The 221,163-nt window shown below is 44.5% G+C and overlaps 1 protein-coding gene across 2 annotated transcripts; it reads left to right on the top strand.

The window, feature by feature from the left end:
• The first annotated feature begins 1,392 nt into the window (after nt 1-1,392).
• LOC135051285 (granulocyte-macrophage colony-stimulating factor receptor subunit alpha-like) lies at nt 1,393-175,438 on the top strand. Of its 2 annotated transcripts, XM_063957353.1 has the most exons (14): nt 1,393-1,479; nt 14,219-14,327; nt 52,956-53,092; nt 83,547-83,585; nt 92,276-92,314; nt 95,935-96,082; nt 102,318-102,435; nt 102,517-102,689; nt 131,432-131,562; nt 148,280-148,418; nt 159,838-159,943; nt 165,980-166,061; nt 174,751-174,852; nt 175,241-175,438. In XM_063957353.1, exons 2-13 carry the CDS (start codon nt 14,240-14,242, stop codon nt 174,823-174,825), a joined length of 1,275 nt encoding a protein of 424 aa, XP_063813423.1. In that variant the 5' UTR covers nt 1,393-1,479; nt 14,219-14,239; the 3' UTR covers nt 174,826-174,852; nt 175,241-175,438. The 2 variants fall into 2 exon arrangements, with proteins under 2 accessions (XP_063813423.1, XP_063813422.1); XM_063957352.1 differs by lacking the exon at nt 175,241-175,438 and having other exon boundaries at nt 174,751-174,937.
• Nucleotides 175,439-221,163: the final 45,725 nt, after the last annotated feature.

Genomic DNA, 221,163 nt, shown 5'->3' with positions numbered 1-221,163 from the left:
TGATAAATATATATAGTAAATAGTACATAGTAAATACTGTTAGTGCATGCATGATAATATACCAGATTAATAAGAGCAATGCCCTGTAGAAAATACTAGTCCTGTGCAGTATAATGTGACATATGTATAATATATACTTCAAGTGCACAGTCTGCAACCTGATCACTAAAGGAGGTGGTGGGGACCCTAGGCATTGGGGCCCACCGGGGGTTTTCCGCTGTACCCACTGTAAACATCAGCTAAATACAAGCTCCATAGCTGGAGTGAAGATGGCGCGATCAGCTGGGACCTTTATAGAATCCAAAACCCATGAGAATCCGACAGCGGGAAGATTGTTTTTACCCAAGTTGGACTCGGCTCCTGGTTCAGAACACTATGTTTGGGTGGGTCCAGCTCTCAGAGAACTGGACCCGCTCATCTCTAGTTATTTTACAATTTCCCGACTCTATACCATTTCCAGGTAGGGATCTTTATATAAAAATCACATCAGGTGTGGTTATGATAGAGCCACTCGCATAGAGCTCCTCTATTTTTTGCTGCACTGTACATCTTCAGCAGTTTGACAAAACACTGATTACCAAGGTAACTGACACATTTCAAGCAGAAGTCTTTCATTACAACTGCTGACTTATACCATTCCACACCACTCCTAACAATGGGGGTCATTCCGAGTTGATCGCTAGCTGCCGTTGTTCGCTGCATAGCGATCAGTGAAAAAAATGGCTAAACTGCGCATGCGTATGCACCGCAATGTGCACGTGCGTCGTACGGGTACGAAGTCCTTTGTGGTTTTGCACTGGTTCTAGTGACGATTCCAATCGCACAGCCGAATGCAAGGAGATTGACAGGAGGAGGGCATTTATGGGTGTCAACTGACCGTTTTCTGGGAGTGTTTGGAAAAACGCAAGCGTGGCCGGGCGTTTTCTGGGTGGGTACCTGACGTCATTACCACGTCACTCGTCGCAGCAATCATCGCACAGGATAAGTAACTACAGGGCTGGTTTTGTTCTGCACAAAATGTGTTTGCAGGCGCTCTGCTGCACAGGCGTTCACACTCCTACTAAATTGCGTTTGCATGGCTGCTAAAAACTGCTAGCGAGCGATCAACTCGGAATGACTCCAATGTTACAATGTGCAGCAGTCAGTGACTATCACAGGTGGTGTAGTGATAGAATAACAGAGGGCATGTTTTTTGTACACGCTATAGAGGTAGCTAAATATATATTATGGAATAATGAACTATGTAGACTGCCCGATGTTTTCCTAGTAAAGGGAGAGGAACTAGAAGAGAACATATGTTAATATCTGTTCTCCTTTTCATACTGTAACTCTTCCTGCAGTTTTTAACGAATCACTGTGAAAAGTCCCTCCAGCAGTATTCTGTAATTTATAATCAACTACGTACAAATCTAATGTATATTGAGTACTGACAAAACAACTAATAGCACGGGCTCCAGTCAGATGAATGTGATGCTGTAGGTAAGTCTTGGATGCTGGAATAAGAGAATTTCTGATATATACTGTACTAGTTTTATGGGTATTTATTGGAGAGTGTTTCAAAATGTTCACATTTAAAATCTGTGTTTTATCCATTTTAAGTATAAAACTTTGGTGAAGTATTGCTAACAGCCAGGCATTTTTGTTTGTCTGTGCTTTCATTGCAAAGTAAACTATTTAAGAAATAAGCAAACAGTAGAAACTATAGTTTTCTTCCGATGCTTTTTTTCCAATGTATCAAGTTCTTCAGTTCTTAAGTACAGTATGTTGCTAAAAGGGAACAATCTCTAATTTATAAAACAAATCCTTTACATTGATGGAACAGCTTTTATAGTAGATGTAGGAGCCATGTATAATCTGTTTTAGTACAGAACGTATACAGTATGTATATCTATAAGCACCAGCTTCTTTTCGTTCGTGTGGGGGGGATTCCGACATGTGTAACAAGTGTTTTACTATGTAGAAGCTGTCCTTATGAATGAATAGTGTATACTGGAAATATTTTTATGCTGGTTTTATGTAGCGATGTACGCCGACCCCCGTGTTTTGGTTTTAGTGTTGGATTTGTATCTCCTTCGTGGTTTGGATCTATATTTGGTTTTTCCAAACCGTCCCAGGGCCATCTTAACAGCAGTTTGGGCAAAGCAATGCACTGGTGCCCCTACCCATCCTCCAGTGGTAGGGTTGAGGGTGCTATCAGCGGCAGCTTTGATGTCCCGCAGGCGGTAGGGGGTGTTCTATCTTCTGCTCAGCATATAGGACCTGGAGCAGTCATTTCTGCTAATTACTACTTTACTGCACAGATGGTGGGAGCAGGGCTGCCAAGTGAAATCCTGGGCCCTGGTACAATAGCTTCCCAGGACCCCCAGAGTGGGTGTGGCCACAGTATGTATATTTCTATATATATAGGTAAATATATATATCTATATAGATCTGTATAGAAATATATATATATATATATATATATATATATATATATATATATACACTATATATATATATATTCACCCGAATGTCCGGCACTCAAAATGCGGGTATGTCTGTTTACTTGCTGCGGTGCCTTCCGTGAGCTGGCATGCTCCATACAATGATCGAAAGTATCGGCGGCAATCAGCAGACTTGTCACGTAGTTTAAAAGTTGCCTTTATTTACCTACGTTTTGGGCTTACACCCGTCATCAGGGCATGACTCACAAACAATGAGATAAAAAACACACACACATATATATATATATATATATATATATATATATATATATATATAGATATCCAAAATAAACGGCACTCAGGGACTGTCATATATGCAAAGACATGTATTGAAGTCAGATCAAACGTAAACGTTTTCGGGGACACAGCCCCTTCGTCAGGATCAAAAGACAATAACAGTTAAAACAGACACAAACACACATTTAAATACTTTATTGTAACTCACCTGTCCGCGTCCGCTCATCAGAGCCGCAGGCGCCGGCAAACGACAGTGACGTGCTTCCTGTGAAGACAGGAACCGTTACCATGGAGACCGCTGGCTTGTGTTCCGCATGACCGGACTTCCTGTTCTTGACACCAGCCTGTCCTGCGCATGCTCCAACACCCGGGATCTGCGAGAAGAGGGGCAGAGAGAGACAAAAAATAACAGACACTGTGGATAACAACATAAACTATTAGTAACAACAAACAAACTATTAATAACAACAAACTAACTCACATAAACCACAAAATAGCCATGTATGAGAACATTCAAATAGAACATTTACATAATGAGTGATTATAAAGACAAATGGGTTAAAGAGCCATACTCAATTCTCAAAAATTATAGGGTGTTCCAATTAATTTTCTCATTAAGCCCCATTAGGTAAATAGTACCCAATTGTATAATCCATTGGGATTCTTTAATTAACAGATTTTTAGATCTGTTCCCCCCATGTAATGATGCTGGAACATGATCAATAATAAAATATTTCAAAGAGGATAGGGGGTGGCCCATTTCCCTAAAATGCTTAGCAACAGGTTGATCAATAAATCTCCCCTCGAGAGTGAGACGAATGGCGGAACGATGTGCCGCCATGCGTTCACTAAATTTACGGATAGTTTGACCAACGTAGTACAACCCACATGGGCAAACTATCACGTAAACCACGAATGTAGTACTACAAGTGAGTACATGTCTGATCTCATATGTCTTATCTATGTGAGGATGCTTAAAGGACTTACAAGCAAGTAAGTGGGTGCACGTTGCACAGTTAACACACCTATAACATCCGGGCTTTTTGGTATACACATTATAAGGCCTAGAAACCCCATAACCTGTGATGTCTGTATGTACAAGACGATCACGGAGATTACTACCCCTCCTGAATGCAGCCATGGGTCTAGTGTTCCTGAAAACGGGTAGGTCAGGATCAGATTTCACCATGGGCCACAATGCTTGTGTGGCTCTTCTAATAATGGGACTGGCTACTGTATAGTCGGACACCATTGGCAGCACCTCCTGTTTAGCTTTATGTCGCGGATGTAATAAATCTGTGCGTAACATGCCAAGTACTCTGGTTTTCTGTTCAAGAAGGACTTTCCTATCATAGCCCCTTTCCAGGAATTTAACTATGAGGTTATCAATGTGACCTTCTGTTTTGCCTAAATCACTTGTAATTCTGGCAATCCTCATCATCTGAGATAATGGGAGGCCATGTTTTAAAGATTCAGGGTGATGGCTGGAGGCTTGCAACAGGGTATTTCTGTCTGTGGTTTTATGGTGCACTTCTGTCTCAAATTTGCAGTTGTTAAGCAAAATCCTAACATCTAAAAAACCAGCTTCAGTGGGACTGTAAGAATACGTCAACCGGATTGGAGATTGTGCATCATTAATCACAGCCAACATATTTTCTAAATTCTCTACACCTCCTGTCCATAACATGAACATGTCATCAATGTATCTGGTGTACCATAATACATTGTGACAAATGTTAGGATCCTCAAGGAATGTGACATCCTCAAAACTAAACATAAAAACATTAGCGTATGAGGGGGCCACAGGAGACCCCATGGCACACCCCCGCAGCTGTAGATAAAAATTACCGTCAAATAAAAAATAGTTTCGTCGTAATGTCAATTCCAAGAGGGTCAAAAAAAGATCATGATTAAACTCTTTAGCATCAAGAAAAGAATTGAGAAACTGACGCATGGACCCTAAACCCCCCTCATGGGGTATGGAGGTGTACAAGCTAGAGACATCCATACACACCATCAATGTTCCTGGAGCTACTCCATCAAATTTAGAGAGCTCTAACAGAAACGATGTCGTATCCTTAAGAAACTACTGTTTTTTGGACAATAATGGTTGTAAAATACAATCCAATAGTTGAGCCACTGGTTGGTACAGTGACTCACGTGCTGAAAGGATCGGGCGACCTGGTGGGTGCGCCCTGTCCTTATGCACTTTAGGCAGGGTGTATAGGACGGGGATCTTAGGGTGTTGTACCACCAATTTGTTGTAAACCTTAGTAGAAATCAACCGGTCACCATGGTGACTACCGAGCAGAAATTATGTCACAATTATCTGACAAACAGGTTTATTTAAAATTACCTAAAGATCCTACTGAGCAATACCAATCAGAATTAAATAGCATCCTTAAAAAAGCATGTGATGACCGGTTGATTTCTACTAAGGTTTACAACAAATTGGTGGTACAACACCCTAAGATCCCCGTCCTATACACCCTGCCTAAAGTGCATAAGGACAGGGCGCACCCACCAGGTCGCCCGATCCTTTCAGCACGTGAGTCACTGTACCAACCAGTGGCTCAACTATTGGATTGTATTTTACAACCATTATTGTCCAAAAAACAGTAGTTTCTTAAGGATACGACATCGTTTCTGTTAGAGCTCTCTAAATTCGATGGAGTAGCTCCAGGAACATTGATGGTGTGTATGGATGTCTCTAGCTTGTACACTTCCATACCCCATGAGGGGGGTTTAGGGGCCATGCGTCAGTTTCTCAATTCTTTTCTTGATGCTAAAGAGTTTAATCATGATCTTTTTTTGACCCTCTTGGAATTGACATTACGACAAAACTATTTTTTGTTTGATGGTAATTTTTATCTACAGCTGCGGGGGTGTGCCATGGGGTCTCCTGTGGCCCCCTCATACGCTAATGTTTTTATGTTTAGTTTTGAGGATGTCACATTCCTTGAGGATCCTAACATTTGTCACAATGTATTATGGTACACCAGATACATTGATGACATGTTCATGTTATGGACAGGAGGTGTAGAGAATTTAGAAAATATGTTGGCTGTGATTAATGATGCACAATCTCCAATCCGGTTGACGTATTCTTACAGTCCCACTGAAGCTGTTTTTTTAGATGTTAGGATTTTGCTTAACAACTGCAAATTTGAGACAGAAGTGCACCATAAAACCACAGACAGAAATACCCTGTTGCAAGCCTCCAGCCATCACCCTGAATCTTTAAAACGGGGCCTCCCATTATCTCAGATGAAGAGGATTGCCAGAATTACAAGTGATTTAGGCAAAACAGAAGGTCACATTGATAACCTCATAGTTAAATTCCTGGAAAGGGGCTATGATAGGAAAGTCCTTCTTGAACAGAAAACCAGAGTACTTGGCATGTTACGCACAGATTTATTACATCCGCGACATAAAGCTAAACAGGAGGTGCTGCCAATGGTATCCGACTATACAGTAGCCAGTCCCATTATTAGAAGAGCCACACAAGCATTGTGGCCCATGGTGAAATCTGATCCTGACCTACCCGTTTTCAGGAACACTAGACCCATGGCTGCATTCAGGAGGGGTAGTAATCTCCGTGATCGTCTTGTACATACAGACATCACAGGTTATGGGGTTTCTAGGCCTTATAATGTGTATACCAAAAAGCCCGGATGTTATAGGTGTGTTAACTGTGCAACGTGCACCCACTTACTTGCTTGTAAGTCCTTTAAGCATCCTCACATAGATAAGACATATGAGATCAGACATGTACTCACTTGTAGTACTGCATTCGTGGTTTACGTGATAGTTTGCCCATGTGGGTTGTACTACGTTGGTCAAACTATCCGTAAATTTAGTGAACGCATGGCGGCACATCGTTCCGCCATTCGTCTCACTCTCGAGGGGAGATTTATTGATCAACCTGTTGCTAAGCATTTTAGGGAAATGGGCCACCCCCTATCCTCTTTGAAATATTTTATTATTGATCATGTTCCAGCATCATTACGTGGGGGGGAACAGATCTAAAAATCTGTTAATTAAAGAATCCCAATGGATTATGCGATTGGGTACTATTTACCTAATGGGGCTTAATGAGAAAATTAATTGGAACACCCTATAATTTTTGAGAATTGAGTATGGCTCTTTAACCCATTTGTCTTTATTATCACTCATTATGTAAATGTTCTATTTGAATGTTCTCATATATGGCTATTTTGTGGTTTATGTGAGTTAGTTTGTTGTTATTAATAGTTTGTTTGTTGTTACTAATAGTTTATGTTGTTATCCACAGTGTCTGTTATTTTTTGTCTCTCTCTGCCCCTCTTCTCGCAGATCCCGGGTGTTGGAGCATGCGCAGGACAGGCTGGTGTCAAGAACAGGAAGTCCGGTCATGCGGAACGCAAGCCAGCGGTCTCCATGGTAACGGTTCCTGTCTTCACAGGAAGCACGTCACTGTCGTTTGCCGGCGCCTGCGGCTCTGATGAGCGGACGCGGACAGGTGAGTTACAATAAGGTATTTAAATGTGTGTTTGTGTCTGTTTTAACTGTTATTGTCTTTTGATCCTGACGAAGGGGCTGTGTCCCCGAAAACGTTTACGTTTGATCTGACTTCAATACATGTCTTTGCATATATGACAGTCCCTGAGTGCCGTTTATTTTGGATATCTATGGACTATTTGTGAACTGGACACCGGGGCAATTACTTTTTATTTGTGAGTGCCGGCTGAATTGGATTATATATATATATATATATATATATATATATATACATAGGCGGATCCGGGGGGGGGGGCACTCGGGCCCGTGCCCCCCCCCCCCCCCTGTCATTTCTGACTTCATTTTTTTTCAAAAGAAGAACAGCAGCAGCTACTGCTATTTCCATCAGTCAGAATGATAAAAGAGCCGGCAGGCACTAGGACCCGCCGCGGCTCTAACAGCAAGTTCGTGTGGTAACCAATGGGGAGGCCCACTGCTCACATCATAACCTACCTCCCCCACTGCCAGCAAGCCAGAGTCCAGCCCACGCGTGGGGTTCAAATGCCAGCATCGAGTAAGACTGTTACTGATGACGGTGCTGAAGGCTTCATTAACCCTCACTACACCGCACAATTTCCCAGCGCTTCCTCCTTCCTTTACCACCATGCTAGGTGCAGTCAAACTCAGCCTCAGCTTTGAGAAGGCGGCCCATGTGATTGTGACAGGGCTGTCCTGCAGAAGTCTTATGCTGCTTGTTGGAGATCCAGCTGGCTGCTTCTGCTAATCAAAGATGGGCAGTTCGTGTCCTGCAGTCTGAGTCTCAGTGCAGTGCCCAAAACAAGGTATGCTGCACCTGCCACCACCAACTAAAAACTTTTATAATTATATAGTGTTGGGGTGCCTTCCAGGCTCCCATAACTAATGGAACCAGTGACCAGCATTTCAAGGCCCAATCAGCCTTTTCATCAGGATGAAACATTGGCAATAAATCAGCAGGGATGCGCTTCTACAACCAATCATTACCGGATGTTGTATTCTGTGAGGCCACACCGCCTGTGATACCACACCCCTTATCTGGGAGCACGCGTGCCTTAGGTGCATGTAAATATAACTATTACTGTTCCCCTATCATGGTGCCGCCCCTTTCATTTTCTTCTGGATCCGCCCCTGCATATATACACGGGGCTCGGTGACGTCAGAGTGCTGCGATGCTGTGTTCAGACGCATGGACCTGGCGTCGCCGAGAACTGTCGGGCAGGTGAGTGACTTATATTTTAATTATGTCTGTATATATATGTGTTTTGTATCTCATTGTTTGTGAGTCCTGCCCTGACATGTAGGTAAATAAAGGCAACTTTTAAACTATGCGATAAGTCTGCTGAGTGCCGCCGATACTTTGGATCATTTTATATATATATATATATATATATATATATATATATTCAAATTTTAGGAGTTCACTCACCAGTCCATTTGTAAAATCATCAAGTCTTTATTGTAGCATGGATGTAAAAATCATACTAACATTTCGGTCCCCCCTGGGGCCTTTGTCAAGGTTCAAGTATAATGCACATATAACAACTATTTATAGCACCACTTCCATAACAAGCTCAGTGTAAATTGGAAAACATGGCATTTCACAAGATAAATCATTCTCATATAACAAATAAGCTCACATAATAGAGAACTACTCACATGCTCCCAGGTTTTACCAACATTTCATACTCTTAACCAGCATCAGCTGCATTAAACACATCACTCACGCGTCCTATCACCGGACCGCACGCCGAAGGAAGTGGAAGTGAACTAACAACCTTTGGAAAGCACCCGAGCCGCTCACCACGCCACATCCGTCTTCCAAATGCCGGTGGAAGTGAGTACAGCGCGGTTACCGGAGGACTGCGTCCATGAAGGAAGTATGTCCCCACATGGCTCACCGTCTAGCATATCAGTAAATTAGTTGCCAAGCAACAATAGATATAAGCAATCACTGTACGACCTGCAGAAGTATGATCACAGGCAGCACGTTTCCACACCCCCATAATAGACAGAGAATAACAATTCAGCATCGGTTGATGTGTACATCAGATCTTGTCATGTATATCCTATGCCCCTGTTCATTCGTATATATGGGGGCAAGACAATAAGACCCTTTAGTGAACGGATATCCAATCATCGTTCTACCATCAGATTGGCAGTTGCCTGCCTAATGTGTAAAATAGGGACTCTTGCCTGCCGTAATGTGTAAAATGGGGACACTTGCCTGTCGTAATGTGTAAAATGGGGACACTTGCCTGCCGTAATGTGTAAAATGGGGACACTTGCCTGATGTAATGTGTAAATGGGGACACTTGCCTGATGTAATGTGTAAAATGGGGACACTTGCCTGCCGTAATGTGTAAAATGGGGACACTTGCCTGCCGTAATGTGTAAAATGGGGACTCTTGCCTGCTGTAATGTGTAAAATGGGGACTCTTGCCTGCCTAATGTGTAAAGTGGGGACACTTGCCTGCCTAATGTGTAAAATGGGGACACTTGCCTGCCTAATGGGTAAAATGGGGACTCTTGCCTGCCATAATGTGTAAATTGGGGACACTTGCCTGCGTAATGTGTAAAATGGGGATTTCATGTATCAAGGGCATTGCGGTGTATGGCATAATATATATATATATATATATATATATATATATATTTTTTTTTTTTTATTAATATTTTTTATTTATTTATTTATTTTCCCCTGTGGTGGCCGTGATCTGTTGAAGCAAGGTCAAAAACTGGGGTGTAAGGTAGTCTTTTCAGATGAGGCCACGACCATTTAAATGAGATCATGCCCTTTTTAATGAGGTCACGGCCCCTTGCCGAGAGCATGCTTTTTCTTTTTATATCTATGGGGGGGCGCATTTTTTTAATGTCAATGAGGGGGGGGCTGCATTTTTAAATCTCGCACTGGGAGCCAAATTGGCTAGAAACAGCCCTGCAAGACACTTTGTACAACACCAACATCAATTATCTTCTCTACGATATATGCTGATTGACAGAATAGCACCATCGCAGAGGGGCGGTGATCGGGTGAAAATTCTTCTATGCAGAAAAGCCTACTGGATACATAAACTGGACACTGTGTGGCCTAGGGCTATTAATGATTCAATGCATTGGAGTATTTTTCTATGAGGTGTCCAAACCACAATCTATGCAGGATGTGTACTACATGAGTGATTTTTGGTATTTTTCTATTTTTTTTTTTATTAATTATTATTTTTAATTTTTTACTATTTTTTCAATCCACACTATGTGTAAAGCAATCGGTGGCCTGATACTGTATATGGTCCATAGTTGCTGATAGTAAAAGTATGTAACACGAGTATATATACATATATATATATACGTATGTTTATGGGCATTTATGCACACATATATGTAGTTCTCTTTTTGATTAATGCTGTTTGTTCACCTACTGTTGGTACATTGGCCCTCATTCCGAGTTGATCGCTCGCTGCCGTTTTTTGCAGTGCAGCAATCAGGTTACTACTGCACATGCATATGCACCGCAATGCGCATTCACGTCATACGGGTTCAAAACAGCATCGTTGCTGTGCATTGCTTCTAGCAAAGAATCCATACGGACAACCGATCGCAAGGAGATTGACAGGAAGAAGGCGTTTATGGGTGTCAACTGACCGTTTTCTGGGAGTGGTGACGTCAATTCGGGGACCAGACAGGCTGAAGTGATCGCAAGGGCAGAGTAAGTTCAGACCTACTCAGAAACTGAAAAAAACTTTTTTGTCCCACTCGGCTGCACATGCGATTGCACACTTGCTAAGCGAAAATACACTCCCCCGTTGGCGGCGACTATACGTTTGCACGGCTGCAAAAAGTAGCTAGCAAGCGATCAACTCGAAATGAGTGCCATTGTGTCTATATTTATACAACTTGATGATGGGCGATAGAAGTGTTTTTATCAGGGTTGATTGTTTATATCTATTGTTGCTTGGCAACTAATTTATTGATATGCTAGACGGCGAGCAATGTGGGGACATATTTCCTTCATGGATGCGGTCCACCGGTCACCACACTGTACTCACTTCCGCCAGCATTTGGAAGACTGATGTGACGTGGTGAGCTGCACGGGTGCTTTCCAAAGGTTGTTAGTTCACTTCCACTTTCTTCGGCGTGCAGTCCAGTGATAGGACGCGCTAATGATGTGTTTATTGCAGTTGATGCTCGTTAAGAGTATGTAATGTTGGTAAAACCTGGGAGCATGTGAGCAGTTCTCTATTATGTAAGCTTATTTGTTATATGAGAATGATTTATCTTGTGAAATGCCATGTTTTCCAATTTACACTGAGCTTGTTATGGAAGCGGTGCTATATATAGGCCCTCATTCCGAGTTGTCCGCTCGCAAGTGAATTTTAGCAGATTTGCTCATGCTAAGCCGCCGCCTACTGGGAGTGAATCTTAGCATCTTAAAATTGCGAACGATGTATTCGCAATATTGCGATTACACACCTCGTAGCAGTTTCTGAGTAGCTTCAGACTTACTCGGCATCTGCGATCATTTCAGTGCTTGTCGTTCCTGGTTTGACGTCACAAACACACCCAGCGTTCGCCCAGACACTCCCCCGTTTCTCCAGCCACTCCTGCGTTTTTTCCGGAAACGGTAGCGTTTTTTCCCACACGCCCATAAAACGGCCTGTTTCCGCCCAGTAACACCCATTTCCTGTCAATCACATTACGATCGCCAGAACGATGAAAAAGCCGTGAGTAAAAATCCTAACTGCATAGCAAATTTACTTGGCGCAGTCGCAGTGCGGACATTGCGCATGCGCATTAAGCGGAAAATCGCTGCGATGCGAAGATTTTTACCGAGCGAACAACTCGGAATGAGGGCCATAGTTGTTATATGGGCATTATACTTGAACCTTGACAAAGGTCCCTGGGGGGACCAAAACGTTGGTATGATTTTTACATCCATGCTACAATAAAGATTTGATGATTTTACAAATGAACTGGTGAGTGCACTCCTAAACTTTGAATATGTGTTCTTAAGTGGGGATTATTTTCTACCACTTATGAGGATTGAGTGACACCCCAGCAAATTTTGCTATATGCGTGTGCAGACATTTTCTGGACTATATATATATATATATATATATATATATATATATATTATTTCTAACACTAATGTTAATGTATAAACGCATGTATTATAGAATATTTATATAGAATTTATAAGCCACAGTGCTGTGTCTGTCACTCACAGACACAGTGTCGCAGCCTATCAGACTTGCTCCCGACGAGGTGACAGACCTGCTGCTTTTTCTTATGGGCCCTACACACTTAAAAATTTCACTAAAAGATATGAATGATCTCGTTCATTAATGAATGACATATTGTTCATATCTTTCAGTGTGTAGGCACCTACGATGAACAATGCACGGCCCCGCGCTTGTTCATCTTTAGTGCCGGCTCATTCATACCTGCAGGCCAATATGGACAATCTCGTCCATATTAGCATGCAGGGCTATGGATCCGGGTGATGGGGGGAGTAAATAAACTTCACTCCCCCCGTGACCGTGTTGTCCGATGGCCGTATTGGGCGTCGGGCAGCTTGTTGGCCAATCGCTGAGTGTGTAGAGTCCTTAACAACTGAGCTGAGCTGCACCACTTCTTAAACCCATGGGCCACACCCAGCCAGCTGCGTGCCTGCCCCTCCCAGTCCCTGCCTATCTTCTGGAGCTTGCTTATTCTGTAGAATGCCATGCGGCCAGCGCTGTAGAGATCCTGGGACTCCTGCCCCCCCTCCCCGCGCCATCTTAAATATGTGGCTGCTCTCCTCCAGGTGCTCCTGCTGCCTGTGGGTATCTAACGGTGGACCTGCCCTCTGCTGTCTAGCAGCCCTGTGGCCTCACCTCTGCCAAAAACACACCAGGGCTGGGCCTATCCCTGGAAACATCTGCTAGCTGGGTAGGTCACCGTTTCAGCATCTGGTTCCCTGTCTCCCTTGGAATCCTTCCACCGCTGATCCTTCTGCTGGCTCTAGCTGCATTGCAGGAGATGCTTGCTGCAGCTCCCAGTCCCCATAGTGGAGAGATCAGGGAGAACCAGGACCTACCCGCTGCCACCATCTTGCACCTCCATGTGGAGTCCCCAGCTTGCCCCATCTACCGGGATCCAGCACAGGCCACAACCCTGGTGCCCGCCACTTCTCCAGGTCGAGGACCACAGGATCCCGCAGACCTCCTCAGCCCTACCAGCGATACCCCCCCCCAGACACTGACACTGCCAGAGGAGGACTGGAGTTGCTGGTAGGACACACATACACATGGACTTTTGTTTTGCTGGACTCTTGCTTGCACATCTGACCTCTTTTGCCCTAGGATGATACTGCCGCCTGAGGCCTCTCCTATCTGCTGTCTCATGGACCCCATCATGTACTATGTTCTTTCGCCCCACTGTATGCTTTACCTCCATGGGGTGCAGTATTTGCTTCAAATGAATCTATTCATACAGGGCATATCATACTACTGCACACATTAGTTTTTCCCATGTATGCCTTGGGTCCTTGTATGGCTTATCTCCCACAGTGTAACCTTTGTAGTGCGCCGCTCAACATGGCTGCCTCACTTGGTATGCTCGTTGATGGGATAAAAAATACATAGAGCTGACGGTTATGCTGGAACCTAATTCCAGATGTGACCTATTCCACCCTGGGTAATGCTATGTAGTGCGCCCAATATGGCTTCCTCACCTGGTACCTCTTTTGGGTGGAATACTGTATATAACACATGTAAGTTATTACCCAAAATGTCTCATCAATCCTGCATTACGCTTATTTAATTTTTCACTTCTGTATTACTGTATTAATCTTTTGTACTGTATGTTTTGTTTTCGATGCCTGAAAAGTGCGTTGAGTCCTGTTGGACAAAGAGCGTTATATAAATAAAATTATTATTATTATTATTATTACGCTAGGATAAGTCAGAGTGTACTTATTTATACATATTATTTATTATTTACAGGTTATAAACTAATAGAAAAAAATGGATTCTAAAATTCTTATTACATCTTATTGGATTATATGGCAATGTTGTTCATGGCATTTATACTCCAAAGAATGCAACAGCACCAGTAAGTCTGTGAAATACTACACATTTTTATGTCATATTATAATTATTGTTTTTTTTTTTTTTAATTAAATGATTGACATGAAAACATGGAAAAACCTGCAGTTGAAAAATTGTCTGTAGCCAACAGTCCTATTCTGGGGTGCTTAGTTATGAAACATTGGGTTGTAAGACCCAACACTTTTGATCGTGTTTATGTCCAGTATTTATAAGGGCAATGATTTCACTAGCAAGACACGGTCTTTTAAACATTGTGCAGAAACACAATCTGAAACACTGGGTTTTAAAACCTGATGCTTTGCAAATAAATCTGTTATGGGGCATACACACGGAGTGATTTGCACAAGCGATTTGTGCTATGAGATTTATTGTAGGCAATTTGCCTAGAGCTTCCTGGAGTCTAGATCGCCCATACACACGGCATGGGCCCTCATTCCGAGTGGTTCGCTCGCGAGCTGCTTTTAGCAGCATTGCACACGCTAGGCTGCCGCCCTCTGGGAGTGTATCTTAGCTTAGCAGAATTGCGTACGAAAGATTAGCAGAACTGCTAACAAATAATTATTTGCAGTTTCTGAGTAGCTCCAGACCTACTCACAGATTGCGATCAGCTCAGTCCGTTTAGTTCCTGGTTTGACGTCACAAACACGCACTGCGTTCGGCCAGCCACTCCCCCGTTTCTCCAGACACTCCCGCATTTTTCCCTGACACGCCTGCATTTTTTAGCACACTCCCGGAAAACGCTCAGTTACCACCCAGAAACGCCCCTTTCCTGTCAATCATTAACCGATCAGCAGTGCGACTGAAAAGCGCCGCAGGATCCACAGCAAATCTACTAAGTTTTTAGTTAAGTAACTAAGCGCATGCACCCTGCGTGCCTTGCGCATGCGCATTTAGCAACAAATCGCAGCATAGCGAAAATCCGCAACGAGCGAACAACTCGGAATGACCACCATGGTGCGCAGTGTGAATAACAAGAGGGCGGCTTAGGGAGAGGCAGGGAGTGGTTCTAGTGACGTAGATCGTTATCGCTCTTGGCTAGTTTCTGTACACACTGGCAATTTAAACTCACTTGCTAAGCGATCTGATTAGATTTATACTGCATGCTTGAATGATCTGAGCCGGTGATAGCGCCGCGCATCGCTATTGCTATGGGGCATACACACAGAACCATTTGTGCTTAATTTCTAAACGATCTAGTCAGATCGCTTAGAAAATAGGCAAAAATCACTCCTTGTGTCAATTTTGTATAGTATTTTATACAATGAAAGTAAATCTATGATTGGGTATTATGCATACCTCCCAACTGTAACCATTTTGGCTGGATAGTCCTAATTTACATCCTCGAATGTAACTGAATTTTTCCCAAAAGTGGGTGTTTCCAACAGACTAAGGTATTCTAGGTGGATGAGGATGGAATTTGGTTGGGGCGATTCTGGAAGACTGATTTCATGCAGTATGGATTTTTTCTTGTATGTCAATTTTAGTACATATATTCAATAGACAGACACATGTTGGACAGGCATTAGGTCGATAGGGTCAAAAGGTCGACATGAAAAAGGTAGACAGCACAAAAGGTCAACAGGGTCAAGAGGTCAACATGAAAATGGTCAACATAAAAAAGGTAGACATTTTAATTTTACATGTTTTTGGACTATTTCATACCTCCTTTATCCATGTCGGCATAGAGATGGTTATAAACCTTGTGGTGAGCGCAGCTGCCACCAAGCCCGAAGCGTAGCGAGCAGATGCCTTTCTACAATTGGGGGTCCCAGAAGACAAAACTATCCACACAAACCACAAAAATGCAAAAAAAATAGTGTCTTCCTTTTCTGTGTCTACCATTTTCATGTCGACCTTTTGACCATGTCGACCTTTTGACCCTGTCGACCTTTTGACTGTCTAACAAGTGATGTCTATCTATTGACTGTCTAACTAGACACAGTCTATTATCCCACACCCATTCCCACATCCTCACCGTTATTCTATTGCAGGGGCGGATTGGGAACAAAAAGCAGCCCTGGAAAAATTTGTAATAGTTGCCCCACATGGGCAGCACCAGAGGTGTAAGGTCTAGCCATGGGCCATTGCAGCAGTACCCTCCCCCCAAGACTTTCCAGATAGTGTGCATGTCCAGCATCAAGGGGGAAGTTAAAAAGAAATAAAATTACATATTATGAGCACATTATATGATACACCTTCAGAATTTAGGAAACTATATCATTCTTTAGAAAGATATATTTTCTTGCTTATTACACCAACAGTATCCCAATCACTATTCACTCAATCTTATATGATAGCCAAGCAGGCAGACAGAGCATACACTAGATCAGGCATTCCCAACCACGGTCCTCAAGGCACACCAACAGGGCAGGTTTTAGTGATATCCAGGCTGCAGCACAGATGGTTAAATCAAAATAACTGAGCTACTTATTATGTCACCTGTGCTGAAGCCTGGATATCACTAAAACCTGCACTGTTGGTGTGCCTTGAGGACCGTGGTTGGGAATACCTGCACTAGATCATCTGCAATCACAGGCTAAGTGGCAAAGTAATTTTCATATATACAAATTATTTTGCATCTTATTCATTATGTCTATAAAAAGGACCACATATCCTCAAACTAAACAGGCCCCACGGGTGCGTCGGCCCACCGGGGATCTTCCCTGTAAACCCTATGGCCAATCCGCCTCTGTTCTATTGTGTCTCTTCAAAAAATATTTTTCAGAGACAAATTACCAAGAGCAAAAATGTACCCAGCTAGGAAGCTGACCATGTTAAATAACCATAAAGAAAATCTCTTTGTAGTCTCTATAACTCTATAAATCAGTACTTTAACCAGGGCCGGTTCGAATGCCCTCGGCGCCCCGGGCAGGGAATGGTGGCGTGGCTTACTACAGGGGGCGTGGTCAGTCACGCCCCCTGTACAGCAGAAGCGCCGCTTAAATGCTGAGCGGTGCGCGATGACGTCATCGCGCACCGCACAGCAAAAGGTCCTCTCCGCGAAGGGAAACTAGACGCGTAGTGTCTAGTTCCCTTCGCGGAGAGGACCTTTGCTGTGCGGTGCGTGATGACGTCATCGCGCACCGCTCAGTAATGGTCCTCTTTGCGAAGGGAAACTAGACGCTACGCGTCTAGTTCCCTTCACGGGACCAGAGCCGCAGAAGCCGGGGGGACAGGGCACAGCAGTGGCGGATCTTGCCATGGTGCAGCGCCCTCCGGATGGCGCCAGCGCCCTCCGGAAGGCGGCGCCCCGGGCAAAAGTACTGCTTGCCCGTGGCAAGATCCGCTACTGACTTTAACTCATGCTGAAGGTAACATTACTCAGTATTACTCCGTCAACCCAATAGCAGAACGGTTCTCACGACTGATAAGATGATCTCCTTACCTTAGCTGCAGTTTTGTAACACCAAACATAACAGAAAGACTTTCAGCTTCATCACATTTGTAATCTGCAGCCTAATGCATGACTACAGCAGCAGATGGAGCTAGAGATGTGCAATCCGAATTCAAAGCTTCCTTTGATTCTGGACAGGATTTCAAATTAGAATCTTGAGTTTTGGATTGATTGTACTGTAAGTCCCTCAGTGGTGTCTGAAGACCCTCCCTTGTGATATTAGGTGCCATTTCACACAGTAGAGTGCAAAATTGACTGGAAATGATTAGGAATTAATGTTATTGATGTAAATAATACTATAGGAACATAAAAACGTGTAAATTACATGATTTTAGCTGTTTTTTTTTTTAAATCAATTTTCTAGACTCCAAAGCCAAATCCAAATCAGAACAAACACAGTTGAGGGTGGTTTTTGACAAAACTGAAAAACAAAAATAAAACACGAATGGTGGTTATGGCAAAAGCAAAACACGCAAGTCTACACACATTTCTAGAAGCATAGGCGGATACAGGGGTAGGAGGGGGGGGCACTCGGGCCCGTGCTCCCCCTGTCATTTCTGACTTCTTTTTTGTTTCAAAAAGAGAACAGCAGCAGCACTACTGCTATTTCCGTCAGTCAGATTTGATAAAAGAGCCGGTAGGTACTAGGACTCACTTCGGCTCTAACACCAAGTTCGTGTGGTAACCAATGGGGAGGCCCTCTGCCAGTGCCGTTTCTTGCGGCGGGCGAGCCGTGCAACCGCACGGGGCGCCCGACGCGGCACTTCTTGAACACTTTAAAATACCCGCTCCTCCCGAGTATCCAGCTCGGGGAGCGGAGTTTCGCGGAATGACGCGGTACGTCGTGACGTCAAGACGCAATCGCGTCATTCCGTGAAACTCCGCCCCCCGAGCTGGGTACTCGGGAGGAGGGATAAGGGGGAGCCAAGCCGGCGGCACCGCGAAGAGGAGGGAGAGGCGGCGAATAGCAGGAAGAACCGCTTCAACTGTAAGTCAGCCTCTCCCTCTCTCTCCCCCCCCCCCCCCGCAACCTGCCATCATGTATTTAAAGGGGACACTTGCCTGCCCTAATTTGTTAAATGGGGACATTAACCATTTATTCTACATAGAGACATATAATATGTCCCTAATTAGGACAGCACTTGTAGTTTCTCCACTGTATAATTAAAAAGGGGTGGGATCCATCAGAGGATAAATAGATTGCTCTGGGATCCTACAACCACCCTGAGAAAGACCAGAGTAGTCGAAACGCGTTGGTGGCATGTTTTTTGTGAGAACTTGGTGACCCTTTGTCTTTGAGGTTCCCAGCAGATTTGGTGAGAACATTTGGGCCCTTTACATGTTACTTTCCTTCTATTTGGAAATTTACAACTGCCAAGGCAAGGTGATCCTTGTTCCCATGTTTTAATGTATATATTTTTTGTTGAATAAAATCTGTTTGTTTATTATAAACACGGCTTTTTTGGTGGAGATTGACTACGGATGTGTTTTGAAAGAAATCGCTATGTGAACATACCCGCATCCTTCAAGTAAGCCTACATGTAAGCGTGTTATGTCAAGATTTTTGAGAAACTATCTTGCCTAACAGTTTGAAAGATACCGTTACATGTTCTTATTGGCCTAATTTCATGTAAGCCCAAAAGTGACCATCTTGTATTTGTGATCCATTACACTTTTCGGGTGGTCCCCTAACGCGATATAGAGACACAGAGGAATAGGGATCTATCTTTATTTATATACCCCATATACCCTCATTCTACGGATATAGAGAACCACTACACATTGAATTTTCCCGCTTTGCTTTCTCTCCCATGTTCCATATTTTGGAGAATAACCCAGCACATTGGGAATCCTTTGGAGTGAAGCTTTCCTTGAAAATCCAAAAGATACCTTGATAGGAGTCCACATACTTATGTTGAAGTAAGCAAGAAAGTGAGCATTCTGTGTCTGTGACTGATACACTTTCCGGGTGGTCCCAGAACATCTTACAAAGACACAAAGGAGGGGAGACCTTATATCCCATAGTCCCTCTATATGATTCCTACTACATCTTAAGAAATCACCACATATTGGAAATTTTCTTTTGCTTTCTTCCTTTGTGTACCATCTTGTTGGAGAAAATTCCCGGAGACATCGATTAGAGACTTTAGGACTTTTTGGAAACGAACCGGTCTGAAGCATTTCACTTTCATTAATCCAGTGTTGAAGCGCAGTTTGTATATAATTTATGTATTGTGGTTTTGTTTGTTTTCCGGTCGATAACTCCGGAATATATACACATTTGCAGCCTCTACACTTCCAGCGCAGGGAAGTATTGTTCTTTTTTCCTTTGTATTGCAGAGTTATCTAATAACTCCCTGAGGCAGGATGTTAGGATATAGGGACAAGAGTAAATTCCTCTTGGAAAATATGTTCATAACAGACCAGGTCATAAACAAAGAATCCATTGATCATAGTTTAGAAAAGATCATGCATGATTTGGAGAAAACACTCCTAAAGGAAAGTAGCACATGGTGGGAGATAGCCACATTAGAAAGATACATAGTAGATAAAATGATACCAAAGGGGCTACAAATCCATAAGGAGTCATCAAATCACTTTGAGAATATCGACTTCAAAAAAGCTTGGAACAAAATACTCAACACCTGTTCCCAATCCCTGATGGAGTTAATAATCAGGGAATGAAGAAAAACTCTCGAGGAATGTGAAGAGAAAGTAAAGAAACTAACGGCATTGATAGAAACACTTAGTAAAGTTGAAGAATACAAACAAATGGAAGAAAATTTGGAACATAGAGTAAAAAGGAAGGAAAGGGAAATCATTGAACGTAAACAAAGGAAATCTTTTAGGGACAGAATACCATTGAATACCGAAGAAGATCCACAAGAAGAATATCTCACGCCAAAACAGAGGAATTGCAGCTGTTCTTCTAGTATTCTATCATTGGAAGTAAATACCCCTGTTCGTAAGGAGAGAGAAAGTAGAATCAACCATCCTAGACAAAGGGAAGGAAGAACTGCCCTGAAAAATAAGAAATACACCTATAGAACTCCCTCCAGAACAATGATGTACACAAATACAGGAAGACAATATGAGAATACAAACAAATGGAAGTACGGGGACAAAGCAAGACAATACACGGGTTACAATAGGAATTATGACCAAAGAAGAAAAAATTATGTCAGATATGGCAATTACGAAGAAAAATACAATAGACCTAAGAGAACAAACAGATACATTGAAAAAAGGAAACATGAGAATCTCAGAGCAAGAGATTATATTGTGATGGATGAATATAACGCAGGTCATACCCCACCTTCATCATTCCCGATCAGGAATAGGTATGAACAGTTGGGACAAGAAGCTTTTTTAGGGCGGAATGGGAGTTTGAGAGTCAAGAGATAACCGGAAAACATAAACATAGAAAAAGAGGGAAGAGGGGAAAAGGATTAACAAAGAGAAACGAGGTGGATAAAGACAAAAGGAAGGACATAATGGATATTGCTACAAAAGAGAACATGACACAAGTGGAGAGTACTCCGGATAATAGAATTTTCAACCTCAGCAACCACATTTTGAAGAAAGAAGAATTATCCAACTTACAAAAGGGTCTCAAGTATGCCCCAGATAATAAGATGAATAAGTTCGAAACATATGTAGACTTACAAAAGTTTACAAGAAATTTAACACTAAAAAGAATCTTTATTTCACAACGAGAAGCAAGCTCTGAAATCAAGAATGTATTCAAACCTAAATCTACGTTTTTTCCTACACACATGAAAGGAAGTTATGTGGAAACATTCAACCAACTGGTAGGAGAGGATTTAGAAAGAATTATACCTAAGGGGAGGAAACACCCTAACATAACTAAGAAAGAGAGGGATGCCATTAAATCTTTGGAGGAAAACGAAAATATTATCATAAAGCCATCTAATAAAGGGGGAAGCATAGTCATAATGAACAAAGAGGACTATGAACAAGAAGCTCTCCGTCAACTAAATGATAAAACCACTTATAAAATTCTGAAAGGAGACCCGAGCCTAAGAATACAGAAAGAGATGGAATCCCTAATTACTAAATATAAAACTCTCAACACCATCAATGAGAAAGAGGCAGGATTCATTATCAATAAAAACCTAAGCCTACCAGTGTTTTATCTACTCCCCAAGATCCACAAAAGCACAGAAAATCCCCCGGGACGACCCATTGTTGCCGGTACGGATTCCATAACCGCCAACTTATTGGAATACATGGACCACCATTTACAACCGGAGATGATAAAAATGTAATCATATTTAAAAGATACCATCAACATCCTCAATATTTTGGAAAATATCACATGGGAGGTAGGAGATATCCTTGTAACAGCTGATGTAAGTTCTTTATATTCCATCATAGACCACAACAAAGGAATTCATGCAGTGGACTATTTCCTAAAAAGCAGCAATATAGATAAGACAAAGATAGAATTTTTAAAGGAATTCATCAATTTCATCCTGAATAATAACTTTTTTTGGTTTAAAAACCATTATTACCAACAAGTACAGGGGACAGCCATGGGAACAAAATTCACTCCAGCATATGCGAATATGTTCATGGGATACTGGGAAGACATGTGCATTTGGGAAAATAACTCATATTCCAAGAACATAATATTATGGAAACATTATATAGATGATATTATTTTCATATGGAGAGGAAAAGAGGATGACCTACAAAAATTCTGTGACATTTTAAACACCAATCGATTCAACATAAGTCTCACATTTGAAGTTAGCATTAAAGAAGTACATTTCCTGGATTTGTGTATATATGTTGAGAACAACATTCTCAGAACAAAGAATTATACCAAACCTACGGATAATAATTCCTACATTTTGAGAACAAGTAACCATCTATCAATGTGGCTAAAAGGCATTCCAGGAAGCCAGATACAAAGAATAAGGAGAAATTGTTCAGACATAAAGGTTTTTGATGAACAAGTATCAGAAATTACCTCCAGATTTGTAGAAAAAGGTTACTACAAGGAGGAAATAGAAAAAACAGTAATGAAGATAAGGGACCCAGAAAGAACTACATTACTTGAATATAAGGAAAAACCTAATATCCAAACAAAGAAAATTCCCTTCATTACTCAGTTTAATACACAACATCTAGCAATAGAGAAATCAATTAGAAAACACTGGCACATCCTAAAATGTGACCCCCTCTTAAAAGACCTTATTCCGGACAGACCACAGTTTGTCTATAAGAAAGCGAATAATCTAAAATCCCGTTTAGTCAAAAGTGCTATTCCAGAGAAGAAAACGGGGAGAGTGAAAACAACCGGTTTTCATAGATGTGGAGATTGTATTGTATTGTATCTCACACCACTACCCCCAGAAAAGTTAATGAATTCATTGCCACAGGAACTGGCATAAAATATCAGATTAAAGAATTCATTACTTGTAATAGCAGTAATTGCATATATCTGATCCAATGCAGCTGTAAATTACAGTATATTGAACGCACATCAAGAAAGCTCCGGGAGCGATGGGGGGAACATACACGCAACATCAAGAAAGGATTGGACAAACATAATTTATCCAACCATTTTAGGGAAGAACATCAATGCTCCTTGGATTCAATTATGACGGTTATAGGGATTAAGAAAATAGAAGGGAATTAGAGGAAAAAAGACACGAGTACAATATTAGCAAAAACAGAAATAAAATACATATATGACATGAAGACACTGTCCCCCTCAGGTCTGAACGTAGATTTTGAACTGAAATGGTTCTTGTAAGCCATCCCTTCTACCTATTCTTGCAACAAATAGACTCTCCCTCATAGATTTAACACATTGGGTCATGTATATTGTAACAATAGGTATTCTTGCCTTCCATCTCCTCACAGTTACCCTTAAACATCATGTGTTCCCTACTATATTCATGCTTTGTTTTATCCTAGATCAGATATGGTTTTGTTTATATTTACAATTACTTCCACTATTTATCACTTTTTTAGGGAGGTGTATTATATAGAGCTATAACTAGGGACCCGGGAAATGTAATGTGTAGTAAATATACCACATACTTGTACAATATACAAACCCAGAACCCATGTTCCGTATATATTCCTATTATTCCATACTTAGTTATTTCCAGCACCCAATCGGATTTCAAATGTGGTTGTATTTCTCTTTATTTTCTTTTTCCTTTGATTCTTATTTCACTTTTAGGATTACCATAATCACCAATAGTAACGTGATACAAATGTGTTTTTTTAATAAGTTCTTTTATATTATTGTTTTATACATTGTTTTATTCAGGATTACTAATTTATAACTATCATAGCACGGCAATCCCGGTAAGGTGGAACGCACATATCCGGGATCGCAGGTCGTATGGAACGCAAGGGGGAGGAAGCGCGTCATCTTTACATCCTGTATCCGTCGCGCAAGCCCGATATGTGCGTTCCACACACCAGAGGTCTTACTACTTCCTCTGGTATAGAGTCAGGAAGAGCGCCTGATTGGCCTTTCATTTGGGTTTCCATGACAACCCGTATTAATGGGACATTAATGAGTTTATACAGTTTTTAATGTTTTTAATGTTTGAATCCAGTTGTTTTAACAATGGCCTGCTACTGTTTCCCATTTATTCTATATAGAGATATATAATATGTCCCTAATTAGGACAGCACTTGTAGTTTCTCCACTGTATAATTAAAAAGGGGTGGGATCCATCAAAGGATAAATAGATTGCTCTGGGATCCTACCACCACCCTGAGGAAGACCAGAGTAGTCGAAACGCGTTGGTGGCATGTTTTTTGTGAGAACTTGGTGACCCTTTGTCTTTGAGGTTCCCAGCAGATTTGGTGAGAACATTTGGGCCCATTACATGTTTCTTTCCTTCTATTGGAAAATATACAACTGCCAAGGCAAGGTGATCCTTGTTCCCATGTTTTAATGTATATATTTTTTGTTGAATAAAATCTGTTTGTTTATTATAAACACGGCTTTTTTGGTGGAGATTGACTACGGATGTGTTTTGAAAGAAATCGCTATGTGAACATACCCCGCATCCTTCAAGTAAGCCTACGTGTAAGCGTGTTATGTCAAGATTTTTGAGAAACTATCTTGCCTAACAGTTTGAAAGATACCGTTACATGTTCTTATTGGCCTAATTTCATGTAAGCCCAAAAGTGAGCATCTTGTATTTGTGATCCATTACACTTTTCGGGTGGTCCCCTAACGCAATATAGAGACACAGAGGAATAGGGATCTATCTTTATTTATATACCCCCTATACCCTCATTCTACGGATATAGAGAACCACTACACATTGGATTTTCCCGCTTTGCTTTCTCTCCCATGTTCCATATTTTGGAGAATAACCCGGCACATTGGGAATCCTTTGGAGTGAAGCTTTCCTTGAAAATCCAAAAGATACCTTGATAGGAGTCCACATACTTATGTTGAAGTAAGCAAGAAAGTGAGCATTCTGTGTTTGTGACTGATACACTTTCCGGGTGGTCCCAGAACATCTTACAAAGACACAAAGGAGGGGAGACCTTATATCCCATAGTCCCTCTATATGATTCCTACTACATCTTAAGAAATCACCACACATTGGAAATTTTCTTTTGCTTTCTTCCTTTATGTACCATCTTGTTGGAGAAAATTCCCAGAGACATCGATTAGAGACTTTAGGACTTTTCGAAACAAACCGGTCTGCAGCATTTCACTTTCATTAATCCATTGTTGAAGCGCAGTTTGTATATAATTTTTGTATTGTGGTTTTGTTTGTTTTCCGGTCGATAACTCCGGAATATATACACATTTGCTGCCTCTACACTTCCATCGCAGGGAAGTATTGTTCTCTTTTCCGTTAAATGGGGACACCTGCCTGCCATAATGTGTAAAATGGGGACACCTGCCTGCCATAATGTGTAAAATGGGGACACCTGCCTGCCATACTGTGTAAAATGGGGACACGTGTCTGCCGTACTGTGTAAAATGGGGACACCTGCCTGCCGTACTGTGTAAAATGGGGACACATGCCTGCCGTATTGGGTATAAGGGGGACTCTTGCCTGCCGTACTGTGTAAAATGGGGACAACTGCCTGCCGTACTGTGTAAAATGGGGACACGTGTCTGCCATATTGTGTAAAATGGGGACACGTGCCTGCCATACTGTGTAAAATGGGGACACGTGTCTGCCATACTGTGTAAAATGGGGACACCTGCCTGCCGTACTGTGTAAAATGGGGACACGTGCCTGCCGTACTGTGTAAAATGGGGACTTTTGCCTGCCGTACTGTGTAAAATGGGGACACCTGCCTGCCGTACTGTGTAAAATGGGGACACATGCCTGCTGTATTGTGTAATATGGGGACTCTTGCCTGCCGTACTGTGTAAAATGGGGACACCTACCTGCCGTACTGTGTAAAATGGGGTCACGTGTCTGTCGTATTGTGTAAAATGGGGACACGTGCCTGCCGTACTGTGTAAAATGGGGACACGTGTCTGCCGTACTGTGTAAAATGGGGACACCTGCCTGCCGTACGGTGTAAAATGGGGACACGTGTCTGCCGTATTGTGTAAAATGGGGACACGTGCCTGCCGTACTGTGTAAAATGGGGACACGTGCCTGCCGTATTGTGTAAAATGGGGACACGTGCCTGCCGTATTGTGTAAAATGGGGACACGTGCCTGCCGTACTGTGTAAAATGGGGACACGTGTCTGCCGTACTGTGTAAAATGGGGACACGTGCCTGCCGTATTGTGTAAAATGGGGACTCTTGCCTACTGTACTGTGTAAAATGGGGACACCTGCCTGCCGTACTGTGTAAAATGGGGACATGTGTCTGCCGTATTGTGTAAAATGGGGCCATGTGCCTGCCGTACTGTGTAAAATGGGGACACTTGCCTGCCGTACTGTGTAAAATGGGGACACTTGCCTGCCGTACTGTGTAAAATGGGGACTCTTGCCTGCCGTACTGTGTAAAATGGCGATATGTGCCTGCCGTACTGTGTAAAATGGGGACTCTTGCCTGCCGTACTGTGTAAAATGGGGACACGTGCCTGCCGTATTGGGTAAAATGGGGACACATGCCTGCCGTATTGTGTAAAATGGGGGCTCTTGCCTGCCGTATTGTGTAAAATGGGGGCTCTTGCCTGTCGTAATGTGGAAAATGGGGACACTTGCCAGCCGTATTGTGAAAAATGGGGACACATGCCTGCTGTATTGTGTAAAATGGGGACTCTTGCCTGCCGTATTGTGTAAAATGGGGGCTCTTGCCTGCCATAATGTGGAAAATGGGGACACTTGCCTGCCGTACTGTGGAAAATGGGGACTCTTGCCTGCCGTATTGTGTAAAATGGGGACACATGCCTGCCGTATTGTGTAAAATGGGGACACATGCCTGCCGTATTGTGTAAAATGGGGGCTCTTGCCTGCCGTATTGTGTAAAATGGGGGCTCTTGCCTGCCGTAATGTGGAAAATGGGGACACTTGTCAGCCGTAATGTGGAAAATGGGGACTCTTGCCTGCCGTAATGTGTAAAATGGGGATTTAATGTATCAAGGGCATTGCAGTGTATGGCGTAATATATATATATTTTTTTTTCCTGTGCTCTCCGTGATCTGTCTGTGCAAGGTCAAAAACTGGGTTGTAAAGTAGTCTTTTCAGATGAGGCCATGCCCATTTTACAGAGACCCGCCCATTTTAGCGAGGCCACGCCCCATTTACCTTTTACTTTTTATATCTATGGGGGGCGCATTTTTTTTGTTATGTCAAGGGGGGCGCATTTTTAAATCTCGCACTGGGAGACAAATTTTCTAGAAACAGCCCTGCCCCTGCTCACACCGCAACCTAATTCCCCCACTGCCAGCCAGCCAGAGTCCAGCCCAGGCACGGGGTTCAAATGCCAGCATCGAGTAAGACTGTTACTTACAGTATGACGGCACAGAAGGCTTCATTAGGCCTCACTGCACCGCACAGTTTCCCAGCGCTTCCTCCTCCACTTCCTTTACCACTATGCAAGGTGCAGTCAAACTCAGCCTCGGCTTTGAGAAGGCGGCCCGTGTGATTGTGACAGGGCTGTCCTGCAGATGTCTTATGCTGCTTGTTGGAGATCCAGCTGGCTGCTTCTGCTAATTAAAGATGGACAGTTTGTGTCCTGTAGTCTGAGTCTCAGTGCAGTGCCCAAAACAAGGTATACTGCACCTGCCACCACCAACTAAAAACTTTAATAATTACAATATATAGTGCTGGGGTGCCTTCCAGGCTCCCATAACTAATGAAAGCGGTGACCAACATTTCAAGGCCCAATCAGCCTTTTCATCAGGGTGAAACATTGGCATTAAACCAGCAGGGATGCGCTCCTACAGCCATTCATTACCTGATGGTGTATTCTGTGAGGCCACACCCCCTGTGATACCACACCCCTTATCTGGGAGCACGCGTGCCTTAGGTGCATGTAAATATAACTATTACCGTTCCCTTATCATGTTGCCCCCCTTTTCATTTTCTTCTGGATCCGCCCCTGTCTAGAAGGAACCATTATTTAGGCAGTGGGGAGGTGATAGGGGCAGTGCCTAGACTGGAAAGCTTGTTTGCTGTTCTGCTAGTAGTGGAATGTTACTTGCTAAGCTTATTATTCGTAGGTATCATAAAAAGCTAAACTGAGCTTCAGCTTCAGCTGATCCTCTAAATTGCAAATAATGACACCTATACTCCCCCATTACAATACTTAGGGACTAATTCTGAGTTGATCACAGCAGGAATTTTGTTAGCAGTTGGGCAAAACCATGGGGGTCATTCCGAGTTGTTCGCTCATTGCCGATTTTCGCTATATTGCGATTAGTCGCTTACTGCGCATGCGCAAGGTTCGCAGAGCGCATGCGCTTAGTTATTTTACACAAAAGTTAGGTATTTTACTCACGGCATCACAAGGTTTTTTCATCATTCTGGTGATCGTACTGTGATTGACAGGAAGTGGGTGTTTCTGTGCGGAAACTTGCCGTTTTCTGGGTGTGTGCGAAAAAAACGCTGGCGTTTCTGGGAAAAATGCGGGAGTGTCTGAAGAAATGGGGGAGTGTCTGGGCAAATGCTAGGTGTGTTTGTGACGTCAAACCAGGAACGAAACTGACTGAACTGATTGCAATGGCTGAGTAAGTCTCGAGCTACTCAGAAACTGCTAAGAAATTTCTATTCGCAATTCTGCTAATATTTCGTTCGCAATTCTGCTATGCTAAGATACACTCCCAGAGGGCGGCGGCTTAGCGTGTGCAATGCTGCTAAAAGCAGCTAGCGAGCGAACAACTCGGAATGAGGGCCCATGTGCACTGCAGGAGGAGGAGATATAACATGTGCAGAGAGAGAGTTAGATTTGGGTGGGGTGTGTTCAATCTGCAATCTAAATTGCAGTGTAAAAATAAAACAGCCAGTATTTACACTGCACAGAAACAAAATGACCCACCCAAATCTAACTCTCTCTGCACATGTTATATCTGCCTCCCCTGCAGTGCACATGGTTTTGCCCAACTACTAACAAAATTCCTGCTGCGATCAACTCAGAATTACCCCCTTAGCTAGAGTCAATTGCAATGACAAATGTCAAAGTCACTCTATACTCTATAGCTTTTTCAATGTGATTTAAAATTGTTTAAGATAAACAGTTGTTAGGAGGGTAAAAACAGATGCTACAGTATATTGTAGATAAATGTGTTGTTTGATGTTTTACAGTTTTTTTCCAATATCAATACTGTATTTTAACTAGTGATGAGCACCGGAAATTTTTCGGGTTTTGTGTTTTGGTTTTGGGTTCGGTTCCGCGGCCGTGTTTTGGGTTCGAACGCGTTTTGGCAAAACCTCACCGAATTTTTTTTGTCGGATTCGGGTGTGTTTTGGATTCGGGTGTTTTTTTCAAAAAACCCTAAAAAACAGCTTAAATCATAGAATTTGGGGGTCATTTTGATCCCAAAGTATTATTAACCTCAATAACCATAATTTCCACTCATTTTCAGTCTATTCTGAACACCTCACAATATTATTTTTAGTCCTAAAATTTGCACCGAGGTTGCTGGATGACTAAGCTCAGCGACCCAAGTGGCCGACACAAACACCTGGCCCATCTAGGAGTGGCACTGCAGTGTCACGCAGGATGGCCCTTCCAAAAAACACCCCCCAAACAGCACATGACGCAAAGAAGAAAAAAAAGAGGCGCAATGAGGTAGCTGTGTGAGTAAGCTAAGCGACCCTAGTGGCCGACACAAACACCTGGCCCATCTAGGAGTGGCACTGCAGTGTCACGCAGGATGGCCCTTCCAAAAAACACCCCCCAAACAGCACATGACGCAAAGAAAAATGAAAGAAAAAAAAGGTGCAAGATGGAATTGTCCTTGGGCCCTCCCACCCACCCTTATGTTGTATAAACAGGACATGCACACTTTAACCAACCCATCATTTCAGTGACAGGGTCTGCCACACGACTGTGACTGAAATGACGGGTTGGTTTGGACCCCCACCAAAAAAGAAGCAATTAATCTCTCCTTGCACAAACTGGCTCTACAGAGGCAAGATGTCCACCTCATCATCATCCTCCGATATATCACCGTGTACATCCCCCTCCTCACAGATTATCAATTCGTCCCCACTGGAATCCACCATCTCAGCTCCCTGTGTACTTTGTGGAGGCAATTGCTGCTGGTGAATGTCTCCACGGAGGAATTGATTATAATTCATTTTAATGAACATCATCTTCTCCACATTTTCTGGATGTAACCTCGTACGCCGATTGCTGACAAGGTGAGCGGCGGCACTAAACACTCTTTCGGAGTACACACTTGTGGGAGGGCAACTTAGGTAGAATAAAGCCAGTTTGTGCAAGGGCCTCCAAATTGCCTCTTTTTCCTGCCAGTATAAGTACGGACTGTCTGACGTGCCTACTTGGATGCGGTCACTCATATAATCCTCCACCATTCTTTCAATGGGGAGAGAATCATATGCAGTGACAGTAGACGACATGTCCGTAATCGTTGTCAGGTCCTTCAGTCCGGACCATATGTCAGCATCAGCAGTCGCTCCAGACTGCCCTGCATCACCGCCAGCGGGTGGGCTCGGAATTCTGAGCCTTTTCCTCGCACCCCCAGTTGCGGGAGAATGTGAAGGAGGAGATGTTGACAGGTCGCGTTCCGCTTGACTTGACAATTTTCTCACCAGCAGTTCTTTGAACCCCTGCAGACTTGTGTCTGCCGGAAAGAGAGATCCAAGGTAGGTTTTAAATCTAGGATCGAGCACGGTGGCCAAAATGTAGTGCTCTGATTTCAACAGATTGACCACCCGTGAATCCTTGTTAAGCGAATTAAGGGCTCCATCCACAAGTCCCACATGCCTAGCGGAATCGCTCTATGTTAGCTCCTCCTTCAATGTTTCCAGCTTCTTCTGCAAAAGCCTGATGAGGAGAATGACCTGACTCAGGCTGGCAGTGTCTGAACTGACTTCACGTGTGGCAAGTTCAAAAGGTTGCAGAACCTTGCACAACGTTGAAATCATTCTCCACTGCGCTTGAGACAGGTGCATTCCACCTCCTATATCGTGCTCAGTTGTATAGGCTTGAATGGCCTTTTGCTGCTCCTCCAACCTCTGAAGCATATAGAGGGTTGAATTCCACCTCGTTACCACTTCTTGCTTCAGATGATGGCAGGGCAGGTTCAGGCGTTTTTGGTGGTGCTCCAGTCTTCTGTACGTGGTGCCTGTACGCCGAAAGTGTGCCACAATTCTTCTGGCCACCGACAGCATCTCTTGCATGCCCCTCTCGTTTTTTAAATAATTCTGCACCACCAAATTCAAGGTATGTGTAAAACATGGGACGTGCTGGAATTTGCCCAGATTTAATGCACACACAAATATTGCTGGCGTTGTCCGATGCCACAAATCCACAGGAGAGTCCAATTGGGGTAAGCCATTCTGCGATGATCTTCCTCAGTTGCCGTAAGAGGTTTTCAGCTGTTTGCGTATTCTGGAAAGCGGTGATACAAAGCGTAGCCTTCCTAGGAAAGAGTTGGCGTTTGCGAGATGCTGCTACTGGTGCCGCCGCTGCTGTTCTTGCGGCGGGAGTCAATACATCTACCCAGTGGGCTGTCACAGTCATATAGTCCTGAGTCTGCCCTGCTCCACTTGTCCACATGTCCGTGGTTAAGTGGACATTGGGTACAACTGCATTTTTTAGGACACTGGTGAGTCTTTTTCTGAGGTCTGTGTACATTTTCGGTATCGCCTGCCTAGAGAAATGGAACCTAGATGGTATTTGGTACCGGGGACACAGTACCTCAAACAAGTCTATAGTTGGCTCTGCAGTAATGATGGATACCGAAACCACGGTTCTCACCACCCAGGATGCCAAGGCCTCAGTTATCCGCTTTGCAGCAGGATGACTGCTGTGATATTTCATCTTCCTCGCAAAGGACTGTTGGACAGTCAATTGCTTGGTGGAAGTAGTAAAAGTGGTCTTACGACTTCCCCTCTGGGATGACCATCGACTCCCAGCAGCAACAACAGCAGCGCCAGCAGCAGTAGGCGTTACACGCAAGGATGCATCGGAGGAATCCCAGGCAGGAGAGGACTTGTCAGATTTGCCAGTGACATGGCCTGCAGGACTATTGGCATTCCTGGGGAAGGAGGAAATTGACACTGAGGGAGTTGGTGGGGTGGTTTGCGTGAGCTTGGTTACAAGAGGAAGGGATTTACTGGTCAGTGGACTGCTTCCGCTGTCGCCCAAAGTTTTTGAACTTGTCACTGACTTATGATGAATGCGCTGCAGGTGACGTATAAGGGAGGATGTTCCGAGGTGGTTAACGTCCTTACCCCTACTTATTACAGCTTGACAAAGGCAACACACGGCTTGACAAATGTTGTCCGCATTTCTGTTGAAATACTTCCACACCGAAGAGCTGATTTTTTTGGTATTTTCACCAGGCATGTCAATGGCCATATTCCTCCCACGGACAGCAGGTGTCTCCCCGGGTGCCTGACTTAAACAAACCACCTCACCATCAGAATCCTCCTGGTCAATTTCCTCCCCAGCGCCAGCAACACCCATATCCTCCTCATCCTGGTGTACTTCAACACTGACATCTTCAATCTGACTATCAGGAACTGGACTGCGGGTGCTCCTTCCAGCACTTGCAGGGGGCGTGCAAATGGTGGAAAGCGCATGCTCTTCACGTCCAGTGTTGGGAAGGTCAGGCATCGCAACCGACACAATTGGACTCTCCTTGTGGATTTGTGATTTCGAAGAACGCACAGTTCTTTGCTGTGCTTTTGCCAGCTTAAGTCTTTTCATTTTTCTAGCGAGAGGCTGAGTGCTTCCATCCTCATGTGAAGCTGAACCACTAGCCATGAACATAGGCCAGGGCCTCAGCCGTTCCTTGCCACTCCGTGTGGTAAATGGCATATTGGCAAGTTTACGCTTCTCCTCTGACAATTTTATTTTAGATTTTTGAGTCCTTTTTTTACTGATATTTGGTGTTTTGGATTTTACATGCTCTGTACTATGACATTGGGCATCGGCCTTGGCAGACGACGTTGATGGCATTTCATCGTCTCGGCCATGACTAGTGGCAGCAGCTTCAGCACGAGGTGGAAGTGGATCTTGATCTTTCCCTATTTTTGTAACCTCAACATTTTTGTTCTCCATATTTTAATAGGCACAACTAAAAGGCACCTCAGGTAAACAATGGAGATGGATAGATACTAGTATACTTATGGATGACGAGCGACTGCTGACACAGAGGTAGCTACAGCCGTGGACTACCGTACTGCATCTGCTAGTATAGACTGGATGATAATGATATAAAAATATATATATATATCACTACTGCAGGACAGGTATATATTGTATAATGACGGACCTGCTGGACACTGTCAGCACTGCAGACTCCTAAACTACTAGTATCAAGAAGATAGAAAAAAAAAACCCACCACAGGTAGGTATACAATTATGGACGAGCGACTGCCAGTGCCGACACAGAGGTAGCTACAGCCGTGGACTACCGTACTGCGTCTGCTAGTATAGACTGGATGATAATGATATAAAATATATATATATATCACTACTGCAGGACAGGTATATATTGTATAATGACGGACCAGCTGGACACTGTCAGCACTGCAGACTCCTAAACTACTAGTATGAAGAAGATAGAAAAAAAAACCCACCACAGGTAGGTATACAATTATGGACGAGCGACTGCCGACACAGAGGTAGCTACAGCCGTGGACTACTGTACTGCGTCTGCTAGTATAGACTGGATGATAATGATATAAAAAATATATATATATATATCACTACTGCAGGACAGGTATATATTGTATAATGACGGACCTGCTGGACACTGTCAGCACTGCAGACTCCTAAACTACTAGTATGAAGAAGATAGAAAAAAAAACCACCACAGGTAGGTATACAATTATGGACGAGCGACTGCCAGTGCCGACACAGAGGTAGCTACAGCCGTGGACTACCGTACTGCGTCTGCTAGTATAGACTGGATGATAATGATATAAAAAATATATATATATCACTACTGCAGGACAGGTATATATTATATAATGACGGACCTGCTGGACACTGTCAGCACTGCAGACTCCTAAACTACTAGTATGAAGAAGATAGAAAAAAAAAACCACCACAGGTAGGTATACAATTATGGACGAGCGACTGCCGACACAGAGGTAGCTACAGCCGTGGACTACCGTACTGCGTCTGCTAGTATAGACTGGATGATAATGATATAAAAAATATATATATATCACTACTGCAGGACAGGTATATATTATATAATGACGGACCTGCTGGACACTGTCAGCACTGCAGACTCCTAAACTACTAGTATGAAGAAGATTGAAATATAATGAATGACGGACCTGCTGGACACTGTCAGCAGAATGCGTTTATAGAATAAAAAAAAAAAACACCACACGAGTGTTTAACTTTTTCAGGCAGACAATATACTGGTGGTCACTGCTGGTCAGTCACACTGGCACTCTGGCAGCAAAAGTGTGCACTGTTAAATATGTACTCCTGCTATAACTGCTCCCCAGTCTCCCCCACAATTAAGCTGTGTGAGCAGTGAGCACTACTCAGCACAGTCAGATATACATAGATGATATTATCATGCAGCACACTGAGGCTGAGCACAGATATGGTATGTGACTGTGTATCGTTTTTTTTCAGGCAGAGAACGGATTATATTAAATAATAAATAAAACTGGTGGTCACTAGTATAACTATCAGCAAAACTCTGCACTCTCTGAGTACTCCTAATGCTCCAGTAAATCAAGTGTCTCACTCTCTATCTAAACGGAGAGGACGCCAGCCACGTCCTCTCCCTATCAATCTCAATGCACATGTGAAAATGGCGGCGACGCGCGGCTCCTTATATAGAATCCGAGTCTCGCGAGAATCCGACAGCGGGATGATGACGTTCGGGCGCGCTCGGGTTAGCCGAGCAAGGCGGGAAGATCCGAGTCTGCCTCGGACCCGTGTAAAAAGGCTGAAGTTCGGGGGGGTTCGGTTTCCGAGAAACCGAACCCGCTCATCACTAATTTTAACATTCAGTTTCACACTTCTAATAAAATAATTTTACCAAAAAATTGCTAATGAGGTGGAAGGGGTGTGTGGCCACAGCAGTTCTGAAGGTAGGCATGGAGTAGTGTTCTCCATCTAAGCTCTTCAGCTTCAGAAATCCTCCTGAAAAACCTAGCTGTGTGGGTCACTGAACCATATCTAAGGCTGTATCAGGACTTGACAATGGGGAAGATTTTTGACCAGTGAACTGCATCAATCGGCTATCCCTGTAAGCTTCAACTTTGATGGAGTGATTTGCAGATATACTGAAACCATCACTGTGTTATCTTTTAACTAGAGATGTGTACCGGAAATTTTTCGGGTTTTGTGTTTTGGTTTTGGATTCGGTTCCGCGGCCGTGTTTGGGATTCGGACGCGTTTTGCCAAAACCACCCTGAAAATTTTTTGTCAGATTCGGGTGTGTTTTGGATTCGGGTGTTTTTTTTACAAAAACCCTCAAAAACAGCTTAAATCATAGAATTTGGGGGTCATTTTGATCCCATAGTATTATTAACCTCAATAACCATAATTTACACTCATTTTCAGTCTATTCTGAACACCTCACACCTCACAATATTATTTTTAGTCCTAAAATTTGCACCGAGGTTGCTGGATGGCTAAGCTAAGCGACACAAGTGGCCGACACAAACACCTGGCCCATCTAGGAGTGGCACTGCAGTGTCAGACAGGATGGCACTTAAAAAAATAGTCCCCAAACAGCACATGATGCAAAGAAAAATGAAAGAAAAAAGAGGTGCAAGATGGAATTGTCCTTGGGCCCTCCCACCCACCCTTATGTTGTATAAACAGGACATGCACACTTTAACGAACCCATCATTTCAGCAACAGGTTCTGCCACATGACTGTGACTGAAATGACTGGATGGTTTGGGCCCCCACCAAAAAAGAAGCAATCAATCTCTCCTTGCACAAACTGGCTCTACAGAGGCAATATGTCCACCTCATCATCATCCTCCGATTCCTCACCCCTTTCACTGTGTACATCCCCCTCCTCACAGATTATTAATTCGTCCCCACTGGAATCCACCATCTCAGATCCCTGTGTACTTTCTGGAGGCAATTGCTGGTGAATGTCTCCACGGAGGAATTGATTATAATTCATTTTGATGAACATCATCTTCTCCACATTTTCTGGAAGTAACCTCGTACGCCGATTGCTGACAAGGTGAGCGGCTGCACTAAACACTCTTTCGGAGTACACACTGGAGGGAGAGCAACTTAGGTAGAATAAAGCCAGTTTGTGCAAGGGCCTCCAAATTGCCTCTTTTTCCTGCCAGTATACGTACGGACTGTCTGACGTGCCTACTTGGATGCGGTCACTCATATAATCCTCCACCATTCTTTCAATGGTGACAGAATCATATGCAGTGACAGTAGACGACATGTCAGTAATCGTTGGCAGGTCCTTCAGTCCGGACCAGATCTCAGCACTCGCTCCAGACTGCTCTGCATCACCGCCAGCGGGTGGGCTCGGAATTCTTAGCCTTTTCCTCGCACCCCCAGTTGCGGGAGAATGTGAAGGAGGAGCTGTTGACGGGTCACGTTCCGCTTGACTTGACAATTTTCTCACCAGCAGGTCTTTGAACCTCTGCAGACTTGTGTCTGCTGGAAAGAGAGATACAACGTAGGTTTTAAATCTAGGATCGAGCACGGTGGCCAAAATGTAGTGCTCTGATTTCAACAGATAGACTACCCGTGAATCCTGGTTAAGCGAATTAAGGGCTCCATCCACAAGTCCCACATGCCTAGCGGAATCGCTCTGTTTTAGCTCCTCCTTCAATGTCTCCAGCTTCTTCTGCAAAAGCCTGATGAGGGGAATGACCTGACTCAGGCTGGCAGTGTCTGAACTGACTTCACGTGTGGCAAGTTCAAAGGGTTGCAGAACCTTGCACAACGTTGAAATCATTCTCCACTGTGCTTGAGTCAGGTGCATTCCCCCTCCTTTGCCTATATCGTGGGCAGATGTATAGGCTTGAATGGCCTTTTGCTACTCCTCCATCCTCTGAAGCATATAGAGGGTTGAATTCCACCTCGTTACCACCTCTTGCTTCAGATGATGGCAGGGCAGGTTCAGGACTGTTTGCTGGTGCTCCAGTCTTCGGCACGCGGTGGCTGAATGCCGAAAGTGGCCCGCAATTCTTCGGGCCACCGACAGCATCTCTTGCACGCCCCTGTCATTTTTTAAATAATTCTGCATTACCAAATTCAATGTATGTGCAAAACATGGGACGTGCTGGAATTTTCCCAGATGTAATGCACGCACAATATTGGTGGCGTTGTCCGATGTCACAAATCCCCAGGAGAGTCCATTTGGGGTAAGCCATTCTGCGATAATGTTGCTCAGTTTCCGTAAGAGGTTGTCAGCTGTGTGCCTCTTATGGAAAGCGGTGATACAAAGCGTAGCCTGCCTAGGAACGAGTTGGCGTTTGCGAGATGCTGCTACTGGTGCCGCCGCTGCTGATCTTGCTGCGGGAGGCAATACATCTACCCAGTGGGCTGTCACAGTCATATAGTCCTGAGTCTGCCCTGCTCCACTTGTCCACATGTCCGTGGTTAAGTGGACATTGGGTACAACTGCATTTTTTAGGACACTGGTGACTCTTTTTCTGACGTCTGTGTACATTTTCAGTATCGCCTGCCTAGAGAAATGGAACCTAGATGGTATTTGGTACCGGGGACACAGTACCTCAATCAAGTCTGTAGTTGCCTGTGAATTAACGGTGGATACCGGACACACGTTTCTCACCACCCAGGCTGACAAGACCTGAGTTATTCGCTTTGCAGCAGGATGACTGCTGTGATATTTCATCTTCCTCGCAAAGGACTATTGGACAGTCAATTGCTTACTGGAAGTAGTACAAGTGGTCTTCCGACTTCCCCTCTGGGATGACGATCGACTCCCAGCAGCAACAACAGCAGCGCCAGCAGCAGTAGGCATTACACTCAAGGATGCATTGGAGGAATCCCAGGCAGGAGAGGACTCGTCAGACTTGCCAGTGACATGGCCTGCAGGACTATTGGCTTTCCTGTGTAAGGTGGAAATTGACACTGAGGGAGTTGGTGGTGTGGTTTGCGTGAGCTTGGTTACAAGAGGAAGGGATTTAGTGGTCAGTGGACTGCTTCCGCTGTCATCCAAAGTTTTTGAACTTGTCACTGACTTCTGATGAATGCGGTCCAGGTGACGTATAAGGGAGGATGTTCCTAGGTGGTTAACGTCCTTACCCCTACTTATTACAGCTTGACAAATGGCAACACACGGCTTGACACCTGTTGTCCACATTTGTGTTGAAATAATTCCACACCGAAGAGGTATTTTGACCAGGCATGTCAATGGCCATATTCGTCCCACGGACAACAGGTGTCTCCCCGGGTGCCTGACTTAAACAAACCACCTCACCATTAGAATCCTCCTTGTCAATTTCCTCCCCAGCGCCAGCAACACCCATATCCTCATCCTGGTGTACTTCAACAGTGACATCTTCAATTTGACTATCAGGAACTGGACTGCGGGTGCTCCTTCCAGCACTTGCAGGGGGCGTGCAAATGGTGGAAGGCGCAAGCTCTTCCCGTCCAGAGTTGGGAAGGTCAGGCATCGCAACCGACACAATTGGACTCTCCTTGGGGATTTGTGATTTAGAAGAACGCACAGTTCTTTGCTGTGCTTTTGCCAGCTTAAGTCTTTTCATTTTTCTAGCGAGAGGATGAGTGCTTCCATCCTCATGTGAATCTGAACCACTAGCCATGAACTGTTAGGGTCTCCTGCCCTGTGCTGCCACGTCGTCATGGCAACCGGGAGACAAGTGCTAGTGGAGTAACCTGAGCGCAGCTGATACTCCGGTTCGGGTCTTTTGCTGTGCAGTGGTTATAGGCTCTGTGCACGGCAGGGGATCCGGTGCTGGTTTTTGTGCTCACAGTCTGTGAGGTCTGAGTGGGGCGTGGACAGCACCTGCTTTATAAGGCCTCTTTTCAGGGTAAGCAGATGCTGCTGAATCTCTGTTGGTTAGTCAGTTCATGAAAGTTAGCCAGTACTGTGTAGCTTTGTATTTGTTTGTTGCTTACTGCAAATAGGCCTGGGGATTTGGTATTACACTCTGCCAATCCAGACCTAGCAGTAAGACTGGAGTCAGTCGTTTAGCTTGCTGGGGTTCTGTTATTACTCTGTGAACTTAGCAAGTTTGCGGCTGTATTCTAACACTTGCCTGTCTAATCCTGTCTCACTGTGCTAGGTGTCAGGGGTCAGTTTAGTGGCAGTAAGCTTAAACCTGTGCACTGCAAGTGAGAATCAGGATTGTGGAGGCTCTCCTTGTGTCTATCATTCCATCTCTGACCAAGGAGTTTACTGCCACACCCGTTGGTAACCCTTTAGGGTTTTGCTGTTGCCCTTAGCAACAGCATTTCGGGTTCTCTACGTATTAAAACACAACATCTTGCTTTTTACATCTGAGCAGTTCTAATACAAGGGAGATACCCAGTTCCTTAGCCTCTGGGCTTCTCTGTTCACTGTGTGTGTATTTTGTTACCCTATCACCTTCTGTGTACGTTATGTCATATTCCCCAGTTTGTCTGTGAGTCCATTTGTTTTGCATAACAGTTCAAACACCAGTACATTCCTGCAGACACTGGAGTGCATAACAGTTCTGACACTAGTACTTTCCTGCAGGCACTGGTGTGCATAACATATTCAGCAGCCTAATACTCCTGTTGAAATTTTGTGGGAATATGGAGCATACCCCTCAAAATACGTTGCAACAGGTGGTCGATCAGGTGCAGGTCCTGACTCGACAATTTAATGATTTGTCCATTAAAATGCACACCTCCCAGGCTGCTGGCGGAGCTCCCGCAGCAGCAGCACCTGCAGGGGTTAAGGAGCCGAAAGTAAATCTCCCGGATCGTTTTTCTGGAGATCGCTCGCAGTTCTTTTGTTTCAAGGAGAGCTGCAAGCTATACTTCCGGCTTAGGCCTCAGTCTTCTGGGTCGGAGATTCAGCGGGTGGGCATAGTGATTTCCTTGCTACAAGGAGACCCACAGGTCTGGGCATATGGGTTGCAGCCTGACTGTCCGTCGCTTAAAAGTGTTGATGCTTTTTTTACGGCACTGGGCATGTTGTATGATGACCCTGACAAGACGGCCTCAGCCGAGGCTCAGATTTCGATCCTTAAGCAAGGGCGAAGGCCAGTTGAGGTTTACTGTACGGAGTTTCGGAGGTTGGCCCATGATACCCAGTGGAATGACCCAGCCCTGAGACACCAGTACCGAAGAGGTCTTTCTAACCAGATAAAGGACCAACTGGTACAATATCCCTTGCCTGATAGCTTGGATCAGCTCATGCAGTTATCCATCCGGGTGGATAGACGGCTGAGAGAGCGTAGGCTTGAAAGGGAGACTGAGATTTCCTTCCTTCCCAAGGGAATCTCAGACTCTGAGGAATTTTCTGAGGAGCCTATGCAGATTGGGGCTACCCGCCTCTCCTCGCGTGAGAAGACGCGGAGGAGACAGCAGGGGTTGTGTTTGTACTGTGGGAATAAAGGTCATGTGGTAGTATCATGCCCAGAAAAGCCGGAAAACTTCAGGGCCTGAGGGTGATGGGAAATATCCTGTCAGGCCAGAAGTCAGAATTTCCCAAGAAGACTTTTATCATTCCGGTGACCTTGAAGATCCTCGGTCAAACTGTCAAGACTGAGGCCTTTGTGGACAGTGGGGCCGACGGGGTTTTTATGGACCGCCAATTCGCCCTAAAACACTCTGTTCCCTTAGTACCCTTGGCATCGGAAATTGAGATTTGTGGGTTAAACGGGGAACCATTATCCCAAGGTAAAATTACCTCTTGCACTAGCCAGATTTCTTTGTTTATTGGAGCCACACACTCTGAAAAATTGTCCTTTTATGTGACTGTCTGTACTTTTGCCCCATTGGTGTTGGGGTTACCCTGGTTAAGGGCCCACAATCCTCAATTTGACTGGGTCTCTGGGGAGATTCTTAGTTGGGGTACTGATTGTTTCAGGAGTTGCTTGAGCCTTCCAGTCAGGCTCTCGCAGCTAAGTTTGCCAGGATTGCCAGGGTGTTATGCAGATTTTGCGGACGTGTTCTCCAAAAAAGTTGCAGAGGTACTACCTCCCCATCGCCCCTATGACTGTGCCATTGATTTGTTGCCAAATGCTAAGCTTCCCAAGAGCAGGTTGTACTCCCTGTCACGTCCTGAGACTCAGGCTATGGCAGAGTACATTCAGGAGAACTTGGCTAAGGGATTTATCAGACCTTCACAGTCTCCAGTTGGGTCGGGGTTCTTCTTCGTGGGTAAAAAGGACGGTTCGTTGCGACCCTGCATCGACTTCAGGGAATTGAACCGTATCACGATTAAAAACTCATACCCACTGCCTCTCATTTCGGTCTTGTTTGACCAGCTTCGTACTGCCACCATTTTTTCTAAGATTGACCTACGCGGTGCGTACAATCTAATCCGAATAAGAGAGGGGGATGAATGGAAGACTGCCTTTAATACCCACTCAGGGCATTATGAATATTTGGTGATGCCTTTTGGGCTCTGTAATGCCCCGGCAGTCTTCCAGGATTTCATGAATGATGTGCTCAGGGAATATTTGGATAGATTCTTAGTTGTATACTTAGATGACATCCTAATCTTCTCCCATTCCCTGGAGGAACATCGGAAGCATGTACGCTTAGTCCTCCAGAAACTCAGAGACCACCGGCTTGGGGCGAAGCTGGAGAAGTGCGAATTTGAAGTTCAGCAAATCGCATTTCTAGGATATATTATCTCCCCAGAAGGTTTCCAAATGGATGGTTCCAAGGTACAGGCAGTCCTGGATTGGGTGCAGCCCACTAGTTTGAAGGCGCTTCAGCGTTTCCTGGGCTTTGCAAATTTTTATAGACTATTTATCGCTGGATTTTCGTCTATAGTGGCGCCCTTGGTGGCACTCACTAAGAAAGGGGCGGATGTTGCTCACTGGTCTTGTGAGGCTAAAGCGGCTTTTGCCCGTCTCAAAAGGGCATTTGTTTCGGCCAAGGTGCTGCGACACCCAGATCCAGAGCGTCCTTTTGTGGTGGAGGTGGATGCCTCTGAGATGGGTATTGGGGCAGTGCTTTCTCAGATGGGAGTGTCTGATAATCGCCTTCATCCCTGTGCTTACTTTTCCCGTAAATTTTCGCCTGCCGAGATGAATTATGACGTGGGTAACCGGGAATTGTTGGCTATTAAGGATGCACTCGAGGAGTGGAGACACTGGCTTGAGGGGGCTAAGTTTGTGGTCTCAATTCTCACTGACCATAAGAATCTGGCATATTTAGAGTCAGCGAAGCGTCTCAATGCCAGGCAGGCACGATGGGCTTTGTTTTTTGCTCGCTTTAATTTTTTGATAACATATCGCCCTGGGTCAAAAAACATCAAGGCTGATGCGCTCTCGCGGAGTTTTGCTCCAATCCAGGAGACCACCGAGGAGCCGTTGCCCATTGTTTCCCCATCATGTATTAAAGTGGGCATTACCCAGGACCTCTTATCATTAGTCCTTAGAGCACAGGAGCAGGCTCCTCCAGACCTTCCGGTAGGTCTTTTGTTTGTGCCTCCTAGGTTAAGACAGCGAGTGTTCCTGGAATTCCATGCCAAGAAGTCGGCAGGTCACCCGGGTATTGCCAGAACTCGGGAGTTGCTATCTAGGGCGGTGTGGTGGCCCTCGGTGGCTAAGGATGTGGATCAGTGGGTTCGGGCATGTGACATCTGTGCCCGAAATAAGACTCCTAGAGGGGTTCCTGTTGGCCCATTACATCCACTCTCTATCCCATCTAAGCCATGGACCCACATTTCAATGGATTTTGTGGTGGACTTGCCCAAATCCTCGGGGATGACAGCCATCTGGGTTGTCGTTGACAGGTTTTCGAAGATGGCGCACTTCGTTCCACTGGTTGGGCTGCCATCAGCCAGATGCCTGTCTGAATTATTTATGCTGCATGTTGTGCGTCTCCACGGGTTGCCACTTGATGTGGTCTCTGACCGCGGATCCTAGTTTGTGGCCAAATTCTGGAGGGCATTTTGTTCCGATCTCCAGATTTCTGTCAGCTTGTCGTCAGGCTACCATCCGCAGTCTAATGGGCAGACTGAAAGGGTGAACCAGTCCTTGGAGCAGTTCCTCAGGTGTTATGTCTCCAAGTGTCAGACTGACTGGGTTGCTCATCTGTCCATGGCGGAGTTTGCCTATAACAACGCGGCTCACTCTGCTACAGGGATCTCTCCCTTCCTTTGTGTGTATGGGCATCATCCTAAGGCCAATTCTTTTGACCCCCTGGACTCCACGCCTGGTGGTTCCTCTGTGGTTTCGGTCCTTAGAGGTATTTGGCGGAAAGTGAAGAAAGCCCTTGTGTCTGTGTCATTAGTGACCAAAAGGGTTTTTGATAAGCGGAAAAGACCCTGCAGCTTCAAATTAGGAGACTTCGTCTGGTTGTCTACCAAGAATTTGAAGTTGAGACAGCCATCTCATAAGTTAGGGCCCCGGTTCATCGGCCCTTATAAGATCACCAGGGTTATCAATCCGGTGGCATTTCAGTTAGATCTGCCCCGTTCTTTGGGTATCAATAAAACATTTCATTGTTCCCTTTTAAAACGGGCGATTAGTAATCCTTCTTCCAGTGGAAGACCTTCCCCTCTTCTGATACGTGGCCAGAGGGAGTTTGTTGTTGAAAGGATTCTTGACTCCAAGGTGGTTCGGGGTCGGCTGTCATTTTTGGTGCACTGGAAGGGGTATGGCCCGGAGGAGCGGTCGTGGGTGCGCAGTTGTGATCTTCATGCCCCCAGACTGATACGCTCTTTCTTCTCGCAGTTCCCCGATAAACCCGGTGGTAGGGGTTCTTTGACCCCTCGTCAGAGGGGGGGTACTGTTAGGGTCTCCTGCCCTGTGCTGCCACGTCGTCATGGCAACCGGGAGACAAGTGCTAGTGGAGTAACCTGAGCGCAGCTGATACTCCGGTTCGGGTCTTTTGCTGTGCAGTGGTTATAGGCTCTGTGCACGGCAGGGGATCCGGTGCTGGTTTTTGTGCTCACAGTCTGTGAGGTCTGAGTGGGGCGTGGACAGCACCTGCTTTATAAGGCCTCTTTTCAGGGTAAGCAGATGCTGCTGAATCTCTGTTGGTTAGTCAGTTCATGAAAGTTAGCCAGTACTGTGTAGCTTTGTATTTGTTTGTTGCTTACTGCAAATAGGCCTGGGGATTTGGTATTACACTCTGCCAATCCAGACCTAGCAGTAAGACTGGAGTCAGTCGTTTAGCTTGCTGGGGTTCTGTTATTACTCTGTGAACTTAGCAAGTTTGCGGCTGTATTCTAACACTTGCCTGTCTAATCCTGTCTCACTGTGCTAGGTGTCAGGGGTCAGTTTAGTGGCAGTAAGCTTAAACCTGTGCACTGCAAGTGAGAATCAGGATTGTGGAGGCTCTCCTTGTGTCTATCATTCCATCTCTGACCAAGGAGTTTACTGCCACACCCGTTGGTAACCCTTTAGGGTTTTGCTGTTGCCCTTAGCAACAGCATTTCGGGTTCTCTACGTATTAAAACACAACATCTTGCTTTTTACATCTGAGCAGTTCTAATACAAGGGAGATACCCAGTTCCTTAGCCTCTGGGCTTCTCTGTTCACTGTGTGTGTATTTTGTTACCCTATCACCTTCTGTGTACGTTATGTCATATTCCCCAGTTTGTCTGTGAGTCCATTTGTTTTGCATAACAGTTCAAACACCAGTACATTCCTGCAGACACTGGAGTGCATAACAGTTCTGACACTAGTACTTTCCTGCAGGCACTGGTGTGCATAACATGAACATAGGCCAGGGCCTCAGCCGTTCCTTGCCACTCCGTGTCGTAAATGGCATATTGGCAAGTTTACGCTTCTCATCAGATGCTTTCAATTTTGATTTTTGGGTCATTTTACTGAACTTTTGTTTTTTGGATTTTACATGCTCTCTACTATGACATTGGGCATCGGCCTTGGCATTTCATCGTCTCGGCCATGACTAGTGGCAGCAGCTTCAGCACGAGGTGGAAGTGGATCTTGATCTTTCCCTATTTTAACCTCCACATTTTTGTTCTCCATTTTTTAATGTGTGGAATTATATGCCAGTATCAATAGCAATGGCCTACTACTATATATACTGCGCACAACTGAAATGCACCACAGGTATGGATGGATAGTATACTTGATGACACAGAGGTAGGTAGAGCAGTGGCCTTCCGTACCGTACTGCTATATAAACTGGTGGTCACTGTCAGCAAAATGCAAAACTAAAATGCACCACAGGTATAGAATCTAGATGGATAGTATACTTGACAACACAGAGGTAGGTAGAGCAGTGGCCTTCCATACCGTACTGCTATATATACTGGTGGTCACTGTCAGCAAACTGCAAAACTAAAATGCACCACAGGTATAGAATCTAGATGGATAGTATACTTGATGACACAGAGGTAGGTAGAGCAGTGGCCTTCCGTACCGTACTGCTGTATATACTGGTGGTCACTGTCAGCAAACTGCAAAACTAAAATGCATCACAGGTATAGAATCTAGATGGATAGTATACTTGACGACACAGAGGTAGGTAGAGCAGTGGCCTTCCGTATCGTACTGCTATATATACTGGTGGTCACTGTCAGCAAACTGCAAAACTAAAATGCACCACAGGTATAGAATCTAGATGGATAGTATACTTGACGACACAGAGGTAGGTAGAGCAGTGGCCTTCCGTACCGTGCTGCTATATATACTGATGGTCACTGTCAGCAAAACTCTGCACTGTACTCCTCTTATATAATACTGCTGGTCCCCAGTCCCCACAATAAAGCAGTGTGAGCACAGATATATGCAGCACACTGAGCACAGATATGGAGCATTTTTCAGGCAGAGAACGGATAAAACTGGTGGTCACTGATCAGCAAAACTCTGCACTGTACTCCTCCTATATAATACAGCTGCTCCCCAGTCCCCACAATTAAGCAATAAGCACAAATATTTGCAGCAACATTAATAAACGGAGAGGACGCCAGCCACGTCCTCTCCCTAACATTTCCAATGCACAAGTGAAAATGGCGGCGACGCGCGGCTCCTTATATAGAACACGAATCTCGCGAGATTCCGACCACGGGATGATGACGTTCGGGCGCGCTCGGGTTAACCGAGCCATACAGGAGAATCCGAGTATGCCTCGGACCCGTGTAAAATGGGTGAAGTTCGGGGGGATTCGGTTTCCGAGGAACCGAACCCGCTCATCACTACTTTTAACCTGCATCAAGGTGAGCAGACTGTAGCAGTTCCTGTATTTGCTACCTTATGACTATGTATCTGGGACAATGGCATTTACTACAATTAGCTATATTCATCAATATTAGTGCCTGGCATACTGCTTTGTATATTTTTGGAAACATACTTTAGTTGCCTACTAGAATACCATCAGCCTCAGTTTGTTTGAAATCCAGCACCACACATTCCAGTTTGAACCAAGTTATACCAAATTGAATATGCTTAATTTTTTGGGCTCTTGGTTTCTGTGTGATGCTGGCCTGGTTGTACCTTGATGCACTGGCGTTTCTATAATGGTGCAATGTGTGTGGTGCACATGGGCCCCTGGTTCCAGGGGGCCCAAACCGCACACACTGCACCCATTTTAATACTAACTGTTCTGGAGTCCAGAGTCAGGCGCTGCGATCATGGTGGAAATCACCGGCAAAATGGCTGTCGCGCATGTATGGTAGCAAAATTAGTCTCCAGATCATGGTGGGCGCCATGTTTCCGGAGACCTGCACATGCGCAGTAGACTCCGGCACAATGCCAGAGTCTACAGTGCCATACAGAGGAGGGGGCCCACCCGGAGGTGCACACGGGCCCCCTTCTCTTTTAAAATGCCCCTGCCTGGATGGCAGTGACATGCAGTGAGTTAAACGGCAGGGGAGAAGGCACTGGTCTTTTTAACTCCCCCCCAACCCTCAATGAAGAAGGGAAGAGGGGGGAAAAAAGCGTGGTACTCCCCCTATGTCATTAAAACCAGCACCAGGCACAACCAGCAAGGGGGGATAATGCTATAGCAGGAGGGACACTCAGTGTGGGGTCCCCCTGACATCACATTACCCACCCCTAAACTGGTCAGCCCAGGGCTGGAATGCCTCAGAAAGTAGGGACACCCAAAAAATAAAATAGAGTCCCCCCTCCTGAATAACAACCAGCACTGTGCTGATAGCCCAGTGCTATGCCCCGCATCCCTGGTGGCGGTGGGTGCGGGGTTCATGGCGGGATAATATTGTTCTTTACAGGTGGCCTAAAGGTCCCAGCAAGCCTGTCCAAACAGGCTGGCACTTGGAGAACCACAAGTGCCAGCATGCCCGGACATCAAGGGCCCACTGGCACCCGTAGTCCGCCTGTGAAGAAAATATTAAAATAAAGACACCACACCATATGTTTTAATATTTTATTGTGATGCACCTTCACTTGGGGGCGGCGGCCTTTCAGCTCTTCTGCATGGCCGCCACCGCTCCAGGGCTTCCGGCATCTTCACCTGGTGTACGGCGACCTTTAAGCTCTTTTGCATGGCCGCCGCCCATCCAGGACTTCCCCGGCGTCTTCTGCCTTCAGGAGCTCTTCACTGCTCCTCCTCCACCGTCGGACTAATGCCACTGCCTCGTACTGACTTATATAAGTCAGCCAGAGGGGGTGGGGCAATGACGCAGTGAGCCGTGATTGACTCACGACGGCCATCTTGAATTTCAAAAATGACGCTGAGGCACCATTTTTAAAATGGGTACCTGCTGCCGAACTCTGCAAAATGGCTAGTAGGCACAGGATCCACCCGGATCCAGGCCTGCCGCCAGCCGTGCTATGTCCACTGGGTCCTGCAGTCACAAACCCGTCGCGTCCCACCGCATATGCTCGCTACCCAGTGAATCCAGCAATGGATCCGGGTGGATCCTGCACTGGATCCGCTGGGCCAATCACATCTCCTGCATTGACAGGGACATGCTTTCATGTGAGTGAATGCACGCTCCTTTCATTGAGGCACCTGTACTGGTGCCGCTTTTACATGCATTTTCAATGGGCTCTTACAGCCCGTAGTTTGGCCTCGCCCCTGCCCGCCCACCCACTGGCTGAACTTTACTATTGTCAGCAGGAGGCACCTCTCCCACTGCCTCCCACCCTGCTATGCTGCATCACCACCACAGGGGTGAAGATTAGAATAAAACAAAGAAGATATCTAGAACACAGACTCTGTTATAAATATCTACTTTGTATTATTTTAATCATTATTACAGGATGGGCACTGCCTCCCCTGACTGCACGTCCCTGCTGGATGGTAGAACACTAATTACAGTATTACCATGTGCTGCAAGTGAAGTTAAAGCCAGTTACAAGTAGAGATGAGTGAGTTTGGTTCCCAGAGAGCTGAACCCCCCCTAACTTCACGTTACGAGCCAGAATCCGAGTCCAGCTCAGGACTTCCACCAGACTTGGAAACCAGAATTAGGCAAAACATCATCATCCCACTGTCAGATTCTCATGGGTTTTGGATTCTATATAAACAGCCACGCATCACCGCCATGTCACTCCAGACTTGGAGAGTGAGGGAGACAGACATCTGTCTCTCTGTGGGTGGTGGCATAAGGTGGGGTCAGTGTGTGCTCTTTAGGGGTGCTGTCCTGTCACTATGATGTTAGGGGTGCTGTCCTGGCTGTCACTGGTGTTTCATCATGTTCTGATAGGGGTGTTGCAGCTGTACATGGGTGTTGTTGCTGTCCTGGCTGTCACTGTGTTGTACAGGGGGCAGGGGCACTGTCCTTCTGTATGCTATAAAAATTCAGGGATACTTCTGTTAAAATCAAAGCACACTGGTCTTGCATGCTGCAAAAATTCAGGTATGCAGTTGATAAAATCAAAGCACACTGGTCCTGTATGCTGTGAAAATACAGGGGTGCAGTGGTTAAAATGAAAGCACACTGGCCCTGTTTGCTGTAAAAATTCAGGGGTGCAGTTGTTAAAATCAAAGCACACTGGCCCTGTATGCTGTAAAATACAGGGGTGCTGGCCCAGTCTTGTATGCTGTAAAAACTCAGGGGTGCTTTGGTTAACATAAAAGCACACTGGCCCTGTATGCTATAAAAATTCAGAGGTGCAGTTGTTAAAATAAAAGCACACTGGTCCTGTATGCTGTAAAACTTCAGGGGTGCAGTTGTTAAAATAAAAGCACACTGTACCTGTATGCTGTAAAAATTCAGGGGTGCTGGCCCAATCTTGTATGCTGGAAAAATTTTGTGGTGCTACTGTTAAAATAAAAGCACACTTGTCCTGTATGCTGTAAAAATTCAGAGGTGCAGTTGCTAAATAAAAGCACACTGGCCCTGTATGCTGTAAAAATTCAGGGGTGCAGTTGATAAAATCAAAGCACACTGGTCCTGTGTACTGTGAAAACACAGGGGTGCTGGCCCAATCTTGTATGCTGCACATATTTTGGGGTGCTTCTGTTAAAATAAAAGCACACTTGTCCTGTATGCTGTAAAAATTCAGGGGTGCAGTTGTTAAAATCAAAGCACACTGGTCCTGTATGCTGTGAAAATACAGGGGTGCTGGCCCAGTCTTGTATGCTGTAAAAATTCAGGGGTGCTTCTGTTAAAATAAAAGCACACTGGTCCTGTATGCTGTAAAAATTCAGGAGTGCAGTTGTTAAAATCAATGCACACTGGCCCTGTATACTGTAAAAATTCAGGGGTGCAGTTGATAAAATCAAAGCACACATGTCCTGTATGCTGTGAAAATACAGTGGTGCTGATCCAGTCTTGTATGCTGTAAAAATTCAGGGGTGCTTCTGTTAAAATAAAAGCACACTGGTCCTGTATGCTGTGAAAATACAGGAGTGCTGGTCCAGTCTTGTATGCTGTAATTCAGGGGTGCATTTGTTAAAATAAAAGCACACTGGTCCTGTATGCTGTGAAAATACAGGGCTGCTGACCCAGTCTTATATGTATTATATATATAGGTATTGAATATATAGGTATTTATTGGATAGAGTAATGTTAGTTTAGTTCTGTGAAATGTAAATACAGCTCAAGCAGATACATATGTGTGGTTAATCTGAAACATAAGTTATACAATGCTATTTTTTTTTTATAAACCTCACCTGGCATTGTCAAGATGTTGATATAAGATTGGCAAAATCAGAAATGCAATGGATTTATAAATTTTAAAAAAATTCCGCATTAATTAAATGCGTATTTTGAAATTAATTGGTTTTTATGAATCATGAAAGAATTCCCCTAAATTGTGAATATGGAGCCTCTTATATTTTGCTTGATACTCACCTCTTTTTTTTCTTTTCTTTTTTTTGACTGCCCAATATTACCTAACTCTGAATTTATCAGATGGTTTTATTCTTTATCAGAGATTTTTATATATTTTTTTTATACTCTCAAAATTCAGTAGTTACAATAAATATAAAAATCAGAGATGAGTAAAAGACTAGAAGGTAGCTTAGCTTTGTACATGAGGTCAGTGAGGCACACCCAAAACATGTTCCGTCAATGAGACTTTCTAAAGGGGTAGTGAGTAGAATTCTGCACCAGACAGCCTGATAATTCCATGCTAGACTACAACATATATGGACTAAAAGTTGATTAGGAACATCCACGCTCTGGCAAATAACACATAATGGAACACTCACTTCATAACCTGCAACAAAGACTTTATGCGCTCCATGTCATGCCTGCCTACAGACATCGGTACTCCACAGATACAGAAAGCACTAGCGGTTTCAGTTGGAAGGCAAAACATCAGATCTGGTGATGTATTTACAGTTGCGGAACGGAACCGGTGCTAATGGACACAGCGGGGATTAATGATGTTTGATAGGTATAGGTATATATAGGCATCAAGGGAGATAGTGTCCTTATGCTTCTGACGAAGTATAAGAAATCTGAAACGCGTTAAGCAAAAGGACCTCATCTCACTGGACATCGCCTCTGAATGAATGGGGATCTGCCAAAGTTAAAAATTTGTTGTAGGATAACCCTGAAAGTTCTCAGCATCAATTTGGCAATGATTATCCTGGAAGATACAAGAAAACTAAAAACATAATAACAATAATGTTTAAGTAATATCAAAAATATCACAGCAGAGAAATTTACAAAAAATACAACTGTAGAGAGCTAGAAAGTTTATAAACAAAATACATGAAATAAAATTGCAAAAATCAACACACATAGTAATAAGGCATTTAACACTTTTAAGAATAGAATCAAAACTTCACTAGTTTGTAACAGTCTTTGTTCCATACATTGCTATGCATCACATTCATCCCATTTTTGCCCATATCTTACAATAATCCATGTACATTTACCACGCGACTCTTGGCTTTGTGCAGTTTAGCAAAATCCAGGACCATTAATAGATTATAAATGTAGATATTAAGAGTTGTGAGTACATTTGCTGCAGAACTATGTAGGGTTCAAAGGAAAAGAGCGACTGAGTATTGTCTATGACCATCCAGTACTATTGTACAATATATTTTGTAATATAATGTGCCTTTGTGCAAACATGAGCTGCTTTTAAGGCTAGGATTATAAATTTGTGGGTCGAGGTGGCTATGGAGGAACAAAAGTGTATGATGAGATCAGGTGATTTACTTTGCTGGATGTGGATTTATGCATATGTGTGCGTGCATTATTTCCATGTGCATTTTTTAGGTAGATATGGAAATCCTCAGAGCTAGGTGCAAACTGGTTATACAGAGTTTACAGAACTAAAAAGGACAATTCTATTCCATGACTTCTGCAAATAAAAACCTGGTGGGTCCACATATTTCTGCACTTCCTAAATGGTCTCCAATCTAGTTAAACTGCTATTTCAAAAGCGCATAAATGTACAATATTTGTGGAATGTGCATCTTCCTGTATCTCCATTAATCCTGCTTTTCTCTATATAACACTATACTTTGTAATTTCCTTTATATCTTAGATTACCCATGACAGTGAAGAAACATTAGGTTTGCCATTATTACACGTTGGGTATGGAATCCCGGCGCTTGGATCCCTGTGGTCAGAATACCGACACTGGGATCCCAGTCACCTGAATGCCGACAATGGGGCGAGCACTAGAAAGCCTGCAATGCTGTGGGCTCGGTGGCTCACTGTGCATGCCACAGGTTCTATTCCCACTCTATGGGTGTTGTGGACACCCACAAGTGGGAAAAGCCCTGCCGCAGCTGTTGGCATTCTCGACGGTCGGGATACCGTTGTCAGTATTCTGACCACCGGCATATTAACTACATCCCGTTATTACATGTCTCTTGTGAGTATTGAATTTTCCATTTAAAGTGTGGCTTTAATGTACACTAGTTTTCCCTATAGAGTATACTGTAGGCTAAAAACAGTTTGAAAGACATATTTTGCAGCACCTTATTTATGATGGAACACAACATTTCTTTTTAATCATAACGAGGATGCAAAACAAAGCTCATTCATGTACCCAGCTTGCAAACAGTGTTATACTCTCCAATTCCATCCTTTATCACCTCTCACCACCTTCCATGTATACGGTTATGAAAGGCTAATCATTTCCATCTCCAAATTTTCTCTCAGCTCTTCCATACCACCGAGCAAACCTATCAGTGAAAACTAATGGATCACATATATTTTTGTTTTGGGACTGTGATGTACATCGCATATATGAAATTCATATGAAAACTTCTGAAGGACAATGGGAATATCTGACTGAGGTAAGATATACATTTACATGCCTCTGTAATGGTGAATACAGCATTGAAGGCCGATAACGTTAAACTAGCGATGAGCAAAATACCATCATTCTCAATTTAATTAAGACATTTCTCACATTTTTCCTGTCTAATTCTGCCTTCAATTTTCAGTCTTACTTAAACCACACCACATAACAGAATGTATCTACCCATTTCTGTTAATTCCCCATGCAAATTAAAAAATTCAATACTGAATGGGATTATATAATGTAGAATAAGAATTTAAAAGTGAAACTTAAAGATTTGCTAATTTCTAAATTAAATTTCTCTGTTTAAGTTACTGGGCCTTCCCTAAGTACATACAATATTTTCTTACTTTTACTTACCTCATCCTAACATTAATATGCACGTTGTTAGTACTTTTCAAGCCTTACACATCAGAAACCGTTGGTCCATGTCTACCATTGATGAGATGTAACAAAACTGAAACAACTAATATTAGGATTTATGACTCTTCTTCTCTAGCTGCTACTAAAGCAGCAGTCTGGATACACATTCTACATGGATATATAAGGAGTCATTTGAATGTATCCATCAACATTGACTTTGGTGAGAATTAAATGTTTCATTATACAGTGCTGTTTGGATCATTTTTGGGCTCTCACAGCATAAATTATATTGGAGGACTTTAAACTCATTTTATAGTACATGAAAATTATACCTATTGGCCATCTGGAAGCATTGACAAATGTCTGATGAACCTGGCCAAGCAGACCCTGGCAGAACTACACTTGAAAAAAAAAAATGTATTTAATCGAGTTTGATTTATTGTTTTCCTTTTACATTTTTAATTGACCTCCAATACAGCACTTTACCATTTTTATGTTTTGCACTTGAGAAGAACATAGCATCTGGCTACAGTAAAAATAAGCAAAGAGAATATATACTTAAATTATATAACATACTGATGTTGATAAAAATCATGAAAATAGCACATTTTTAAGACATAGGGCCTAATTCAGCAAGGATCGCAAATCAGCAAAATTAGCAAAAAAAAGCGTAGAAATGTAAATTCTGCAACTTAAATAGCAAAAACTGAGAAAAAAAACAATTTCTGAAACTTAGCAAAAACTGTGTTGCACTACGAAAAGTAGGCTTGTAGGGGGAGTACTAAAGGGCTGGACTCGCAAAAACTATGATCAGGGGCGTGTTGCGGGGCATGTTGTGGGTGTATGCTGATGGTCGGTGGGCGGTGCATTCGCAATTTTTACAACAGATCGCACATTTCTGATGTGCAGTTTCTGAGTGACTATAGGTCTACCTTAAAAATTGCACAAGCTGACCTCAGTTGTAGACTGCATGTATACTGCAATCATTGCTTCATTACACCCAGCTGAAGAAGCTCACACCTCAGACCACAAATAACTTCATTCAGCTGTATTGGCACTTAGAAACATGTAGGCTCTCATTCCGAGTGGATCGCTCACTAGCTGATTTTAGCAGCAGTGCAAACGCTAAGCCGCCGCCCTCTGGAGTGTATCTTAGCTTAGCAGAAGTGCGATGAAAGGATCGCAGAACGGCGTCTACATTTTTTCAAGCAGTTTCTGAGTAGCTGCAGACCTACTCCTACCTTGCGATCACTTCAGACTATTTAGTTCCTGTTTTGACGTCACAAACACGCCCTGCGTCCGGCCAGCCACTCCCCCATTTCCCCAGGCACGCCTGCGTTTGTATCTGACATGCCTGCGTTTTTCAGCACACTCCCGGAAAACGGTCAGTTACCTCCCAGAAACGCCCCATTCCTGTCAATCACTCAGCGGTCAACAGTGCGACTGAAAAGCGTCGCTAGACCTTGTGTGAAACTGCATCGGCTTTTGTGAAAGTACGTCATGTGTGCGCACTGCGCACCATACGCATGCGCAGAAGTGCTGATTTTTTGCCTGATAGCTGCGCTATGAACAATGGCAGCTAGCGATCAACTCGGAATGAAGGCCATAAGGTATTGTTTAACTCTGTAACACATGTTGATTGTGAAAATATATGTTACTAACCTATTTGTGTTTACACTTACTAACAATCGAGGTTTGACAACCACACTATTTGATAGAAGTAAATGTAAAATAACCTTTACAAACATTTTGCTTAGTAGTATCTGCTGAATGACATTTACTGTAGCTTCCTAACATTTTAGTTTTTTTTTAAACATACCCACATACATTTTTTTTATTGTTTACATTTTCTTTGTGCGCTACACACATAAACATATGTTGAAGAACAGCAACACCATCTTTTTATTTTCAAGTTTTGCAAATTCTGCTCCATTTGTATACTTATTGAAACAAATATTTACACATAATTCCTTAAAGTAAGGTATGTAAATAAAAGCAAAGAAACAATAATATATAATGTTTGACCACTTCATAATAAAAAAAAAACACTATTTTTTGGGGGGGATAAAAATGTTACTGTTTCCGAATTAAAATATTTTGACTCCAAAAAAAGTGTGTTTGTTAAAACATATTGTATACCAATAATTGCTGTTGTGTAGGCTTTAGAGTCTAGAATTCACGCTGTCTCTAGTTGAATATATTTGAACACAGTTATGGGCATTAGTCAATGTTTGAAGAAAAACACTTTGGTGTCTTTAAGATAATAACTGCTAAATTACCACAAGATCATTTGACCAATTAAGTGATGATTGAATTGATTTACAATTGTTGAGAAGTTTCTTTAATTTGGGTGCAGGAAAGTAGGTTGTGCAATTTTTAAGGGAAAAACACTGTTAGCAAAAAATGCAACATTAGAAACATGTACGCAAAAATTGCATACATTTTTAATATGTACGCAAACATTGTGATTATTAGGATGGTTTTCGCAATATTTGCACATTTCACAAGGCCACCTTCTTTTTGTTAAATTAAATTAGTGTTGCAGTTTTTCCGTTTGGGCGTGCTTTCGCAATTTTGCTTTTGCTCGCAATTTTTGCTAATTTGTAATTTTTGCAATCCTTACTGAAATTGCCCCATAATACATTTTAAAGACAGCCTGGTTGGTTTTGCAGTGTAAACATTTGCTGCTTATAAAAAAAAGTATGAGTTCGGCCAGAATCTCGGATCTCCGGTCGTCTCACAAGCCATTACATCCAGGCCTACATTTGGTTTACAACATGTTGAAAAGTCAGTCAATATTTTATAAAAGGAAAAGGGGATTAAAGATCGAAGTAAACTTGATGTGTAAGATGGAATATAGAAAGAGCAGAGAAAGTGGGAGATCGCAATACGGACCACAAGGCTGAAGTCCCATGACTCAATTTGTAGCAGTGAACTAATCAAAGCATGAATAGCACAACTATATGAGAAGATTATTGAAGTGCAATTTGAGAAGACTAAATTTAGATGCCTAAGAATGCTTGAAGTGCAAAAGCCAGAGGTCCCATATCTTTACTTTTATGAGTGTCATATGATGCTTGTTAGAAATGTCATAGTACACACATGCCATACCTTGTGCTAGACCAGTGGTTCCCAACCCGTGGTAAGCTTACCCCCTGGGGTACGCAGTAGAGATGAGCGGGTTCGGTTTCTCTGAATCCGAACCCGCCAGAACTTCATGTTTTTTTTCACGGGTCCGAGCGACTCGGATCTTCCCGCCTTGCTCGGTTAACCCGAGCGCGCCCGAACGTCTTCATGACGCTGTCGGATTCTCGCGAGGCTCGGATTCTATCGCGAGACTCGGATTCTATATAAGGAGCCGCGCGTCGCCGCCATTTTCACACGTGCATTGAGATTGATAGGGAGAGGACGTGGCTGGCGTCCTCTCCATTTAGATTATAAGAGACTGAGAGAGATTTACTGGAGCTGACTAGGAGGAGTACTGTTACTGTAGAAGTGTAGAGACTGAGTGGAGAGAGTTTACTAGTGAGGACAGTGCAGTTTACTTTATAATCCGTTCTCTGCCTGAAAAAAGCGATACACAGCACACAGTGACTCAGTCACATACCATATCTGTGTGCACTGCTCAGGCTCAGGCCAGTGTGCTGCATCATCTATTATCTATATATAATATTATATATATCTGTCTGACTGCTCAGCTCACACAGCTTATAATTGTGGGGGAGACTGGGGAGCACTACTGCAGTGCCAGTTATAGGTTATAGCAGGAGCCAGGAGTACATAATATATTATATAGTGAGTGACCACCAGACACACAGTGCAGTTTATTTAATATATCCGTTCTCTGCCTGAAAAAAGCGATACACACAGTGACTCAGTCAGTCACATACCATATCTGTGTGCACTGCTCAGGCTCAGGCCAGTGTGCTGCATCATCTATTATCTATATATAATATTATATATATCTGTCTGACTGCTCAGCTCACACAGCTTATAATTGTGGGGGAGACTGGGGAGCACTACTGCAGTGCCAGTTATAGGTTATAGCAGGAGCCAGGAGTACATAATATATTATATAGTGAGTGACCACCAGACACACAGTGCAGTTTATTTAATATATCCGTTCTCTGCCTGAAAAAAGCGATACACACAGTGACTCAGTCAGTCACATACCATATCTGTGTGCACTGCTCAGGCTCAGGCCAGTGTGCTGCATCATCTATATATATTATATATCTGTCTGACTGCTCAGCTCACACAGCTTATAATTGTGGGGGAGACTGGGGAGCACTACTGCAGTGCCAGTTATAGGTTATAGCAGGAGCCAGGAGTACATATTATATTAAAATTAAACAGTGCACACTTTTGCTGCAGGAGTGCCACTGCCAGTGTGACTGACCAGTGACCTGACCACACTGACCACCAGTATAGTTAGTAGTATACTTATATTGTGATTGCCTGAAAAAGTTAAACACTCGTCGTGTGACTTCACTTGTGTGTTTTTTTTTTTTTATTCTATAAAAATAAAACTCATTCTGCTGACAGACAGTGTCCAGCAGGTCCGTCATTATATAATATATAATATATACCTGTCCGGCTGCAGTAGTGATATATATATATTTTTTATATCATTTATCATCCAGTCGCAGCAGACACAGTACGGTAGTTCACGGCTGTGGCTACCTCTGTGTCTCTGCACTCGGCAGGCAGTCCGTCCATAATTGTAATACCACCTAACCGTGGATTTTTTTCATTCTTCTTTATACATACATAGTTACATAGACATCTTCTCTTTATCAACCAGTCTATATTAGCTGCAGACACAGTACAGTACGGTAGTTCACGGCTGTGGCTACCTCTGTGTCTGCACTCGGCAGGCAGTCCGTCCATAATTGTATACCACCTAACCGTGGTTTTTTTTCATTCTTCTTTATACATACATAGTTACATAGACATCTTCTCTTTATCAACCAGTCTATATTAGCTGCAGACACAGTACAGTACGGTAGTTCACGGCTGTGGCTACCTCTGTGTCTGCACTCGGCAGGCAGTCCGTCCATAATTGTATACCACCTAATCGTGGATTTTTTTCAGTCTTCTTTATACATACATAGTTACATAGACATCTTCTCTTTATCAACCAGTCTATATTAGCTGCAGACACAGTACAGTACGGTAGTTCACGGCTGTGGCTACCTCTGTGTCTGCACTCGGCAGGCAGTCCATAATTGTATACTAGTATCCATCTCCATTGTTTACCTGAGGTGCCTTTTAGTTGTGCCTATTAAAATATGGAGAACAAAAATGTTGAGGTTCCAAAATTAGGGAAAGATCAAGATCCACTTCCACCTCGTGCTGAAGCTGCTGCCACTAGTCATGGCCGAGACGATGAAATGCCAGCAACGTCGTCTGCCAAGGCCGATGCCCAATGTCATAGTACAGAGCATGTCAAATCCAAAACACCAAATATCAGAAAAAAAAGGACTCCAAAACCTAAAATAAAATTGTCGGAGGAGAAGCGTAAACTTGCCAATATGCCATTTACCACACGGAGTGGCAAGGAACGGCTGAGGCCCTGGCCTATGTTCATGGCTAGTGGTTCAGCTTCACATGAGGATGGAAGCACTCAGCCTCTCGCTAGAAAAATGAAAAGACTCAAGCTGGCAAAAGCAGCACAGCAAAGAACTGTGCATTCTTCGAAATCCCAAATCCACAAGGAGAGTCCAATTGTGTCGGTTGCGATGCCTGACCTTCCCAACACTGGACGTGAAGAGCATGCGCCTTCCACCATTTGCACGCCCCCTGCAAGTGCTGGAAGGAGCACCCGCAGTCCAGTTCCTGATAGTCAGATTGAAGATGTCAGTGTTGAAGTACACCAGGATGAGGAGGATATGGGTGTTGCTGGCGCTGGGGAGGAAATTGACCAGGAGGATTCTGATGGTGAGGTGGTTTGTTTAAGTCAGGCACCCGGGGAGACACCTGTTGTCCGTGGGAGGAATATGGCCGTTGACATGCCAGGTGAAAATACCAAAAAAATCAGCTCTTCGGTGTGGAGGTATTTCACCAGAAATGCGGACAACAGGTGTCAAGCCATGTGTTCCCTTTGTCAAGCTGTAATAAGTAGGGGTAAGGACGTTAACCACCTCGGAACATCCTCCCTTATACGTCACCTGCAGCGCATTCATAATAAGTCAGTGACAAGTTCAAAAACTTTGGGTGACAGCGGAAGCAGTCCACTGACCAGTAAATCCCTTCCTCTTGTAACCAAGCTCACGCAAACCACCCCACCAACTCCCTCAGTGTCAATTTCCTCCTTCCCCAGGAATGCCAATAGTCCTGCAGGCCATGTCACTGGCAATTCTGACGAGTCCTCTCCTGCCTGGGATTCCTCCGATGCATCCTTGCGTGTAACGCCTACTGCTGCTGGCGCTGCTGTTGTTGCCGCTGGGAGTCGATGGTCATCCCAGAGGGGAAGTCGTAAGCCCACTTGTACTACTTCCAGTAAGCAATTGACTGTTCAACAGTCCTTTGCGAGGAAGATGAAATATCACAGCAGTCATCCTACTGCAAAGCGGATAACTGAGGCCTTGGCATCCTGGGTGGTGAGAAACGTGGTTCCGGTATCCATCATTACTGCAGAGCCAACTAGAGACTTGTTGGAGGTACTGTGTCCCCGGTACCAAATACCATCTAGGTTCCATTTCTCTAGGCAGGCGATACCGAAAATGTACACAGACCTCAGAAAAAGAGTCACCAGTGTCCTAAAAAATGCAGCTGTACCCAATGTCCACTTAGCCACGGACATGTGGACAAGTGGAGCAGGGCAGGGTCAGGACTATATGACTGTGACAGCCCACTGGGTAGATGTATGGACTCCCGCCGCAAGAACAGCAGCGGCGGCACCAGTAGCAGCATCTCGCAAACGCCAACTCTTTCCTAGGCAGGCTACGCTTTGTATCACCGGTTTCCAGAATACGCACACAGCTGAAAACCTCTTACGGCAACTGAGGAAGATCATCGCGGAATGGCTTACCCCAATTGGACTCTCCTGTGGATTTGTGGCATCGGACAACGCCAGCAATATTGTGTGTGCATTAAATATGGGCAAATTCCAGCACGTCCCATGTTTTGCACATACCTTGAATTTGGTGGTGCAGAATTTTTTTAAAAACGACAGGGGCGTGCAAGAGATGCTGTCGGTGGCCAGAAAAATTGCGGGACACTTTCGGCGTACAGGCACCACGTACAGAAGACTGGAGCACCACCAAAAACTACTGAACCTGCCCTGCCATCATCTGAAGCAAGAAGTGGTAACGAGGTGGAATTCAACCCTCTATATGCTTCAGAGGTTGGAGGAGCAGCAAAAGGCCATTCAAGCCTATACAATTGAGCACGATATAGGAGGTGGAATGCACCTGTCTCAAGTGCAGTGGAGAATGATTTCAACGTTGTGCAAGGTTCTGATGCCCTTTGAACTTGCCACACGTGAAGTCAGTTCAGACACTGCCAGCCTGAGTCAGGTCATTCCCCTCATCAGGCTTTTGCAGAAGAAGCTGGAGGCATTGAAGAAGGAGCTAAAAGGGAGCGATTCCGCTAGGCATGTGGGACTTGTGGATGCAGCCCTTAATTCGCTTAACAAGGATTCACGGGTGGTCAATCTGTTGAAATCAGAGCACTACATTTTGGCCACCGTGCTCGATCCTAGATTTAAAGCCTACCTTGGATCTCTCTTTCCGGCAGACACAGGTCTGCTGGGGTTGAAAGACCTGCTGGTGACAAAATTGTCAAGTCAAGCGGAACGCGACCTGTCAACATCTCCTCCTTCACATTCTCCCGCAACTGGGGGTGCGAGGAAAAGGCTCAGAATTCCGAGCCCACCCGCTGGCGGTGATGCAGGGCAGTCTGGAGCGACTGCTGATGCTGACATCTGGTCCGGACAGAAGGACCTGACAACGATTACGGACATGTCGTCTACTGTCACTGCATATGATTCTCTCAACATTGATAGAATGGTGGAGGATTATATGAGTGACCGCATCCAAGTAGGCACGTCACACAGTCCGTACTTATACTGGCAGGAAAAAGAGGCAATTTGGAGGCCCTTGCACAAACTGGCTTTATTCTACCTAAGTTGCCCTCCCACAAGTGTGTACTCCAAAAGAGTGTTTAGTGCCGCCGCTCACCTTGTCAGCAATCGGCGTACGAGGTTACATCCAGAAAATGTGGAGAAGATGATGTTCATTAAAATGAATTATAATCAATTCCTCCGCGGAGACATTGACCAGCAGCAATTGCCTCCACAAAGTACACAGGGAGCTGAGATGGTGGATTCCAGTGGGGACGAATTGATAATCTGTGAGGAGGGGGATGTACACGGTGATATATCGGAGGGTGAAGATGAGGTGGACATCTTGCCTCTGTAGAGCCAGTTTGTGCAAGGAGAGATTAATTGCTTCTTTTTTGGGGGGGGTCCAAACCAACCCGTCATATCAGTCACAGTCGTGTGGCAGACCCTGTCACTGAAATGATGGGTTGGTTAAAGTGTGCATGTCCTGTTTTGTTTATACAACATAAGGGTGGGTGGGAGGGCCCAAGGACAATTCCATCTTGCACCTCTTTTTTCTTTTCTTTTTCTTTGCATCATGTGCTGATTGGGGAGGGTTTTTTGGAAGGGACATCCTGCGTGACACTGCAGTGCCACTCCTAGATGGGCCCGGTGTTTGTGTCGGCCACTAGGGTCGCTAATCTTACTCACAGTCAGCTACCTCATTGCGCCTCTTTTTTTCTTTGCGTCATGTGCTGTTTGGGGAGGGTTTTTTGGAAGGGACATCCTGCGTGACACTGCAGTGCCACTCCTAGATGGGCCCGGTGTTTGTGTCGGCCACTAGGGTCGCTAATCTTACTCACACAGCTTCCTCATTGCGCCTCTTTTTTTCTTTGCGTCATGTGCTGTTTGGGGAGGGTTTTTTGGAAGGGCCATCCTGCGTGACACTGCAGTGCCACTCCTAGATGGGCCCGGTGTTTGTGTCGGCCACTAGGGTCGCTAATCTTACTCACACAGCTACCTCATTGCGCCTCTTTTTTTCTTTGCGTCATGTGCTGTTTGGGGAGGGTTTTTTGGAAGGGACATCCTGCGTGACACTGCAGTGCCACTCCTAGATGTGCCCGGTGTTTGTGTCGGCCACTAGGGTCGCTTATCTTACTCACACAGCGACCTCGGTGCAAATTTTAGGACTAAAAATAATATTGTGAGGTGTGAGGTATTCAGAATAGACTGAAAATGAGTGTAAATTATGGTTTTTGAGGTTAATAATACTTTGGGATCAAAATGACCCCCAAATTCTATGATTTAAGCTGTTTTTTAGTGTTTTTTGAAAAAAACACCCGAATCCAAAACACACCCGAATCAGACAAAAAAAATTCGGTGAGGTTTTGCCAAAACGCGTTCGAACCCAAAACACGGCCGCGGAACCGAACCCAAAACCAAAACCCGAAAAATTTCAGGCGCTCATCTCTAGTACGCAGCAGACTGGTTGGAGGTACTTGAAAACAATACCGGTAATGGCGGAAGTCTTCAGAGTCCCCCTGGCGCATGCGCTGTTGCGCTAGGAGGACGATGGGAGATGCAGCCGCAGCTGGATAAAGGAGCCTCCGGTGCATGCGCTGTCGCGTTAGGAGGACGACGAGTCATACAGCCGCGGCTGGAGGAAGTAGCTGGCCCACGGATAAAATGAAAACACAGGCAGGTGCTCACCGTGTTTAACTTCATACGTTATTGAGGCAAATAGAATACGTAATTCACCTCTAATTTGTCCTACTGCAGTGATTGAAGTGATTGTATCCACAATTTGTATACCTTTATTAATTATGCATCTCAGCATGTACATATCTTCCTATTCTTTTTGAACCATGAAGCATTTGTTTCCTTTAAGAAACCACTCTGTATAGTATGTCTGTTTTGCTCAATTAAATAGCTGTAAGAAGCTTGTATTAACTGAAGAATTTATTGGCGTGTAGCCTTCTTCTTCTTCTTTTTTTTTGTACTCTATGTATGCATTGCATTGAAGTTTGAGGCTTATAAATGCCATTAAAGAGTAAGTTAATTATTTAGCTAACCTAAGAACATTACTACCTAACAAAAACAAACTTTTCTGGCGTGGACAGATGGGTGGGTGGGATTTATGAGACGAGGGGGTACTTATAAATGAAAAGCCTAATCAAGGGGTATGGGAGAGAAAAAAGGTTGGGAACCGCTGTGCTACACTGAAGGAAGATCAGGAAAGTCTGGGTTCCTACAAGTGGCTACTAGTTGATTAATTGAATTAATCCTACAGGGCATATAGCACTCTGGAGCATGTTCTGAGGCCAATAATGAAGGGAAATAATGACAACAGGTACTTTAAAAAAATAAAAAATTATCAGATACATATGATGTCATTAAGTGGCAGTGTGGAAGTATACAGTGCAGGATGGCACTTGTTGCTAGTGTCAACGAGAAAGCAATATAAGGAAGATAAATTGGTGTAGTTTGACTCTCCCACATCTGTTATTCTAAAATCCAAAATATTCCAAAAACCGAATATTTGAGCATCTAGGGTGAGCTCATTGGGGATCCCCTCCTCCCTGGCAGGTGACAGGAACCAGCTCCACCTCCCGGGTGGGTAGTTTTCTACCCAGCACCTTTACATTTTTTTCCTAGATTAATGAATGCTGCAAAATGAAATGTGTTTATACACTATCACATACTGTATTATTTTTCAACCCTCCATCCCCTTTTTAGCAACTTTATTTGAAGCTAACAGTAAATCTTCAAAAAATGTACATTTTTGATATGAAAAGTTAAACATTTTTAAAACAGAAAAAAGAAACAGTATTCCTGTGTCATGATGTCCATGGATTTTAGTTACCACATATGTAATCATTTTTCACCTCACATGCACCACACCTGTGTTATCTGCGTGTAAAAATCAGTGGGTAGTCTTCTACCCAATGGCCCAATAGGTTTAGTCATTTTGGAGCTTTTTTGTTAGATACTGAAATTTGATAGCAGGAAGTGCATACCTCCCAACTTTGAAGGAGGAGGAAGAGTGACCCCTGCGCAGCGAAGCCGCGTGCGACCCGAAAAGGGGGCATGTCTCAGCACGGGAGGGGTGTGCCCTCTGCCGAGTGGGCGTGGCCGAGCACCACGGACCCGTTTTCGACATGTAGAGGGGGTACAATGGGGAAAAATGTAGCTCAAATGTACATATGGGATTATATTTACTGAAGTGCAGGTTTTTAGAAGTTGAGATGTTGCCCATAGCAATAAAAAAAGGTTACAGATGCACAATTCAAACCTTACCAATTTATTAATAATAATCATTGCAATAAAATTTCCTACCTTCACTTGTCACTACTTTACCTCTCACTACTTTATCTGTCACTTCATTACCTCTCACTAATTTACCCCTGCTCTTTTCAGCAGCCTCTCTCACTAACCTATTTTCACTTTTTTACTATGTATTTTTTCACTTTTGTGTTGCCCTGGGGTCACTCAGCTATTTCATTTTTGGGGGGTCCTGCGCCCTTGATTTGTACCCCCCAAAATGTTAGGGACTTGCCCGACTAATGAGGTCACCTGGACACGGTGGGCATGCCGTTACTTATGGCCATAACTATGCAAAGAACCTCGCTCAAAATGAAAATTTTTATTGCAATGTTTATTATTAATAAATTGGTAATGTTTGAATTGTGCACCTGCAACCTTTTTCTTTGTATGCAGTTCTACTGAAAGGTCTCCGCAGGGTCGCACCTCACATTACTGGTGTGCACCCCAGGAACCCTCCCCTGTATGCCCATAGCAATCAATCAGATTCTACTTATAATGTATCTAGCACCTTCTAGAAGATAACTAGAATCTGATTGGTTGCTATGGGTAACATCTCCACTTCTAAAAATCCACACTTTAGCAAAAATACCCCATGGTGTTTGACTCGTATGTTATTTTATTTTGAATATTCAAGAAGTAGTTTTATTTTATTATATTTATATATTTTTTTATATCTATTATATTTATGTTATATATTTATTTATATTAATTTGTTTAAAAAAATACATGTAACTTTGAAGTAACATGTTTAAAAAAGATAAAATAAAAGATAAAATAGAGATACTGTATATTTGTATATATTTACTTATATTAGATTTGACCTGTGGTTCTCAAACTGTGTGCTGTGGCACCGTGGGGTGCCTCGGGACACTTGCAAGGGAGCCTTGGCTTGGTGGTCCAGGACCAATTCAAATTATTTATGGTCAATGAATTAGGCAAAACCAGTGCTGGTGGCTTCCAATCATAAAATACGTGTTAGGTTCCTGGTGCTCAGAACAAGGGAGATGTTATGAAGCGAGTCCAGAGCACCAGGACGTAATGCTGGGAAAGGGGAATGGAAAGGGAATAGCCCCTGGCGCCCTATCTCCGTTGTCTCGCCCGTGCTGTCAGTACACTCTTGCGAGACTATGGTTGCTTGAGCCCATGGCAGCCGCTTTTGAAGGGCGGATTAAGTCTGCCCAACTTCGATGCCCCCTCAGGTCTTAATGAGAGACAAAGAGTGAACCGAGACAGGGTGATAACAAGGGGCCCTCTGACTAAACAACAAGGCCAGGGGCTACTAACAAACCTAAAACCAAAGTATGTGCGGCTTGCCGCCAAAGGAAAAGAACAACAAAGGAAATGCTGACCACACACCGACACAATACTTTTGTGTACCGGCGGTGACAGCATAAGCAGAACCCTCTGCAAAACACCAGTGACAGAAATAATAATGGAATACAGCGGCCTAGGCCGACGGACGCGGCAGAGCCGCTACTCACGGAACCGGTATGAATACTGGCAAACGGACAGGAACCCCCAATGCTGCCGACACAGACTCTCAGAACTGGAGGACAGGCAGAATCCCAAACGACAGACCGGTGGACACCAAGAAGCCAGAAACTTGACCAAGCACAGGCAAAGGCACTGGACCTCAGTACAGGAACACTTCACGGCAGGACACGGGATCAGACACAGGAATCGACACAGGGACTGACACAGGAATCGACACAGGAAGCAGTTCGACAGACACTGCTACACAGGAGCTCAGGAATTGGCAGGAACAAGCTCAGAACTCAAGCAGACTGGAAACCAAGAAATATCACCAGCGTCTGTGAATAGCACTGAGCCAGCATATAACAGAGAGGCCTAATTAATAATCTCATGCAGCTGCCCTGTTGCATGACTCCAAACTGACAAGATGCAATTAGCAGCCAGGTGAGGCTGAACACATGGGAACAAGCTGCAATTACACAGACTCACCAGCGGCAGCAACCAAGAGTACTCTAAAACAGAGCAACGGGAAATCCTGGCCTGCAAAACAACTTATAAACATAAAATACCTAACTGACATGCAAAACAGGAATGAGCCACAGCCGTGGCTCATAACAGTACCCCCACCCCCCTTGAGGAGGGGTCAAAGGACCCCAAAATGCAGACTATCCAAAACAAGGGATACAAAAACAAAACCTGACACACTGGTCTAACAGACACAAAAACAAGCTGCAACCACAGCTTGTAACAGTGCCCTTCCCCTGACGGTGGCCACTGGACACAAGATAAGGGGAAAAAAAATCCTTTTTTTTTTATATCAAGGCAAGAGTCAAAAATTATTTCTTTTTCTTCTTCTTCTTTTTACAAAGCTCTTTAGGTCTGACCAAGGTAATTCCCCAAACATTGTCTGAACTGATGGTACCACCCAGCAAGGCTGCGTTCAAATCAGAGACAGGTTTCTTACCCTTGGGAGCTGAACTTTCTGGCAAAGTACTATTATTAGAAGAAGTAGAAGTCAGAAAAGTACATCCTGCAGTCAAAACAACGGGCTGGGACTCTTGTGCAGAGTTTACAGTATTTGGTGGACTCTCAGCAGACAAGACGGGTGACTTAGAGGAACCTGAACCAATTTGGAACCATATCTTTTAACAATTGCATCACCGAATGCTGGAAGATCCTGAAGAATGGTATCTTCAGCTTTCATTAGGCTGGTCGCCCACTCAAAAGGCTCTCCTCTAAAAGAATAAATCAGATAGAGCGCAAGGTTCTCTAAAGTGATGCCTAGAAATGGTCTAGACAACATAATAATGTAATAGTGTTTGAAAAGCGCCAGAAATTGGGCAAAGTCCCCATCAAAGATTATGGATGTTGAGATATCAACAGAGTCAGGATCTGTTTCCTTCCCATCTGACTGACTGGAGTGCTTTGCTAGGACCTGGTCACTATTGACCTTACTCGAGGCTGAGACTCTCTGAACCCCACCCGGGGCAGTGACTTTCTGAACCCCACACGGGGCAGTGACTTTCTGAACCCCACACGGGGCAGTGACTTTCTGAACCCCACACGGGGCAGTGACTTTCTGAACCCCACACGGGGCAGTGGCCTTCGAGAACCCCGCTGGGGCAGTGGCCTCCAGGAGCCCCGCTGGGACAGTAGCCTCCAGGAACCCCGCTGGGGCAGAGGCCTCCGGGAACCCCGCTGGGGTCAGCACCTCGGATTCTTTTACTGGGACCGAGCCGTCGGCCTCCCCCACTGGGACCGAGCCATAGGCCTCCCTCTCTGAGTCGATAATTATCGAAACTTCTCCCGGGACTATGACTTCCGGGACTTTTGCTGAAGCTATAACCTTCAGCACCTCCACTAATGCTACGCCTCTTAAGTTCTTTCCTGGAGAAGCGACCTCTAGACCCTTCTTAGAGGCTGCGTCTCTCGAGACCCCACTTGAGGATATTACTTCAAATATCCCTTCTGGGGTTTTGCTTCTCGAGTTCCCTTCTAGAACTATGGTTTTAGATACCCTTTCTGGGGTTGCGCTTTTCAAGTCCCTACCTGGGGTAACAGCTTCTGAGACCCCTTCTTGTATGGACACCTGAACTATAATATTTGATGTCCCTCTATAAGCTAGGGCATCGGGTAACACTCCAGCGTTCTGGGCATCGGGTACCGCTCCAGCACTCTGGGCACCGGGTACCGCTCCAGCACTCTGGGCACCGGGTACCGCTCCAGCACTCTGGGCACCGGGTACCGCTCCAGCACTCTGGGCACCGGGTACCGCTCCAGCACTCTGGGCACCGGGTACCGGGTACCGCTCCAGCACTCTGGGCACCGGGTACCGCTCCAGCACTCTGGGCACCGGGTACCGCTCCAGCACTCTGGGCATCGGGTACCGCTCCAGCACTCTGGGCATCGGGTACCGCACCAAGATCCTGAGCATCGGGCACCTCTCCAGGACCCTGGGCAATGGGCACCACTCCAGGACCCTGGGCAACGGGCACCACTCCAGGACCCTGGGCAACGGGCACCACTCCAGGACCCTGGGCAACGGGCACCACTCCAGGACCCTGGGCAACGGGCACCACTCCAGGACCCTGGGCAACGGGCACCACTCCAGGGGCTTGCAACGCTGCTTCAACAGGAACCTCAAGACAGGAGAGAAACATTATCTTTTGATTCCTGAATCTATAATGGGGCTCCCTTGCCCAAGGACCCCAATTATAGGACAGAGAGTTTTTTAGTGTGGGTTATGTGACAAGTACCTCTGCCACAGTAGAGACAGGAGTAGGTCTTGTATCCTGACTCAACTTGGCCAGAGGGCAAGACTCATTACCACACTTTGGCTTGCGCAACTCACAGGTCTGCAGATAGTGGCCTAAACCCCCACAATATAGGCATAAGTTTAAGTTTCTGCGACGCAGACGCTCCTCTTCAGAGAGCCTGGGCCGCAGAAAACTTTTAAACCTTTTCTCTTCAATTAAACCAGAGGATTCTCTTGTCACCATACTGTGAACAAGAGTCTCTTTAGAGATAGATGTACTCTCAACGACTTCTGGCAAGATGAGCAAGATTTTAGTCAGAAGGTTTTGCAGTTGCTTTAGGGATTGCTGCAAAACTTCTAGTCGCTCTGGTCTCAAAGCACTGAAAGCAGAGTTCAGGGCTGCGAGAGATGCCTGCAGGGCTTGCATAGTAGACATAGGAGGATTTAAAATTAGACAAGACTAGACAAGGCATGACTAGACAAGGCAAGACTAAATTTTTAAACTAGACAATACAAGACTGTTTTTTTTTTTTTTTTTTTTAAATACCGGACTGGATTCCGCACACTGAGTTCTAGACAGGACTGGATTCTAAACACCGGATTGGATTCTGCACACTAAATTCAAGACAGGACTGGATTCTAAACACCGGATTGGATTCTGCACACGGAATTCTAAACAGGACTGGATTCTAAACACCGGATTGGATTCTGCACATTGAATTCTAGACAAGACTGGATTCTAGACTAGACACTGGACTGGGCCAAAAAAGAAAAAAAGTTTTATTTCTTTTTTGTGGTTGGGCTGGTGGTAATGTTAGGTTCCTGGTGCTCAGAACAAGGGAGATGTTATGAAGCGAGTCCAGAGCACCAGGACGTAATGCTGGGAAAGGGGAATGGAAAGGGTTATAGCCCCTGGCGCCCTATCTCCGTTGTCTCGCCCGTGCTGTCAGTACACTCTTGTGAGACTATGGTTGCTTGAGCCCATGGCAGCCGCGTTTGAAGGGCGGATTACGTCTGCCCAACTTCGATGCCCCCTCAGGTCTTAATGAGAGACAAAGAGTGAACCGAGACAGGGTGATAACAAGGGGCCCTCTGACTAAACAAGGCCAGGGGCTACTAACAAACCTAAAACCAAAGTATGCGCGGCTTGCCGCCAAAGGAAAAGAACAGCAAAGGAAATGCTGACCATCTGCCGACACAATACTTTTGTGTACCGGCGGTGACAGCATAAGCAGAACCCTCTGCAAAACACCAGTGACAGAAATAATAACGGAATATAGCGGCCTAGGCCGACGGACGCGGCAGAGCCGCTACTCACGGAACCGGTATGAATACTGGCAAACGGACAGGAACCCCTAATGCTGCCGACACAGACTCTCAGAACTGGAGGACAGGCAGAATCCCAAACGACAGACCGGTGGACACCAAGAAGCCAGAAACTTGACCAGGCACAGGCAAAGGCACTGGACCTCAGTACAGGAACACTTCACGGCAGGGCACGGGATCAGACACAGGAATCGACACAGGGACTGACACAGGAATCGACACAGGAAGCAGTTCGACAGACACTGCTACACAGAAGCTCAGGAATTGGCATGAACAAGCTCAGAACTCAAGCAGACTGGAAACCAAGAAATATCACCAGCGTCTGTGAATAGCACTGAGCCAGCATATAACAGAGAGGCCTAATTAATAATCTCATGCAGCTGCCCTGCTGCATGACTCCAAACTGACAAGATGCAATTAGCAGCCAGGTGAGGCTGAACACATGGGAACAAGCTGCAATTACACAGACTCACCAGCGGCAGCAACCAAGAGTACTCTAAAACAGAGCAACGGGAAATCCTGGCCTGCGAAACAACTTATAAACATAAAATAGCTAACTTACATGCAAAACAGGAATGAGCCACAGCCGTGGCTCATAACAATACGTGGACAAACAAAAGCAAATCTTGTCCCTCACCACACAACTGAACCTAAGGATGACATACTGTATAAACACAATTTACTAAATGTAATATTTCTTTCTAAATTTCTCAGTAAGAAACTTGTGGCCTAGGGATACCGTGAAATTTTTTCTCCGGCAGGGTCCACAGGTTATCCACAGGATAACAATGGGATATGATGGAGCGACAGCGGATTGGCACCAAACGATCACAAGCTTTCAGTCCTCCCAGGATGCAACGGGCCCGTCCATATATCCCCGCCCACTGGCTCAGGCAAATCAGTTTTTTGTTTGGTGCAGCAGGAGCCGGACTATGGTCACAGGGCTGCTATGTTTGGCAGCCTTAAGCTTTCTTATTTTATTTTTATAGTCTTACTACGTTTTCTGAGTGATCTTTCCTAACAGCGTCTTACACGCATATTGGAAAGAGTCGCTCCAACAACTCTCCGCCAGGTCGCAACAACGCTTACCCATGGTACAGGTGCTGTCTCGACGGGCGTCTGCGTCGGATATACTAGCAGGTCCAGCAGACGTTACCAGGCTGTGGCCGGAGCACGGGAAGAAAGTAAGGCATCAGTTCCACTTAGAAGGGGAATAACGGACACAGCCACACTGTATTGAGAGGAGACTACCAAACAGTAGCTGGCGCGCCGCCACCACGGGTGCTCCAGCGCTAGACTTAGGGATCATAAGGCACCAGGAATAGTATGAGGCTGTGATCCCTAGGGTTGGTGTCAGTGGTGGGCAGTCAGACGCTCTCCTGGTCACCCCTCCCCCCAGTTCATGACCAGTTTCCATCAGTCTCCCGCCATGAACTGATTGCTTCACTTTCGTCTCAGACGCTACCACCAGAGGTCTCGGTCGGAGCATAGCCACTGCGTCTGTGTACACTAAGCGCTACCGCGAGGAGACCCGGTCACAGTACAGGCGTTTGTATGACCGGTGCGTCTGCATGCACAGTGTGTCTGTGTTCACTAAAAGTTCCTGGAGCGGCAGTGTACACTAGTAGCGTCTCATCTGGATCCACTCAGCGTTCGCTAACGTACTGATTGATCTTGAAAGTGGGGTGAGTCTCCCTGTATCCCACTCTACTGAGTATGGGTTATACAGCACTAAATTTCTATCTACTTTTTGTCAGTATGAATAGTTAACTTTAGTGCCTATTGCATATGAGTCTGTGTACATTACTGTGGTTTTCTTCGCAATGCGTCTGAATACGTTAAAGATATGTATAAAACAGAATTCAGTAATATGTACTCCTACATACTTTGAAATGTGTTTGTAGTTGATAATATGCTCATATGACTAATATATAATATGTGACTGACTGCTAGTGTGATTGCTGACTTTATATATGTTTGTCAGTGGTTTCTTCTGAGCCTCAATGCTGGTGCATGGGATGGGGTCAGATTGATATCACTTTAAATATAGGGGGTAATTCCAAGTTGATCGCAGCAGGATTTTCGATAGCAATTGAGCAAAACCATGTGCACTGCAGGGGAGGCAGATATAACATGTGCAGAAAGAGTTAGATTTGGGTGGGTTATTTTATTTCTGTGCAGGGTAAATACTGGCTGCTTTATTTTTACACTGCAAATTAGATTGCAGATTGAACACACCACACCCAAATCTAACTCTCTCTGCACATTTTATATCTGCCTCCCCTGCAGTGCACATGGTTTTGCCCAATTGCTAACAAAAATCCTGCTGCGATCAACTTGGAATTACCCCCATAGTAAAGTGATTACAGTCACAAATTGTGTAGTACACTGTGAAAAGCTGATTATTTATCATGTCTAAGAGCAGCAAAGATGACGAGGTTACATTAACAGTAACACCAACACTCATAAGATGTTTGTCCTGCAAAGTGGGATTATTCTCTCAGGATCTGGCACATGATGAGTTATGTACAAATTGTTTTGCGTTTCAGCAGATTGCAAGGCAGATCCCTGTTCAACGGCAGGTAGATCCACCTTGGGCTATGTTTGCACAGACCTTGTCCAGTAAAGCTGAATGGGTAATCCCTACAGCTTCAATACCAGGAGTAGGGTACACTATTAACCCATACATGCAGCTCCCTTTTTATGGTATAGCCCCAACAGCTTCTCCAAGGAAACAAGCTGATAAACCGAGTATAAATATATCATCAAATTCACAGGCTACACAGGATGATACATCAGATGATGGTAGCTCTATATACTCTGCTTCAGCATATGAAGAACAGGTAGAAGATATCAGCTCAGAGGATATAGCTGAATTAATTGGAGCAATGAAGACTATTCTATCCCTAGAGGATTCATAAATTGGCCAAAGTCATCTCTGATTCCGTCACAATGGATTATTCATTTGGGGGCTGTATTGGATTCAAGTCTGCAGAAAATATTTTTACCTCGGAACAAGATATCCACGGTGCAGTTAAGGACTCAGGAGTTGTTACACAGTCAAACAATATCAATTCACACAGCAATGCGAGTGATGCGTTTGATGGTGTCAACATTCGACATGGTGGAGTATGCACAATTCAACTCAAGACCTCTGCAGCGTCTGATTCTGGCCAGATGGATTGGAGTACATCAGACAATAAAGAAACAGACCATAGTACTTTCAGAAAAGGTAAAAAGGTCATTAGCCTGGTGGCTGCAGACATCCCATCTAGACAAGGGGAGACCCTTTTGGATATCAGATTGGGAGATCCTGACAACGGATGCCAGTCTTCAGGGCTGGGGAGCAGTGTCCGGAAAATTATGGATCCAAGGACAGTGGACCACAGAAGAAAGTTAACCAGTATAAATCAGGAAATAATATATCCCGATGATATTGGGCACTACAACCTCACCTAGAGTGTATAAGTGTATTTGTATTGTCTAACACCTATGTATTATTAAACACAAATATAGATATAAAATTATTGTATCACAGCCTTTACTTAAGCAGCTCCTAAGGGCAATCGGGATGCCTTTTAGCAAGAATATATACAAAATGTTTGTATTACCAAACACTTAAGGAGCGCTAACAAAACTTACATTTATTCCACATAACAATATTAATACCATTCATTGGTACTCAAAAAGCATAAATAAAAGCAGTGAATGATATAGTGATATATATGTATAAAAACCGATATATATTATTATCCAGTGTTGAAGTCCATTTTTTGTAGTTAGTTATTGCATCCACAAGCATCCACAAGTTATTGCATCCACAAGTTAGTTATTGCATCCACAAGTTTATAGCACGCTGGAGTGTTATACACAAACAGTCCCAATTTGTAAGGTGTTTAGCGATGATTAGGTTATGCTCACCCCTTGTGCTTGTAAGAAACAGTCCTTAACGATCTTTGATATATCCGCTGGTTCCCGTCAATGGCATTGCAGGAAAGGTGCTCCCGGCGGCAGTGTGATTTTTCAGTTCTTACAGTGCGGGGAGGAAACGGCACGGACCGCATCCGTAGCACCACGTCTGCTGATGGGGCTTTCTATGCACAGCCACGATCGTTGGACCCGGACCATTAAGAAGCAATGATAGCAGGGGGGAGCTTACACCGACTGTGTTGCCAGCTCGGACTTGCAGCAGCGGCAGCCTCAACGCGTTTCTCCGCTATCAACGGTTTTTTCAGGAGGATAGGAATAGTGTATCCATCAACAGGTGGAAGGATATTTAAATTCACTTCAGCCAATGGGCTTGTAGAGTAATTTTCACACACCTGAGTGGTTTTAATTATACTTAAATTCACATGTTAGAAAAATTAAAAAGCTGATACAGAAATCTTTATAAATACATAGGTGCTTATTTAAAGTATAAAATGCAAATAAATTATCATAGTGTGTGTGTATAGGGGCACGTTTTAACAATAATATATAGATATTCAAATAGATATATCTTGAGTATAGCATCTCACCATATGGAGACATATTTAGACTTCGTTGGCATTTCTTTACTTCAAAATGTATAACCATCTCACAATCCAACTTTCAGTTGGAATAAGGCGGTTCAAGGTTTTAATTTTACTCTTATTATTATTATTTTTAGATTTTCATTCTATATGACATCCAGAGGGAGTCTCGGAGAGATTTAGTCAACACATATATTCTAAAAAACAACACTGCCTAAAACTCTTTAAGCTTACTAATGGGCCTCCGTGGCTCAACCACTAGAGAACTGAGCTGCAGTGCACCAGGTCACTAGTTCGATGCCACCAACATCTGACCATATGTACCAAGTTTTTTTTTTTAAAGTTTAGTTAATATTTATTAGTTCATATTGGTCGATTAACATCTTTAGGCTAAAGATAGCATCGCAGCCTTATGCAGATAAAGAGATTCAGATTTTATGATAGACATTAACATTCACAGGTATACAGAGTTCTCTAAATTTTTACATACATATTAATCAATGGAACCTCTATCCAGATTTTAAACAGTGAAAGAGCCAACATAATTTAACCCTCAAACAATTAGTTTAAAAAAGAGCAACACATCCAAAGTATTATCATAAACATTTTATAAAAAAACATAGGATGGTAGATACTAACCAAAGTTAATACCACACTGAGCGATGATAAAGGAAGAAGGCATGGGCAATAGAGATTTTTTATGTAGAAAGTATAACATGAAAGAATGGAGAGGTAGTCAAGAGAGAACCATTTTTTGCCTTTTCTAGATGGTTTTCTTATTACTGATATATGGCACTGCTTGTTTAGTTGTTCATCTCAGGACTAACCCAAGACGGACAGAGCATAACCTACAGACGAGGATAATGAAAAGTGTCACTAATAGAACAACAGTGTCAGGACCACCATTTTCACAAGAAGTTTCATTCTACTATAGCTCCAATAGGGCAAGATATGTTCAGACACATTCCTAGCTACAAAAGTGGGACTAGACTATAAATTGTTTAGCTCAATGTTCTCATTTAGACCCTGAGGGAATAAGGTGTCCATATTGCATATCCAGTATACTTCTCTTTTGCACAGGAGGTTATATCTATCCCCACCCCTAGGGGTCTTGTTGATATGTTCTACGTGTAGCGCAATATCCAAGAAAGCAATATCAGTATGGTGAATAGTGCTAGTGAATGTGAAACCATATGTGTTGGTGTTTAAGTAATTAACAATGGAAGTGACAGAATTCATATTCCCACGCCAAATTGTAGTTGTTTGAGGGTTAAATTATGTCAGCTCTTTCACTGTTTAAAATCTGGATTGAGGTTCCATTGATTATTATTATTATTATTATTATTATTATTATCCTTTATTTATATGGCGCCACAAGGGTTCCGCAGCGCCCAATTACAGAGTACATAAATAATCAAACAGGAAAACAGCAACTTACAGTTGATGACAGTATAGGACAAGTGGTTCCGGTATGAATGGTCGACCATGTTATGGTCGACAGTCATTAGGTCGACCACTATTGGTCGACACTGACATGGTCGACATGTACACTTGATCGACACATGAAAATGGTCGACACATGAAAGGTCGACACATGAAAAGATCGACATGAGTTTTTTTACTTTTTTTGGTGTCGTTTTTTGCGTAAAGTGACTGGGAACCCCAATTAGTGCACCGCGTCCCCTCGCATGGCTCGCTTCGCTCGCCATGCTTCGGGCATGGTGCCTTCGCTCCGCTACCGCTTCGCTCGGCACAGATTACCGTTCCAATCGTAGTCCACGTGGATCGTAAAGTATGGAAAAGTTCCCCAAAAGAAAAAAAAGTTCAAAAACTCATGTCGACCTTTTCATGTGTCGACCTGTCATGTGTCGACCATTTTCATGTGCCGACCATGTGTCCATGTCGACCATGTCAATGTCGACCTATAGTGGTCGACCTAATGACTGTCGACCATAACATGGTCGACCATCTGAATGGATACCAGGACAAGTACAGGGTAAATAAACATAGTTACATCAGCAGATGACATTAGAATAAGTATCAGGTGGCAGAAGACTGCTGGATGTGGTACAGTTGAAGATTATTAAAGTAAGACAAAGGATAAGCACATGAGGAAAGAGGGTCCTGCTCGTGAGAGCTTACAATCTAAAGGGGAGGGGTAGACAGACAGGGGTGAAACAGATGGGGTACATAGAGAGTGTGGAACAGAGGGTTAGGATGAGATTTGGCTGGGTTTGGGGAAGAAGTGGGTCTTGACAGCCCGTTTGAAGTTTTGTAGAGAGGTGGAGAGTCTGAGGGGGAGAGGTAGGGAATTCCAGAGAAGTGGTGCAGCACATGAAAAATCTTGGAAGTTGGGGTGGGAGGAAGTAATCCATTGGCAGGAGAGTCGTCGTGCATTAGCAGAGCGAAGAGGACGGGTGGGAGTGTAAAGGGAGATAAGATCAGAGATTTAGATGGGAGAGGAGTGGGTGAGGGCTTTGTAAGTGAGTGTGAGAAGCTTGAAATGGATTCTGAAAGGGAAGGGGAGCCAGTGAAGGTCTAGTAGGAGAGGAGAGGTAGACATGCGTTTGGTGAGGAAAATGAGGCCGGGCAGCAGCATTGAGGATAGATTGGAGTGGAGAGAGGTGTTTGTCAGGAATGCCAGTCAGGAGAAGATTACAGTAGTCCAGTCTGGAGATGACCAGTGAGTGGGTAAGAGTCTTAGTAGCATCCTGGGTCAGAAAGGGTCTGATCCTGGAAATATTTTTTAGATGAAAATGGCAGGTTTGTGAGAGGTGCTGAATGTGTGGTTTGAAGGGGAGGGAGGAGTCAAGGATTACTCCAAGACAGCGCACTTGGGGGCTAGAGGAGATAGTAGTGCCATCAATAGATAATGAGATTGTAGGAGGTGAGGTTATGCAGGAGGGAGGGAAGATGATCAGCTCAGTGTTAGACATGTTAAGTTTAAGAAAGCGCTGGGAGATCCAGGAAGAGGTAGCAGAGAGACAGTTGGAGATACGAGTGAGGAGAGCAGGGGAGAGGTCTGGAGAGGAAAGATAGATTTGGGTGTCATCAGCATAGAGATGATATCGGAAACCAAAAGAACTAATGAGCTTACCTAGTGAGGATGTATAGAAAGAGAAGAGGACCAAGGACAGAACCTTGGGGTACACCTACAGTTAGTGGAAGTGAGGGGGAGGAGGAGTCATGAGAGGAGACAGAGAATGAACGGTTAGAGAGGTAGGAAGACAGCCAAGAGAGGGCAGTATCACGCAGACCAATGGAGTGAAGGATTTGCAGTAGGAGAGGATGGTCCACAGTGTCAAAAGCAGCAGAGAGATCAAGTAGAATAAGTATTGAGTAGTGTCCCTTAGATTTAGCAGCATGGAGGTCATTGAATACTTTTGTAAGGGCAGTTTCAGTGGAGTGGAGAGGACGGAAGCCAGACTGGAATGGGTGAAGTAGTGAGTGTGAGAAAAGAAAGGAAATAAGGCGGTTGTAGACAATACGCTCAAGGAGTTTGGAGGCAAAAGGGAGGAGAGAGATGGGTCGGTAGTTGGAGAGAGTGTTCGGATCAAGGGTAGGTTTTTTAAGAATAGGAGAGATGAGTGCATGCTTGAAGGCAGAGGGGACAGTGCCTGATGAGAGGGAGAGATTGAGAAGGTGGGAAAGATGGGAACAAGCAGAAAGAGAGAGGTAGCAGAGGAGGCAGGAGGGGATAGGGTCAAGTGGGGAGGTGGTGAGGGGATAGTAACGAATGAGGAGCATGACTTCCTCTCAAGATGCATGGGAGAAAGATGTCAGAGTTGGTGGGAGGGATGGGGAGGGGTGGTAAGGGATGGAAGAAGGCTGGTTACTGATGGTCTGGTGTGATGTGATGTCCTTACGTATGAAGTCAATTTTGGATGTGAAGTAAGTGGAAAAGTCAAGAGCAGAGAGTGAGGAAGGGAGACGAGGTGGAGGTGGGCAGAGGAGTGAGTTGAGTGGCAAAGAGGCGCCGGGGGTTGGAAGACTGGGAGGAGATGAGGTTCTTGAAGTATGACTTTTTAGCAAGCGAAAAGGCAGCACTGAAGGATGAGAGCATAAGTTTGAAATAGAGGAAGTCTGCCTTAGAGCGTGATTTCCTCCAGTGACGCTCAGCAGTACATGAGCATTTTTGCAGATATCTGGTGCATTTGGTGTGCCAGGGTTGAGGTGTTAATTTGCGAGGGTGAATAGTGGTTGGTGGAACGACAGAGTCAAGAGAGAGAATAGGAGAGAGAAGTGAGTCAAACAGGGAGGAAAGGAATGTGGTGTCAATAGCCTCAATGTTACGCTTAGTGATGGTAGCCTTGGGATGTAGAGATGGGGAAGTCGAGAGAGATAGGTTAAAGGAAAGCAAGTGGTGGTCAGAGAGGGGAAATGGGGAATTGGAAAAATCAGAATTATCGCAGCGGTGAGTGAAGACCAGATCCAGTGAGCTCCCATTCACATGGGAGGGTGAGGAGGTCCACTGGGAGAGACCAAGTGAAGAGGTGAGGTTAAGGAGTTTAGAGGCAGGGGATTGTGTGGGGATGTCAATAGGGATGTTGAAATCGCCTAGGATAATGGAGGGAATGTCAGAAGAGAGGAAGTGAGGAAGCCAGAAAGCAAAGTTGTCGATGAATTTGGAAGCAGCGCCAGGGGGGTGGTAAATGACAGCTACTCTAAGATGGACTGGTTGGACCAGGCATATAGTATGGACCTCAAATGTAGAGAATGTAAGGGATGGTTCTGGTGGTATGAGTTGGTAGGAGTAACTAGTAGGTAATAGGACCCCAACACCACCCCCATGGCGACCCCCAGGTTGGGGTGTGTGTGTGAATGCGAGGCCCCCAGCAGAGAGAGCAGCAGGAGAGGTAGTGTCAGTTTATTAATATGAACTAATAAATATAAACAAAACTTTTCAAAAAAACAAAAAAACTTGGTACATATGGTCAGATGTTGGTGGTACCGAACTAGTGACCTGGTGCACTGCAGCCCAGTTCTCTAGTGGTTGAGCAATGGAGGCCCATTAGTAAGCTTAAAGAGTTTTAGGCAGTGTTGTTTTTTAGAATATATGTGTTGACTAAATCTCTCCGAGTCTCCCTCTGGATGTCATATAGAATGAAAATCTAAAAATAATAATAATAATAATAATAATAATAATAAAAGTAAAATTAAAACCTTGAACCAGCTTATTCCAACTGAAAGTTGGATTGTGAGATGGTTATACATTTTGAAATAAAGAAATACCAACGAAGTCTAAGTATGTCACCATATGGTGAGATGCTATACTCAAGATATATCTATTTGAATATCTATATATTATTGTTAAAACGTGCCCCATACACACACACTATGATCATTTATTTGCATTTTATACTTTGAATAAGCACCTATGTATTTATAAAGATTTCTGTATCAGCTTTTTAATTTTTCTAACATGTGAATTTAAGTATAACTAAAACTGCTCAGGTGTGTGAAAATGACTCTACAAGCCCATTGGCTGAAGTGAATTTAAATATCCTTCCACCTGTTGATGGATACACTATTCCTTTCCTCCTGAAGAAACCGCTGATAGCAGAGAAACGCGTTGAGGCTGCCGCTGTTGCAGGTCAGAGCTGGCAACACAGTCAGTGTAAGCTCCCCCCTGCTATCATTGCTTCTTAATGCTCCTGGTCCACCGATCGCGGCTGTGCATAGAAAGCCCCGTCAGCAGATGTGGTGCTATGAATGCGGTCCGTGCCGTTTCCTCCCCGCACTGTAAGAACTGAAAAATTACACTGCCGCCAGGAGCACCTTTCCTGCAATGCCATTAACGGGAACCAGCGGATATATCAAAGATCGTTAAGGACTGTTTCTTACAAGCACAAGGGGTGATCATAACCTAATCATCGCTAAACACCTTACAAATTGGGACTGTTTGTGTATAACACACCAGCGTGCTATAAACTTGTGGATGCAATAACTAACTACAAAAAACGGACTGCGACACTGGATAATAATCTATAATCGGTTTTTATACATATATATCACTATATCATTAACTGCTTTTATTTATGCTTATTGAGTACCAATGAATGTTATTAATATTGTTATGTGGAATAAATTTAAGTTTTATTTGCACTCCTTTAGTGTTTGGTAATACATACATTTTGTATATATTCACAGAAGAAAGTTGCCTGCCAATAAACCTGTTAGAACTTCGGGCCATATACATGGCACTGATTCAGGCAAAGGACACTCTGCAAGGAAAACCAATCCAGATCCGCTCAGACAATGCGACGGCAGTAGCATACCTCAACCATCAGGGAGGAACTCGCAGCCAAAAAGCAATGAAGGAGGCAAGTCACTTACTAAGGTGGGCAGAACTCCATCTTCCAGCCTTGTCCGCAGTGTTCGTTCCGGGAGTCCTAAACTGGGAAGCGGACTTTCTCAGTCGACACACCATTCAAGCAAGCGAATGGGCTCTACACCTGGAGGTTTTTCATACTCTAGTAGACAAATGGGGGTTGCCAGAGATAGATCTCATGGCATCCCGTCTGAACAACAAAGTGCCCGCAGTCGGGTCAAGAACGAGGGATCCCGGAGCGATCTTTGTGTACGCCTTGTCGGTGAAATGGGACTTTCATATGGCTTATCTGTTTCCTCCGATCACCCTGTTACCCAGGGTGGTGAGGAAAATAAAGCAAGCAAAGGGTGTCGTGATTCTAATAGCTCCGGCTTGGCCCAGAAGGCATTGGTACATAGATCTACAGAGGATGTCGATGGATGCTCCAATTCTGTTCCCTCAACGTCCAGATCTACTGATGCAGTGTCCTTGTTATCACAGGCATCTGGATCGACTGTCTTTGACGGCGTGGCTATTGAAACTTCTATCCTGAAGTCAAGAGGATTCTCACAACAGGTAATTCAAACTATGCTCAGAGCAAGGAAACCCTCCTCAGCTCGCATTTATCACCGAATATGGCAAGCCTATATTCAGTGGTGCAGTGAAAGAAGTATGGACCCAAAACCTTTCAGTGTATCCACTTCAGGCAGGAATGGATAAGGGTTTGAAAATGGCTTCCTTGAGAGTGCAACTATCAGCATATGGTTTCAAAAGAAAATTGCCAATTTATAGGATGTGCGTACTTTTTCCCAGGGAATGCTGTGCATTCAACCTCCTTTTGTTCCTCCTGCAGTGCCTTGGGATTTAAGTCTGGTTCTCAAATCCCTTCAAGTTGCTCCATTTGAACCACTTAATAAAGTGGATCTTAAATGGTTGACATACTGACTATGGCATCAGCTAGAAGAGTATCAGATTTAGGAGCGCTGTCATGTAAATCTCCTATTCTGATTTATTTATCCAGATAAAGCAGTTCTCAGAACTAGGTCTGGTTATGTTCCTAAGGTGGTATCTACATTTCACCTTAACAAAGAAATTGCAGTCCCGGCTGTTCGGGTATCGGGACTTTCTACGGGAGAAGCGTTGCTGGACGTAGTCCGTGCATTAAGAATCTATGTGGATCGTACCAATGCCATCAGAAAGACAGATTCTCTCTTCATTCTCTACGAATTTTACAAGAGGGGATGGCCTGCTACTAAACAGACGCTAGCAAGATGGCTTCAAATGACGATTTCAGAAGCATATTCTCAAGCTGACCTCCCTGTTCCGGCTAATGTGTCTGCTCACTCTATGTGTAAGGTAGGTCTTTCATGGGCAGCACAACATGGTGCTTCAGCAGAACAGATATGTAAGGCAGCCACATGGTCTTCCTTTAACACATTCATTAGACATTATGCCTTGGATACTTTTGCCTCTCATGATGCTGAATTCGGGCATAAGGTTCTCCTGTCTAATCAGGAGCGTCCCTACCACTAAAAATTGCTTTGGGAAATCCCATTGTTATCCTGTGGATAAGCTGTGGACCCTGCCGGAGAAATATACGTTATGGTAAGAACTTACCGTTGATAACGGTATTTCTCCTATGTCCACAGGTTCCACAGTGATCCCACCCTGACGCACCTGATCTGAGGATCTTTATTCTCACTAAACTCTTCCCTCTTGCATATGTGTTCTTCTCGCCTGAATAGGGTTCTACATAATGCTCCTGTCTAAATGCTTTGGAATACAACTGATTTGCCTGAGCCAGTGGGCGAGGATATATGGACGGGCCCATTGCATCCTGGGAGGACTGAAAGCTTGTAATCGTTTGGTGCCAATCCGCTGTCGCTCCATCATATCCCATTGTTATCCTGTGGAACCTGTGGACATAGGAGAAAAACCGTTATCAACGGTAAGTTCTTACCATAACTTATATTTTCTGATATTCTAGGGTGCCGTGATTCAAAAAAGTTTGAGAACCACTGGATTAGACCATTCATTTAAAGTACTGGCTGGTACTTTATCTCCATGCACTTTATCTTAATCTAAGGCTTAGTAAATAAAACCCTGTGTCCTAATTCAAACACTAATGTAACCCTTCTCTTAATACTATAGGCTGGGAGTGGACTAAGTAATGTATTAATGGATGATTACGCAATAGTTGTGCCTCCACTCAAGCTATTTGTAATGGTCGATTATTGTAAGGCTCGCTTGAGTAAGCCTTATGTTACTTTACCTGTACTAAGGGGTTATTCACTCTAAATATGCATATGTCCTATTATAGACCTGTTCCTTTTTTCTTTCCAGGATCTTCAGAACGTTTCCCAGTTGGACCAATCAAACGTGGTAAGTATAAAACTTTAATGTATTGTAGCAAGTGCATCAGATACAAATGAACATTTTCAACAATCGTATATATATATACACATGAACCTCTGCTAACCCTCTTTATAGATCTATACAGATATCATGCATGCAATACACAAAAAGTAAGTTCCCTTCAAAAAATGGTGCCTTCAAGTGTCAAAGATAGTGCACTTCCAGAATAAGGATAAGTAACTGGTACCACCGTTTCTATAATAACTATTCTACTGTTCTTCCCTTAAACAGTGCAGACAGTATCCAATTATATCTGTTACTATCTTGTAAATATTACTTATAATATATCCCCAATGTTTCTTTTTCTCTGAACATATAAGAAGAAAGTGTCTCTCAAATATATAAGTAGCAAGTGGTAATACTAGCGGTTAATTAGTGGAAGGCTAGTCTCTTCTACTCAATAAAGCAAATTACAACAGTTTAGTTCTGTACTAGACTCCTAAAGGACAGATAGAGTTTACGTTCAGTAACTGTATTGTTCCCTTGGTTTGACTGGAGTTTTCCCTTATGTTGCAAAGCAACGTGTCCACTTTCTTCCTATAAAATGGTATGAAGCTGTCCTTTATGTAATATTTGTATTAGATTCACTTATGTTAAATATATTCTATGGTAATGCATTTGACTCCTCCAGTTGTGTGATTAAATAATTCAACACATCTCACGTGTTAGACTCCCTCACAGTAGCACAGTTTGTATGCAATATAACGGAGAAAATGAACTGTAGATGTATTAACTTCACTGTTAGGAAGCTCCCTCTCTAGGCTGTCAATGCCTTGCTAGGTTCTTAGGTTGGTCTCCGTTAATTCTTCAGAAGAGATGAGATATATGTATTAAAATAAGAATTTACTTGCCGATAATTCTATTTCTCATAGTCCGTAGTGGATGCTGGGGACTCTGAAAGGACCATGGGGAATAGCGGCTCCGCAGGAGACTGGGTGCCCAGTCTCCTGCGGAGCCGCTATTCCCCATGGTCCTTTCGGAGTCCCCAGCATCCACTAGGACGTTAGAGAAAATAAGAATTTACTTACCGATAATTCTATTTCTCATAGTCCGTAGTGGATGCTGGGGACTCCGAAAGGACCATGGGGAATAGCGGCTCCGCAGGAGACTGGGCACCCAGTCTCCTGCGGAGCCGCTATTCCCCATGGTCCTTTCGAAGTCCCCAGCATACACTAGGACGTTAGAGAAATATACTGAAAACCTAGCAGAGTTGTAAGTCGCTGAACTACAACTGGTACATACTTTGCTATACTTCCTTCCAGCATTTACTGTCGTTGACCATCAACAACTGGGCACTTGTGTCCTTACTCGCATCCTAATAGTGACTCACAGTGCTTAGATGTATGGTGTGATGCAGGCAAATGATTTTACAATTACTCCCTCCTTGATTTATCGGCACTGTTGTGGGGTGCTCCCCCGACTCTCTTGCCTATGGCTGGCCTGCGCCACCCCTTCACAGTTACTGGATCAGCCTTAAGTCACTCCCCTCTTATGTGAATGGAAAGATGTTGCTGGCGCTGTATTACCATAGTGTGCCTCACCTCTACACTCTTTCCATCCAGAACTGGGATTAAGTGATGCAGCACCTCACTTTATATTACCAGCGGGATCATCCTCTCTGATCTGGACGATGGGTGAAGTGAGTGAGGCAACCCCTGCTGTCCAAGTGCTTTGGCCTCGGTGGCCTCAGGCTTCCTTAACTGCCATGCTGTCCGTCTCCAGCGCACCGCTGTACCGCTATCTATATCTCCCTCTACGGCGGCTGGGGTTTAGCTTCTCCCTTGTCTGCCGGAGCTCAGCTGTGCTGTACCGCCGCTCGCTTGTCCCCAGCGCTTTGCAGCCGCTGGTGCCGGGACTTGGCTCTCCGTACCGCTGCTTGTCCCTCTCTCTCTCTCTGCCACAGTGGGTACCGGAGCTCGGTTCTCTTGGGGTCCACGATCCAGGGGGCAATCAACCAACCACCAATGGCCAGCGGGTCCCCCTTATATCCTCTCTGCCACGCACCATCTCACTGGCACCCCGCACGCGGCTCCCTGCCACCGCGCAGGGCTCCAGAAACTTCCCCAGTATAGTATAACATCACAATGTTTACTAAGCACTCTCCCTATTATATATTAATAATACATTATAAAGTTATAAGTACATACATCATTACAAATGTTCTATATATATATATATATATATATATATATATATATATATATACAACATTAGATGCTGGCTTGCTTATATTGCTTATATTCTTAACAGTAATTGAGCATGGCTACACTTTCCCCCTGGTGATAAGAGCAAATGAATTTGAACTTGATCACCAAGAATAAATATAACCCCTATCTGGTGTGTCATTGATCACCTGATGGTAACTTTCAAAGTAGGGCCAGGTAAGTATGGTGTTAGGGTGCACAGTCCTGGGGATCCTGTGGTGATCCCAGATGGTCATAGGAGAGTATTAAAGGGGGTCACCTCTGTCTCTGAGATTCATAGATTCACCCTCCATACTTTCCTCACTACAGTGAGGATAAATGCCAGAACCCCCTTTGAACTACTGCTCTCGTTACCCGAAATGCTACTATCGAAGTCAATAGCATAGGTGATTCCTTGGTTGAACTGTGACTGAATTCTCGAAGGCTCTTCCCCAGCATCTCTCATCCCAATAAATTCTCTAAGCTCTGTATCCTGGTCTATATAATAATATACCCAACCTTTATCTTCCTCCGTACTTTCTTCTGCACACCTTTCTGCGTCGTCAGACACTAACTGTCTATTTATGCTACCAGTTGGTTCTTTCCCAACTGGCTTGACTCCCTCTCCCTCCACAAGACTCTCCAAATGCACTTCTCTTCCTATTGGGAGCAGATTCTGTCTATGATGCGTTAGAACGGCAACCTGTCCATTTTCTAATTGTATCTTATACACAGGTAAATTTGCAAATTTTTCGATTACCACATACGGTTCTTCTCTCCACCGGGTAGCAAGCTTGAATTTCTTTGGTGTTCCCAATTGCTTTAATAGCACTCTATCTCCAGGGGATAACACTTGATCGCGTACTTTCCGATCATAGTAAACTTTGTTCTTTATTTTCAACAATCGTATATATATATACACATGAACCTCTGCTAACCCTCTTTATAGATCTATACAGATATCATGCATGCAATACACAAAAAGTAAGTTCCCTTCGAAAAATGGCACCTTCAAGTGTCAAAGATAGTGCACTTCCAGAATAAGGATAAGTAACTGGTACCACCGTTTCTATAATAACTATTCTACTGTTTGTGTGTATCTTGTAAAGTGGTCAGTTACTATTAGTATATTGCATTTTCTCCCTGGTTCTACTTCTAACGTGAGATAATCCATACAAACTAGATCCATGGGTACGTTACTTTTAAATGTCACTAAAGGGGCTGCTCTGGTGGGTAATGTCTTCCGTACAACGCAATTACCACATGTTTGACAATATTTTTGAATCTCTCTCTTCATATTGGGCTAGTAAAATCTATCGACTATCAGATTCAGAGTCTTCTCGAACCCCAAATGGCCATGTTCATTGTGTAATTCATGCATCACAGAAGAGCGATATTTCCTTGGCAATACCAAATGGTATCGTTGTTGTCGTCCAATCTTCTGCTTTATACAACGATACAAGATTCCCTTTTTGAAGATCAAATTTCTCTCTTGCCTCTTCAATAGAGTAACTTCCTCCCGCAACTCAGGCGCAATGGTTTGCTTCACATTTCCCTGAATCACATGCTTTATCCCGGGGTCATATTGTTGTTCTTGCTAAAGTTGGCTCCGTTTTACCTTGTGAAGACCTTCCAATTCCACATGGCTGATGCAACAGTAGGACAAAGGTAATGCGGTGGGCCTCATTCCCAATGCACCAATCTGTTTACTTCCAGTAATAACATCCACAAATATGTTATGACACATGCTTTTAACTTCTCCAGCCGGCACTTCGATCCATGCATCGTCATCCTCACCTTCGCCTGTTTGTTGTTGACTTGGGATCCTGGAGAGTGAGTCGGCGTCTATGTTATTAACACCCGGTCGATATTTTAAGGAGAAATTATACAATGCTAGAGCAGCTAGCCAGCGATGTCCAGTCACGTCTAGCTTGGCAGTCGTTTGTACATACGTTATCGGATTGTTATCCGTATGTACTTTGAAAGTCGTCCCATACAGATAGTCGTGGAATTTATCAACTACACTCCATTTCAGTGCGAGAAATTCTAACTTATGAGTCGGATATAATTTCTCGCTACTAGTGAGTCCTCGACTGATAAACGATACTGGCTTCAACTCTTTTTTGTGCATTTGGTATAAAACTCCAACGAGCCCATCTAGCGAAGCATCAATGTGCAAAACGTAAGGCAAATCCGGGTTGATGTAAGCTAAAACAGGAGCAATAGTCAGCTTCTGCTTTAATGCCACAAAGGCGGTCTCACATTCAGGGGTCCATCGCTCTCCAAAGGGTTCGCTAGGTTTATATTTCAGCCCTTCCTGTCTCTGCTCCATATTTCTCTTCCTGTTAGTAGAAGGATACCCTTTCGTAAGGTCTATCAAAGGTTTGGCAATATTAGAATAATTCAGGACAAATCGGCGGTAGTACCCGCAAAATCCCAAGAAAGATCTCAAATCCTTGAGTTTAACCGGACGGAGCCAATTCTTGACTGCCTCCACTTTATCAGGATCAGTAGCCACTCCTTCCCTACTAACTATATGACCGAGGTACTTCACCGTAGACTGACACAGATGACACTTTTCCAGAGACAATTTTAACCCTGCTTCCATCAACCTCTCCAGGACTTTGAGGAGTTGATCATTGTGCTCTAGTAACGTGGCCCCAAAAACAATGATATTGTCCAAGTGCACGATAACCTCATGATAATTCATGTCTCCTACGGTTTTTTCCATTGCCCCCTGGAAAGTAGCGGGGGCTCCTTTTACTCCCTGCGGCATTTGCATGAATTTAAAGAATCCAAGAGGACATATAAAAGCAGTTTTTTTCTCGATCCTCTGGTCTCATGTGTATCTGATAAAATCTGCTTCTTAGGTCCAGCACTGAGAACCACGAGCTACCTTGCAAACAATCAAGTGCCTCATCCACTTTTGGCACAGTGTATTGATCTGACACAGTCCTCTGATTTAACGTCCGATAGTCTACACACTTTCTTATATTGCCATTTTTCTTTCGAGCAATCACTATATGGAAGGCATAGGGGCTTCTAGATTCTATAATTACTTGGTTCTCGAGCAGACCCTTAAGGTGTTGCCTCACATCCTCGAAGTCAGCTGGAGCAATTCTTCGAGATCGCTTACGGAAAGGCGTCTCGTCTGTCAATCTGATGCTATGTTCTACCCCCTTTGCCATCCCAAGGTCCCACTCTCCACAGGAGAAAGCCTGGCTCCTAGATTCCAATTCTGCGATAAGAATAGACCTCTCCCCTCGGGCGATATCGCTCCCTTGGAAACACAAATCAAATTTGCTTGTCGACTCAACTGAACTCCTTTCTGTCCCTTCAGATGATACATGGTAAGTCGCAGCCAAATGTTCATCTTCTTCCTTGTGCCATTCCGTGAGGATGTGATAAATCGTGGTGTTTGTCCCAATTATCACAGGGGGTTCATCTCTTCCTTCAGGAATCTCAGGACACACCAAAGCAAGGAGAGGCACTTGTAATCTTGCTTCGTCATGGGTATATTTATTAACCTCAAGGGTAACCTGTACATACCCTAAGTATGGGTATTTTTCCACACTTAAACCCCATATTATTAAACCGCTCAACGGTTGGATGGGTACATTAGAGATGTTCTCATTGTACCAATTTTCGAATATAATAGAGACTTGAGAACCGCTGTCTACTAAACAATTGCAGTGGCACCCTTTTATATTTGCTGTCAATAACGGAGCAGGTCCTATCAATCCTTCAGGTAATCTCCCACTCCACCAGGAATTCCCCATGGCACAATTACTGACTTCCAGGGGGCCTGTGCGGGGGCCACAGACCGCCCTCGACCGTTTCCCGGCCCTGGACTCTCCCTGTCTTGACTATCATTCGGGGTTCTGGGATTACTCCGGTTCGTATTTCTTGCTGCATTACATTCAAAGGCCCGGTGTCCGGTTCTTCCACATCTGAAACATCCTCATCCATAATTACTATTCCCTCGACCTACACCCCTCACTAAGGTGCTATCACTAGACCTTTGCGAGGTAGCAGCAGCACTGGCATTTTGTGTTGTGATAAACTGTTCAATTTTTTTATTCTGTTCATCCATCATCTTCAGTATTTTATCTTCAAAAGTGTTACTTTCGGCCACCGGTTGCACCACCTTGACCTTTTTCACGACTTTCTCCCTCATATCTATTAACACTTCATCCTGTTTTATTTCAGTAATTCATAAAAAAAAGTGGGAGGGGGCTCTCTAGCTCCTGAACATCTCAATTTCTGGATGACTGGATCCATAGTAGAAGCGCCCCACAGTAGTTGCTTCATCCTGCTTTTATCAACATCCTCTTTGGTTATACCCCCTTTATCTACTATTTTATATAGTAATTTATCCAGCCTGAAAAGATATGTGCTTAACCTTTCCCCTGGTTCTTGAAATGTATGATGTAGTCTAGAGGTAAGATCTCCCACATCTTCAAGCGTCCCATAAGCATAATCTAATGATTCAAAGTAGGTCTCCAAGGTGGCATTAGGATTATGGTATGGCCGCCTATATGATTCCCATAGCGTGTCCTCTCAGGCTTTCCACTACCCTTTGCCCTTTAATGCGATCTGGGCACTGCCATTCTTCTGTTTTTTGCACCGCGGCTTCCTTCCAAGCCTCATACGTCTCTTCTCCCAATGGTACGGGGGTGATTCCAGAGAATATTTGCAACCGTCGGTAACTTCCCTCGTAATGCCACCTCTCTAGTTGGGTGACCACCCTGTCCATGACAGCTTTTACACACTGACGAAGCCGCTGAAACGGACCCGGAGGCGGAGAAACGCGTTTGTGGGCATACCAGAGGAGTTGTGAGTCAGGAGAGTACTCTCCATTATCTGCTGCAATCAATTGTGAGGCTCATAAATCCTCATTACCGGCTGGTGAACTGTTTTCTCCCAACCCCAGTGCACAGGGGAAGGAGTATATATTTTTCAATCAGGTTGGCAATTACAACAGCCACCAAGGATAAAAGCTGTAAGTGAGTGCTTCTGCTAAATGCACTCTAGTCCTTGTGGAAACGGATCACAGTATAATGATTCACCTGATTATATGTGCTTCACCTAATCAATCAAACTAACCTGATTATATGTGCTTCACCTAATCAATCAAACTAACCGTATGAGAAGTGGATGGTTAGAGGTTGTAGCGAATTAGAAAGCATTTGCTTATTATATCTTTTTCTGGACTGAATCTAACACCTCTTACTAACCTTGATTTATACCTCCCACAAAAAGGAAAAAGTGGTTGGAGGTTTTGGTTCCGTATGAAAAATAGTAACATTCTTGCACGCTGCCTCTTACTAACAAATATTTGCATAAGAGACTTGCTGGATACAAATTAACCCATTGTGCAGCTGGAACTGGAAACATATTAACCTATTCTTCAGTTTTTTTATGGAATGCATGCATGCTTAACCTACTAAATTATTGATTAATCTATTGTGTAGTTTCTTTAACATATATATCAAGTGTAAGCCAGAATAGATTTATTAATTAAGGGTGATATAGAAATATTTTATTGTGTGATCTAGGAAACATGTATTGATTGTTTTATAAGTTCATACTGGCCGGTATTATGCTTGTAATTATAGCATTGTGGTTTTTTATACATATCAGTAAAGAATATATTTTACCAAAGTGAATAGCGCTTTCTCGTTTTTGTTTGTTGATTCCAGAGAATATTTGCAACCGTCGGTAACTTCCCTCGTAATGCCACCTCTCTAGTTGGGTGACCACCCTGTCCATGACAGCTTCAAACTGGTTGTCATTTGCACTGGTACTACTATTATGAGTATCGCCTCCTTCACCACCCTCCTCACCTCTATTAGGGTTGCTTGGGGAAGAGACTGATATAGGTGTAGTAGCTTCCTTATCCTGCGTATTAGGCCACATAATACTCCACCTTCTTCCCATCTCCTCATTAGCTACTACTACTGAAGGTATCACCTCAAACATCCAATTCTCTGTCTGTCTCTATTAACACTACTGCTATTCTTCCTAACCCTCCTTTCCACTTGTCTACAATCCTGGGTCTAATTATACCATACAACCTTGCCAATTTCTCTATTATTTCCTCATCAGAAAATTCTGTATAATTTCCTCCCACACTCAAACATTTCTTGGGATCTCTCCCTTTCCTACAACACCAAGCACTTATATCATCCTGAGTAAATCTCTCCATTGTTATTTCCCGAGTAGTGCAATCTCAGGATATCAGCAGTGCCTCCAAATGTAACCCTTCCCTTAATACTATAGGCTGGGAGTGGACTAAGTAGTGTATAAAGGGATGATTACCCAATAGTTGTGCCTCCACTCAAGCTATTTGTAATGGTCGATTATTGTAAGGCTCGCTTGAGTAAGCCTTATGTTACTTTATCTGTACTAAGGGGTTATTCACTCTAAATATGCATATGTCCTATTATAGACCTGTTCCTTTTTTCTTTCCAGGATCTTCAGAACGTTTCCCAGTTGGACCAATCAAACGTGGTAAGTATAAAATTTTAATGTATTGTAGCAAGTGCATCAGATACAAATGAACATTTTCAACAATCGTGTATATATATACACATGAACCTCTGCTAACCCTCTTTATAGATCTATAAAGATATCATGCATGCAATACACAAAAAGTAAGTTCCCTTCAAAAAATGGTGCCTTCAAGTGTCAAAGATAGTGCACTTCCAGAATAAGGATAAGTAACTGGTACCACCGTTTCTATAATAACTATTCTACTGTTCTTCCCTTAAACAGTGCAGACAGTATCCAATTATATCTGTTACTATCTTTTAAATATTACTTATAATATAGCCCCAATGTTTCTTTTTCTCTGAACATATATATTTGAGAGACACTTTCTTCTTATAAGTAGCAAGTGGTAATACTAGCGGTTAATTAGTGGAAGGCTAGTCTCTTCTACTCAATAAAGCAAATTACAACAGTTTAGTTCTGTACTAGACTCCTAAAGGACAGATATAGTTTACGTTCAGTAACTGTATTGTTCCTTTGGTTTGACTGGAGTTTTCCCTTATGTTGCAAAGCAACGTGTCCACTTTCTTCCTATAAAATGGGATGAAGCTGTCCTTTATGTAATATTTGTATTAGATTCACTTATGTTACATATATTCTATGGTAATGCATTTGACTCCTCCAGTTGTGTGATTAAATAATTCAACACATCTCACGTGTTAGACTCCCTCACAGTAGCACAGTTTGTATGTAATATAACGGAGTAAATGAACTGTAGATGTATTAACTTCACTGTTAGGAAGCTCCATCTCTAGGCTGTTAATGCCTTGCTAGGGTCTTAGGTTGGTCTCCGTTAATTCTTCAGAAGAGATGAGATATATGTATTAAATATACTGAAAACCTAGCAGAGTTGTAAGTCGCTGAACTACAACTGGTACATACTTTGCTATACTTCCTTCCAGCATTTACTGTCATCGACCATCAACAACTGGGCACTTGTGTCCTTACTCGCATCCTAATAGTGACTCACAGTGCTTAGATGTATGGTGTGATGCAAGCAAATGATTTTACAATTACTCCCTCCTTGATGTATCGGCACTGTTGTGGGGTGCTCCCCCGACTCTCTTGCCTATGGCTGGCCTGCGCCACCCCTTCACAGTTACTGGATCAGCGTTAAGTCACTCCCCTCTTATGTGAATGGAAAGATGTTGCTGGCACTGTATTACCATAGTGTGCCTCACCTCTACACTCTTTCCCTCCAGCACTGGGATTAAGTGACGCAGCACCTCACTTTATATTACCAGCGGGATCATCCTCTCTGATCTGGACGATGGGTGAAGTGAGTGAGGCAACCCCTGCTGTCCAAGTGCTTTGGCCTCGGTGGCCTCGGGCTTCCTTAACTGCCGTGCTGTCCGTCTCCAGCGCACCGCTGTACCGCTGTCTATATCTCCCTCTACGGCGGCTGGGGCTTAGCTTCTCCCTTGTCTGCCGGAGCTCGGCTCTCACTGTGCTGTACCGCCACTCACTTGTCCCCAGCACTCTGCAGCCGCTGGTGCCGGGACTCGGGTCTCCGTACCGCTGCTTGTCCCTCTCTCTTTCTCTGCCGCAGTGGGTACCGGAGCTCGGTTCTCTTGGGGTCCACGATCCAGGGGGCAATCAATCAACCACCAACGGCCGGCGGGTCCCCCTTATATCCTCTCTGCCACGCACCATCTCACTGGCACCCCGCACGCGGCTCCCTGCCACCGCGCAGGGCTCCAGAAACTTCCCCAGTATAGTATAACATTACAATGTTTACTAAGCGCTCTCCCTACTACTGTATATATTAATAATACATAATAAAGATATAAGTACATACATCATTACATATGTTCTATATATATATATATATATATATATATATATATATATATATATACATACATACACACACACAACATTAGATGCTGGCTTGCTTATATTGCTTATTTTCTTAACAGTAATTGAGCAGGGCTACACTAATTAATACAGGAGCCAGATATTGCATTACTTTAATATACCAATACACTTGAGGCCTAGTTAGTGGTTGCTATTTATACATTTTTATTCAGTGATGTGCAGTCAGGGGAGGCAGAGCCTCACCTGTCATACTCCAGTATACTCCAAGTTACTATGAAAATGATTAGAATAAACACAATTTGGGATTGCAAATGCAGCAAAGAGAGTATTTAACACCTATACTGCATTTGCTTTATAGATCGCATTTGCAAAGATGCCTGCAAGCAGCTTTACAAATGTGATCCATGCTGAGTGAGGGCCTACAGTATGTAACAACAAATTAAGAAAATAAATGTAAACTGCAGAGAAAACATTAATTTCTCAAACTAAATAAATAACAAATACAGAATTTTGAGTATACCACACATTGGTGGTCATTCCGAGTTGTTCGCTCATTGCCGATTTTCTCTATATTGCGATTAGTCGCTTACTGCGCATGTGCAAGGTTCGCAGAGCGCATGCGCTTAGTTATTTTACACAAAAGTAAGGTATTTTACTCACGGAATAACGAGGATTTTTCATCGTTCTGGTGATCGGAGTGTGATTGACAGGAAGTGGGTGTTTCTGGGCGGAAACTGGACGTTTTCTGGGCGTGTGCGAAAAAATGCTGGCGTTTCTGGGAAAAACGCGGGAGTGTCTGCAGAAACGGGGGAGTGTCTGGGAGAACGCTGGGTGTGTTTGTGACGTCAAACCAGGAACGAAACTGACTGAACTGATCGCGATGGCTGAGTAAGTCTGGAGCCACTCAGAAACTGCTAAGAATTTTCTATTCGCAATTCTGCTAATCTTTCGTTCGCAATTCTGCTAAGCTAAGATACACTCCCAGAGGGCGGCGGCTTAGCGTGTGCAATGCTGCTAAAAGCAGCAAGCGAGCGAACAACTTGAAATGAGGACCAGTGGCCCTCATTCCGTGTTGTTCGCTCGCTAGCTACTTTTAGCAGAAATGCAAACACAAAGCCGCCGCCCTCTGGGAGTGTATCTTAGCATAGCAGAATTGCTAACGAAAGATTAGCAATTGCTAACGAAAGATTAGCAATTCTGCTAATATTAGCAGAATTGCTAAAAAAAAAGCAATTTCCTTGCAGTTTCTGAGTAGCTCCAGACCTACTCCTAGATTGCGATCACCTCAGTCCGTTTAGTTCCTGGTTTGACGTCACAAACACACCCAGCGTCCGACCAGCCACTTCTCCATTTCTCCAGCCACTCCTGCGTTTTTACCTGGCACGCCTGCGTTTTTTAGCACACTCCCTGAAAACGGCCAGTTTCCGCTCAGAAACACCCACTTCCTGTCAATCAGCAGAGCGATTGAAAAGCTTTGTTCGCCTGTGAGTAAAATAGCATAGTTTTGTGTAAATTTGCTTGACGCGTGCGCCCTGCTGTGCATACACATGCGCAGAACTGCCGAATTTTAGCCTATTAGCAATTCTGCTAAAATTAGCAGCGAGCGAACAACTCGGAACGAGGGCCATGGTCAGGTGAATGCATTAAGACTGAATTATAGATAATATAATTTAACTTACGTTAAGAGTTACCAAGTAGTTGTGTAATCATAAAACAGTGCAATTCCATTTTTAATCTAACTCAAAATATAATGTATGTTTTAGATTTCAGTTCAGCAGGAAACAAAATGCAGCAAAGAAATACCCTTGAAACAACTAAAGAAAGCACCTCCACTTATATGTCTGAAAGTGATTCCTTTCCTAGACAGCAATGAATGCGAACACCTTTCATCAGAAATTTGTGGTAAATTTGGTAAGACAATGTTAAATACCATATGCTATTTCCTACATACAAATAAAATCCATATTCAAAAGGTGAATCAAGGGGATCAGTATGATTTACCGGCGGCCGGGATGCTGACTGTCAGTATACCGACAGCAGCATCCCAGCTGCCAGTATGCCTGCAGGGTGGCAAGCGCAAAGAATCCCCTTGCGATTGGCGGGATCCCAACAGCCGGCAACTTAACTGCATCCCGACTCAAGTACTGTACATATTTCTTTTCTGAGATGGTAGTGTTTTTTACTTAGGGAAAATTACATTTCTTTACACCATTTATATCACGATTTCACAGTTTCTACAACACCTATAACACAATATCCATGTTGAATATCTCCATATAGATGTAGGATAATGCTAATCAGAAGACATGAGCTCAAATTTTCTAAACATTGTCCCACATTTCACTGCAAAATTTTGTGCATTGGTCCATCAAAATATGGCGTAAATGTTACATGTTGACTTCACCGTATGATATATTTAAAATCCACCATTGGCTGGTCTACTGTACTCGCCGGATATCAGCGACAAATGGAGTCCCAGGTAGAAATGGACCCTACTTCACAGGAAAGATCAGGTTGACCTCTTAACTACAGCTCCTAATCACCTTCTTCTAGTCCAAGTCTAGTACAAGTCACCAGCTGCTTCCACCAACACATTTCAACTGTTAAGGTCTTCATCAAGGTATAACACTATGGTGGACCAGTCTCTTATTTACATCCCGTGACCTTTGTGAGTGGGTATCCCTTAACTGGTCACTAACATTTCTTGAACTCATCAAAAACATAACTGTATACAAACAATCTTATGCATCTACATGAACAACATGCACGCTTTTATATTTTTCCATAAAAACATTTCAATACTATATAAAAGTTTGGAAAGAAACCTGTTCTAGATAAAATCAGTTTCTGCATTCCATTTCCGGCCTTGAGCATCCAGCTTGGATTGCACAAAATCCTACAATTTGTGCTCATACATTATTGTAGGAGGATATGGGGGATCCTTATGCTCTACCATAGCTCCTAGAAACAGACATGTGGCCAGCTTTTGTGCAATCCAAGCTGGACACTTAGGCTGGCTTAGGCTGACAATAGAAACCGGAAGTGGTGTGTGTTCCAGTGGTGGAATTCTGGAACGCTGCTATACCTGGGACCCAGCACTCAGCATCTCCTTCCTATAAAAGCCCATTCCTCCCTAGACTTCTGTGTAACTAGCTAATGGGAGACTGGGCATGGGCTTATACAGATAGGAGAAGCTGGGTGTGTGTCCCAGGTGCAGCAGCAGCAGCAGCTGTGAAATTCAGCACTGCTGATCCTCAGGGACAGGCAGCCATATCAAATATTACTTGCAACATTAGGCTAGTATTAATTGCCCCCCTCCCTACTATATGTGGTCTGGCCATGGGCAGCAGCCATCACTGATGTCGATCATTTAAGTGTTCACCTTTTGGCCCTGTCGACCTTTTGACCCAGTCGACACTGATGTATTTATAATGGGTGCAGTGTGTGGTGCACACTGGCCCCCAGCATCAAGGGGGGCCCACACTGCACACCCTGCACCTACTTTTTTCAATACTTACCCTCCGGAGTCCCACGTCAGCAGTAGCGCGTTGGCCATTTTCCCAGTGTTTTTGAGCATGCGCACTATGGAAATCACTGGAAAAATGGTTGGCGTGTCATTTTCCCAAAGATCTGCACATGCGCACTAGACTCTGGGACAGCGCTAGAGCCCCCTAATGACCCTAGTGCCCAGAGTATACAGTGCTACCGGCAAGAGAGGAGGGGTCCCAGATGGAGTATGCACACGGCCTCCTCCTCTCTAGATACGCCCCTGCCTGGCAACCTATTGCCTGGTGACTATCCGGTGTTGACCTACTCACTATCTATGTACTGCCTATCTACCATCTGGATACCCTCTGCAGATGGAGCGATTGACAACATGGTTTGTATTTTCACATTCCAAAGCAGAATAAATCAACACTGCCATCAGTGGTAGATATTACCTAAGGGCTGCTGTGTAAAATCCGCCACTTCAATGAGCTCGTCTGAGCCAGTTTCAGTCTGTGTGACTGCACTGGGTCAGTGGCTACACTGTAACAAGCAGTGATTTCTTATTGGAAGTCCTACATGCCAGTCACCCGCAAGACAGGCAGTCCCATTGTGAGGTGTTTTCTCCTTCTGGGACAGACAGACCGGGATGCAATTAGCAGAGAGCTAACACCATACAAATAAGTAATTTTTTGCTTACTTTTTCTTAAAAGTCAGCAAACTCAGCGGTTATTTATGTGAAGTTGTGAATGTGATACGGTACAGCACACACCAGTTGTACAAACAAAACAATATAACCCACTCAAATGTAAATCTCCCTGTACATGTTACATCTACCCCAAGTACAGTGCAACAGAGGTTTTACCCATTTGCTTGCTTTTTTGTTTGCTGACAAACTTGAATAATCCCCTCAGCACTTAGTTACGTGAAGCTGTGAACAATCGCAGTGTGGTACAGCACGCACCAGTTGCATAAATAAAATAATTTTTTTTATTTTTTTTACTATTTCTAACAAATGACTGACGTCACTGAACAATGGTGTGGATGTATAACACTCAGTATGGGGGGGGGGGTGTTCATGCATGTTATTAACCTAATTATACACACACACACACACACACACACACATATATATATATATCCTATTTTCATTAAATACATAATATATGTGCAAATACATAATTTGTATTATACTAAGCCCTATTTGGGATACGTTCAGGATGCCGGCAGTTGGAATACCAACATCAATTGAAATGCCGATGCCAGAATCCTAACAGCCTGCATCCCGATCATAAGTACGCCGGGGACTATTAGAGTTAGGCCCCGGGGGGTGGAAGGTTATGTTTAGGCACCACCAAGGGAGGTTTTATGTTTAGGGTGCGGGGAGGGGGATTAGGCACCACCTGGTAGGGTTAGGGTTAGGCTGCGGGGATGGGAGGGTTTATGTTTAGGGTGCGGGGAGGGGGGGTTAGGCACCACATGGTAGGGTTAGGGTTAGGCTGCTGGGAAGGGAGGGTTTATGTTTAAGGTGCGGGGAGGGGGGATTAGGCACCACCTAGTAGGGTTATGCAGCGGGGAAGGCAGGGTTTATGTTTAGGGTGCGGGGAGGGGGGGTTAGGCACCACCTGGTAGTGTTAGGGTTAGGCTGCGGGGATGGGAGGGTTTATGTTTAAGGTGCGGGGAGGGGGGGTTAGGCACCACCTGTTAGGGTTAGGCTGCAAAGAAGGGAGGGTTTATGTTTAGGGTGCAGGGAGGGGGGGTTAGGCACCACCTGGTAGGGTTAGGGTTAGGCTGCGGGGAAGGGAGGGTTTATGTTTAAGGTGTGGGGAGAGGGGGTTGGGCACCACCTGGTAGGGTTAGGGTTAGGCTGCGGGGATGGGAGGGTTTATGTTTAGGGTGCAGGGAGGGGGGGTTAGGCACCACCTGGTAGGGTTAGGTTTAGGCTGCGGGGATGGGAGGTTTTATGTTTAGGGTGCGGGGAGGGGGATTAGGCACCACCTGGTAGGGTTAGGGTTAGGCTGCGGAGATGGGAGGGTTTATGTTTAGGGTGCGGGGAGGGGGGGGTTAGGCAACACCTGGTAGGGTTAGGCTGCGGGGATGGGAAGTTTTATGTTTAGGGTGCGGGGAGGGGGATTAAGCACCACCTGGTAGGGTTAGGGTTAGGCTGCGGAGATGGGAGGGTTTATGTTTAGGGTGCGGGGAGGGGGGGTTATGCAACACCTGGTAGGGTTAGGCTGCGGGGATGGGAGGTTTTATGTTTAGGGTGCGGGGAGGGGGATTAGGCACCACCTGGTAGGGTTAGGCTGCGTGGATGGGAGGGTTTATGTTTAGGCTGCAAGGATGTGGCTTAGATGTAGGCACCACTAGGGCAGGTTAGGGTTAGGATAAAAGGGGATGGTTTGGGTTAGGCTACGTGAAGGGAGGGTTAGGGCTAGGAGGCTAAGTTTACTTACCTACCCCTGTCAGGATTCCCTCCATGGGGATGCCACTATCGGCCTTCTGACCACCGGCATCCCGAACGCTGGCCACCCATATCAAACCCCCCTATATATATTACAGTTACAAATATACACATTGATTATTGCAAGCAAGCAATGTAGTTTTGTCATTAAAGTAATACATGTATTATTATCACGCATGAGAGCGCATGCAACTAAAATAAATGGTAATATGATAAAAAGATTAACAATGAATACACTTATAAAACATATAATCCACACATCTCTATTTTTTTTTCCAAATATACAGTATAAACATCAGTAATATATTACTAGGTAGCCTTAATAAATTATTGTGTTACTGTATATATTACAGTTACAAGACATGGAATTACAGTGACAAGGGAATAGGCCCCTAACAGTTTTGTACTTATAGATATAATAATCAACACAATACTTATGAAACTACTATATTGTTTCTCTGAAAAAAAGAGCCTAAATAATGCACATGGGGGTTCATTCCGAGTTGTTCGCTCGTTGCCGTTTTTCGCAACGGAGCGATTAGGTGGAAAATGCGCATGGTACGCAGCGCGCATGCGCTTAGTAATTTAACACAAAACTTAGTAGATTTACACAACCTCGAGCGACGTTTTTTCAATGCTCGAGCGATCGTAGTGTGATTGACAGGAAGTGGGTGTTTCTGGGCGGAAACTGGCCGTTTTCAGGGAGTGTGCTAAAAAACGCAGGCGTGCCAGGTAAAAACGCAGGAGTAGCTGGAGAAATGGGGGAGTGGCTGGTCGGACGCTGGGCGTGTTTGTGACATCAAACCAGGAACTAAACGGACTGAGGTGATCGCAATCTAGGAGTAGGTCTGGAGCTACTCAGAAACTGCAAAGAATTATTTAGTAGCAATTTTGCTAATCTTTCGTTCGCTATTCTGCTAAGCTAAGATACACTCCCAGAGGGCGGCAGCCTAGTGTTTGCAATGCTGCTAAAAGCAGCTAGTGAGCGAACAACTTGGAATGAGGGCCATGGTGCACAATCTTGGGGGTCATTCCGAGTTGTTCGCTCGTAAGCTGCTTTTAGCAGCTTTGCACACGCTAAGCCGCCGCCTACTGGGAGTGAATCTTAGCTTATCAAAATTGCGAACGAAAGATTAGCAAAATTGCGAATAGACACTTCTTAGCAGTTTCTGAGTAGCTCCACACTTACTCGGCATCTGCAATCAGTTCAGTGCTTGTCGTTCCTGGTTTGACGTCACAAACACACCCAGCGTTCGCCCAGACACTCCTCCGTTTCTCCAGCCACTCCCGCTTTTTTCCCAGAAACGGTAGCGTTATTTCGCACACACCCATAAAACGGCCTGTTTCCGCCCAGAAACACCCACTTCCTGTCAATCACATTACGATCACCAGAACGAAGTAAAAACCTCGTAATGCTGTGAGTAAAATACCTAACTGCATAGCAAATTTACTTGGCGCAGTCGCACTGTGGGCATTGCACATGCGCATTAGCGACTAATCGCTCCGTTGCGAGAAAAAAATACAGAGCGAACAACTCGGAATGACCCCCCTTATCTGTTGTTACAACTAGCTATTTTATGAAATTGTTTAATACACTGTAGTTCATGGTCGGCAATGTAACAATCTTTCAATTAAGTTATTATTAAGCCTGGTCTAAGATATATTATTCGACTTTTTTGCAATAAATGTTTATGATCAGTATAAAGTATTAACATATTAATAGAAAGCAATGTGTTCCTCCCATACACATTATTATAGGGTGTAGTATGTGATGCCGGCGGTCGGGCTCGCGGCGGCCAGCATATCGGCGCCGGAATCCCGACCGCCAGCATACCGACAGCTGGGCGAGCGCAAATGAGCCCCTTGTGGGCTCGCTGCGGGCACGGTGGCGCACTATCTATTCTCCCTCCAGGGGGGTCGTGGACCCCCAAGAGGGAGAAGAGCTGTCGGTATGCTGGCGGTCGGGATTCCGGCACCGGTATGGTGGTCATCAGGAGCCCGGCTGCCGGCAACCTGAAGACCGCCCATTATTATATACTGTAGCTTTCTTTGACAAATGTCGTCAGTGCTTCTGCAGACATTAAAATTGTACACTAAGGACCAGTTAACAAGCTTTTTAATGCTTTTTAATAGTGTATACTGTACCTCCATTAAAATAGTAGAGCAAGTTTAATACATACTGTTTGTGATGTTTCACAGGAAGAAATGGGACATTAGCAGAAAATATTTCTTGCAGTGTTTATAACACATCTATGATATGCAAATGGATGTTTGGTACCTATGTACAACAAAATGCCATGTACAAACTTTCTTTAATGTAAGTATAAGTAAGACTAGCATATATACTTTAACTTTTGCATTAAGATCATATTCTGACAGTCTTCCATTTTTACTGCAGACAAAATAATCTAATCCAGCAAAATAACCAACAATATGAATATGATCAAAAAAAAAGAACAGGCAGCTGCATATTACATGACTTGAAACTAAATTTTTTTATAGATGTGACCATCATTTTTGAAGTACACGGTCTTGAGAGACAGGAATATTGGTTTAAACCTGCAGCTCAAGGTATAGTACAGAGTTATGTTAAAATATGATTGTTTATTTTTTACGTGCAACTAATGTACTGTATGCACTCTTGTTAACTTGTTAATAATAAAGTTATTTTAAATTAGACAAAAGACAAAACTTGAAACGGACATTTGTCTGAGATATGTGTTGCTGCAGTATATATGATTTGCCTCTAATAAATAAGTCCTCTTTTCTGGGGCAAATTAAATGAGTACAGGGCCCGTTTCCAGGCTCCGTGCAGGTACCCTTATCTCTGACACCGGCCTCAGCGCTGTAGACTCTGTCTTGGTGCCAGAGTCCACTGCACGTGTGCAGGTCTCCAGAAACATGGCACCCATGCCTTATTCCTGGGGACGTTTCTATTGCGCATGTTCAAATCACCGGGAAAATGGCTGCCGCTTTCCAGGTGATTTCTTTCTGCAGTGCCGGCTGCCACAGGACTTTGGAGGGGTAAGTATTATTTATTCTGTGTGTGCACCCTGTATCCATTATAGATATGCCAATGCCTCTTATTTTAATATGACTGTACTCTGTAGCAGATGTATTAACCTGGAGAAGGGATAAAGAAGTGATAAAACAGTGATAAGCGCAGGCTGATAACGCACCAGCCAATCATTACGGATTTGAAAAATAACAGTTAGGAGCTGACTGGCAAGTGCATTATCACCTTGAACTTGCAGTGCATCCGGAAAGTATTCACAGCGCTTCACTTTTTCCACATTTTGTTATGTTACAAATTTTTTCCCCTTAAAAATTCTACACACAATGGAGGTCATTCCGACCAGATCGCTCGCTGCAGTTTGTCGCAGCGCAGTGATCGGGTTGGAACTGCGCATGCGCCGGCACCGCAGTGCGCCGGCGCATGGCAGCTTTCGTTACCTAGCGATCGCCTCTGTAAATGGAATAAGTTCAAAACCACCAGGACTCTTCCTAGAGCTGGCCGGCCGTCTATACTGAGCAATCGGGGGAGAAGGGCCCTAGTCAGGGAGGTGACCAAGAACCCGATGGTCACTCTGTCAGAGCTACAACATTCCTCTGTGGCGAGAGGAGAACCTTCCATAAGGACAACCATCTCTGCAGCAATCCACCAATCAGGCCTGTGTGGTAGAGTGGCCAGACGGAAGCAAACTCCTTAGTAAAAAGCACATGACAGCACGCCTGGAGTTTGCCAAAATGCACCTGAAGGACTCTCAGACCATGAGAAACAAAATTCTCTGGTCTGATGAGACAAAGATTGAACTCTTTGGCGTGAATGCCAGGTGTAATGTTTGGAGGAAACCAGGCACCGCTCATCACCAGGCCAATACCATCCCTGCAAAGAAGCATGGTGGTGGTGGCAACATCATGCTGTGGGGATGTTTTTCAGTGGCCAGAACTTGGAGACTAGTCAGGATAGAAGGAAAGATGAATGCAGCAATGTACAGAGACGTCCTGGATGAAAACCTGTTCCAGTGGGCGATCAGACACAAACTGCGCATGCACCTCAATGCACAGGCGTGTTGCACAGCTACAAAGCGGGTCACCTCTCAGCGATGGATTTGTGCAAAGAATCCATTCGCACGGGCAATCACAAGGATATTGACAGGAAGAGGGCATTTGTGGGTGGCTGTCAGGAATCTGCATTCTCCATCGCATCACTTACTGTGGAACTATAGGTTCCAGCAGTTCAGTTCAGTTCCAGTTTTCAGTCTACTGCAGCCTGGAGTACACAGTGCTTCTAGTTAACAGCATTTACTCCCGGTGCACTACTGAGCCCAGCCAGCAATCAGCAGTGCATTGCAGAATTACTCTCCTGATAAATCATTAGCTTCAGCTACCTCACAGCTGATCTGAACACCCAATCCAGCGGGGTGTGTTCTTACAGAGATGCAACATCCAATCATCACAGACCAAGGGGTATAAACTAGTGATGAGCACCGGAAATTTTTCGGGTTTTGTGTTTTGGTTTTGGGTTCGGTTCCGCGGCCGTGTTTTGGGTTCGAACGCGTTTTGGCAAAACCTCACCAAATTTTTTTTGTCGGATTCGGGTGTGTTTTGGATTCGGGTGTTTTTTTCAAAAAACCCTAAAAAACAGCTTAAATCATAGAATTTGGGGTTCATTTTGATCCCAAAGTATTATTAATTAACCTCAATAACCATAATTTCCGTCATTTTCAGTCTATTCTGAACACCTCACACCTCACAATATTATTTTTAGTCCTAAAATTTGCACCGAGGTCGCTGGATGGCTAAGCTAAGCGACCCAAGTGGCCGACACAAACACCTGGCCCATCTAGGAGTGGCACTGCAGTGTCACGCAAGATGGCCCTTCCAAAAAACACTCCCCAAACAGCACATGACGCAAAGAAAAAAAGAGGCGCAATGAGGTAGCTGTGTGAGTAAGCTAAGCGACCCTAGTGGCCGACACAAACACCTGGCCCATCTAGGAGTGGCACTGCAGTGTCACGCAGGATGGCCCTTCCAAAAAACACTCCCCAAACAGCAGCACATGACGCAAAGAAGAAAAAAAAGAGGCGCAATGAGGTAGCTGTGTGAGTAAGCTAAGCGACCCTAGAGGCCGACACAAACACCTGGCCCATCTAGGAGTGGCACTGCAGTGTCACGCAGGATGGCCCTTCCAAAAAACACCCCCCAAACAGCACATGATGCAAAGAAAAATTAAAGAAAAAAGAGGTGCAAGATGGAATTGTCCTTGGGCCCTCCCACCCACCCTTATGTTGTATAAACAGGACATGCACACTTTAACCAACCCATCATTTCAGTGACAGGGTCTGCCACACGACTGTGACTGAAATGACGGGTTGGTTTGGACCCCCACCAAAAAAGAAGCAATTAATCTCTCCTTGCACAAACTGGCTCTACAGAGGCAAGATGTCCACCTCATCATCATCCTCCGATATATCACCGTGTACATCCCCCTCCTCACAGATTATCAATTCGTCCCCACTGGAATCCACCATCTCAGCTCCCTGTGTACTTTGTGGAGGCAATTGCTGCTGGTCAATGTCTCCACGGAGGAATTGATTATAATTCATTTTAATGAACATCATCTTCTCCACATTTTCTGGATGTAACCTCGTACGCCGATTGCTGACAAGGTGAGCGGCGGCACTAAACACTCTTTCGGAGTACACACTTGTGGGAGGGCAACTTAGGTAGAATAAAGCCAGTTTGTGCAAGGGCCTCCAAATTGCCTCTTTTTCCTGCCAGTATAAGTACGGACTGTCTGACGTGCCTACTTGGATGCGGTCACTCATATAATCCTCCACCATTCTTTTAATGGGGAGAGAATCATATGCAGTGACAGTAGACGACATGTCCGTAATCGTTGTCAGGTCCTTCAGTCCGGACCAGATGTCAGCATCAGCAGTCGCTCCAGACTGCCCTGCATCACCGCCAGCGGGTGGGCTCGGAATTCTGAGCCTTTTCCTCGCACCCACAGTTGCGGGAGAATGTGAAGGAGGAGATGTTGACAGGTCGCGTTCCGCTTGACTTGACAATTTTGTCACCAGCAGTTCTTTGAACCCCAGCAGACTTGTGTCTGCCGGAAAGAGAGATCCAAGGTAGGTTTTAAATCTAGGATCGAGCACAATGGCCAAAATGTAGTGCTCTGATTTCAACAGATTGACCACCCGTGAATCCTTGTTAAGCGAATTAAGGGCTCCATCCACAAGTCCCACATGCCTAGCGGAATCGCTCTGTGTTAGCTCCTCCTTCAATGTCTCCAGCTTCTTCTGCAAAAGCCTGATGAGGGGAATGACCTGACTCAGGCTGGCAGTGTCTGAACTGACTTCACGTGTGGCAAGTTCAAAAGGTTGCAGAACCTTGCACAACGTTGAAATCATTCTCCACTGCGCTTGAGACAGGTGCATTCCACCTCCTATATCGTGCTCAGTTGTATAGGCTTGAATGGCCTTTTGCTGCTCCTCCAACCTCTGAAGCATATAGAGGGTTGAATTCCACCTCGTTACCACTTCTTGCTTCAGATGATGGCAGGGCAGGTTCAGGCGTTTTTGGTGGTGCTCCAGTCTTCTGTACGTGGTGCCTGTACGCCAAAAGTGTCCCGTAATTCTTCTGGCCACCGACAGCATCTCTTGCACGCCCCTCTCGTTTTTTAAATAATTCTGCACCACCAAATTCAAGGTATGTGCAAAACATGGGACGTGCTGGAATTTGCCCATATTTAATGCACACACAATATTGCTGGCGTTGTCCGATGCCACAAATCCACAGGAGAGTCCAATTGGGGTAAGCCATTCCGCGATGATCTTCCTCAGTTGCCGTAAGAGGTTTTCAGCTGTGTGCGTATTCTGGAAAGCGGTGATACAAAGCGTAGCCTGCCTAGGAAAGAGTTGGCGTTTGCGAGATGCTGCTACTGGTGCCGCCGCTGCTGTTCTTGCGGCGGGAGTCCATACATCTACCCAGTGGGCTGTCACAGTCATATAGTCCTGAGCCTGCCCTGCTCCACTTGTCCACATGTCCGTGGTTAAGTGGACATTGGGTACAACTGCATTTTTTAGGACACTGGTGAGTCTTTTTCTGAGGTCTGTGTACATTTTCGGTATCGCCTGCCTAGAGAAATGGAACCTAGATGGTATTTGGTACCGGGGACACAGTACCTCCAACAAGTCTCTAGTTGCCTCTGCAGTAATGATGGATACCGGAACCACGTTTCTCACCGCCCAGGATGCCAAGGCCTCAGTTATCCGCTTTGCAGCAGAATGACTGCTGTGATATTTCATCTTCCTTGCAAAGGACTGTTGGACAGTCAATTGCTTGGTGAAAGTAGTAAAAGTGGTCTTACGAGTACGACTTCCCCTCTGGGATGACCATCGACTCCCAGCAGCAACAACAGCAGCGCCAGCAGCAGTAGGCGTTACACGCAAGGATGCATCGGAGGAATCCCAGGCAGGAGAGGACTCGTCAGAATTGCCAGTGACATGGCCTGCAGGACTATTGGCATTCCTGGGGAAGGAGGAAATTGACACTGAGGGAGTTGGTGGGGTGGTTTGCGTGAGCTTGGTTACAAGAGGAAGGGATTTACTGGTCAGTGGACTGCTTGCGCTGTCGCCCAAAGTTTTTGAACTTGTCACTGACATGATGAATGCGCTGCAGGTGACGTATAAGGGAGGATGTTCCGAGGTGGTTAACGTCCTTACCCCTACTTATTACAGCTTGACAAAGGCAACACACGGCTTGACAAATGTTGTCCGCATTTCTGTTGAAATACTTCCACACCGAAGAGCTGATTTTTTTGGTATTTTCACCAGGCATGTCAATGGCCCTATTCCTCCCACGGACAACAGGTGTCTCCCCGGGTGCCTGACTTAAACAAACCACCTCACCATCAGAATCCTCCTGGTCAATTTCCTCCCCAGCGCCAGCAACACCCATATCCTCCTCATCCTGGTGTACTTCAACACTGACATCTTCAATCTGACTATCAGGAACTTGCAGGGGGCGTGCAAATGGTGGAAGGCGCATGCTCTTCACGTCCAGTGTTGGGAAGGTCAGGCATCGCAAACGACACAATTGGACTCTCCTTGTGGATTTGTGATTTCGAAGAACGCACAGTTCTTTGCTGTGCTTTTGCCAGCTTGAGTCTTTTCATTTTTCTAGCGAGAGGCTGAGTGCTTCCATCCTCATGTGAAGCTGAACCACTAGCCATGAACATAGGCCAGGGCCTCAGCCGTTCCTTGCCACTCCGTGTGGTAAATGGCATATTGGCAAGTTTACGCTTCTCCTCTGACAATTTTATTTTAGATTTTTGAGTCCTTTTTTTACTGATATTTGGTGTTTTGGATTTTACATGCTCTGTACTATGACATTGGGCATCGGCCTTGGCAGACGACGTTGCTGGCATTTCATCGTCTCGGCCATGACTAGTGGCAGCAGCTTCAGCACGAGGTGGAAGTCGATCTTGATCTTTCCCTATTTTTGGAACCTCAACATTTTTGTTCTCCATATTTTAATAGGCACAACTAAAAGGCACCCAGGTAAACAATGGAGATGGATGGATACTAGTATACTTATGGATGGACAAGCGACTGCCGACACAGAGGTAGCTACAGCCGTGGACTACCGTACTGCGTCTGCTGCTAATATAGACTGGATGATAATGATATAAAAAATATATATATATCACTACTGCAGCCGGACAGGTATATATTATATAATGACGGACCTGCTGGACACTGTCAGCAGCACTGCAGACTCCTAAAGTAAGCTACTAGTAGAATCAAGAAGATAGAAAAAAAAAAACACCACAGGCAGGTGGTATACAATTATGGATGGACGAGCGACTGCCGACACAGAGGTCGCTACAGCCGTGGACTACCGTACTGCATCTGCTGCTAATATAGACTGGATGATAATGATATAAAAAATATATATATATATCACTACTGCAGCCGGACAGGTATATATTATATAATGACGGACCTGCTGGACACTGTCAGCAGCACTGCAGACTCCTAAAGTAAGCTACTAGTAGTATCAAGAAGATAGAAAAAAAAAAACACCACAGGTAGGTGGTATACAATTATGGATGGACGAGCGACTGCCGACACAGAGGTAGCTACAGCCGTGGACTACCGTACTGCGTCTGCTGCTAATATAGACTGGATGATAATGATATAAAATATATATATATCACTACTGCAGCCGGACAGGTATATATTATATAATGACGGACCTGCTGGACACTGTCAGCAGCACTGCAGACTCCTAAAGTAAGCTACTAGTAGTATCAAGAAGATAGAAAAAAAAAACACCACAGGTAGGTGGTATACAATTATGGATGGACGAGCGACTGCCGACACAGAGGTAGCTACAGCCGTGGACTACCGTACTGCGTCTGCTGCCAATATAGACTGGATGATAATGATATAAAATATATATATATATATATATCACTACTGCAGCCGGACAGGTATATATTATATAATGACGGACCTGCTGGACACTGTCAGCAGCACTGCAGACTCCTAAAGTAAGCTACTAGTAGTATCAAGAAGATAGAAAAAAAAAAACACCACAGGTAGGTGGTATACAATTATGGATGGACGAGCGACTGCCGACACAGAGGTAGCTACAGCCATGGACTACCGTACTGCGTCTGCTGCTAATATAGACTGGATGATAATGATATAAAAAATATATATATATATCACTACTGCAGCCGGACAGGTATATATTATATAATGACGGACCTGCTGGACACTGTCAGCAGCACTGCAGACTCCTAAAGTAAGCTACTAGTAGTATAAAGAAGATAGAAAAAAAAAACACCACATGTAGGTGGTATACAATTATGGATGGACGAGCGACTGCCGACACAGAGGTAGCTACAGCCGTGGACTACCGTACTGCGTCTGCTGCTAATATAGACTGGATGATAATGATATAAAAAATATATATATATCACTACTGCAGCCGGACAGGTATATATTATATAATTAATGACGGACCTGCTGGACACTGTCAGCAGAATGCGTTTATAGAATAAAAACACCACACGACGAGTGTTTAACTTTTTCAGGCAGACAATCACAATATACTGGTGGTCAGACAGTGGTCACTGGTCAGTCACACTGGCAGTGGCACTCTGGCAGCAAAAGTGTGCACTGTTAAATAATATGTACTCCTGCTACTGCTCCCCAGTCTCCCCCACAATTAAGCTGTGTGAGCACTGAGCACTCAGCACAGTCAGATATACATAGATGATGCAGCACACTGAGGCTGAGCACAGATATGGTATACTGTTACTGTGTCACTGTGTATCATTTTTTTTCAGGCAGAGAACGGATTATATTAAATAATAATATAATAAAAAAACTGCACTGGTGGTCACTGGTCAGTCACTAGTAAACTCTGCACTCTCTGAGTACTCCTAAGCTCCAGTAAATCAAATGTCTCACTCTCACTCTCTCTCTTCTAATCTAAATGGAGCGGACGCCAGCCACGTCCTCTCCCTATGAATCTCAATGCACGTGTGAAAATGGCGGCGACGCGCGGCTCCTTATATAGAATCCGAGTCTCGCGATAGAATACGAGCCTCGCGAGAATCCGACAGCGGGATGATGACGTTCGGGCGCGCTCGGGTTAGCCGAGCAAGGCGGGAAGATCCGAGTCTGCCTCGGATCCGTGTAAAAAGGCTGAAGTTCGGGGGGGTTCGGATTCCGAGGAACCGAACCCGCTCATCACTAGTATAAACTCCAGTTCCTGGCTCTGTCTCATGGCCTTGGACAACGCATCACATCCTTTGAACAGGCGTCTCCTGTCTTCAGTCCTCTGTCTGCAGAGATTCCCCAGTGTATTGGACCTGTGGAACTACAGGTTCCAGCAGTTCCATTCCAGTTCCGTTTCCAGTTCCAGTCTGCAATCCCCTGTTTCCAGCGATCTCCTATTTCTGGCATTTCCAAGTTGTTTCCCTGTTCCAGTGTTCCTGTGGAACTACAAGTACCAGCATCCATTCCTGCTTTCCTACGAGTCACATTCGGTGTACAAGTTCTCCTGGTTCCTGTATTCCTGTTTACAGTGGTTTCCTTGTTGCCATTCTTCAGTTTGCTATGAACTCCAGCCACAGTTTGCCACAACAACTTGCAGTAAGAGACTTTCTTCAGGTGTTCTTCCATTACTCAGCCTGTGCACCTGATTACCAGCATCTAGCATTGTGCATTGCATTCAGCACTTAACAACTTGCTGTGTTAGAACTGTCTCCTGCTAGGGCCTTGCTTGGCTTAAAGACGTGTGCTTCTACAGAGACTGTGTGCTTTGATTGCTATTTGTTATATATCGGAGTTTTGTTTGCTGCATCTGATTTCATTATTGCCTAATCATTTATATCAAGTTACAAGTTCATCTTCATTGCTCATTTGTTACCAGTGACTTTTGAAATATTCATTTATCGGATTAAGTTATTATTCATTGTTCCTGTCATCCGTTATCCCTGTGTGATAATAAATATCAAGTGCACATGCGCGGAACTTTTCGTCAGTCTCCCCGTTTCCTCTATCACTCCTGCACTGACCCACTAGTGCCCCCTCCGGGGACAGACAAAGTTACAGAATCCTGACAGTGGCAACTGAACGTTTTCATGGAGGAGTTGGAAAAACGCAGGCGTGTCCATGCGTTTGCAGGGAGGGATGTTGACGTCAATTCCGGTCCCCGGACAGGCTGATGTGATCGTAGCAGCTGAGTAAGTCTTGGGCTGCGCAGAGACTGCACAAAATCAGTTTGTGCACCTCTGCTTCACATGCATTCACACACTTGTACAGCTAAAATACACTCCCCCTGTAGGCGGTGACTATCTGATTACAGCAGTACAGAAATAACTTGCTAGCGATCAGGTCTGAATTATCCCCAATGACCCTAAGCACAAAAGCTAAGATATCAAAGGAGTGGCTTCAGGACAACTCTGTGAATGTCCTTGAGTTGCCCAGCCAGACCCCAGACTTTAATCCGATTGAACATCTCTGGAGAGATATGAATATGGCTGTGCTCCGATACTTCCAATCCAAGCTAATGGAGCTTGAGAGGTGAACACAAACACGATTTGGTTTTCATTTATTTCTTTATAAAGTGTCTTTCTGCAAGCACAGTGACTCTTTCTATCTATTAACTGTTTCCGTACAGCTTAGCAAGCTGTGTTCACTCTGCAGCTGGAGAAGTGGTAAATATACAATTCATTCAAAGCACCAGGTAGTAAACAGCCAATGACTACGGTCTCAGGCTGTTTACATATTTTTACATTTACTTGGAGCTTGAGAGGTGCTGCAAAGAGGAATGGGCGAAACTGCCCAAAGATAGGTGTGCCAAGCTTGTGGCATCATATTCAAAAAGACTTCAGGCTGTAATTAAAGTATTGGGCAAAGGCTGTACATGTTATTTCTTAGTTTTTTATTTGTAATAAATTTGCAAAAATCTCAAAAAAAAGATTTTCACGTCAGTATGGGGTTTTTATGTAGAATTTTGTTGAAAAAATGAATTTATTCTATTATGGAATAAGGCTGTAACATAACAAAATGTGAAAAAAGTGAAGCGCTGTGAAAACTTTTCGGCTGCACTGTATCACTGCTTTATCACTTCTTTATTCCTTCTACAGGCTTAATACATCTGCCACAATGTCCTGTATTTGCTGCTAACAAGTTATTCATTTTGTGGATATTTAGAGCAGATAACTTGAAAACCATTTTATTTTCAGTTTTTCAAAAAGCTAGTTAATTTGTGAAATAGATTTTTTTTTTATTATTATTATGTAGCAGATCTCCTTGGCAGTCATGCAGACCTGCTCTTAGATAAGGAAATTCCTGATTATGTCCCTTTACTTATACAATCACTTCCACTTTGGGCACTACACACATGGCTGGTATAATGTTTCCCGGTGCACTAGGCAAAACTTCTCATTATCAGACCTAATTCCTTAATACACTCCTTCAATCCATTTACAAAAAAACACATGTATGTGTTTAGCAAAGTCTATGATGATGGGGTGAGTTATTTTTCATAAGCCCATCCTGCCTGTAAATGTATTACACTTTGCTGCAGAACCAAAGCATCTGATATGCCCATTCACTTTTGCCCCGATCAACACCATTTACCAATTCATCCCCAATTAGCATCCATTAACTTTTTCCATGCAGAATTCATTCACCCATCCCTTTCCAAGAATCCATTAACCAATTCACCCTTCCAGTACCCATTAACACATTCATCCATATAATCAGCACCCATTAACTTTCCTCCACCAGGAGTCCATTTATCTATTCACCACCAGCACCTGTTAATCCATTTGCCCCACACCCAGCACCTGTTAATCCATTTCTCTCAAGAATCCATGAATCAGTTCACCCACTTAGCTCTCATTAACCCACTGCTCCCTAAGAATCAGTGTATCAATTCCATCACACAGCACCCATTAACACATGTGTTCACCTGGCTAATGGCATTAAAGGGAAGGGATGCATTTTTGCAGAAGACACAAAAGTATGCAACAGGGTAGACACACCAGGAAGGGTAATACAAATTATTGATGATCTAGGTAGACTAGAGAAATGGCCAAGAGTGTGGAAATTAGTTTAATGCCAAAAAATGCAAAATCATGCACTTGGGTCTCAAAAATCTAAAAGCTAAATATAATGGCACTATACTGGAAACTACTGAAGAGGAAAGGAGTATAAGAGTCACTGTTTCAGGTAACTTAAAGTCAGGTAAACAGTGAAACAAAGTAATGAGGAAGGCTGGTCAGATGCTTCTGCATAGTGAGAGGAATCAGCAACAGGAAGAAGTAATAATGCCACTGTATAGGTCATTGGTACGGCCTCATCTAGAATACTGTGTTTAATTCTGGAAGCCATATTTTCAGAAGGATATTAAAACATTATCACTGTACAAATAAGGGCAACTAAAATGGTGCATGGCCTACATCACAAAACATACCCAGAATGACTAAAATATCTCAATATGTATAGTTTGGAGCAGAGAAGGGTAAGGGGAGACATAATAGAAACTTTCAAATACAGATGGAGCCATGCTAATCGTGGCTCTGTCTGTGCCGGGGTGTGCCCGCCTAGGCGTGCCCACTGCAGCGTCTGGGGCACGCGTGGGTCTGTGACGAGCACGCGTCCCATTCACTTTAATGGGAGCATCTCTGTCCACTCCCTTAGCGGGGCTAGTTGCCGGATCACCTTGTCCCGCCGGGAGTGCACGTCTGCGTTGGAACCACAGTAGATGAGTGCAGCTCCATCTGTATATTTAGAGATTTAACAAAGTCCAGGAGGGAAACATTCTTCAAATGATGAGACGTATTAGAACACGAGGACAAGCACTGAAACTGGAGAGAGGTAGGTTCAGGGGAAAGTTGAGGAAAAATTACTTCACAGAAAGGGTAGTGGACAATTGGAATAGCCTCCCATTAGAGGTGGTAGAGGCTAAGACAGTAGATCAATTCAAACATACATGGGATACACATAATTATATCCTTACAAAGAAATAAGGATCAAATAAGGTTTGAGGTAAAAATCTGGTAAAAAAAAAAAAAGAGAGACTAGATGGGTTCTTATCTGCTGTCAAATTCTAAGTTTCGATGTTTCTTTCAGCACCTATTAACCTCCCCCTACCTAGCACCCATTAACGCCCCTTTGAAAAAATCCATTTACCCCCTCACAAACATCTACAGATGTGTCTTCAAACATCTAGCCTGGCAGGAGCAAGCAAACAGGCCCCATGAGACTGCTAGCATTAGGCATCTTTATTTTGCTGAAAATACATCTTAGTTGCGATGTAACTAGGAAGCACCAGGAGATTGTGCGGATTCATTTGATATGCAACACTGGTATATCTGTGTACTACTGAGTCTGTATATGAAGCACAACATAACTTGGCATGGAAAAAAGCCCCCAGTAAATGCATCGTAGCACTTATATACAGATTCAGAGACTCAGTCACACACAGATATGCAAGTGTTGCATATCAATTAATTAGCACAGTCTCCTGGTGTGTCCTAGTTGAGTTGCATTGTGACTAAGATGAAATTTCAAGAAAAAAAAGATGTGAAAAATATGCGCAGCACTAGCCAAGTCTCACAGAACCTGGAGTACTGAGAGGGGCTGTTTGGAGTGACTGCATTGACAATGTATGAGGACATATATGTATTAATCCTTTCACCACAGCACCCATTACCCTCCTCTCACAGCCCCCATTAACCACGCAGGAGGTCTGAGTAGTGGGATGCAGGTGCCTTCTTACCTCTCCAGGTGCTGTGGCAGCTGCATGGATGGCTCTCGCTGCAACTCCATTCATGGGTTCCATCCACGCCACCCACTCATTCCTCCTGCTACTGCTTCTGCCGGGGAACCTACGGGATGAATAATGCCACTGTTCCACCAATATGTCATGGCCGTGGCTTTTGTGAACCCGGTGTTAGTGAAGTCTGTGCGGGTGACTGGAGGACTGTGTGTATATTAGGCTGGTCTGTAGGAATCATTGAGAAGGAGCAATCCCTGACCGGGGATCGAACCCGGGACTCGGCAGAGGAAGCCGTATCCTGACCACTGGATCACCAGGGACTTGTGTTACTAGCAGGATGGTGAATGTATTGGTGAGATTGAACTGGATATACTGTCACAGGAGTGGATGCTTGTGTACTCAAGGTTACTATGAAATAGGTTCACTGGAGTTGTGCAGAACTGGGCTGGTTACTGGCGAGATTGAGAACCGGGCTGGTTACCGGTGAGACTAGGAACCACACTGTGAACTGGGCTGTTGTACCGGTATACTGGAACACAACTGTAATCCGGGCTGGTACCGGATATAACTGGAAATGCAACTGAAAGTAGAACGATGACTGTGACTTTAAGATGAGACTGAAGAATACTGCAGCTGTGGCTTTAAGATGAGACTGAAGAATACTGCAGCTGTAGCTTTAGGATGAGACTGTAGAATACTGCAGCTGTGGCTTTAAGATGAGACTGAAGAATACTGCAGCTGTGGCTTTAAGATGAAACTGTAGAAATACTGTATATCAATGGTAACACAACTGTAATCCAGACTGGGTAACAAAAGAGCAGAGTTTTACAGGAACCGAAGTACAAGTGTTACCTTTAGGGAGTTCAGCTTCAAAGCTCACACAGAGCTGTGTGTGTGACACAAGGAACTGGCAGTCTCTAACTCAAGTCTCCTGACTTATACTTCCTGGTCCTTGGTGATTGGTGAGCAGTGTCAGGTGATTCATAGAGTCTCAGCCTGGCACAGGATTGGACAGCTCTGGGTCAGGTGAACAGTCACTGTCACGTGAGTACTCTAGACTAGGCTCTGATGTGGAGTGAGGCCCAGCAGGCCAAAAGAACACTGAAGCCTGAACTTTTGCAAACGAACAGAGGATGCTGGCTTTTAGGCCTAAACTTCAGATTGCTGAATTCAGATTCACACAGAAGATTAATCACCACAGGTGCAGCTCGTTAACTCTGCACTCAGGAAACTCATGGTACTGACAAGCTGTTTATCCCAGTGAGCTAAAGAGACACAGGATCCAGGATAGTTGGCAGGGGTAAGTCACCAAATATGAGAACTACAGTCAGGATCGTGACAGTACCCTCCTCTTCAAGGGTGGACTCCGACCCATCTTGACACTTAGAGGAACAGAAGAACTTAGGACCTTTGTTGATGCCTCTTCTTCTTATGGGAACATCTGAATTTAACCAGGGAGAGTGGAATTTCCTGTAAAGAAAAAACTTCCTAAGAAAACACAGTACCTCCCAGGGAAGGAGTAGCATCATGAACTGGATCAAATTCAGAATCTGAGTCCAAGTCTAATGGAAAATACGAATTTCCCTTAGATACACAGTTTGAAGATGACAAAGAAATGCACTGGAGTTTCAAATTCTTTGGCGAAGAACTTAGTATTGGGCTAGGAGAGACTCCTAAATGACCAATTTTAATGGTCTGATTCTTACAGAAGGAGATACTTAAATTATCCTTGGAAGGACAGGACAAACTTCCTTCTGCATCAGTCTGTTGCAGGTCGAATGAAGAAGCACCTGAATTCCCTTTTGAGCATACTGCGGCTGTGGCTTTTAGACGAGACTGGAGAATACTGCAGCTGTGGCTTTAAGACGATACTGAAGAATACTGCAGCTGTGGCTTTAAGATGAGACTGAAGAATACTGCAGCTGTGGCTTTAAGACGAGACTGAAGAATACTGCAGCTGTGGCTTTAAGATGAGACTGTAGAATACTGCAGTCGTGGCTTTAAGATGAGACTGAAGAATACTGCAGCTGTGGCTTTAAGATGAGACTGTAGAAATACTGGATATCAATGGTAACACAACTGTAATCCAGACTGGGTAGCAAAAGAGCAGAGTTTTACAGGAACCGAAGTACAAGTGTTACCTTTAGGGAGCTCAGCTTTAAAGCTCACACAGAGCTGTGTGTGATACAAGTTACTGGCAGAGTCTCTAACTCGAGTCTCCTGACTTATACTTCCTGGTCCTTGGTGATTGATGAGCAGTGTCAGGTGATTCAGAGAGTCTCAGGCTGGCACAGGATTGGACAGCTCTGGGTCAGGTGAACAGTCACTGTCACGTGAGTACTCTAGACTAGGCTTTGATGTGGAGTGAGGCCTAGCAGGCCGAAAGAACACTGAAGCCTGAACTTCTGCAAATGAACAGAGGATGCTGGCTTTTAGGCCTAAACTTCAGATTTCTGAATTCAGATTCCCACAGAAGATTAATCACCACAGGTGGAGCTTGTTAACTCTGCACTCAGGAAACTCATGGTATTGACAAGCTGTGTATCCCAGTGAGCTAAAGAGACACAGGGTCCAGGACAGATGGCAGGGGTAAGTCACCAAATATGAGAACTATAGTCAGGATTGTGACACAATAGCTGTGCAGCATTGAGAAAAGCAGAAGGTCTAGCCAATCAGCTCCCAGCGTTACCAATAAAAGGGAAATTCAGACAGCTGGCCAGCCACCAGAGTACCAAAGTCCACAGCCTATGCTGCTCGCTGAAACACTGTGCTCCACAATGTGATTGTTGTGAATCTGCCTGCTATAGTTTCAGAAACCATCCTGTGTTACAAGTGGATTCCAATACCAGCCCGGATTTTGTTACCACCAGTTCCAGCCTGGTTCCTGGTCATTCCAGTAAAAGCCTGGATTCTGTCACCACCGGTTCCAACCCTGTTCCTGTGCGTTCCGATACCAACCCGGATTCTGTCACCACTGGTTCCTGCCCAGTTCCTGTGCATTCCATTTCCAGCCTGGTTCCTGAGAATTCCGATACGAGTTCAGATCCTGTCATTACCGGCCCCAACCTAGTTTCTGAACATTTCAGTACCTCTCAAGTTCCTGCTCGGCCTCAGTGCATTCCGATTCAAGACCTTATTCCATTACTGTTCTTCCCAGACCAGCATCTGCATACTCTGACACAGTTCAGATCCAACTAATTCCAGACTTATTTCTAAGACAACAAAGTTCTGGCCCTGGTTCAAGTCAAGACTGCTCTGGTTCCATCCCAGGTTCTGAGTTTCCTGTTAAGTCATCAAGCTCAATTAGCTTTCCCCTGCTGAGTTCAGTTTTGTACCCTGTCAAGCCCTCATCAATCTATGAAGAGGCATTTCATTTGACTGCCCAGTTTCATGCACTCTACTTCAAACCAGTCTCCAACCCCATACTCCAGTTTGGGTCCACCAGCTCCGACTCCAAGCATGACTGTTTGCATGGCCCAATGGACTCAGCAAGTAGTCCAGGGCAGGATACACTACACTTTTGCAAGAGCAGTGACTCCTCAGACTTCTGAATCTTCAACAGCAAGACCTGCCTCTCAAACACTGGCTCAACCTACTTTTTAGTTACACCTTCCTATGCCTAATAAGTTTGATGGCAACTCAAAACATTGCCATGGTGTCTTGAACCAACGTGTTGTTCATTTCACTCTCCAGACAGCCAACTTCCCAATGGCCAAAACATGAGTGGCATATATATTCTCTTTACTAATGGGTCAAGTTTTGGACTGGGTTTCTTCATTATGGGGAAGAGCTGACTGTTTGTGTCAACCTTCCACAAAATCTTAGATGAGCCTGGGAGAGTCTCCTCAGCATCGATGGAGATGATGTGCCTATGGCATGGCAACAAGACCATGGGACAAAATGTGGTTCTCTTCCAGACCCTCGCCTATGAGCTTCAATGGAATGAGGAAGCACTTATGAATGCATTCTGGAGCGGTCTTTCTGGAAAGTTGAAGGACAAGTTAGCAACTCAAGACTGTCTAGCAAGTCTAGGTGTCCTAATTTCTCTCTGCAATAAAGTTGATTTGTGTCTCAGAGAATGGGCAGTAAAGAGAGCAAGACAGGTCGATTCTGATTTTGATCAATTCCTCATCCTAGTCCAGCACTATCTGATGGCAAACTCATGCAAATCAACAGATCCTGCATTTCTCTAGAAATGCCTCTTAGGTGATGCCAATCTAACTTTTACTTATATTTTTGGGAAGCTGGACAGATGGTGAACTCTTGTTTGCTCCTAGTTTACAAAGGAGGTACTGGACTAGGGACTCTTAACTACTCTCCACGAAGCTCTGCTCCAGTGTTACCTGTGACTCTTGTGTTACCCAGAAGTTCCAGCATTGCTGTCAGCTCTGTTAGACTCAGGTACAGTGGTTAACTTCATCACCTCAGAATTAATTTCAAAGTATTAAGTGGCTATTGTTAGTGTGTCTCAGCCTGTATCAATGTCAGTCGTGGATGGGAGTCAGATCCCCAATGGAGTAATCACCCATCAGACCCTACCCTTAAAGCTTTGCTTGGTGCATTACATTCCACACACAGATATAGTATCTGCACACTCAGTTCCATACTGATATATTGTGGGTATATGTTTTTCGTCACCATATACCCACTTGGCAAAAAAAACCTTTCTTCTTAATGACCAAAAAATATTCTATATAGGAGGGGGTGCAGTCAACTACAGTAATTGTAAACTAGAATTGGGGTGGGGAAAAAGACAAGGAGAAGTCTGTACTGTTGACGCACTTGAGACAGAGAGGATTGTATACTAAAAAGTAACCTTTATTAGATATGTATTAAAATGAGATGTACATTTATATGTTTTATCCCAAACTCACAGTGAAACATAAGGTTTAAAATCACAAAACAAACATATAAGTGAATAAAGAAAATAAAGAAATGTGAATGAAAGATTAAAAGGCGTGTCCACGTGTGATTCTTTATTGTGCCACCTTCACAGAATTATCCTGTATGTAACCAGGATAATTGATGTAAACAGTTCTGCGTTATGTGGTATTGTTGGTGACACAATTATGACACTGACCAATTACTGATGTAAATAATTCTATAATATGGTGTTATAGATGACACAGTTATGAAACTGACCAATCAGAAGGGATCACTATACCTCTATATCCTTTAGAGCTATATTCCCGATTATATTTCCACAGACGGATAAATTCAATATATATAGTGTGAGGAATAGGTCTTCAAACTTGAGATGTTTTATATTTATTGTTATCCCGACAGAAGGAAGTTGCTCCAATTCAATTATAGGGTCTATTTATTTGATAGGATACTTGCAAATAAGATTGCTATAAGGAATGTAGCGATTCCAGTAGTCAAATATAGCCCTCTTCCTTTGTAATACTGATCAGACCCTTTTCGGTCTGATTTCAATAGGATCGATGTTGCTTTCCCTAGAGATGTAGCAATCTCAAATCTATTGGGAAGCACATGTAATAGCTGAGACAACTTGTTTGTCTGATTCTGTGTCAGCTATTGTTGACAGGTAAAGTTGCTTAAAGGAATGTAGTAATTCCAATTATCCTATATGGCACTGTTCCTTTATAAGTATAAATGGTACTGCTTTCTTAAGATTTTGGCAACCTCTAATATTCTAGAAAGCAGACAATATAATTCATCTTACCTCATATCAGTTATCCTATATAGCACTCTTCCTTTATAAGTATAAACAGTACTGCTTTCTTAAGAGGTATGGCAATCTCTAGTATTCTAGAAAGCAGACAGTATAATTCGTCCTACCCCTTGTCAGTTATTACTGACAACTACTGCATTACATATATCTGAGATTTTATATGCTTCTCACTGCACTGTTAAAGGAATATTCCTTATTATTTTACAGTGCAATTCTGCCGGTGTAAGTTATATTAGTTCCGTGTGTGATATATGTGGTGGTCCTAGTAGGTCCTGGGGATAGATGTAAACCTATTATATAGCAGGGAGAGAGAGAGAGGGGGGGCCCGAGGGGGGGGGGGGGGGGGGGGGGGGGGCTCGTGTCTTAGTATATAATGAGTAGACCCTGGCTGAGTAGGAGCAAATTAAACTATCTTTAATCAATTTATAAATTAATTTTACCATCTACGGAAAAAGTCTATCATCTATTCCTCCAATGTTCACATTCATAAATATAAATGATATGCTTAAATATAGTGTATATTCGGGAATATAGCAGTGACCAATTTCATATAATTGTATCTTAACTATTTCCTAGATGAAATTAATTCATTTCAACACTGTGTCAAAGAAAATAGGCCAATGAAATATACTACTGCTGCTTGATTCATTATCTGTTGCTTTTGAACTGTTACATAATATAGACTATTATGTGCTGTTGGGACACCCAACTGCTTTATTCACTTGAAAAGATGTATCTGTTTTTAACAGTCTTAAGTAAACATACTGTTACAAATACAGCTGCTAGTAAGGATACTGTTGCAAATGCGACTACTAGTAAAATATGCAGCTGCTTCTCAGCCTTTCAATGTTGCCAGAAGGGATTTTGTTACACTGTATTTTTCATTATTTATATATGCATATCCTGCTGAGACATAGAGCTGCCTTGCTAACTCTCCAAGTGTATTAGTATACCACAGATACTTTCTAAATATATTGTAGTTAGCACAATGACACAACTAGTAGTGCATAACAGTAATGCAATCCATACAGCGTTTAGTGGATCTTCACAGCAGTTCTATTAGGCATTTCTCTCTATTGTATTTATCCTGAACTTGGTCAGATTAACTTGCCACTAATCTATGCCTATCTAACTCAGTGTCAGTTTTCTGTTGATGGAGATTACTGGGTAACATGGTACAATCATATGTAATCATTTTCATATGCATATATAAATAATGAAAAATACAGTGTAACAAAATCCCTTCTGGCAACATTGAAAGGCTGAGAAGCAGCTGCATATTTTACTAGTAGTCGCATTTGCAACAGTATCCTTACTAGCAGCTGTATTTGTAACAGTATGTTTACTTAAGACTGTTAAAAACAGATACATCTTTTCAAGTGAATAAAGCAGTTGGGTGTCCCAACAGCACATAATAGTCTATATTATGTAACAGTTCAAAAGCAACTGATAATGAATCAAGCAGCAGTAGTATATTTCATTGGCCTATTTTCTTTGACACAGTGTTGAAATGAATTAATTTCATCTAGGAAATAGTTAAGATACAATTATATGAAATTGGTCACTGCTATATTCCCGAATATACACTATATTTAAGCATATCATTTATATTTATGAATGTGAACATTGGAGGAATAGATGATAGACTTTTTCCATAGATGGTAAAATTCATTTATAAATTGATTAAAGATAGTTTAATTTGCTCCTACTCAGCCAGGGTCTACTCATTATATACTAAGACACGAGCCCCCCCCCCCCCCCCCCCCTCGGGCCCCCCCTCTCTCTCTCTCTCCCTGCTATATAATAGGTTTATATCTATCCCCAGGACCTACTAGGACCACCACATATATCACACACGGAACTAATATAACTTACACCGGCAGAATTGCACTGTAAAATAATAAGGAATATTTCTTTAACAGTGCAGTGAGAAGCATATAAAATCTCAGATATATGTAATGCAGTAGTTGTCAGTAATAACTGACAAGGGGTAGGACGAATTATACTGTCTGCTTTCTAGAATACTAGAGATTGCCATACCTCTTAAGAAAGCAGTACTGTTTATACTTATAAAGGAAGAGTGTTATATAGGATAACTGATATGAGGTAAGATGAATTATATTGTCTGCTTTCTAGAATATTAGAGATTGCCATACCTCTTAAGAAAGCAGTACCGTTTATACTTATAAAGGAACAGTGCCATATAGGATAATTGGAATTACTACATTCCTTTAAACAACTCTACCTGTCAACAATAGCTGACACAGAATCAGACGAACAAGTTGTCTCAGCTATTACATGTGCTTCCCAATAGATTTGAGATTGCTACATCTCTAGGGAAAGCAACATCGATTCTATTGAAATCAGACCGAAAAGGGTCTGATCAGTATTACAAAGGAAGAGGGCTATATTTGACTACTGGAATCGCTACATTCCTTATAGCAATCTTATTTGCAAGTATCCTATCAAATAAATAGACCCTATAATTGAATTGGAGCAACTTCCTTCTGTCGGGATAACAATAAATATAAAACATCTCAAGTTTGAAGACCTATTCCTCACACTATATATATATTGAATTTATCCGTCTGTGGAAATATAATCGGGAATATAGCTCTAAAGGATATAGAGGTATAGTGATCCCTTCTGATTGGTCAGTTTCATAACTGTGTCATCTATAACACCATATTATAGAATTATTTACATCAGTAATTGGTCAGTGTCATAATTGTGTCACCAACAATACCACATAACGCAGAACTGTTTACATCAATTATCCTGGTTACATACAGGATAATTCTGTGAAGGTGGCACAATAAAGAATCACACGTGGACACGCCTTTTAATCTTTCATTCACCTTTCTTTATTTTCTTTATTCACATATTTATGTTTGTTTTGTGATTTTAAACCTTATGTTTCACTGCGAGTTTGGGATAAAACATATAAATGTACATCTCATTTTAATACATATCTAATAAAGGTTACTTTTTAGTATACAATCCTCTCTGTCTCAAGTGCGTCAACAGTACAGACTTCTCCTTGTCTTTTTCCCCACCCCAATTCTGCATTACATTCCAAACAGCTATCTTTTCTGGTCATCCCAAAAGCATCCCATCCTTTGGTTTGCAGGTTACCCTGGCTACAGAAGCACAACCCACAACTTGATTAATCAACCCTCCATGTTCTGTCTGGCAGCAGTCATGCTACGTAACTTGTCTTCGGAAAGTTGTTCCTTGGCATTCAGTGGAAGAATCTGATTCACACAAATTTCCTTTTCAGTATCAGTCATTCCTCTTTATATTTATCAAGCAAGATGCTGATTTGCTACCCTTTCACCGCAACTGGGAACGCCTAATCGATCTTATTCCTGGGAAGATGCCACAGAGGGTTTGAACATATCCCTTGTCTGTGCGAAGACTGAAGCATTGTCTGAATACATTAAAGAAGATCCGGAGTAGGTTTTTATTTGTCCCTCCTTCTTTCCAGCTGGAGCAGGATTATGTTTTGTAGAAAAAAAGATGGAAGACCTTGTCCTTGTATAGATGAGTTGTCAATGACATCATTATCAAGAACTGCTATCCTTTGCCATTGTTTACTGAACTTTTCGACCATGTCAAAGGAGCCTCAGTCTTCACCAAACTCAATTTATGAAAGGCCTTCAACTTGATCCGGATACGTGAGGGTGAAGAATGGAAGATAGCCTTTAACACAAAAGATGGGCACTATGAGTATCCAGTAATGCCCTTTTGGTTAAGCCATCTTTCAACACTTTGTGAATGAAATCTTCAGAGATCTCCTCTATAAATCCATGGTAGTCTACCTTGATGATATACTAATTTTTTCTCAAGACTTGGAGACTCACAGTTCTTCAGTAAAGGAGGTTCTATGTTCTAATAACCTAAGTTAGAGAAATGCACATTTGAGGATCCATCCATTCCATTCCTGGGAATCATCTCAGGGTCAGACTTGCAAATGGATCCTGAAAAGGTTCAAGCTATTCTCACCTGGTCTAAACATAATTCTTTAAAGGCCATACAGGATTTTCTAGGATTTGCTAACTACTACAGATAATGTGCATAGCAAAAAACTAAGGATTGGGAGTACTAGACTCATGATAGGAAATCAAAGGAGACCAGATTCTTCTACATTTGTGTAGGCATTCGGGCAAACAGCTAGTGATATGTTCAAAGTGATAAGTGTACCAAATTGAAGTGTATAGAGCAGAAAAGGAGGGAGTCTACCTTCTTCCAACAAGCTGCGATAGAGTAATTAGTCGCGTTGAGTATGTGTCAAATTAAACCTAGAGTATTTCTGTCACAAATGGGAATAGGTTGTGGTAAGAGGGAGCATGAGATAAAGGGTGGAATTGAAATGAGGGAGAGGATTAAATGATATACTATGACCCTAAAGCACCTGATTTTAGAGCAGTGCCACCAGATGTATGCAAAGTTGACATTTTCTCCACAACCCCTACAGAATCTATCTCAGGGCTGTTTCAAGACAATTTGGATGCCAGTGCGAGATTTAAAAATGTGCCAAATTGACCTTAAAAAAAATGCACCCCCCCCCCATAGCATGGTCTCGATAAAATCGGCGTGGTCTCGCTAAAGTGGGCATGGCCTCACAGGAAAAGACTGCCTTACACCCCAGTTTTTGACCCTGCACCAACAGACCTCGGCCACCACATGGAGCAAAAAAAATCCACCATATTAAGCCCCACGCAGTAATACCTCTAGCAACATATTATGCCACACACCGCAATGCCCGTGATACATTATGCCCTACAGTAAACCTTCTGATTACTTTTAAATTACCTGCTTGTTGCTGGGTGTCATGCTTGTTGCCAGTAGTTACATGGGCTGGCTGTCTTGCTCATTGCCAGGGGTTTCATGCTCTGGGATCCATGCTCTTTGCCAGGGGTTTCATGCTCTGGTACGGGTGCCGTGCTCATTGCCAGGGGTAACACTCATTGCCAGCGGTGTGTAATGCTAGTTACCATAGATAATGCTAGTTGCCAGGGTTATGTAGTAGTTGCCATGGGTATTGCTAGTTGCCAGGGGTAATGCTAGTTGCTAGGGGTGTGTAATGCTACTTGCCATATGTAATGCTCATTGTCAGTGGTGTGTACAGCCAGCCATTCTGCCCAGCAACCATTCTGCCCGCCATTCCGTACATCAGCCAGACAGCTCCCCTGCCCGCCAGCTCGCTCCCCCTCCTCAGGGAGTGACGTTTTACGAAATGACATGTTGCGTAATGACATCACAAGGCAAATGCATCATTCTGCGAAACTCCACTCCCCCCGAGCGGAGCACAATGACATGGAGGAGAGGGGGCAGTCAGGACAGGGAAAAGTGCCACGGCAGTTGCCCCGTGCAGTTGCATGGCTCTCCTGCCACTAGAAACGGCACTGATCTATCTGATGATTGGGAAAATATTGCTTGAAGGCGGGTAGGTAATAGATACATTTGGTATAGATGCATAAAAGTATTTTCTTAAATCCTGACACAGATAGATGACTTAGCAGCAAATTCTCAAATTTTAGCCCAATCCTCCAGCTCCAGAGTCTCCCCAAGGTTCCTTTCCCATGCCAATTCATGGGGTTCTTTGAAAGGCTGGTTGTGGGCGATTAGAAGACTGTAGTAGCTATGGGAGTAGCTAAGAGATCTTTGATTCAGAGCGGTGGAGACAAAATATTTCTAATGGAGTAAAGGTCAGAAAAGATCTCGAGTGTCCAAAGTCAAGGTATAGAGGTGACAGACTTGGAGATATTGGTGGAAGCGTTTGGTAGGTAGGCTGAGTCTACCTTGAAGACTGGAAAACTCAGGGAAATCTTGAAGAGGAGAAATTTCTCAGAGACATTTAATGTTGTGATAAGACCAGTAATCAAAAGGTTTGGGGTCAAAACCAGGTAAGGACCCTTTGCTGTTCCAAAGAGGAGTCATGGGGAGACCGTTTTGGATCAATGAGAAAGCTTTGCTACACTAATCCCAAATTGACAGTTAGAAGTGGAAGGTAGGAGGGAGACTAGAAGAGGGGGGCGGTGTATGGGCTGCATCCAGTAACGGGAGTAAGGGGAGAGAAAATTTACATGGTTTGCCTCAAGGTTGACCCAGTCTCTGGTTTGGGGATTCACAAGAACCACTTGGGTGAGGTGGGCTGTTAAGTAATATTTATGAAAATTTGGGAGACCTAGACTGCCGACTCTAGTACAGTGACATAGTATTCAAAACCTTACTCTAGAGGTCTCCTGCTTGACCATACAAATTTAGATACTAAAAGCTGAATGATGGTTATGACAATGGAAGGGACTCCAATCAGGACCGTTTGGAAAAGATATAAAAATCTCTGCAGGACATTAATTTTAATGGCGTTGATGCAGCCAATCCAAGATATAAAATGAGTCCCCTAAGAGCCAAAGTCATGACAAACTTTCTCCAAGACGGGGGTAAAGATTGCAGTGAACAACTTGTCGTAGGAGCTTGTGAGCTGTACTCCCAAGTACAGATGTGTCCTTACACCTTTGCTGCGAAAGGCTGAATATTGTAGAATGCACTTTTAACACAGGATGGTCTTTGACTCTATAGCAGGCAGATTCACAAGAATCACTCTGAGTAACACAGGGCTTTAGCATGCAGCATATGCTGTGGACTTTGTTGCACTGGCGGCTTGCCAGCGGTCTGGATTCCCCTTTTATGTTGATAGCTGATTGGCTAGACCTGATGCTTCTCTCAATGCTGTACAGCTGTTGATGGAACAGTGGTCACCTAACAGAACCCAAGATGGCTGTGCCCTACAACCAAAGCTGGCAGGAACCAGAACATGTGAGACACAGGTACTATTCACACCACAGAATCCCCGGTAGATGCGGCAGCAGAAGGACCAAGCAGGCAGCACAAATAGGACCCTGGAGTGGAGCTGCAGCAGGAGCCATCCAAGTGGCCACCACAGCACCCAGAGAGATAACAGATGGGACCTGCATACCACTACCCAGGCCTCCTGCATGACAATACACCCTCCACTGGGAGTGTCCTCTGGACACTTTTTTGCTCCTCGAGGATTCTCGGAATGGAACTCCTTAATCAAGCAAGAAGCACAAACATTCATTACATTGACCTATGACCTTTCTTCCAGTCAATGAGATACTGGAGACATCTATAGTAACAATGAGAATCTAGGACTTCCTCAATTTCAAATTCCACTACATTTTGAGTTTGCTCTTGTGAAGCTTGAAGTAGTGCCACTTGAAATTGATTCAGGATTAACTGTTTCAGCAGAGATATGTGGAAGGTATTTGGTATCTTTAGACAAATTGGTAACTAACATTGCATTCCGATACAAGTTTGGATCACTGGTCCTAATCAAGTTTTTTAACATTCTCTATGGTTACTGCTTGGCCTCAATGCATACTGATTCAAGACTGTATTCCATTACTGTTGTTCCCAGAGCAGCATCTGCATACCCTGAAACCAGTTCAGTTCAAAATAATAGAGACAACAAAATTGCGAAACCAGTTCAAGTCAAGACTGCTCTGGTTCCTTCTCAGGTTCCGAGTTTCCTGTTTTGTCTTCAAGCTCAGTCAGCTCTTCCCTGCCAGATTGAGTTTTGTACCCTGTCAAGTCCTTATCAGTCTGTGAGGAGAAATTTATTCCAACTGTTTTGCTGCACTAAACCCATCCCCAACCCCAGAATCCAGTTCAGGTCTACCAGCTCTGACTCTAAGCATGACACCTTACCTGTCTGGCTCCTGCTGCTCCTTCAGCTCCCCGTCCTTCTTGTACAGCTTAGAAGGCGGCAAGTTCCCAAGTTGCTGCCTGCCTGCCTGCTACACATGTCTGATAACACTGATGGCTAGAGGAGCAGGCTGCAGCAGGCATCCTCATTGGGCCGACCCTCAGGTCCCTGTACCCTTAGGCAGCTGCCTCATGGAAGAGCCAGCCCTGTATATGCAGCATACTGGAGTTTAAACCACATTTAGAACCAAATGAATTAACTTATCTGAGGACACTATTGAGTATCAAGTTAGATATGTAATTTTAATTTCAAAAGAGTATTTTCTATCTGATAAAACGCTTACGTATACTGCTTCCAAAATAAACAAAAACAAATGTATACATGACTGTGTTGATTGTACATATAACGGATTGCAATCAATGTCGACAGTTATAAAATGTCAACGTTTAACATGTCAGCATCTGCAAAATGTCAACTTGTTCACAATGTCAACGTGAAATGTCTACATGCTGCAAGAACTGGTGGGTTAGGGTTAGTCTATGGGAGGAGCTGGTTGGTGTTAGGCACTAGGGGGATGGCTAGGATTAGCCTGCTGCAGAGTTAATTGGCTTGCTCCAGAAGCCTTGCTAACACCTACAATAGGGGACAGAATGGCTCTCGCCTAGTGCTGCTCAGTCTGTGCACCCGCCGCTGCTGCTAGACTATAAGATGGGACCCGTCAGTGAATGCTGATTCTGCATGCTGCAGATGGCTGAATCTCGTGAGTCTGACCCTGACCCCCCTATGAGTCTTGGCATAGCTGGAGCCCTGCCAATTCACTGCGGGATCTGGTCCCTGTAGACCAGCTGAGAGTGCTATCTGTATAGTTCTGTAAGTCGTGTGTGTTGTATACACTCACCATATTTGTTTTCCCTTTTTTTTAAAGGAAGGGGGCACCAAACTCCAACTTAACTCTGTGCGACTGGGATTAACTTACGCCCCCGAGACTATTTCATATATGACATGCTTGAAAGCAGCAACTTAACAGCAAAGTGCCCTTACTGTAGAACTCATTTAAATTGTGGACAACTATGGAGGTGATTCCGAGTTGTTCGCTCGCTAGCTGCTTTTAGCAGCATTGCACATGCTAAGCCGCCACCCTCTGGGAGTGTATCTTAGCTTAGCAGAATTGTGAACGAAAGATTAGCAGAATTGCGAATAGAAAATTCTTAGCAGTTTCTGAGTAGCTCGAGACTTACTCATAAATAGCGATCAGTTCAGTCAGTTTCGTTCCTGGTTTGATGTCACACACACGCCCAGCGTTCGGCCAGCCACTCCCCCGTTTCTCCACACACTCCCGCATTTTTCCCTGGCACGCCTGCGTTTTTCCGCACACTCCCAGAAAACGGCCAGTTTCCGCCCAGAAACACCCACTTCCTGTCAATCACACTACGATCACTTCAACAATGAAAATTCTTTGTTCGGGCGTGAGTAAATCTACTAAGTTTTGTGTTAAAATACTAACCGCATGCGCACTGCGAACCATGCGCATGCGCATTTTTGCCTTAATAGCTCCATTGCGAAAATCGGCAACGAGCGAACAACTCGGAATGACCCCCATTGTCTTTCAAGTAAATCTGTTAAAAGAAAGAATATGGTGCAAGATCCTCTACTGTTTTTGATTGAAAAGTATCAGTGATGTTCTACAAGGATAGATTTGCTCCAGAGGTGGGGCTGCAGCTCAGTTAAAAATTCAAATAGGGGAGGCACACCAACTGCCAGTGAATCGGTTTGAAATGGCAGTTGATGACAGCTGGTGTGGCTCCCCTATTTGAAATTTCAACTGACCCGCAGCCCCTCCTATGGAGCCGTCACTGTTTGCCTCAATAATGTATATAATGATTGCAGATGACCTATCTCGTTTACGTCATACAGTTCCTACTGCTGCAACGGACAGGACACAATCTTGGTACTCGGTGAATGACTGGTTGACAATAACAGCATAAAATAATGAAAGCAACTGTCGTATATTTAATAATGAAAGGCCAGTGGCGGATTGGGATGGAATACAAACCCGGGAATGTTATAGAAGCATCCCTAATAGGGGTGCAGTCTGATGAGGGGGTGGGGTCTGTTGAGGTGGTATGGGATCCCTCTTTATAGGGCCTGATCGTATACAATTGGGCCTTCCTTGCATCTTTTGTTGCAGTTGTGTCTGAAACCATGGGCGGTTTGGGAAGTAAAAGTGGCCCTGTAAAATTTTGTAGAAGTGGCCCAACATGGGCAGCACAAGAGGTATAACATACCGCGTAGCCATGGCAACATCACTGGATGGCAGAGTTGCTGTACTACCAAGAAGGAATAACAGAATGAATGGGGACAATGCAGTGGGCCACCTGTCATGTGGGGGGTGGGACCCACAGACATGTCTGCCTACCAGGAATCTTCCTCGTGAGCCCTACGGCCAATCCGCCCCTGTGAAGGGCTGATAAACAATATCTCAATTTGTCAATTTCTTAAACTCTGAAACTTATCTTTTGTTGTTGTTAATAATAATAGTATGAATTTATCTCATTATCTTCACAGAAATATTCAATCCACCAACAAACATCAAACTTTTATGTTCTTTAGAAGATACTGAAATTCATTGGAATGTACCACATACACAGTATAACGTTACTGATGAATGCTTTGAATACATGATTGAAATGAACAAGGTACTGTATCAACTGAACAGTAAAATGTGTCCATGCTTGATTAGTGTAAATATGCAACATAGTTCACAATTGTCTAAAGCCATCACATTTTAGCCCACTGTTAGTCTCCTAGTCCTATGTGTGTGGTTAATTAAACCTCACATATTGATTAGCTATTAATTTAATGTGTACTTTATGTGATACAGTGCAGCTATACAATATACTACAGTATACAAATACATAACAGATTAAATTTTTAGAGGAATATGACCTAAGAATTTCATGTTCTAGCAACATTAAGTCCAGCCACTTGCCTTTTCCTATCATTTTAAACTATATATATATATATATATATATATATATATATATACACATATACATGGGAAAGCCCTCACTCACTCATCAGTAATACCCCTTTCACATTGCATAAATAACCTGGTCTTGACCCGGCATATTGCCTGGTCAACACAGGTCAATGTATGGTGTGAAAGCACCATGTCCGAATTCCCAGGTCGCCTGACACGGTAGTTCAATACAGGACTGAAGCACTGTTATTCCCGGGTTGAATACCGGGTCAGTGGCAGCGTAAACAGATTCCTAGGTCGAGGCGATCCGGGACCCGTTTACTAGATAGGGAAAGCTGGCGCCGAGATAAGCTCATCTCCCAGCACCGCCTCCTCCTCCTCTGCCCCCGCTGCTTGCTCCGCCCCCCCCCCCACCACCACCACCACCACCACCTGCCGCTATGGCAACCGATCCTGCAATTTGTCGGGTCCAATGCTGGATCCCACCCGGGAAGGACCCGTTTCCAATTCCCGGGTGGGATCCGGTATTGGAGATGTGAAAGGGGTATAATTCTCTTACTTTCAGATATATTGGGAAGATGAAATTTAAAATAGATATTCTGCAGGTGGGAAATAGGAAAGCAATGTAATTAGAATTTGAAAAAAACTCCCCTAAGGGGATGAACAGGGGGTTGACATAATGACATCATGCGTGGCTTGCATTGCTGGAAAGATAATGCCCAAATGGACAATAGGGTCAAAATTTGGACTGCACCTCCAGTGTGTAGAATTTAATAAACTACAAAAATGCGAAAGCACTCACTCACTCAACACTAATTCTCTTACTCGCTCGATATGTTAGGAAGATGAAATTTAACATAGGTATTCTTCAGGTGGGAAATAGGAAAACGTCATAATTTGAATTTTAATAATCCTCCCCTAAGGTGGATGAAAAGGGGGGTCGACATGATTACTTCATTACCGATGCGTTACTTGCGTTGCATGAAAAGATAACGCCCAAACGGACAGTCAGATCAAAATTTGGATTGCACCTCCAGTGTGTAGAATTTAATAAACTACAGAAATAGTCCTGTCACTTTTTACCGTATCTGCTATGGGTGATCCTCGGGTAACACCAAGAACCATGGATTAATATTTACTTACATTAAGATGTCCAAAATTTACAGCTCCGTAGATTTACCAAATTTTTAACACTCGTTTATATTTACAACTGTGAAAATCAGAAACTCCTGGGTAGAATAGCTAGTAAATAAATAAATCAAAACAAATTGAACTTTTATTTTATTTATTACTTGTTATGTATATAGCACACACATTCCGCAGCGCTTTACAGAGAATATTTTGCCCATTCACATCAGTCCCTGCCTCAGTGGAGTTTACAATCTATATTCCCTACCACATGCACACATTCACGCTATGGTTAATTTTGTCAGGAGTCAATTAACCGATCCAGTATATTTTTGGATTGCGGGAGGAAACCGGAGTACCCGGAGGAAACCTACGCAAGTACGGGGAGGATATACCAACGCCACACAGATAGGGCCGTGGTGGGAATTGAACCCAGTGCTGTGAGGCAGTAATGCTAACCATTACACCATCCGTACTGCCCACTATTTGTCAGCATTATTGAGCTCTCTGCTGAATTCCACGTTTCTATGAAACACAAAAATAGAGCATCAAAAACAATAGTTTCACTTTCTAGTATAATGCCCAAGGCGACACAGAGCAATAGGCAAGCCAATTGTCCACAAATTCAAAGGTGTAAGGAAGGGTTCCAGTAAGTGTTCCAATGTGTGTACAGATTCATCCTCTTATTCACATTTCCTCCAAAGGATGAACAGGAACATGTAAATAAATCAGAATGTCTGATAATTTCTTATATAAATTGTTCTGCTCTCCTGTGTCAAAGTAAACATGTGAGGAGATAACAGTTTTAAAAAGTCCCTTGGGCAAGGAATATAGCTCTCGTCACCAGATAAAGGGGGCCATGCATACCCAGCCACTAATGCAGCCCTCAGCGCAGTTTGCCGATGGAGGCGAACTGCACATGCGCAGCAGGCATAGCGGATGTGACCCTACACATTGCGGTTGCATCCCCAATGGATGGGACCACAATGTAATTGATAGCAGCGGGCATTCGTTGGGTGGTGACATGGCATTGGGGAGGTGGGGTGGGCCGAATGCGGGCAGACTGGGGCCGTGGCTGCGTGTGACTTTACACACAGCCTTCCCAATTAAAAAAATGATGGCAGACCGCCTGACAGTAGCCATGCTATGCTGACAGGGGTTACATTTCCTCCAAAGGATGGACAGGAACATGTAAATAAATAAGAATGTATAGTAATTTCTTATAATACTGTACAATGTTTTACACCTCTGTGTCAAGAAAGTAGACATGTGAGGTCTGAGGAGATAACAATTATTCATATTCAAATTATTCATATTCATTACACAAGGGACTTTTTAGTATTGTTATCTCCTCACTTGTCTACTTTATGGACCCAGAGGTGTAGAACATTTTATATAAGAAATTAACCGACAATGGGGCCTCATTCAGGTTGGATTGCAGTGTGCGATCCAACCGCAAAAAATATTTTAAAAATATGCGGGCGCATGCGCAGTGCCTGTTTTGTGCATGTGCCCGCATTTTCTGTGTGGGGGCTGGGAGGGCGGCAAAGCTCCATTTCCAGCGCGGAGATGGAGCGTTGCGGGGGCAAGAAAATGGGGGCAGTGTGTTGCGAACTGGGGCGTGGTGGGGCATGATCGTGGCGGCTGCGCGATGTCACACGCAGCCACCACAATAGGAAACATGGTGGCTGCGCCGGCAGGAGGCATCCTTAATTTCTGCTAAGAAGCAGAAATTGCAATGCGTTCACAATTTCTGCTTGTTGAAGGGGGGAGGCCATACTGAATTAGGCCCAATGTTTTCAAATTCTGATTTACTTACATGCTCCTTTGAGCATACCTCCCAACTTGTGGCTGTAAGAAAGCGGGACTCTCACGCCGACCCAAAAGGGGGTGTGGCCTCACCCACGTTGGGCGTGGCCTCGCTCGAGTGGGCGTAGCCTCACCAAACTGCCCGTTTTTCTGCCTTTTGGGGGCGTGCCCAGCTCTCTCCGAGCAGCTGGGCAGCCCCCGCTCCCCTCCTAGCTCTGAATACATGCCGTGCGCGTGCGCACAGCATGTATTCAGTGATCACTGGCTGCTTTGCAGAGCAGAGCAGCGGGTGATCAAAGCCTCCCCCCAACTGCCCCCCCACCAGCGGGACACTGCTGCCCGCGGGTGGGACAGCGGGACAGGGTCCGAATAGCGGGACTGTCCCGCTGAAAGCGGGACAGTTGGGAGGTATGCTTTGAGAAAATGTAAACAAGAGGATGAATCTTTAGACACATTGGAACACTTACTGGAATTCTTACACCTTTGACTTTGTGGACTATTTGCTTGCCTAATTATTACTTTGTGTGGCACTGGATCTATTGCATTATCATTTTTGTAACCACCTGATTGGGCTGGTTTTAGCCAATTTGATTGGGCAGACACAATTGTCTTTTGTGCCAGAGTTCCCTCCCCCTTTTCTCTAGTATAATGCCCATTGATATGTATTTTACATGCATTAAATAACTTCACTTGTACATAAGTAACAGACTAAGGCGGTCATTCTGACCCGATCGCACGCTGCGGTTTATCGCAGCGGTGCGAACGGGTCAGAACTGCGCATGCACCAGCACCGCAGTTCGCCGGCATATGCCAGACGGCCGTCGGCCGTCGGGCCGCTACAATCGCCTCTTCCTGATTGACAGGCAGAGGCGGTCACTGGGCTGGGGGGGGGGGGCGGTACGGCGGCGTTCGTCCGCTGTTTTGTGGGCACGGTACGGCCAACGCAGGCATGGCCGGACCGAATGGGGAGCGGGCTGCAGTGGCTGCGTGACGTCACGCGCAGCCGCTGCGGGCCGGGGAGCGATTATTAGTTCCGGCCAGCATGCTAAAGCTGCGCTGGTCAGGAGCTACTCGTGAAGTGTAAAGGCATCGCCGCCGTGCAATGCCTTTGCACTTCTGCAGGGGGGAACCGGCACTGACATGCGGGGCGGAATGATCATAGCTGTGCTAAATTTAGCACAGCTATGATCATCTCGGAATGACCCCCTAAATGTATGTTTCAGGGTTTGTTTTGCAATGATGGCTGACCATCTTACCTACCACTCACCGTCTGCAAGTGTTCTTCATACTGTACCTAGACATCATTTCATGCCATTTCAGTTTCTAGTTCTACTTCCATATCTAATTTGATTATTCATCTCCAATCCTTTCCTAATTGTTCAATAACTAGTTGAATTTGTTACCAATAGTAAAGTTATTGGATTACGCTGGTGGCATATAAATACATGTTAATAATAATAATAATAATAATAATAATAATAATAATAATAATAATAATAAAATACCTCTGCTCTGCTTGATTGGCAGGAAGGCCAGTGGCTAGATGCTTGTAGAGTTATTGCATTCAAGTGAAGTTCTCTTTTAATTATTTCACTACTACAGTATTTCAAAACAATCCGTGAAACAATAACATTTCCAGTAAAGAGAACCAAATAACCCCTTTTGCTCACTTTCAGAATCATTCTTATGTTTATTTTTGTTTTTGTTTGGGGCAGTGCCATAACTAGACATTTTAGCGCTGTGTGCAAGATAGGGCATCGGCACGCCCCCCCTCTATGTAAAACAGGAGCAGTGTGCACCATAGGCGCATGCAAATAATATAGGGGAAGGGGTGTGGCAACAAAATAATACCAATTCATATTACATATTATAGTAGTCTCCATTATTCAAATTACGCACAGTAGCGCCACTACACCACGGCTTACGCTTTTTACACATTACGGCAGACAGCGTCCCCTTTTTACACATTACGGCAGGCAGTTTCCCTTTTTACACATTACGGCAGACAGCGTCCCCCTTTTTACACATTATGGCAGACAGCGTCCCCCTTTTTACACATTACAGCAGACAGCGTCCTCCTTTTTACACATTACGGCAGTCAGCGTCTACTTTTAACACATTACAGTAGGCAGCATACCCTTTTTACACATTACGGCAGACAGCCCATCTAGGCGTGGCACTGCAGTGGCAGACAGGAGAGCAGATATAAAAAAAAAGCCCCAAACAGCACATGCAAAGATGTTGAAGAGGTGCTATGAGGTAGCTGTATGACTAAGCTAAGCGACAAAACCACCTGGCCCATCTAGTAGTGTCACGCAGTGGCTGAATGTCGAGAATGGGACGCAATTGTTCGGTCCACTGACAGCATCTCCAGCACGCTCCAGTCGTTTTTTTTTAAATATGCAATTGGTGGATTTATACGGCAGTACCCCAGGACTAATACAGCAGTATCCCTGGACTCATATGGCAGTGTCAGACAGGATGGCACTTTTCAAAAACTAGGCCCCAAACAGCACCTCATGCAAAGATGTCGAAGAGGTGCAATAAGCCAAGCGACACAAACAATTCCAACTGGAATTATATGTCCAAATCACTGGAATTATACATCCAACTCACTGAAATTAATTGGCAAAATCACTGGAATTATACGTCCAAATCATTAGATTTAATTGGCAAGATCACTGTAATTATACGTCCAAATCACTGGAATTAATTGGCAAGATCACTGTAATTAATAATTATACGTCCAAATCACTGGAATTAATTGGAAAATCACTGGAATTATACATCCAAATCACTGGAATTAATTGGCAAAATCACTGTAATTAATAATTATACGTCCAAATCACTGTAATTATACGTCCAAAGTACTATAATTAATAATTATACATCCAAATCACTGGAATTAATTGGCAAAATCACTGTAATTAATAATTATACGTCCAAATCACTGTAATTATACGTCCAAAGTACTATAATTAATAATTATACATCCAAATCACTGGAATTAATTGGCAAAATCACTGTAATTAATAATTATACGTCCAAATCACTGGAATTAAATGGCAAAATCTCGGTATCGCCTGCCTAGTGAAGTGGAATCTAGATGGGATTTGGTAGCGGGGACACAATACCTCCATCAATTTTCTAAATCCCACTGCACTAATGGCGAATACCGGGCGCACATCTAACACCAACATAAGTGTCAAGGCCTCAGTTATGAGGGCTTCAATCGGCATGTGAAGCTGAACCACTAGTCATGAACATAGGCCAGGACCTCAGCTGTTCCTTGCCACTCCGTGTCGTAAATGACATACTGGCAAGTTTACGTTTCTCCTCAGACCATTTAAATTTATTTTTTGGGGTCTTTTTACTGAACTTTGGCTTTTTGGATTTTACATGCCCTCTACTATCACATTGGGCATCGGCCTTGGCAGACGACGATAGCAATTCATCGTCTATGTCATGGCTAGTGGCAGCAGCTCAGCACTAGGAGGAAGTGGTTCTTGATCTTTCCCTATTTTGTCCTCAAATTGTTGTTCTCCATTATGTTTCTGGAGTTATATAACACAATATGCGGCACAGGAATGACTGATGGCTGATGAACAGGACACTACCACTGGTCTGATGCAGCCCAACACAGCAACACTGTGAGGGACTTGTTGTTATTATTATATGGCAGCAGTGGACATATAGCAGCAGCGTATACCACTTTGACTGCCTAGTCACTGGAATGACTGATGGCCAGGACACTACCACTGGTCTGATGCAGGACAACACAGCACCACTGAAAGGGATTTATACAGCTACACTGGATATATGGCAGCAGAGGACACCACCACTGTGACTGGTCACTGGACTGATGCTGCACAAGACACTTTCCCTGGTCTAATGCAGGACAACACAGCACAACTGAAAGGGACTTACTGTATGCAGCTACAATGGATTTATGGCAGCAGAGGACACCACCACTGTGACTGGTCACTGGACTGATGCTGCTCAAGACACTTCCCCTGGTCTAATGCAGGACAATACAGCACCACTAAAAGGGATTTATACTAGAGATGAGCGGGTTCGGTTCCTCGGAATCCGAACCCGCCCGAACTTCATTTTTTTTTACACGGGGCCGAGCGACTCGGATCTTCCCGCCTTGCTCGGTTAACCCGAGTGCGCCCGAACGTCATCATCCCGCTGTCGGATTCTCGCGAGGCTCGGATTCTATCGCGAGACTCGGATTCTATATAAGCAGCCGCGCGTCGCCGCCATTTTCACACGTGCATTGAGATTCATAGGGAGAGGACGTGGCTGGCGTCCTCTCCGTTTATAGAGAAGAGAGTGAGACTAGAGTAGAGAGAGACACAGTAGTAATTTTGGGGAGCATTAGGAGGAGTACTACTACTTGCTGAAGTGATAGATAGATAGTGTGACTGTATAATGTATATCTGACTTGTGGGGGAGACACTGACAGTGGGGAGCAGTTAGAGTCTGAGAGCAGGACTCAGGAGTACATATAACGTACAGTGCACACTTTTGCTGCCAGAGTGCCACACTGCCATTGTGACCACACTGACCACCAGTATAATATATATTGTGATTGTCTGCTTAGGAGTACTACTTGCAAGTTGCTGATAGTGTGACCAGTGACCTGACCACCAGTTTAATAATCACCACCAGTTTAATATATATATATATATATATATATATATATATAATTGTATATAATATATATATAATATTGTATACCACCTACCCGTTTTTATTTTTTTCTTTCTTCTTCTTTATACATACTACTATAGTAGCTTACTGTAGCAGTCTGCGGTGCTGCTGAGCTGACAGTGTCCAGCAGGTCCGTCATCAGTCATTACATAATAAATATATATACCTGTCCGGCTGCAGTACTAGTGATATTATATATATATATATATTGATTTCATCTCATTATCATCCAGTCTATATTAGCAGCAGACACAGTATGGTAGTCCACGGCTGTAGCTACCTCTGTGTCGGCAGTCGCTCGTCCATCCATAATTGTATACCACCTACCCGTGGTTTTTTTTTTTTTCTTTCTTCTTTATACATACTACTATAGTAGCTTACTGTAGCAGTCTGCGGTGCTGCTGAGCTGACAGTGTCCAGCAGGTCCGTCATCAGTCATTACATAATAAATATATCTAGCTGTCCGGCTGCAGTACTAGTGTGATATTATATATATATATATATATATTGATTTCATCTCATTATCATCCAGTCTATATTAGCAGCAGACACAGTACGGTAGTCCACGGCTGTAGCTACCTCTGTGTCGGCAGTCGCTCGTCCATCCATAATTGTATACCACCTACCCGTGTTTTTTTTTTCTTTCTTCTTTATACATACTACTATAGTAGCTTACTGTAGCAGTCTGCGGTGCTGCTGAGCTGACAGTGTCCAGCAGGTCCGTCATCAGTCATTACATAATAAATATATATACCTGTCCGGCTGCAGTACTAGTGATATTATATATATATATATTGATTTCATCTCATTATCATCCAGTCTATATTAGCAGCAGACACAGTACGGTAGTCCACGGCTGTAGCTACCTCTGTGTCGGCAGTCGCTCGTCCATCCATAAGTATACTAGTATCCATCCATCTCCATTGTTTACCTGAGGTGCCTTTTAGTTGTGCCTATTAAAATATGGAGAACAAAAATGTTGAGGTTCCAAAATTAGGGAAAGATCAAGATCCACTTCCACCTCGTGCTGAAGCTGCTGCCACTAGTCATGGCCGAGACGATGAAATGCCAGCAACGTCGTCTGCCAAGGCCGATGCCCAATGTCATAGTACAGAGCATGTAAAGTCCAAAACACCAAATATCAGTAAAAAAAGGACTCCAAAATCTAAAATAAAATTGTCGGAGGAGAAGCGTAAACTTGCCAATATGCCATTTACCACACGGAGTGGCATGGAACGGATGAGGCCCTGGCCTATGTTCATGGCTAGTGGTTCAGCTTCACATGAGGATGGAAGCACTCAGCCTCTCGCTAGAAAAATGAAAAGACTCAAGCTGGCAAAAGCACCGCAAAGAACTGTGCGTTCTTCGAAATCCCAAATCCACAAGGAGAGTCCAATTGTGTCGGTTGCGATGCCTGACCTTCCCAACACTGGACGTGAAGAGCATGCGCCTTCCACCATTTGCACGCCCCCTGCAAGTGCTGGAAGGAGCACCCGCAGTCCAGTTCCTGATAGTCAGATTGAAGATGTCAGTGTTGAAGTACACCAGGATGAGGAGGATATGGGTGTTGCTGGCGCTGGGGAGGAAATTGACAAGGAGGATTCTGATGGTGAGGTGGTTTGTTTAAGTCAGGCACCCGGGGAGACACCTGTTGTCCGTGGGAGGAATATGGCCGTTGACATGCCTGGTGAAAATACCAAAAAAATCAGCTCTTCGGTGTGGAAGTATTTCAACAGAAATGCGGACAACATTTGTCAAGCTGTGTGTTGCCTTTGTCAAGCTGTAATAAGTAGGGGTAAGGACGTTAACCACCTCGGAACATCCTCCCTTATACGTCACCTGCAGCGCATTCATAATAAGTCAGTGACAAGTTCAAAAACTTTGGGCGACAGCGGAAGCAGTCCACTGACCAGTAAATCCCTTCCTCTTGTAACCAAGCTCACGCAAACCACCCCACCAACTCCCTCAGTGTCAATTTCCTCCTTCCCCAGGAATGCCAATAGTCCTGCAGGCCATGTCACTGGCAATTCTGACGATTCCTCTCCTGCCTGGGATTCCTCCGATGCATCCTTGCGTGTAACGCCTACTGCTGCTGGCGCTGCTGTTGTTGCTGCTGGGAGTCGATGGTCATCCCAGAGGGGAAATCGTAAGACCACTTTTACTACTTCCACCAAGCAATTGACTGTCCAACAGTCCTTTGCGAGGAAGATGAAATATCACAGCAGTCATCCTGCTGCAAAGCGGATAACTGAGGCCTTGGCATCCTGGGTGGTGAGAAACGTGGTTCCGGTATCCATCATTACTGCAGAGCCAACAAGAGACTTGTTGGAGGTACTGTGTCCCCGGTACCAAATACCATCTAGGTTCCATTTCTCTAGGCAGGCGATACCGAAAATGTACACAGACCTCAGAAAAAGAGTCACCAGTGTCCTAAAAAATGCAGCTGTACCCAATGTCCACTTAACCACGGACATGTGGACAAGTGGAGCAGGGCAGGGTCAGGACTATATGACTGTGACAGCCCACTGGGTAGATGTATGGACTCCCGCCGCAAGAACAGCAGTGGCGGCACCAGTAGCAGCATCTCGCAAACGCCAACTCTTTCCTAGGCAGGCTACGCTTTGTATCACCGCTTTCCAGAATACGCACACAGCTGAAAACCTCTTACGGCAACTGAGGAAGATCATCGCGGAATGGCTTACCCCAATTGGACTCTCCTGTGGATTTGTGGCATCGGACAACGCCAGCAATATTGTGTGTGCATTAAATCTGGGCAAATTCCAGCACGTCCCATGTTTTGCACATACCTTGAATTTGGTGGTGCAGAATTTTTTAAAAAACGACAGGGGCGTGCAAGAGATGCTGTCGGTGGCCAGAAGAATTGCGGGACACTTTCGGCGTACAGGCACCACGTACAGAAGACTGGAGCAACACCAAAAACGCCTGAACCTGCCCTGCCATCATCTGAAGCAAGAAGTGGTAACGAGGTGGAATTCAACCCTATATATGCTTCAGAGGTTGGAGGAGCAGCAAAAGGCCATTCAAGCCTATACAATTCAGCACGATATAGGAGGTGGAATGCACCTGTCTCAAGCGCAGTGGAGAATGATTTCAACGTTGTGCAAGGTTCTGCTGCCCTTTGAACTTGCCACACGTGAAGTCAGTTCAGACACTGCCAGCCTGAGTCAGGTCATTCCCCTCATCAGGCTTTTGCAGAAGAAGCTGGAGACATTGAAGGAGGAGCTAACACGGAGCGATTCCGCTAGGCATGTGGGACTTGTGGATGGAGCCCTTAATTCGCTTAACAAGGATTCACGGGTGGTCAATCTGTTGAAATCAGAGCACTACATTTTGGCCACCGTGCTCGATCCTAGATTTAAAACCTACCTTGGATCTCTCTTTCCGGCAGACACAAGTCTGCTGGGGTTCAAAGACCTGCTGGTGAGAAAATTGTCAAGTCAAGCGGAACGCGACCTGTCAACATCTCCTCCTTCACATTCTCCCGCAACTGGGGGTGCGAGGAAAAGGCTCAGAATTCCGAGCCCACCCGCTGGCGGTGATGCAGGGCAGTCTGGAGCGACTGCTGATGCTGACATCTGGTCCGGACTGAAGAACCTGTCAACGATTACGGACATGTCGTCTACTGTCACTGCATATGATTCTCTCCCCATTGAAAGAATGGTGGAGGATTATATGAGTGACCGCATCCAAGTAGGCACGTCACACAGTCCGTACTTATACTGGCAGGAAAAAGAGGCAATTTGGAGGCCCTTGCACAAACTGGCTTTATTCTACCTAAGTTGCCCTCCCACAAGTGTGTACTCCGAAAGAGTGTTTAGTGCCGCCGCTCACCTTGTCAGCAATCGGCGTACGAGGTTACTTCCAGAAAATGTGGAGAAGATGATGTTCATTAAAATGAATTATAATCAATTCCTCCGTGGAGACATTGACCAGCAGCAATTGCCTCCACAAAGTACACAGGGAGCTGAGATGGTGGATTCCAGTGGGGACGAATTGATAATCTGTGAGGAGGGGGATGTACACGGTGATATATCGGAGGATGATGATGAGGTGGACATCTTGCCTACCTCATTGCGCCTCTTTTTTTTTTTGCGTCATGTGCTGTTTGGGGAGTGTTTTTTGGAAGGGCCATCCTGCGTGACACTGCAGTGCCACTCCTAGATGGGCCAGGTGTTTGTGTCGGCCACTAGGGTCGCTGAGCTTACTCACACAGCTACCTCATTGCGCCTCTTTTTTTCTTTGCGTCATGTGCTGTTTGGGGAGTGTTTTTTGGAAGGGCCATCCTGCGTGACACTGCAGTGCCACTCCTAGATGGGCCCGGTGTTTGTGTCGGCCACTAGGGTCGCTTATCTTACTCACACAGCTACCTCATTGCGCCTCTTTTTTTCTTTGCGTCATGTGCTGTTTGGGGAGTGTTTTTTGGAAGGGCCATCCTGCGTGACACTGCAGTGCCACTCCTAGATGGGCCCGGTGTTTGTGTCGGCCACTAGGGTCGCTTAGCTTAGTCATCCAGCGACCTCGGTGCAAATTTTAGGACTAAAAATAATATTGTGAGGTGTGAGGTATTCAGAATAGACTGAAAATGAGTGGAAATTATGGTTTTTGAGGTTAATAATACTTTGGGATCAAAATGACCCCCAAATTCTATGATTTAAGCTGTTTTTTAGTGTTTTTTGAAAAAAACACCCAAATCCAAAACACACCCGAATCCGACAAAAAAAATTCGGTGAGGTTTTGCCAAAACGCGGTCGAACCCAAAACACGGCCGCGGAACCGAACCCAAAACCAAAACACAAAACCCGAAAAATTTCAAGTGCACATCTCTAATTTATACAGCTACACTGGATATATGGCAGCAGAGGACACCACCGCTGTGACTGGTCACTGGACTGATGCTGCACAAGACACTACCCCTGGTCTAATGCAAGACAACACAGCAAAAATGCAAGGGACTTCTACAGCAGCCAGCAGCACTGGGGACATATAGCAGCAGAGGACACCAACACTGTGACTGGCTGGACTGATGCAGCACAATACACTGACTACACTGGACTGGACTGAGCAGCACAACACAGCACAAGACTCGCCACCCCATTTTCCCACCCCCACACAGACACTGAGCACGGAGACATGTCCTCTCACTACACTCTCCGAGACTGGAGTGAAAATGGCCACGACGCGCGGCTCCTTATATAGAATCCATATCCCGCGAGAATCCGACAGCGAGATGATGATGTTTTGCCTTGTTCGGGTTTCCGAGTCAGGCGGGAAAACCCGAGCTGGGCTCGGCACCGGACACGAATCGTGAAGTTCGGAACGGTTCGGTTCTCTGAGAGCCGAACCCGCTCATCTCTAGTTCAAAATGAAATCTAAATTGAAGTGTAAAATAAAGATGTCCAGTATTTGTGAGATACATGCAAAAGTAGCCAGTATTTACCCTGCACAGAAAAAATATAACCCACCCAAATCTAGATCTCTCTGCACACGTTACATCAGACCTACCTGCAGTGCAACATGGTTTTGACCAGTTGCTTGCTTTTTTGCTTTACTTACAAACATGAATCAGGCCCATAGTCTCAGTGTCAGAAATGTATTAGAAATGTATTGGGTGTTCCTGGGTGATGCATTTAATTTACCTCCAATCAAAATCCCGACAGCACTTGACCGACGGTCAAAATCCCGACAAGGTCAAAATCTCGACGTGGTCAAAATACCGACATGTAAAATGCCGACAGGTCAAAATGCAGACATGAGTTTTTCATGATTTTTTCATTGAAACCGACTTGTTCATACATTACCATCCCAGTGGACCTGGAGGGGGAATATAATAGTGTGCCGAGTGCAGCGAGGCACCGTGCCCGAAGCATGGCAAGCGCAGCGAGCCATGTGAGGGGACGCGGTACACTTCGAAAAAAAAATTTTTTACACCAAAAAGAAATTGCGCTATCAAGCTGCAGGTCAGTGGACACTCAGAAGTGGGATGTTACCCTCATCCCAAACGAAGAATACCTAGAACTGTTAAAATTTCTAAGTGTCTCCTATCCTGCGCTTTCCTCCTCAATTTTGTGATAAAAATAAAACAAAAGTAAAGAGGGTGTGTCTCTACTTATCTTGAGTCAGGTATTTTTCTCTTAATAATATTACTCCTTCTTCCTTCCCCCTTATGCTGTCAAACGGGGTGTATGTTCATTCCAAGGTTATACATGTAAAAGAAAGGTTATAGAGCACTCTAGTGTATTAACCTTTTAACAGTAGAAACACAATCCCTTGCCAGGAATTGTTGATTATAATGACAGGAAATAAACATAAAAAAAGTTTTTCTATTTATTAATTCAAAAAGGGGTGATAAAATCCTAGCATAAAATCTTCATCACATGGAACAGAATTTTCACATCCAGGCAAGGTATGAGGGTGGCTTCCTACCAGATTTGGGGTTTTGTAAGTGCACCAAAATTTGTCGCTGTGTTGATGTCTCCAACGTCCCCGGGAACGGCCAGCTCCAAGCAATGGGCACCTCGTCCTCTCCTCGTCCAGGTAATCAGCCACCGGAATGTCACAAATCAGGCTGATTTGTGACATTCCGGTGGCTGATTACCTGGACGAGGAGAGGACGAGGTGCCCATTGCTTGGAGCTGGCCGTTCCCGGGGACGTTGGAGACATCAACACAGCGACAAATTTTGGTGCACTTACAAAACCCCAAATCTGGTAGGAAGCCACCCTCATACCTTGCCTGGATGTGAAAATTCTGTTCCATGTGATGAAGATTTTATGCTTGGATTTTATCACCCCTTTTTGAATTAATAAATAGAAAAACTTTTTTTATGTTTATTTCCTGTCATTATAATCAACAATTCCTGGCAAGGGATTGTGTTTCTACTGTTAAAAGGTTAATACACTAGAGTGCTCTATAACCTTTCTTTTACATGTATAACCTTGGAATGAACATACACCCCGTTTGACAGCATAAGGGGGAAGGAAGAAGGAGTAATATTATTAAGAGAAAAATACCTGACTCAAGATAAGTAGAGACACACCCTCTTTACTTTTGTTTTATTTTTATCACAAAATTGAGGAGGAAAGCGCAGGATAGGAGACACTTAGACGCGGTACACTTATATGGTGTCCATGTCGACCTTTGTCGACATACACACACACAAAAAATTAAATATGAATGTCGGTATTTTGACCTGTTGGCATGTTACATGTCGGTATTTTGACCTTGTCGGTATTTTAAATGTCGGGATTTTGTCCATGTTGGGATTTTGACCGTCGGTCAATTACTGTCGGGATTTCGACCGTCGGGATTTTGATTGTAGGTATTTCATACCGATCCCGTTTCTGGTGTCTAATCAGACACACACACAGATATGCCGCCTTATAGGCATGTTATGAGAGTGTTGTCGGCATGGCATTGGAGTGGTGATGAACTCAGTCACTCTCACTAGAGGCCATACTCTGATAAAGAATCTGCACCTAGTATGGGGCTGGTGCGAGATTCAATGGTGCAAACTAAAGACACTCAAAGTGGGCACATGCTACAGTGGCAAAAGACACACACACAAATGCAGCTGCATCTGACACAACAGCATCCCCTTAATGTTTGCTGCTTTATACCTACAGTGTTATACAGATATAAATATATATTCCCCAAACTGACTTACTCTTTCTCACACTCATGGAAAAAGGTGAGCAATTACAAATGAAATGACTCATAATATAGTCTCACCTTACGTAAACCGTTTCTTTCAATATCATCTACAGCAGTGAACCCCAAACAGTGCCGTATAGTATCAGCATTTGTTTTGTGGCACCCCTAATATAAACTTTTTATGTTGATTTATTTGGGAAAAAATATTAAATTAAGTAAATTGTATCTACTGTACCTGCCGGTTTAGTTGTGCTTCTGACTCCACATGTTCTATGATTAGCAGCCACAAGCACTGGTTTTGCCTATCACTTTGACCATAAGTAATTAAATTTGGTCCTGGACCACCAACCCGAGGCACCCCTGCAAAAGACTCATGGCAACCCAGGGTGCATAGGCACACCATTTAGGAACCACTGATCTATAGTATTATTTTCAAAGGTAGCAGACTATAAAGAATATAAACAATTAAATCCATAAAACATTGAAAACATTGACTAAAGATGAGAATATTTTTTCAAAACTGTTATATGAAATATTAATCTTGTTTTGCATTTAGCTGCCAAATTGCCTCCCCTGCTTTCTCTCTTATTATACCCCAAGCACACCATAGAGCAGAGGTTCTCAAATGCGGTCCTCAAGGCACCCCAACGGTCATGGTTATAAGATTATCCATGCTTGGCCACAGGTGACTTAATTAGCACCTCATGAGCCATGTATATACCTAAAACCTGGACCGTTGGGGTACTTTGAGGACCACGTTTGAGAACCTCTGCCATAGAGCAAAATTAATTGATACTGTCATCATCCAAGATCTATTTATAGACTATAGAATCCACAAAATGTGCAAATATCAAGCAGAAAGTCAATCTATGGCAAAAGGGGCACTCCTAGATTGTATGGGTGGAGCATCACATCTCTGTGAAACAGCATGTTCCACCTTGAAACTGAAACCATGCAAAATGTTACTGCAAATACACTCCTTTCTGTCACTTATTCTACTCTATAGAGGGTTTGAATACTGTGGGCAACCTTTATTAAAGCCCTCAGTACTTTTAACGATTTATTAGATGTATTTCATATATTAATGTGCAATATATTTCTGTACCTTAGGAGCACTATAAAACTACAAACAATACATATACAATACCAATAATGGAAAATAAACGTTCAGTCAGAATCAGAGCAAGAGGAAAACAATTATGTCAAATGAATACAAACTGGGGCCAGTGGAGTGAAGAAAAAGTATGTGGTAAGATTGCTATGGGTCCATAATGCTACAAATAAATATTCACTGTTTTGCATCTAGAAGATGAAGACCATCTTCTTTCTTAGAGTAAAGGGCCCTACACACTGGCTGATTACACTGAAAGATATGAACGATCTCGTTCATTAATGAATGAGATATTGTTCATATCTTTCAGTGTGTATCAATGAACGATGCGCGGCCACGCACTCGTTCATCGTTGGGACGGGCTCGTTTATACATGCAAGCCAATATGGACAATATTGTCCACATTAGCATGCAGTGCTATGGAGCCGGGTGACGGGGGAGTGTAGAAACTTCACTCCCCCTGCCGCCGGGTTGGCTGTATCGGCCGTCTGACACCTCGGTGGCCAATCGCGCTGTGTGTAGGGCCCATAAGGTTATCAAGTTGACATTAATGTCCACTACAGTACTCACATCTCTAGAGCCATCTAATATTTTCTGTAACTATCAAAACTTGGGTAGAGTGCACATTTGATACATATTTGATAGCATATTATGTAAAGAAGGGGACTTTGCTAATTTTGTGAAAGTAAACAAGGAGAAGCAAAATGCTATATTTATTAACCCAGTGATGGGCAACATGCAAGCCTCAACTTGTGACTCTCAGCTCTTCTATCTTTGTTGTCATACTTTTATGTTATTGCCTGTAATGCTTGATTAAAATGCTTGCTTTTATGTTATTAGTACAGATAGATGTATATTTCATTGAGTAAATGTACTGATTTAACATACTAGTAAGATTAAGAGCATTATGTGGCCATTTTGAAGGTTAGAGGGCAGCTTAAGTGTAACTATCTATATAATAAAACCCAACTCTGTTCCTCGTCTCTGTTAGCTGAGACAGCTCAAACTGAAAGTGAAACCGCAGGGAGATGTTACAGCTGCCTAACCTGCTGCTGGTAATAATAATAGTAATACTGATCTGACTGTTTAACACTTGCTGCATAAAGAGAGGGGGGGGGGCTGGGAATAGAGAGTGGGGTTAGGGGCAGAGAGGGACTGGGGGGTGGAGAGTGGTGTAATGGCAGATAGGGACTGGGAAGAAAGAATGAGGGCATGAGGTTTGGGGTAGATATGAACTGAGGATCGATGGTGGAAGCGGCAGATAGGACATAGGGGGGGGAGATAGGAGAGGGGTTGGGTTAGATAGGGACTGGGCTGAGAGTGGAGTAATAGGGGCAGATAGGGACAGTGCAGAGAGAGAGCTGAAGATTTTTTTCAATATAGTCACCTCTGTGTGTCACGGAGACCCACACACACACACACACTGTACACTGCACCCACACCATATACTGCCCCTATATACACTGCACCCCCACAATATACTGCACCCCCATACCCCTCCATATAGTGCCCCCTATATACATGGCACTCCCTCCTCTATATACAGCATACTCTGCACTCCCTCCTCCATATACTATGCTGTAACCCCAGCTTACTTGCCATCCCGGGACTCAGCAACAAGTAGCAGCAGTAACCAGGAAACGGATGTAGGAACCTCCAGATGGTCCCGCAGTGCTCAGAGCAGAGACATCAGGGACACATGTGGCCACTTACTGGCTTGGGAAGAAGGCGAATCAGTCTGGCAGGTAGTGGTAAGACCCTGTGTCGGGTGAGCAGTGCAGTGAGCGAGAGGAGGAGGGGTCGGTGCTGAGGCTGCATAACATGTGGGCGAGGAGAAGGTAGATAACCGGCTCAGGTGCTTTATATGTACACACTGCACATAAACGGTACTCACCCCTCCCACACCCTGGACAGGCCATGCCCAGACCCCTTCAAACAGCTGCCAGTGGCTAGAGGTGTCCTCTACCCCCCAGACTGACCGGGAGCTGTGCGGGTACTGGTGAGCTTACACGTGCCAGTACTGGTGTATATGTTGCAGCATCATTATAGCTTGCCTAGTACAGATATAGAACATCTATATATTTATAAACGGTTAACGCCACACACACACACACACACACACACACACACACACACTCAGCATGACAGAGCCCTGGCTCCCAGCAGCAAGACTTCCTTAAACCTGGCAGCTCCCGTGTGAGTAGCACCTGCCCTCCTAATATAATCCAGCCTTGGTGTCCATCATTTTGATGACCCTTTAACTCACAATTCCCAACTTTCCAATGGGGGATAGTGAGACACCTGCACGTGAACAAAATTAGGGGGTGTTGCATCACAGGAAATGCCGTGCTAGCCTCAACCCCATTTTCTTTAGATTGGGGGCATGCCCAGCGCTGTGGGAGCTGCTGAACATGCCCCCTGTCCCTCTCTCCCATGATCAGCAATCTGATATACATCAGCTGCCTAGTAACCTTAAAAATAGCCTCATTTCTGAAAATTACAGTTCACAGTTCTGAAAATTAAGACAAAATTGAAAACTAGAATAACACAATTGGAAAAGTGTTTGGGAATGTCTCTACCAGCTTTGAGCAACAAGGTTGGGTAATATTTGCTTATTCTTCCTCGCAGAATTGTTCAAGTTCAGAAATATGTTGTGGTAAACAACAATGAACTGTGCTTCAAGTCCTTCCACAAATGTCATATCATAATTAATAAGGCTCTGAATTTGCCACCCAAGGACATTCACCTTTATATACTTAAGCCACTGTGTTCTTTTCTTGGTGGTATGTTTAGGGTTTCATCCTGGAAAGTGAACTACATGCCTATCTGCAGCTGTCTAAATCAAAGAAACATGTTTTCATCAATAATTTTAGTGTACTTGGCAGCATCCATCTTCCTTTCAATCCTGACCAATTGTCCAGTCACTGCTGAAGAAAACTCACAACACAAGTTTGCTACCACAGTGTTGCACAGTAAATACAGTGTATTTAGGGTTGTGCACTGTATTTGGGTTTCACCAAACATACAGTAGCGCTTGGAGTTTAGTCCAAAAAGTCCTGTCTTTGATTCATCTGACCATACATCTTTTTTGCCACATGGCATTAATATCTTCCAAGCATTTTTTTTGCAAAGCACAAATGAGACTGTTAACCAATTTTTCAGAAGGGTTTTTTCTTGCCAACCTGCCATACAGGAAAGCTTTGTGTTAAGCGTGTGAAATAGATGTCACATGCACAGACTTACCAATCTCAGTTTAAAGGCTTGTAAGTCCTTCAAAATTGCCATTGAACTCTTGGCAACTTCCTTGCTCAATATCCTCCTGGCTCTGTAATCCAGTTTGGAGGGACAGCTTGATCTAGGCAAGGTGTTGGTGCCATAGGTTTTCAACTTCTTAATAATGCTTTGAATACTACACAAAGGGAGAGTAAAAGCCCTTGAAAGCTTTTTGAATCCCTCTTCTAATTTGTACCTTTCCACAGCATTTTCCCTGAGCCCTTTCCAAGTGTGAGACTTTTTTGCATTACCATGCTGTCAGACTTTGAGTTTTTGTTGGACCCAAACTAGGGTTAGCACCAGGAGTTGGACACAGAGACTTAGGATTTAAGCAAGGCCATTTTATATAACTTATCTGCATACAGGAAACAATTAAACAAGAATACTTTATAACTTGAATTAACTAATGAGTAACCTCAGACTTGAGGTGATAGGCAGACTTGCCTAATCCCAGATGGGAGCAGAAGTTCATAGAGACAGCTTAATAGCCGGCACACAGCTTGGTGCTGGATCCAAGAGACATCACAGGATGACAAACTAAGCTGTCACTGATGCACAGCAGGATAGATCTAATTAAACAGCTTTGGATACACAACAGACCTTGATATATGGAAAGCCAATGATGATTAACAGACTATAGTAGCTGGGTGGTCTAGGATGCACAGCAGACCTGGATATCTGGATAGCCTTAGATGAATAGCAGACCAGGATTGCTGGGTAGCTTTGAATGTACAGCAGACTAGGAGAAATAGCCTTGGATGCACAGCAGGGCAGGAGAACCGGATATCCTCAGATGCACAGCAGGCCAGGAGAACCAGATTGCCTCAGATGCACAGCAGGTCAGGAGAGCCGGATAGCCTCAAATGCACAGCAGGCCAGGAGAGCCGGATAGCCTCAAATGCACAGCAGGCCAGGAGAGCCGGATGGTCAGGTGATGGTACTGTGGATGCAAGAGCTCCTTAGCATATGTCAGCTGAGTATTCCCTTAGTAGAGTGAACTGCAGCCTAGAATGACAACAAAGCACTGACACTGTTGCAGCTCCAACTCACCACCTTTATACCCTGGAGTGTCAATGGATTGGCTGGAGGAGACAGCTGAGACTGAGCCTGGTCAGGATTGGTCTGAATCTTGTCACCTGACCAGAGGCAAGATGGCGACATCCAACTCTGGTCTTGGATGGAACTTGGTTTAGGCCCAAACATCAGGAAATAGTGCACTATAGAGTCTCTCTCTGAGGATAATAAACTGGATACTGAGAGTACTTTACAAGACAGCATGTACAGACTTCACTGACAAGCTGCAAATTGAGCCAGGAGAGGACAGCTGCTGATTATTGAATACTACAAATACTCTCACAGAGGAAGTCACACACAGGTGACTTAATTAGGAGTAACTGTAGCTTGTATGCTAAATTGCTGGAGTGAAGGCAGAAATCATGAGTAAATTAGTCAGGATTGTGACACATGCACTACTAGTAGTGGAATCCGCATACCAGTGCTGACCCCTGTCCACCACCAAAACACATATAATACAATGGGCACATGAACATCAGAACTGGACCATGAAGACCAATGCACCATGACCATGAAGAAACTGGACCATGAAGAAAATGCGAGTCTGATGACTCGCATTTTCTTTTACATCATGTGGATGGGATGGCTGGGTGCATGTGCATTGGTTACCTGGGGAAAAGAAGACACCAGGATGCAATATGGTAAGAAGGCATGTCGGCGGAGGCAGTGTGATGCTCTGGGCAATGTTCTATGGGGAAACCTTGGGTCCTGACAGTCATGTGGATGTTACTTTGACAAGTACCACCTTGCTGAACATTGTTGTAGACCAAGTACATCCCTTCATGGTAACGGTATTCTCTGATGGCAATCGCCTCTTTCAGCAGAATAATGTGCCATGCCACATTGTAAAAATTGGTCAGGTATGGTTTGAGGAACATAATAAATAGTCCAGGGTGTTGATTTGGCCTCCAAATTTTCCAAATCTCATTCCAATTGTGCATCTGTGGGGTGTACTGGAAAAACAAGTCAGATCCATGGAGGTCCCTCCTCACAATTTACAGAATTTAAAAGATCTGATGCGAATGTCTTGGTGCTAGATACCAAAGGACAACTTCAGAGGTCTTCTGGAGTACATGCCTTGATGAGTCAGAGCTGTTTTGGTAGCAAGAGGGGGACTTACACAATATTTAGCAGGTGGTTTCAGTTTAATGTTATGGCTGATCTGTGTGCAGAGTGTCGTGATTTGTTTGTATGTGATTATTGTTGAGCAGCGCGGCATAACAAGAAGGAGAGGGAGAGTGCCAGCATATTATTTATTATATCTATCTATCTATATATAAAATTACTAGAGATGTGCACCGGAAATCTTTTCGGTTTTGTGTTTTGGTTATGGATTCGGTTCCGCGGCCGTGTTTTGGATTCGGACGCGTTTTGGCAAAACCTCCCTTAAAATTTTTTGTCGGATTCGGGTGTTATTTTTTCAAAAAACCCTCAAAATCAGCTTAAATCATAGAATGTGGGGGTAATTTTGAACCTATAGTATTATTAACCTCAATAACCATAATTTCCACTCATTTCCAGTCTATTCTGAACACCTCACACTACTATTTTTAGTCCTAAAATTTGCACCGAGGTCGCTGGATGACTAAGTTAAGCGGCCCAAGAGGGCGGCACAAACACCTGGCCCATCTAGGAGTGGCACTGCAGTGTCAGACAGGATGGCACTTAAAAAAAATTGGCCCCAAAAAGCACATGATGCAAAGAAAAGAGAAAAAGAGGTGCACTGTGGTCGCTGGACGGCTAAGCTAAGCGACACAAATACTTCAATATCACAGGAATTATTCGTTCTAATCAATGGTATTATTGGTCCAAATCACTGGAAGAAAATGACAAAATCACAGGAATTATTCGTTCTAATCAATGGTATTAATGGTCCAAATCACTGGAAGAAAATAATAAAATCACAGGAATTATTTGTTCTAATCAATGGTATTATTGCTCTAAATCACTGGAAGAAAATGACAAAATCACTGGAATAATTTGGCAAGATCACTGTAATTAATTATAAATCACTGATATTAATTGGTAAAATCTCGCTATCGCCTGCCTAGTGAAGTGGAACCTAGATGGCATTTGGTACCGGGGACACACTACCTCAAGAAATTCTCTAAGTCCTTGTGAACTAACAGTGGATACCGGACACACGTCTAACACCAACACAGCTGCCAAGGCCTGAGTTATCCGCTTTGCAACAGGATAACTGCTGTGATATTTCATCTTCCTCGCAAAGGAATGTTGGACAGTCAGTTGCTTACTGGTAGTATAAGTGGTCTTCCGACCTCCCCTCTGGGATGACGATCGACTCCCAGCAGCAACAACAGCAGCGCCAGCAGCAGTAGGCGTTACACTCAAGGATCCATCGGAGGAATCCCAGTTAGGAGAGGACTCGTCAGACTTGTCAGTGACATGGTCTGCAGGAGCTTGGGTACAAGAGGAAGAAGGGATTTAGTTGTCAGTGGACTGCTTCTGCTGTCACCCAAAGTTTTTGAACTTGTCAATTACTTCTGATGAATGCGCTCCAGGTGACGTATAAGGGAGGATGTTCCTAGATGGTTAACGTCCTTACCCCTACTTATTACAGCTTGACAAAGGCAACACATGGCTTTGACACCTGTTGTCCGCATTTCTGTTAAAATAATTCCACACCAAAGAGGTGATTTTTTTTTTTGTATTTTGACCAGGCGTGTCAATGGCCATATTCATCCCACGGACAACAGGTGTCTCCCTGGGTGCCTGACTTAAACAAACCACCTCACCATCAGAATCCTCCTTGTCAATTTCCTCCTCAGCGCCAGCAACACCCATATCCTCATCCTGGTGTACTTCAACAGTGACATCTTCAATTTGAATATCAGGAACTGGACTGTGGGTGCTCCTTCCAGCGCTTGCAGGGGGCGTGCAAATGGTGGAAGGAGCCACCTCTTCCCATCCAGTGTTGGGTAGGTCAGGCATCACAACCGACACAATTGGACTCTCCTTGGGGATTTGTGATTTAGAAGAACGCACAGTTCATTGCTGTGCTTTTGCCAGCTTAACTCTTTTAATTTTTCTAGCGGGAGGATGAGTGCTTCCAACCTCAATTCCTCATGTGAAGCTGAACCACTAGCCATGAACATAGGCCAGGGCCTCAGCCGTTCCTTGCCACTCCGTGTCGTAAATGGCATATTGGCAAGTTTACGCTTCTCAGAAGCTTTTAATTTAGATTTTTGGGTCATTTTACTGAACTTTAGATGCTCTCTACTATGACATTGGGCATCGGCCTTGGCAGACGACTATGATGGCATTGAATCGTCTCTGCCATGACTTCCACTAGGTGGAAGTGGATCTTGATCTTTCCTTATTTCACCCTCCACATTTTTGTTCTCCATTTTTTAATGTGTGGAATTATATGCCAGTAATATTATTATATCAATAGCAATGGCCTACTGTGCTGTACAACTATATACTGTTGGTCACCAAAATGCTGCACTGTACTACTATATATAATAATAATAATAATAATAATAATAATTTTATTTATATAGTGCTCTTTCTCCAATAGGACTCAAGGCGCTTAACAGATACATAGCATAATATAGTACAGAAAATAATGAAGTACATTTTCATAAAATACAGGAGCATGAAGATACTAAAAGGGACATTAAGGAAATGCTTGAGTAAACAGGAAAGTCTTGAGTCTACTTTTGAAGGATTCTATAGTTGGGGCCTCTCGCACTGTGCAGGGAAGTGAGTTCCATAGAGTCGGAGCAGCATGACTAAAAGCTCGACCCTCGGATGAATTACGGGAGATTCAAGGTACTGCTAAAAGTCCTTCATCTACAGATCGCAGTAATCGAGTCGGGCAGTATGGGATCAGAAGCTGCTTCAGGTACCTTGGGCCCTGGTCATGTAATGCTTTGAAACTCAGTAAGCCAATCTTGAAGATGATTCGCCATCTTACAGGCAGCGAGTGAAGGGAGTAGAGGATGGGTGTTATGTGGCTAGAACGGGGCTGGTTGGTTTACAGCCTGGCAGCTGTGTTTTGCACCAGCTGTAAGCGGTGCAATTCTTTTGCTGGGGACCAAGGTAGAGGGAATTACAGTAGTCTAATCGAGATGATACAAATGCATGTATGACTTTTGGCAGATCATCTGAGGGAATTAAGTGTTTGATTCTGGCTATGTTCCTCAGGTGGAAGAAGGAGGATTTGATTGTGGCTGATATCTGATGTTAAAGTGTCAAGCCACCATCCAGGACAACACCAAGATTCCGCACACGATCACTGATCTGTAATTCTGAATCCCCGAGTGTAAGTCCAGTTGGTTGGCTATGCTGCGGTCTTGTCCTTTGATGTTGCGGTCGTATCATAAGGACCTCTGTTTTATCCGGGTTCAGTCGCAGCCAACTGGCACTCATCCACTCCTGTAGCTCAGCTAGACAGCCATTTAGGGTTGCTATTGGGTTATCAGTGCCCGGAGCAAAGGACAAGTACAGTTGTGTATCATCTGCATACTGCTCACAACAATGCAGCACAGATATGGATACTTGCAGTGACACGGAGCTGCAAGATACAGCAATGAACTACTGTACTGTACAACTATATACTGTTGGTCACCAAAATGCTGCACTGTACTACTAATATACTGCTCACAACAATGCAGCACAAATACGGATACTTGCAGTGACACAGAGCTGCAAGATACAGCAATAGACTACTGTACTGTACAACTATATACTGTTGGTCATCAAAATGCTGCACTGTACTACTATTTATACTGCTCACAACATTGCACCACAGATATGGATACTTGCAGTGACACAGAGCTGCAAGATACAGCAATGGACTACTGTACTGTACTACTATATATATACTGGTGGTCCCCAAAATGCTGCACTGTACTACTATACTGCTCACAAACAATGCAGCACAGATACGGATACTTGAAGTGACACGGAGCTGCAAGATACAGCAATGGCCTACTGTACTACTATAATTATATACTGGTGGTCCCCACAATGCAGCACACTGAGCACAGATATTTGCAGCATACTGAGCACAGATATGGAGCTTTTCAGGCAGAGAACGTAGATATTTGCAGCACACTGAGCACAGATATGGAGCATTTTCAGGCAGAGAACGTAGATATTTGCAGCACACTGAGCACAGATATGGAGCTTTTCAGGGAAAGAACGTAGCCACGTCCTCTCCGTTCAATCTTCAATGCACAAGTGAAAATGGCGGCGAGGCGCGGCTCTTTATATGGAATACGAATCTCGCGAGAATCCGACAGCGGGATGATGACGTTCGGCCTCGTTCAGGTTAACCGAGCAAGGCGGGAAGATCCGGGGCTGCCTCAGACCCATGTAAAATAGGTGAAGTTCGGATCTCAACGAACCGAACCCGCTCATCTCTAAAAACTACACTCAATTTTAATCATGTATTGATATTATACAATTATGTTATTTAAATCACCTGCAGATTAGTACAATCATGTATGAGCCGGCTTTCTGGCTCCAAGGGTAGGATTTAAGATGTAGTTATTTCATGATATGGGTGCTATTTATTGGGCATAAATAATATACAGTATGTTGTACCACATCATAAAGTTTTTTGCTCCCATTAACAATAAATAATATTGCCACCTAATAATTAATAACACTATTCTTAAAATATAAATTATACATTACTTTGGCCTCCTAAAATAATAAGTTCCATATAATGTAAGATAATTATTGTTTCTGCTATGTAATCTTTAAATAAATATCACCCTCACATCAAGTGTATTATTTCTGCTCGTGTTCTGGTTAGCCAGAAAGCCTTTGCGGTTTTTCAGTGATTTTGAAGGCAGTTTTACCTATCCTAAATTATATGTACAAGCAGGTAAGTTTTATCTGGAGCCAATGGGACTAATTCAGACCTGATCGCTCGCTAGCAGTTTGCGATCAGATAGTCGCCGCCTACCGGGGAGTGTATTTTAGCTGTGCAAGTGTACGATCGCATGTGCAGCCGAGTGGTACAAAAAAAAACTTGTGTAGATTCTGAGCAGGTCAGAACTTACTGAGCTGCTGCGATCACTTCAGCCTGTCCGGGGCTGGAATTGACGTCAGACACCCCCCCTGCAAACACTTGGACACGCCTGCGTTTTTCCCAAACACTCCCAGCAATCGGTCAGTTGACACCCACAATCTCCTCCTTCCTGTCAATCTCCTTGCGATCGGCTGTGCGAATGGATTCTTCGTAAAACCCATCGCACAGCAACAATCTGCTTTGTACCCGTGAGACACGCCTGCGCATTGTGGTGCATATGCATGCGCAGTTCTGACCTGATTGCAGCGCTGCAAAAAAAGCTAGCGTGCGATCAGGTCGGAATGACCCCATTGTGCCTCCAACTTACAGTATCAAATCAATCAGTCCCATGCACAGTGACTCTCTCCCTTCAAGAGCCAAGAAGTCACATTTCCACTCTGATTAACTGTGTGACATATGTACTAAGATAATACTCTATTGTATTTTTTTCATATCGTTTTTGGGGTTTGATACATTTAAAATCCCAGAGTATGGAGGATCCAACAACATACTGTAATAGGACTCTGTTGAAAAAGGTCACAGACTTACCATAGAAACTGACTCATTAGTACCAGATAAGACTTAACTGTTTGTTCATATCATTTGATATTTGTGAAATTACGTGGTTCTGTTGGGTAGGTCATGGAGTAAAGCCTTGTAGGTGGGATCTGGTCAGGATTCCAGTGATTGGGATCCCTACACCATTTTTAGTTTTAAGTATTTCCTACCTTGCTAGAGCTCTAGTGTTTTGAAACCACCATACATCACTGCCGCTATAGGCCACAAAAAAATAATTTTCAACCACAATCCCTCCAAGAGTCATCTATTCTAATGAGTTCAAATCTTCATCTTTTGTGTGAATAGAAAACTTAACCTCTAGTATGAATAGATACGGTAAATTAAACTGCAGGTTTAACATAAATGAAGATGTCCAGTTCTAAAAATTCTGAATTTAATTGTCACAAATTCTAAATATCTGTCCATTTCACAAGCAGGAAAACACTGAATACTTTCATTACTTTTACCTTTGCATTCTTCATCATACATACTTGTATTACAAATTTAGGGGTTGTAAGGATAATCACAATATAACAAATGACTTGTTCCTTTTTTGAAATTTTTTAAAAGTCATACTTTGATTACCCTTTTCTCTTATTCTTTTAGATATAAAGCAGGATAAGAAAACTCTGGATGCTACCATAATCTCTGTAATTGTGGTTTCTGGCTTAATAATAGTTCTCTTCATAATATCAACCGTTCACTACAAGAGGTAATTCATAGTGGTCAAATGTAAAATGTTAATGAGAAAAAATGGAAAAGTACCTGCTTTATGTAAAGAGGCAAAAACTAAACGATTCCCTCTAAAATAAAAAAACACACAGGAAAAAAATAACACCTGGATAGGGATATGCAGATATTATTGTGCGCTAACAGCCTCATAAGGCTTCATTGCCGTAACTACAGGTGGGGCAGCACCATCACTTCCCTGCGGCACATGTATTTGGCTTTCAGGGTGCCATTTCAGCCTAGAAAGCACCTGCCTTGAGCTTTCTCTCCGTACTGGCGGAATGGAGAAAGTTGCTGTGGGCTGTCATTGTGACATGATGTCACATGTTTGGGGTAAGGGGTGGCACAGGGTGCTTTTTTGCCCTTCAACAGCCCTGTGTATCTACAAGGTGGGGCAAAACCATTATTGCTTTTCAACTACAGACGACGACAGACAAAATGACCCATTTTACTATTGGGTGATTCATATCATTAGTTGAAATTTCATAAAAATGTAAAACCCTTAAAAAAATTATGAAAAAAAAGTCATACAGTGAAAATATGGCTAAAAACTCATCTACTTGAAGAAATGTGATGGTGCTTGGTCTCACCTGTACACCATATTTAAGGGTCAGCTGCAGAGCAATAGAAGTGCAGTATATAGATGAATAATATTGGTATTAATCAATACCTTAGCTTAAACATGAAAGCTTGTGCCCACTATGAATGGGAAGAACTGTCAATAAGTTGACACTATTTAATGCGTATTTTAGTAGTGGTAAATGTACCTGAATGGACGTGGGACAATGATCCCCTGAAGTTCCTAGGATTTTGATAGGCTATAATTTTAGCTCTAGTTTTAGATGCTTTTTAACACTAATGTGTCTTTGTATTTTACTAAATAGTGTGAAAGCATATAAATGTATGGCTATCTGCTTCATACCTCTCCCATGTCACAAACACACAGGACACATACACACACAAATATTGAACACAAAGAACAGAGAATCCCATCCAATGTGCACAAGTGTGTCTTATTTATAAATGACCTGTAAATGTTGACAGCATAGTGTTGCCATATTCTGAAATATGTCAACATTCAGATTGTTGACATGTACAGAATGCTGACATGTCAAATGTTGTTATTCACAATGTCAATACTGACATAATGTTGACATTGCCTGAATATTGACATTGTGAATGTTGACAGGATAATTCTGTTCATTTTCACTCTAACCCTAATTGCAGCCTAACATTAACCCTAATATCAGGTGTTGACATTCTGGCTGTTGGCATTCATAATGCCGACATTCTGACAATGTTAACATTAAGTCAGTGTCAACAATGTGAATGTCAACGAGTTATGTGTTGACATTTTGTACATACAGTATTGACATTCAGACCATGTTGACATTATGAAAGTCAACATTCCATTCTGCATGTCGACAAGCTAACGTCAAACCGCTCACTAAGAACGCTAACTCACTTCATCAGCATATCATCTCTCTCCCATCTCCGGCTGAATGGTTTCACTGTCAACTGATTTATTTTTAACAATACAAAAAGTTTTTTTGTAACCCTGCAGTTTGGAGGCAGAATATGCATCAAGTGTTTTTGTTGGAGCAGCTATAATATAATACTGAATAGGGCACTGTAACCTGCAGCAGAACTGCTGAAAGATTTTAGCTATGGGAGTACTTACTATGCTGCAGATCATTTAACACAATCTTAATTGTTCCAGTCACACCTCCAGAAGATAAGAAAGAGGATCTTCAGCCTGGGATCAAATACTGCATCTATTCCTCTAGCACAGGCATTCCCAACCACGGTCCTCAAGGCACACTAACAGTGCAGGTTTTAGTGATATTCAGGCTTCAGCACAGGTGACTTAATTAGTAGCTCAGTCATTTTGATTTAATTATCTGTGCTGCAGCCTGGATATCACTAAAACCTGCACTGTTGGTGTGCCTTGAGGACCGTGGTTGGGAATGCCTGCTGTAGCAAGATGTGTAATTCATACCCCTTTCAGACTAGCAAAAAATTCCCAGGTTATTGCACAGGAAATGGAATGTGCATCAACCCAGGATTTTGCCTAGTCTGAAAAGGTCTTAAAGGAATATCCCGGGTCAAGCGTTCCGGCATTTCCTCCCAGGTCAAGACCTGGGTTGAAGCCAGAATAGACCCGGGATGAGTGCAGTATGAACGGGTAAGCTGGGTCAAGGCGACCCGGCACCCGTTCTCTGCATAGGAGGAGGCAGCGCTTGGAGATTATCATCTACAAGCAACACCTCTTGTGGCATCAGCGGTGACGTCACCAACCCGGCACTATGCCAAGTCGGGCTGCACGTCTGAAAGGGGTCTCAAGCCAGTTCGCCCCCAGGAAGCACCAGTGTACACATATCCGGGTGCGACCTGGCTGTGTCAGTCTGTAAGGGGTATTACTAGATCATACCCTGTGTCTTAGCAACTGTCATTATGGTGGCTGCCAAAGGTGATATATACAGTAAGCCAAAGGTGATATATGGAGAACATAACTGAGCCTAGACTGGTGGCAACTGGCAAAGCTACAGTAATCACAATTTCTTGTTAGGCAATTTAGCACACCCTAGTTGCTGACGTGCACAGCTGAAAGCATTATGGTCACTAGTGGGCACAATGGTCAATTTATTTAGAAACATATATATTTACCAGCCTTTGCAGCCAACAACTGACGTTGCATGGAGATAGATCCTCTAGCAACAAATGTTATATTTGGCTAATGGGACTCTGTGTTCTGTCCTGCACTGAGAATTAATTACAGTATGACCATTGTAACCTAGGTAATGTCATTCTATCAGCCTAATTCTGCAGGCTTTGGTGAACGTCTCCCAGTCCTTTCTCCCAGCAAACTTCTGCATAACAGTTATCCCAATTTACCATGAAGGAACCCATGCCGGAGCACCCTAGCCAAGCTTCAATAAAAATCACTGAGGCTGCAATATTATCACTTATTATTCACTAGTAAATGCTGAAATATTTCAGCGAATGTACTAAACTCCCCTTGAAAGTATCTCCAAGAGCCCATGACCCTTTATCTTGCATTGATCAAAATGCTATACCATAACATAGTTCGGGCAATTACTGTACATTTGGACAATAGTGTGAGAATAATGAGGCTAAAACTCCTAATAGGGAGAAGGGTTAAATTTCAGTGTGCAACACAAGCACTTTTCACACACTCATGTATAACTATGTAGCAGTGTGTAAACGGAGTTTCCTTAAAACTTACAAATAGAGAAAATGAAAGTGAGTATGGAGCACCAATCTTATGACTGACACAATATATTTAAAAACATAACAGCAGATCAAATGTAAACGATTGTACCTAAATACTATAGCATATTAATATTTTAAATGAATTCTAAATAAGTAATTGACAAGTACAGTATAAACTTTCCTCAACTGCTTTAGCTTGCGCCGCACATCATTATGCTATATCTGTGACTTTGGGCCTTATTCAGCTATAGTTGCAAAATTGTAAATTGTGTGATTATTGGCAGACTGAGCATGCGCTGCAAACACATTGGGGGTAATTCCAAGTTGATCGCAGCAGGACATTTTTTAGCAACTGGGCAAAACCATGGGGGTCATTCCGAGTTGTTCGCTCGTTATTTTTTTTTGCAACGGAGTGATTAGTCGCTAATGCGCATGTGCAATGTCCGCAGTGCGACTGCGCCAAGTAAATTTGCTATGCAGTTAGGTATTTTATTCACGGCATTACGAGGTTTTTTCTTCGTTCTGGTGATCGTAATGTGATTGACAGGAAGTGGGTGTTTCTGGGCGGAAACTGGCCGTTTTATGGGTGTTTGTGAAAAAACGCTACCGTTTCTGGGAAAAACGCGGGAGTGGCTGGAGAAACGGAGGAGTGTCTGGGCGAACGCTCGGTGTGTTTGTGACGTCAAACCAGGAACGAAACTGACTGAACTGATCGCAGATGCCGAGTAAGTCTGGTGCTACTCAGAAACTGCTAAGAAGTGTCTATTCGCAATTCTGCTAATCTTTCGTTCGCAATTTTGATAAGCTAAGATTCACTCCCAGTAGGCGGCGGCTTAGCGTGTGCAAAGCTGCTAAAAGCAGCTTGCGAGCGAACAACTCGGAATGACCCCCCATGTGCACTGCAGTTGGAGGCAGATATAACATGTGCAGAGAGAGTTAAGGGGGGTACACACGGAGAGATCCGTGCTTAAAATCTAAGCAATCTTGCTAGATTGCTTAGATTTTAAGCACGGATCTGCCGTGTGTATGCCCCCCAGCGATAGCGATGCGCGGCCCCGCACATTGCTATCGCCGATGCTAGATTGAGCTGCATGCAGGCTCAATCTAGCGGGTCGCTCACTTCACCGTTGTGTGAAGTGAGCGGCCCCCCGTCGGCTTTCCCCCTCGCTCAGCACATCGCGCTGTGCTGAGCGGGGTGAGAGATGTGTGCTGAGCGGTCTGTGTTAAGATCGCTCAGCACATATCTCTCCCGTGAGTACCCCCCTTTAGATTTGGGTGTGGTGTGTTCAATCTGCAATCTAATTTGCAGTGTAAAAATAAAGCAGCCAGTATTTACCCTGAACAGAAACAAAATAACCCACCCAAATCTAACTCTCTCTGCACATGTTATATCTGCCTCCCCTGCAGTGCACATGGTTTTGCCCAACTGCTAAAAAATTTCCTGCTGCGATCAACTTGGAATTACCCCCATTGCGCGTAAGTTAAATTGCAATTACAATTTAGTGATATGTGATCACAATTTGATTGACAGGAAGTGATCATTCATGGGTGTTAACATGGCGTTTGTGGGGAGTGGTTGGAAAAACGCAGACGGATCATGGCTGTTTTCGGACCGTGTATCTGAATTCAGTTACAATGGATTGCAACTAAAAACATGGCACATGTGTGACTGCATTCTCATTATTCTAAGTGGCCCTGGGTCAACCACAATTGTCGGTGGTACTTTTTGCTTATGAATTGCAATTTTGCGATTGCATCAGTGCGCACCTTTTACCTTTCTGGACAGCTCTTCTCATTTTTGGCAGAAGCAGGGTTGAGAAAAATCACAATTACTGGGGCAGATGTATTAACCTGGAGACGGCATGAGGAAGTGATAAACCAGTGATAAATGCAAGGTGATAAAGGCACCAGCCAATCAGCTCCTAACTGTTAATTTACACATTGGAGCTGATTGGCTGGTGCGTTTATCACCTTGCATTTATCACTGGTTTATCACTTCCTTATGCCGTCTCCAGGTTAATACATCTGCTCCTGTCTCAAGTGATCTAAGCTGAATTAAACCCCTTATATCCATTCATTTTGTGACAAAAATTATAATTTTAAGTGCCTAGCACACTTTGCATGTTACTGTAATGCAAAATTCAGGAAGGAAAAAGTCTGCTGGCGATGGAATCATTACTCATGGCGGATATCTAAGTTGTACTGCTTATGTCGCACCATATGGTGCAAAAAGGCTAGGTATATGCTGTACTATTTTTCTAGACAAATAGGTTCAGGAACTACGGCTCTGGGGGTGGAGCTATTAAAAAAAGTGATATAGAAAAGAAGGCAATCAAAATTGACTTTAAATAAAAAATGATCCTATGGAAAATAAATTTTGCCCCAGGACAGGTTCAGGAACTTAAGGGCCGATTTATTAAGCCTGGTGAAGTGATAAAGTGGAAGGTGATAAAGTACTAGCCAATCAGCTACTAACTGCCATGTCACAGGCTGGGTTTAAAAAATAACAGTTAGGAGCTGATTGGCTGGTGCTTTATCACCTGCCACTTTATCATTTCACCAGGCTTAATAAATCTGCCCCTAAGTTCCTAATTATGTGATATTTAACAAGAAGTTCAGGAACTGAGTTCCTGCTAATTCCTGCTGAAAAACAGCACTGTATCTATGATGACACATCTGTAGTACACTAAAAATCATTTTTAAAACAGTAATCAAATTAAAGTCTTAAAAAAGTTTACTTTTTGATTGTCAAATGTTTTTGCAAAATGTTTTTTTTTTCCTCTAGGATTTATAATGTTTGTTTTCCTCCTATTCCTAAACCAAAGAATTATTTTGATTGGACACAAGATGGCAAAATAAATATAGAGGTAAGTATACTTATTGTATATGAAAAAAATGTAAATTATTCCTCCACAGTTGTTATTTACCCTTTTAAAATGAATAAGAGAATCTAGCCTGCAGTAGTCCAAATGGAAACTTTTTGAGTAATGTGAAATGACTTCACATAATATAGCTGCCACACTGTAGGGTTAAGTATGCAATCAGCCAATGCGAAGAATAGTTCTACTGATGATGATCATCATCATCTACACAGCGTATCAGTGCACCAGTCCTCCACTACCCACAAGGTACATATCTTCTCATGTAAATAAGCACAAAGCAACAGTAAGCAAAAGTGCCATTTTTGGTGCTCCCTTGCAGTATGTCAAACAGCCATGCACAGTCACGCGGACAAGCAAAGTCACACAGACACACACACAGCCACAGACATGATATGCATTCATGTGTATACGCACAGAATGACACAGACATGCTCAGTCATACAGACACTTAGGGCTAAATTAAATTAGGTGCAAGTGAGTGACGCTATCAGCTTGGCGGCACAGTGGGGCATGTATCTGGCACCAAATGGGGCATATGTAACTGGTTGACTGGGGCCTGGCACTGTGGGGCATGTAACTGGCACTGTGGGGCAATGTAACTGGCACTGTGAGGCAATGTAACTGGCATTGTGGGGCATTTAACTGGCACTGTGGGGCAATGTAACTGGCACTGTGGGGCATGTATCCGGCACTGTGGGGCATTGCATCCGGCACTGTGGGGCATTGCATCCGGCACTGTGGGGCAATGTATCTGGCACTGTGAGGCATGTAACTGGCACTGTGAGGCATGTAACTGGCACTGTGGGGCATTGTATCTGGCACTGTGGGGCAATGTAACTGGCACTGTGGGGCATGTATCTGGCACTGTGGGGCATTGTATCTGGCACTGTGGGGCAATGTAACTGGCACTATGGGGCATGTATCCGGCACTGTGGGGCATTGTATCTGGCACTGTGGGGCAATGTATCTGGCACTGTGGGGCATTGTATCTGGCACTGTGGGGCAATGCATCTGGCACTGTGGGGCATTGTATCTGGCACTGTGTGGCAATGTAACTGGCACTGTGGGCCATTTTCAGTGGCCACACCCCTTCTGGAGTGTGGCCACGCCTATTTTTTCACCAAGCGCGCCTACGGCGCGCGCACATACTTCTTTTGCTATGTGTGTTTTTTTTGTTTTGTTTTTTTGGGGGGGGGTGCCATTTTACATCTTCCCCTGGGCTCCAAAAACCCTAGTTACGCCTCTGACACACATACAGGGTTACACAATGATACAGACTAAGGGAAGACAATAGAGTGCCCCTTCTTCACCCTTCTTTTCACTTTACTGGTGAAGGAGTCATCACTTTTTCTGGGAACTGCAGCTGCTCCACCACCTATCTTCCATGGTGCCTGCAAGGTCAGGCCTGCACAGTGCCTTGTACTCCCAATCCCCATACTCAGACTCCCCCTCTCTCCCCTCTTCTCTCCTGATTACATCTCTGCAACTGTAATTTAATGGTGACGGGTGGCCCAGGGTATGTGCTCCCCATTATTTTGGTTCTGTTGAGAGGGGCACGCTGGAGATTACCCTGACTTTTGATGGGAAAGTCCAACCACGGGCAAGGTTCATGGAACTTTTTTTTTATTTTTACTACAATCAAATATTTTTGTTTAAATCAGTGTCAAGAGACAGAGCAATTTTGCTAGTACTGTAGATTTCTGACATGAAAAAAAATGACAAGATTAACACTGAGATATTATATTTACTCAAAATAGTAAAATTGCATAACATTTTGTAGCCTACAGTAGCTTTGTAAACTAATGCTCATACTGGGGGCTATACATTTATATGATAGATAAGCATTTTGGATTATTTTTAAGATTAAACATTTTATTGACATTTTTGAATCTAGGTATACATACGGAGCAAAGTGATATACAAAACAGAATATATACATCCAACAGAAACTGCAGAGATAAATTATATTGGGACATAGTTATAGTAAGGAGGATGAGACATAACCAAGTCAGTGAATGGACTTGCTGGTTAGAGCTTAGTTTCAGTCCAGACAGTCCAAAAAAAATAAATAACTTTTCACAAAAAAATTCCAGGGTCCATTACGTATTACATCTTGTCATAACAAGGTAGGTTGTGAACTGTGGTCGGGACAACTTTGAATACATCCTGTTAGTCTAAAGTGACCAATAACATAGCTAGAAAGGAAAAATCTATTGGACTATTGGAGGGGGGTAGGGAAAAAAACATAAATGGGTGGGCATGTAGAAAGATCTTGGTCAAGTATATATATCATACCTGTATTCAATTGCAAAAACATATTTTCTCTGACGTCCTAGTGGATGCTGGGAACTCCGTAAGGACCATGGGGAATAGCGGCTCCGCAGGAGACTGGGCACAAAAGTAAAAGCTTTAGGACTACCTGGTGTGCACTGGCTCCTCCCCCTATGACCCTCCTCCAAGCCTCAGTTAGATTTTTGTGCCCGGCTGAGAAGGGTGCACACTAGGGGCTCTCCTGAGCTTCTTAGTGAAAGTTTTAGTTTTAGGTTTTTTATTTTCAGTGAGACCTGCTGGCAACAGGCTCACTGCATCGAGGGACTAAGGGGAGAAGAAGCGAACTCACCTGAAGTGCAGAGTGGATTGGGCTTCTTAGGCTACTGGACACCATTAGCTCCAGAGGGATCGAACACAGGCCCAGCCTCGGAGCTCGGTCCCAGAGCCGCGCCGCCGGCCCCCTTACAGAGCCAGAAGCAAGAAGAGGTCCGGAAAAATCGGCGGCAGAAGACATCAGTCTTCAACAAGGTAGCGCACAGCACTGCAGCTGTGCGCCATTGTTACTCAGGCACACTTCACACTCCGGTCACTGAGGGTGCAGGGCGCTAGGGGGGGGCGCCCTGAGCAGCAATGTAAAACACCTTGGCTGGCATAAATACACCACATATAACCCCCAGGGCTGTATGGATGTATTTTAACCCCTGCCAGAACTTACAAAAAAGCGGGAGAAAAGGCCGCCGAGAAGGGGGCGGAGCCTATCTCCTCAGCACACAGGCGCCATTTTCCATCACAGCTCCGCTGGAAGGACGTCTCCCTGACTCTCCCCTGCAGTCCTGCACTACAGAAAAGGGTAAAAAAGAGAGGGGGGGCACTAATTTGGCGCAGTTTTGATACTAACAGCAGCTATAAAGGGAAAAGCACATTTTATAGTGGTATTCCTGTTTATATATAGCGCTCTGGTGTGTGCTGGCATACTCTCCCTCTGTCTTCCCAAAGGGCTAGTGGGGTCCTGTCCTCTATCAGAGCATTCCCTGTGTGTGTGCGGTGTGTCGGTACGATTGTGTCGACATGTTTGAGGAGGAAAATGAGATGGAGGCGGAGCAATTGCCTATTATACAGTTGTCACCCTCTGGGGAGTCGACACCTGAGTGGATGAGCTTATGGAAGGAATTGCGTGACAGTGTCAGCCGGCTACTCAGCTTGTGCCTGTCCAAGGGTCTCAAACGCCATCAGGGGCTTTAAAACGCCCGTTACCTCAAATGGCAGACACAGACACAGATACTGACTCCAGTGTCGACGATGATGAGACAAACGTGACTTCCACTAGGGCCACACGTTACATGATTGAAGCAATTAAAAATGTATTGCATATCTCTGATAATACAAGTACCACTAAAAAGGGTATTATGTTTGGTGAGAAAAAACTGCCTGTAGTTTTTCCTATATCCGAGGAATTAAATGAAGTGTGTGATGAGGCGTGGGTTTCCCCCGATAAAAAACTGATAATTCCTAAAAGGTTATTGGCATCGTACCCTTTCCCGCCAGAGGATAGGGCACGTTGGGAAACACCCCCTAGGGTGGATAAAGCGCTCACACGTTTGTCAAAACAGGTAGCACTACCCTCTCCTGATACGGCCGCCCTAAAGGAACCTGCCGATAGAAAGCTGGAGAATATCCTAAAATGTATATACTCTCACACGGTTGTGATACTGCGACCAGCAATCGCCTCAGCCTGGATGTGCAGTGCGGGCCTGGCGTGGTCGGATTCCCTGACTGAAAATATTGATACCCTAGATAGGGACAGTATATTACTGACTATAGAGCATTTGAAGGATGCATTTCTATATATGCGTGATGCACAGAGGGATATTTGCCGACTGGCATCAAGAGTTAGCGTGCTGTCCATTTCTGTTAGAAGAGGTTTATGGACGCGGCAGTGGTCAGGTGATGCGGATTCTAAAAGGCACATGGAAGTATTGCCTTATAAGGGGGAGGAGTTATTTTGGGTAGGTCTATCAGACCTGGTAGCCACGGCAACTGCTGGAAAATCCACATTTTTACTCCAGGTAGCTTCTCAACCTAAGAAGACGCCGTATTATCAGGTGCAGTCCTTTCGGCCCCATAAGGGCAAGCGGGCAAAAGGCGCCTCATTTATGCCCCGTGGCAGAGGGAGAGGAAAAAGGCTGCAACAAACAGCCAGTTCCCAGGAACAAAAGCCCTCTCCCGCCTCCGCAAAGTCCTCAGCATGACGCTGGGGCTTTACAGGCAGACACGGTGGGGGCCCGTCTCAAGAAGTTCAGTGCGCAGTGGGCCCACTCGCAAGTGGACCCCTGGATCCTTCAAGTGGTATCTCAGGGGTACAAATTGGAATTCGAGACGTCTCCCCCTCGCCGTTTTCTAAAGTCTGCTTTACCGACGTCTCCCTCAGACAGGGAGGCAGTATTGGCTGCCATTCACAAGCTGTATTCCCAGCAGGTGATAATCAAGGTACCCCTCCTACAACAGGGAAAGGGGTACTATTCCACACTATTTGTGGTCCCGAAGCCGGACGGCTCGGTGAGACCAATTTTAAACCTAAAATCCTTGAACACTTACATACAAAGGTTCAAATTCAAGATGGAGTCACTCATAGCAGTGATTGCAAACCTGGAAGACGGGGACTATATGGTGTCTCTGGACATCAAAGATGCTTACCTACATGTCCCAATTTGCCCTTCTCACCAAGGGTACCTCAGGTTTGTGGTACAGAACTGTTACTATCAGTTTCAGATGCTGCCGTTTGGATTGTCCACGGCACCCCGGGTCTTTACCAAGGTAATGGCCGGAATGATGATACTCCTTCGAAGGAAGGGAGTTTTAGTTATCCCTTACTTGGACGATCTCCTGATAAGGGCAATATCCAGGGAACAGTTGGAAGTCGGGGTAGCACTATCTCAGATAGTGCTGCGCCAGCACGGTTGGATTCTCAATATTCCAAAATCTCAGCTGATCCAGACTACCCGACTCCTATTCCTAGGGATGATCCTGGACACAGTCCAGAAAAAGGTGTTTCTCCCGGAGGAGAAAGCCAGGGAGTTATCCGAACTAGTCAGAAATCTCCTAAAACCAGGCCAAGTCTCAGTGCATCAATGCACAAGGGTCCTGGGAAAGATGGTGGCTTCTTACGAAGCAATCCCATTCGGCAGATTCCACGCAAGAACCTTCCAGTGGGATCTGCTAGACAAATGGTCCGGGTCGCATCTTCAGATGCATCAGCGGATAATCTTGTCACCAAGGACAAGGGTGTCTCTCCTGTGGTGGTTGCAGAGTGCTCATCTTCTAGAGGGCCGCAGATTCGCATTCAGGACTGGGTCCTGGTGACCACGGATGCCAGCCTGAGAGGCTGGGGAGCAGTCACACAGGGAAGAAATTTCCAGGGCTTGTGGTCAAGCCTGGAGACATCACTTCACATAAATATCCTGGAGCTAAGGGCCATCTACAATGCTCTAAGCCTAGCAAGACCTCTGCTTCAAGGTCAGCCGGTGCTGATCCAGTCAGACAACATCACGGCAGTCGCCCACGTAAACAGACAGGGCGGCACAAGAAGCAGGAGGGCAATGACAGAAGTTGCAAGGATTCTTCGCTGGGCGGAAAATCATGTGATAGCACTGTCAGCAGTGTTCATTCCGGGAGTGGACAACTGGGAAGCAGACTTCCTCAGCAGACACAACCTCCATCCGGGGGAGTGGGGACTTCACCCAGAAGTCTTCCACATGATTGTGAACCGTTGGGAAAAACCAAAGGTGGACATGATGGCGTCCCGCCTCAACAAAAAACTGGACAGGTATTGCGCCAGGTCAAGGGACCCTCAGGCAATAGCTGTGGATGCTCTGGTAACACCGTGGGTGTACCAGTCAGTGTATGTGTTCCCTCCTCTGCCTCTCATACCCAAGGTACTGAGGATCATAAGAAGGAGAGGAGTAAGGACTATACTCGTGGCTCCGGATTGGCCAAGAAGGACTTGGTACCCGGAACTTCAAGAGATGCTCACAGAGGACCCGTGGCCTCTACCTCTAAGAAAGGACTTGCTTCAGCAGGGACCCTGTCTGTTCCAAGACTTACCGCGGCTGCGTTTGACGGCATGGCGGTTGAACGCCGGATCCTGAAGGAAAAAGGCATTCCGGATGAAGTCATCCCTACCCTGATCAAAGCCAGGAAGGATGTAACCGTGCAACATTATCACCGGATTTGGCGTAAATATGTTGCGTGGTGCGAGGCCAGGAAGGCCCCTACAGAGGAATTTCAACTGGGTCGTTTCCTACATTTCCTGCAAACAGGACTGTCTATGGGCCTAAAATTAGGGTCCATTAAGGTTCAAATTTCGGCCCTGTCGATTTTCTTCCAGAAAGAACTGGCTTCAGTTCCTGAAGTTCAGACGTTTGTCAAGTGGGTACTGCATATACAGCCTCCTTTTGTGCCTCCAGTGGCACCTTGGGATCTCAATGTAGTTTTGGGGTTCCTAAAATCACATTGGTTTGAACCACTCTCCACTGTGGACTTAAAATATCTCACTTGGAAAGTGGTAATGTTGTTAGCCCTGGCTTCAGCCAGGCGTGTCTCAGAATTGGCGGCTTTATCCTATAAAAGCCCTTACCTAATTTTTCATACGGACAGGGCAGAATTGAGGACTCGTCCTCAATTTCTCCCTAAGGTGGTTTCAGCATTTCACTTGAACCAGCCTATTGTGGTGCCTGCGGCTACTAGGGACTTGGAGGACTCCAAGTTGCTGGACGTAGTCAGGGCCCTGAAAATATATGTTTCCAGGACGGCTGGAGTCAGGAAATCTGACTCGCTGTTTATCCTGTATGCACCCAATAAGCTGGGTGCTCCTGCTTCTAAGCAGACTATTGCTCGTTGGATTTGTAGTACAATTCAGCTTGCACATTCTGTGGCAGGCCTGCCACAGCCAAAATCTGTAAAAGCCCATTCCACAAGGAAGGTGGGCTCATCTTGGGCGGCTGCCCGAGGGGTCTCGGCTTTACAACTTTGCCGAGCAGCTACTTGGTCGGGGGCAAACACGTTTGCTAAATTCTACAAATTTGATACCCTGGCTGAGGAGGACCTGGAGTTCTCTCATTCGGTGCTGCAGAGTCATCCGCACTCTCCCGCCCGTTTGGGAGCTTTGGTATAATCCCCATGGTCCTTACGGAGTTCCCAGCATCCACTAGGACGTCAGAGAAAATAAGAATTTACTTCCCGATAATTCTATTTCTCATAGTCCGTAGTGGATGCTGGGCGCCCATCCCAAGTGCGGATTGTCTGCAATACATAGTTATTGTTACAAAAATCAGGTTATTATTGTTGTGAGCCATCTTTCAGAGGCTCCTCTGTTATCATGCTGTTAACTGGGTTCAGATCACAGGTTGTACGGTGTGATTGGTGTGACTGGTATGAGTCTTACCCGGGATTCAAAATCCTTCCTTATTGTGTACGCTCGTCCGGGCACAGTATCCTAACTGAGGCTTGGAGGAGGGTCATAGGGGGAGGAGCCAGTGCACACCAGGTAGTCCTAAAGCTTTTACTTTTGTGCCCAGTCTCATGCGGAGCCGCTATTCCCCATGGTCCTTACGGAGTTCCCAGCATCCACTACGGACTATGAGAAATAGAATTATCGGTAAGTAAATTCTTATTATGGTTTGGGCATGGGTGACCTGCACAATACTGACGTTCCGGCTTGCAGATGGCTGGCGGGGGGTGGGTGCGGGGCAAAGCCCCTTGTAGACTCAGAGCCACAGGTTATATTCCCACTCTATGGGTGTTGTGCTCAACCACTAGTGGGAATAGTCCCGGTTAGTTGGCATGCTGATTGTCAGGACTGTAAGGGGGCGGTATTCCGGCATTAATATTGCAGAGACCGTTGGCCACGTAACTGCCTTCACATATTATCACGTAGTTAACAGTGACATGTGGTGGGCTGAGGCAGGTGAGGCAGAGCCTTTCCTGTCATACTATTGTTTGTGCCAGAGTTTTGACTGTATAAAGTATATGAAAAATACAAAGAATTTGTTTAAAATATCTTCTTTGCATTATTCTTATTATTTTTATAGCCAAAACTCTAGTGTAATAAGCAAATGGCAGGTGAGGCAGTGCCTCACCTGTCAATCTTTTCCGCACATCTCACAACAAATTTCCAGCAGTTTATACTGCTGCACCTGTGTATAATGCCCACATGCACCCTTTGGTTCATATATTGCGTGTAAATCTGGCTCTGGTGCTAGCCAGTGTCTCCTGAGCCATTTAGCTCACCGCACGTGCCTGGTAGTTAATATAATTGGATTATTTTAAATGGATTTAACCAATTTACAATACCCATTTACTCAAAACAAATGACAAGCCAAAGTATTTGTTTATTTCCTTTTTATAGGAAAATATATACGTTGCTGCAATTCTACCAACATTTGAAACAGAAGAATACATTACTCTACCGGAAATTATGTAATGAACAAAGAGCAGCACAAATCTAATTGTATGACTTGCCCTCATATTAAAATGCTTGTTTTTTTTTTAAATGGATTATACTGCGTAAGAAAAGTGAAATTAATAAAAATGTAAGCTCTGGAGAGCTCAGTGTGATTGTATTTAATGCTTTGGCAACATCAAGCTTGTATTCATTATAAACAACAATTTTAGATGTACTGTACATAGTGGTGAGAAGAATGAAGCTGAAAATATACAGTACTTTTAAATATTATTAAATGCACTGCTACTACAGTAGTTATCAGTAGCCATTCTAAGCCACCAAAATCACGTCACTTAACATCTGATATTTACATTATTTAATCTCAAGGCTGTTAAAAAAACAGTTCCTGCATTGGACTGAACTTAACCATCTTCCTTTTTCTTCTCATCCTCAGGTATGTTCATATCTCCCCATGTAATCTGGCTATTGCTATCTGCACCTATGCAAAACATCCATATTCCAAATGTATGTTCATATCTCCCCATGTAATCTGGCTATTGCTATCTGCACCTATGCAAAACATCCATATTCCAAATGTATGTTCATATCTCCCCATGTAATCTGGCTATTGCTATCTGCACCTATGCAAAACATCCATATTCCAAATGTATGTTCAAATCATTTGTTAGACAGTTTTGTGATTTTTGCTTTTGTTTGTAATGTAAAATACCTGCGTTTCAAAGCTTGGTCAGTGCCGCATATTTAGTCAATCACTGTGTAATGTAACACCTTTGATTAGTGGAACATTTGCCTCAGCTGTAGTTGGGTCAATTTCCCATAGTATATCTGTAACTTCAACCATGCACAGCTGTGCATGTCAGCTGTGCGTTCCAATACTCAAAGCGTTCCTTCTCTAAGCGTCTTGAAAATGAACAGTTAAAAAAACAGTTGAACAAATATTAAACAGCATCAAGAAAGAAATCTGGAACATTATGTGGCCTCTCCTCACCTCTGCCATGAGAACACCAGGACCAATGCCTACTACTTCTGTGTCCAAGAACATCATGACTGCCCCCGGGACTACCCCTCAAGCTCAGCAGGGAACTGAGGGACGTGCGCATCAGGACCAGACTTTGCTGGTTCAGTTCCATTGGACATTAGTGTGCACCCCACATTCTCACACCCACCCGCACTGCTCTCATGAGACCAGGACATTTATCTTTTTCACAAAATAATGTTAGTACAGTTTTTTTTCCTGCAAATGTGTCTTTCTCTTCTCTTTCTTCTTACACTGTACTTCCACCCCACTGTGTGCTATTCCCGTAATGTGTACCTCCATTGGTTGCACACCCTGCCAGCAGTAACCTATGCAGTGCGCCCCACATGGCTGCCTCGGATGGTTCCCCTGTGGGTGGGGTGTGCTTCATTTGGATCTTTCCATGCAGGGTATAGCATACGCCTACACACGTGTCAGTTCTCCCATACATGCATTTGGCCCCTGTATGGCTCATCTCCCACTGTGTAACCTTGTAGTGCGCCCAACATGGCTGCCTTATCTGGTGCGCTTGTGGATGGGATGAAAAATGCGTGGACCTGATGTTTTTATTGGAACCCTACTCTGAACTTAAGGACTCTGCAATCTCCCCATTTTGTGTTCTCTTCTAGGGGTGGACTATTCCACCGTGGGTAATCCTACGCAGTGCGCCTAAGATGGCTGCCGCACCTGGTGCCTTGTGATGGTGGAATACACAACCCCTGGAGGTTATTACTCAAAATGCCTACACCAATCATGCACCAATCATTCTTTCTGTGTCTCTGTCTGTGTGGTTTATCTTTTGATGTAATGCTTAAATCTTCTGTATTATGTGCATTGTGTGAGTTCTAGTTGGCGCCGCGGATGGCTGCCTCGGTGCTGCTCTGCCAAGCAGCCTTAGTTTTTAGTCTTAATGTATAATATGTCTACTGTACAGTTGCATATGTGCAGTATGAACTCATATGTGTAATGTTTGTAATGTATGCTACGTTTTTTCCTCCATGTTGCTGCTTGGCGATGCATTGTACCACAAAGAATTCCTAGTGTACGTGAGTACACCTGGCCAATAAAGCTGATGCTGATGCTGATGTATGATTGATTCAGGGCCAAAACTAGGATTTCTGCAGCAGGGGGTACACTGGTATTCCACAGGGAATAACATCGGGGTGTAGAGTTGAATCTTGATCCGAGGCACCGACATGCTAAAGCTTTGACTGTTCCCAGGATGCACTGCACCGCCTCCTCTATATCCACGCCTCCAGGCTCTGGAGCTCAGTAAGTTGGTGCCTGAAGTGCAGGCATCTAACAGGATGGGCTGCTCTCAGCAGCCCAAATAACAGCTTTTTTGTGAGAAGAAACAAGACTTCAAGAGCAGCAGCAAAGGCACTAGATGCTATATGTCACTGCCATATCGTGCTGCATCTCCATTACCTCCCCCAGCGGCGCTGTATACTCCCACACCCTGGTTACCAGGTACTTACAGCAGAGGCACTCCGGTCTCATCAGGCACACATACCGCCGCTGCTCTCCTGAAATCACGTAGCAGCACGTTAGGGAGGCGGTAAGAGGGTCCCCCAGGTGGGACCCACTGAAATCGTGATACGCCTGTGGTCTCCGGAGATGGACCGCGCCGCTGGTGTGGACACTGTGGCCATGCATGGACCACCAGGGCAAGGAGCACAGGTTGGATTTACTAAAATCCGTTTCACATAGGCTACATAGTACCCGGTGGTGAAGTCCAGCAGAGGGGATAAGGCGCTGACCTGTAGCCCCTCCCTCAGCCCCAGGCGCCATCTACAGCAGATGTTCCTGCATCTCTCTCTCTCACTCCCTGTCAGCGTTTGGGCTCCATTACACAGAGCTGTGCTGATTCTGGGACTGCTGGGCAATGTCTCCTCTGTAAAGCCGCCTGTATCATCAGTGCTGTGCATTTACAGGACACTTAAGTATTCTACATGTCGTTTAGACAGTGTTCGTTAAGAACAAGTGCATAACTATATGAATATTTAGAACAAGTATTCTGTGATATACATCCAGTGTTTACTGTGCATTGTTATATCTGTATACATACATAGCTATATGTAGTATTACTAGTCCAGTGCAGTTTTATTGCTGTATGTAATAATTTCTGCATTGTACATGTGACTGTGTGTGACTATAGCTGCTGTGTGGTTCCCATTCCGTGTATCTCACACACATTGCTATCCCTATATTCTGTACCCTGCTAAGTGCATCAGGGTCCCATATATAGTGTTCCACAGGATATACTATTTTGTATTTTTCTCTGTGTGTTTCAGTCACCATATACAACTTAAATCCTCTGTTTGCGCTCTGAATTTGCAGTCACACTCCACAGGGTTTTTTTTGTCAGGTACTGTGTCTGGCTATATTGTACTGTGGCTACATTCACAATAATGTCTGCTACTCAGGGCGGGAGATCCGTGGCCGATCCTGCGTCATGCAGTGCTGATGCCACGGATTTATCTGAGGAAAATATTCCAGCTGAGGGTCCAGGTGCTGGGGATTCTGTAACCCTTAGTCAGCCTGCAGCGCCGGTGGCACACGAAGACCCACCTTGGGCTGCTTTTTATAATTTACTGACTACGCTAGTGTGAACGGAGGTCCCGTACGAAAGCACTCACCGCTTTCGCGTCTCATCCCCAGCACACAGAATGGATGTTTAGGTCACACAAGACCTGGCCACATAGGGGTTTCCCGCTTACCGTCAGTAACCGCCTGTTACTGACTCCACCCACTGCGCAGTTTACGCTGCCACCACCAAACTACTAACCTGCCGTGGCATTTGGAACCACGGTTCTGCTCTGTATGCGTCGACACACTGCCTTACCACACCTGTGTGGTGTTGACGAATCCCCATTAGTGGCTTGACTAGGCCTCTACCGGTAGCTGGTGGAAGGTGGAACTTGGAGATGCTAGGTGCTCCCTGGACAGCCGATGAACGGGGCTATGTTTGGCATAGCCCTGCAGGTCACAAGATGAAGCAGTCGTCTTTAGGCAGTTTATCTTTATTTGCCCAAATAGTTCTGAGAAGAACTTCAGCAATACAGCAAGATGTTACAGCAGAATCAAAATGGTATAATACACACTGGAGGCTTACAGGCCTCCTCTTTTTATCTCCGTTCTACACACAGTACCACAGGGGGGTAAGCCCTCCCTGTCTTCTCCAACCAATCAGGTTATCGCACAAAGTATAAATAAATACAAGTTACATTTCAAAAGTTAAGAATTAGATCAAGCACATTTCTGCTCCTTTTCATATATAACCAAACCAGTGTGCTTTCCCAAACACAATCTGATTACCATGTTCCTGTCTCTTTCACACATGTAAATATACAGTAACTTGAAATTCAATTGCATTCATCCTCTCACACATAGACAATGTTCTTATAAGTTAAACATGAATCTGCATCCTACATAATGCAGCCTAGGAAATCTTACATCAAACGGTTGTTAAATGAAACCCACTAGTTTGCATTCGTAAAACACAATCTGATAAACATGTTCCTGTCTCTCTCACATCTCCATGTAAACCCAGTTTTGGCTGATCAGACAATGGGGGTAATTCGGAGTTGATCGCAGCAACAAAGTTTGTTAGCAATTGGGCAAAACCATGTGCACTGCAGGTGTGGCAGATATAACATGTGCAGAGAGAGTTAGATTTGGGTGGGTTATTTTGTTCCTGTGCAGGGTAAATACTGGCTGCTTTATTTTTACACTGCAATTTAGATTGCAGATTGAACACACCACACCCAAATCTAACTCTCTCTGCACATGTTATATCTGTCCACCCTGCACTGCACATGGGCCCTCATTCCGAGTTGATCGCTCGCAAGGCGATTTTAGCAGAGTTACACACGCTAAGCCGCCGCCTACTGGGAGTGAATCTTAGCTTCTTAAAATTGCGACCGATGTATTCGCAATATTGCGATTACAAACTACTTAGCAGTTTCAGAGTAGCTTCAGACTTACTCGGCATCTGCGATCAGTTCAGTGCTTGTCGTTCCTGGTTTGACGTCATAAACACACCCAGCGTTCGCCCAGACACTCCTCCGTTTCTCCGGCCACTCCTGCGTTTTTTCCGGAAACGGTAGCGTTTTTAACCACACGCCCCTGAAACGCCGTGTTTCCGCCCAGTAACACCCATTTCCTGTCAATCACATTACGATCGCCGGAGCGAAGAAAAAGCCGTGAGTAAAAATACTATCTTCATTGTTAAATTACTTGGCGCAGTCGCAGTGCGAATATTGCGCATGCGTACTAAGCGGAATTTCACTGCGATGCGATGAAATATACCGAGCGAACGACTCGGAATGAGGGCCATGGTTTTGCCCAATTGCTAACATATTTGCTTCTGCGATCAACTCAGAATTAGGCCCAATAGGAGATTCAGAGAAGACAGCAAACAAATCCTTTCACCTGCATGTGTCTATAACGGTTACACAGAGACACATCTCAATCTCAAAGAAATGGCTTGTCCACAGACCCCTTTGCAGGTGCCAGGGTCATCAGCATCTCAATTCCTAGGTGAGATGCTTCCACGGCCATTTGTCCTCAAACGTAAATGCATTTTAAAACCAAAACAGCTTACACATTCCTTCCTTGTGCTGGCATTTGCATGCATTGTAAATGTGCAATCCTACAACTGGGGTGTAGTATGGTATGCCGGCGGTCGGGCTCCCGGTGACCAGCATACCGGTGCCGGGAGCCCGACCGCCGGCATACCGACAGTGTGGCGAGCGCAAATGAGCCCCTTGCGGGCTTGCCGCGCTACACGCGCCATGCTATTTTATTCTCCCTCCAGGGGGGTCGTGGACCCCGACGAGGGAGAATAAGTGTCGGTATGCCGGCTGTCGGGATTCCGGCGCCGGTATACTGTGCGCCGGGATCCTGACAGCCGGCATACTGAAGACCATCCCTACAACTGTGCCTAGAGCATTAAATAGAACATGGTGAAAACACAGTATTAAACATGCATTTGCACCAATTCGTCCATTTAAAAATGGCATCGGGCACGGAAAGGTTAACCCCATACATGCCACGGCTGCCATTGTCCATGTGGCTGACGGGTCTCCGGCCACAGCTAGTAACGAGACTTACGCCCCCTGTGGGACCTCCTTTGCTATTACAGCCACATATTGTCCCTGTAGTTAATCCGCCATGGGCGGATACTCTGTCAATTCAGTTACAGCAGTTAAATCAGACACTGATGCAGATACTTCTGATGGGGAATCTACAACACAGGTTGATGTTCCTGACCTATTGGAGGCTATCAAACTGATTCTTCAGATTGATACCGAGACTGACCCTCCAGATACGTCTAAGAAACCTTATAAGTTCGAACATCAGAAGGTTACTAAGTCAGTCTTACCACATTCTGACCATTTAATTGACATACGTCAGGAATCCTGGGAGTCTCCAGGAAAGAAATTTTCCCTGTCTAAAATGATGCTAGCTCGTTATCCTCTTTCTACTAAGTTATGTAAAAATTGGGAAACCCCGCCACCAGTGGACTTGCATGTAGCTCGTCTTGTGGTGTCATCTACTCTGCCTGTCACTAACATCCCCTCTCTGAAGGAACCAACAGATAAGCGAGTGGAGGGCTGCTTAAAGTTTGTTTACACTCTTGCAGGTGCCTGTACCCACTATAGCAGCTTCTTGGGCTGCAAAAAGGTATTGAAGCCTGGGTTCAAGAAGTTGAGGCAGAGATACCTCTGTATTTTTCTGATAATGCCAGACAGTGTATAGAATATATTACCACAGCCTCTCATTACATTCAGGAGGCGGCCTCTGATGCTGGTGTTCTGGTGGCCAAAGCGTCTACTACGTCCATCCTGGCTCGCAGGTGCTCCCTTTTAAGGGAGACATACTATTTGGGGAAGATCTGAACAAGATTGTTACCGACTTAGCGTCTGCTAAGACTGCATGTCTTCCAGGTACTAATCCTTTGGCTCTGAAGGCTAAGAGCACCACTTTTCGTTCCTTTCAAAGTCCAAGTAAAGCAAAGGGTCAAGCGTACCCGAAACAGGCTCACACTTTCAAAACCTCTAAGCCCAAACCTAAACGTTCTTGGGCCGCCCGTCAGCCTGCTTCCAAATCAGACAAGCCTGCTGCATAACGGGGCGGGCCTCCCCCTAGGGGACCCCAGGGTGGGAGGCCGGCTTCTGCAGTTCACCCAGGTATGGTTACAGACCACTTCAGATGCCTGGGTGAGGGAAGTCGTCACTCACGGATACGCCATCTCTTTCAAGACACGTCCCCCTCACCAGTTTTGCTTGACAATTATCCCTTTGGATCCGTTAAAAGCAAAAACTACATTTGGTGGTGCAATCCCTCCTCAGAGAGGCAGGGGGTACTATTCAACGCTGTTCCTAGTTCCGAAGCCGAATGAATCCTCCCGGCCCATTCTCAACCTCAAGTCTTTGAACAAATTTGTGAAGGTATCCAAATTCCGTATGGAAACTCTTCGCTCTATTGTTCTGGTTTTTGAGCCCAAGGACTATATGGTGTACCTGGACATACAGAATGCTTACCTACACATACCTATTGCCATGTCGTATCAGCGGTATCTGCGGTTTGCTATTGGCAACCTACATTATCAATTCCAAGCCTTGCCTTTTGGACTGACCACAGCTCCTCGGATCTTCACCAAGGTCATGGCAGTCATGACGGCCATTCTCTGTCATCAAGGCATCAGGATCCTGCCGTATCTGGATGACTTGCTGATCCTGGAAAACTCCCCGGAGGTTCTCATCCGTCATATGGAACGGACGGTCCAATTCCTACAAGCCCACAGGTGGCTCATCAATTGGAAGAAGTCCTCCCTGGTCCCTGCTCAGAGCATGGTGCACCTGGGGGCATTGTTGGACACACACATCCAACGTTTGTTTTTGTCTCCAGAGAAGGTACTTCAGGACAGGATAAGATGCTTCCTCTCTCGCCCAAGAGTGTCGATACACTCGGCGATGCAAGTACTAGGCCTCATGGTGTCGGCTTTCGACATGGTAGAGTACGCTCAATTTCATTCTCGCCCTCTGTAGAGGTTAATCCTTTCCAAGTGGGATGGCCTGCCTCACCGGATCAGGTCTCACATGATTTCCTTGACTCTAGAAGTTCGTCTGTCTCTGAGCTGGCGGCTCCAGGACCAACAATTGAGCAGGGGTCGTCCCTTCTGGATCTACAAATGGGTCCTCCTAATGACAGATGCCAGTCTGCGGGGTTGGGGCACAGTGTTGGAGCAGCACTCTCTTCAGGGTCGGTGGACCAAGGAAGAATCTCTCCTCCTGATAAATATTATGGAGCTGCGGGCAGTGTTCAATGCTCAGAAACTGGCCTTGCCTCTAGTACAGAACAGGCCTGTTTAAGTACAGTCGGACAACGCCACCAGGGTGGCGTACATAAATCATCAAGGTGCCACTCGAAGCCGCATGGCAATGATGGAAGTGTCAAAGATTCTTCTATGGGCAGAATGCCATCTGCCAGCCATATCAGCAGTGTTCATTCGGGGGGTCCTCAACTGGGAAGCGGGCTTCCGCATTCTTCAGGACGTTCTCACCGGAGAGTGGAGTCTTCATCCGGAAGTCTTTCAACTCCTAGTGGACAAGTGAGGCCTACCAGATGTAGTCCTGATGGCATCTCGACACAATCACAAGCTTCTGGTCTTCGGAGCAAGGACAAGGAATCCTCAAGCAGCGTTCGTGGATGCACTGGCAATTCTATGGAACTTTTGGCTGCCGTACGTGTTCCCTCCGGTGTCACTCCTGCCCAGGGTAATAAGGAAGTTTAAGCAAGAAGGATGAATACTACTTCTAATCGCTCCAGCGTGGCCCAGATGGCATTGGTTCTCAGACCTGCAGGGTCTCTCGATAGAGCATACTCTTCTATTTCCGCAAAGCCCAGACCTCCTCCTGGGTAAGTTAGCTCTCTGTCTGGATGTGTTTTAGTAATAGCCTTTATCATGAGGCCTACTGTGACAAATTACATGGCCCTATGTGGGCACTGCTATTATGTAGTGTTAGGACTGCTGATATCGGAGAAGCCATGAAGTGACTCAGCAGCTTAAACATGTGTTTGCAAACATTTGTGACTAATTCTCTGAATTTCTATTACCAGATAGGTTCAGGTATGGTCACAGGTAATTTTTAGTGTGCTGAAGGGAAATTTAGGGGTGGGATTTGCAACCCTCCTCTCTCTGTCTGTTTGTCTGTGACCCCTCCCCCTTTCCAGCACCTGATACATAATTATCTCCAGGAATGACCGAGCAACTACCATTGTTTGTCTGCTCGTGTGCGAGAGGCATTGAATGGGAGCAGTATTTGGAAGGCATGCTGTTCCTTGTAGTGCCAATGGGAGATCCTGGGGATGGCTCCTGGGTAAGTTAGCTCTCTGTCTGGATGTGTTTTAGTAATAGCCTTTATCATGAGGCCTACTGTGACAAATTACATGGCCCTATGTGGGCACTGCTATTATGTAGTATTAGGACTGCTGATATCGGAGAAGCCGTGAAGTCGCTCAGCAGCTTAAACATGTGTATGCAAACATTTGTGACTAATTCTCTGAATTTCTATTACCAGATAGGTTCAGGTATGGTCACAGGTCATTTTTAGTGTGCTGAAGGGAAATTTAAGGGTGGGATTTGCAAACCCCCCCCCCCCCCCCCGCCCTCCCCTCTCTGACTTTCAGAGGAACAAGTGTGTCAAAAACACTTATTGACAGGCCAAGGGAGCAGATTTCCTGTAGCTGGTATTACTGCAATGCAGTTATAGTCCTCACTGTTTGACCAGATTTGCATACTAGTAATGATTTGCAGATTCACAGGTATGACAGGATCACTTACTAACAGAGCAGGGCCAATATTTACAAAAAAATCGAGTTTGTCCGATTTGTGTTTTTTTTTTCAAAGTCCCAATCCGGGAATTCACTAAGCACAAATCTCGGCAGTGTCTGATCTATTCGTAATGGATTTAACGGCAAAGTTCTGAAATACGAATGAATAGACCATCGGTCAAACGCGGCTGTTATTTCATACAACACGGGTATTCACTATTCATTCGTATTTGGGTGTTAGTCTCTGAGTGCTCAAGTGCGGGTCTATTTTTTTGCGAATCGTTAAAAAAAGCAGCACAAAAATAGGCTGCACACGGCAGAGATACAATGTAGCGCCTATGCGCTCCATTGTATCCAATGGTGGGAACTTTGCGGTCAGCGGTTGACCGAAAGTAACCTCACCGCTGACCGCAAAGTTCCCACTATTGGATACAATGGAGCGCATAGGCGCTACATTGTATCTCTGCCGTGTGCAGCTTCACAGACACTACAGGAGCACACAGCCAATCAGGAGAGTGCCACGACGTGGCGCTCCCTGATTGGCTGAAGGGACCCTCTTTGACAGGAGTCAGGGGGGGTCCTGGCAGTCGGGGAAAGGGGTCCCATGTGTAAACATGGGACCCCTTTCAGTGCGTGGTCGGGTTTCCATTTTTTTGTTTTGCCAAGTACGTGGATTATACAAAGAAGACAAGCAACACTGGATTATGTGAGTATAATTTTTTTCACATGTACCCCGAGGATTCTACATGGAGAAAAGGACCGAGCCTCGTGTGAACATAGGTAAGTATGTATGATTGGAGGTGTGCATGTATGTAATAAACTTATACTGTCACGGTGTGTGTGTCCTGTTTTTTGTTGGGTATTTTTTTAGTAGTAGTACTACAGGTACTTGTGGTTCTCCAAGTACCAGCTTGTGGGGGAGGCTTGCTGGGACTTGTAGTACTGCTACAAAAAACAATATTCTCATTTTTTACACAAGGCTATCAGCCCCCCATCCACCGCCCTTGGATCGGGGGGGGGGGGGGGGACAGCCTCGGGCTTCACCCCTGGCCCTTGGGTGGCTGGAGGGGGGGGACCCATTGATTTAAGGGGTTCCCACTCCTCCAGGGTGACTAGTTGGGTATGTAATGCCAGGGCCGCCGGGACCACAATAAAAGTGTCCCCCGGCTGTGGCATTATGTACCTGGCTAGTGGAGCCCGGTGCTGATTTAAGAAATACGGGGGACCCCTACGCTTTTTGTCCCCCGTATTTTTGAACCAGGACCAGGCGCAGAGCCCGGTGCTGGTTGATGAAATATGGGGGAATCCCTGTCATTTTCCCCCCCATATTTTGTCAACCAGGACCGGCTCAAAGAGCCCGAGGCTGGTTGTGCTTAGGAGGGGGGACCCCACGCATTTTTTTTCAGATTTTTTTAACACTTTAAACACCTTCTTAAGGTACAGAATGAAGCCCTGCACGGATCTCACAGATCCGGCCGGGATTCCTTGTGTTTTGTCAGGCAGTGTTTTACTCATCACTCCCGTAAAACACTGCCTGACATTACGAATCACATCGACATCGGAAAATACGAATTTGGAAAAATCGGCAGCTTAGTGAATGATCGTATCAGAATTCAAAAAGTTGCAGTAAAATGCACCCGATACCATTCGAGTTCAAACACCCATAAAAACGGCAAAAACACGAATCTTTGTAAATATACCCCCAGGTGAGCAGATTTCCTGGGATTAGAAGGGAGCCAGAAGGTACTCAGAATACAAGACAAGGGGATAAGGGCTCCCATTGAGACTGAGAACTATAACCGTCAAAGAATACTGGAGGTTACTGCAATTTAACAGGGAGAGAAACCAAAGCAAACCAGCCTCCTTGATTGCAGACTAAATTGCAGCTGATCTGCACACACACACTGAGAGCTCAATTTTGGCTGACTGCAGCTGGAAGCCGCCACAATACTGACAGCTTCACTGCTGCCTAGCAACAGCCAGGACTAGCCACTCAGACATCCTGGCAGCAGACTAACAGGCAACCAGTGAGAAGGTGATCTGGCTCACCACAATATAAACCCATAAGCCCTGAAGGGAAAAGTTTGCTGATGAGAAGGAGGTGACCAGACCAGGACTAGGGAGGATTTGACTGCAGAGGTGCGGGGGCCCTGTTTACATCCATATGCCATCCTCCATTAGAGCTCTGTCTATCCATCCATTTTTAAAAAGAGACTGTTACTGATAGTTTTATTTGTTTAGAAAGTGTTTTACAGTAAAATAAAAGGATTTTACACTATGGAATCTCTCTGCAGATTATGCTTCCTTTACAAGTCATGAAATACAAGGCTTGATGAGGGAGGAATAAGAAATCCATGTGAATGGTCCTGAAAGATACACTTGATGTGCCTATTTATCATCTACTGTTTGTGAGCGCATTTACTGGGGGGCATTCCTGTGAAATCATTTCTATAGGTGATGGTCTTAACATTTATTAACACAAAGAACTATTGGAGTATCACAAAGTTTAAGACACCATTGTGTGACTATTACACAGGAAAGTTTCTCTGTATCTTTTTTTCATGTTATACATCTCTGAACCAGTCAAAAAAAAAAAAAAAAAAAAAGATACATCTACTGACTATTATAAGGAAAGTGTTATCCAATCTTTATTACCTTATGTTATTTATGAATGCCGTCTGTTGACAATTAATTTTTCTCTTGATTCCATTGCCGTGAGCTGGTGTGTGGCTAATTTTTACAATTGTTGTACAGGACAGATCTGGTATGTGCAACCAGGATTACACCACTGTTTAGTTACTTACTGCAGGAGGTGCAACCAGCTGTACCTAAGGAGGCTGGATTGTACCGACCCACTGCATAAGTGTCTGCAGGCACTGCATAATCTGAGCATGATCATGCTTTTGCTTTTCAACTCTGGCAAGGAGATTCTCCAGCAACTCTCTTGGCAAAGTATTACCAGTGGCCACTGGCATATCTATAATGGGTGCAAGGTGTGCGGTGAACTCGGGCACCTGGGTCCAGGGGTGCCCACACACTACATGCCCTGCAACCATTCAATTATACTTACTGCTCCTTCTGCCCGGCGCTGGCTGCAGAGCTGCAAACATCACTTGGAAAATGACTGCAGCAACCATTTTGCAGTGATTTGTGCATGCGCAATATAGATGTCCCCAGGTATGCGACGCGGCTGCCATGTTCCCGGAGACCTGCACAATGCCAGAGTCTACTGCACTGCCGGAGAGGAGGGGGCCAATCGGAGCCTGCACACTGGCCCCCTCCTCTTTCAAAGTGCGTCTGTCAGTGGCATCCATGTTGTGGGCCAGAGTATTCTGTCACAAACTCAAAGATGATAGCGGATGCTAACCTGCAGCCCAATGTTTGTTGGAGAAAGTTGATGTTGAATGCACTTTTTTTCCCCTGTATCCCCAGGTGACAACCTGAGGGTATTACCCGTCATTGGGCTTCATAGATGATGGCGGTACAAATGCGGATTAGGCTTGTGTTGTGTTGCCTGCACTGTGTTTTATTTAAACGCATGTATATAACCCTTTCGTTAAAATGCTTTCTAGATTTTACTTGGATAGGTTTGCCAAGTAATGTATGTGCCTAACACTGCTCTGTCAGGCGTCCTTTTTCCTCCTCATGTTTGCCAAGTATTCTAGCCGACATGGGGGGACTAGCTTTGTGAGTGTTTGCCCCAGGAACCCTACGCCCATTGCAGTCAGTGTGATCTGAATAGGAAGAGTTTTATGCCTATGGCAGACACAGAGGTAAGAACAGCCATCAGTTGATGCTTTCTATTATTTGGGGATACTATCACCAAGATCTGTCACTGGCTGTGCTGCGAATATCCCACGCCAGGATGTCATTATTTTGCAATTGTTATATGGACAGCCAAACTTAACTAAAAACAGTTTTACTGTTATCAAATGTCTACTGGATAGGGCCAAGGACTTACCAGTTCTTATTTAAGCACCCAATTGATATTCAGCTTTGTCCCCATCTATTGACATCCATCAAGAGTGTTGGTTCCTCTCTTTATGAAATTACCCTATTTAACTTAGCCATCCCTGTAGATTCTCACTAATGACTGACTCTAAGAACGAAGACTGGTCTTTACTGCTCTGGGATATTTTTGTTAACTTTGATTCACTCCTCTATAAGTTATCTAAGACTGACCAATTGGGCCATGGATGTTGGCTTTCTCTTATATCAGTGATGGCTAACCTTGACACTCCAGCTGTTGTTGAACTACACATCCCAGCATGCCCTGCATCAGTTTTGTTATTTGGCCATGCTAAAACTGATGCAGGGCATGCTGGGATGTGTAGTTCAACAACAGCTGGAGTGTCAAGGTTAGCCATCACTGCCTTATATTATGCTAAAGAAAAAAAGATGGTACCTCAAACTCTGGGCACTAGGTTAAGAAGAATGTTGAATTAAAATAAAACTTATTTGTGTTTTAATATTTAGAGGAGTGGAAATATTTTAAAAATAGTAAAGTGAGAAAACGAGAGTTATAGTAGACTTAACTTTGTTAACGCTCTTTCTTCAAGATGCAAAGGATCCACAAGGAGAATATCGGGTTTGTAGGTGGTGGATGAGAGTCCGGGCACCAAACAGTTAAACTTTCCGGCTTCCCAGAATGCTCGGCTACTCTCCCCTACAACACCACCACCATGCTCAGGCAGGTTAGTTTTGATAACAAGCCCAAAGCAGGAAGTGGAAAGGAGAGACAAAAGATATTGTACATATAAGAACACATACTCGCAGTCAGGAGAAAGGAACCAGTGACTAATGCCACAAAAACCCAGAGAGGCGTTAGGGTGTGCGGCCTGTGGACCCTATGAACTTCGAATAAAGAACGTTAAGAAAGGTAAGTCTACCATAACTCTCGTTTTCTTCTTCGGAATTCATAGGGCTCCATAGGGAGAACATCTGGGATGTCCTCAAGCAGTATTTTCAAGGGAGGTGACGTGCCTGAGAGGATATCAGAATTCGGCATCCAAAGGAAGCATCCTGGGATGCAAAGGTATCAAGTGAGTAGAATTTTAGATACATGTAAATGACAGACCACGTAGCGGCCTCACATAATTGTCCAGGAGGCGCCTCTTGGAATGCCTCCCATGAGGGACCTACAGATCTAGTAAAATGGGCAGAAATTGCTGTTGGGACAGTCAAATCAGCTTGATTATATGCTTGTGCAATAACCATTATAATCCATCAAGCCAGCGTATGTTGTTAGCTGGCCAGCCACACTTGTGAAATCCATAAAGAATGAATACAGAGTCGGATCTTCTGAAAGAACTGGTTCGGTCTATGTAGATATGTAGGGCACGTACTACATCCAAAGACTGTTCTTTTGCGGAAAGATCTGGTGAGACAAATGCGGGACTATAATTTCCTGATTAAAGTGAAACCTAGAGACCACTTTAGGAAAGTATCCAGGCCTAGTCTGTAGAACAGCACTGTCATGATGAAAAATCAGGAAAGGTGTATGACAGGATAGAGCTCCTACTCTGACACCCTCTTGGCAGAAGCAATAGCCAGCACATATATTGTCTTAGCAGTCAACCATTTGAGGTCCACTGACTCAAAGGGGGCTCTTGAAGTGCCTCCAATACTACAGAGAAATCCCATGGATCTACTTGGTGTACATATGCAGGTTGTGTGCATATGACCCCTTAAAAAAAAAAAAGTATGTACATCCGATAGTGTAGCAATTTTTCTCTAAAACCATACAGATAGGGCAGATATTTGTACTTTCAGAGAAACAAGGTGTATACCTAGATTCAATCCTCTTTGATAAAAGCCAGTATTCTTGATACTTTAAATATAGTTATATCATAGTGCTTAGAAGCGCAGAATTTGAAAAAGGTATGCCATATTCTATAATATATACATGCTGAAGCAGTCTTGTGTGCCTTAAGCATCATTGAATTACAGAGGTTGAAAATACTTTTGCTCTTAAAATGGATAATTCAAGAGCCACTCCATCAAAGACAGATGGTTCAGATCGGGATGTAAACATGGCCCTTGAAATAGAAGGTCCTGTCGCTGAGGAAGTTGAAGGGGTTGCCCTACTGAAAGGTTCTGTAGGTCAGAGAACCAGTGTCATCTGGACCACGCTGGGGCTATCATAATGAGGTTTCCTCCTTGTTTGAATTTCCTTATTACCCTTGGCAGAAGGAATATTGGGGGGGGAAATATGTATGTAGATGAATGGTCCATTGTACTGCTAGAGCATCCATGTATGCTGCTTGCAGATCCTGTGACCTGGATCCATATACTGGGACCTTGTGGTTGTGACATGATGCCATCAGATCCACATCCGGCCGGCCTCACCAGCCCATTAGTATTTTGAACACTTCTGGGTGGAGAGCCCATTCGCCCATGTGCACATACTGACGACTGAGGAAGTCTGCTTCCAAGTTGAGGAGGCCTGGTATGAACACTGCTGATATGGCCAGAAGTTGACGTTCGACCCACTTTAGTACTTTGGCTACCTCTTGCATTGCCCTTTTGCTACAGGTGCCACCTTGGTGATTGATATATACCACTGTTGTGGCATTGCCAAATTGAATTTGCACAGGCCTACCTTGGAGAATGCTGCATGCCAGTGTCAATGCTTTGTATACTGCCTTAGTTGCAATACATTGATTGGTAACTGAGCATATGCCAGGCTCCATCTCCCCTGAAACGAGTGTTGCTTGATTACAGCTCCCCAACCACGAAGGCTGGCATCTGTAGTGAGAAACACCAATTTGGGATCCAGAAAGGGCAACCCCTGCCTAGGTGATTGCTGTGGAGCCACCAAGTTTATGATAGGCAAACCTTCAGATTCATTATCTGCCATTTGATCTGATGAGGCTGGCCATTCAAATTTCACTAGAATCAACATTTGTAAAGGGCGAGAGTGAAATTTGGCAAATTCTATCATGTCGAATGTAGATACCATAAGGCCGAGGACTTGCATGGCCGAGTGAATTGACATCTGAGGATAGTGAAGTATCTTTGAGAATCTAGCAGGGCTCCCAGATGTACCATCCTTTTTCCAGTTGATAAGCCAACCGTGATTTTGTAGGAAGGCTATTGTTGTTTGTAATTTGATGTACAATACCACCTGTGAACTGGCCAGGAGCACTAGGTCATCCAGATAAGGAAGTATCCTGATTCCCTGATGAGGCAGGTGTACTGCTATGACTTTTGTAAATATTCTGGGACCTGCAACCGGGCCAAACGGCAGCACATAGAACTGATAGTGTTGGTTCAAAGATAGCAACCCTCAGGTATTGTTAATGTGACAGTGCAAATAAATCTTGTATGTCGAATGACATCATGAATTCCCCCAGCTCCATTGCTAGAACTATGGAGTGTAGGGTTTCAATGCAAAACTTGGAAACTTTCATAAATCTGTTGAGAGATTTAAGATTGAGTATAGGTCTGTATATCCCATTTGGCTTTGGTACAAGGAACAGGAATGAATAATAGCCCCTTCCTTTTTGAGCCTGAGGAACTGGCACTGTTACTCCTGATTGGAGGAGTGATTGAACCACTTTTTGTAGTATCAAAGACTTTTCTGTGCCTGATAGAAAGCTTGTGCAAAAAAACTGCTGAGGGGGGACAGCATTTGAAAGAGATGGTGTATCTATGAGAGACTACCTCTTGCACCCAAGCATCTGAAGTGGTCTTGATACAGACTTGTGCAAAAAGTGAAGAAGCCTGCCTCCCACCCTGAGTTCCCCAGGGGAAAGCTCGTCCCATCAGGATGTGGGTTTATCAGGTTCTGCTGGGAGTTGTCTTGCTGTCTATTTCTGCTTAGTCTTTGGCTTAATAGACTTTGAGGCATTCGATTGCCTAGGAAACACTTGTCCTTTTGCTTTTCCTTGTGGGCAAAAGGTATTAAACTTTGAGCTGTTAGGCCATGGTGAAGAAGCTGAAGGGAGAAAAGCTGTTTGGGCAGCCACTAAGGATGCCACTATTTTGTTTAGTTCTTCTCCAAACAGAACAACTCCCATAAAGGGTAGTACGTCCAGATTTTTCTTGGAGTCTAAATCCACTTTCCAAAAGCGTAACCAAATAATGCGTCTTGCAAGCAATGATGTTGCCGACGCTTTTGCTGCCAACACACCAGCATCATATAGTGCTTTCCCATTGTAAGTCGTTGCCTTCCTTGATACAATCCAAACATATTCTGCATTCTTCTGATAGAACTAGAGGCAATTCCCACTCTATTGTCTGCAACCAAAATTTAATAGCTTTTGCTGCCAATGAGGCTGCTATTGTATGCCTATTTACAAAACCCATCAGTGAAATGATCGACTTGAGGTAATTTTCAGTGCGTTTATCTGTGGGTTCCTTTAATGATGAAATGGTTGTGATAGGTAAGACAGATGTTTTTACCAAAGGTGTGATATGAGAATCCACTGAAGGAGTCTCCCACCTCACACTGTCCTCCGGAGGGACAGGATAGCGAGATGAGAGTCATTAGACAGAGGAAACTTTTTACCAGGGGTATTCCAAGGTTCCCGTCTAATTTCCATCAAATGGTCAGAATGTGGAAATTCTGATCCGATTATTTTCTGTTGTTTAAATACATCAGTTTTCCTAGCAACAGCCACAGGTTACTCTTCAGATAACTGAAGGATCTGTTTAATTGCATTTATTAAAGCCGTACATCTACAGTAATAGAAGACTCCTGCACTGCTACACATGAATCCGTGAAAGAGAGAGTATTCTCTTCACCTTCCTTCTCAGATGACTCGTTTGAGTATCATATAATAGTGGTCTGAGAGGAAGATGTAGTATTTCTAGTTAATCTAGAATGCTGTTTGTTACCTAGCAAAATCTTGAAAAGCTATAGATGTCTCTGCCAGACTTTGAACTGAATTTTCCAGAGTTTCCACCCAGGGTGGATTTTTATCTGGGGCTGGTACTGGCATAGAGGGACCCATGGCTGGTGTAAGTCTGTCCACCAGGGTACCCAATAACTGTGCAAAGGAAGCCCAAGGAGGTTCCTGCGTAGGTACAGGAGTAGTTGACTGACCAGGTGGTGTATAACATTTAACACATAGATCATCTTGAACAACATAATTTACAGTAACCCAACAGAGCACAATTTATATGAAAGCAATAATGGGGTTTCTGTTTGCGACCTTTTGCCTCGTTAGACATAACTGCATCATTTGTGTGTCGCACCCACACACTTTTATGGCACCAGTAACTACAACCAAGTTTAGTATGTGACAAAAGTCGGCAATTTAACTGCTGCTCAGATTAACTGCGAAAGCACCAGTCTCACGGGGTATAAAGAAAGTGATAGCAATATTATTTATATTTATATATAACGAACAAAAAACGAAGGTGGCACTCCACGACTTTAAAAGTGGAAAAAGTTTAGTGATAAACAGTCATTAACATTTCTGGGAGTTTAACTCCATCATCAGGATTATGGGGTTAAACTCCCCAAAATGTTGATGATTGTTTATCACTAAACTTTTTTCACTTTTAAAGTCATGGAGTGCCGCCTCCATTTTTTGTTTGTTGCATATGGGTCATGTACCTTGGGAAGGCACCCAAGCAAGTTACAGTTATTACTAGAGGCAGGCTGTCCCATGGTGAGTGCCGGGTTATATATATATATATATATATATATATATATATATATATATATATATATATATATATATATAAATAAAATATTGCTCTCTCTATTAGAAAAAAAAAGATAAATCAGACAGCAGAACTAGCTCAAGTCACATACAATGCAGATGAATACACACTAATATTACTGCAATGAGCACTCAAATCAACTATTTAACCTGTTTTTGAAAGCAGGTAGGATATGCGTTTGTAAAAACCTGGCTCCTTGGAGACATTTTTACAGGGAGACTGAGCACAGCGTTCCCAGAGACTTTGCTTGCTGCATACTGGAGATGGCTGCCCTGGTTTCTGATGTACGGAGGGAGTGTTGTTCACAGCTCAAGGGTGGAAAAAATGCAGTAGACCAATACCCAAAGCAGGGGGAGGGCTACAGGTTAAGCGCCACCTCCCCTTGCTGGTCTTCCGCCCCAAGTACTAAAGGCCTTTATAAATTTAGTGTAAACACTAAAATCTGTACCTTATTAGCCCTGGTGGTCTAGTGGAATCCCTGACCGAAACCAGTGTCCACGCCAGCACCGCGGTCTGTCTCCTGGGACATGGACGGAACGCAATTTAAATGCGGGTCCTGGGTACTCTTACCTGACCCCATATGCCAGCCACGCAGTCCTGGGGTCCCCACAGTGAGCGGTGCTAGATGTGGTGTGCAGCCCCTGCCACAAGTACCCTTCTTGGCATTAGCCGTGCAGGAGTTTTGGTGCCAGCGGAGGTGATGGAGCTGTAGCGCTGAAGTCTGCAGACTTACAGTGCTGACAGGCTCAGAGAAAGCAGACCCCTGTACAGGTGCAGCCCAGCTTCCAGCTGGCACCAACAAAAAATTACCTGCCTGAGCATGAAGGAGGGGTTATAGGGGAGAGGAGCCGAGTATCTGGGAAGCTGGAAAGCTTAACCGTTTGGTGCCCGGACTCTCATCCACCACCAACAACCCCCAATGTTCTCACTGTGGAGCCCTATGAATCCAGAAGAAGAAAAAAATGTTAATACAGTATACATTATATAAAAAGTACATAATGCATTTAATACAATAAACATTGCATCTTTCCTTTTTCTATTTTAAATATAATAAAAAAAAAAAAGGGTTGTATAAAAATATGATTTGCTCTGTGTCCATTATATAAAGGTCTTCCACATTTCTAGGGGACATAATTTTCTTCAGCTACTCCTCATAGGGAGGTATAACCCATAAGGGTGGGCCACCTACTGTTTGTGCTGTGCTCTTATCTCCCCTTTTTCTTTTAACATTCTTTTAATGTCAGAAAATCTTGGACAATTCTCTGCTGTTCTTAGTATATGTCCAATGGCCTTAACTGCCTCACCTATCCCTTTCTAGGCAGGGAGGATATGGCAGACAAGGATCACACAATTCTATCAGTCACAATGACAGACACCAGTATAACTGAGATAGATATTGTGCCCCCTTTTACGGCCTAATTCATGTTTGCACGCAAATTTAATTGCGATTTTCTAGGCTATGGAAATGCTAATATTAGCAAGTGAAGCTAGCGCCAAGAAAAATAAACAGACATCCACTGGAGATATCGCAAACTTATTTGCAACTGCGTATACATTTGCAACCTGCATGCAACAATGAGGAATATCGGGTCTAAGGCTACGCAGACTGGACTCAGTAGGTGCCATGTTTTTGTACATATGACCCTGCAGCTGATGGCATAAACATCCCCCAAAAACAGCATTGACATGCCTGCGTTTTTGCAACCACTCCGCGTTAACACCTCTAAATGGTCACTTCCTGTCAATCACTGTCATGAAATCCTCATTGCCAGCAGGATCACAGCTACACCTTGATGCATGTGCAATGCGATCGCAGCACATGTGCAGTCTGCCAATAATCGTTCCGTGAACATCGGCCATAGTATGCAAACATGAATTAGGCCCTTATTTTTCCCTGGTGCCTTCTCACTCCCTGATTCCTCACCCTCCTCTCCATATTCATCCATAACTACTTATGGTGTGACATCCACCTGCTTCTGCTCACTGTCTTTATTTCCCTCTTTTAACTTTCCATTTTCACGCAAAACACTGAAAATAAACAAGAGACAAACACTAAAAACTTAAAAGACACCATAAACACTTAAAAACACACATCACACAGAAATAAAACAATTAAGGGCAAAATGAAATACAAAACATAAAAAAAAAATAGGACAGACAGTAATTTTCAGGTTACAGATTTTGTCAGCTATGCCAGTTTTTACTTTCTTTATCAGGGAAAAACCAGAGTGAAGTCCACCCTATTTTACATTAAACATCACCAGGTTGTACCAGCCGTGGGCATACATCATAGCAGGGAGACACACATCACAGGGTCCCCCTGCAATCATGTAAAACCAACCGAAAACGGGTCAGTCCGGGCAAGGAACTCCTTGGGAAGTGGGGACCCACTTAAACCCCCCCCCCCTTCACAAAGGTTTCCCCAGGCCTGGGCTAAAGCCCATGTTTATGCTCCACACCACTACTGGCGGAGTGCGAGGTTCATGATAAAACAATCTACTTAGACCGGATTGCTCCAGGAGGGAGGTGACCAGGGGTGTTCTAAACTCACCTAGTCTTTATGGGGTAAATGTATGAAACAGTGATAAGAGTAGAGAAGTGAGCCAGTGGAGAAGTTGCCCTTGGCAACCAATCAGCTGCTCCGTACAATTATATAGTATGCAAATTATAATTATTTCAATGCTGATTGGTTGCCATGGGCAACTTCTCCATTGGCTCACTTCTCCACTCTTATCACTGCTTTATACGTTTACCCCATGAATCAAGCATTACAGAACAATTGGACTAATTTTATACCTCTACATGACACGGATTCAGTATATAACCTGTAGAGAAAAAAAAAAAAAAAGAGGGAATAAATAAACCACCTATGGCGCTGGGGAAAGGGGAAATTTTATACTAAATGAATGAATTACTTCCCTTTACTGATTATCACTAAGCTGATAAAGCTTTAACTATATAGCGTACCCCCATTCACGTAGATAGGGAGTGGGATATGCACATAGTTTCTTTAGCTGTCTTAGCTGGAGAACACTTAATGTTCCATCGGACAGGTATAAAAGAATGATCCAAAGACTGGGTATCGTACCCAAACTCAAACGGTGTCAGTGACGTTGACTCTCATCAAGGTACCTTTTATAAATCTCGGAAGTATCCTACGTAGAACTTGATATACTTCTCAGAAATCCTTGTCAACTCGTGCGATAAACGGAAATGAAGAAAGACAGCAAATGTGTAGTAATGCTTTCAGAGGTCAAACCAAAAAATACTAATTACTTAAAACAGTACATGCGTACCCCAGTTCTCGTCCCAGAAGGAACTTAGTATCCCATTAACTTCCAAGAGTAGTAGCTTAACCAGACAACCACAATCATCAAGTGGATAACTTCAAAATAATTAGAAGAATTGTGGGCGTACCCCGACTCGGTTCCGGTATGAATGGTCGACCATGTTATGATCGACAGTCATTAGGTCGACCACTATTGGTCGACATTGACATGGTCGACATGGACACATGAAAATGACCACACATGAAAAGGTCGACACATGAAAAGGTCGACGTGGGTTTTTTAACTTTTTTTAGTGTCGTTTTTTGCGTAAAGTGACTGGGAACACCAGTTTGTGCACCGCGTCCCCTCGCATGACTCGCTTCGCTCGCCATGCTTCGGGCATGGTGCCTTCGCTCCGCTACCGCTTCGCTCGGCACAGATTACCGTTCCAATCGTAGTCCACGTGGATCGTAAAGTATGGAAAAGTTCCCCAAAAGAAAAAAAAAGTTAAAAAACTCATGTCGACCTTTTCATGTGTCGACCATTTCCATGTGTCGACCATGTGTCCATGTCGACCATGTCAATGTCGACCAATAGTGGTCGACCTAATGACTGTCGACCATAACATGGTCGACCATGTGAACGGATACCCCCCCGACTCACAGATATAGGGTTCAGATGAATCCTATAACGGTTTCTTTACTGGTCAGTCGAACTTAGTTGATCTCAGAAGTTAAAAACAGTACTTTATTTATCCAAAAAAGGAATGTCCAAAAAAGTTCATCATAAAAGAATTTCATATGCAGTTTTCCACCAAAATGTTTACAAGAATAAAAAAACAAAAAAACTGTACAAATCACAATAAAAAAAAAGGTCCAAATGGAACTTTCCAATTAAAAAAAAAGTTTGGTGGCTTCTCACACAGCAGTCTGTCGACGCGTTTCGGTCCTTGGACCTTTGTCAAGACAGTCAGTATATAACCTAATATTCTGTTCATCATTGGAACAGGCATACTTGACACACAGGTACTGCTAATTTTCCCAGCAGACAATGCACACAGATGAGATTAAAAAGATTTCAGGCACTCACTCCAACTGCTCTAAGGGGGTAATTCCAAGTTGATCGCAGCAGGAAATTTTTTAGCAGTTGGGCAAAACCATGTGCACTGCAGGGGGGGCAGATATAACATTTGCAGAGAGAGCTAGATTTGGGTGGGTTATTTTGTTTTTGTGCAGGGTAAATACTGGCTGCTTTATTTTTACACTGCAATTTAGATTGCAGATTGAACTCACCACACCCAAATCTATCTCTCTCTGTACATGTTATATCTGCCTCCCCTGCAGTGCACATGGTTTTGCCCAACTGCTAAAAAAATTTCTGCTGCGATCAACTTGGAATTACCCCCTAAGTGCAGAAGTGAATTTTAGAACTAATAAAACTGAAGTCTCACAAGCACCTCTGGTTAATTTGTACAATAGGTGCTATATTAAAACCCACATGCTTAAAAAGATGAGAGGATTTAAGATTTCATTAAACTTAAACAATTCATATGGATATCATTTTGTACGTTAATATTAAAGGAATGGGAAAATGTTTGGAATCAGTGTTTCAGAAGAAAGCAGAAGAATAAAATCAAAAGCATTGGCTGAGATAACATAATATTTAAAAACACAGTGGAACTAGTAGATGTAAATAATTTCGCTATAGTTGTTTTGTAGTTTTGCAATATGAGTGGACAGTCACAGATGCAGGTAGACACAGAAATAAAAAGAGAAATAGAGTTTCCCCTGGGAGCTAGTAATAATCTTTGGTATATCAAGAGTTTTCACTTCAAATAAAAAATCATGAGAAATAGACTTATTTATTTAATAAAATACAGTAAAATAAGCTGTATCACAATATGTCCAAAGTGACAATTTTGCTGTTGCAAAAACTTATCTTGTTTATCATTTATAAATGTATCATACTAATATGATTATGGAATTATAAATCACTATAGAATGAGTAGCAATACGTCCCCCACTTCAGTTTATAAATGATAAACAAGATAAGTTTTTGCAACAGCTCCATTTAGCTTATAAATGATGAATATAATAAGCTCCTATAACAATTGAACTGCCTTGGGTTATTATGTCAATATAGATCAAATAGGTCAGATTTGATCCACTAAAGAAAACCCCATTTGTCGCTTATTCAGTTTTTTATCCTCCATTCCTCCTCATATATATTCCTATCCTGCGATTATGTTATAATTTTACAGATATCCCATGTGGTGTGATCTAGTTCGATATCACTTTTAAGTGTTTTTATTTATCTTTGAAGACACGCTAAGTTGCTTGTCCATACTGTGATCCTTTGGTATGTATACATTACAATTGCAATTAACATGAGTACATTGTAGATAAACAAAAATGATATATTTATGGAATGTTTTCCACATTGTTTAGATTATAAATATAACCCCTGATGAAGTCCGTAGGACGAAACGCGTTGGGTTAAGACAGCGGTTTTTGTCATCTCTTCAAGGAGGACCAATTATCATGTTATTATGTGACTGAATTGTTACCAACACAAATATTTGTACGAAACTTTGTTGATTGTCACTTTGGACATATTGTGATACAGCTTATTTTACTGTATTTTATTAAATAAATAAGTCTATTTCTCATGATTTTTTATTTGAAGTGAAAACTCTTGATATACCAAAGATTATTACTAGCTCCCAGGGGAAACTCTATTTCTTTTTTTATTCGTAACCATTGTACCCCGTCTAACAGGGGGTTCTTCCCCTATGGTGTAGCTCTTCATATCTTTAGCGCGAGAAAGGTCTTATACTTTTTCTACAAGACACAGAAATAAGCCTGAAAAAAGAATGGATTCTTAACGATTTCCAAGGTATGTTGTCAATAGATCATAGGCAAGCTCTTTTAATGACATTAGTTAAGCATTAGATGTACTTAACGGTATTAAATGTAGCTATAAAAAAGCTCAATTACATTTTTTTTTTTAAACAGTAGTTTGTTTTTTTTTAGAATATAATGAATAGTTAAGTCAGTCTTTTGAAAATACTGTAGCTTGTGTAAGTGGTTTTGACAGAACAGAGAATTGACTGTATATTGGTCAGGTGGTTAAAGAAAGTTAACAGATTTTAAATTGTAAGTGAAATGCAGGGGTGGTAGCTGGTGCTAACTGAATGATTGAGAGTTAGAATACTACTGTATTTGTGAAATAGTTTGTGACGACATCAGTATGTTTCTCCCATACAGGTCGTAAATCTCATTAAAGGTCAATCTTGTATAACGGATGCTAAACTCATTTTAGATTTGCTATCACTGCAGGCATACACAAGGAGAGTCAGATAGCTTAGAAATTAAGCACGGATCTCTCCGTGTGTGCCCCCCTTAACACACTTAGGGGCAAATTCAAGTTCGATCGCAAATTGCGATCCAACTGGAATTTTTACGATCGCAGAACCTGACCTGCACAGGCGCCCCACATTCAGCGGGGGGCCGCAGAAAATGCGATCGCCTCTGCCTGTCAAGGCAGAGGCAGTCGCGGGGGGGGGGGGGGGGGGGGGGGAACACAGGCAATGCTCGCCGGGGGCGGTGCGAACAGGGCGGAGGCGACCTAACGGGTGAATGATCACGGTGGCTGTGTGTCACGTGAACACGCCGGCGGGGCTCCTGCAGGAGTAACTATGCTGTGCCGGCAGGAGCCATCACTAATTTCTACAATGAAGCTGAAATTGCGAGGCGATCACAATTTCTGATTCATCAAAAGGGGGGCTGGGAATGCCGGTCAGCATGCTAGGAAAAGGATAGCAAATTCTGCTAATTAGCAGAATTTGCTATCCTTACTGACTTAGTCCCTAACGGCAGTTTAGAGCAGCAAAAGCCACTTGTAAAATTGCTGCCGCACCCCGAGGGAACAACACCCTAACAGAATGTGGCTACCCCCTCCACAGGACACTGTATCAGATGATTTGACACAATGGGGGTCATTCCGAGTTGTTCGCTCTGTACATTTTTTGCATCGCATCGATTTTCCGCTTAGTGCGCATGCGCAATGTCCGCACTGCGACTGCGCCAAGTAAATTTGCTATGCAGTTAGGAATTTTACTCACGGTTTTTTCTTCGTTCTGGTGATCGTAATGTGATTGACAGGAAGTGGGTGTTTCTGGGCGGAAACAGGCCGTTTTATGGGTGTGTGCGAAAAAACGCTACCGTTTCTGGGAAAAACATGGGAGTGGCTGGAGAAACGGAGGAGTGTCTGGGCGAACGCTGGGTGTGTTTGTGACGTCAAACCAGGAACGACAAGCACTGAACTGATCGCAGATGCCGAGTAAGTCTGGAGCTACTCAGAAACTGCTAAGAGGTGTGTGGTCGCAATTTTGAGAATCTTTCGTTCGCAATTTTAAGAAGCTAAGATTCACTCCCAGTAGGCGGCGGCTTAGCGTGTGTAAAGCTGCTAAAAGCAGCTTGCGAGCGAACAACTCGGAATGAGGGCCAATGACAGAAATACTGTAGGCATCTCCCTTGTGCCCCTCCTCCCTTAAACTAGCTTAAAGTCAGCTATTCAGATTAACATTGATTGGGGGTGGGTGAGATGCAGCTTTTCTTTAGGATATGATTAACTAAACTTGTAAAATTGTATTCTACTAAATAAATTCCTTTTGCAAGATGTTGATGATCTGCTTTGTTTTCCAACTAAGCAGGCCTCATTGCGGGATACAGAAGAATTGCGCATCTTCTTAGCACACAACAGTCTTGTGCCCAGATTTATCAAAAGTTGGAGAGTAATAAATTGCATGGTGATAAAGTACCAACCAACCAGCTCCTAACTGCCATGTTACAGGCTGTATATAAACAAAGACAGGAGCGGATTGGTTGGCACTTTATCACTGTGCAATGTATCACAAACCAAGGCTTGATAAATCTGGGCCATAAAGCATCAGAGACAAACTGTAAAAAGACTATACATGTATATAGACATGCACTACTTTAAGTGTACTGAACACTTTCAGCGCTGTGGAAACTTTGTAACATCCAATGGTACCCTCACTGCGCATAAAAAAAGCAGTAACTGAAAAGGGTCTTAAGACGTATTATGCGTTAAGAAGTTGCTATGCTGTACCTGATAGTTTATTTTGTATGCAATTAGCTTGTTTCCAACAGGAAGTTTCCCAATGGAAGATGTGTCACTGATGCCCCAAAACTGTGTCGTAGCACAGAGGGGAAACTATTGGTGCACAAATCTCTTCTGCCTACATGGGCTTAGTAAATTTTCACATGGATTGAAACATGTGGGTAAGACAGGTATAGTAAGTGTGCGTCTGTTTTCTATATTTTGCTGAAAAACATTGTGAAAGTTGTCTCATTTGCTTAAGATTAATGCAGATAGACCTGTGTATAGAGAATCATCCCATCTATCTCCTACAGAGGGACCCTTTTTTGAGCTGACACAAATGACTTTGTTCCAACATCCAAAGGTAAATGTCATTATCCTGCTCTCTAGGTGGGCAGAAGAGTACCATACTGCCTCACAGATCGCTAGTAAGAAAATGGACACAAGCTTGTGTGTTTAGATATGGAAACCTCAGGTAAATTTCTGACCAAGGTACACATTTTAATGGACTTCTATCTAAGATAATGGGTCGGATGTAATGAAGTCCGAGTTGGCCGGAGGTGCGGCTTTCTGGCGAATTTGGACGTATTTTCAAAGCGGTAATCATGTACAAAGTAAACCATGCCTTGTAAATGATTGCCGCTTTAAAAAAACTTCTGAGTTCGTCTGGGAAACTGCACCTCCAGCCAACTTGGACTTCATTACATCCGGCCCACTATGTGACTTATTAGGTATTACCAGTTACACAGCCCCTACTATCTGCAGGGCAATGGAAAAGTCTGGCTAAAACTACTCAACAGACTGGCTTGATGCCTGTTGTCTTGCATGCCATTAGCACCACAACAAGAGACCCTTTAAACATTTCTGCTCTTAAGACACTGGGGCAGATGTATTAAGCCTGGAGAAGTGATAATGCAGTGATCAAGAAGTGATAAATGGAAGGTGATAAAGCACCAGCCAATCATTACAAGTTTGAAAAATGACAGTTAGGAGCTGATTGGCTGCTGCGTTATCACCATCGACTTATCACTTCTTTATCACTTCTCCAGGCTTAATACATCTGCCCCATTGTATAGAAAACACCCTACCTTAATGGTGAGCCCTTCAATAGACTTGTGTGTTGCTCAAGATGTGACCGTGAACTATTTGATAAAAATGACAAATCATATAAAATCATATGGAAGAGCTACAAACAGTCTTTTACATGCCACTCTATAAGTGCTGGAGATTTAATCATGATAAAACGATTCTTACATTCTGGCTCTTTGATAGATAGATCGATGGGAAGTACCCTATCAGGTGCTGCTGACATCATTTATGGTCATGAAAGTCAAAGAGAAGTCAACATGGATACACATCTCTCACTGTAAGAAGGTAATTTCTCTGAAACCAGTTGTCCAAGCAGAAGATATCTTGTCAAGTACCAGTACAGACCTAAAAATGATGACTCTGTAAGGAACCATGATGGCGCCCATACTCCCTAGAGTGACCATGAGCACTGTTTATTTTTACAATACTGTACCAAGACTAATAAGAAATATACATGGTACTGGTCCCAATAAAAATACCACATACTATATTGTACCCCAAGAAACCACAGGGAGCTGGGACTTAAGATGTGTCTAGTGCAGTGGTTCCTAGGAGTCATGGCGCCCTAGAATATCACAATTATTTTCATGGCACCCCTAGGCCTAAAGTTTCTTATTAAGAAATTCAGAAAAATAGGATTTTAATTACCTACCGGTAAATCCTTTTCTCGTAGTCCGTAGAGGATGCTGGGGTTCCATTTAGTACCATGGGGTATAGATGGGTCCCTTGGGAGCCATGGGCACTATAAGAGTTTAATAGCGTGGGCTGGCTCCTCCCTCTATGCCCCTCCTACCAGACTACCAGGAAATACACAGATAGTGGTGAGATTCACACCAGCTCACACCAAAGCCAAGCTAACCAGTTTGAAATGATTCAGCAATGGCTGAACAACTGTACTTAACTAAGTAACAATGCAGGAAAACGAAGCGCTGGGCGGGCGCCAGGCATCCTCTACAGACTACGAGAAAAGGATTTACCGGTAGGTAATAAAAATTCTATTTTCTCTTACGTCCTACTAGGATGCTTGGGTTCCATTTAGTACAATGGGGATGTAACAAAGCTCTCAATATGGGAGGGAGAGCGCTGAGGCTCCTGCAGAACAGATTGACCTAACTTAAGGTCTTCAGAGGCCAAAGCATCGAACTTGTAGAACTTAGCAAACGTGTTCGACCCTGACCAAGTAGTTGCTCGCAAAGTTGTAAAGCCGAGACACCCCGGGCTGCCGCCCAGGAAGAACCCACTTTACGAGTAGAGTGGGCCTTAACAGATTTTGGACACTGCAAGCCTGCCATAGAATAAGCATGCTGGATAGAAAACCTGATCCAGCGAGAAATCGTCTGCTTGGAAGCAGGACACCCAACCTTGTTGGGATCATAAAGGACAAACAGAGCATCCGACTTTCTGTGACGAGAAGTTCTCTTCACATAAATTTTCAAAGCCCTCACAACATCCAAGGACTTTAAGGCAATTGAGGAGTCAGTAGCCACTGGCCCCACAATAGGTTGGTTGATATGAAAAGCCAACACAACCTTTGGAAGAAATTGCGGACGCGTCCTGAGCTCAGCTCTATCTTCATGGAAAATCAAGTAGGGGCTCTTGCAGGACAATGCCCCCAATTCTGACACATGTCTAGCAAATGCCAATGCCAACAGTGTGACCGCCTTCCAAGTAAGACACTTGACATCAACCTCCTGTAAAGGCTCAAACTAATCCGACTGCAGGAACTGTAGCACCACATTAAGATGCCAAGGTGCTGTAGGAGGCACAAAGGGTGTTGGATGTGCAGAACCCCTTTCAAGAATCTCTGAACCTCAGGGAGAGCAGCCAATTGTTTCTGAAAGAAAATGGACAAGGCCGAAATCTGGACTTTTATGGAGCCCAAGCGCAGGCCCACACCCACACCTGCTTGCAGAAAGAGGAGAAACCATCCTAGTTGAAACTCCATCATAGGTAACTTCTTGGATTCACACCAGGACACATACTTTTTCCAAATCTGATGGTAATGTTTAGACATTACTCCCTTCCTAGCCTGTATCAGGGTAGGAATGACCTTTTTCTGAATGCCCTTCTGAGCTAAGATCTGGCGTTCAACCTCCATGCCGTCAAACGTTGCCATGGTAAGTCTTGATAAGCGAAAGGCCACTGTTGCAGAAGGTCCTCGCGAAGAGGAAGAGGCCTCGGATTTTCCAGCAGTAATTCCAGAAGATCCGCGTACCAAGCCCTTCTTGGCCAGTCCGGAGCAATGAGGATCGCCTGAGCTCTTGTTCTTTTTATTAGTTTGAGAATCCTTGGGATGAGTGGAAGTGGAGGGAACACATACACGGACTTGAACACCCATGGAGTCACCAGGGCATCCACCACCACTGCTTGTGGGTCTCTTGACCTGGAACAGTACCTCCGAAGCTTCTTGTTAAAGCGGGAGGCCATCATGTCTATTTGAGGTACACCCCAACGACATGTTATCTCCGCGAACACCTCCAAGTGGAGGCCCCATTCTCATGGATGTAGATAGTGTCTGCTGAGGAAGTCTGCTTCCCAGTTGTCCACTCCCGGAATGAAGATTGCTGACCGCGCCATCGCGTGCATTTCCACCCAGAGGAGGATTCTTGTTACCTCTGACATTGCAAATCTGTTCTTGATTCCGCCCTGTCGGTTTATGTAGGACATCGTCGTTACATTGTCCGACTGAACCTGAATGGCCTGATCTTGCAGAAGATGTGCCGCTTGTAGAAGGTTATTGTACACTGCCCTTGTTCCAGAATGTTTACAGGAAGGATGGATTCCAGACTTGACCACCTTCCTTGGAAGTTTCCCCTTGGGTGACTGCTCCCCAACCTCTGAGACTAGCGTCCATGGTTAGAAGGATCCAATTCTGAATCCAGAACATGCGGCCCCCGAGAAGGTGAGACGTTTGTAGCCACCAGAGGAGCAAAATTCTGGCTTTCGGCGACAGGCGAATCTGCTGGTGCATGTGAAGATGAGATCCCGACCACTTGTCCAGGAGATCCAGTTGGAAGGACCGTGCATGAAATCTTCCGTACTGTAGAGTCTCGTAGGAGGCAACCATCTTCCCCAGAAGGCAAATGCACTGATGAACCGATACCTGGGCAGGTTTCAGGATATCCTGGACCATTGATTGTATCACCAACGCTTTCTCCCCCGGTAGAAACACCCTCTGCACTTCTGTGTCGAGGATGCGACTTTGGAAGGTTTAGGATCCACCCATGATCCTGGAATAGTTGAGCGGAGAGAGCAGTGCTCTGTAACAGCTTCTCCCTTGAAGATGCCTTTATCAGCAGATCGTCCAGATACAGAATAAATGTTCACTCCCCGATTGTGGAGGATCATCTCTGCCATGATCTTGGTCAACACCCTCGGTGCTGTGGAGAGATTTGGCAGTGCCTGGAACTGATAGTGACAGTCTAGTAGCGCAAATCTTAGATAAGCCTGGTGTGGCGGCCAGATCGGAATGTGAAGGTACGCATCCTTAATATCCAGGGATACCAGGAATTCCCCCTCCTCCAGACCCGAGATCACCGCTCTCAGAGACTCCATCTTGAATTTGAATTCCCTCAAGTAGGGGTTTACTGGAACAATGACACTTGTGTGTAACAATTTTTGAATGGCTTCCTGTAGGATAGCACTTTCTGTCAGCAAAGCTGGTAAGCCTGACTTGAAGAATCTGTGAGGTGGGAGTTCCTGAAACTCCAGTCTGTACCCCATGGCAACGATATCTTTTACACAGGGGTCTAGGCAAGAAGACGCCCAAATGTGACTGAAATCTTTTAGTCTGGCTCCCACCTGCCCAATTACCAGGCTGGGAGGTCCACCGTCATGCTGAAGACTTGGAGGAAACAGAGCCCGGCTTCTGTTCCTGGGAACCTGTTGTTGCAGGTTTTCTGGATTTCCCCCGACCGCCTCTAAAGAAAGTGGAAGGGGGTTTGGACTTTTTAACTTTCGGGGTCCGAAAGGACTGCATTGTAGACGTAGGATAAGATTTCTTTGTTGGTGTTGCTGAGGGAAGGAAGGTCGACTTACCCGCAGTTGCCGTGAAGATCCACGCATCCCCAAACAGAGCCTGACCTGTGAAGAGTAGGTGCTCCACACTTTTCTTGGATTACGCATCCGCAGACAAGAGTCCTCTGTGTGCAGAGACAGCCATGGAAGAAGCCCTTGCATTAAGTAGGCCAAGGTCCTTCATGACCTCCACCATGAAACCTGCGGAATCGTGTATCTGACGCAAAAACAATTCAATGTCACTCTTATCCATAGTATCCAATTCCTCTAGTAATGTACCTGACCACCTTATTATGGCTTTAGAAATCCACGCACAAGCAATAGTGGGCCTTATTGCCACACCTGTAGCTGTGTATAGTGATTTGAGCGTAGTCTCAATCTTGTGGTCAGCCGGCTCCTTTAAAGCGGTTGAACCGGGGACAGGTAAAACCACCTTTTCAGACAACCTAGATACGGAGGCGTCTACTATAGGCAGGTTTTCCCACTTTTTCCTGTTCTCTTCAGGGAAGGGAAAAGCAATGAGAACCCTTTTCGGGATCTGGAATTTTTTCTCCGGGTTTTCCCAGGATTTTTCAAACAAGGAGTTTAACTACTTAGAAACAGGGAAAGTAAGGGAGGATTTCTTACTGTCGGTAAAGTAAGCCTCCTCTACCTGCTCAGGTACTTTTTCAGTAATGTGTAAAATGTCCGTAATGGCCTCAATCATTAGTTTCACCCCCTTAGCAAGGGATGCATCTCACCCCTGCATATCCCCATCACCGTCCCCTGTATCAGAGTTGGTGTCCGTGTCAGAATGCATTATTTGGGCAGGAGCACGCTTTTTAACGGTATGTAACAGGGGCCTTAGATGAGGTAGTGGGAGCTGAACACTTCAAAACCTCTACAGATTGTCTTAAAACCTGCGTTTCATTCTCATTATGTGACATCCTAGATGATATCTGGGATATCATTTCCCTTATAGAGTCCACCCATGGGGGTTCGGACTCAGAAGGCTGAGAAAGGACATGGCAGTCCTGAGTACATGGAATAGACTCCTCAGGAGAAGATACACACTCTGTGCTGCAGAGTCCCTAGACATGTTAATGTGAGATATACAGCCACACACACACACACACACACACACACACACACACACACACACACAGGAAAATGTCAGATACAGATTGTCCCCAGAGTACCTTCAGAGAGTCACAGAGTAAAAGGAGCAAGCCACACAGCGCCCCAGTAGGCAGTTAATATAACAAACGGCCAGCGCTGAGTAACCTTAATAGGGAAAACAGTACTTATAATCACTCTCCCCCCCCCCTGTCTATAACACCCTGGTACAGCGTAGGTATGATGGAGTTATGTGGAGGGCAACGCTCCCTGTCAGCGTCTCCTTCTGATGATCTGCAGGGAGAAAATGGCACTGGTGAGTGCTGGATCCGCTCTGAGAAGTCCCGCCCCCGTAATGGTGCATCTTCCCGCACTTAGGCCCTCATTCCGAGTTGTTCGCTCGCAAGGCGATTTTAGCAGAGTTACACACGCTAAGCCGCCGCCTACTGGGAGTGAATCTTAGCTTCTTAAAATTGCGAACGATGTATTCGCAATATTGCGATTACAAACTACTTAGCAGTTTCAGAGTAGCTTCAGACTTACTCGGCATCTGCGATCAGTTCAGTGCTTGTCGTTCCTGGTTTGACGTCACAAACACACCCAGCGTTCGCCCAGACACTCCTCCGTTTCTCCAGCCACTCCTGCGTTTTTTCCGGAAACGGTAGCGTTTTCATCCACACGCCCATAAAACGCCGTGTTTCCGCCCAGTAACACCCATTTCCTGTCAATCACATTACGTTCGCCGGAGCGAAGAAAAAGCCGTGAGTAAAAAAACTATCTTCATAGCAAAATTACTTGGCGCAGTCGCAGTGCGAACATTGCGCATGCGTACTAAGCAGAAAAACGCTGCGATGCAAAGAAAATTACCGAGCGAACGACTCGGAATGAGAGCCTTAGTTGTTTATACTGGCCTGAGGTAATTTTCTGCTAACAGCAGGATTAGCCCCTGGTAGCCTTATGTGACCAGTGTAGGGTATTTGCGCTGTCCCAGGACGCCCCTCACAGCGCCGTACACAGTGTGCCGCTGAGCCCTCAGGAGCGCAGCCTGTCAGAGCTGCGCTCTCACCCTTGTGCCGCCATTCCCGCCGGCGACCCGCTTTCCGGCGCTGTACTCACCACTCTTCTTTCTTCTGGCTCTGTTAGGGGGTGGCGGCCGTGCTGAGGGAGTGAGCGGTCACCTCGTGGACTTGCGATCAGCACCCTCAGGAGCTCAGTGTCCAGTCAGTGGAGATAGAGAACCATTAATTTCTAGAGTTGGTTCCTACTCCCCCCCCTAAGTCCCACAAAACAAGGAGGCTATTGCCAGCAGCCTGCCTGTACCTAACTAACTCGGAAAAATAAAAAAACTAAGAGCTCCCCTAGGTGTGACCGGCTCCTCCGCGCACATTTTCTAAACAGAGACTGGTAGGAGAGGCATCGAGGGAGAAGCCAGCCCACACTATTAAACTCTTAAAGTGCCCATGCCTCCCATGGGACCAGTCTATACCCCATGGTACTAAATGGAACCCCAGCATCCTCTAGGATGTAAGAGAAAAAAAATAGGATTTTGGTACTTACCGGTAAATCCTTTTCTCCTAGTCCGTAGAGGATGCTGGGGACTCCAAAAGGACCATGGGGTATAGACGGGATCCACAGGAGCTTGGGCACACTGAAAAGACTTAAGACTGGGTGTGAACTGGCTCCTCCCTCTATGCCCCTCCTCCAGACCCCAGTTATAGGAACTGTGCCCAGGAGAGACGGACATTTCGAGGAAAGGATTTTTGTGAAAACTAAGGGCTACAGACATACCAGCGCACACCACAACCATACCGTATAACCGGAGTAACAGCAAACCAGAGAACAGTATGCAAATCCAACAGCAACAAGCTGAAACCATAAACACAAACCAAGTGAACCGACAAAGAACACTGCAAGAACAGTCCGCGCTGGGATGGGCGCCCAGCATCCTCTACGGACTAGGAGAAAAGGATTTACCGGTAAGTACCAAAATCCTATTTTCTCTTACGTCCTAGAGGATGCTGGGGACTCCAAAAGGACCATGGGGTTTATACCAAAGCTCCAGACCGGGCGGGAGAGTGCGGACGACTCTGCAGCACCGACTGAGCAAACTCAAGGTCCTCATCAGCCAGGGTATCAAACTTGTAGAACTTGGCAACGTGTTTGAACCCAACCAAGTAGCCGCTCGGCAGAGCTGTAAAGCCGAGACGCCCCGGGCAGCCGCCCAAGACGAGCCCACCTTCCTGGAAGAATGGGCTTTCACCGACTTCGGCACCGGTAATCCGGCCGAAGAATGAGCCTGCTGAATCGTGTTACAAATCCAGCGTGCAATAGTCTGTTTGGAAGCAGCATGACCAATCTTGTTGGAAGCGTACAGGACAAACAGTGCCTCAGTCTTCCTAGCCACCGCCGTACGGGCGACATAGATCTTCAACGCCCTTACCACATCCAGAGACCTTGGAACAGTCCCAGCATCCGTGGCCACCGGTACCACAATAGGTTGATTAATGTGAAACGAGGAGACCACCTTTGGTAAAAATTGTTGACGAGTCCTCAATTCTGCCCTATCCGAATGAGAGACCAAATACGGACTTTTATGAGATAAGGCCTCCAACTCAGACACCCGCCTGGCAGACGCCAGTGCCAACAACATGACAACCTTCCACGTGAGAAACTTCAACTCAACCTTACGCAAAGGCTCAAACCAGGCAGACATGAGAATCTGCAACACCACGTCCAGATCCCATGGAGCCACAGGAGGCACAAACGGAGGACTGATATGCAAAACTCCTTTCACGAACGTCTGAACCTCTGGGAGGGCAGCCAGTTCCTTTTGAAAGAAAATAGACAATGCCGAAATCTGCACCTTGATGGAGCCAAACTTCAGGCCTGCATCCACACCAGCCTGCAAAAAGTGGAGAAACCGCCCCAAATTAAATTTTTCCGCAGGAGTCTTCCGAAACTCACACCAGGAAACACACTTCTTCCAAATACGGTGATAATGCTTCGCCGTAACTTCCTTCCTAGCCCTGAGGAGAGTAGGTATAACCTCTCGTGGAATACCTTTACGAGCTAAGATCTGGCGCTCAACTTCCATGCCGTCAAACGCAGCCGCGGTAAGTCTGGAAACACGCATGGGCCCTGCAACAACAGGTCCTCTCTTAGAGGAAGCGGCCAAGGATCTTCCACTAACAATTCCTGAAGGTCCGGATACCAGGCCCTTCTTGGCCAATCTGGAACTACGAGAATCGCCTGAACCCTTGTTCGCCGAATGATCCCCAGCACCTTTGGAATAAGAGGAAGTGGAGGGAACACATACACCGACTTGAATACCCACGGAGACACCAGGGCGTCCACCGCACTGGCTTGGGGGTCTCTTGACCTGGAACAATACCTCGGAAGCTTCTTGTTGAGACGAGACGCCATCATGTCTATCAGAGGGAGTCCCCAACGCTTTGTCACGTCTGCAAACACCTCTTGATGAAGAGCCCACTCTCCCGCCTGGAGATCGTGTCTGCTGAGGAAGTCTGCTTCCCAGTTGTCCACTCCCGGAAGGAAGACTGCTGACAGAGCGCTCAGGTGTTGTTCCGCCCAGCGAAGGATTCTTGTGGCCTCCGCCATTGCCGCTCTGCTCCTTGTGCTGCCTTGACGGTTGATATGTGCCACCGCTGTGACGTTGTCTGACTGTACCAGGACAGGTCGACCCTGAATAAGGCTTCTTGCCTGTAGCAGGCCGTTGTAAATGGCTTTTAACTCGAGAACATTTATGTGGAGACCCGCTTCCTGGAACGACCATCTCCCTTGGAAGTTCCTGCCTTGGGTGACTGCACCCCAGCCCCGGAGACTCGCATCTGTTGTCAGAAGTACCCAATCCAGGATACCGAACCGGCGGCCCCCTAGAAGGTGAGGCCCTTGTAGCCACCACAGGAGGAAAATCCTGGCCCTGGGAGATAGACTTATCTTCCGGTGCATGTGCAGGTGAGACCCGGACCATTTGCTCAGCAAGTCCCACTGGAAAACCCGGGCATGAAACCTGCCAAACGGAATGGCTTCGTACGTCGCCACCATCTTCCCCAGCACTCATGTACATTGATGGATGGACACAGTCTTCGGCTTCAGAAGTTACCTGACCAACAACTGCAGTTCTAGAGCCTTTTCTTGAGGAAGAAAAACTCTCTGTAATTCCGTGTCGAGGACCATGCCCAGAAAGGACAGCCGAGTGGTCGGAAGCAACTGAGATTTTGGTAAATTTAGCAGCCAACCATGCTGTTGAAGTACCGACAGCACCAAGTCCACACTCCTTAGCAACCGTTCCCTGGACCTCGCCTTTATCAGGAGATCGTCCAAGTACGGGATAATTGAAACCCCTTGCCTGCGAAGGAGAACCATCATTTCCGCCATAACCTTGGTGAACACTCTCGGGGCCGTGGAAAGGCCAAACGGCAACGTTTGAAATTGGTAATTAGAGTCCTGTATCGCAAACCTGAGGAAGGCCTGATGCGAAGGAAATATCGGGACGTGTAAGTAGGCATCCTTTATGTCTACTGACGCCATACAATCCCCCCCTTCTAGGCTGGAAATCACAGCTCGAAGAGATTCCATCTTGAATTTGAAAACTTTCAAGTATGGGTTGAGGGATTTTAGATTCAGAATTGGTCTGACCGAACCGTCCGGTTTCGGCACTACAAATAGGCTCGAGTAGAACCTCTCCCCCCGCTGTGACGGGGGAACTGGAACAATTACCCTCTGATGACACAATTTTTGCATCGCTGCCAACACCAGCTCCCTGTCCGAAAGAGACGCTGGTAAGGACGAAACGAAAAACCGGTGGTGGGGCAGCTCCCGAAACTCCAGCTTGTAACCTTGAGATACAATCTCGAGGACCCAACGATCGAGGCCTGAACGAACCCAGACCTGACTGAAGACTCGGAGACTGCCCCCCACTGGTCCGGACTCCCCCAGGGAAGCCCCAACGTCATGTGGTGGACTTGGTAGAGGCAGGGGAGGACTTTTGGTCCTGGGCACCTGACACGGCAGGCGACTTCCTACCCCTTCCTTTACCCTTGGAAGCGAGGAAGGACGAACCCTTTCCACGCCTGTATTTGTTAGGACGAAAGGACTGCATCTGCTGATGTGGTGCCTTTTTGTGCTGCGTGCAATAGCACTACTCACCCACATCGACGCCACTGCAGGAATGAGCAAAGCGCCTGTATTTGCGAAAATGGACTTCAGAGACGTCTCCAGCTTGAGATCCGCAGGATCCTTGAGAGCTGCCGTGTCCGGAGACGGAAGCGCCACCTTCTTAGACAAACGAGATAAAGCTTTGTCAACATTTGGAGACGACTCCCATTTCTCCCTATCATCGGAGGGGAAAGGATACGCCATGTAAATCCTCTTGGGAATCTGCCATTTCTTATCCGGCGACTCCCAAGCTTTTTCACAAAGAGTATTCATTTCATGAGAGGGGGGAAATTTTACTTCAGGTTTTTTTCCCTTTGAACAAACAAATCCTTGTTTCTTGCATCGCAGGTTCATCAGAAATGTGTAAAACATCCTTTATAGCCACAATCATGTACTGAATACTCTTTACTAACCGCGGATGCAAAGCCGCCTCAGAAAAATCAACCTCAGAGTCAGAGTCCGAGTCGGTATCCGTATCTGCCACCTGAGTAAACGGCCGCTTCTGCGAGCCCGATGGGGTCTGTACCTGAGATAAAGCCTCCTCTATGGACTTTTTCCACACCTGCGTCTGTGACTCAGACTTATCTAACCTCTTAGACAACGAAGCTACATTCATATTGATTGTAGTTAATAACGTGAGTAAATCAGGTGTCGGCTGCGCCGACAGACCCAAATCCAGACCCACAACTTCACCCCCTACCACCTCCTCCGGGGAATCACATTCAGCCTCCGACATGTCGACACGTTTGATCGACACTGCGACACACACACAAAATGCCTACAGAGAAGCCCAGAGAGAGAGACCCAGAGGGAGTATGCCAGCTCACACCCCAGCGCCTATATATCCCTATAGGGGATATATAATTCCAGCGCTGCTAGATTTTGTAACTAATGCACCAAACACTGCGCCCCCCCTCCCTGAGAAATCTCCCCGTTACTTGCGGGGAGCGATGGAGGTCCGGCCCAGCGTCTCCTTCTTGCCGCGTGGAGCAGAGGAAGATGGCGCCGTGAGCCGCGCGCTAAGCTCCGCCCCTTCCCGGCGGGCTTCAGTGCGCCTGATTTAAAAATGCCGGCGGGGGCCAATGAACGATGCCGAGGCACCGAAAATGTCTCTGCCGGCTCTTTCCGGACCCCAGTGACCTGCTGCCCAGGGCGCCCCCCCCAGCGAGTGCCTGATGTGTGTGGGAGCGTGAAGCGCAGAGTCTCCGCTGCGCTGTACCTGGTCAGCGAAGTCTTCTGCCGTCCTGAAGTCTTCTGTTCTTCACATACTCACCCGACTTCTGACTTCTGTGAGGGGGTGACGACGTGGCTCCGGGAACAAGCAGCTAGGCGCACCAAGTGATCGAACCCTCTGGAGCTAATGGTGTCCAGTAGCCGAGAAGCAGAGCCTTAAAACGCACAGAAGTAGATCTGCGTCTCCCCCCTCACTCCCACGCTGCAGGGAGCCTGTAGCCAGCAGGTCTCCCTGAAAATAAAAAACCTAACAAAAAGTCTTTTCCAGAGAAATTCAGGAGAGCTCCCCTGTGAGTGTCCAGTCAGTCCTGGGCACAAAGTCTAACTGAGGTCTGGAGGAGGGGCATAGAGGGAGGAGCCAGTTCACACCCAGTCTTTTCAGTGTGCCCAAGCTCCTGCGGATCCCGTCTATACCCCATGGTCCTTTTGGAGTCCCCAGCATCCTCTAGGACGTAAGAGAAATATTAAATTACGTAAATTAAGATTTTACTCACCGGTAAATCTATTTCTCGTAGTCCGTAGTGGATGCTGGGAACTCCGTAAGGACCATGGGGAATAGACGGGCTCCGCAGGAGACTGGGCACTCTAAAAGAAAGATTAGGTACTATCTGGTGTGCACTGGCTCCTCCCACTATGACCCTCCTCCAGACCTCAGTTAGGATACTGTGCCCGGAAGAGCTGACACAATAAGGAAGGATTTTGAATCCCGGGTAAGACTCATACCAGCCACACCAATCACACCGTATAACTCGTGATACTACACCCAGTTAACAGTATGAAATATAACTGAGCCTCTCAACAGATGGCTCAACAATAACCCTTAGTTAGGCAATAACTACATACAAGTATTGCAGACAATCCGCACTTGGGATGGGCGCCCAGCATCCACTACGGACTACGAGAAATAGATTTACCGGTGAGTAAAATCTTAATTTCTCTGACGTCCTAGTGGATGCTGGGAACTCCGTAAGGACCATGGGGATTATACCAAAGCTCCCAAACGGGCGGGAGAGTGCGGATGACTCTGCAGCACCGAATGAGAGAACTCAAGGTCCTCCTCAGCCAGGATATCAATTTTGTAGAATTTAGCAAACGTGTTTGGCGTTTGCCCCTGACCAAGTTGCAGCTCGGCAAAATTGTAAAGCCGAGACCCCTCGGGCAGCCGCCCAAGATGAGCCCACTTTCCTCGTGGAATGGGCTTTTACTGATTTAGGATGCGGCAATCCAGCCGCAGAATGCTCCAGCTGAATTGTGCTACAAATTCAGCGAGCAATAGTCTGCTTAGAAGCAGGAGCACCTATTTTGTTGGGTGCCTACAGGATAAAAAGCGAGTCAGTTTTCCTGACTCCAGCCGTCCTGGAAATATAAATTTTTAAGGCCCTGACTACGTCCAGCAACTTGGAATCTTCCAAGTCCCTAGTAGCCGCAGGCACTACAATAGGTTGGTTCAAGTGAAAAGCTGATACCACCTTAGGGAGAAACTGGGGACGAGTCCTCAATTCTGCCCTATCCATATGGAAAATCAGATAAGGGCTTTTACATGACAAAGCCGCCAATTCTGACACACGCCTGGCCGAAGCCAAGGCCAATAACATGACCACTTTCCACGTGAGATATTTCAAATCCACAGTTTTAAGTGGCTCAAACCAATGTGATTTTAAGAAACTCAACACCATGTTGAGATCCCAAGGTGCCACAGGAGGCACAAAAGGGGGCTGAATATGTAGCACTCCCTTTACAAATGTCTGAACTCCAGGCAGTGAAGCCAGTTCTTTCTGGAAGAAAATCGACAGAGCCGAAATCTGGACCTTAATGGAACCCAATTTTAGGCCCATAGTCACCCCTGACTGTAGGAAGTGCAGAAAATGACCCAGCTGAAATTCCTCTGTTGGGGCCTTCCTGGCCTCACACCACGCAACATATTTTTGCCAAATACGGTGATAATGGTTTGCGGTTACTTCTTTCCTGGCTTTTATCAGCGTAGGAATGACTTCTTCCGGAATGCCCTTTTCCTTTAGGATCCGGAATTCAACCGCCATGCCGTCAAACGCAGCCACAGTAAGTCTTGGAACAGACAGGGCCCCTGCTGTAGCAGATCCTGTCTGAGCGGTAGAGGCCATGGGTCCTCTGATATCATTTCTTGAAGTTCTGGGTACCAAGCTCTTCTTGGCCCATCCGGAACCACGAGTATCGTTCTAACTCCTCGTTTTCTTATTATTCTCAGTACCTTTGGTATGAGAGGCAGAGGAGGGAATACATAAACCGACTGGTACACCCACGGTGTCACTAGAGCGTCCACAGCTATTGCCTGAGGGTCCCTTGACCTGGCGCAATATCTAGTTTTTTGTTTAGGCGGGACGCCATCATGTCCACCTGTGGCCTTTCCCAACGGTTTACCAACAGTTGGAAGACTTCTGGATGAAGTCCCCACTCTCCCGGGTGTAGGTCGTGTCTGCTGCGGAAGTCTGCTTCCCAGTTGTCCACTCCCGGAATGAAAACTGCTGACAGTGCTAAGACGTGATTTTCCGCCCATCGGAGAATCCTTGTGGCTTCTGCCATCGCCATCCTGCTTCTTGTGCCGCCCTGTCGGTTTACATGGGCGACTGCCGTGATGTTGTCTGATTGGATCAGTACCGGCTGGTTTTGAAGCAGAGGCCTTGCCAGACTTAGGGCATTGTAAATGGCCCTCAGTTCCAGAATATTTATGTGTAGGGACGACTCCTGACTTGACCAAAGTCCTTGGAAATTTCTTCCCTGTGTGAATGCCCCCCAGCCTCGAAGGCTGGCATCCGTGGTTACCAGGACCCAGTCCTGTATGCCGAATCTGCGGCCCTCTTGAAGATGAGCACTCTGCAGCCACCACAGTAGAGATACCCTGGTCCTTGGAGACAGGGTTATCAGCCGATGCATCTGAAGATGCGATCCCGACCACTTGTCCAAGAGGTCCCACTGAAAGGTTCTTGCATGGAACCTGCCGAATGGAATTTTGCTTCGTAAGAAGCTACCATTTTTCCCAGGACTCGTGTGCAGTGATGCACCGATACCTGTTTTGGTTTCAGGAGGTCTCTGACTAAAGATGACAGCTCCTTGGCTTTCTCCTGCGGGAGAAACACTTTTTTCTGTTCTGTGTCCAGAACCATCCCCAGGAACAGTAGGCGTGTGGTAGGAACCAGCTGTGACTTTGGAATGTATAGAATCCATCTGTGCTGTTGTAGCACTTCCCGAGATAGTGCTTCTCCGACCAACAACTGCTCCTTGGACCTCGCCTTTATAAGGAGATCGTCCAAGTACAGGATAATTAAAACTCCCTTTTTTCGAAGGAGTATCATCATTTCTGCCATTACCTTGGTAAAGACCCTCGGTGCCGTGGACAGTCCAAACGGCAGTGTTTGGAATTGGTAATGGCAATCCTGTACCACAAATCTGAGGTACTCCTGGTGAGGATGGTAAATGGGGACAAATAGGTAAGCATCCTTGATGTCCAGGGATACCATGTAATCCCCCTCCTCCAGGCTTGCAATAACCGCCCTGAGCGATTCCATCTTGAACTTGAATTTTTTTATGTATGTGTTCAAGGATTTCAAATTTAAAATGGGTCTCACCGAACCGTCCTTTTTCGGTACCACAAACAGTGTGGAATAGTAACCCTGTCCTTGTTGAAGTAGGGGCACCTTGACTATCACCTGCTGGGAATACAGCTTGTGAATTGCCTCTAGCACAGCCTCCCTGCCTGAGGGAGTTGTCGGCAAGGCAGATTTGAGGAAACGGCGGGGGGGAGACGCCTCGAATTCCAGCTTGTACCCCTGAGATACTACTTGAAGGATCCAGGGATCCACCTGTGAGCGAGCCCACTGATCGCTGAAATTTTTGAGGCGGCCCCCCACCGTACCTGGCTACGCCTGTGGAGCCCCCGCGTCATGCGGTGGACTCAGAGGAAGCGGGGGAAGAATTTTGATTCTGGGAACTGGCTGACTGGTGCAGCTTTTTCCCTCTTCCCTCGTCTCTGTACAGAAAGGAAGCGCCTTTGACCCGCTTGCTTTTCTGAAGCCGAAAGGACTGTACCTGATAATACAGTGCTTTCTTAGGCTGTGAGGAAACCTGAGGTAAAAAAATTTCTTCCCAGCTGTTGCTGTGGATACGAGGTCCCAGAGACCATCCCCAAACAATTCCTCACCCTTATAAGGCTCTATGTGCCTTTTAAAGTCAGCATCACCTGTCCAGTGTCGGGTCTCTAATACCCTCCTGACAGAATGGACATTGCATTAATTCTGGATGCCAGCCGGCAAAATATCCCTCTGTGCATCCCTCATATATAAGACGACGTCTTATGTTCGCAAAATAGTATCCCTGTTTGACAGGGTTACAGACCACGCTGCAGCAGCACTATCTGCAGGTCTCAGTCTAGTACCTGATTGTGTAAATACAGACTTCAGGATAGCCTCCTGCTTTTTATCAGCAGGTACCTTCAAAGTGGCCGTATCCTAAGACGGCAGTGCCACCTTTTTTGACAAACGTGTGAGCGCCTTATCCACCCTAGGGGATATCTCCCAGCGTAACTTATCCTCTGGCGGGAAAGGGTACGCCATCAGTAACTTTTTAGAAATTACCAGTTTCTTATCGGGGGAACCCACGCTTTTTCACACACTTCATTCACTCATTTGATGGGGGAACAAAACACTGCCTGCTTTTTCTCCCCAAACATAAAACCCTTTTTTAGTGGTACTTGGGTTAATGTCAGAAATGTGCAACACATTTATTGCCGGGATCATGTAACGGATGTTCCTAGTGGATTGTGTATATGTCTCAACCTCGTCGACACTGGAGTCAGACTCCGTGTCGACATCTGTGTCTGCCATCTGAGGGAGCGGGCGTTTTTGAGCCCCTGATGGCCTTTGAGACGTCTGGGCAGGCGCGGGCTGAGAAGCCGGCTGTCCCATAGCTGTTACGTCATCCAGCCTTTTATGTAAGGAGTTGACACTGTCGGTTTATACCTTCCACCTATCCATCCACTCTGGTGTCGGCCCCACAGGGGGCGACATCACATTCATCGGCATCTGCTCTGCCATCACATAAGCCTCCTCATCAAACGTGTCGACACAGCCGTACCGACACACCGCACACACACACAGGGAATGCTCTGACTGAGGACAGGACCCCACACAGCCCTTTGGGGAGACAGAGAGAGAGTATGCCAGCACACACCAGAGCGCTATATAATTTTGGGATTAACACTATATTGAGTGAATTTTTCCCAATAGCTGCTTGTATATACAATATTGCGCCTAAATTTTGTGCCCCCCCTCTCTTTTTAACCCTTTGAGCCTGAAAACTACAGGGGAGAGCCTGGGGAGCTGTCTTCCAGCTGCACTGTGAAGAGAAAATGGCTCCAGTGTGCTGAGGGAGAAGCCCCGCCCCTTTTTCAACTGAATTTCTCCCGCTTTTTCTGGAATACTGGCAGGGGTAATTTTACATCTATATAGCCTCTAGGACTATGTATGATGTAGATTTGCCAGCCAAGGTGTCATATATTACCCTCAGGGCGCCCCCCCCAGCGCCCTGCACCCTCAGTGACCGGAGTGTGAAGTGTGCATGAGGAGCAATAGCGCACAGCTGCAGTGCTGTGCGCTACCTTGGTGAAGACCGAAGTCTTCTGCAGCCGATTTTCCGGACCTCTTCTTGCTTCTGGCTCTGTAAGGGGGACGGCGGCGCGGCTCCGGGAACGAACACCAAGGCCAGTTCCATGCGGTCGATCCCTCTGGAGCTAATGGTGTCCAGTAGCCTAAGAAGCCCAAGCTAGCTGCAAGCAGGTAGGTTCGCTTC

The sequence above is a fragment of the Pseudophryne corroboree genome, chromosome 2 (assembly GCF_028390025.1).
Source record: "Pseudophryne corroboree isolate aPseCor3 chromosome 2, aPseCor3.hap2, whole genome shotgun sequence".
Taxonomy (NCBI): Eukaryota; Metazoa; Chordata; class Amphibia; order Anura; family Myobatrachidae; genus Pseudophryne; species Pseudophryne corroboree.
Note: the sequence above shows the minus strand (reverse complement) of the source record. Positions and strands in the feature narration are given on the sequence as shown.

What these genes read in the sequence shown, in the direction of transcription:
- LOC135051285 (XM_063957353.1), top strand. Translation starts at nt 14,240, where the DNA reads ATGGATTCTAAAATTCTTATTACATCTTATTGGATTATATGGCAATGT. An exon ending in AGTTGGACCAATCAAACGTG is followed by an intron (nt 83,586 to 92,275) that starts GTAAGTATAAAA and finishes TTTTCTTTCCAG; the next exon opens with GATCTTCAGAACGTTTCCCA. An exon ending in GTTTAAACCTGCAGCTCAAG is followed by an intron (nt 102,690 to 131,431) that starts GTATAGTACAGA and finishes TTATCTTCACAG; the next exon opens with AAATATTCAATCCACCAACA.